General features: G+C 35.3%; 6 protein-coding genes and 8 long non-coding RNA genes across 17 annotated transcripts; 3 read left to right on the top strand and 11 right to left on the bottom strand.

Moving 5' to 3' along the window:
* Positions 1-13,613: 13,613 nt before the first annotated feature.
* Positions 13,614-19,674, bottom strand: LOC102802185 (C-type mannose receptor 2-like). Its single transcript, XM_085506182.1, has 10 exons — positions 19,630-19,674; positions 19,375-19,445; positions 18,860-19,003; positions 17,834-17,975; positions 17,580-17,650; positions 16,447-16,596; positions 15,749-15,893; positions 15,493-15,562; positions 14,005-14,047; positions 13,614-13,810 (listed from the first exon to the last, which is right to left on the bottom strand). The coding sequence occupies exons 3-8, from the start codon at positions 18,969-18,971 to the stop codon at positions 15,493-15,495; spliced, it is 690 nt and encodes a 229-aa protein (XP_085362308.1). The 5' UTR covers positions 18,972-19,003; positions 19,375-19,445; positions 19,630-19,674; the 3' UTR covers positions 13,614-13,810; positions 14,005-14,047.
* A 24,332-nt stretch (positions 19,675-44,006) lies between these two features.
* On the bottom strand, positions 44,007-46,338 carry LOC146735634 (uncharacterized). The gene is made up of 3 exons (XM_085505965.1): positions 46,020-46,338; positions 45,735-45,809; positions 44,007-44,977 (listed from the first exon to the last, which is right to left on the bottom strand). The coding sequence occupies exons 1-3, from the start codon at positions 46,336-46,338 to the stop codon at positions 44,007-44,009; spliced, it is 1,365 nt and encodes a 454-aa protein (XP_085362091.1).
* Positions 46,339-76,441: 30,103 nt separating this feature from the next.
* LOC102802886 (gamma-aminobutyric acid type B receptor subunit 2-like) lies at positions 76,442-110,459 on the top strand. The gene is made up of 16 exons (XM_085505964.1): positions 76,442-76,657; positions 96,270-96,407; positions 97,064-97,234; positions 98,504-98,671; positions 99,975-100,187; positions 100,756-100,998; positions 101,326-101,389; positions 102,647-102,724; positions 103,491-103,641; positions 104,381-104,513; positions 106,157-106,270; positions 106,889-107,014; positions 107,752-107,929; positions 108,157-108,320; positions 109,647-109,772; positions 110,409-110,459. The coding sequence occupies exons 1-16, from the start codon at positions 76,442-76,444 to the stop codon at positions 110,457-110,459; spliced, it is 2,334 nt and encodes a 777-aa protein (XP_085362090.1).
* Positions 110,460-114,925: 4,466 nt separating this feature from the next.
* On the top strand, positions 114,926-129,204 carry LOC144345446 (uncharacterized). The gene is made up of 3 exons (XR_013419368.1): positions 114,926-114,966; positions 127,066-127,127; positions 129,150-129,204. It is a non-coding gene; the product is annotated as an uncharacterized LOC144345446 (long non-coding RNA).
* Positions 129,205-145,869: 16,665 nt separating this feature from the next.
* On the top strand, positions 145,870-151,772 carry LOC100377411 (histamine N-methyltransferase-like). The gene is made up of 3 exons (XM_006813046.3): positions 145,870-146,056; positions 150,949-151,107; positions 151,423-151,772. The coding sequence occupies exons 1-3, from the start codon at positions 145,870-145,872 to the stop codon at positions 151,770-151,772; spliced, it is 696 nt and encodes a 231-aa protein (XP_006813109.3).
* A 9,214-nt stretch (positions 151,773-160,986) lies between these two features.
* On the bottom strand, positions 160,987-164,731 carry LOC146735633 (uncharacterized). Of its 2 annotated transcripts, none has more exons than XR_014931244.1 (6): positions 164,575-164,731; positions 164,382-164,461; positions 162,825-162,852; positions 162,705-162,736; positions 162,314-162,335; positions 160,987-161,154 (listed from the first exon to the last, which is right to left on the bottom strand). It is a non-coding gene; the product is annotated as an uncharacterized LOC146735633 (long non-coding RNA). The 2 variants fall into 2 exon arrangements; XR_014931245.1 differs by having other exon boundaries at positions 164,382-164,482; positions 164,575-164,676.
* A 1,583-nt stretch (positions 164,732-166,314) lies between these two features.
* LOC146735632 (uncharacterized) lies at positions 166,315-168,610 on the bottom strand. Its single transcript, XR_014931153.1, has 7 exons — positions 168,496-168,610; positions 168,279-168,387; positions 168,065-168,173; positions 167,857-167,962; positions 166,725-166,833; positions 166,518-166,627; positions 166,315-166,420 (listed from the first exon to the last, which is right to left on the bottom strand). It is a non-coding gene; the product is annotated as an uncharacterized LOC146735632 (long non-coding RNA).
* A 96-nt stretch (positions 168,611-168,706) lies between these two features.
* Positions 168,707-171,002, bottom strand: LOC146735631 (uncharacterized). Its single transcript, XR_014931152.1, has 7 exons — positions 170,888-171,002; positions 170,671-170,779; positions 170,457-170,565; positions 170,249-170,354; positions 169,117-169,225; positions 168,910-169,019; positions 168,707-168,812 (listed from the first exon to the last, which is right to left on the bottom strand). It is a non-coding gene; the product is annotated as an uncharacterized LOC146735631 (long non-coding RNA).
* Positions 171,003-175,040: 4,038 nt separating this feature from the next.
* Positions 175,041-177,983, bottom strand: LOC146735630 (uncharacterized). Its single transcript, XR_014931151.1, has 4 exons — positions 177,837-177,983; positions 176,196-177,044; positions 175,493-175,779; positions 175,041-175,198 (listed from the first exon to the last, which is right to left on the bottom strand). It is a non-coding gene; the product is annotated as an uncharacterized LOC146735630 (long non-coding RNA).
* An 862-nt stretch (positions 177,984-178,845) lies between these two features.
* Positions 178,846-213,941, bottom strand: LOC146735629 (uncharacterized). 2 transcript variants are annotated; one of them, XR_014931149.1, is made up of 6 exons: positions 213,854-213,941; positions 213,661-213,740; positions 180,678-180,705; positions 180,558-180,589; positions 180,167-180,188; positions 178,846-179,012 (listed from the first exon to the last, which is right to left on the bottom strand). It is a non-coding gene; the product is annotated as an uncharacterized LOC146735629 (long non-coding RNA). The 2 variants fall into 2 exon arrangements; XR_014931150.1 differs by having other exon boundaries at positions 213,661-213,761; positions 213,854-213,932.
* Positions 213,942-216,242: 2,301 nt separating this feature from the next.
* Positions 216,243-219,595, bottom strand: LOC146735628 (uncharacterized). The gene is made up of 3 exons (XM_085506181.1): positions 219,549-219,595; positions 218,244-218,405; positions 216,243-217,216 (listed from the first exon to the last, which is right to left on the bottom strand). The coding sequence occupies exons 1-3, from the start codon at positions 219,556-219,558 to the stop codon at positions 217,005-217,007; spliced, it is 384 nt and encodes a 127-aa protein (XP_085362307.1). The 5' UTR covers positions 219,559-219,595; the 3' UTR covers positions 216,243-217,004.
* Positions 219,596-261,710: 42,115 nt separating this feature from the next.
* On the bottom strand, positions 261,711-264,001 carry LOC146735627 (uncharacterized). Its single transcript, XR_014931148.1, has 3 exons — positions 263,873-264,001; positions 262,233-263,081; positions 261,711-261,815 (listed from the first exon to the last, which is right to left on the bottom strand). It is a non-coding gene; the product is annotated as an uncharacterized LOC146735627 (long non-coding RNA).
* Positions 264,002-264,881: 880 nt separating this feature from the next.
* LOC102809098 (uncharacterized) lies at positions 264,882-268,565 on the bottom strand. Of its 2 annotated transcripts, none has more exons than XR_014931147.1 (6): positions 268,472-268,565; positions 268,279-268,379; positions 266,714-266,741; positions 266,594-266,625; positions 266,203-266,224; positions 264,882-265,048 (listed from the first exon to the last, which is right to left on the bottom strand). It is a non-coding gene; the product is annotated as an uncharacterized LOC102809098 (long non-coding RNA). The 2 variants fall into 2 exon arrangements; XR_014931146.1 differs by having other exon boundaries at positions 268,279-268,358.
* Positions 268,566-275,852: 7,287 nt separating this feature from the next.
* LOC102807582 (uncharacterized) lies at positions 275,853-281,269 on the bottom strand. The gene is made up of 2 exons (XM_085506504.1): positions 280,206-281,269; positions 275,853-277,994 (listed from the first exon to the last, which is right to left on the bottom strand). Exons 1-2 carry the CDS (start codon positions 281,233-281,235, stop codon positions 276,934-276,936), a joined length of 2,091 nt encoding a protein of 696 aa, XP_085362630.1. The 5' UTR covers positions 281,236-281,269; the 3' UTR covers positions 275,853-276,933.
* Between the last annotated feature and the right edge of the window lie 7,089 nt (positions 281,270-288,358).

The raw sequence follows: 288,358 nt of genomic DNA, 5'->3' as shown, positions 1-288,358 counted from the left end.
ACGTGTCAGATTATTTTATCTTTAGGGGGTTTACTCTTTAGTTCATGCAAACAAAATGATTAGCCATTCAAGAGTAAGGGAAATCATTAGAAGCAGACTGGCATTCTTTAGGTTTCTGCACTTAGAATAGAGGCAACACAGCTGCCGCCCACGTCGAAGTTGTGGATAGATGCCTCAATGGACACGGTCCGCGGAGATCCGAGTGGGCCAAATATGGGTATGGGAGCTTGATTCACCATCGCGAGTTGAGTCATCCAATTGCAATACAAATTACAAATTAATCGCAGAGAGTATCATTTATTAATTAGTAATTTACAAATTATTTACCAATTTAGAATGACCATTACACAATCGATCAGCCAATCGACAGTAATACGACATCGTAATAGATTTGTAGATCTGTTTTCACAATCAAACGTTCCCATACTGATGGAGGTTCAGGTCGGTCCACAATCTATTAACAAAATATTGAGCGGGGTAGATGCATCAATTTCCAAATCGCATATGCATATGTAGCAATGAAGTATGATGGTTTTATTTTATTCCAAAAATGCGACATCAATGACGTCATGTTGGATCAATAACATATATGGCCATGCAAAACAAAAGTTATTAAGAATTACAGAGAAGCGCAGATCAGATAATAACTGTTTGAGGTAAATATACATATAATAAATTAATGTGTTTGAAGCAGTTATATAAAATATTTCACCACTTTTGTACGGATCGTTTAAACAAAAACCTCTATGACTTCTTTAGAATTCATGGTTATTTTCAACTTCGTGGACGTTCTACACGTAACTACAATACGATGCATTTACTACACTGTCAATTTCTTTCCTCTCAGTCTACCACTGCACGTATATTCAATTGTTCGACATTTACGGGTATTATAATGGATACGAGTTATTTTTGCGCACATCCCCGTCATGCAATGGTATCACGTAGCAGTTGACAGCGCATCGTAATTCATTCCCTAAATATAGCTATACTGTTGATTTTTCCTGGCAGTGTGAGCAAACTCATGTTTTAAACACAATATATTTAAACACATTTCATCTTTTACGTTGTTTGAACCAACAGCAATAGACTTTTTTGTGCGGGATCGAAAAAACCACACAAACACACAAGGCAGCGTCATTTCAATATATACAATGTACATTTTATTATTTGGAAGACATAATGAATAACATTGGGGAATGGAATGTTAACGTTAGGGTACAGTTTAGGGGTGAGGAGGCTTAAAGGAACACTTTCCAAAACAATATATACGTCGTTATCAATCACCGACCTTCATGACGATTTTCTTGCATGTAAAAGAATTCACTTACTCTAACACCGAAACCTAGCCTCTCAAGTATTTGATCTTTGACCCTGTTGTTGGCCTGTTGTTAGATTCAGTTGGGTGATAATACAGCCATTTCGCAATACCATGCGTCCGCCTAATCAGTATTTACGTAAAAATAGATTTGAAGAGACGTCTTGTAAATTTTATTTTATTATTAGAATACAGGTCTAATAATCAACGTCTCTGGTAGCGTGCTTATCTTGTAAGCCTTCTCCCTTCAGGTCGTCCGCTGTCACGGGGTGGGGATCGTTTGGTGAAAGTATATCACCACAACTGAGGTAGTACAGGGAAGGAAATATACCGGCAAAACAACACAATATATAAGGTTTCCTTCACGTTAATACATAAATATACGGGGTGCTAGTCACTTGAACCAGCAAGAGATGGGGATATACAGTAAACAAATAAAACTTAGGACCTGATCGATGCTGCAATGTTGCGTTCCGTCGTATTTGGCACAATCAGCTGCACTACAATTTAAACTCGTGCTCTGTGTCCAGGCAGTATTGACAACTACACTGCTATCTGCTGCTACTCGCAGCACCGGTACAACGGGAGCATTTCTGGCAGTGAACGTCAGTTGTTCCTGTTGATCAGCAGGGGTTACTGCACAGCACGTCTGCATATGTACCCCTGTATAGGGTACAGCGCACTGGAGTCAGGAATCAGCATCACATGGTCAAGTCAGGTCACCTTCCTGACTGAAGATGTTCACACTTGTGTCAACCTAAATACTACAACTAAATTATGGCCATGCAACCAATAAAATGTATCCAACGAACTGATTGGTCATCTCGAAATAGCAGACAAATTAGTGTAAAGAGGAAGCCAATTTTGGTTGTGAAATAAACCACTTTTTATCCAAGCTCTACCAATTTAAAGTAAGAGACTCGGGTAAATGATGTCATATGCATTTTTAACAACGCTGGGCTTAGCACATGTATTTCACAATCACCACGCTACTGTCTGGGACATACTATTAAGCCACAGGGAGAGGCAGGATGTATGTATCTCAAATTCTGCTGACAATACAATCCAGTGCCTGTATCAGCAGTCTAAAAATAAACATGTACAATGGGTTGTTGCAAAATATCCAAACATGTGTGCATTTCATTCACACATCAAGGGCTCTGTTTTTTAATGTACTTTTCACTTACAACTTATGTCACAATATAATAATTTGATGTGAATATTAATTAAGTTTTTAAACAAATTACACTTATTAATCATTTTCTACATTATCCAGTGCGCCTTTTTTAACACCCATGCCACTTGTGTGATTAACTGTATGACCCCTATGTTCAGGGTCAAATTCAGGTACAAGTTTGATAAGCAGAAATATTTATTTACATGTAGATGCCACTGTGCAATATTTGCTTTGAAATAACATAAACATAGACATAGTGTTACTACTAACACCACTGCGGTATCATGAATTGACCAGGGCATATAGTGTCGGCTTTTATTATTGTCGTATGGTGTACGTATGTTTTGATGTGTAAAATGCAAAAGTACATTTTCTTGATTTATTTTAAATTAAGCTGAGCAAGTCATTTATGTCGGGACACTCTTAAACATTACACAGACGTTAATTTATCATAATTGACTGTCTAATCAATCGAATCTCTAGAAAATATTGTATATTGTAAGGTTGTGTTCACAAAACAAAACAACATGGCAATGCATCCTCTGCAATAGTGCGCTTTGCAAGATGTTAACACTTACTGTCAGAATACTACAATTAAAACATCATGAGTCAATAAAGACATTGCATATCGCCAGTGGCTAGTATTTATAGTTCACCAGCGGCTTGTATTTATAGTTGTGTGTGCTCCTCTAGTAGCGCTGTGCATGACGGGTGTCTTCCGCCATTGTTGTTGCTTTTCAATAAAGCTGTTTCTTATCGTTCACCGGTGTTTGTATCATTACTGGCGTGGTGGCAGCGTCGGGATACGAAATCGACGCTAAATATCGTCCCTAAGAAGTCCGGCCATTCACTCAAGCAATCACCAGTGAACTTGCTTCTACTATAGCGGTAAGAAGTACACTTTAAGTTAGTGTGTCGCTTTATATTGAACTGTCATCATGACCTATAATGTACGGGCACCAAAACAGTGGCCTTTGACCAAACACGAGTCAATAACGTCGTTCGAAGCCTGGCGGCAAAATCTGCAGTATATTTTGTCATTGGATCCAAATTTTGCTATATTTCTTGCCACTGATTATACATGGAATAAGAAGTCTAATGCCACGCCACTGCGTGGTTTTACCGACGATGATGAAAGTGTCCGAGAACCGAAACGTCGAACCGCTCAACAAAAGGTCATGCATCTCGAATTAATGCTGGGTCAAATTGCCAATTATTGTCCTGTAATTTCACGCAACACCATCTTAAAGTCGTCCACATCCATGTCATCAATTTGGCAAGCAATTCGTTTACACTATGGCTTCTACACCTCAGGTTCACATTTCCTGGATTTTAATAATATTAAATTAGAAGCTGACGAGCGCCCAGAAGACCTATACCAACGCCTGGTTTCATTTATTGAGGACAACTTGTTACATCGTGACAGTGATATAAAACATCATGGGGAAACCACCACCATTGATGAAGATCTCACACCTTCCTTTGAAAACACCATTGTGCTCACATGGTTACGCCTATTACACGCAGAGCTACCAAGCTTGGTGAAGCAATGGTATGGCACTGAGTTACGCTCAAAGACGCTTGCTGCTCTAAAACCAGAAATTTCTCAGGCATTAGATTCGCTTCTGAAGGCGGTTCACGCTTCAGCTGACGCCAAGGTTTTGCGCTCCGTTGCCAATCAGTATATACACACAGTATATTTACCGACAGAAGATCGCTTATACATTAGTTAATCTCGGCAAATAAGTTGCCAGGATGATGAGTCTGACAGTGACCACTGTCACTGTCACTGTCATAAGCGATCTTGAGTTGTCCTCAATAAATGAAACCAGGCGTTGGTATAGGTCTTCTGGGCGCTCGTCAGCTTCTAATTTAATATTATTAAAATCCAGGAAATGTGAACCTGAGGTCTAGAAGCCATAGTGTAAACGAATTGCTTGCCAAATTGATGACATGGATGTGGACGACTTTATGATGGTGTTGCGTGAAATTACAGGACAATAATTGGCAATTTGACCCAGCATTAATTCGAGATGCATGACCTTTTGTTGAGCGGTTCGACGTTTCGGTTCTCGGACACTTTCATCATCGTCGGTAAAACCACGCAGTGGTGTGGCATTAGACTTCTTATTCCATGTATAATCATTGGCAAGAAATATAGCAAAATTTGGATCCAATGACAAAATATACTGCAGATTTTGCCGCCAGGCTTCGAACGACGTTATTGACTCGTGTTTGGTCAAAGGCCACTGTTTTGGTGCCCGTACATTATAGGTCATGATGACAGTTCAATATAAAGCGACACACTAACTTAAAGTGGAATTCTTACCGCTATAGTAGAAGCAAGTTCACTGGTGATTGCTTGAGTGAATGACCGGACTTCTTAGGGACGATATTTAGCGTCGATTTCGTATCCCGACGCTGCCACCACGCCAGTAATGATACAAACACCGGTGAACGATAAGAAACAGCTTTATTGAAAAGCAACAACAATGGCGGAAGACATCCGTCATGCACAGCGCTACTAAAGGAGCGCACACAACTATTAATACAAGCCACTGGTGAACTATAAATACTAGCCACTGGCGATATGCAATGTCTTTGTTGACTCATGATGTTTTAATTGTAGTATTCTGACAGTAAGTGTTAACATCTTGCAAAGCGCACTATTGCAGAGGATGCATTGCCATGTTGTTTCGTTTTGTGAACACAACCTTACAATATACAATATTTTCTAGAGATTCGATTGATTAGACAGTCAATTATGATAAATTAACGTCTGTGTAATGTTTAAGAGTGTCCCGACATAAATGACTTGCTCAGCTTAATTTAAAATAAATCAAGAAAAATGTACTTTTGCATTTTACACATCAAAACATACGTACACCATACGACAATAATAAAAGCCGACACTATATGCCCTGGTCAATTCATGATACCGCAGTGGTGTTAGTAGTAACACTATGTCTATGTTTATGTTATTTCAAAGCAAATATTGCACAGTGGCATCTACATGTAAATAAATATTTCTGCTTATCAAACTTGTACCTGAATTTGACCCTGAACATAGGGGTCATACAGTTAATCACACAAGTGGCATGGGTGTTAAAAAAGGCGCACTGGATAATGTAGAAAATGATTAATAAGTGTAATTTGTTTAAAAACCTAATTAATATTCACATCAAATTATTATATTGTGACATAAGTTGTAAGTGAAAAGTACATTAAAAAACAGAGCCCTTGATGTGTGAATGAAATGCACACATGTTTGGATATTTTGCAACAATCCATTGCACATGTTTATTTTTAGACTGCTGATACAGGCACTGGATTGTATTGTCAGCAGAATTTGAGATACATACATCCTGCCTCTCCCTGTGGCTTAATAGTATGTCCCAGACAGTAGCGTGGTGATTGTGAAATACATGTGCTAAGCCCAGCGTTGTTAAAAATGCATATGACATCATTTACCCGAGTCTCTTACTTTAAATTGGTAGAGCTTGGATAAAAAGTGGTTTATTTCACAACCAAAATTGGCTTCCTCTTTACACTAATTTGTCTGCTATTTCGAGATAACTAATCAGTTCGTTGGATACATTTTATTGGTTGCATGGCCATAATTTAGTTGTAGTATTTAGGTTGACACAAGTGTGAAAATCTTCAGTCAGGAAGGTGACCTGACTTGACCATGTGATGCTGATTCCTGACTCTAGTGCGCTGTACCCTATACAGGGGTACATATGCAGACGTGCTGTGCAGTAACCCCTGCTGATCAACAGGAACAACTGACGTTCACTGCCAGAAATGCTCCCGTTGTACCGGTGCTGCGAGTAGCAGCAGATAGCAGTGTAGTTGTCAATACTGCCTGAACACAGAGCACGAGTTTAAATTGTAGTGCAGCTTATTGTGCCAGATACGACGGAACGCAACATTGCACCATTGATCAGGTCCTAAGTTTTATTTGTTTACTGTATATCCCCATCTCTTGCTGGTTCAAGTGACTAGCACCCCGTATATTTATGTATTAACGTGAAGGAAACCTTATATATTGTGTTGTTTTGCCGGTATATTTCCTTCCCTGTACTACCTCAGTTGTGTTGATATACTTTCACCAAACGATCCCCACCCGTGACAGCGGACGACCTGAAGGGAGAAGACTTACAAGATAAGCACGCTATCAGAGACGTTGATTATTAGACCTGTATTCTAATAATAAAATAAAATTTACAAGACGTCTCTTCAAATCTATTGTTACGTAAATACTGATTGGGCGGACGTGAATTCTTTTACATGCAAGAAAATCGTCATGAAGGTCGGTGATTGATAACTACGTGTATATTGTTTTGGAAAGTGTTCCTTTAAGCCTCCTCACCCCTAAACTGTACCCTAACGTTAACACTCCATTCCCCAATGTTATTCATTATGCCTTCCATATAATAAAATGTACATTGTATATATTGAAATGACGCTGACTTGTGTGTTTGTGTGGTTTTTTCGATCCCGCACAAAAAAGTCTATTGCTGTTGGTTCAAACAACGTAAAAGATGAAATGTGTTTAAATATGTTGTGTTTAAAACATGGGTTTGCTCACACTGTCAGGGAAAATCAACAGTATAGCTATATTTAGGGAATGAATTACGATGCGCTGTCAACTGCTACGTGATACCATTGCATGGCGGGGATGTGCGCAAAAATAACTCGTATCCATTATAATACCCGTAAATGTCGAACAATTGAATATACGTGCAGTGGTAGACTGAGAGGAAAGAAATTGACAGTGTGTAAATGCATCGTATTGTAGTTACGTGTAGAACGTCCACGAAGTTGAAAATAACCATGAATTCTAAAGAAGTCATAGAGGTTTTTGTTTAAACGATCCGTACAAAAGTGGTGAAATATTTGATATAACTGCTTCAAACACATTAATTTATTATATGTATATTTACCTCAAACAGTTATTATCTGATCTGCGCTGCTCTGTAATGCTTAATAACTTTTGTTTTGCATGGCCATATATGTTATTGATCCAACATGACGTCATTGATGTCGCATTTTTGGAATAAAATAAAACCATCATACTTCATTGCTACATATGCATATGCGATTTGGAAATTGATGCATGATCTATAAATCTATTACGATGTCGTATTACTGTCGATTGGCTGATCGATTGTGTAATGGTCATTCTAAATTGGTAAATAATTTGTAAATTACTAATTAATAAATGATACTCTCTGCGATTAATTTGTAATTTGTATTGCAACTGGATGACTCAACTCGCGATGGTGAATCAAGCTCCCATACCCATATTTGGCCCACTCGGATCTCCGCGGACCGTGTCCATTGAGGCATCTATCCACAACTTCGACGTGGGCGGCAGCTGTGTTGCCTCTATTCTAAGTGCAGAAACCTAAAGAATGCCAGTCTGCTTCTAATGATTTCCCTTACTCTTGAATGGCTAATCATTTTGTTTGCATGAACTAAAGAGTAAACCCCCTAAAGATAAAATAATCTGACACGTCAGGGATACGTGCGGGGATACTAGATTAACCGAGCTACTGGACAAGTGGAATTACCAGTGCTAGCAATATTGACCACGCACGCTGTCCTGTTCATACTGAACATTCTAACTAGCTTTATAGTAATACGAATATGCGATTCAAAGAAAACAACATCGGATCATTTAATGAACAATAGGTAACTGTATCGAAAGAAACACGCAAAAGCGAGTAAAAATGTAAACAAATATCTGATGTCAAGCAAAGAAACGCAGTGTTTAAAGAATTCAAGAAGGCTTTGAATCATTGAAGCCGATACAGGCAACTTTTTGTTAACTGGTTTGCCGAGCAGTCGCTTTGCGGACTCGACAATGCTTTCAATGAAGGGATGGTTGTGGGACCCCAACCAGGATGTGAACGTTGTATGCTTCGACAAACTGCCTGGTTTTAGCACTGAGAAGAGTGTTCTCTAAAACTCTATTACTTACCAATGGGTGAAGCATTACTTAATAATGGACGAAGCATTACTTACCAATGGGCGAAGCATTACTTACCAATGGGCGAAGCATTACTTACCAATGGGCGAAGCATTACTTACCAATGGGCGAAGCATTACCTACCAATGGGCGAAGCATTACCTACCAATGGGCGAAGCATTACTTACCAATGGGCGAAGCATTACTTACCAATGTGCGAAGCATTACTTACCAATGTGCGAAGCATTACTTACCAATTGGCGAAGCATTACTTACCAATGGGTGAAGCATAAACCGAATGACAAAACACAAAAATAGGAATAACGCCAAACCTTTTTTAAAAGGCCAAGCAAACCCCAGTAACATGCAGTGTTCAGGAAAAATATCAATATGGTGATACCTGCAGTTTTCATGTCTTCGCAGTGAAATTTGTCCTTAAAAAAGGTTGACATGTCTAAGATTTAGAATTTCCGTCTTTGTTTTTGATTCTTTATGCCTTTTCAGTTTGTTATTTTTTATCAATTTCTGTATTGAAATTATAATTATCAATCAAATTTATGTCGGGTGTATAAGCTTCAGAAAAGGGCAGTCCGTGTAATTTCCTCTGACAACTTTAGCCAATCGTCGTTTGAACTGTTCAAAAAACATAGTATCTTGCCTATCGATAACAGAATTTCATATTTTCTAGGTATCTTAATGTATGTAGCAACCAATGGCTTGGCGCCTTTATATATAAGTGAAATGTTCAGTCCTATCTCCCAAAAACCACAAGTATAGTACACGTTCCTCTCTTAAAAATAATTCACGCATTACTAAATGGAAAACATCCATGGGTCAGAGGACGTTTCAGTATAGAGGGGTAACCCTATGGAATAACTTGCCATTCCATATCAGAAATTCAGCCTCTCTAGGCATTTTTAAGAAAACTTACAAAATTTATTTTAGTGAAAAATTTGTTGTAAATGGTTCAAGCCTATAGTGTGTATATTGTGTTTGTTGTCCCTACAGAGGGACCAATGGAAATTAATTTATTGTATATTGGCCTACCCTCTTTAAATAAAGTGTTAAATAAAATAAATAAATAAAATATTAGCTCGAAGGTCTGTAGCATAGCACGTTGATATTTTCGGAATCAGAAGATTCCTCTTTCCAACTACTTGTTAGTTTCCGAGTCTGGATTTATTTCCATGTGTCTAGAGTTTGGTCACTGATACAACTTGATAGCTGATTTCTAGTGAATAGCTGATTGACATCATTCAACACGTGCCCATAACCTGTCATCATTTAGGTTTATACAAGGTCCTGGACGGAACTCTAGTCAGTGATTGGAACTGATTACCGATATAAACTTTGCTGACAGACTGTTAGTCTTGACAGTTTGATATGTGTAGTATCTTAATGTACCGGAAAATTAATCAAGTATATATGACATGTTAAGTACTTCGTGTGATTGGCTACATGCGAGTGGAATGTGTGGAGGCCACACCCCAAGCTCCTAAACTTCCATGTGATAGGTGAAGGTGTTGATAAGTTAATAAAGCTAGTATTGGGGCAGTCGGGGGGAGTTCTCTGCGAGGCGAGCTAGCCTTAGGCAAGCTCTCCATAGGGCGGCTGAGTATAGGAGTTTCAGGAGTTGACACGAATTCCATCTGTGTGCGTCTTTGCTTGGTTAAAAGTTTGCGAACATAATGATCTCCAGTTACCTGAAATAACGCTAATAAGACAATACTTAAATCGTTTTAGTTCCATCGTGAGTGTCACGTCACTTTGCTCAAGTAACTTGCCATGTTGTCGAATTGATAATTGCGTTTTGTAATTTGACAAGACTCGCAAACTTTTTTTGGAAGTTGAGACATTGGATGATAAATTATGTTGTGTAAAACCAGAACATTATTCCTGAGAGTCGAAGGCACAGGTGTAGTTAATACGGAAATCTTGTACCCGAATTGAATCGTGCCTAAAACTAAGTTTGGGGAACTAATCTGAGACCAGGCAGGAAAACGATACAGTAATCTCCCCTTAACCGTCAAAGGGATACGCCCAGATAAAACAGAAGAAATGTCGATAGCCATGCCATTTTCCAGATTCACACTCTTATTTTTTCAAAAACAATTTCAGTTGACCTTTTCTTCATGCATCTCATTTTTTCATTAAACATATTTTCCGTCCGCCATATTCCCCCTCCATATACTTCCGTCGTAACCCATGTTCCTAGACGTATTATCGTGTTAAAATTATATATTATATACACAAATATTTATGTGGCTGTTTTAAAAACAAGCTAAGCTAGCTAAAAGTTAGCTTACGCTTGGATGGTACAGTATGCCCACCATACCTTCAATCTTAACAACATAAGATGTCATCATGCAATGTGGTTTTGATTTCTATTGTACATTTAACTAACCTACGAAGTATGAATTCTTACAAGAGTTCACTTAGATGTAGTAACTACAGATGTTTAATAGTTGAAATAACAATTTTAGGGGGCCTAAAGGAAAACATACAAGAGAAGAGTGTTCACTGAAAACCAATTCAGTAGGTACTGTTTCACATCAATTTTTTTTTTAACTTTTTCACCACCCAGTTCTGTTTATAGTATGTACTTTCTTTCAAAATATAAGGGCAAAATTATCTCAATGTTTTGAGTAAAAACTGAAAAGTTACCCAAATTCCTGTTTCCAGAAATATTGAACTATAAGAAAAAAGTACATAATAATTTGGGCGGGAAAGTCTGGTGGTGAAAGTTCAATCACCAGTTAGATATTTACGCATGCAATTCAAATAACTTATATGCCATGAAATGTTGCAGTTATCTCTCTAATATTACAGTATAATTGATTGATATGATTTCCATATTGTCTTCATTTATATTTTGTGTTATTCTCATATTAACTTCATACTTTATGATACATTTACATGATATGTATACTTAGATCTTTTTTCAAATACTTAATACTAATAGTGTGCTATTCTGTGCTCCGAGGTTTATTATAGCAGTGACACTTCAAGGTCAAATCATGCTAAAAGGCCTTAACCACATCTTCGTTGTTTCGTCACAAGAAGCGCTGTCTCAGCACAGACCCGTGTCATATGACGCCTCACTAGCCGACTTTGTCATGATTCGATTCGGCGTTCCGCTGTTCTTTCACACTGGTGTTTACACACGAAACTTGATACTTCTTTTTACAATTTAAGATCGCTGTTTAATCACATATTTTAGTGAAATATTGATTAGTGAGTTAAATATTAATGTCATAGAATTAATTTGTTGAAACAGCAGTAACTAATACACATTAACGATAATAAAATTTGAGTTTGAAGTTTCCCGCGTAATTTCAAGTTTCAAGTAGCTTAAAAAAGAACGTCATTGAACGCAATAAAATCACGCGTAGAACGACTTTCACCCAGGAACTTGCAGCAAAAACTGACTGGAATTTTACGCTATTTTATTTCATTTATCATTGTTTAGTAAAGTAATCACTAAAAAGATTTATTATATCCGAAAAATACGTGCTGATTAGCGACTGACTTTGAAATGATCTTAGTTTTGAGCAAACTCCTGCACGATATATTCGTCAGATCGGTGTGGAAAGAACGCCAACCCGCAGCGCAGTGCCATTTTCGCCAGCCAAAGACCATTTATTCGGCCGAAGCCTCACGATTAACCTTTGGTAGATTTCAATACGATTCACTGTATGTCGCACGCGCTTAAACGATTATAAGATTCACTTGGGCTCATCTGCGTCACGAAAGCAACGACCCATTCCTTGGTAAAATTAAAATGTGGAATAAATGACGAGGTCACTGACCATCAAAAGAAAGCGGTTAATGCTGAGGGAAATGAAGTATTTGTTGAAACCACAATTCATAGCACTGTGCTGCAACGAAGACTGTTTCGGCAGTTTTGTCAGTTTACTACACACAGTTTACAAATATTTAGACATTTAGACGACGACAGTACAGCAGTAGTATCGACCGACGCACAGCGGAGATCGATGCGACAGCGTACTGTCTGAGTGCATACTTTGAGGTATCTTCGTAATAACATTATTATACATCTTTTCCTTCCAAGAATACATCATGGGAATGCCGAAATCCAAAAAGTTTAGAACTCAATCCGCGAATTTCTTTGTATGGAGTCCGGTCAAACCCTGGTGGCAGCCATGTTTATTTTTATTATTAGATCACGCTTACGCGCGTAATCATCCCATATTTGGAATTCGCATTTCTTAATATGGTAGGATGAAAATACCCCGTAAAATACCGCAAAATTACGGCACGCTGTAACTTATGGCGTTAAGGTGGCAGATGTATAATAATAAATCCAGCCGAGACTACATAGTTGGTACATAATCATAACCTGTCTATTCGGATTCGGAAAACCCTTATTTTTAAGTCACTAATGTATGTAAGCCAATTTAATATTATGTTCTTGCCAAAAAATCAATTGTAATTTTGTACCAAGTTCAGTTTTTCATTTGTTTTTTGTTATGACCAGCCACAATTTTAGAAAATCTCTGAAGTTGTATATTTATTTATTACAATGCTGGATGGTATACGCATGTTAGTTACCGATACTTGGCAGTAGGGTTACAAAAGAGCACAATAGAATGAAGTGTATTCAGTGAGTTCGTGAATGAATGAATTATCTATTGGATACGTACTGAGTAATCATTATGAATGAGTATTCAGTGAAATATAAACATTGATATTGTAAATGATTAATATGCAAATGAGGTAAAATTATCCCGTGTAGAGATTTTATGCGCAAATTGTATTGCCTAGGTACATTATTGTGTAATATTCAAATACTAAGCCATTCGAAATTACCGTGTAAGTTATAATTATAACACTTTGACAGTGTGTGTGTAGGTAAAATTTGCTTATATTTCTATTCTGAACGCTTTGCCTCGATTAACAATAAGCTCTTTGGATCGCTAAAACTGTATGTAAGACTTTTGGATTAAACATGTGTCATTTGCACAGCACAGCCTAATACGAGTTTGTGATAATCTACTACGTATTTAGTACAAAGATTGCAAGTTTTCTCGTACACTGTTACACTACGATTGAGATACGTTTAAACCAATGTCCTGCTACTCATGTAATTAACGTTTAATATAAATGCAACGCAAAATACCATATTTCAGACTGATACTTCCAAATATGACAATGACTAGTTTATTACTGTTTTCCTGCTTCTGCATGACCCAGCTGAACAAAAATTGACAAAAGATAAAGTCAAAAATCAAAACTCGAAAAAGATATGAAATGATAGATTATACGATCCTTAATGAGCAGGTCACTATATAATTACGACCATGACCACTGAGTTGAGAGTCTGAAAGCAAACACAAAACAACATTTGCATTTTCTTGACATTCCATCATAGATGTTGACGTTCATTGTCCAATTGAACTGCATTCGTTTTTTTGTCTACATTTATACACTTTTAAAAAAAAATAAGACAAATTTATATTCACTGCTGAAACGTTACGACATGAAACTGATGAAAGAATTGGCTCGCCAACTCACATGTCTCTCTCCATTTTCCAGCGGTCCTATCCACTTGTCTAGTCTAGTGACAAAACAAATGACAGGTATGCAATAAACGACATTGAATGTGTATTATATGACACTTGTTTGTAATAAAATGCTTTATAATTGTCACTTGATTTAAAAGCTTTTATAATAAACTAGATAGATATAATTATATAGCATGTGATTGATTCACGTTTTCAGTCATGACACAGAGGATTTTAGAATGTTATACGAGGGGCGTTCAATAATGCCACTGACTCACTTCCAGTTGTGTGATCTAGATGAAATTTTGCATGTGTAATGATTTACATCACTATGTTGCAAAAAACAGCTCTGAACTAATTGTGGTTTCTGATTTACAGATGTTTGAACTGAGTCAGGTGTGAAATTGAGCCAGTTGAGTGTCGCGCAATGATCCGGTTTTTGTATTTGAAAGGACGCACACCAAAGAAGACTTTTGATGAAATGAAAGAAACTTATGGGGATGATACCCCATCATATGACCTTGTAAAACGATGGCATCGTGAATTCAAACATGGCCGGAAGTCTGTGGAAACAGTTCCAAGACACGGTCGTCCCTCTTCTGCCATTGTCCGTCAAGTTGAGGCAGCCATTTTGGAAGATCGACGCAATACTGTTTGCTAAATAGCCCAAGAGGTCAAGATTAGTGCCAGGTCTGTGGAAACAATCATTCATGACCATTTGCATATGCATAAGGTGTCTGCCAGATTGATTCCCAGGTTGCTCACACCTTTCCAGAAGCAAGAACGCGTCGAGTGCTCGAGGATGAATTTGGGGATGTGCCAAGAAGATGAGTGAAAGTTTTTCAAAAGACTGATTACACAGGATGAAACTTGGGTCACTATGATCCAGAGACCAAAGCCCAGTCAGTGCAGTGGAAGCACTTGGACTCACCACCTCCAAAGAAGGCAAGGGTGCAGCCCTTCGCTGGCAAGGTCATGCTCACAGACTTCTGGGACCAGGACGGAGTAGTAATGTCAGATTTCCCGGCAAAAGGAACCTCAATTACAGGAGCCTACTACGATTCACTTTTGATGAAATTAGGAGAAGCTATAAAAATCAAGGGGCGGGGCAAGATCAGCAAAGGTATCTTCCTCCTGCAGGACAACGCCCCGGTCCACAACTCGCATGTCGCCAGATCAAAAGCACGGGTGTGTGGTAATGAAATCCTCCCCCATCCCCTTTACTCTCCGGACCTTGCACCCACTGACTTTCATCTCTTCCCAGCCATAAAGTTGTTTTTGAAAGGAAAGCGTTTCCCAGATGATGCAGCCTTGATTTCTGAAGTTGCGACGTGGTTGGAGGACCTGGGGTGTTCATCAAACGATGGGAGAAATGCATAACTCTTTGTGGTTTCTATGTAGAGAAAGACTAATAACTGTGTCAAGTTTCTTCTGCTATGGGGAAATGGGTCAGGGGCATAACTTATTGAACGCCTGTCGTAAATGGTGCAACACTTACCTAAAACTCACACAGCGGGAATTTTTTTCTATCACAAGGCGTATCATTCCATCCATACCCTTTCTTCCCACTGTAATTAAAAATAGATGAATCGTTGAGTAGGTGGCTTTCAGATACGGAAAACGTAATAAAATAGAACTACCGTTGCTAACTCATATAAAAAAAACAGTCAGCTTTACACGGAGATGACTCGATAACATTTACAGACATATTTAGTAGTTACTGTTTAATTTCAATTTCTTGTAATCTGCCTTACCGTAACTCTACACAATCCTCAGCTGCACCATTATGATTATTTGGCTCATAATTCAACCAGTTTGTGTAAATTACTGATCCACCAGTAGCATACTCATAGTTTTCATTATCACCGACTACATCATTCACACCAATCCAATAATTGTCTGTTCCAGAATGAAAAAAAAAACAAATTTGGAAATTATAAAACAATTTACACTGCAGTTTAAAATAATATAAAGACAAATTAATGATTGGAACAAAATTGGAATAGATATTCCAGATTATGATTAGTATTATACATGTGTCACCGTAACACCATAAGTTACAGCGTTTCGTAATTAAGATATTACCATATCAGGAAATGCGAATTCCAAATATGGAAGGATAACGTGCGTGAGCGTTCTCTATTAATAAAACAAACATGGCAGCCCCAAGCGCGAAGTTTAACCGGAACCCTACACAAAAAAGTTTGCTATTTTTTTTTTAAAAATTCGGCATTCCCATGATATATTCTTAGGAGGAAAAATGTTATATAATAATGTTATTGCGAGCTTACCTCAAAGCATGCAATCAGACAATACGCAGTTGACCCTGCCGCAGTGCTTTCTTCATGCATACTTTGCGGTATCCTCTTATTAATCTCATTCATCTGTGTATCAGTCCTGACTGTTATGACTTATATCACTATCATTATAATGTAATGATGTGTCAAATTACCTTCTCCCTCTGATAAAAAAGCTGTTACTGCATCCTGTTCCGCTTGAGAGCGGATCTCTGCAAGTTTGCAAGAATCACATTGTGATTCACATGCAGTCTTTGCGTCTTGCCATGGTATTTCATCAGTCAAAATTAAATACTCAGGGATACCTGTATATAACAACTGTATATGATTTAGTGACAAAGATATGTATTCATTACTTATGCTTGTCAAAGTATGCAACTATGTCTAAAACATATATGCATAAGGGAATATAAATTGTAAATCTTATACCAAAAGTACTTGTGTGTATTATATAATCTAATCCAATAGAAAACTGATTAAAATTTATCTGGTCGTGTTTTTTAATTTGAATTAGCCTTCCATGCCTACGTGATGGTTGGGGTACAGAAGCTATCACATTAAGATCTGAGAGAGGAACAACTTTTAATTTGCCATGACTACTTATTGAATGCTGGAATGTTTTCCTGTCACCAATCACTTACTGGTATAGTCAATGAAAAACGAACGGAAAAACTGACTAGTTAACTAACGCAAGTGTAGATACGCATCCCGGGGATAATAGTGTGTCAGAAAATCGCCATGATAAGTGACTAAATCCTTCCTGACCTAGTAAACTGTTTACATTAGGAAATAGTCAGCTAAGTCACTTCGAACATATATATTGCAAAGTGGTTCTTTGTAGCTTCTGTAGAGGTGAAAATTTGCAAACAAAAAGCTTAGATACTGGCGTGTTGCACTCGGTTTTAAAGGCATAAACATACAATTCTTTGCAAGATTCATAATTGTACAATCGCAGAACAAAAACACAAAAAAGGTCCACAGACTAGACTATTTCACTTGTATGACATTAAGTATATTTTAGACACCACAACAAATAAAAACATAATTATAATGCCACTCATGCCACTCATTCGATGATGTGTTCAGAGAAGGTAGTGGAAACGAATGTTTGGGTGGCAACTATTGTGTGCCAAATTGAGTTTACAGTTAAGATTTGAAATAGTTGGTAAGAGTTTAGCGCATATGGTGCTAATCCCGAGCCTTAATTTGCATATGCACGTTAGCTTGGCAATGAATATACAATGATTAGTTATATGTTATAATCGTATTGACATAAATAACAACTTACGCTTAACTTCGCAAATAGAAGCCTTTTTATTGCTACACGGTGCGTCATTCCACGCATAGTCATATTTACCCCTGTAAATTTAAGAGTTTAGAGATATTGTTGTCGCTTAGCATTTTATTGTTGAATTATTTACATGTTCATAATAATATATCGGACATAGAAATATATCATCCACCAGGTAAACAAATTACAATTAGACGTATTACTGATTTTTTAAATGAAATTTACACATTTTATTAATATAATTTACTTACCATAACTCTACACAATCAGCAGTACCCCCATAATTGTTTGGCTCATTTTTTATCCAGTCTGTGTAAATTATTGAGCCACCAGTAGCATACTCATAGTTTTCATTTTCACCGACTACATCTCTAATACCAATCCAATAACGATCTGTTTGGGAATGAAAACGTACGAAGACAAAGACTATTATAATGCCGTGCATTTTTTGTATATCTGGTTCTTGTTCGTCAAACGATGTCACGCGAGGACGGAAGAAAAGTAAGCAAAGCAAACTCTGATCTTGATTTCAATACTGGTAACGAATGATTAAACGCCAGCGCCACCAAGAGGGATTGAATGGGAATCGATGAAGCTGATAAAATGGGTGGTGGTAGATTTCCAAAGTTGGTTACATTGTCGACAGTATTTTACATGCCGTACCCCGAAACACGAACCGCATGATTTTAAACGTGCATTTCACTCCATTACCAAAGAACAAGCTGAAGACCCTCTTCATCAGTTCTACAGTAGTTTGTACATGTAATCTGTATGATATCACTACAAATCATCACTTCTATGTGACCCAGGCAACTGAATCGTCACCATGATCGGCAATCAGGTCTTTACTGGTTTAGCGAGGAAATTGTGTAAAAAGTGAAGTGAGACCGGATGACAGTGTTTTAAGAAATGAATTGCCCGCACCGCCATGTTTGATGAGTGGAGGGGTCTATGACAAGATAATGTGTGAGGCAAAGCCGGGTACACTATCTCGTAAAGAGCCTTCTCTGAATTCAATATGATGCTGTAGGGTTCATCATTGTTGTTAAAAATAACCACCATGAGAAATAAACAAATTTAGTTAAATTTCGGGTATTTTCGTTTGTGCGATAATGTAAAGCCATGACGTCATAACACTCTCTGAATATGATATTCTGATAATAGTGATTTATAACAGAGATTAATTACCGACTACGTCACTTACAAATTAAACATGTAATGCTGATCTGCGTTTCACTTCTCCTAGTTATGATTTATATCATGGTGTTTGAACTTACTGTTTTCTGCTGGTAAAATGGCCTTGAGTGCATCCCGTTGTGCCTGAGAACAAATCTCAGCAAGTTTCTGGGAAGAAGATTCACATGCAGCCTTCGCGTCATCCCATGTCATTTCATCAGTGGAAACGATATACTCAGGAATACCTGGAAATGATATTAATTTTATAATAAATCAAACTATTTTGATCATAATACTAAACAGATCAGACCAGGAAAAAAGAACAAACAAATGTCTCAGCGTTGTAGTGACGTCAACACATCTCGTGGGATTCGACAAACGCAAAAGTCTATCGAGGGTTGTTCCGTTCTTCATATTGCGCTAAACACATTTGATGATTGGCAATTTCGATGAAGTTAAGAGTATCTTAGCGCATTATTCTTTCTCGAAGATTTCAATATTTAGATATAAACATAATTCAAGTTCAAAATCAAGCCATTCTACTTTTGCGACAGACGCGAGATTTTGCAGTCACTGTGAATGGAAAATCTCATATTCGACATAAATAACAACTTACGCTTAACTTCGCAAATAAAAGCCTTTTTATTGCTGCATGGTGCGTCATTCCACGCATAGTCATATTTACCCCTGTAATTTAAAAGAGTTTAGAGATATTGTTGTCGCTTAGCATTTTATTGTTGAATTATTTACATGTTCATAATAATATATCACACATAGAAATATATCAGCCACCAGGTAAACAAATTACAATTAGACGTATTACTGATTTTTGAAATGAAATTTACACATTTAATTAATATAATTTACTTACCATAACTCTACACAATCAGCAGTACCCCCATAATTGTTTGGCTCATTTTTTTATCCAGTCTGTGTAAATTATTGAGCCACCAGTAGCATACTCATAGTTTTCATTTTCACCGACTACATCTCTAATACCAATCCAATACCGATCTGTTTGGGAATGAAAACGTGCGAAGACAAAGACTATTATAATGCCGTGCATTTTTGTATATCTGGTTCTTGTTCGTCAAACGATATCACGCGAGGACGGAAGAAAAGTAAGCAAAGCAAACTCTGATCTTGATCTCAATACTGGTAACGAATGATTATACGCCAGCGCCACCAAGAGAGATTGAGTGGGAATCGATGAAGCTGATAAAATGAATGGTGGTAGATTTCCAAAGTTGGTTACAATATCTACAGTATTCTAAATGCCTTACCCTGAAACACGAATCGCGTGATTTTAAACGTGCATTTAACTCATTTACCAATGAACAAGCTGAAGGCACTCTTCGTCAATTCTACAGTAGTTTGTACATGTAAACTGTGTGATATCACTACAAATCATCACTTCAATGTGACCCAGGCAACTGAATCGTCACCATAATCGGCAATCAGGTCTTTACTGGTTTAGCGAGGAAATTGTGTAAAAAGTGAAGTGAGACCGGATGACAGTGTTTTAAGAAATGAATTGCCCGCACCGCCATGTTTGGTGAGTAGAAGGGTCTATGACAAGATAATGTGTGAGGCAAAGCCGGGTACATTATCTCTTAAAGAGCCTTCTCTGAATTCAATATGATGCTGTTAGGTTCATCATTGTTGTTAAAAATAACCACCATGAGAAGTAAACAAATTTAGTTAAATTTCGGGTATTTTCGTTTGTGCGATAATGTAAAGCCATGACGTCATAACACTCTCTCAATATGATATTCTGATAATAGTGATTTATAACAGAGATTAATTACCGACTACGTCGCTTAAAAATTGAACACGTAATGCTGATCTGCGTTTCACTTCTCCTAGTTATGATTTAAATCATGGTGTTTGAACTTACTGTTTTCTGCTGGTAAAATGGCTTTGAGTGCATCCCGTTGTGCCTGAGAACGGATCTCAGCAAGTGTCCAAGAAGAAGATTCACATGCAGCCTTCGCGTCATCCCATGTCATTTCATCAGTGTAAACGATATACTCAGGAATACCTGGAAATGATATTAATTTTATAATAAGTCAAACTATGTTGATCATAATACTGAACAGATCAGACGAGAAAGAACAAACAAACAAATGTCTCAGCGATGTAGTGACGTCAACACATCTCGTGGGATTCGACAAACGCAAAAGTCTATCGAGGGTTGTTCCGTTCTTCATATTGCGCTAAACACATTTGATGATTGGCAATTTCGATGAAGTTAAGAGTATATTAGCGCATTATTCTTTCTCGAAGATTTCAATATTTAGATATAAACATAATTCAAGTTCAAAATCAATTCTATTTTTGCGACAGACGCGAGATTTTGCAGTCACTGTGAAAGGAAAATCTCCTATTCGACTGTCAACTTGTAATAATTTCTAAAATTATTTGTAAAATATTAATAGAAAATCAAATGAAAATCAGTCTCTACTGATTTTGGCTAGATAAAATATCCATACTTACATGCTGCTCGTCCTACAGTAGACCTCTGTGAAAATAAAACGTATGTAAATTTGTCTTACAAACTAAATTCACACGAACGTATGTAAATCTGTTTTACATACAAAATACACACAAATATATGTAAATTTGGCTTACAAACTAAATTCACACGAACGCATGTAAATCTGTCTTACACACTGAATACACACACATATATAAATCTGTCCTACATACTAAATTCATACACACATATTTAAATCCGCATTACATACTAGATTCACACAAATATATGTAAATATGTCCTACATACAAAATTAACACGGATATATGTAAATCTGTCTTACATACTAAATTCACACACATAAATGGAAATCCGTATTACATACTAAATTCACACAAATATATGTAAATCTGTCTTACATACTAAATCCACACAAATATATGTAAATCTGTCTTACATACTAAATTCACACACATAAATGGAAATCCGTATCACGTACTAAATTCACACAAATATATGTAAATCCATATTACATACTAAATTCACACAAATATGTGTAAATCTATCTTACATACTAAATCCACACGTATATATGTAAATTTGTCTTACATACTAAATTTACACAAATATATATAAATCTGTCCTACATATTAAATTCATACACACATATTTAAATCCGTATTACATACTAAATTCACCCAAATATATGTAAATCTATCTTACATACTAAATCCACACGTATATATGTAAATTTGTCTTACATACTAAATTTACACAAATATATATAAATCTGTCCTACATATTAAATTCATACACACATATTTAAATCCGTATTACATACTAAATGCACACGAATATATGTAAATTCTTTTCTACATACTTAATTCACACGCAGATATTTAAATCCGTATTACATACTAAATTCACTCAAATATATATTACCATGTGAGGCTTGTTATGCTGCATCTTACAATCATATATACACACGGTTTTAGTAATGTTTCGAGTCGGATTTACGTTCCAGTTGACAAGTTGATTATTTATATATATGTAAATATATGCATGTTTAGCATGTAATATCTTATTCATTGACGAGAGAGACTATTCAACCACATTTGCTGGTAGAAATTCAACGACTAACTTTATTTGAACAGATTATGTGGCAAATGCCACTTTCTCACAGGTGTTGTCTGGGTTTGATTGAAAAACTGGTAAAAAAAAAGAATTACTTTAAAACCTGTTTCACAAAGACTTTACATATTAACTCGTATTAATCAGTTTAAACATGGCTTTTAGACGATAGACTATCACTCCCGTTAAGAACAAGTAATTGAATTACATTGTTCATTAGTTATCAGAACGAAATATAATTTGAACGCGAATATTCAGAACATGTCAAATATGGATTCAAAATAGTTTAGGTATATATTAAAAACTATAAGCTGAAAAAAATTCAGACATGCCCCACATCTAGTTGTGGCAAAAATGCTGGATCTTTGATGAGTTTTAACCATATAATAGTTGTTACCATCTAAAACGAATATTGAATATTCAAAAGAATATATTTGCATATGTGTGACAAAGTGTATATATAAATTTCGAACATGGTCGGGCAGGCATATCAGATATGACCAGATCTACTTTTTGTTTTGCCATGAGTACGTTCGCGGCGCTCCCTGGGGTGCCCCAAACGACGTGGCAGTAGTGACCCGTGGAAACGAGAGTTCCCCGAGGAAGCAGATGTATTGGTCCGTTGCTATGCGCGCGAAAGTCGTGTGAAATGCATAACATTTATTTTAAAAAATCACGCCCAGTTGCATTTTATGTTTGAAAAAATGACAACTTTTTCAACTGTTGATTCCGTCGTCGTTTTTCCCACACTTTCCCGGCTCTGCAAGCACGGGTGGTAAAAATTGTACCAAGTTGCTCCAGTTGTGACGTCACCCCGGGGAAGGCACTGGCATTTCAGTTTGGTAGGGGTGTGCGGCCAGGAAGTAAAGCCCCAGACCCCATCATAGATCATTTTCACCTTGAAAACCATACCCCTTCATAGACCAAATAGTGATTTTTTATATCCCAAATTGTCCAAAAAATATTTAGTTATAGGTTGAATCTAAATATCATCCGGACTCATCAATCTGAATAAATGGTCAATCCAAGGGTAATAAAAACAAAAAAAGGTACTTTTCAACACACAGCATTTTATTTGAATCACAACAAGTTGTTGTTTGTCAAAGTGATCAGGAGAACCAGTAAATGATCAGTAAACTCAGGAGATCAACCACTATTTTGTTGACATTGATAGTATTTTGGAATTTTTTTTCATTATTTACTAATTATTTCTTGAGCTCTCTGTCCTTAAAACAGACCCCATCCTAGGCCGGCTAACCTGATATAACCAAAATGCAAGCAAATCTATACTATACTGATCTATACAAATCTATCAATTTGCGACCCAAAAGGGCGGCACGTCCACATAATGTTATTTGAATTTAGAGACCCCCTCCCCAGGGACGTCACATAGCAGTCGAACTAAAACTGGGCAGGCGCCGGGCGCTCGCGTCACTCTGAGACGACGACGCGTTCGCATTCCACGTTGAATCGACGATTGAATTCTACGTCTCCTGTTCAGGATCTGTTTTTTCATTGTTTCAATATTTTAAATAGATTTTAGCATTGAATGTAAAAATATTTGAAATAATTATTTTAAATGAAACAAAAGAATTTAAACAAACGCGGAATACCAACATTTTCTGTGGAAAATGTCGCCTGTTCCTAGGTCAGGTCATAAGTCATAGACTCTGTAAGGGAGAGTGGGCCCCTCGATGCCCGATGTATGTAGGATCTTTGAGCAAAACCCCTCCACACTCGGCAAGATCCAGTTCCAAAATGGAAAAAATACTGAATTTGGATCATTTTTGTTACATTAAAGTGGCCGCCGTCCGGCCTTCTTGAATCGTATCGAAAATTGGATGAACGTGCATATTTATCCAAGATATGGAGTTTGTTTGTGAAGTTTGAATGCGATTGGTCCTGGCATGTCTGATATCCAGACAGAGAAGCACGAACGTACGCACGCACGGACGCACGGACGCACGCCAAAATGCAAGACTTGATAATGTGGGCACTATCCACAAGTTGAACAGACATAAATGTATGTTATTCCGACACAATTAAGTGCGGGTACCAATATGTTATCCAATATATTCCAACTTACTTGCGTACAAATGAGCAAATTTTACGAACATTTCATAAACTTTAAAACGCAACATAGATACATCCATCACAAAGTAAACATGATCAGAAAAACACTCAAGTTGGCGTAGTATATTATCTTTGCGAGAATCGGTGGTCGTGAATTTATACACTCATGTCCATGGTTACCGGCGTACTTATGAGCTATCGAACGTTAACGCTGCATATTTGAAATGTAACAGTGGTACTTAAAACTTGACTACTGACTGGAATCAATCAACGTCGATTCGAACATAGTTCGCGTTTATGCTAGACGAATTAACCAGACAGCAGGAGCCTCCCTTGATCATTTCAAAAACACGTATCAAAGCCAGATGCTGAAAAAGCTGAATAAAATGCGTCGCCTTTTTTCGCTCACTGGTTGCAAAAGTTGTGAGCTGGGTGTATTTTTTTGCTGAACACACTTGTGTTTAGAAGTAGGTATATAAATAGAAAAAGAGGTTTAAACGTGAGTATAAATTACGAAAGGTGGGCTGCACACCCCTACCCATTTAAAGTGAAAGTATCCCCCAGACTACTAAGAGATCAAAATACTTATTGTGAACGTACCTTTATTGGGTCAGCTACGACGAAACCACTAACAATGAGTATCACCAGTACGCGTAACATTATTCGTATCGTTGACGCAGTCTTCTTGCTCAGAGAAATCGGAGTAGAATTCGATGTGCAGAATAAGACAATTCGTCAACCATTTATAGACGTTGTGTATCCAGGGTGTTTTGTTTCTATTGGTTGTTAATCATTATAACACGTGTGTGAATACAAATTAATATTCGTTCGTGTTGTGTGTTGTAGCTATTAGGACCATCAGTCTCCAAATAGAATATATCGTGTGAGGGGCATAATATTTACTCGTGTACACACGGCATTACTGGTCGAAACACATGTCTGTAACGCAATTTATAAAAAGCTTGAGAAAGTATTGTTTCAACATATAAATAACCATGTGTTACGTGCTGGGTTCTGCGACTTTTACGATATTTCACTTTAGTATAACACGCAACAAGAGTAGGCTTGGATATGACAAGCACATTGAACGGTTATATTCTTATTCAAAAACACATATATATTACATGAGATAAATAACAAAATAACACAACTGTAATGAGTATATTTTGGTGTGATATCATAGACAACTCCTTTTGATCATATAGGCGTCAAGAAATGTATTCCCAATTGTTCTTACTGTAAAGAACATTCAAGTGATTGGAGAGACGTACTTCCACCATCATGTACTTACCATGTTACTATAGGTCAGGTTAAGCATTGTACTGATATGTCACCTGACAGCTGGTGAATGTAATATCATGTATTTACCATGTTACTATAGGTCAGGTTAAGCAATGTACTGATTAGTCACCTGACAGCTGGTGAAAGTAATATCAAGTAGTTACCATGTTACTATGGGTCAGGTTAAGCATTGTACTGATAAGTCACCTGACAGCTGGTGAAAGTAATATCATGTATTTACCGTGTTACTATGGGTCAGGTTAAGCATTGTACTGATAAGTCACCTGACAGCTGGTGAAAGTAATATCAAGTATTTACCATGTTACTATAGGTCAGGTTAAGCACTGTACTGATAAGTCACCTGACAGCTGGTGAACGTAATATAATGTATTTACCATATTACTATAGGTCATGTTAAGCACTGTATTGATAAGTCACCTGACAGCTGGTGAAAGTAATATCATGTACTTACCATGTTACTATGGGTCAGGTTAAGCATTGTTCTGATAAGTCACCTGACAGCTGGTGAAAGTAATATCATGTACTTACCATGTTACTATGGGTCAGGTTAAGCACTGTACTGATAAGTCACCTGACAGCTGGTGAACGTAATATCATGTATTTACCATGTTACTATGGGTCAAGTTAAACATTGTACTTATAAGTCACCTGACAGCTGGTGAAAGTATTATCATGTATTTACCGTGTTACTATGTGTCAGGTTAAGCACTGCTGGTAAGTCACCTGACTGCTGGTGAAAGTAATATCATTTATTTAACATATTTCTGTAGGTCAGGTTAAGCACTGTACTTATAAGTCACCTGACAGCTGGTGAAAGTAATATCATGTATTTACCGTGTTACTATGGGTCAGGTTAAGCACAGTGCTGGTAATGCACCTGACAGCTGGTGAAATTAATATCATGTATTTACCGTGTTACTATCGGTCAGGTTAAGCACTGTACTGATAAGTCACCTGACAGCTGGTGAAAGTAATATCATGTATTTACCGTGTTACTATGGGTCAGGTTAAGCATTGTGCTGGTAAGTCACCTGACAGCTAGTGAAAGTAATATCATGTATTTACCATGTTACTATATGTCAGGTTAAGCACTGTACTGATAAGTCACCTGACAGCTAGTGAAAGTAATATCATGTATTTACCATGTTACTATATGTCAGGTTAAGCACTGTACTGATAAGTCACCTGACAGCTGGTGAAAGTAATATCATGTGTTTGCGATATTACTATGGGCCAGGTTAAGCATTGTACTGATGAGTCAAGTTTTGGAATTTTTCATTGCCCAATGACGGATATTTCAATTTACAATTGTTATTCCTAACATATAAACTTGTGCTTATGTCGATAATCGTGTGTGTCTGTTCTGAAGACATGCTAATAGTTCTGAATAGATCTGAGACACAAGAAGCTGCCGATGGCCCTGAGAGCGAACGGGCAGTATGACTTTTTTATTAAACAGTAACGTCTGAATTCAAATTTAAAAATTACGAGGTACACACTGCAATGTTTATTCTCGTCCACACGTCAGCTACCAGCTGATTTAGTCAAAGCGAATACCAACAACTTTCACTTCTCTACATTACGGTATGTACGCAAATAAAGATCGATTGTCAAAGCACTGGCCTCAATTGGAGTAAATGCAAAGCTACATACATGATTTTGTCTGATTCCCTACCTTATCTTGACAGTCCGTCCAATTAATCACCAGCTTGTTTATTAACATTTTTAGCCAATATTTAACTACAGTACTACAAAAAACACGTGATTTTACGGTTCCGCGTTTTAACTATATGCTGATAAGGCATGTGTGGTTACAACCGTCGATGGTTTTAAAAAGCTCTTCTTAGCGATAATTTTTCAAAATAAACTTCAATTTGTCATTATCACGTGTTCTTGAGCTCTTTTAGCGATATAATTGTTATCCTGACCCATTATTAAACGATAATGACGTCATAAATACCGTTTCGTTCAGTGCAATAAAATATATTAGTTGGCGATATCTTAGATTAGACGTCTATTAATTAACCTTTTCATCACCAGTTTCTTCATTTTCATGACAAATTCACAAAATAATCGCGTTTATAGTCTGCACTTTCCTTCATAAGTTTGGGACAAATAGCAATAAGTATAGTTCATTTCCAGAAATTGAAAAAGCAAATTTGGACGAGAAAGTCAAAATCAGGCCGAACAGAGCGTACATAGAGTCGGGGAGTTTCTAGCTGATATCACACTCATACTTTCATGTTATATTTGATACTGTCACCATTGATGCAAGGTCAAGCGGACTGACAAGAACCCATGTTATTGTAAATTTGCTTTATTATTGTACATTTTATATATTGAAATGACACAGTCTTGTGTGTTTGTGTGGTCTTCCCGATCCCGCACATTTGCACATATAATTGGGGCTATATTCCTCTTGGTTTAAACAACGTATAAGATAAAAAGATATAATGATAAAATGTAAAAGTACGTTGGGTTCACAACATGGGTTTGCTAACACTGCCAAGGAAAATCAACAGTATAGCTATATTTAGGGAATGAATTACGACGCCATGTCAACTGTCAACAACAGTGCAAGACGGAGATGCAAAAATAACTCATATCCATTATAATACCCGGAAATACCGAACAATTGAATATACGTGCAGTGGTAGACTGGGAGGAAAGAAATCGACAGTGTAGTAAATGCATCGTATTGTACTTACGCGTGGAACGTCCGCGAATTTGAAAATATCCATAGAAAAAGTCATAGAGGTTTTTGTTTAAAGGATTCGTACAAATCTGCTGAAACATTTGATATAACTGCGCACCATTGTTTTTCATATGTACGAACGTCAAGCACTCTCAAGGTATTATCTGATCAGCGCTTCTGTGTAATTCCTAATAACTTTGGATTTCTAAAATAAACTTTGTCATCAATCGTTGTCTGTTGTTCGCGTGCATGGCCATATACGTCATTGACCCAGCATGACATCATTGATGTCATATTTTGGGATGAAAATGAAACCATCAGTATTTCATAGTCCATGGTGCTGTAGTCAAATCGCGTTAATAGTGTGCGGCATGGCAAAACTAAATCTACGTGTTTTCAACTAAACACTGCGTCACGTGTAACAGTATCTGCTGCGGGTATTTTCCATAGCTTTTTTTTTGACCAGTCGGATTTCCACCGACCATGTCTCTTAGGACATCTATCCGAAACGCCGGCGTAGGCGGCAGCTATGACGTTGTCTATTCTGAGTGAATGAGTGTAGAAACCCGAAGAGTTCGAATGCCAGTCTGCTTCCAGTAATTTCCCTTACTCGTAAATAGCTCAGCATTTTGTTGGCATGAACAAAAAAGTAACCATCTTTGAGAAAAATAATGGTCTAAAGATAAAAATAATCTTACACATCAGGGATACCTGCGACACTGAGATACTAGACCAACTTTGCTACTAGCAAGTAAAATTACCAGTTATAGCAATTTTGACCATGCTGATCGGTTTATACTGATCATTCTTGCTAATGTATTCATTTCTATTAGATAATAATATGACTCGGGTGCGGTTAACAGGTTCATTTCACGACTGCTCACTAAACATTGCAAAATGGAATACATTCATTCGAGACCACCATACACTGCACTTTCATAATACGTTACAAATAATAATGTTCACTAAATCTTGTTAATGATATTTTTCGTTCTTTTTAAAAGAATGCGACTAATTATTGTTTCCCCTGTGTACTGTTTCACCAATGTCGCATAAAAACACTAAGAGATATACATAAAGATTTATATTGCTCTGATGTTCCAAATAAACGTCATCGAATCCATTATTCTGATCATACTAGTTGGTAGAGAGTGTGCTATAATGATACATCACGCCACGACAAGGCAGGCAAAGGATTAGATTTAAATTATGACGACATTCTCAACAACAATGATACACATGCTTGTGAGCAACGTGAATCAACATGCCTTCATGAACAAACAGAATATTCTGGGAATTGAAAAAAAACAATTCAATGGTCTGTTGGTGGTCATATTCTCATATTCGCTGAAAGCTAAATTGTGATTAATATAGTATTTTTTTATTTTACAGACTACGTCTGAAAGATAGCTTAGAATTGGCTAATAAGATCGAACAAATGTTCATTAAATGTTACAAAAATTACTCTCTGAATAAATTTCTAAATGATTAAACTATAATCCTGCTATTTCGTTTTTTTAGAATTCCGTACACAAGTAAAAACTACTACAGACTAAATATAGATGCGAGTCATTAAGTATGCATCTAGTTCTCAACGTTTCGTGAAAGTATATGCAATAATTTGGCAGAGCAAGAATTTCTGTTGCTTCTTGCTGGAAAAAAGAAGGTATTTTTGAGTGTGTATTATTCATTAATGATAATTGAATTCATATAGGCTGATAATAAAAATATAATAAATGGCTTTTTCTAAAGACGAAATGAATTAGTCACGCTAATTACAGTGACTGTAAAGGAGGAATTCTCCTGGACTTCCAAATGCAGTTGAATATCCAATGTAATTTACTGTTATTTCTGAGTTATCTTGATACTCAAAAAATTTTTCTCCCAGCTTTGCCAAGAGTCCATTGTTCCACGTAATCTAGAACCCAAGTATACACTTTGTAACAGAAGACCATTACTCTTTTTGACAACAGGATTGTGATAACTCCACATAGAGTAAGCTTGAATCTCTGTGTTGGATATCGCTCGTATGCCAATCCTGTAGTACTCCTTATTTGAGTTGTCGCTTGATGTTTTCACCCAGAACGAGCCTCAAAAAAACTGATGCTCTAACCATGGTGGCGTAGCAAGGTAACGCCCTCCGCGTCGTTTAGTTACTGATAGTTTTGTGAGATAACGACCACTACACAGCTCAGACACTAAAGCTTTCTCGTGCATCTGTAATACATTATTGAGTCAAATTTCTAGTTGTTTCCAGACCATATTTAAATTGTAACTTGTTCTTTGTAACATATGCGCGCAGATATCCCATCATTTATTTAATTTCCGCTTATCTAAAATTCTGGTAGTTGTTTTAGTACTTAATGGACTATAATACCTTGCTTTAACTGTATTTTAGTAATTCAAATCTCAGCCAACACGTGTATTTCAGTTATAAACAGAGACAGCTTATACTGTCGATTTAATGCAATAACATCAACACGAATCTCACCATACAACAAGCACAATAGAGTAAAGCCTACTAATAAATGCTATACAATATTAATCCAACAGGATCTGGCCATTAAACCAGCTTAATGATTAAACTAAATTAACTTAATAGGTTAACCAAATTAACCCAGTGGCGTCTTGTCAATGGAAAATTCGAATTAGGCTAGATTAATCTGCCAAGACCTTGCCTAGTCACTAACTAAATTAACCTGACAGTACCTAACACTGAGCACGGTAAAGTGCCCAACTGCTATACAAATGGAATAACACGAACAACGCAATAAATGTTGCCCACACCAGTTCCCACGCTATGCAAGAAACAGGGCATGTGGTTGGAAAAAGTAAACAATGTCCAACACAGTAAATATTAAATCATTAACTCAGTATATACCTACATGCATGTACTCAATTATGCACACGATTAAAATGCACGTCACAATAAAATCAGTAAAATCACCTCACAGCGCCAATCACAATATGCGACTAGCTAAACAACGGAACTAATCTACCGAAGAGAGTTCGTCGCTGCCCAAACACACCGCCGAACGAGGAGATTCACCGTGATTTTTGAAACGAGCGACCAAAACGAATCTCGCCAAAAAAACAGCCAAAACAACAAAGGGCTATGGTCTAACACGTAAATCGCAAATAGTAGAAAACTACATTTAATAATGCGGCGGTCAGAACGGCCCGAGTTACGCACAGGACAAACTAGGAAAATTCACCAGGCGTGGTACGGGGAATGACGCAATCTCGGCGGCCACGCATAAAACGTGCTCTCGCTACCCACAAAGAACTACAACTATAATAAAGATCGTAAAGTGTTGATGAAATAAAAGTTCCCGCGATAGTTCGATTGTAATCGTTTCGGGGCCCCTTCTTAGAACGGTAATAGTTCACCTACCAGTTACGACGGACAAAATTCAGTCACGGTTTGATCTTGCCGTCCACCGGTGCACTGCAATAACAGTGTTTCAGTCTGTCCACGTTCCTCATCTGATCTCTTTTTCTACCGAAAATTTGCAGCTTCTTGCCGATGTCAATCGCTTGGCGCCAGGAGAGAGAGAACTTTCACTCTCAGCCCTGTACACCCTCAAAACGGTTACCTTGCCCGTGATACACAGTAAATTACAACACAAATAATATTCATTAAATTTTCAAAAAACTTCTCTCTGAATAAATTTCTAAATGATTACATTTCTAAAAAAGAGTATAGCACACAGTAGCACAGGTGCGACTATAACCACACTGCATTACACTCACAACAAAGATTCCCGCGAAACAGGTCAGTACAAAGCCAACAAAAGTAATTGAAACCACCAACAGTGAGGGCGCCATACAGCTTTAACCAATTACGTATATGCGGCAATGCACACAGAGTATAGGAATAAAAGATGGTGTGACCAGAGGCCCAAGTGATGCGTAAACATGGGTTACACCTGTTTAATTTGAATTGCGATTTTTTTTAATTTAGCCTGGACTGAAGTTAAAAATCAACTGTATCTAACTCTTATTACCTAAATAGTTTACAGAAATAAAAGGTTCAAAGTAAAGATATTTTATTTTTTATAATAATTCTGAAACAAATGGTGATATTTCTTATGAATAAAGATATGGATATTAATTTGACTATGGCATTTATTTGGTTAATTTAGTTCCTGTCTTTTCGTGATGAATTATATTATTCGTGTCTTACTTCAGTTACACCCACAATAATAGTTCTACTGGCAACAGCATGTCTGAATATACTATGGCGAGGTGTGTAGACAGCAAGTTCAAATTGTATTAATATGAGCTCTTTATTCTGGGAGGAATTTGGGGAGGAGACGCTGTTAAACAGCCATATCGGATAGTGGATATCACAATATACAAATGCAGATAACAGTGAGTTAGTATTTCACGTTTTTCAGACGAATGTACACAGTTACTGCCTTCAGTTTTTTTAATTATTAGATTAGATGCATGAAGACTAATTTATTAACATATTTGCATATTCTGTGTGATTGTACTTGTTAGACGGGTGTAGCATAAAACACTTTCTTCTATGCTATCGATAAAGAGCCATTGCTCGAAACGTCTTGCTATTTTTAATAGTTATTTAGGACTACGATTACCAAATATTATCTTCTATATAGCATAATACAAGAAGGATTATGCGACGTCATCGGCATATAATTGTAGGCAACTGAAAGAACATGGAGACGCATATGTACGGCATACGTCCAATGAAATGGACTAGTGTCTCGCGTTATTTGTTAGAATGAAAAACGCTCTCATGCGATCCCACGCTCGCTTCCATCAGTGTGTCACGGTGTTTATATTGTCTAGTAAAGCGTCCTTCAAAACATCATACGTTGATTAGCTCAAGAATTGATTAGGGATTGCGACAATTAAACTAACAATGAACATATTTCAAGAGAATTATACAAGTTTTAATGGAAAAACAAAACAAATCAACTGCAATTATTAAGTTGACGAGGAGACTGAATTGGAAATATTCCCAATGATTATATAATTCATATTTTGATTACTCACCACAAATAGAACAGGTTCAGATGCAATTCTGAAAATGTATATGATTAGGAACTAATAACACAACAAATGATGCCGTCATTTTTAGGGGATGTTAGCGCTAGCATGGAATAGTTAGTTACCCATTACAATGTTATTCTATGGCAAACAGATAAGAGGAGTACTAATAATGTTAACTCGGCGTACCTTGGTGAACTTGATTTGTCGTCATGAATTTGGAGAAGTGTGATTAAACCAAGGTGTAGGTAATACTGATGCCTTCTCTCAAAATATATTCGGTCAAAGAATCGGGGATACAGCTCACAAATCTTTACATAAAACAATAACAACCACCTCAAAGCATCGAACCTATAATACTTTTAAGTCTGTAATAAAATTGAATTTTAATTTGTGTATCCCTACCTAAATATAGAAGTCTTTATCTAGGTTCATCATGTACATTGTACATTGAAGTGGGTAGGCATAATAACACGCATGTACATGATACTACTGCAGGATACCGGGAGATACGTATATAAGGAAGTTTTATATAACAAGGTACCACGCACACATTTGTGACACGGTTTTGTCTTTCCATTAGAATCGATATAAGATATCCACGGTTTTAATCAATTATGCAATCCTAGATATATCATAACCTCATATGGTATCAAGTTAAATACACAGAAAGTAAAACGACACTAGTGTTAATCCTTGTTTCATGATTAAATAATTGCAAGTCCATAATAAAAAGTAATAGAAAACTGATAGCTTCCATCACGCATCATAGTTCAATAAGACCGGTACAATACAATTTTGGCGATATATATAGATCTTAATTAAATTTGAAAACAAGCTTGTTTCTTGTATTCAGTGTGATACAACCATATGACTAGTATTATCCCTTGAAAACGAGAACAACTTTCGGAAAGCATTGCTATAGTAATCACTCAGAGAATTCCGATTCCACCACAGTGAAGACCAGCATGTTTTAAATGATAAACACAATCTGACTACATCCAGTGAATTTACGTAAAATCAGATTAGCTTGTGTACAAAAAAAATTAATGCGGTTACCGAAACATTAGTCAATATTGCTTGAGGTAATCCAACATTGCTATTGTAATGTTATAATGTGTATACCAGCAACGTATTCCTTTAGTGCATTTAATTTTTGCAGTTAGTTATCAGTCAACATTATTGATTAACTAATATTAATGTATTTATAACAATAGTATAGAAACATCGTAAATCAATTTATTGACAGCATCATCCGTCAAAATTCTGCCCGGCGTACATTCAAAATGAAGTCGGCTAAATATTCACATTACCGCAGTTACGTTCACAGACCAATTGACACTGATAAGTGCATTACACAACACAAGTCGATTCATAGTATTAATGAAGTGATGTAATGTGTTTTGAAACAAATTGAGTACATCCTGTTTCGCTCGTCATAATAGAATTTCTTGCTTTTACACGAGTCCAAAGTGACATTGATACAATCTCAGATTATCTTTTTAATAGTGTTATCGTTATTATATTCTTATCTTCAAAAACATCTTTATTCTTTTATCCTGAAAATTAACCTATATTTTGATGTAGCCTGTCACTGAATGGTAAGCAATGTGTGTTTTTAATGAAAATATTTCGTTTTTTGGCAATGCTCTGTTACCCTCTCTGTGTGCCCTGCAAGAAAGAACGCCAGGCTCTCTATTTTTATAGCAAACACAAGCCGCATGACATTTTAAGTAATACGAGAGTATACAGAATACGATATTTTTGCATCTTGAAAAATGACCTATAATCTTATGTGAGCAAATAACACCGAATAAACGGCAAGGTAAAGACTATGTCTAATTATAGTAAAACGATAATTAGACATAGTCTTTACCTTGCCGTTTATTCGGTGTTATTTGCTTACTTTACTTCCTATGTCGACAGCAACTATGAGTTTAAAAATTATTTCTCAGTACTTATTCACTGTTAAAATGCTGTACCATTACTTTCACCATCCTACTACAGCCAGATCTGAAGGCCTTTGCCGCATTCTGGCCATGCTGTGTGGCGCGTATCGCGTGGACGGGTTTCACGTTCTCTGCACGTAATAAGCTCGGTTATTAAGCATCCTTTTTTGGGGATGCCCGGTGGCCGAGGGGAAGACGTGTAGTGGCGTGAAGCTAGGCGATTAGGTGCCGTACGCGAGCGCCGGTTCGAGTCACGCACGCAGTACGTTTTTACTATAATTAGACATAGTCTTTACCTTGCCGTTTATTCGGTGTTATTTGCTTACTTTACTTCCTATGTCGACAGCAACTATGAGTTTAAATATAATCTTATGTGGCCTGCTCTGACGATGGTAAGTGATATGCCCATTGAACAGAAATCCGTTTTTGGTCGATATGAAGTTCATTGTGTAAAAACTCACGTACCATATCTTCAGTTTCCTGTCCGACGCTTTCTTATTAACACTCTGTAAACTGTAAAATGTCAAACTGCCAAGACTAAGCTAAACCTTCTTGGCTCTCTTGGATTTCGTATTTTGTTGACAAATTGTCTCGATAATCTTATGCAGTTAATGTTTCTAACCTGCATTCACATCAAAATTCTAGCATTATAATAATGATGTATTCGCTCAATAATGTAAAAAAAAAATATTGAAAACTATTCAGAAAAGTACACAAACACGTATAGTTTACGCTTAACCTTTCGCCAGCAGTTCCCTATCTTCATCATACTTTCCAAAACATAATCCCGTTCATAGTCTACTCATTCTTTCAGAATATTAGGACAAAAACAGGCAAATTGTTTGAGTAAAAACTAAAAATTAACTCAAATTGTGTCTGTTGGCTCCACAATTATATATTAATATATTAATGTTAACTCTTCATTTATTATAAATTATCAGATTGGGTTATTTGTACAGTAGAAGTGTTTATATTTTGTTGTGTGTTACTCAACAATGCGGATAACATGGTAACTGTGTAATGTGATTAGATGCATTGAGTTCGTTATTGCGGCAAATAATATATCTTGGTGTACAATACCATATGAAAGCTATTCTAAAATACAAAAATAACCTTTACTGTTTAAAACAACAAAAAGTATCTTTGATTTCATAATCAGATAAACTTCAGCAGAGTGCAACGTTTCACGATGTGTTTACTGATTGGAAGTATTCTGTTTATAATTGAAATTGCCTATGTAACCAAAGACAATAGAAAAGAGGGACACGCAACTACGGCAAACATGAAAGGAAAGTAACGGAAGTTCCGTGCAAGGTCTCTTGGAAACAATAGCCGTTACGTAAACTTGGAGTAAATGCTCTCCGGACGCCATTTTAGAATCTGTCTTTCACAGAGCAACAGTGCTGGCAACTTGTTTTCGCAATTATTTACATATTCACCGTCAAATCGCCGTATTTTATCAACTAATTTCTTTTGGAGTATATTTGGATTCAGGTAAGTGTTTTTATGTGTTAATGAATCAACTATGTTTTTGTTTTTTTGGGACCGTTCAAGTGATAATACGAACCTAGCCAGCAAAAATCGAACAATGCGATTTGAAACAGTGGACGGTAATTATTTTCACCCGTTTTGCGTCAGAAGATTTCATAAAAGCTGTTTATAACCGTGTCCAGGGGGCACCTTCTAATCGTGGTTCTGCATTTCAGTCTTAAGTTTTTGTAAAATATAGGAAATAAAGTGTGTAAACCCGTGTATTTCAGAACTGTAAAGGGAAATACAAATTCGACGCCATGACTGGCAGTTCATTATAGTGTTGCCGGTTTTCACCCCTCTGCGTCAAAACATTTTAATTTCATAGTTTTAAGCTTTGGTTATTGAGTAAATTTTCATTATTGGTGTGCATTACGGTCTAAATTTTATGCGTAATGAACGAATGAAGTGTTCTAATCTGCGTTTTGCAGAACTGAGAACGAAAATAGGATATGTTCACCACATGATACACTGTTTAAAATCACGTTGCTTGTTTTCACCCATTTGCACCAAAGCAGTTTAATTTTACTGTTTTTAACTTTGATTGTTGAGTCACTTTACATTACGGGTGTGCATTACGATCCAAATTTTAGGTGTAATGGAAAGAATAAAGTACATAAATCGCCCTATTCGAGTACTGTACGAAACGGAAACATTAATTTTCAAAATGGCGGACGTTCGAAAACGTTGTTGTTTTGATCGCGGAACTAATTCACCATTCATGCTCGTGCCTGATTTCATTTCTGTTTTAATGTTTTTCTTTTTGTTGGGGGAGGTGACTTTCCGCCATGACTCTGTATTTCGGTCTGAATTATATGTTTAGTAAAGTGTAATAAAAATGTTGCTAGGTAGTTCCCAGCTATTTCACCAAGATGGCGAGCGATCGACATTCAATTTGTTGTTGTTGTTGACATTTTCTTCGCTAAACATTTTTTTTTTAAATTCACATTTAAAATTTTGTCAGCATGTACTTGTATACCTAAACATATGAATAATTTGTTTATGTGATTACAACAGGAGGAAGTGTAATTCGCAAAACCTCACAAGTGTCCATTTTTGTATAGACACAAAGCTCCATCATTTATGCCTTTTCTTGTCATGGGCTCTATTCACACATGCTTGTTTTGGTTTTACCCTAATCCTCCCAGCATGTCCTGCCTGTCAACTTCCTAAAAAACAATTTCCATTGGTTGCAGTTTGTTTTTTTCGAGTTGTTTTGCAGTATTATTTGCACCTAGGTAGTGAACAAAAAATACATATTTTTTTATCACAATTTTGACTACACTGTTTATCATATATTATTGATGGGGACTAATAGAGCACACTGATGATACCAGCAAATTTAGCATGGCCATTTAAAATACATCTAGACACATTTATTTTAATGTGTTGTTGGTGACATTAATTAGCTCACATATTGTTGTTTTGTCACTGGATATCTAAAAAAAAAAAGAATGTTTTTTGGTATTCATTAGCATTGTGGGTAATAAAGTTGATGTTTTCATTACCCCTTTATAGTGTCAGTCCTGTTAAGTATTCCTAAAATTTAATGGCCCTGATGTGCTCCAAAAGGTTGGTTTCAAAACAACTAAAGCCTGTATAATTATCTTCATTATTCTGAATCTATGCAATATTTTTTTTACAGTCATGCCGTACAGTTATGGTATAGGGAGACGTCCAAGATATTACCATCGAAAGAGGAATGAGAGATCAAAGAAGAAACAGCATTCACAGAACAGTAATTTCAACAAGCTGGATGCTGAAAACACTTTGGACCCCATTGATACTGATAGGTTAGATGTTGCTAACACATTGTGCTCCCTTCAATTTTTAACTGAGAGTAGTTGTCAGTCAGGAGAAGCAGGTATTCATCATGTAGATAGTCCATCTGTGAACAAAGATAATAGTAATAGTGTTTGTGACCAAGCCAAAGAAACACAGGTACATGTAGATGACAATGCCTATGCCGTAGAAGCAGATATAAATCAAACCATGGAAAAAGATGTCATTAGTACAAGTTGTGAATCAGCTACCTTGGGTGAGTTGAGTGCACCTCCTGATTGGTCGTTAAACTTGTCACCTACTCCAATTCTGCCAGTGCTAATGGGATTTGATCAGATGGCAAACTTTTTACAGTCATGTTCATTGCCTCCTGGATGGATTTTCCAATCAAATTCTAGAGAAATGAACTTCCTCTACCTACAGTCAGTTGGTGAACTTGGGCAACAGATTACCAAATCTCTTAATATTCGGCGCAGTGGTGTATGGGAAGCTAGGCTTGCTCAGTCAACTGTAAATAACACGGCTCCATTTCAGCAGTTAGCAAAAGTTATTGAGCGTCCATCCATGGTCCTTGCTCTGGTTAATATTGTTGACAGCTGTAAAATTTGTATTGGGAATCCAGATACAAAGTTTTATGAGGTATCAGCATCGAGAAATGGTGTATTCACTGGTCATGGAAAGCATGCTCCAATGGTTGCACAACAGCACAAAATTCATATCATTGACAGCAAAGGTAATTTGTATGATTCCACAGTCAGAACAGTTGATTGTGGAATTATTTCTGATGAAGGAAAGGACAGGTGTAATTCATGTTGCCTTTTCAGAAATAAACTCTTTGCTATGGTTGCAAATGACAGGAGAAAAACAGATACAAGTGAACGAATTGACCCAAGCAGTAGCACGCCTCTGACTTCTTTAACTTCTGGTGAACTCTGCATGCGAGCTCGTAATATAATCAAGGCAAAAAGAAGAGCAGAGGCAGCTGAGGGCAGATTGAGACACAAGCTTAGAGAAAATATTAAGAGTGAAGGATTAATTCTAGATGGTGATGTTTCTGATGGGCTTCAACAAATCATGGAAGAGTATGGCAATGCTGTAGAAGAGGAGACTGCAAAGGACACTTTTCGTAGTTTATTCTGGCAGCAACAAAAATCAGCATTGCAGTGTGACGACAAACGAGGCCACAGGTGGCACCCAATGTTTATTAAATGGTGCCTGAACTTGAAATTACGTTCTAGTGCTGCATATCAGACACTTAGAGAATCTGGTGTGATCGAACTACCAAATAACCGCACATTAATGGACTACACGCAATGGAAAAAGGCATCTACTGGCTTTAGTGCAGAAACATTTGAACAGTTGTATCGGGAATGCAACTACCACCAACTTAAAGAACACCAAAAGTATTTAGTTCTTTTACATGATGAACTTCGTATTCGATCTGACCTAGTATTCAATAAAAACACTGGAGATTTGGTAGGATTTGTTGATGTTGGTGATGTTGGCAATGCACTGATGGAATTTGAAAGAAGGATGAAAGATGAAGGGGATGTGACATCGTCTGACAAGCCAATAGCAAAGTACATATTGGCATTTATGGTTCGGGGTATAACTATGCGTCTGGAGTACCCGCTTGCTCACTTTGCGACAACAACTATTACATCCGACTTTCTTTTCCCATTGGTGTGGGAGGCAGTGGAATGGCTAGAAAGAGTTGGATTTAAAGTTATCGCATCAACAGCCGATGGTGCCTCACCAAATCGAAGGTTTATTAAATTACATAAAAATGACCCCATGGATGAATTGGTTTACTGTACATCAAATGTATTTGCAGATGATGGAAGGATGTTGTATTTCTTTTCTGATGTCCCACATCTGATGAAAACCACTAGGAATTGTTGGGCAAATTCTGGATTCCATAATAAGAAGAGAATGTTGTGGGTGAGTGTTGATTATCACAGTATCTCTGTTTATTAAAATGACTATTTAGCTCTGATGGGGACATACAATAACTTGTTAAGGAAGGGCTTTCATGGCTGTTTGTGATTTCTATTTTGTATTTTGCATGTTAGAAAGATAAAACAGTAACATTACTATGCCACCCTGTCTTTTGCTAGGTAATGAACCAGTTAGCCAATTTGAAAAATAAATATAGTTGTTCAGTCTTCTTAGATGGAAAAATACTAAATAACTAAATATAATTAGTGAAAAATACTTACAGGACTGAATTCACATATTTTAATTACTTTTTACTGTTATCAGCATTTTTATTACATTTCAATGCTAACATAATACCAACATAGTAACTGAAAATATTACATTGTTTATTTGCACCATTGCATTATATAGATGTCACTAACAGTAAATACTATTTTTTTTTTAGAATGGTGAACATATATTATGGACAGCTGTCATAAATTTGTATAAGGCAGATTTAGAAAGGAATGGATTATTTTTAGCCAACAAGCTGAAATATGAGCATGTTTATTTGTCTTCATTTTCTCGCATGAAAGTGAAATATGCTGTACAGGTAAGCTTAGTACTGGAGGGATGCGATCTGACACAAGAACTTTGAAACTGTAATTTCTATTTGTCTTGTGTATTATTTTAATTGTTCAAGTACATGTATAAAGCCTTGTATTTACATAAATTGGGACAGCAAAGTACATGCTTTTACTCACACAAGATCAACAAGCAGGGCTGGTGCTGAACATCTTTTTAATTAAGTGCAGTGCACTCAAAGGCGACTCGTTGCATGTGGCTTCTATTACAGGTTTTACAGTAGCTCATTAGAGAACATCTTTCAGTCAGATTCATATATATCTTCTTTTAGGTTCTCAGCTCAAGGGTTGCCAATGCCTTAGAAGCCTTCCATGCTAATGGGAACCAAGCAACCATTAAATTTGTCAGAAATTTTGACAAATTTTTTGATTGTCTCAATGTACGGAGTATGAAAGAGAGTATAAATAAAAGAAAACCAAACTTGCTACCATTCAACAATCCTGCAGATCCAAGACTAGAGGTGTGTATTTCATATTACCCCCGGTACCGTATGAAATATTGTAAGAGTTCATTCATCGGTCTGTATGAAAAAATGATGTTTACTTTAGTAACAAGATGTGATTATAATATTTACTTGCTTTAAAATTATTGTTATTAAGTGTTACACTCTGTAGTGTGATAACTACATTGAGATACCACAAATTTATAATTTTTATCTATTTTCCATACATGATTATTATCTTTAGTGGCTCAAAAAGGATTTCCTGCAGTATCTTGCTGACTGGGATGAGGCAGTTGATCAAAGAGTGGAAATTTCCAAGAGTGACAGAGTTCGTATGAAGTTGAGCAGAGAAACTTTGGAGGGAATACGTATGACAGGTTAGCATAAGCATGTCTACAAAATGACATAATTCCACAAATTCCTGCAGTTCAATGGAAATAAAAACTAATTTTGTTTCCACTTCTGTTGTGACGTTTAACCAAAATGTGGTATTTTGCAGTAACATGGTGTGTGCATAAGAGGGGGGTAGCCCAAGTTTACTATCAATTTGTGGTAGTTAACATTTTCAGAAATTTTTTCAATTTAGCATTGTTTCAGAACAGAAATAAACATAAACAACACTAGGTAACAGATTGGTGGTAGCCATTGTGAGCTACCAATTTTGAAATGTGGTGGCCCCATTCTAGAAACTGGTAGTCTGTGGGCACATGGCTTACTGTTTTGTGCCCTGTCATTGTACATGCAGCTGTACTTTAGGCCTAGTATTATATTATTAGTATTCTAATCTAATTATGTCTTGAGAACTAGAAATGTGTACGTACCATCTTCATTATATTCAAGAAATTGTTCCTTGACATTATTTCTTTTTATTGTTATAGTCAACTCTTTTGTTGAAGTCACAAGATTCTTGTTGAGTCAACCTGGCGTGCAGTGTGTCCTTTCAGAGAAGTTCAACCAAGACCCACTGGAAGCGTATTTTGGTAACCAACGTCAGATGAAAGGTGGTAACGAGGCCCCATCTGTCCAGCAATTCAGTTACAATGCTAATGCATTACAGCTCAAATCATCAAACTTGTTGAGAGTCAGTGGGTCAAATGTCAGAATAGAGGCGAGTTCACGAATTGATGATACTCCTCTGCCCAATCGCCGTCACATCACACAGTAATTTTTTTTTTTAGTAAATGTATATTAATTTTTTTTTTTATTACTTTAAATGTATATTAATTTTGGTACTGCAGCAATAACAATACTTACAAAATGATTACTTCTGGGATGTTTGAAAATGTCCAATAACTTTGGATCCAAAATGCCACTTTGCATGAAAATTGGCATAAATGTTCTTGCAATGTTGAGGTCAAAAATTCTATCAACATTGATGGTTCTCAAAAGTAGTTTCAGATTTGTTAACCAGGTGACAATACTGGTGTATGGAGGTCCATATTTTAGACCATTTTTGTTAAAATTGCTATTTTCAACATGAGGGATTACACACAAGTTTGTTTTTACAGAAAAATCAACGGTGATTATTGCTTGTAATTACCTGGCAGTTTTTTTTGCAACTTTAGTAATGTAGAGACTGAAACTGGCCAATATTTTGGTTACTTATTCTGTACATATTCCTGCGTCTAAATAACACTAAATAAATGCCATTTATAATAATATTGCAAATGAAGGTATTTGTCATTTTACTGAAATGCATATGTGACCACCCAGTAATCTTCTTGGTGAATTGTCAGGCATAACCACACAGACAAGAGTGTTTTCCCCAGTGAATTAGAAAGAAAAAAAAAATCAGGGAATTTAGGATGGAGTGGTAAAAGGTGTGCAACAGAATCTGCTTAAAACATATACACAATTTAATTTTGAACACTTTATTAAAAAAGGAAAAGAAAGCACGTTTGATTTTAAAATTACATTGAATATAATACTGTGCTCATTTTACATGTTAAGAAACAAACACAACTGGGACATGTGTATGGCTTCTGCTGGGACCATCACTGCAGAAACACTGGCAGTGTCTGATGTACAGAGATGGACGTTGCTCGCAATGTCCTTCATATTTGCAGTTGACCATCCCTCAGCGCCAGACAGTGATGCCAACAAAACAAACTGGTAGACACAACCCAAATTTCGTTAACTCCCCCCCCCCCCCCGAGCTGATGCTGTGGATACATAACATAGACGAATTCTGATCCTTGCAAGTTATCAATACCAGACCCCCTCCAAGAAATAAAAAAAAATGTATTCAATATATATATAACAGCATTGTTCAAAGATACTAAGGATTTTAAGCTGCAAGTTCTTTCAGTTCTTTGCGAATTCCTTTGCTGCGATGCGTCTTGGCATTCTTTACTTTGAATTCCTCAATTATTTTTCGTGCAGCAGAATGGCCTCTGATATTTATTAACATCTTCACACACATGAGCATTAATTTGAGCGAGGCATCATCTTGTAAATTGGTTGACAGGTCTGACCAGTGTGTTAATGCCACTCTATCAGCAAGGATTGACTGTGTGACAAATTCATGGATAGTTTTATTCTGTGCAATGGATGCAGAATGTAGTCTAATAAAATGTTCCACTCTGCGAAAAAACAAATATGTTTTGTCACAGACAGAAAATAGTCCACCTCGATTTTCTTTGTCAACCCATGTAGTTGTGTATGCCAAAAATGTTGGAGAATCGTTTTCAGATCTTTTCATTGTAGACAAAGTCTGAACCATGTATGCTGGCCCACGTCTGCGCAACTGTTTGGATAGTGCCATTGGAATGTAGCCACAGGCATAACGCAATACATTCTCTTCAACTTTTGTCATTTGGGTAGAGCTGCTCTTGCTGTCACTCAGTTCAACTCGTTCTCGTTGCAGGAGTAGAGCTTCAAAAAATACTCTTGCAATACTCATCATTACAACAGATGAAACTGGGGCACCTGCTTTTGCTAGTAATGTTGCCATGTGCTGCTTTAATTCTGATGACAGTCTCACTTGATGAAATTTTGCAAATATTGCTTCCCTTCTACTGTGACTTAGATGTTTACTGTCCCCAGCTGTTATTGCAGGCCACAAAATTTGGAGAATAGAAGACGTTTCCTCTTTAATCTGTCCTTTTAACAGTTTTGTGACAGCCAGCTTTGTTTCTTTAACCCCGGATAACATCTTGCTGTTCAGAATGTCTTTCTCACCAAATTTTTCCAATGCATTAGTAAACAGTTGTTCGTGGTTTTTCAAAGCATCTTCAATTGTAAATTTTGACTTTATTTCTACAAAAAAAAGAGAAAATGGTTGTAATTACTAAGCTGCAAAATCATCTGACCTGTTGAGTACTTCTGCATGTACATGAACACACAACATTCTATCATTACATATTTAAGGCATTCCACATCCAAGCTGCATGTTGCATCATAAAATATTATTGGTAATAATAAATCTAAGCAAAAACAATAAATTACATATACAAGAGTTCAGTTGATGATGTCATCAGTTATGTCATTGTCCCCATGTGTTTTTTTATTACTGCTTTCCTAAGCTTGTTTCAGTTGATGGACAGGAATGCTAATATAATAAAAACCAAGTGGGTATTCTGTAATCCTGCAGGTATTTATTTTTTAATTAATCCAGTTTGTTAATGCACAGCATTCAGATTTACATATAAAGTAGCAGCAATGAAATAAACAATTTTGGTTTGTAATAACTTTTGCAAGAGAAACACTGATGTCTAGATTATAATGTTGCTGTAAGATTGGACTGTGGATTTTGATCATTTGTGTGAGTTATAGAACCAAATTTGACCTTAACTATTATTATGTCCATTCATGTTACTGAGCCAATATTTAGATCCATTATTGGCATTGTAGTATAGAAATAATATCTTTCTATTGACTTAGATAACAAGTATTTTTAAACTATTAAAAAAATAAATGTCTAGACAACCCAAAAAACGTTTTGGGTTAGTGAAAAAGAGTTACCTATTGCCTTTGTTAAGTTTCAAACAACAAAACAATGAGTGAAAACACTTACCCATGGCTTTTATTTCCTGTCTAGTAGTACCAGTAGGCCTACATGTTGCACTTGGTTCTCCAATACGTCCTGGTTCTGAAATTAAATAATTTGAACATTAATAAAATAAGTTCGTTTAAAACAGAAAATATTAGAACGGAACGAAGCGACTAAAAAAAGGGAAAATACGCCCCCCCCCTGTTTCCATGGTATTTTTTTACCTCCGTGCATGAATTTAGACAAAGTTATTGTGTACACTTCACACGAGAGAAACTTGACATACAACGTTAGAAAACACTTCCATACCTGTTAGTTTATGAACACCGATTAGATGGTTCTTGCATCCTTGTTTTGTTTTGAATTGCTTAAGACACGGATTACAAATGAACATTTTTCTCTTGGTACTGTCTTGCTCGTCGACGGCGATTGCAATATACTGCTCAAGGTACTTGTAGTCACGCCGAACCGATTTTGGCGCATTTTTCGCCGGAGAGCTATAGTCCACATCTTCAGTTGTGCCTTCGTCATCAGAGTTGTCAGTAAACTCTTCTAAATCTGTCCAGTCGTCGTCAATGTTGACATTTACGTCGTCTCCTTCGAACACGTTTGCAAACTCGGAAGCCATCTTGTAAACAAAATTACCTAATTAGCATACTATCGCTCAACTCGCGCACTCAGATAACGCGAAATACGAGACATTTTCACGATGTTTACCAAGATGATAGGGATTAACTCGGGATTACAGTTCCTCTATATTAAGCGGATTAACCAAGTACCAAGATACGTTGCATGAAAAGAAATACCGCAGTTGCGTGTCCCTCTCTTTCTAATGTCTTTGATGTAACTTTATTGAAATTAGACAAACCTGCCACGTGTCGAAGAAAAACAGATTTTCCAAGTAAATCTGAATGTCTTATATTGCAGTTAGCCCGGCTTTGATCACGATTTTGAGTAAACGTATAATGATACTAACATAGGTCACGAGAACTACAATTTCCAGACTTTTCATATTATGAAAGAAAGTTGTGGAGATATACAATTATGTTCATGATATGGGGAACGCATCATCCTGAGCTTATGCCAATACACACCGTTTAACAATAAATTATCGACCATCCTTCTAGTAAACGTGATTTAAATATAATTACCAATGTCTAGTTCAGAACTGTTTGCAGTTTTCCACTCACCACCTACCATTTTATGAGTCTTTTTACCTGTCTTCAAAACTATGGGCAATCGCAGGTGTTGTAAATTTGTTTAATTCACAATGGCAGTTGTCCTATAACCCAATGAGTATATGGGTGACACGAAGCGTCATTGATGTCGTTTTGATATGCCGTCGTCTATCAATGAAGATTATGTTTTGAGAGACGTTATCATATTCTAGATGTCAAGTGGCTACACAACAAAACACATTTGTCAATACAGATGTTATCGCTATCACCATATACGTCTCTGGAGATCCCGATTTATATGAATGGTGAAGTATCCATTCCAGTCACTTATACATTTTTAGTGTTTTTCCTCAAAACTTATATTATATATGTAAAGCAGTTTGCTGCATACCTTCGTAGCACAAGGTCATGGTTAGTGAGTTATCATAGGTTCCTCAATCTTAGGAGGTAAGCAAGACAATACCCGTGTATATCGCTGCTGGCAAACTTGTTCAACTCACATATTTGTGCTGGGTATACAGCTCTAAGAAGATGCTCCCTGCGACTACCACGTATGATTAAGCGCCACAATGTAATAATGCAAATGTTCATCCCAGCAGAGGTGGGCGTTTTGACCTGAAATGCTCATTACCAAACCGAGGTGAACCCGCCAATTGACCAATGATAAAAATAGTATTTCAAACTTTTCGAGTATATATAGATGATAATATGATGTATTAAGAACGTTCGGGCATAGACATTAACAATAGTTTTTTTTTTCATAATTGGATCACGATTATTCATACAATTTCAATATATAAATATCGCTACAATAACTGAATAGCTGCTTACCACAAATTCATACATGTCATACACAATACGCACACATACTATTACGCCAAATGTCATTTTCTATGCCAATCGTCAATTGACAAATGAATACAGAACCCGAGTATTAAATTTTCCACCCCTTTCTGACAGTAGACTCGTAGCTTGTTCCACTGGTATATTATCTTCAGCTAACATTACCAGAACTATTTTGTTATTCTTATGATTGAAGTGTTCATAGTTGATGTGTTATAATATTCGCGATTAATATTTCATTAGTTATATCTATGGTTAATATGTTATTAAATGTTTATGGGAGATGAAGGCTATATTCACTATCGGGTTGATGGAAAGTTGATAATGTGTTTTTTGCGGAAGCTGAACACGCTAATAACGTCACAAATGTCTATTATTGTATTATATCATCTTATCAGTTCTGTCGCCTTATCATTTCGTTCAATAATTGTTATATGCCGATTCAAATGTTTTTTCTTTCTTTCCCAGCAGCGATTGGCTCCAGGTGCCATGCATATAACGACGGTTTCATAGATACAATTCATCTAATTTATTGTCTTCTATACACATAATTCATTGACATATGTTTTTCCACAACGCTTCATTAAAAATGTAATCGAGCTACGGACTATTTTGCGATACAGGTTTTACATCGATCTGATTGCGATAGTCAAACAGTCGAATTGTTTGACGCGGCGTCAAGAGATAACAGCACCATAGAGTAAAACTTAAATACAAAGATAGCATTCCTTTTTTAATACTCATCATATACAGTTCAAACTCACGTAATTATTATCGATGTTGATAACGGAATTATTACAACCCTATATTTTTCAGGGCAACAAATAACACTAAAAAGTTGGCGAGACGTCATGACTTTGGAACTTTTCAAGGCAACATTCTTGGACATTGAATGTACTTTTTGTTGAGAAAAATATCATAGAATATTAAATACAATGATAGAATGCAGCTTCTTTTGGTCAAATGACAATACGCACAGGTATATTAAATACTACTTAATAAGATTTTAAGACTAAGAAAGAATAGGTAATCCATTGAAACATATAGTCATTCACGTTATACATATAGATGGACGATTGAGTTTCAGAATATATTTGCTATTGTTTTGACTAAGTACATAATGTGAGTACTGACGTGCAAATGCGGTATACTGGAGTACTTTCTGCCTATATAAAAAGTATGTGTTAAATTTTGTATGATTTTAACGTCATGTTATCTTTAGCAACGTCAACTTCAAATGACATTAACATGAACCAATATTGTATTTGCCCGTACTGAGCACACTGATAACTACGCAATTGTCTTTGTAAATATTAACATTGTCTTGTGTTACCATTTCATTTCGGAAGTTTGCCGGTTTAACTGTATTCTTCCAATGGATTTCCCAGCAGCGATTTGCTATAATTTCCACAGGTGTATTATTTAAGAAGGCATCCATTCATGCGTGACAGATAAATCCATGGAATTTCGAGTAATAAACGTAATTGACAGGCAATTGTAAATACAAATTATTTTGCTGTTTACCCTTACTCACTGATAATATCCACTTCACAAAAGTTGATTTAGAATTGTCAACACAATATACACATTAATAAGCTCTCGTGAATTGGCGAGGTCGCGATGAATTGTGGGTAGTCAGGTGACTGTATTCAAAACATGTCTATGCAACTTATCCTATCATACTGACATATTGACTGACAACTTCAAAACATTCTTTACATCAACGGTTTGTGCTTCTTTTTTTAACTAATGGCGGTACGTTCGAAGAATTTTTTATCTAGTTTTTAATGGGGAAATAGTAGTGAATTATATTTGCAGCTGTTTCTCCGCAGCGCTACCGAATATTTTTTATACGGTTTTACTCATTACAAATTTGCACATTTCGACCTTAAAAACATAACAATACATCTTTCCATGTAGAATCAAAGGTACCCTGCTTTAATAACAATGCGAATTGTTCAAGAGCTATACAAGTTTTAATGCAAAAAACAAACCCAAATCAACTGCAATTATTAAGTTGATGAGGGGACTGAACTGAGAATATCTCTAATGATTGTATAATTCATGTACTGTGACATTTGTAGGTTTTGAATACTCACCACAAATAGCACAGGTTCAGATTCAATTCTGAAAATGTATGTGATTAGGAACTTATAACACAGCAAATGGTGCTGCCGTCTTTGGGGAATTCGTTTAACATGGAATAGCTAACCATTAGAATGTTATTCTATGGCAAACAGATAAAGGAAGTAGTAATAACTCGACATACCTTGATAAACTATTGCTTTGTCGTCATGGATTATGAAAGGCGTGATCAAACCAAGGTGTAGGTAATTGTCACGACCCGAGCTAGGAGATATGTGTTACCTCCCAACACCACGAAAAAGACATGGAGTGACAAACTAAATTAAAACACTATAAAAACACAAAATTATTTGTTTTGTGCGCACAATGTATCACTGGATTGTACAATATATGAAAAGTTACTTACAATGAATTACTATAATTTCAATATTGGTCAAATACAACATGCATATAATATCACCGGCATTCCCGTCATATTCAATTAGTTACAAACTAAGGCCAAGCATTCTGAACTTCACACGAATATATTATTTATACACCAGACATTCCAACTCACTGCTACTAATAGTACTATATTTAAACAGTGGATTCAGAAACACCACAAAACCGCATCAATTACTAATCAATATAACCCATAATGCAACACCGTCATCTAAAGAGCGCACTGTAAAAATGAGATTTATTATTTAAATTGATATGTTTTGAATACGTTTGAAATACATCTAATTCAGGCTTGTGTCAAAGGCATATTTGAGCAGTTGGAAGTTGATGTATTGGAAATAAATTTCGAGCCCATTCTATTTAGTTGATGGTGAATGGGGAAATTTCCGACACAGAGAAGATCTTACCATTTGAAATTGATGTTTTGAAATATATTTAGGATGTATTCCCTTCAGTAGCTGATGTATGATGTTTCCCATGTTGAAAGACTTATTGGTATATATTTACAATATGTTAGCTATTTTATGTATTTAAAATACAGTTTTATATGGGCTGTTGATTTCGTAATAGTACAGAAATTATGATTTCGCTGCTTCCGAGTTGATTGACTTCAAAGACACAAATCAGAGAACCGTCAAATTAGTAACGTCTAATGCATCAAACAATACGGGCAATCATAAATGGCGACGATGTGTGATGATTCCTTTGCCTTTCAAGATCGAGGCATATCGCTAAGCCTAAATTTATCTGCATGTACCTCACATACATTTGTGACACGGTTTTGTCTTTCCATTAGAATCAATATATGATAACCACGGGTTTAATCAATTATGCAATCATAGGCATATCATAACCTCATATGGTATCAAGTTAAATACACAGGAAGTAAAACGACACTAGTGTTAATCCTTATGATTAAATTATTGCCAATTCACGATAAAAAGTAGTACAAAACTAATAGCTATATATTACATATCAGCACAGAACCTTCTTCAAGTCTATAATTAGGGCAGACTTCCATCACGCATCATAGTTTAATAAGACCGGCACAATCCAATTTTTGCGATATCTGTAGACCTTCATTCAATTTAAAAATAAACTTGTTTCTTATACTCTGTATGACACAACCATATTACCAGTACTATGATTTGGATACATGAGCAACCTGTGGAAAGTGTTGCTATAGCAATCACTCAGTCATCCTCTCTTGCAGGATTTTCCACACACCAAATGCCAATTTAAAAGTCTGACATGTTTTCTCACATTCATAATGAAGTCGGCTAATAATAGTTAGTTAGTTAGTTAGTTAGTTAGTTAGTTAGTTAGTTGTTTAGTCAGTCGGTCGGTCAGTCGGTCGGTCGGTCGGTCGGTCGGTCGGCACTGTTGAAGCTATTGATTTTGATAAGTTGAATATAATGGTTTTTCTTAGCAGCTTTGATTAAATTAACTACCAAATTACGTTTGGCTCTATATTGGTTTAGGACAATAACATCACTCAAAGTACTTGCACACCTCCGAAGATTGTCTCTTTCTCTAATTTTAGATAGAATGTCCGTATTCAGCCATCCTGGCTGTCTTAATTTGTTCACACGTCTACAAACAAATGGTGCATGCGAATCACAAATATTATTAAAAATAGAATGAGATGTCTCAAATGCTAAATTAGTATCAGTAATATTGTGTACGGAAAGTAGAGGCGTGTTCAGAATGTCAGCCAAAATTAGAGACTCAACGAACACTTTGAAATTTCTATAGCGAATAGAAACATGGTTGTTTGATTTAGAGAAGGAACGGAGTTTACGAACCATGAATATAGGGTTGTAGTTCGAAATATCCATATATTTACCGGACGCAGGCCTCGTAACACCAATAATAATTTGAGAAAGGGCCAAATCAACTAAGCAATTAAACAAGTAGTGAGTACAATTAGATAGAACATCATAATTAAAGTCACCAAAAATATACATTTCTTTTCCTTCTAGGTAAGCTTTTTTCAATGTTATGAGCTAACAGCACATCTGTGTTATGAACAGTACCTGGATGCCTATAAACGCAACCAAGTAAAATAGACCTACAACTGGGTGGAGTTAATTCAATCCACATAATTTCACGAAAATTGTTCTCTAGGTTAATTCTACGACTGAAAACAAGGTCAGAGTTTCACATTTGGATGGTCCCGCCTGATTAAATTGAAACAATTAATATGAAACTCACTGTCATGGTAAGACGAATTAAGAAGGTTTCACATACCAAAAAAAGTCGACTTGTTTTTTACAATCAGCAGTAAGTATCAAATTAAGCTCGTCAATTGTGTTAGATAAATGGTTAATATTAATAAACCCAAGCCTCAGACCATTCTGGAGGTTTAAATTATTCACGAGATTGCATATGTCCGAAACACTACAACTGGAGTAGCTAGAAACGGCCGTCTCATCCTGGCCGGGTACCTAAAAATTACAGTATTTTTGCTTGTGACCTGTTTTCCCCAACTCCAGCATCGAATACCTGTTACATGGCGACATACGCGAACTGTGTGACTTGTCTCACCGCAATTGTAACACCTTACATCACTACTGTTGTGCTGCTGCCTAATACTACCACGTAGCACGTAACACGTTGTCTGCTACTAGAGTGGATATTAAGATTCAAATTATTCCCATGGATACTTCTACGATGAGCGCTATTACGACGGTTTGAAAACTGGATGGATCGAGTGATAGGATACATGGTGTTAAAATTTCCCACCAATCTGCCTGTACCCCGGGCATTCAAATGAACCTTGTCACTGTATAAGCATGGAGGTAATATAAAATGGAGATAGGACCGTCTTTGACATATTGTTTCAACGTGTATCGCCGCTATTTGCACTGTAATTATCAGTCCCAGCTGCAGCGTAGCGTATTAGGATTACGTGGATTTAATTCTCTCGAATACATATTAGGTGGCTTTGGTCGTATTCGTGCGAGATCGGTAATTTCCGTAAACGCAACCGGTGCGTATGTAAACAACATGGCGTTCTCCGTGCAGTCCGACACGCGCGATTTTTCTGGGGATATTTCTTTCGAAAACAAAGTAATTACAGATGATATCGCAAATTTAGAGGAAGAAGTTTTAGATGAAGATCATTACTGCTATTGTTCTGGTAAAGAAACTGGCGAAATGGTTATGTGTAATGGAGGAAACTGTGGCGTCGTATGGTTTCATTACAAGTGTTTGGGTTTAGAAGCATCAGCTGTTCCGAAAGGTGACTGGTTCTGTAGAATTTGTTCAGGTACATATGAACATACTTTATTAGAGTGACCTCTAATTATAGCTTTGTAGATTTCAGCTATATTTTTTAAAATGTTATTCGACTTATCCTGAATCGTTTTTTTTTCGAAAGGAAATGGAAATTATAGCACTGCCAATGGTCATGGAGTTATAGGTGAATCAATAATGAAGAATAATGCCACCACAACACTCGAAACAGAAGATATGCGAACGAACGAAAAGGATTAACATTTACACTTTCAGAACGACCAGGGTCCCGGCTTTAAATTGAGCTAAACAGAATTACAAGGAAATAAGGGGCTCCTCCTAAATCGAATTCATAAAAAGTGTAGGTTTCCAGCGTAAGCTGGCCCTTTTACACGCTTCTTAATGGCGATAAACAGATATAAAAATAACTATAACATATGGCGGAAACAAAGCGACACTGACAATTTGGCCATGTTTCAACGTGTATAAAAAATACACTATCTGCAAGAACACATTCAGAGCATTATTTACAGTTAAAATATTCACTAGGAGATTTTATCTTCAAGTAGCAAGAACGGGTTACAATTGTGAAGGTTTGGGGTCGTCAAAATGCAGCAAACACTTTCATAACTTACCAAAGAATCGTTCGATTTTCAAGTTTCTGGTACCAACTTTTAGAGCTCGATGTCCTGTATTGAAAACAATCAACTGCGCAAGCGTACTGACCTTTAGCATCGACTGCGCAAGGTTTTAGAGTGACAGCTGCATGAAAGGGTCAGTGGGCGTGTCGAACTATGGACATCGCCGGCGATGAACGCCGTGTTCAATGGCAGAGCTTAGACAATAGGAGAACAAAAGACGTTCACGGGATTAACTTTCGGTCCTATCTCCATTCTTACCAGCGTTGTTGCGTAATATTGTGTCATTGTCAATGAAAGAAGCACCATTGTTTTCCACCACGAGTCGAAGTGATCGGTTTAAAGAATTCACAGCTGCATGCAAATAGTCGTCTCTTGGACACACACTTGAAATAAAAATCTTGGTTGCTGGATTAATAGCTTTAACTTTGTTAACAGAAGATGTGCATTCGTTAACGATTTAATGCTCAAAAATAAAATTTTGAACATCAATGGTTCCACAATGAATGATAACCGAGTCGCTCTTTGCAATCAATTCTGACTTGTTGTCAATAAACCTTGAAACATCCGGGAAAAGCGCCCATGACATGGCAATAACTTCGGTTTTGTGTAATCTACTTAAATCAATATCTCGGAGAAGTGAGTCTCCAATAATAATTGAATTAAGCCGATCTGATTCAGATTCATGTGACAGAGCTTGCGATAGAGAATGAGTGACTTCACAGTGCTCTTTGGAAATACCAGGTGGTGCATTTTCTATACAGCCATCATTAGAACTAATCTTGGATTCAAGACTACGTGTTCTGCTTTCCAAATCTAGTATATTTGTTCTGTTTCACAAATATGTTTCTAAAAGCTTCTAGATCCTTTAATAGAGCATTAATTATAACTGGGGGTACTGGTGGTGTATCGTCTGCGTGGCCATCTGCAGTGGTAGTTCCGATGCTATTGGTAACAATGGCGAACGCCATGGGTGCGGTATTTACCGAAGGGGCACCGAATCTACGCTAATTGCAAGATACACATAGTGGATAATCAGTTTTGCTCAAGTTAACTGATCTTGGATCGTCATTTCTACATTCATTACACTTCATATTACGATGATACAATGATGATTCCGATTCAGAGAGTTTTCCTTTTCCGCGCTTCACTCACACGTACTGACTAACTAACTGACTCTGTATTACACAAGGTCACAAGTCGAATTATGGTATAAATGAAGTGACTTTGAGGGAACCTTGGTTAAGGTCCGCAGGTGCTTGTGTTCGACCGAGCCTGGTTCACACCAGGATAGCGCATTAAATTGCCATTTGATATGTAGTTGGTCGCACAGCTATGTCATGTAGTCCCAAACAGAAAATGATTTCTGTGGCAAAATGCACAGCACTAGCACTTGCGATTTTCACATACAAAGAAAAGTTAGGAGAGACAACAGTGACATTCAATGTCCGAAACTGTCGCCTGGCACAAAAAATATTAAAAAAAAAACTCTTTCATTTATTATAAATTATCATGTTGGGTTATTTGTACGGTGGAGGTGATTACTTAACAATGCCTCTGCGGGTAACATGGTACTGTAATCGATGTGTAATGTGGATAGATGCGATGAGTTCGTTATTGCGTCAAATAATATATCACAATACTTTATGAAATCTATTCAAAAATACAAAAAATAAACCTAATCGATCACAACAATAAAAATTATGTTTGAATTCATAATCAGATGAACTTCAGCGCAGTGCAATATTTCAGGATGTGTTTATTGATCACAATAATTAGTCGGAAATATTCTGTATATAATATAAATTACGTATGCAACTTTATTGAAACTAGACAAGACAAATTACGCACGTAAGCTTTGATCTTGGTTTTGAGTAAATGTATATTGATACTAATATACGTCACGAGCACAATAATAACTTGTCATACATTAATGTAAATAGTAATTATTTAATCGCCAATTGACCAATGAGCAAAGAGTATTTCAAACCTTACGAATACATACATATGATATATGATGCATTGAGAACGTTCGAACATGTTTTCTAATGGCTTTCCCATCAGCGGTTGGCTCCATGTTGAATGCATATTACGACGGTTGACATTTGCATAGATACAATTCATCTAATTCACAGTTAGATTTACTTCAATCACACTTCATTGATTGGCAATAGTTTTGCACAACACTTGAATCAAAATGTCTTCAAGCCACGGACTAGTTTGCGAGGTGGGTTTTACTTTGATCTGACTGCAATAGTCATTAAGTCGAATTATTTGTCCTGAAGTCAAAAATAACAACGCCTTATAGATCGAAGTTCAAACTCACGAATTATTATCAACGTTGACAACAAACTGTTACCACTTTATATTTTACTTGTTCGGGGTAACAAATAACGCTAAAAGTTTGGTAGACAGCATGATTTCGGAGCTCCAAAGGCAACAGTCTCGGACATCTGAATTTCGTTTGTACAATCGTGATATAATGCTGATTCTTTTGGTCAAATGAAAATACACACTGGTATATTAAACATTACTTGTTATAGTTCAAGGCTGAGAAAGAATAGGTAAACTTTATTTCATTGTAACATTTACTCATTCAAGTTATACATATAAATTGAATATTGAGTTTGAGATAATATTTGTTTTGTCTAAGCACAGAATAATGTGAGTACTTTCGTGCACATGCGGTATAATGGTGTACTTTCCGCCGATATAAAATTCATTTTAGGTATGTGCTCAATGTTGGATGAGAATTCAACGTAATGTTATCATTGGCAACGTCAACTTCAAATGACATCAGCATAAACCAATATTGTATTTGGCTGCACTGAGCAAACTGATAACGACTCAAATGTCTTTGTAAATATTAACATTGTATTGTGTTGCCGTTTCAGCTGACATCGGAAGTTTGCCGATTTAACTGTATTCTTGCAATGGATTTCCCGGCAGCGATTTGTCTGTGTTTAATGCATATAACAACCGCTGACATTTGCATAAATAGAGTTCATCTAATTCATATATGGTATATATTATTTAGTGATCGGCTATTGCTTCACACAACACTTGAATCTAAATGGCTTCCAGCTACACGCAGCGAAGGTCGTATAGTCCCAGTCAAATATCTGATATACTACTGTTAGTAATGTTGTCACTACATTCATACACACCACGATTCTAATCAGTCGAGTGTGCTCTATTCAGTCTATAAATAAATTATATTATCACTGTATTTTCATAATCTCGAATTATACATTGTCAATAGATCAGAAGTACATTCCGGAAAGACTTACCGGAAGTAATAGAAATCGACTGCTTAACGTATATTTGTCCATTTCTATTGTAGTTTATCCTAATTTCCTGCCATTTTATATCAGTAGCAGGTAAACGGATGTATGTCAGTTCAAGCTTCTGAGTGCCAAATGTGTTGCCTTGGCATATTTTTCAACAGTTTAAAACTAAATCATGTGTAAGTGATTTGTTGTGTTTTTAAGAGGAAAAGCCAGGTTTTTGTGCGGTATTAAAATAATTGTTACTGCCTGGAACCACATTTTTACCACGAGTTCTAAAACATTTTATCCTGATCTGATACCTTCGTGAATGAAGCACACACACATACTCAGATGAAATGTAATCAACATTGTATTACGCAGTTTTTTTATTTTTTTTTTCAAATTTAGATAATATGGTTGCCACAGGTAGGAGTTACGAGTAGTGACTGGTAAATCGACTGGTATCGACAATGGATCACGTATTTACCCTAACAAGGAGTTACAAGTGGTTATTTTCTTCATTAATCCGCAGTGGAGCTGCCCATATTTCCCGATGAAAACCGTAAAGCAGTTGGCCCGAAGGTTCATATGGTGGAAATATTTCAAGCAGGGAAGTCGTGAAAAAGTTGTGCGCATGACTTCTGAGTGGTTCTGAGTCGACATATGGTGAATATTGGACAATTATTTGTCGATGAGGGAAGGAAGGAGGGAGGATGTTGGCCTCCTTAGTACTTAGCAACCTGTGTAAAAGTAGTTAACACAATGGGGCATCGGGAAGTTGTTTCGGACTATGCCCTCACAACATCCTTCTGTCCCGAAGTGTTTCCGACACTGATTTTAACGATATTATGAAATGTGAATTGCCTAACAATTATACATGTAATTAAGGTAGAGATGCACTTTATTTGTGAATTTCAATCAAAAATAGTTTTTTTCGTTTTTTATATAGATTTTTATCTAAAGAACATTCTGTGAAAATTTGACCAATGAATTCTTATTGGAACACCGTTAAAATTGCTGTTTATTTTCTGGTTAAGAATAAAAAAACACTCACACGTGGCAATGTTTATGTCCAATTGCCTAATTTGCATGAGTAACCAAATAACAAGACCTTGATTGACAATATGCAAATCGAGATTGTACGGGTCATAGTTCATTCAATTCACGCGCATGTGCAATTATTCTCAAATCAGTTCTCGCTCGCTAGCAAACCAAACATTATATTTCCTCAGCGTTTTTTCTTAATTTTTATCATTACATTATGCGTGGTGTGAAAAGAAAGAGAGGTAGAAAGAAGATTCAGATGATTTCTATGTCGGAAGATGCAAAAGCTACACTGAAGGCATCAGCCCACTGAACGAAAAACAAATCGATGTGAGCGTCCAAACATGACTTTCCCTGAAGGCATGAATCCGAGTTTCTGATTGACTGAGAGATTTTATTCTTAAATAATTGTTCTCAAAAAATAAACTGAGCACGTGAAGAATAATTTAACATTGTTTACAGTGATAGCTGCTCATAGTCGAAACGAAGCTTACCCATTCACGCTAGTCACAATAAACATCATACTCTTGAATAGGCGTCAATTACTACGGTAAAACTTAGATTTTAGGCATTAGGAATGATTGAAATGACGCCAAAATACACCTTAAAAGTCCCATTTTTTTTTTCTAAATCCCATCCCGAATTTACGGCAGAATCTGGTCCCTCAAATAAGGGACACGTGAGCTTTGATTCTAACCGGATATATTGCACTGGGTCGGGGAGATACAAACTTTTGTGTATCTTTTGTCCAATGGGTACCTGTACTTCGATCATTCGCAAGTTTTGCTCGGTGGTGCGAGATAGCTTTGTTTGCAACCGGACGAACTCCGTTTAATTCAATAAAGCAAACAACTGACAATGCTAAAATAAATTGCAAAGGTACGCTAAAATTAATTGAAAACAACCAAATAATTTCAATGAAAAATAAATCACAGAGAGAGGTAACTTGATACATTACGGTAACAACTCTTTTGACGCGCTGACCGCTTCTCCGCGTCTGATGTTTTGCTTTCCTTGTCATAATACTTACTGATTGATGATTTTGTTTTGATTTTTGAGTTTTTTAGCCTGCAACACGGCCACGACCTATGCTTTTCCGTGAAAAATGGGGAAGTTTACGTAAATTTGACGGAAATTTCATTTTTTTTAAACTACTAAGCACACTGTTTAGCACTTCTATTTTTTTCATTTGCCGATTTCTATTCAGAAAAATTCGACCGCTCGAAAATGCACCTTAATTTTGCACTCTTAAAACATGTCAGATTTCCAACACTAATTATTTAAAACCGGTCGAAATTTTTAAACTTTTACGTTAGGAACTGGAGCTCTCTTCTTGCAGGCGACCGTCGCCGGTAGTACAACAGCATGTTTTGTACGTACATCTGTGCGCTGATTGTCTGCGACTGTCTTAGAAAATCCCTGAATAAGGCGTTGCCAAAATCGGAAAAATAAAAAAATGCCTCCTTAAAAAACGAACATAATTCAAATATTTCTTTTAACAAATATGTTGCAGTTGGAAAAATGGGATTGGAAACAATGAACAAAACTTCTGTGCCTCGCGTTTCGATTCTAGGATTACGCGATTATTCATTATTGTGCGTTCGCTTCCTGGAGTTGGTTCTCAATACTATATAAAAATCATCAAGGATAAATAATTTAATATCCCACTTTGTACTCTTCACGGTAAACCATAGGCTCTGAAATACTCGTAGATTTTTTATTGAAAATACATCGAAGAGAAGCCATGATGTTTTGATCGTGATAAAAGGTCACCTTCCTAGGACCGCCCCCTGTTTAATAATTCATGAGATGACGTCATATTTACTGGGCATTGCCACGTGTTTTTACCGACCCCCATCAAAACACTGGTATGTATGACGTGTTTCTGATTTATATATTCAAGAGCAGTTGTTCTGGTCCAACGATTTTACATAAAATGTCTATGTCTATACGTCAACTTTCAATTTCAATAGTCTAGAAAGTATGACAAAGTATGACAAAGCAGTAAATCCCGGTTTAACGCGCAAATATGCAAATTAGCCTTTTTCTCGTCTTCTATTTTTGGTGAATTCTTGGGTTTTAAATTAAAATAGCTGATAGACGCTTTGGCCATTTGCCTCGAAATTTTCACACATTATTGACAAGGTGTTCCCCCTTCAAAATGCGTCCGGACAGTTTATTACGGCAAGTGGAACAAAAATAACAAGTCCGCAATTAACATGGATATATAAATTATGCAAAAATAGAAAAGAGTGAACTTTGAGGTCATGCTGTGCGACTTTGAAAGTCGTTAGAGAGATGAGTGGACGCATTTGAATTAGTAGTATACCAAGGTATCCAGTGATGTTATTTTACCCACAAATGGACTTGAAGTTTTTAAGCTAATTTTTTTTAAACCACTTTTGTCCAAAAAAGCATACTTTTGACCCAAAATCAAAAACGCATTCTGGATATTTAAAATAAAGACAAGTTTTACAAAGTTTGTATTATAAGCTTTCAGAAAATATATAACATGTTGGATATATAATACCATCTTCATTGTCTAATTACTCAATTAAAAAGCAAGCCAAATAAACTGCATCTCTACCTTAAATCTTCGTGCCTACATACATGCATTTGACATTTAGCGAATAAATATACCACACACAACTCCGCGAAAGAGGCTGCCATGTTTTTTATAATCTGCCAAAATGTACCAATCCGCCAACCAGTTTTAATATTGCAAAGCGGTCAACCACCGCATTATATAGTACACCGATGTTTTCTAATACACAGGTTATCCGAGGGAAAACTGACCGAGACCCTCATCTGTCGAAAAAATGTCCGACATGCACAATTGTACATCCCCGTGAAATAAATCAATTTCCACAGGTGTATTTTAAAGAAGACATCCATTCATGCGTGTCAGACAAAATTGCGAGCAGTAAACGTAATTGACAGGCAATTTTAAATTAAATTTATTTTACTCTCACCAATACTCAATAACTAATATTCATTTCACAAAAGTTGATTTAGAAATATAAACACTATATATCAATAAGCCCCTTTCAAATTCCATCCTCCATTGTATTACCCATGATGCTTGGAGAAAGGTCACGAGGTATAAACATTGAGTACAGGAAGCAGCACAGATACAAGTACTAAACACAATAAGCTCTATTTAACCAACTATTTAAGGTGAGTTTTCGCAAAATTTACCACTGTGATTAACTTAAACCTTTGATAGATTAGTTTATAGTATGTTTTTAGTAATTGCATAGGAAATTCTTTTTTTAAATGACTTAAATTGTCTGTTCACTTCTTTATGAAAGTATACAGAAGTTGTTCACTGCAGTTATAGAAAAAAAACTTATGAAAATGTTTAAGTAGAATATATGGTGTGCTTTGTAAAACTTGTTCAAGTGAATCAAATGTTCACAGTTCCCTGACCGAGAAAGAGCCATTTAACACTTCCACTCATTAAAATACATCTTTCTGAATTGAAGTTTGTATGTACTCTGGCTGTCTATTTTTATTCTGTTTTATTATTATCATGTTCATCAATAAAAATAGGAACTCATTATTTGTGAATTTGGGACTGACTGTTTTACTGAACATATTTTCTGAAAAAGTGTTTTGCTCTGTAGTACAATTAAAGTTTTTGTTATGGTTCTTTTCAAAGGTTAAACGTTTTAAAAATGTAGAGTAGTTTCATACACATTTTTTTGTTAGTCTGATACTCTTTACATCTCAGTTAAAGTACAATAAACTTTCACTGTTTCTTTTGTTGGGTATTACAGTATTCTCTATATATTTACAATGCCAAATTGTTCTTGTGGTGTGCCTAGATGTGCCAATAGTACATATAAACTTACAGAATGGAAGAATAAGTATTGCCAGTTTTTGCTCTTTATCTCTTCAAAGAAAGAAAATAATCCAAATGGACTAGCTATATGGACCAAGCTCATCAACTGCAAAGACACCAAAACTAACAAAAACTGAATTCCCAACATATACGGCAGAGTATGATCAGATCATTTTATTGATGATATGCCAACCAAGTCCAATCCATATCCTGCCTTAAAACTTGGTTACAGAGTCAAGGTGGTAGCTCCGCGGCGTAAAATACAGCTGTAGTACCAATAAAAAAGACAAACAATAACATTGAAAATATTCCACCAGAGACAGATGAACAAATCACTTCATAACTTGACAAGGATAAAACTCAGAAAAATCACAGTAACAATGCAAACTATTCCATCAATGATGAACTATTTCTTCAAATGTGATTGTGATCTAAATTGTGAATGCAAGGGTTTCAAAAAAAAAGTCAGAGACTATTAAACTTTTACGTTCAAGAATAGATAAACTAGAAAAAATACTAATTTGAAAACAACTGTGAAGGTTGGAAATAATGTTACTGTAAAAAGTATGTGTAAATATGAAAAAAAATACTTTCTAATGACAGTAAAGTTAAATTTTATATCGGTTTACCAAGTCTTTCTATTTTTCATTTATTGTATAGCTTTGTTAAATTGAAGACTGAAAAGATGAGATATTGGTATGGACCAAAAAAAGTTATCAGTACAAAGGTGCAGAGAAAATTTGTCCAAGAACCCAAGAAATTTGGTCCTAAACTTGATTGTAAGGGTGAATTACTAATGGTATTCATGAAATAGAGACTAGGCCTTCTGAATGAGGATCTGGCAGATTTGAAATTCACAACATGGATCAAGGTTCTCTCAACTGAACTAAAACCACTCATTCGCTACCATCCTAAAGAGAATGTAGTATCAAACCTTTCGAAGTGCTTTCAACAACATTTTTTCAACATCAGTGTTGCTGCATCATCAGCTATTGTTGTTCTCTGTCTGCTGACTTTTCTTCAGCTGTTGCAACTAATGATAATTTCATCAGGGATGCAGCATATACCAAGGCAACAAGCTCATTATTCCGACCCGAGACAGGAAGACCCTCTTTTTGTAGGCTTTCTCTGAACTGTGGCACACCTTATCTTTGAAAGTTGACATATAATTCATGGGTATCTGGATTATCCATTGATCTGAAATATGGCACTTGAAAACATTTCATCAATTACTGTACTAATACACAAATCTATCGAACACTGGTTTGGCATTCAATTGGCTAGATTAGCAAAACAAATAAGTTGGAATGAGTAACAAAATTACTAGATACAACAGTGATAATGTTTATTATAAAACAAATTACCACACAGCATTATCATACATCCATAGTACTGTCCTATACACTCATTAAAGTAGATATAGGATGAGAGGACACAATTTAACTAAACGACAAATTTATAAATGTGAAATGTTGGTTACAGCCAAGTCAACAGCTTAGATTATAATGAATGAAACTGTTAAATGGCTATTTGTTAACTATGGAACTGTGAAAAAGCTAACATTAGGATCACTTCCTGTACTGTTGTACACTGGAAAAAGTCAGTTGAACAGAAAAGTAAAGCGTACTTTGATGTTAAAAGTTAACTTATTTAAACATTTTCACAAAGCCTTTTTTATACATTCAATGAACATCCTCTGTGCTGAAATGTCAAGATATACAACAAGTAATTGTGATTTTATTAACACTTACACATTCCCTGGAGGGATTGGCAATAGTTACAAATGTTTAAGAAAAAATAATAGTAAAAAATAGGAAATGCACATAACATATACAAAAAATTAAGACTAAATTATTCAACTATAAAAAGATAGACAATAATGCAAAACTTTATATGACTACAAATATTATGAACAAACTAAGTCATTTTATAAAATAAAGATTTTCTTTGCAATTAAAACACACTATAAACTAATCTGTCAAAGGTTTAAGTTAATCACAGTGGAAAATATTGAGAAAACTCACCTTAAATAGCTGTTTTCTGGACAAAAACAGAGCTTGTTGTATCTAGTACGCGCATCAGTGCTACTTCTCGTACTCAATGTATATACCATGTGACCCCGTGACCGCTCTCTAAGCATCATGGGAAATACAATGGAGAATGGAATTGGAAAGGGGCTTATTAATAAAGTCCTCGTGACTGGCGAAGTCGCAGTGAATTTTGGGTATTCATGTTACTGTATTCGAGACATGTGTATGCAACTGAATGGATCGATGACAATTCATCCCTGCTCACTGACATATTGACTGACAACCTCAAAACGTTTTGTGCCTCTTTTTTAACTTAGGGTGGTACTTTCGGGGATTTTTTACGTTGTTTTGAATGGGGATCTGTTTCTCTGCGTCGCTAGCGAACATTTTTATACGGTTTTACTCATTACAAATTTGCATATTCGACCTTAAAAACATAACAATACATCTATTCATGTATAATCGAAGGTACCCTACTTGAATAATTAATCAATAACATGTATTTGTCGGAAACATAAAATGTCGCATTTGTACTATTATTATTAACACATCACTATATATTCAAGATGGAAGTGCATATATTCGCAAAAAATTGTTTCATGCAATAAAACAAACAATGAGCACACTTTAGGAGAGTTATACAAGTTTTAATGCAAAAAACAAATCGACTGCAATTATTAAGTTGACGAAGAGACTGAATTGTGAATATCTCTGATGATTATATAATTCATAGTGTGATTACTCACCACAAATAGAACAGATCCTATTCTGAAAATGTATATGAGTAGGAACCAATAACACAGCAAATTTTGGGGAATTCTAATCATTACAATGTTATTCTGTGACAAAAAAATAAGAGGAGTGATATTATTGTTAACTCGGCGTACCTTGTAAACCTGATTTGTCGTCATAGATTTGGGAATGTGTGCTTGTACTCAAATATATTTGGTCAAAGATTATTGGATACAGAAGCCAAAACCTGACATAAAACAATAATAACCACCACGAAGCCTCGAACCTATTAAAGACTATTAAAGTTGTGTTTCCCTGTCTAAATATGGAATGGTTCATCATATACAAGGTACATTGAAATGGGTAGGCATAATAACACACGTGTACAGGACACTACTGCAGGACACGTAGAGATACGTTTACAGAGGAAGAATTTCATTTCATTTGCGTATGTCCTAAATATGAATTTTTAGCCGATTTGTATATACCAAGGTATCATTTTACATATCTTTTACATCAGAAGTTCATATCATTCTTGAATTTTGGGTAATCGGATCGATTTTATTTATAATGCATTGAAAAGACAAGTACATCCCGTATCAAGAAAATGTCTTCTATCCTCTCCTCACAAAGTAACATTTTTGTCAAAGTCTCACTCTTGACCGACGGCTTGTGGAAAATGACAAATAAAGTATTCATGTAAATCAACAAATACCCATAATGCAGCGCCATTATCTGAAGAAGGAGCTGTGAAAGTAGTATCTTAAATATATCTTCAAAATCTAATTGAAACATAAAAATGAGATTTATCATTTCAATTGTCGTGTATTGAATGCGTTTGAAATACAAGGTTGTTGTTAAAGGCACATTTTAACAGTTGAATTTTGATGTATTGGAAATATATTTCGAGTTCAATCTCTTTATTAATTGATGATATGGGATATTTCTGACACAGAGTAGATCTTACCCTATGAAATAGATGTTTTTGAAATATATTTAGGATGTATTCCTTTCAGTAGTTGATGTATCAGTGACATTTCCCACATTGAAAGACGTTTTTGGTATGTATATAAAATATGTTACATTTTTATATATATTATTGCTGCTTCCGAGTTGATTTACTCCAAATTCACAAATCAGAGAACCGTCAAATTGACACAGAGAAGATCTTACCATTTGAAATTGATGTTTTTGAAATATATTTAGGATGTATTCCTTTCAGTAACTGATGTATCAGTGACATTTCCCACATTGAAAGACGTATTTGGTATTTATTTAAAGTATGTTACATTTTTATATATATTATCGCTGTTTCCGCGTTGATTTACTTCAAATTCACAAATCAGAGAACCGTCAAGTTATTAACGTATAATGTATGCACACCAAACAATACGGGCATCATAAACGGCGACGGCTTGTGATGAGTGCATTGCTTTTCAAAATCGAGACACACCGCTAAGCTTTTATCTGCATGTACCTCACATACATTTGTGACACGGTTCTGTATTTCCATTAAAATCGATATAGATATCCACGGCTTTAATACATTATGCAATCACAGGCATATCGTAACCTCATATTGTATCAAGTTAAATACACAGAAAGTAAAACGACACTAGTGTTAATCCTTGTTTCATGATTAAATAATTGCTAGTCCATAATAAAAAGTAATACAAAACTAATAGCTTTATATTACATTTCAGCACACAACCTCCAAGTCTATAATTAGGACAAACTTCAATCACGCATCATAGTTTAATAAGACCGGTACAATCCATTTTTTGCGATATCTGTAGACCTCCATTAAATTTAAAAATAAGCTTGTTTCTTGTACTCATTGTGAAACAACCATATTACTTGGATACACGAACACCCTGTGGAAAGTGTTGCTATAGCAATCACTCTGTCATCCTCTCTTGCATGTATGTCCACACACCAAATACCCTGTTTAAAAGTCTGACTGTGGAAAGTGTTGCTATAGCAATCACTCAGTAATTCTCTCTTGCAGGTATTTCCACACACCAAATACCCTGTTTAAAAGTCTGACATGTTTTCTCAAATAAGAGCATAAAATCTAACTGTTTGCAATAACTCAAATAATCCGTTTTCATTCTGTCTGGTCAGCAGCCATTATCATTCAAATCTATTGACAGTATCAGCCGACAAAATACTGCCAGGCGCACATTCATAATGAAGTCGGCTAATACTATTCACATTACTGCAGCCATGTTCACAGAACAATTGACACTCTGTATTACACAAAGTCACAAGTCGAATTATGGTATAAATGAAGTGATATCAGGTATTTAGAAACAAAGTGAGCACATTCTGCTCCGCATTTCATAATCAAAGAATATTGACACAATTAAAAATCATCCGTGTAATAGTGTTATCGGTATGACATTGGTATCTGCGAAAATAATGTATTCTTGTATCTTGAAAATTCACCTATAATCGGGTGTAGCCTCTCCTCGAATGGCAGGCGATGTGCCCTTTCAATGAAAATCCGTCGTTTTGGCAATTGAATATACTATTACCTTTTTTGCATGCTTTGCCAATAAGAACACCATGCTTTTATCTTCTATTGCGAACACGAGCGGCATGAAATCCAAAGAAATAGGGAAGTTGATAAAATCCGATCTGCATCTTGAAAAATGGCCTATAATCGGATGCGACTTGTGCTGTCGATAGTAAGCGATGTGTCCATTGAACAGAAATCCGCTTTTGTCGATATCTTCAGTTTCCTGTCCGACGCTTTCTTATTAACACTATGTAAACTGTAAAATGTCAAACTGCCGAGACTAAGCTAAGCCTTCTTGGCACTCTTTGATTTCATATTTTGTTGTCTCGATAATCGTTCGCAGTTCGTTTTTGTGACCTGCATTGAAATAAAAACATAATTTTCACAGCAATGCGGTATGCTCTCAAAATCTACACGAACCACACGAATAGTTCCCTCTTTCAATCACAAATTCCAAATAGTCCCGTTTTTAGTCTGTCTGTATTTTTCTTTATAAGATTTGGACAAAAGTAGCCAAATTTCGTGAGTAAAAACTGAAAATTGACTCAATTTTGTCTCTTTGCTCAAAAATTAGGGTTCTGTTCCAGAAATATTGAAAAATATAAGAATAACAGTGCAGGCAAATTGAGCGAGACAGTCTGGTGGTGAAGAGGTTAACTCTTTAATTTATTATAAATTATCATATTTGGTTATTTGTATGGTAGAAATGATTACTCAACATTGACTATGTGGATAACATGGTACTGTAATCGATGTGTAATGTGAATAGATGCGATGAGTTCATCATTGCGTCAAATAATCTATCTTGGGGTTAAATACCTTTATGAAATCTATTCTAAAATAAAAAAAAAAATAAAAACACCCTGAGTGATTAAAAAAAATATGTTTGATTCCATAATCAGATGAACTTCGGCGCAGTGCAAAATTTCAAGATGTGTTTATTGATCACAATATTTATGTCGGAAAATTCTGTATACAATGGAAATCACGTTTGCAACTTTATTGAAACTAGACAAAACCTGCCCCGTGTCCAATAGAAACAGATTATAAACGTAAATATAAATGTGTTAAATTGCACTTAGCCCAGCTTTGAACTTGATTTTGAGTAAATGTGTATTGATACTAATAAAGGTCGTGAGAACAATAATAACTTGTCATATACTATTGTAAGTAATCATTATTTAATCGCCAATTGACAAATGAACAGAAAGTACTTCAAAGCTTACGAATATATATATATATAATATATGATGCATTGAGAACGTTCGGACATGTTTTCTAATGGCTTTCCCATCAGCCGTTAGCTCCATGTTGAATGCATATAGTAGCGGTTGACATTTGCATAGATACAATTCATCTAATTCACAGTTAGATATAGTTCATACTTCATTGATTGGCAATAGATTTGCACAACACTTGAATCAAAATGTCCTCAAGCTACAAAGTAGTTTGCGAGATGGGTTTTACTTTGATCTGACTGCAATGGTCATTAAGTCGAATTATTTGTCCTGAAGTCAAAAATAACAACGCCTTATAGAGCGAGTTCAAACTCACGTAATTATTATCAATGTTGACAACAACTGTTACCACTCTATATTTTACTTGTTCCGGGTAACAAATAACGCTAAAAGTTGGGTAAACAACATGATTTCAGAGCTTCCAAAGGCAACAATCTAGGACATCTGAATTTCGTTTGTACATACAATCGTGATAGAATGCAGACTCTTTTGTTCAAATGAAAATACACACTAGTATATTAAACATTACTTTATATTGTTCAAGGCTGAGAAAGAATAGGTAAACTATATTCCATTGTAACATATAGTCATTCGCGTATACATATAAATGGAATATTGAGTTTTGAGATTTTATTTACATAACGTAAGTACTGAAATGCAAGTGTGGTATACTGGTGTACTGTCTGCCTATATAAAATGCACTTTAAATACGTGCTCAATGTTAGATGAGGATTTAACGTTATGTTATCATTTGCAACGCCAACTTCAAATGAGGTCAGCATGGAACAATATTGCATTAATTTTGCAAATGTCTTAAATATTAACATTGTATTGTGTTACCGTTTCAGCTAATATCGGAACTTTGCCGATTTAACTGTATTCTTTCAATGGATTTCCAGGCAGCCTTTGCTCCGTGTTCAATGCATATAAAAACCACTGACATTTGCATAGATAGAGTTCATCGAATTCATATTATGCTATATGTATTATTCAGTGATCGGCAATTGCTTCACACAACACTTCACACAAAATAGCTCATGAACTACAAGCTGCAAGGGTCGTATAGTCCCAGTCAAATATCTGATATACTACTTCTAGTAATTTTGTCCCTACATTCATACACACCACGATTCTAATCAGTCGAGTGTACTCTATTCAGTTTATAAATAAATGATATTGATCACTGTACTATCATAATTTCGAATTACACACTGTCACGAGATTAGAAGTACATTCCAGAAAGTCTTACCGGAAGTAATTGAAATCGATTCCTTAACGTATATTTGTTCATTTCTATTGTAGTTTATCCTAATTTCCTGCCATTTTTATATCAATAGCAGGTAAAGTGATGTATGTCAGTTCAAGCTTTTGAGTGCCAAATGTGTACAATTTGCATATTTTCAATTGTTTAAACTAAATCATGTGTAATTAATTTGTTGTGTCTTTAAGAGGAAAGGCCAGGTTTTTGTGCGATATTAAACAAATTGTTACTGCCTGGAGCCACATTTGTACCACGAGTTCTGAAACATTTTATCTTCATCTGATACCTTAACAGGTAATAAATTACACACATACTTAGATGAAATGTAATACACATTCTATTACGCATTATAAATCAAGGGGGGTGTAATTCATTTTTTTGTTAATTTTTTTCTAATTTAGATAATATGGTTGCCACAGGTAGGAGTTACGAGTAGTGAATGGTAAATCGAATGGTATCGACAATGAATCACGTATTCAACCTTTATACAATGACCACGTGATTGGCAGCACTACCATTGACAGTGTTGCAAGTGGTTATTTTCTGCATTAATCCACGATGTTACTGGCCATAATGTCCCGATGCAAACCATAAAGTAGCTGGCCCGAAGGTTTCTGTGTGTTGCTTATAGGGTGAGAATTTTTCAAGCAGTGCAGTCGTGAAGCAGTTGTGGGCATGACTTCTGAGAGGTCAGTGTCATCGTATGCTGAATATTAAACAATTATTTGCCGAAGACGGAATTATATTTACCTTCCTAGTTCTTTAAAATTAAACTGAAGTAGCCAGTATATAAGTAGCTAACAAAACGGGACATCGGGAAGTTGTTTTGTCCTTCGCCCTCACAACATCCCTTTGTAGCGGGGTGTTTGCGACACTTACACGCCAAAGTCAATTGTTGTCATTTTTCACAAATTATCGCTGCATATTTTTGTCCACAGCAAATGAATGACTATATGCGTATTATGACGTATTGTAAGAGCGGCGAGCTTGACTTAATGATTAATGTTATAGTTCCCTGTCCTGTTTCCTATAATGTGTCTTTGACTTGTGCGGTGTATATTGTTTGTGGATATTAAGAATTCCACAAATTATACCATCATGATGTTAATTGTACATTGGGATATTTTGAATTATCACTACAATTATGTTCATAGTGTTATTAAATAACGTATAAAACGTACAAGTTTAGGAAATGACGGAAAAAGGTCTTGGTTTTTGGAAATATTTAGATAATAGATGAGCAATGAGAATCAAATAACATAAAAATTAAATCTACTTTAGTTCGCGTAATAAAATCATCTAGATGATTTAATGAGTTGTCATTACTGTTAAGGCCCATTAATACATCAATTACCATAAGACGGTTGTTGATGCGATGAACGTAACTATTTTTGAGGCCCATATTGTGGGTTCTCATGAATAAATTATAATACTTGTGAATGAATATGACGTAAATGCAACTACATAAGTAAAAATTGTCACACGCAACGTAATATTACCGTAATTGGTATAGTACAGGTGTGATGGTTCAAATACCAAAATGGCAACAGTAACAAAAAGACTTCCCTGGCGGCGATGATAAAATACGAACACGGAGCCAACAGATGAGGTTTCAACTGGTACTGGTATTATTATACTCTGCAAACATCAAGTACAATAACGAACGCGGTAAAACTCCACTACTCCAATAACTAGATACTTAAACTCCAATACAATTCAACGAGATCTCCGATATGATCTCAGTGCTGAACTACTCCCTTATATATACCCACACTGTCTATAAATAGACCATTACATCAGCATACATAATGAGTCTGGAATTTACTACAAATTTCTAGAATGTTCCATTACCTTCTATTGCCTTCTACATTGTCCTATTACCTATTCAACCAGCTTCTAAAAATTCCACCCAGACACAGTACGGTTCTAGAACATTCTCAGTCACACGGAAGTGGTAATCAAGTCGTATGCGACAAAAATTAAAATTGCCAGAGCTAATTTAGATAAATTGTAAACAACCCACTATCAATGTGTCGTATATCGTATTCAGCAACATTTTAACGATATCAAGGTACTTAACAACATCAACAAATAAAGCAGAATCAACATTCTTAGTGACTCAACATACTTAGTGAAATTAACATAATTTGTGAGATCAACATGCATAGCGAGATAAACTAAAACACCGACCAAATCACACTCATCTACGTCTACACATAGAGCAACTCAACGTAATTATTGAGATTTACGGTGAATAGCGACATCAATATACTTAGAGACATTAACACACATAATACAACATATGTAAGGAGAACACCTAAAACAGCTACTTAATCACACTTAGCAGCAACTTAACGTAATTATTGAGATTGTCGTCAATAGCAACATAAACATACTTACAGTAACACACATAAAAACTCAACACACATAACGAGGTTAAAATTCTTTGCAGCAGCAAAATCAACATATTTAGCGTCATCAACATACTCAGCGACATCAACATTAATGTGCTTAATGACATATACATTATTAACAATGTCAGCATTAACATACTTACCGTTACACCATATCTGAAAATTTAGCGTCATCAACAAACTCAGTAACATAGACATTTTTAGTATCATCAACATACTTATATTCAACAACATTGGCATTATTAACATACCTAAAGTCATCAACTTACTTAGCGACAAAAATATACTTAGCGCCATTATAAATTATATGCGTCATCAACATTATTTGACGTCATCAACATTCTTGTTGTCATCAATACTCTTACTGACATACATACTTAGTTTCATCAACATACTTAGCGTCATCAACATACTTACTGACATACATACTTAGTTTCATCAACCCACTTAACGTCATCAACATACTTACTGACATACATACTTAGTTTCATCAACCAACTTAACGTCATCAACATACTTACTGGCATACATACTTAGTTTCATCAACATACTTAACTTCATCAACATACTTACTGACACACAATCTTAGTTTCATCAACACACTTACTGACATACATACTTAACGTTATCAACATACTTATTGACATACATACTTAGTTTCATCGACATACGTAACGTCATTAACTTACTAATATACATACTCAATTTCATCAACACACTAACTGAGAAACATACTTAGTGTTATCAACAAACTTAACGTCATTAACATACTTAACGTCATCAACACACTTACTGCCATACTTACTTAGTTTCATCGGCACACTTCACGTCATGAACATACTTAACTTCATCTACATATACTTAGCTACATGTTTACAAGCTTAATACAAATTGCATTTCTAAATCTCTTCATTTATGTTGATATTCTCATCTTCAGTGTCGATTCAGTTCAATAATTGTGTTATAATGATTGAATTGTAGTCTTTTGATGTCATTTCCTGTATTGACGTGTTTTATTCTCAATGCTCTTAGCGATCGCTGACAAAACGCGTAGATACAATACACGTCATGTACAGTGTATCGGTTTGGGAATCCGGTGCCTGTTCTTCGTTTCATACAACGTTCGTTAAACCCTTCCAGCAAGGAACAATCATGAGATTGAATTCACTATAATACAACACACGACAGGAGCCATATAGTCGTAAGCAACTCAATACAGATTGAACTTCCAACTATGTTATCACCTCGACCATCGCTGATGATCAGTCACGTGGTTCCGTATATCTTCATAGAGAGGATGAGCCTGTGATTTCAGTATCTGCGCAGTACTGCACAGATTGAGCACGTATTTTGTCTCATCAGAGGACCTTTGTAAGTACGAAACACTACCTGTTTACTTTATGTACGTATCTCAGTACTAGTGTACATTCTTGTTCAGGTGTTATCATTATCATCTTATCATTTGTGGTGGCAATTTATGCGTTTGTTTGTTAGCTAATCGCAACAGTGCTATGTTGGTTTACAAACACTAAGATTGTTCATTTTTTTACGAAATTTTGGTTAAACAATACAATATTTATACATTTCTGCGTACAGTTAACAAACGAATTTGCGCATAAACAGATTTTATTTTGTAAGATTTCGTGGAGGAGTGTTTAATTCTGTTCAGTTGTTCACATATCATCAACTACGCCATAGTAAACAACCATTGTATTTTACACGCGTAATGTTTTTCGTTTTGGTAATAGATTGAATAAGACGCAGTGGTACAACTTTCTTGTAATACAATGAATAAATGAATGTACTGAGAATGGACAAGAATATATTTTTTGCATTCTATACTGTTGGTTTAAACATATGACTAGTTTCTATGTTTTCTATGTATATATGAAATATACTCGATACTTTATTATAACGTGGCCTTTGAAATTGCTTTGACAACGGTAGTCATTATTACATTGATATTGTCATTTCAATACGACATGAAACCAATCATATACACATTGTGTGTATTGGATGTAGGATAAATCACACTTGCCTTTGTAAGGTCTCCCACCTATAGTTAATGTAATACTGAGTACAATTGGAAAGGTAACACTATTTATTCCCAAGGCACTTAACATGGCAAAGGTATATGAATTATGTTAAAGGATTCTTTACATGTCACCATTCATAGTATATTATAACGTAAAATGTGTGAATCATTCTCGAATGTTTCGAGTAGTTATTTATTGGCTATAACATTAATTGATTTTGTAAAAATAAAAGTCTACGACTGCAGTAAAATCATTGATATGAGTTGACCTTAATATTATATGAATTTAAGAAACTGCCAAAATGTGTTAGCCGGAGTTAAAGACACATTGATATCACATGATCTCGTCGATATATGTAGGCTTAAAACACTGTCAGTAAATGATATACTTGGCGACAAATACCACTTAAAATACAAGGTCATCTAGGCTATTGACTTATCTCCAAATGACGTTGCATCGGTAAAAATCACATTATATCAATATGTTCTCAACATTCAGCAATTCGTTTTGCATATTAATCGAGATTATTGGGATAGACATTGGTACGACTTTTGTAAAATCAATAGTAGTTTCCGTATATAGTTGTTATATTTGCAAAATATATTCTACAAATTGAAGAATAGAAACTTGAACTAAGAGACGGAGATATTAGGGCACCCTTTGCATTATTGAAGAGCAGCATTAGATTTTTACTATACACTTTTGATCACACGTGGATTTCTTAGCAAATTGATATGATGATACAAACTACAACAAATACACAAAGGTCAAATCACGTATAAAACGATCTTTTGAACGAAAAAGCCATCAAAAATTACAATGAAAATTACAATTAAACTATTAAGCGGCAGTGAAATCCCGACGACGGGACTACTAATGAACCTTAATGGAACAAATAGAGTCGACCTTTATGATGTTAGTGCAAGGCAATTTTTCGATTTCAAAACATGACGACAGACAGAAATTATCATGTCGGGACGCTGTTTTAAAACACCCCTGGGGAGTTCATAGAAAATCGCTTTTCCGCAGACATTGGGAACTGTCTTCTTAATTGTAGCACTTTATAATTTCAAACGAAACAAGTACTAACCTCCGAAAAACTTGAGCTTGAAACAATTTTAGCTAAGAAAGGCAAAAATCGTTTATAAACGCATACCCTATGTATTAAATTACCTTCCAGTGTGAATCAGATTATTCATAGATGTTCAAAAGTATATAAATGGCAACTTAGTGCGTTCTCACTATGCTTGTTTGACAAAGGTGAGACTAAACTTTAGGTCACGAACACGACTTTGGAATCTACTACTGAACAATTGTTACCTAACACAGTATGCAATTATATTAGAACTATGAGTCTACAGTTCGAAAGACAACATGCTGTTATTGCAAAGAAATATTTAATATAGATATATGCATATGAAGATATGTTTAACAAACAAATGTTACATTTGCAATGAAATGGGAAATAATGTGACTGATTGAAAGAAGAAATTGAAACTCGCCTTATCGATGTTTTTTTGAGATTTGTTGATCCCGACTTATTTATTTACGGAACTGTCGAAGCGAGCTGTCTGTGCTCGTCGTAAGAGCGGTAATAAGTGAATTGCCAATGCACGGCTAGGGGTCCCATTTCAAGTGCGGGGTTTCACTATACACGCCTATTGGTTATATTTAAGTAAAATAATCATAAAATATATACAGTGTTGTGTTAATTTGCCATATATCCATGAAAAAATATTGATCTTAAAATGAATAATAATTAAGAAAAGATCCACCAGATTGAGACATACTGCGTACATGTTTCATTCTGTAGCTATTATTGTGTGGGCATGCGCTGTGAAGCTGGTCTCGGTAATGATAAATAGATAAACGGCGGGTTGGAAGATAATAATATTCTGCTCTCATTTCACAGACGTCAACATGCCACGGACCGTGTGCAGGTTTTTTAAACTGATGTGTTTCACTGCGCTTCTAACAGATGCCAAAGTACCGCTCTATATCGGTGGTTTCATGCCGTTCTCGGATGTCACATATGACAAACTGGTGACATCGGTGCATCGAGCGATCGAAGACATCAACTCATTCGAAGACATCCTGTCTGACTATGAACTCACAATGATTTGGAACTGGACTATGGTATAGTATTATTTATACTAACAATCGTGCACAATGTTATAACATTTATATATCCAATTATATTTTAGCATAATTTAAAATATCTAATGAAAGTATAAGTACAACACCGGTCACAGTATTTTGAATGCAAAACAAGATATAAAATATTGCAGAAATACACACATTTGATAGAATTCGTGTTTTTCCGAAAATCATGAATTGACTGTGAAGCATCCATAGAAAGGTTCACCGATTTGGTTGTGATGAGTAGTGAATGGAGTGGTATCTTTATATAATGTATTTCGGAAATGCCTTTAGGAAATAATGACACATTTGTGTACAGTTGGACATATTTTGTTTGTCTATTCTTTGAACAAGAAATATGAATATATTGCCCAGGACTGATAACTTCCAGTTACAACTATTCTATGAGTGAATAAGAATGGGATAATTTAATAAAATGTTAATTAAAAAGGACCGAATAAATGTGAACACATAATGTAAACTATCATTTCAAATGGTATACAGTGATTGGCAGTTCGACTCGGTCATGATCGATTTTCTGCAATTTCATTAGATATTTTTGGGGTGAAATGTCATACTAGTATATGTAATATAGTGCAGCAGTGTCATAAAAACGCAGCTATGTTTTGATGTTTTGAAGCGGTTGTGTTTTGATTTGTGTAAATTAGAAGTGACAAGTAAAAACTATTCGCAAAAGAATAATAAAGTGCTTATAGTGTTAAATTGAATAAAGATGTCCGTACGTTTTCTGTGGATGGGATGTATCATTGTCAGCAATTGCATATGATCGAATAAATGTGAACATTAAGTGAAAATAATTAACTTGCTAAATATGACGCAGTAATTTGCAGTGTATGTGGTCAATACCTCCACATCGTCTACATTTTTTCTTTGATTGGATGCGTTCATGCGATCAATGTAAAATAATTACACGCAATACACTTGAAGGCCAGAGGCAGTAAACTATATTTTGCCCATAATATGCAAACAATATAATCAATTTTATAGCCTGCGCGGTGATACAATTAAAATAGACCAAGTCCTATTGACTATATGACCATATATTTAAATGCGATTATAGTATTGCCATAGTTACTAAGTATGTAACTATGGAAATATGTTTATACCCAAGTTTTCAGGGAAAAGAGATATAGATTATTACAATCGTTTCTATTTTTGTTAATATTTATTTAGAAGATTAAGTTATCTGAGCATTTTAACAGTTGTTTCGCGGAATTCTTGAGGCTTATTTCCCGTAACAATAGTCTTTGGAATGAAGTTTCGATATCCGTATGCGTCGCCTGGCTCTAGGGATGTAGTCTGTAAAACGCCGGTTTCAGACTCGGTTTAATTGACTTGATCGTAATCTTGTGACAATAACCATAATACCTATTTGCCTATGTACAGTGAACACATGATTTAATTTGTGCAATGTTATTGTGAAGAAAATTTAATAATTTCTTCGTTAATGATTGCTAATTTATACAAGATTATGTGTTACGTAAAATAACTTCAATCAGCATTGAATGTAAATCCGTTGCAATTTGTCTGTACCAACGTGGTTATGTATGTAAACGTACGGTGGAATTATTTCGTCACAACTAGATTTGTGAAAATAAACTATAACAAGCGCATTGTGCATGATAAATTTTGATGAAGATGAATAACAATGTATTATAATATGTTTCTCTATTGTCCCTGCTTGATGTTTTTTATAAGTTTATAAGCGTTAAGCAAAACGTACGCACACGTTACAAAGATACGTCTACCATATGTTGTTTCACAGTGCTTGAACTATTACACCTATCTGTATTAAAGAGGTCACATGAAACCTTTTATATGAGGTAGGTAATTAATATACATGAATTTCAATCCTGAAGTAATTAGATCTGTGGATTATTAAAATCATCTATGTATATAATGTTATTGAAAGTTGATGAGTGGTACTCATTTATGCAAATTAGGTAATTCGCAAGCCCATAATTCAACTTTAATTAAACTATACATGTATATGGTTTACCCAAGAGCAGATATGTACTAAGTTTAATTGAAATCTAATGAGTGGTTTAGATATTGGTGGTTAATATGCAAATTAGGTACGAGAAACTAATGCCAATTATCTTAGATCATTTATGTATTAAGTTTTATTGAATTTTGTTAAAAGAGACTTTTTGAAAAAAAAGACCTTTTTAAAAGAATTTTTAAAATTGAGTAATCAATGTGCACATTTGGCTATTAATATACATGGACTTCATTCGAAAACTAATCAGGTCTTCGCTTGAAACTTAAAAAACAAGAAAAAATATTGAAATTTATATGCACATTACATAATTAAGATTTCAACCCAAAACTAGTCCTTGGTTGAACAAGCAAAAAAACCCACAATTGGTTAATTAATATGCAAATAATATTATTAATATGGTATCCACCGAAAACTAACCAGGTTTACACATTACCTCTAAGTAATAAGTTTCATTGCAATTGCAACTAGTAGCCATACTATTTTTATTTCAGTGTTACTGAAAATGGTAAATGACTAAAACAACAGAAATACATAGTCGTGTACCCAATTTTAATGAGCAAATAGGAGAGCATTATGTAGCTGTCATTTATTTCGAAAACATAATAGCTTCTATGTTGGTCGCATCAACATACTACATGCACAAGTTTCAAGGTAAGAAGATTACACATGATTGCCAAAAGACACCAAGTATAAAATGCATGTTCAGAGACAGAGTTCAAAAGTAGGCGAATTAATGACATGAAATTGTTCGTTATTAGTAGCTTACGGATATGTTGATATTCACGTAAGCTATCGGGCAGCTGGTGCATAAGCTCTGCCAACGTGTGCTGACCGATTACAGGCGTCACGGTGACGGACTTGTGATCAATAACATGACATAACGCCTTCATTTTAAAAGCAGTCGCATGTTTCCGTCATATATTCTAAACAGTATGTCCTAGCTTAACACACACCATGTATAAGTTATATGGTTTTGAAAAAGTTAAGAAGATTACACTAAATTGTATGTGGAATGTATATATAAAGAATGTGTGCGTTCAGAGATAATTAGTGCATGGATTGATTTTATTGAATAGCCCGAGTTGACTTTTTTTCGCATATGTTAACATGCTCATAAGCTGATGTAGTCATTTAAGTCGACGTGGCGTTTAGTACACTGACCGATTATAACTGTCCCGGTGATGTATGGCAGAATTAACACTTGTTAAAAAAATAATTTTTAACATAGATGACATATTGTAATTAAACAATCCATTTTCGTTTTTTAAAATGGCAAATTGTTGATCACATGCGTCTTGTGGATATCAGAGCTACGATCTGACAAATGTATTGTTCAATTAGATACTCAATAATATCCACGACTTTACGAAGATTATGATCATGGCAGTCAGTTGTATTACTAAACATATACTTGTGATACAACACACTATTAATTTGGTTGCTTGAGTCTTTATTATAGTACGGTCATATTTGTCCTCGGAAACATGATTATGATATACACTGATGAAGACGTTCTCGTCGCCATGGCGATAAGTAAACGTTATCTTCCAGTACGAGCCATTATTATAACGGATACCGAGCGCGGACGGCAAATTTTGCTCAGAATTGTGAACATGGGTTCCGTTACCACGGTAAACACATATTACCATATAGAGAGAACAACGACTCATGATATTCGAATACCCTTGAATGTTGTACTTCTATATTTGTGTTTTTCGTTTCTAGCGTACCGTGTATTGTGTAATACACGAGATATCGCGTCACGGTAACGTGGATGTTAGTATTCTGACGAGACGTCAAGCAACGAGTCAGAATATTTAAGTCACAAGCGAAACAGTGTGATATTACGGGCTTGTTATACAATAACCGTTGTGTAACAACTTTTTTTTATCATAAATGCTTTCAAAAACTATATGTTCTGTCGGACAAATAAAGATGATTCTATAGTAAGTTTCAATAATTCACTTGGAACTAAATGCCCCCGGTAGATGAGTGCACTGAAATCGTCAACAACACACAGACAAGCGCGTTCTCGGTGGAAGCTTAATTGCGGCCTTTCAATAGTGCTTCATAATCTCCCACCATCCCCCATACTGTACAACATACATTTACTACACGAATCCAAGGATCAGATGGCGAGATTGCATAAGAGAATGGAACTCTATTTGAGGGGCAGAAAAACAAGTAATTTTCGAACAGTCAGGTATAGTCAGTCAGTAAACCGTGTCGAGAAACAAGGTTTCCCACATGCAAGAGAAATAGAACGTTACAACATGCCTTGCCTCGTCTACGCGACCATAATTCTGCTTTGCTATTTTTAGTTTTGTGATTTAACTAGCAAACGGATACATGAGATAAAGAGACAGGACATCGTTTAGTTCGTAACCTCTTTTTATCATACCTAATTAACTTGGATAGTAATTGCCATTATCGCAAAAAAAAAACGGAACAAATGAGCATTACTACAGTAGTGACAAATCTGATATTGTAGAATCATATATTGTAATCATTATATATCATAGAGACTGTACATCGAATACGGAGATAATTATAGTTGCGACAGAATATACAATCAACGGTATTTTATTGATGAACATTAAAGATTAAAGATACAATATATTCATGTGTTTAAGTCACTAAAAATAAATAGTTATAAAACTATTCAGTTGAAAAAATGTAATACCACCGTTCGCGTTGACAATGGGAAGGAGACTCCTCAAGACTGTTTTGTACTTAAATATAGTATTAATTTATATCCCGTCCACTTTATTACTTTATTTTGACTCTTTTTCTCGCTACTTGCCAGAAAACCAAATAAATATATGTAAACATATACCATCAAAAACAGTAGCGGCCACGCTGGGCAACTACATTTTAAAACCGATTTTAACTTTTTGACTTGAGCCAAAAATAAAGGTAAACGTATATGCATAATTTCAGTACCGTATCTTGTCGGTCAGGATGTTTGAAACTTAAGTTTTCTCTCCTGGCGTTTAGCTAAAAAACTATACGCATTTTGGTAGATACACAGCCCATCACGGTAAATGAGCTAAAATCTTGAAAAATATCAAAATCCCTTATAAATAGGAAACTCTTATTGGACGAAATTATTATCTAGTTTCTGTATGCATGTATTAATATACATACAAAGGGGGCGTTCTAAAATATTAATAGTGTGAAAATAAAAGAACAAAGAACACTGTATAAGAGCTTCGCCTATCGTCGAACTTTCATTTATATCTTAAAACGCTCGGAATTCTATATTATGTTCTCATAAGTGAATACAATTTACATAATATGATCTCATATGTGATTAGTTCTGATGTTGATTTCTATGAACTCTATAACGTTATACGCAAACCATAAACCGATCTTCACACTGAGTCTAACACTTGGCCGATGTCGCTGCTAATCAGAACGGCGAATATCCATAACATTGATTACCCAGAGTTAGCGGGACCAGCGCAATGCAAACGTGACCTTGATAATAGGATTGTGTTCAAATAATAGAAGCTGACATTTTTGGAATAACATAATGTAATTGAAACACAAAATATAAGTATTAGAGGGATTACAAAAGAGGCTATAGTTAATATGGGCAGATGATTTGCTGGAGCCGTTGGTAAATTTATGTAATTGATTTTGCTGTGACAATGTATACATGTATGAACAATTATGTGAATATGGTGTTGTGTGTTATAGGAAGTAGGTGATGTCTTAAGTCTTTTGGATATGTCATTTGAATCAAGAGGGGGAGGTTAAAGTACTTGATCGGAAAGAATGATTATATTTGTTCTTTGGCAGTGACTGGCTTATTTGTACTTGACTGTGACCCACCCACCACTCGATTGTAATTTGGCCAGCTGCTATTAGACATCACTTAGCATGACTAGTTGGAAGACAACCATGTAAAAATAGTGTGAATAGAATAAACGTCTGTAGTGAACAAGGAAAAAATCAAGTTTTTATTTTTTATCTTAACCATCAATATACAACAAGTTTACAAAAAAATTTGAGTAAGAATAAAGTAAAAAGTTGAACCATTAGGAGATACAGGTGCTGGTTGAATTATCTCGCCTGGAAGAAAATGAAAAAACAAGTGGTAAAGATTATATATTGTAATGAATGATTTGAGTAAGGTGTTGAGTAGAGGAATGTTCAATAAGAAGAACATTGTTGAAATGTTTTGGAAATGATTGGACTTTCCATAAATAAAATCTTGAGGCACATTGTAAATAACTAGTGAGAGGATGCTGAAAGCACTACCGTGCATTCAAGCATCCTCTCAATGAAAACACAGGTTATGCACATTTACATTATAATGATGTAAATTAGTGTTGTAAACGGAGTGTCATGATTAAATCTGGTATGATGTGCATGGACCGACTCATGGTGCAAAAGCTGATAAGTGTTGACGGAAGACCCAAATGATAGGTATCACCAACGACCAATTTGGTATGGTAGTAGTCATATTGCCGAAAATACTATATCTTGTTGTTTTCAATAAGTATATGTGCAGCAACAATAAACTGTACAAAACCAGTAGTTAACTGTTTACAAGACAGTATTATAGACCCATATCATGCAAAGTTACAGGGTGTTGTACAAATATACCCCCTTACTTTTAGGCTATTGTATGTTCATCCAACTGTCCATTCAGAATGAATAAGAAATAAAGTAGGTGCAACGAGACTATATGGAATGTAATTGTACTTCATAGAGTTATCAATGATGATATCAATTCCATCAGACTGATAGAACCGGTAAAAGTAATGAATTTATCGCATGGCAATGGTAGTGTGTCATCTGACATATAACCGGAGTGAATTGACCATGTGCAAAAACAGCATTGTTGGTTTGTATAAGACAGCCCACACACATGCTATAAGGAGTAAACTCCTTGTATCACCAATGACAGGGCTGTAAATGAGTCTACATCAAACCAGAAACATAGAATGTAAATGCATGGACCTGTTTGTACAGAATCCCAGTTCATCCCTCATTATTTATGTGGATCATGTTAAAAAGATCTCAAACAATTATGAGACCAATGAAAAACAAATTTGGTGTTTCCAGTATTAGAGTAAAAAATATTGGGTAGTTAGGCAGGGATTTTATTATTTTAGATTTATTTTTTCCCCAACATGTTCAGTCTATATCAAGTACAATCATTTTAAACAATTGTTTTTATTTTACATGATATTAATATCAACTTTTGTTCATTTTAGAAAAAGGTAACTCATTTCCATTAAAATAAAATTAATAAAAAATGACAACACATATCATTGTTTAGCGTTGAGGTGAGTGGCATGAACTGTTGATCGGTGTTACCATCTCAAAAATGGCAGCTGGCAACAGAAAAACCTTCACTGATGTACATGTGTATGTAGTGAGCGCAAGGAATTGGCCCCTATCAGTTTCTGCCTAATAAATGACAGTTATTTACATTCCTGCTGTGGCCATTTACCTACAATAGCAACATCACAAGCATGATAAAAGCCCCCTGATGTACACATTGCAGCTCTTGCTGTTTCTTGCATTTGACAAAAATCCGCCTAAATCACAAGACACTTGTAGTGAGCCAAACAATGATCATGAAAAAGTAAGAATGAATACAGCCAGCCATGCCAATGTGGTGAATCAAATGCAATTTCTTGCATGCCTTTCTGCTCAATATTATACAGTGGGTGGTAGCCTATGCCGAATAATTAATGGTGTGGTCACAAATGATCATGAAGATTAATCATGATCACATACTTCATATACACTATAACATTACATTAATGGGCAAAGACTATAAATCATATCCATGCCCCTAGACATGGCTACATCCGAGGTCATCATTTTGCCAATGCCATTCTTGCATGTCATTATTGCTGGTTGCATAGACTAGACTATTAATGTACAAGTATTTACACATATCGGCCTTAATTGGTTTTAGATGCTATTTTATTGAGATGCATCGCGACAACTGTGGCCGTGAAGAACCGGTAGGTTAGGTAATTGTTACTAGTCGCACCGTGCACACACATATGAGTTCACAGGCCATAGGCCTAGTAAATCGCTGTCATCATTTATATACGATGCAATAATTATTTTTGGTCATTAGTTTCTCTGATTCATGACATCATGTGCCAATAAATCCTGAAAATTGGCTTTGCTAAGCGATGAGTCGTTTAGTACAAAACACTGAATGATCATAGCATGATTTGCAGAGTTTTAGAGGTAAAGCAATTGTTAAGAAAATATTAAAATTTGTGGAAAAGGGCAAAGGCTCTTACCTTAGTACAATGTCTGTACGGCGTCCTGGGCTGGCTGGCAAAATAATCACGTCATCGAAAGATGCGTGTACGCGTACTGTAGACAATTTCCATGACGCTGCATTGCATGCGTAGAGTCAATGTCACGATTTTTGCGTATCAATTTTTCTCCGCTTTTTTCAACAAATAATTCACTTTTTTCTCATGGGAAAACGTCGTCAATCTTATTTTATTAGCCTGAACTTTGTCTTGACAGCGCAAATTATACTCAAATAAACGTCTTTGGATGATTTCTGGCACCCAAAATTGATTCTCGACTCAGTCCTAATTACGCGTTTAGGAATGACCTGGTGATCCAAAATTGACCTCGAATGAAAATACTGCCGCCTACGGCGTTCCCGGGATCATTGCGTCAAGCCGCGTATCACTTCGTAGTATGTGTCTAGAGCATAATGACTATGAAGATTAACAAATTCATTCAAAATCAAGATAATATACATAACGATTACACCATATATCCCTATATCCTTACTTTAAAATCACTCTAAGTGTTTTATAATTAAAAACATTAGGTGTATTTCTAAAAATCGCAAATGAGTTATTTCACAACACTACTGTTTTATAATGTAACATTTTTACTTTTTACTTTAAGTGTTTATAAGCTTGGCCACTTAAAAAACACTGCAAAAACTATATAAGATGAAAACACTTGCAGCCAGTGTTTTATTGCAACATTTCAGGAATGTTTTTGTATCCAAAAGAAACACGTTTTGAAAAGAAAGTGTTTCCAGTAGGAACATGTATAAAAGTGTGTATATTATCACAACACTTTTACAAGTGATTCCATTAGACACAGATCACGACATATAGAAATGTGTATCAACCGAGGGCATGTTTTACATGTTTCACAACTCTTTGAAGAGTTATTTCACTAGAAATACATTATAACTTTGGGAAATATTAATCAGCTAAATGTATCAAATGATGCACGTTATGATCAAGCACTTTCCACTATTGTAAAGTATTCAAAGCATACAATAAACAAATTACTTAATCAAGTAAGTATTTATTCCTAAATATATACATTAATAAGGTAAGAGTATAACACTTAAAGTAACAGTCATATATAGTTATTTTAAGGATGTAGTAGAGGTTTTTTCTTTGAATATATACAATTTACTTTTTTCCACATTCTCTTATTCGAATATATGAAGCATGCATTTAACTAGAAAAACAATTGTAGAGATGGTTTAGGAGGGTATTACATTTTGCATAAATCTGAGATACAGTGTGTTTTATATTTTTTGTGATTTTTCACGCTTCAGTAAACATCGATATTTGGAGTTAGTCTAGAGAGTTGATCTCGACTCCCAGCTGCTCCACGATGGTAACTTTTGGCATAGGTATTCTCTGATAGCTGCTAATGAAATCTGGCAAAGATAGTTTGTCCGCCACTTTGACTTTAGAAAATACGACACAAAAACAACATTGACGATGTTTTTAAAAAGCGTTATGAGGTAAAAATCTAGGTCGCGCAACAGTAGACGAACTGGGAAATTAAACTCAAACCTTCTATAGTATCTCTGAATTTCTGTGGCCTTATTTCGGTTTCTTCGAAAAATATATAACTTGATGGGATTCAAAGAATACATTACTTCAGAAATGTGCTATGCAATTACAATGGCAATAACCTCTACTACATCCTTGAGTATTAATATGTCCTCGACTGATGTGCAGCTGAATAAGTGTGTTTACTGAAATTAAAACATTTCGAGTAGAACTGTAGATACAATACCAAATAATTGTGAACATTGAAACTTCAAAATAGATGAGTAACACAATGAAACAAACATGTTGTCTTGAATTCAGTCTCACCGGGTACATTAAATTCCTGGGAAAAACAACAAATAGAGAAAAATAATAAACAAAATCATTAATTAAACGTGCTCTTTGATAGCGTATTTCCCTCACTTCTAAGTGTTATATTTTGAAAACTATATTTACCTAACAAGAGTTCTTGCATAAAGAACAAAGAAACTGAACCAACATTAACCCATTATAACAGGACAACATTAATTCTCAATAATAGCGGTATTATCTTGTCCATTCCGATCTTATCTTTTAAAATTTATAATATATAAGTATAACATATCCAAAAATTAAGTGCATAATATTTAATTAATTAATTAATCATTATTGTTTCAAGCAATGCGATATTTGAATCGGAAATATGTGATTTAAAATATTATTGTTGTTATAAAATAAAAGCACATGTTATGTGAAAATAAAAATATGACCACACAGGAATTGATTTGCATATTCCTGTTAAATTTCTGCAATTTCTATGATTTTATTTGGTAACTCAGATCATGTATTTGGCGGATGTCAGCAAGGAAGTTATGCTGTATGGAATTCTCTGGTCCTGATAATGCATGAACACGAATTTATTCACTTATCCCGCCCATAATGAATGTAGGCGGCTGCAAATAGAAAAGCACTACACATAGAATTATAGCTATGACGAAAATAAATCACAGGGAATTGACGCATTGATAACAACACCATGCTTGTTTAATTTCATAGGTTATTAAACTGTTTCATAGTATGCACACGCGCAAAATATATGCATATAGCCGTTTATTATTGAAAATACCAAAATCAATAAATTTATCGCTACATGCTCAGTATGACTGTTGAAAATGATGACGTGTGTGCGCATTTTCTTTCCCAATATATATGCTCATACAGTCGATAATTAGCATTGTGTCTATTATAGATGCATGCCGTAGACGGCATACAAAAGTGTCTTGTATATGATCACTTATAGCCGGATATTGCATATGTGTTTGTTTTCTGTAGTGCTTCAAGATAAAACAGTTTGGAGGAAGAGTGTTTTAGTTACTCTATGAACTTGTGTATGAGTGGTTTACATAAACACTTATGAAACAAGCATAGTCAGTGTTTTTACATTGAAACATTGCTGGTGTGTATGTTTTAGGAAGTGCTTGAAGATAACAATTTGGAAGAAAAGTTATTAAGTTACTCTCATGAACATAAATGTGCTTTCTACATTAACATTTTACGAAACATTTATAGTCTGTGTTTTCGGTTGAAACATCGTTTGCATTTTTTACGTGTGAGAATGCTCAGATGTGATTGGAACTACAACTACCTTTCACCAAATGTGGAGTATCAAAATCCATAAGGCCACGAGAAATTTAATTCACCACGTGATTTCCTGTTGTATTTATATGTTGGTAAGACCGAATGAGCAGAAATAGAATTAATATTTCCACAACCTGGTGCTTGACATAAAACTATTTTCTGAAGGTAATTTCATAGCTATACGTTGATTTACCTCACCTTTGGTGATTGTTTAGTTGACAAATATACCATGATGTTTATTTACTAGTTTCCAGACTTTTAGCACAAATTGTTAATACTGTTTGCATGAAGCTGCATTAATTCATAAATGTCCTATCAATAAACACTTTAATGACATATTTATTTTATTTTGAAAAGTGTATTTTTGTGTGTTCACAGTGTGCTTAATTTTCATGAAAATGTAATTTAATAACTCCCAAAAAACACATCGTTCGAATGTTGTATTGAATACGCAATGACGTCAGATAATACATAACGTATTGATAAGTCTACGAACAGTCTTTGTTGGATGTCATGATAACCCTCTGTTTCAACTAGTTTAATAAATAGAAATATTGTGGTGAAATTAATTTGGCTTGAAATTGTGTTAATTAAATTGTGTTAATTAAATTGTTTTTTTTAAATGTTTGGGTTTAAAAAAAGATGTATTTGAAGCGATTAAACTGTAAAATACTTCCCCGTGAGATTAATATTATCTCTCTTACAAGTTGACGACGATGTCATGAAACACAAACAGAAATGCTGTCGTGGTTTTATAGTTCATTCTCTTGAGTAAATATACTTACATTTGTTCGATGTGATTTCCATAAGGAGTAAGGGCATCATCAATTCACAATTACCTAAAACGAGAACCAATCAACTATTGACTTTGGTATACTCAAACATATTTGATTGAACGAATGTTTGTTATTAGTACTATGATACCAAACGTTAACAATGTTGCCTAAGGGAATTATATCGGTGGTTTTACACTAATTGGGACATTTAGATGCAATTACTACACACGCTAATGAGGGATTATAATCAGCCGTCATATCAGTTAGTTTAAATGTAATCTGTGTCAAGAATTAATTCTTTAAATTTATGATTAGTATTTATAGAATTGCCATGCATAATCCCTACTCGTTTAGTGTCACTGACCGTATTAGCTATAACATGACAGTGTTTATCATTGTTTATGAAAGCTGTTGACACTCGATGAGATTGGTGAGACACTTAGTTAGCAATTGTCTATTAATACGATCCCTCGCTAGTATACTCTCTACATATAAACATTATTCAAACATACTAATTTACTGTTAATCGAGAAGTTCGTAAGTAATTAAAAAAATATTTGAATTTCTAACACAGAATGATTACGTTTTTATTTGTTTTTTGGCAAATTGCAAAGCTCGCGCATAATATTCGGCCAATTGTATTTAACTTAATGAAATTTTCAATTGAAACACGTAGAACCTGATCATAATAGTGACATGTGTTTCGGTAAGACGATTGATTGAATATACTCGACACAGAGCGCACCGTTTTGAAATTATATAAATACTCAGTTCATGAATGTGGAATGGTGTTGCTTTAATGACCAAGGTACTGTATAAAGTAAATTTACACCAAAATCACAGCCACGTGTTGAAACATATATACTTGTGACGACTAGCAACGCCAACTTAAACTCAATGAGCAAATAGCTTCTAACATTTTATTTCTACACATCTATTCGGTGTTAAATTGTTACACTTCTTTGACAACCTTTTAAACCTATGAGCACAATTAAACGATATTGATTATTACCTATGTGAAACAATGTATATGGTGTAAAAAGCATATCGTTGTTTTGGGGCACAATTTTTCGCAAATTATGTTTCTGATTTGAATTCTGATTTATTCAGAGCGAGCGTGGAGCGGACTGGGAAAACGTGGGATAAGTAATCTGAAAATCTGTTGTTGAATGTTATATTTAGCACTTTACAAAAACATCTCTGTGCAAGATTACTTTCGAATATTTTAAGACAAGATACATCATGTGTTTTTTTTGATAGGCAGAGTTTAAAAACTAAAAGTTACCTTATGTAAACATAATAGAAAGTAGAATATAAGATTTTAACGTATTTAATACATAGGGCTTTAGTGTAATACAACATGTTCAATATAGTCACTCTTACAGTTGAAAGTGATGAATAGCACATTGTCTTTTTAACTAGATTTAAACGATGATACTATATTTTTATTCGTAAATTTTAAAACAAAACCAGGTTAACGTCACAGTATATAAACAGCATTGCCTATACTATGCTGCTGTGAGTCTGTTTTCAAAAAAAAACAATTTACACAATCCACTGAAACATTAATATGGCGGCTGTGAACCCAGGCGCCTAAAGAAAATAGAACGCGACATACTGAACCAAGTTGCATAGAAAAGTATTCCACTCCCCTTTGATGTTTGCCACAATTTTCTAGATTACAATGTAATGTATGCCTAAAATATTAAAACTGTGTCATTCATTACAACAATAGACAACGTAACATGCAATTATCTCTTGCGAGTGAATTGTAATAGACAGTGTACACAAACAAAGATCCATATGAAATTAATTTCAATCTAGGTACATGCACCAAATATGCGCTTTTTGTAAAAACAAAATAAACAATAGAATGATTTATCTTTCCAGGTCTTCATAGTTATTCACTTGCATTACTTCCTGTATTAGCAGGACTTATGACTTTAAAGGAATTAAACGCACTAACAATGTTTTGATTGTAGTCACGGTAAACGGCCAATTTATTATTGTAGCAATGTCTGAAATAAGAGTCGAATAATAATTGTTGCTGTCATCTCGTCATAAGCTCGATATTCAAATAATCTTCAATAAAGGAAAGATGATCAAAAAATAGAAAAGCGTAGAATTTACCGCATTGATAGAAAAAGTAACATAAAACATGTTCTTAGTTCATTTATACCTGGATGAGTGTTTAGTGATTAAATAATATTACAGAACGCAAAGTCATCGCCCGACGTTTGTGGAGTATGACGTTATTTTCAAGAGTGATGCGATGTAACATATGGCCATATTCTCACGAGCAAAAAATAGATACAACGCCTCATCAAATTGTGGCTATTTCTGCCGAAAAAAAAGATGATTGCCAAACCATGTGACTGAATAATTTTATTAAATTAATTAATTAAATTAGTTTTCTTGTAACAAGCAATAAGAAAACAGTATGACCAAAACGATCTTGGGACCTAGAAACTTGACCAAAAACTATAGAATACTAAAAGCCTTGAACCCCGATTCCAGCTTTAGCAGACTGTCTTGAACCCTTTGCCATTGATACTTGATTGAAATGTACGGCACCATCTTTTGCATAATCTACCGTGACAATATCGAAATTACTATTATATGGACATGTAAAAATGTTTCTGTCGAAATTGAGTTGTGCATCAACTGCCACGAAAACTCAACATTAGAAATAACCATTTAATCTAATTTGCATATTGTTGTATTCAATACTAATACTATTTAGCAAGGCTATGGTTATGACTACCGCAATGTAATAACATATAATGTAAGTTCATGGTGCCGAATATTGAAACGGGGCGTGCTCACATCGCTCGAGTTCAACTGCCGAACAGGCGAAAACATAAATCAACAATATCCAATGTTTTTGCAAGATTTCGACGGATCGTTGAAATAATAATAATAATTCCGGACACTGTTTGTACGTGAGCCTTACACGTGGCGGAAACAGAAGTTTATTAAGTGAATTAACAACGCGTCAGAAATCGTTGCCAATAACGTGTCGTTGCAATTTTGTTTTAAGCATTTAAGGGCATATTAATGGAAATTAAAGGATTCGTGCTTGCTTCACTTTTCCTCTTTATCTGAACATCCTCTGTACTTGCTCTGTAATCGTACAATAATTGGCAGTACTTCGCCTTTATTTTGAAGATAATTTAAATATGAAATGTAGTGCCAAAATTTCTATATAATGTACTACTAATAATACATTACAAAACATTATTTGGTTTTAACGACTTCGCTGTGATCTATTGGGTACGCCTCCAAGACCCGTTGTAATTTTTTTTCCAATGGCGATTCATTCCTTTAACTTTAGTGTCACAGTTGAAGGCAGTAACAGTTTCCAAAGTACTGCTATGTTTTGTACTGCCTATGAAACCTTCACATTATGTTGATGTCCTGTTTATCTATAAAAAAGCGATTGGGATTATTGATTATCGCACTGGACTAATTAACACTTCTGGTATAATTGCCTGGAAACAAAATACAATATAAAACGATCTGAACGCTCTTTGCCTGAGAAACACACTAACTACCATGGTGTGTAAATTTCAAATGCAATAGACATAAACGCTTCAGGTAACTTATGCTTGAAAACTTTTCATCAACTGTGTAACCAATTCGTAAATAATGCCCAATGTCCAAATGTAAATAATCATATCTGACATAGTGTTGTAATGTTTTTGTTCGTTTTCGATCATGTTTTTATTATGTTCTACTAAAGTGGCAAAGCTCCGAAGAGTCAAAATTGCGTAGCCAACAAAGTCATAAGATATATATAAATATAACAAACCAGTTTAATTCTTCAATAAATGTTCATTCATTATATCTGTCGAAGGCATTAACGTGCCTGTTGTTGCTGATGTGGTGGTGTGTCACTACGTATATGATATATAATATAAACTCTACTAGGTCTTTGATCAATTTTAAATTAGGCCATTGAACATTACGCGCACATGACTTGCTGAATTGTAGTGTGACATTCAGTTTACAGTGTCGATCAAAGTCGTGTGCATACATAATACATAGTGTGTAAATACTTGATGTAACTGATGGACACTGTGGGTATTTTACAAAATGAATGATTTCCCCCCGAAAACCTATGTAATATCTTATCCCAGAGGGCTACAAATCTTTACTAATATGAGCTTTAACGCCAGTGTAGATGTTGATTATTATAAAACATTTACACAATTCGTCGAACGTTGAGGAAATGCGAATTAGAAAGATTAGTCTGCCTACATGTTATGGATATCTCTTCAACATGATATTGCTGTTAATATCACGAACCCACCTTTTACCTGAAATTATGTTCAATTATACGTAGAGTTTAATAGTTACGTAATAATTCGTCTGTACCTCACTATGGGTTAACCGTAATACATACAAACAAAATACGCACGTATATCCACATAATTTATAAAAGTCACACGTTAATGGACCAGTTGATTAGTCAAATTCACAGTGGTCAATTGTCACTGTACTAGGGACGGCTGGTAAGCAGAATTTACGGGTAGGTTCTTTTTTTACAGAGGAATTGGAATTTAGCTATGTGAGCATCATTAGTACAGACTTGGTCACTACCCAAAATGCAACAGTGCAATCTAAGAATACAATATAGATGTTTTCTTGGAGAGGGAGCGATGATGAACTATGATATTAGTGTGGCAATCGGAAGAGATAATCATGACAACTATTTAAATATGTATAATTGATTGCTTTATTTTCTTAGTAATTTAAATCACGCGTTAATGTGTTGATTTCACGAGTTACGGGACGTCATTCGTTGATCCACTGCCCATGCATAGCGGACATCGTAGTAATGTCAATGACATGGATGTGCTCGAAAAAAAATGAATTTAAAATGTGGTTTGTGTTTGGCTTTTAACAAATACAAGGATTGACAAAATGCATTACGATATAATACTATGATATAAGGCATTTGTCAACACGGAAATTGAGAAGTTTCACGTGAGATTATTCGTGAGTGCCTTGTGGATTTTGACTAAATTATTTAGTAACTTTTTTTTTGCAATTTAACCCTCATTTCGAAGTGTGTTAATCGTATCTGGTTATGTCTGTGGTGGGCTCGTTAGTACTTTATAGCAAGCGGATGCTATCATATTTTCAATATCAGCAACGCTGATACTATTTAGTCCTATTCATTAGACTGATGTTGAATAAATTGAGTTGTGAGTGGTATATTTATGCGAGGTTTAAGATTAAGCTTCAGAGAATATCCCCTATTTCTCTGTACTGTAACATGTTTTTATTTTCGTTGTGTGAGAATCGCATATACGCCGATTTTAGGTGATTCAAATAATTGCAATAGGCAAGGAAATGATATTGACATTATTTAGACCGACTTATAAACACACACATCGTTTTAATAACTCTAGGATTGCCACATTGTACAGAAATCTCCATTTATTGACGTGGTGATAGCTTTTTTTATTAATTGTCATATTCGATTATATTTTGATTGATGTTATTCTCTGCACATGTGACGAGCTGATATCGGGCTTAAATTGATATAAAGATAATATGCTATTGGCTATTATTTCACATTTTAGAGAGACCCATTTCGAGCATTATGTCTTATTAAAGAAACGAGAATGACGTCAGTCGGAGATTATTTTTGTATTATCTTGAAAGATACATGGCATTGTCATCTCCCATGTTCTAGTACGCCAACCTGATTGAGAGCGAGTCTCATGAAATGGATTGAAACACAACATACCATTCAGTTTCAAAAATAACGCCGGCATTGTACTCTAATGACACACACGTGTTTAGAGAAACGGCGTAAACATAACAATGGCTGTCAAATTTTGAGGGAATTTGTACATTGAAATGCAAAATGTACGTAGAAAGTACGTTTATACGGGAAGATTCGGCAACTCGATTGTCAATACGAATGCAGAAAACCACATTGACGTTCACTTGTGCAGAGCGTGCAGCTGACGATAGCTCGTAACACAGCACAAATGATGCGCTAGCAGCGACGGCAACAAACTAAATCGTCATCACTAAATACGTTGTTAAATAGATAAATATCTCCTTGTACAGCATAGTTGTACCAGACTTGGTGTGCAAGACCTGGAATATTTCAAATCACTACATGAACGTGAATTTTATTTGTGACTAGCTATTAGATCATTCACGAGGTGAATTTACTCGCACTGTTCTATTTTTCTTACAGTGTGTGGAAGTTCTATATTTAATTTGTGAGTAGTATAACACATGTTTTGTGAATGTTTTCTACTGATTTTGTTTGAATAAGGTATATGCGTTAGTTTTCATTATATAGTTGTTTACTCTTGTTCGAATGAAGAAACGAAATCAACTTTTGACGGTTCATTTTGTGCAAACACTGTGCACTAAAGCCAGTCAGAGGTAATTGAATTGCCCAGCTATATAAACCCAGTAAAATAATGTATGCTTCGCGAGAAAACCTCAAGTTGCGAAAAGAATTGGAACACGGATTCTTAAAATCTAGAACTATCAGGAAACATACAACATATACATTAAAATTGCTGTATGTGCCTGTGAGGCCTAACTTAGAATATATTTCAGACAGCGTAACTACTTTATTCTCAAGTGACGTATTGGGAAGATGATTTAATGGATGTTTAATTCATATTTGACAAAAATACGTTCACCCGCCACTGTATATGTCAAACGGGTCCGGATTGTAAACTAATCCGACGGAAGTTCCGACTCAGATCCTGTTGCATTTTCTCATTAAAACACCGGTTTAATCGGACCTAGATTATTGATTGAGCACAGTGACGATACGTGCCAATATGTGTATGTATATAGGGCATAATACAGAAGTCAAGGAATACAATCGACACCGTCATTACCTGTGCAAAAGCAAAATTCAAAGCAAAATTCCGATTTATGTGAATTTATAATTGCAACTGCTTGTCAGATTTTCGGGTCAAAGTTGAATACCACCAAATCACCAAACACGTTTCCGGAAATAATTAAACTAGATAAACTACACTAAGATGTGGATTTTAATGTTGATATGAAAAAAAACCTGCCTTCGGGTTGGGTCATCTCCGAGAGCAGCCTAGATTAAATGCCATTTTTTTCATTCATAATTCTAACAAACAGGTTCGAATCAGCCAAGTATAATATTGTTATAACATGCGTGTACAGGCGAATTTGCATGTATTTTCAAGAAACAATTAAAAAAGATGAATAGTAAGCTTTTAAAGTCGAAGAAATGTTTCTGTCAACAAGAACAAAGTTTTAATACGGTGATTGGTTTATTTATTGACACAGTTCGTTCATAAATATACAAAATCATTTCTAAATCAGGTATTCCACGATCTGTGTGTCTCTTTAATTTGTCGCAGGCTGAACCAGCTCCAGGATTGAAATTACTTTATGATTTTGTATACAACAAACCTCCAATTGTGATGGCATGGGGTCCTATATACTCTAAAGTAGGTGAAGTGGTGAACGAGGTTGCCAAAGAATATAATCTCGTACAGGTGAGTAATATTACGTAATTTTTTCACAACTGTAATGATAGGGAGCTATGTCAATTTTGAAAATTATTTGTAAAAAATGACTTCAACTTTTCACGAATTTAGCTTATTGCCTGAATATCAGATTGAACATAGCTCAGTTAATCAGGCATTGGTTGCATCAGTGACTCTTTGAATAAACGAAACGTGAAGATCAGCATATTTATCGTACATTTTCCGGTGCCTACAAATCAATACATACAGGGTACTGAAACGCTTTTTCATGTCATGTCGCCATTAACGGGCGATAGTCGTCGCGCAGAGCATTTTTAAATTTCGCAACGTGTTTCACACGCATCAAGTACGTCATTACGTGTTTCATATCGAATATCATAGACCTTCAAATATTTCTAACACTTGTTTTTCAAATGTGATCAATAATTATAATTTACAACGTAATTAATTGATCAGACATTTTTCTGAGTGTATTACAGAATAAATATGTTCAGAAAAATGTCATGACTAAGACCTGCGTTTAATTTAGTGTAAATAAACAAGTATTTCACAGGCGTTGTGTTGTGTACGTAGACAGGGATTCATATCAAACACAATTGTCTGTTTTAAGTGTTTTACTCTTGTTCTAGTTTCCACATCAGATAATTATGTTTTATCTTTCGCAGGTGTGTATCGCGCAGTTTCAATCAAATGACGAACATCTACAGCGTTATCCGTACACAGTTCAGATCTATCCTAATTCCAATGTCTTCACCCCAGCACGCACGAAATTAATTCAGTTATTTGGATGGACGCGGGTGGCAATAATCTATCAAAATGTCGACTTATTTCGAAGAGTAAGTATAAAATTGCCACTCGTACGTCATAAGATATGTTGGTATGTGAGTGTTATATATGTTATTGTCTGTGCTGCTTTGCAGACGCAATCCAGCTTATGCATGAACATTAGTTTCATGAGAAGTACCTATGACAGTTTTCATGGCCAACACCGACGCTGGAATTTTGTCGCATAAAACGACAAATTTGCGCGACTATAATTTGATGGTTGCTATTAAGGTAGAAGTCAATCAAATAAGCATACCAAAGACAAATTAAGAAACGAGTTTTTAGATTCCTACTACAAGGCCAATCGATTTGCTTTTGTAATTCGACAACATCTGGCCTTTCTACGCAGAAAAATGTGTTGCATACAAATACTTTAGTGCACACACAACCGTGAACACTTTCCTGAGGAATTTGAAACAAAATTGAGTAATTGTTCTCAAACCAACTTGTTAGACGCTAAATAGGGCATGTCAAGCAGCACGATGGATGACATAAATAGGGAAGGCCTCGAGGTGAAGTAATATATTAAAATGTACAAGCCACCAGTGGCATTATTTGATATCAGCAAACTTAACACCAAATTCTTACATGTAGCACAACGCAACATGTTAACATTTCCTGATTAAAAAATACATCACAGTCCCAAAAGCAGTGTGGTGACTCTAATAATGTAAATCACATGTCTATGTAAGACGATCCTTTTAAGTATTTGGACTACCATGGTATCAAATAATTACAGAATGTTATTTAAATAGTAAACAGTATTTTCTACATGGAGTTGGGATATTGCGTTTTTTCATTATCGGATATTATCAGACATTCAATACAAACATTAGACAGAAGCGAAACTAACCCACTGAAAGGTTTCATAGTCAAGATAATTATCTAGAAAATCGTTTCCAAAAAAATACAAAACGAAGCCTCAAACCACTCTATTTAGGGTCAGTCTAACCTTTAATAACCATATTTCATTGAAATAGAAATGGGACGTGGAACGCGGAAGGCAGTTTAAAGTATATCCCCTTGCACCGTGACACTTATTCCTACGAAACATGTGAAATTAGAAAGCGTTGTTTTTATCAAAGATAGTCCCCAAGTCCGACGCAATCGAACTACAGCTATATGGCACTACAAACGCGCCTTGCCGTCGCGGACAAACACAATTAATAAAGCGAATGTTTTCTATATGATATTAGGCACGGCATCTCACATGTTTCAATGCAAATTGTGTGAAATTATAGATAACAAAAATAATATTTGGATTATGATCACTTATTTAGGAAATGGAAGAAATGGTTGTTGCCATGCGACAAGAAGGCATCCAACTACTCGCGGTGGAATATGTCGACCAGGATCCGCACGACCAGGTGGCAAATTTGAAGCAACATGATGCGAGGATTATCATAGGATTATTCTATCAAGATATCATGACGAAGGTGTTATGTGAGGTAATTTCTGTCACATTCGGGAAAAAATGCACCGTTCTTATATGTAGCGCCATCTGGCAACAAAATACTTGTATGACGTCAAAATGATGTAGATAGTTGGAAAAAATGCCATTTAAGGTAGAGATGCAGGTTCGTGGGTACTTGGGAGTGAATTTTTTTTTTGCTTTCTATTATTCAAACAGTCTTGGCTATAGACTGTTAAAATGTTGTGGAACTGTGAATAGTGGAACATACTCAAAAGACGATGTTAAAATATAGATAGCAGGTGCGAACATTCTCTCTTTTGAATGCTTAGCAAGATTTAGCAAGACTGTACATAAATAATAAAGAAGAAACATGCTGAAAAAAAGAAATGACGGGATCTCCATATTATGCACTATATTTAACATTTTACAAAACGATAGTACATTTAAATTTGGAACTGTTACAGCCATTTTAAATATGAGCATTAGCAAACTTCTTACTGAGTGAATTGTTATGCAAATTAGCAATTATCTCAGCTTTTTTAGTGCACATCCCAGAACTTTAAAAAAATAGCTCCTAGACGTTTTGACCTTTTGTTTTGAAATGTTCACAAATGATTGACGTCGGAGCATTGTTTTTGGTTGAACAGTGTTACAACAATCGTACAGTACAACTAGCCTGGGTGTTAATTTATGCATAAACTTGAAGTAGTGAAATTTGAGTTTTCAAGACGGCACTTTCTTCATAGTAAACAGATGTACCAGTAAACCAATTTTGACAGGAAACAGAAGCATTGTTTAGAAACTATTTTTTTTAAAATCACTTTTGACCAAAAAAGAACATTTCTGTGCATATTTCAAACTACAGTGTCAATAAAAAAAAATACTAACAAAATTTTAAAATTCATACAATAAGCTTTCCGAAATTATATAGTTTTGTGGGCAAGGGAGGTCATCTTGGTTTCCTAATTAACTAATTAAAATACCTGTCAGGTAAACTGCATCTCCACCTTAAAGAGAACACTTTTGATAGTTTTGGAATCGATTGTCATTTAGAAAACAGATAATTTTTAATATAAATTGAATTAGAAAGGTCAACACTGATCAAGACAATATCCACGTGAACTTCACTCCTTACACATATTTACGTCATAGAGGCGGCTCGCCACAAGAGGGCGCGACATGGAAAACGGAATTGTATGTGTAACGATATGCGACATAAAATACATTATTTAAACGGCATAGAAAATCACGTAACACATCTCACACTTACCAAATGTATCATACATTTTTTATTTAATTAAATTTTGTTTTCTTTGTGTGTGCCTATTTGTTTTTAGGCTTACTCGCAAGGTTACTATGGTGACAAATACGTCTGGATGCTCGTTGGATGGTACCACGCACAGTGGTGGGTGGAAGAAACACATTTAGCCGAACGACGAGGTGAAAAGACGTGCACTTCTGAGCAAGTTGGATTACTAGTCGATGGTTCCATAAGTATGCGTGGATTCGAAGTCCAAAAAGATATGAGTAAAATAAACTTTAACGGCGTGGTAAGATGTTAAACTTGACGAATGGGCGAGGTTCGGGTACCCGGACGTGTTCTAGAAGAAAGGGCGAGAGTCTATTATAGAACCGATTGTCTGTGCGTGTGTTTGCCTCTGTTTTAAAATACATGTTTGTATGTTGTTCCTCAGAAATAGTTTTAATATCTCCTACCAACTATAAAATCTGCTAAATCTGGACTTAAAATAGTTTACAATCAACGTATTTCTACTTGTCATAGCTCTGAAGTAATTTGACAACTATTTTCAATTACGAAACAAAAATACTGATACTCCGATTATTAAAGAGATCGAGCAATTTATGTAACATTATTCTGAATTGGATTCAAGTGGGTTGGCCTTGGTTCGGTTGGGTTAGACTGCATTGGGTTGTATTGGGTTTGAGGTACGTTGCGTTGCGTTGCGCAAATCGAGAATATCAGCGTATTAATTGAAATGGTCGTATTACATTACAGTATTCTGTTTTAGTAAATATTCAATAATTGTTACAACATAATATACAAATACCTTTATGTTTAAAATGTAATATTTTTTTATGTAACATTTATTTTCTTAGTACCCAACTGATGAACAGATTGAATTTTACGGTCATCTACAATCACAGCTGGTTACCGGTGGTGCGTGCGACTCTTATGGTTACGATCAGATAGTAACTATGGCACTAGCGCTTAACTCATCGATCGAGAAAGTTGAGAAGTTAAATCCTCCACGAAAACTGCATGAGTTTACCTACAGCGATGCAGAGATGGCAAGAATCTTCCGGGAACAGGCTGGGAAGACTACATTTGTTGGTCTTACCGTAAGTTTTTCAGACATGTTTTATTTAATAATTTTATTTTCTGTGACATTGAAACGCAGTATGAGATGTTTCATTTCAGGAAATGCTAGTAATTGTAAACGCGATGATGAACAATGAGCGACTGAACATTGAAACGAACATAGGACACATAATTATATTGTAATAACTTAAGAAATATGATATGGACGTGACGCCATTACCTACTCTTTCTGAAACATCCAAAATTCATGAATTGATACGTCTTTCAAACAAACTATAAGGTTTTTATAGTCACTACCGTTTACCGTTGATGTATTAGTGATGTTGCTCTTTATTTATATATTACAGGGTGAAGTGGTGTTCGATTCGTATGGTAGTAGGTTTAGTAATGCCGTTATACAACAAATGCAAGGTAAGTTCGTATAATATAGAGTAATAGAATAGAATAGAATAGAATAGAATAGAATAGAATAGAATAGAATAGAATAGAATAGAATAGAATAGAATAGAATAGAATAGAATAGAATAGAATGGAATGGAATAGAATAGAATAGAATATTTGCTTGATTGAAATTAAAACTTAACCAGTCATTGCCAATAACATTGTTCCATTTGTATTATCGACAAGAGAGATATATACAACTAATATAAAAGTTAAAACTTGATCAGTCAGCCATTTTAGCCAATCAGCCTATCTGAAAAATAGAGTGAAGTGCACCAACGTCCAGTGATCAGCGTATGTGTGAACATAATATGCTAATGCACGACTGTGATCCGGGTCTGGAATTGTGAAAATGTATGATATTGATACACTTTATTTTAAATAAAATTACTGTCATTCGGCCATCTTAAATCGGATCATTACACAAATGTACATATGCCCGATATAATGTCTGACGTATGTGTAAAGCTTGACCTTAATTGGCTGAAGGATGTGTGACATATGGCTGGGATCAGAAGGGTGGATGGACACAACATAAGTCCCCGTTTTTGGATTTCGTCCGAAATTAAAACGGGAAAACCGGAAATAGTGAACATGTTCTCTCTGTTGTTTTCGTTTCTCAATTTGTAAAGGTCTGTACGATTGTAGACTCGATGATGCATTCCAGGAGACCGGAGATTTGTAGGAATCCTGACTCTTTAGAGAATCAATAATTCACTCAAAATAGTAAATGGTGTATCCGTTATTTTTGGCAATCAACATGTCGCTGTCAACATCGAGTTGGACATTTTCAAATACGGTAATCTTTCGCGGCATAGGCAATTTATTTATTCCCTAATATGTTACCGTATACGCCCTGCATGATTACTAAATGTGTGTAATTTCCCAGGATTACAGTAGTTAGTTTTGCCTAATTTTGCAGCGCGAAAAGAACCTACAAAAATAGCTATATGATAAGATACAAAAAACACATAATTATGCGGTCCGCCACGGGCATCACTCAGGGTGTGTTCGAGATTCGTGTCACCGAATAACGTAATTTACACGCCTTGTAGACGTCGCATACTACCTCAGACCACTAAAGAACAGACTAGCAACGCCTATTTAGTGGTCTGAGATACTACCTATAATGAACGCGATATGCCGCATCGACCGTATCGTTTTTCAAATTATTTTTGATCAGATCAGTGACTCAAAATGTGACCCTTTCGTTTTTCTGATAAACAGACTGGAAGAAAGAAGAAATCTGCGTGTACGATCGCGACATGAAATCATTCCGATGGATTAATGAGTTCCAATGGCCGGGTAAGTAAATACACTTGTATGGTTGCACGCACGTGAGTCCGTGTGATTAAAATGGGTATTTACTTGACGATGGTACTCATGGAGGAATCAAGTATTCAAAATATCTCTATTGAATTTAGTCGACTGTATCTAGATTACATTGGTATGCTATCGCAATGTATGTATCTGTATCCCACTGTAGATCACGGAAATAATGCGTACGCCAAAAATAGTTTATACAAGTAGTGTTCCTCATTGACAAAGTGACCTACTGTTTCTTGATAACGTTGAGATTTGTGTTCTCCCAACAAATTTCTGAGATATAAAATGTTATGTCTAAAAATGACATAATGCTCGTTCGAGTCAGCCGAGATTAGCAGCTTGGGGGGGAGGGATTCGCACCACCATGCACGCAACAGTAAATTTAATATTCTACTTTCTGTTTTTTTGTTTGTTTGTTTGTTTGTTTGTTTGAAGCAACCCTCGATGTATTGAAGCCAGTTGTGACGAACGATAATGCTATTTTAGAAGACTATTACTTGTCCTAACGGCAATGTACCTTTTTAATAAGACGCGCTCTCTAGCGCCGAGGCTCTTCATAATTTAATTAAAATGGACGGCACCTTCTTTACGTTACGTAACGGAAGCGTTTCGTCGCTAGATGGCGCCACTTATAAGAACATTTTGACACAGAATGTACGCCTTTTATAAAGAAACCTACTATTTGTTTTCTTGCCGTGAACAATATTTAAAAACAGTATACTTATAATATTTGTAATATCCTAAGGTGGTAGAACTCCAGTTGACGGACCTACCTATATCAATATACCCGTTGTCATAGAAACTGTCAGCAGAATCGTGATGTTTTCATTGGCTTCTGTGGGTATTCTTGTTGCTACTGTATTCCTGGTTCTCAATATAGCATGGAGAGATAGAAGGTACGTAGAAAAGTAGTGTTGACAGTACATTTGCATTTACGTGTCAGAATGTCACCAGTCACCCACATACGTAATATATCTCAGACGTGAATGGCCGCTGATATTTCGTTGAGAGACCGATAACCACGTGACGAGTTGATACCCTTCAAACACTGTTCCATTTTCCCCGTCATTGCGTCCACGATTTCCCGATTGGAAACTATTTGAGAGGCATAATGAAGTCTCGAGGCGCTCTCGCTCTCAATAAGATTTCGGCGGCCATTTGCGACAGAAGTCCAATATGGATTTGAGAAAACCAGCTTGATGCACTTATTGGGTTATTTTCAGTTTCTCGTTCCGGAAGATTTCTTTTTCATTTGCCTGATGTGTTTGAATTCCGGACGAACAAATGTAGTTATGTCACCCCAAAAAAATATGTTGTTAGATTGTGGCGTTGTACTGATTTGATGTAATACGTGCTTTCGCGATTATTCCTTCGATTTTAATAAATATTTGTGAATTTCAACATACGTTCCATTCAACCAGCCAATCACCGGCGCCGAAAATGTCCAAATGTTGTGAACTAGGCCGATAGAAATCTCTCGTTTCAGTTTGAATTGTGAAATGTATAATATTTATAAGAATTAAAGGAATACGTTTGTGGTCGCGATAGTATTCCCTTCACTGATATCGATTTGTTCATGTATTTATGGAATGGTCAGTCGTTTGTTCGTCTTATATCTGATACTTTTCGATACAGGGTAATCAAAATATCATGCCCACCTTTGAACAACGTGATTGCCGTTGGATGTATGCTTCTCTACTCGTCTACGTTCTTGTTCGGCATTGATCTGAGTCTCCTCGGCGACGGCACAGTAGGTTACATATGTCAGGTGAGACTGTTGTTATTTGGTACCCGGATTTCACGACGTTCATATCACAAACCACACCTGTCATAAGCAGAAGTAATGAACAACGTGTACATTACTAAATTATTCATTTTTTGGGGTTCCTAATGTGTTTGTTGGGTTAAAAAATAATAATATAAAATAATATTATATTATATGGAATTTTACAGGGGTAATTATAATTTTAATTGTTAAAGTGAAGGAAATGCCGAACTAGTTTACACTAGCAACTATAGTCTTTTGTTGAGACCGTTTCTTTACTCGACTTTTGCGGTTCACGAAATAAGTTAGTCGTCCAAAGTCTCGTCTTCTTTATTTTACAGTCGCAGTTATTGAATAATGTATTCAGATATAAAGGTCAAACTTTGATTGAATCAATTCCTTGATATATTTACATAATCTCAATAGTGTTGCCTTTGTCAGTGATGATGTGAGTGAAATTGATTCAATCAGTTGGGATGATTTTGGTACTTAAATAACCATGTTAGTAAAACATAATCCAATCATCACGAGTTGGGAAAGACTATATATATCATTAAGCGATCAGAGTGAAAGTTGAATCAGCATTGACAGACGGTATAATTGGAATTATATGATAAAAATATGAGCTTTTATTTGGATTTTCTCAAGGAGAAATGATATGTTGTCTTAAGGTTAAAATATTTTTTTTCAAATAACTAAATCAAAATGTCCATAGACTCATCATTACTGCAGGTAAACTAATCATTTAAATTGGATTAACATTATATTGTATAAACGACATATTATTATTTCATAATACTGAAATGTTTTAATCTGAATTTTCCGGAATAGGGATTAGAGAATCACATTTCTGGGTATTGATTTCAGTGTTCGAGGTCACTCATTTTCACAGTGAAGATGACATTTTACTGTACACATGTTATATATTTTCTGAGATATTTTATTTTTTTGGAAAGTGCTGTTGTTTTTAAAATGGGGATTTTTGTGGATTTTTAAATCGTCACGTATTACGTCGACAACACACTGCTGGTATGTTTTTCAAAAGAAATCACGTACTCAGTAGGTCAACTGTGCACTCGCTGTTCTCTGGTCAATCCTTCGGGTATTTTGGCCCAATATGTGAAATAGAAACTGTCTGCTATTGAATGTAATACTTAGAACTATGGACACGAAACAATCAGTGGTAAAACTGCATTTGCCAATCAGAGATATCTTCACAGCTGGCAAATGCCTACAGTAATAATATACGAGTCATTATCTTTCTGAACATAATTCCCCCACTGAAAGCTTTAAAGCGTCTGCCCCGAAAATGTAGTTAGTTCAATCAGTGAGTCGTGAAGCAGATGTAGTTCTGGATACTGAGTGGTCAGTATCAATAGATGATGGAAATAAAGGAATTATTTGTTTAGGGTGAATTATGTTGACCTTGCCCACTATTTAAAATTCAATTTAGGAAGTCTACGGTCTACGGTAGGTAACACCGAGTTGAGTCGGGCTGTGCCCTTACAACGCATTTCTGTCCCGTGACGTAACCCATACGTATGTATATATATATATATATGTGAATGTATGCATCTCAGGGGTGTTTGGTTCAGGTATGGGGTCAAAGTTCATTCAGATAATATCTACACTGTTCTCACATACAGCTAGAGCTGTTCGTGGTATGTACGTCGATTTCATTGGCATTTGGAGGATTATTCATGAAAACATATCGAATACACGCCATATTTTCAGCATCGATGAAAAAAGTGCGAAAAGTGGTAAGTTGAGTTTATATACTGTTTAATGATGCAGACAGTGAGTAGGCGAGTAGTGTGTCTATTCGTAAGTCTCGTCACTGTTGTCTATAGCGATATAGCAAATTGGTTGTTTCTCTGAGTTGTTTATTTTGAGAACAAATATGCTGTTTATCGCTTTTTGTGAAAACATGAGTGTGATTTATGGTTTCTTTAAAGTCCACAAGACAATTCATATTGGTAATTGACTGTCTCATTCAAATTGTGTGAACACATCTGAACTTTTCTTTTCTCCCAAATGTTGCTGTGTTTTCAAGCTCGTATAATTTCCAGTATCCATAAAACACAACAATCTATTTCATACAAACTGAAAATTACGGCAAAAGGTTTATTCATAAAACTGGTAAGCATGAAAACAAATGCGCTACATGTCAAATTGTTTGTCGCAGCGGGGCGGTATACAGCGTTATCAAGAAAAGTGTATATGATATATACATAATATATGCAGTTATTGTTTATAGATAACGAAATATATTCTGCGTAAATTTGTATGTTTCCATTAGGCTCTATGTAGATTTGTTAAACTAATGTTTGTCTAAATTACAATCTGTGCTTAATAATATTATTTCATTCAATTCTCAGCGAGGTGTTACTAATGGTCGGTTACTTGGTGTGATTGGTGCCTTCGTCGTTATTGACGTCATAACTTTAGTTGTCTGGCACGTTATAGACCCGATATATAAGACGGTGACATACCTTGATGCCAAGGTAAATATGTATGATAGTTTACGTCTGGAAGTTCAGTGACGCCCTCTATAGTCGTATTCAACAAATCTGAGATAACGCAACGTGCGGGAGTTAAAATCTAAGGGTTGCGTTCGCTGGTTCCCGGAGTTCCTTGCGAAGGGCAAGTGTGACGCAGGTAATTAGTAATCGCCATATTGTTCCACTGGGCCGGGATTCCGGCCCAAAAGCACGTGACTGAGTGACGTAATTTGAAAACACTACAAGATCGTTCTGCATAAAAGTGACTGTAATTCCACAATAAAGCCATGCTCATACATTCTACCTGCTTACACTTACATATTTTAGATGTTTCTGGCACTTCTCGCTGTTTCTGTGCAAATTTATAGCAAAATAATCATTTGCCCAACTTTCGAAAGTAAAAGGAAACCCCTAAACGGCCACGGGCGTTAGCGCAGATGTCAGGTAACCAAGGGGAATAGAACAAGCAACAAGAAAGTAGTGGACCAATCAGAATGCCGGATTCGTTACTAGTTACCGGTCTCTTGTGGCTTGGTACGCCATGCCACTTGAGGCGGGAACCAGCCAAAAGGTTGCCCCACAATTGTTGCGCATGCGTAGCGCGGTAAAATGTCGTGTATTTTGCATGATGCATACGTTTTTTGCGTGAGACCCATGTACGCACCTCGTGATGACTGTTACTTTTAAAATTTGTGTACCAACACATGTCATAGTTCAATCCCCCTGACTGTTTTTTACAGTTTGACGAACAAGAATATTGGAAGGAAATATGGCGTGTTCCGGAAGTGACGTTATGCACGTCAGATAGACATTTTCACTTTACAACAGCGATATACGTGTACAAAGGGTGCATCCTACTATTTGGCGTTTTTCTAGCATGGGAAACCAGAAATGTTGCAGTCACGGAGCTTAATGACAGTAGGTAGTCTAGTAACGAGGTAAAATAGCTGTCAGTGATTCACAGTGACGCCGCCAATGGTGTATCTTATAAAGATACGTTATATACTAGTACATATCGTCTGAAAACACACATTTTTGACAGAGATTAAATATTTCAGACTATTTAAGTGGCATAGAAAATTCAATTTCTGATCAGTAATCTTTCTTTTAATTTTTTCGCTAACTTGAATTGTACTTCGTTCCAGGTAAATACATTGCGATGTCTGTCTATACCGTGGGAATATCGTGTATAGTTGCGGTCCCTGTAATGTATATCTGGTACGAGGACACAAACTTTATGTTTGTCTTTATTAGCTCTATTGTCATAGTTACCGCATCAGTTATTTTGAGTTTAGTTTTTGTGCCTAAGGTGAGTTCCATATTATTTCAAATTCAGTATTTTCTAGTTTTATAGAAATACTAAGTATAGCAATGTAACTTCGATTTAATCATTAAACACATACAAGATTCACGACACTCGGTAATTAGTCGGAAGCTATTTTCATCGAAAACAAATCGTGTATACAAGTTTGAAAACTTTTTTTTATTTATGAGCAACGCTCGATTAAATACTGTCCCATGAAATTTGACTGGAAACATTGAATTTACGCGTCAAAATCTAAATTCACAACACACGGAAACTATATGTTTGATTTACATTTATTTTCGATTGCGTAATAAATAATATTCGCAGAATCGTCGAACAGGCGTATTGCCGAGAAGCTGCCACCAAAAGTCAATAATCGAGCATCTGCAAGAAGCGTTTGTTATAACCGCGGTAGTCGTCGCGCTGCGCATGTGCGAGATATATGGGTCTCATATAAACAAAGCTGGCGACTTTGACTGTTAAGCAGATTAACGAGTACGAACTGAGACGATTGGAAGGTATCGAAGGAGTTACCGTCTGTAATCAGTGCAAGTAGCGCCCAGGTCAAATCTCAAACTTGTGATTTCCACTTGAAGAACGCATTGGATTGTGGGAGAATCAATGTTTATCAACACAAATGTCGCACATGCGCAGCGCGACGACTACCGCGCTTTAAGCCAAATATCTTACATACACTGAGTGTAACGCATCGCATGTCACTTTTAAATTATTACATCAAGGAATTCCTCTGCAATATAGAGAACAGTACAGCTTTGATCAACCCAATATATGATAAACCCTCACCTAATTTAAAAATAAATTGTCCTGCTAAGCACACCATGAACAATTGATCATTGACACCCAGCGCTTTACTCGTTTTCACTGCGCATATATCAGAGAACGCATATCTTTGAAATCAAATTCCCCAGATAACAAACAGGGTAGCGAGTTTGGATCAGTTTTGCTGAATTCCGGTTGGCCTTAAAATTAATACTAATGCGCAGTGGGGGGGGGGGGTACCGTAGTATGTAGAGGCGTTAACTGATGGTATGGACGGTATTAGCCTGTCCTGACTACAGAGGGCGCACTAGAACAGTGATTATTATGTATAAGAATCGTAGCCACGTTAAATTACACTCTGCCACAGTCGTGTTTGGTAGTGTTTCCAGTGCAATTCCCCGAAGTATCACACATGATCGTTCACTGTCAATAGTGACAACGCCAATCTACAAAACAAAACAATAATTTGTAAATGATCATTAGATAAAACACTATTACATGTGTTTTGTAAATGTCACAATATCATGTGTAATCTCTTGTCATTGTTAGTTCGTTTTAGCACACAAATATCCTGACAGAGTTATATCTACTTTATCCGCCTACTCCTGTACCGATACGCGTTCACAACTCTCAACATCGGCTGTGTTGACAGAACTCAGTGACAAGCTAATACAGGTGAGAAAGTACGTTAATCTTCACCAAGACAAAATCAAATTATTTCTAATTAAAACATGGTTAGTAGTGAATCTAGCAATCTTATTCGCTGAAACAAAATCGAAACTGAAATAACTTAAATGTGTAACTGAATCGAGATCGTACGACTGTGAGCACTGTTCATTGTGATTGCGGGTGTGTAATCTCCCGCCAGATATGCTAATTTTACCTAGAAAAGTGTTATATTGCACTGTATCACATTCAAACATATTTTGCCCCAAAGAAAGAAAAAAGACGATTATCTTATGTTGTAATATTTTACAATCTATTACTTGAAGACAATGTCTGACAAACAAAATGTCATATGAATGTGATTATACGGTGAAATTCTGGAAATTGACCCTGTGCTTCTAATTAACGTTTTCAAGAAGAACGCCATCATGTTAAACTCTGAAACAAAAATTATCTCAATGAATTAGTGGTTACTGAACATAATAAAAACTTCCGGGATCCGATGGATTTGACAACTACTGGTTAAACAAATCAAATGTGGCAGAAAATGTCTAAGTGTAACTGACGTTAGTGGGCGGGGGGGGGGGGGTGGTGACTCATGGCCACCTCATGACTCGACTCATGGCATATATCTTTCTTTTGCAGAAACAGTCGGAGTTGCGGGAGCTGCGAAAACGAGCAAACGATCTTAAGTAGCAGTGGACACGTGTATTTAAACATTTGAATGTATGCAATAAGATATGGGATTATTGACGGTATTTGCGTTCGCTGTGATTCCTTGTAAGGACACGTGTTACGTGGAATATCATTGTTGGAATGAACAGTGTGAGAAGAGAGTACACATGATGATCTGACTAGAAGCATGTTTATACATAAAGAATATCGTCAACCGGGTGTGAATTAGTTATCCTATAGTCAGAAATGGTCCATGCCTGATGGTTATTTACTAATCAATAACTACCACAGCTCATGCGATAATACGCATGTACTCAATTCATGTTTGAGGATTGAAAAAGTGTGCTTCCTCGCTGGATAATTGTTATTTCTCTTGACATAATTAAAATAATTAAAAACAATAGATGTGTTTGTTAAAGTTACGAGATTACTAAAAATATAACTGACGTAATCTTATATTATAGCACTTGAAATAGATCAGCTGAGGGAACGTGCGCAGTCAATGAGGACATTTCGAATATAACTGTCAATGGTGCTATATAACTGAGATTTTCGGCGATTTGTCGTGAATCTCAGGGGTGTTTGATAAATTATTGCAACACTACAACAATTATAAATACGAATTTCGTTATTTTAGTTTGTATTAACTCGGTTATTTGTCCAAATCAAATATTGTCACGACTAGTTAATCATATGACGCGACCCTTATTGACCTTATTTATAACAAGCGATATCTAAATTTTATGTTTCATGTTTCAACTTTATAATTAACATTTTGCCCATTTTTATCATCTAATTTTGTTGATAATTTTGGACCAATCAGATATGATTTTCTATTGACAACAGAGTTTGATCACAATGTTGGGAAAATGTGAAAATAAATGTGGATTTCACTTTGTGAAAGCCGACAATAGTAAATATCTCACGCTGCTTTTTCTAGAGATCGACAGCAGTTTGACAGATACAGCTATCATTAAAACTATTACTATTAATTATTATTAAGATAATTCAATCTGAGATTGAATCAATATCGTTAACACGTGGGGTCTCACGAAAATGTCAATAGCGTACATCATCTACAAAGACCTCAAACTGTATATGTGACAACAACCAGCAGATACAATCCTCATTTTTCCTGCTAACTAAAATAGTGGATACCCTAGCATATATGAGGATAACGATGGCTGAATTTGAAAAAAAAAAAAAACAGTTCAGTCTGTTAATAAATTCTTTGAAGATTTCAAACGTCAGCTGCTAGCATTCCCAGCGAAAACGTAAAGTTGATTTGGTTTCCTTCTTATATTATTTTGAATTAAATTTTAATTTGATATATTTGTTCGTTTACTTCAGTTATTTTCTTTGCATGTTAACTAATTACTCATTAGTTAGTGTAATGCGTTATTATGTGTAAACTTTGAAATACAGGTGCTTTTACACAGGTCAAGCAAATTTATTCATTACGGGGTCACAGACTTGATTAGTGCAACAGAACTACTTCTGTGATCTTTTGTAAAGAGTTTTTGCTTTTATTTTGTTTTTATTTTCCGTTTACTATTTTATTGTCATTTGAATTGTCAGTAATCATTTGTGTTGTTTGGTGATATCAATAATTAAATATAATTACAAATATAAATAATATATTAGATTATGAATAATAAATGGCGGGTACAACATGTAGAGACATGTGTTTGTTTTTCGAAACGCAAGACATAATTATTTGGTTTGGACCTTTTGGTCTATATTATCTTTGATTTAATAATGTATCATTGTGTACGTTTCGGTTGTACGAATGTATATTCATAAAAAAGTATATGATAAAAGTGTACAACGTAATTTTTTCTGAACCGGTAAATTCTTACGAATAAGTCAAAGGAGACAAATAGTTCCTGCTTATATTTGTATTGTTACTAACCCAGAACACTGCAATGGATAATTGGCTTGTTATGCGCAATATGTAATATTGACTGTTTCGAATTCACTTGCCGTGATTGGTCACAGATTTTAAAATTATAATTTGACAATATTGTCAACCTGGTATGGGTATTGAACAACTGAATTTCAAAAATTGCAATTACAAACCATTGGATGACATTTTGTCATACTTTAAATGAGTTTCATATGAAATATCTGCCAAAATGAATATATAATGATTGTAATTATGGCAACACGTACACTTTCGTTAAAGTATTTTGTTAATCCCAAATAAAAATCGAAAGCGAATCGCTGGTTTTAATTGAAATTGAATTATTTAATAATAATTACTAAAATTCATTCATTCTTGTTTTTGATTAACATCAACATTTTATTGGGCTACTTATTATTATTATTATTATTATTATTATTATTATTATTATTATTATTATTATTATTATTATTATTATTATTATTATTATTATTATTATTAAATATCTTAACCACACATAAATTTAGTAATGGCAGCCATGTATTTTTTGAGTCATTGAATTAAATGAATGGGTTGCAAAACTTGAAAAGCACACACTCAGGCTGGTCAAGTTTGCAATATTCAAACAAATTTGAAGAGTGGTATATTTTTTTTAAATCAAATAGAAAAGACTATTATCGCGGGCAATGAAAGTCTCGCAAATGAAGCAATTCAATTCATACTGATATTGGAGACGTTTCCCCAGCTGACTACTCTCAAGTACTAGCCCATTTCAAATCCAGTTGTTTTCACTAAAATGCCATTCACATTTTCTGCTTATTCTGATATCAGTTAAAAGTACAAACCAGTCATCCCTTGCGAAATAGTTTTTTTTGTCAAAATAGAATTAAATTCAAATTCGTGTAACAAATTGTAACTGGGGTGTCACTACTATGCGAGAGAAATGTTGACATTCCTTTATTAGTGTAATGAAAAACAGAAATACGTATATTAATTAATTATGCGAGTCAGGAGTGATAATTTTGATGTTACGTTGGCTGAGGGTAAAACCACTGACTAGCATTGTGAATGATTGAAACCTTGCAAGAAAGCTCGCATAGTCAGGAAATGTCGCATTGTTCTAAATTTGAATGAGAAGATTGCATGCCACAAACTCATGGCAATGATATGATATGAATTGTAAATTTCAATGGTTATCCCTTGGTAGAAATAGTTGACATCCGAAAATGTTGGACATATTAGTTACGGTTTTTCCCTTGTTTAAAGTCTCCATTTAGAATCTCCTGGATGTGTTTTTGTTTGATGAAAAGATGTATCTACGGAGGTGAGACTCATTGACACTTGGTCAGCTAAAAATATTTACTTGCCTTCTCAGTAGATCATTTTTAAATCACGTCTGATATCGACATTTTTTTCTTATTCCAGATGTAAATATCCAATGTGGTTGCATATCGGTATATTCTAAGTATGCAATGACTTGCATTGTAAGACTACATTGACGTTATTAAACACTCGTTATTATGCGATGAAAGATAATTAATAAAATCCAAACGAGTGTGAGTAATCTCATTCCAAGCCTTCGGTATGTGGGAGTCTTTTTCTTACGTCTTCTCAAAAAAGGTATAAAACAGTTACAAAATTTAGAGTATATCCAAGTTTGTTCAACTTAGTTGATTACTTTTGGAGTTTTACTGACAAACGACTCACGCCACCTGCAAGCGAGACATAGTACTTCTAAGAACTATCGTGTATCAAAATACGTGCGGCTTCAATAATGAGGAGTGTTTGCTGGTCTATTCTGTCAATTATCGGCATTCGCTGCGAAGAGTTATTCCCGAAACCGTGTTTTAAATCAAAATACGCATTGTACCATTGGACAGTATGATGCGCGTTTCTACCTTCCGTACTATAAGATTATCAAATCAGAGAACTTTTTTACAAAAATCATGTACGCGCATGATTACATAAGAGAATACGAAAATGCATATCAAACTGCGCATGCATATACACTGTGGTTTCTCAAAATGCATAATAAATAGGTAATTTGTCACTGACAAAGGTCACTGAAAACATTTTGAGCAATTTTGAGCAATAGTACTAGAGTGAAATATAAACGTGCCTTTGCATTCTCTATGATGTTCGTAACTTGCTATGATCAGGGTGAAGACAAAAACATGTGGTTACTTTCAACAGTTTGCTGGAGTCTGATCAAAAACGTGTCTCAAAAAACACCATTACATCAGTTTTTCGATTATTCTGTCAGCTCGTAACGATAGAATCAGTCAATTTAAAACTATCATGTATGTTATCAGAAAGTATTTTGGCACAATTTTACTGAAAACACAATTTTGTCATTGCTCATGTATATTAATTTATGCAAATGATTATTTCGACCAACCGTGTCATGCAAGCCCCCCCCCCTGGGTCGCGGCTGTCATTTGTTTGTGTTTACGGGCAATAACATGTTATAGTTGTCATAGCAGCGGCTACCACAGTGCACGTCGCGCTATAACCGCACTGTACTGTGACAATCGGCTGTAGTAATAGGTTATTCAATAGAATTACATCATACGAGGTTTGATCTGAACATTGTCGCGGCTGGTTTATCACTATGGCTGAGAAAAGGTACGTGGAGCCACATTTTACCACAACATTATTTGCGACTGACATGTATGTACAAAGGAACAGTGGTTCGTGAATCCCGCTATCGCTAGTGTCTTACCATTCGCTTTTCGAATAGAACGCAATTGTTGGCGATCCGCTCTGCTAGGATTGCCCGTAAAATTGGCGATCCGCTATCCTAGGATTGATCTACTTTTGTAGGTCTGTGTGTGTTTGTATAGCAGTAGAAGTGAAGCCAGTACTCCGGAACACACACCAACAAAGATGAGCCTTTTGTACAAGTGGAGGCCCAAACATGGGGAGTCACAATGTTTCATAAATTATATTAATATTTAATCGAATTTAAGTCAAGTTTGTGAGGCTTAGGTTAAGTAAAGAAAAAAGTTTAAGTTTAATAAATATCTGTCTGGAATTTATCCCAACTCATTATTTTTCCATCCAGTCACTGAATATGATTCTATAAAGGAAATTGATTGTTTGGACCCAACAAAATCATGGGATATGACCACATACATCCAAGATTTCTGATTGACGCTATTAATATCATTTCCGATCACACATATTGTCAACTGCTCTCTGACTCAAGGCAAATTACCGGGTGCATAAAAATATGCTAATATGTCATCTACTTATGCTTTAGATATAAATAATTATAGACCAATCTCAGTATTGCCTGTGCTTAGTAAAATAATTGAATCTGTGGTTAAAAATAAAAAAAATTAACATTCTTTTAAGTACGGTTTTCGTAAAAAGTACAGCCCGCCCTTGCCGATTTAATCTCGAAAGTCACTGATAGCATGGATGAAGGGATTATTACTTTTGGTATTTTCATCGACCTAAAAGAAGCCTTTGACACAATCGACCACGCAATTCTTGTCAAAAACTGACATACTATGGTATTAGGGGTCTTCCTTTTCTTTGGTTTTGTGGTTACCTTGAAAACCGTCAACAACCGTTAACGACATCAATAAAAGACTGACGCCTTTAACTTTCGACTGTTCGCTAACGATACAAACCTGTTTAAATTCCTGAAAAGCCAGTCTGTTGATCTCGACATAATAAATGAAGACTTCAACAAAGTTGTGAAATGGTGCAAGGCCAACAAACTTACATTTAATGTCAAAAAACAAATTATATGATTTTGAAAACACCCCAAAGATATATTAATGTGGCAGGTAAAATAGGTATAGATGGTGCATGGGTAGAGGGTGCTTCGGTTACAACATATTTCGGGGTAACCATCGACTCATCCCTGGCATGGAAATCTCATATTGAGAAAAAAATTAAAATTATCACGTATTTGACATTATGTGTCAAAATCTATCCTCCTCTTGTTATACAATATTTTAATTCTCCCGCACCTAACTTATTGTATTGAAATATGGGGACATACTTATCCCACTTTACTTAAACCAATTCAACGTTTACAAAAAAAAGCTTGGACGACTTATCAACTTCTCTGATTTATATACACACTCTGCACCTCTCCTTCGATTGTTTGGCATCCTTAACATTAACAAACTCTGCAAACTTTACACTTGTTTTTTCATATTTATTTGATCTTAAGAATAATCGCTTTGCCCATGATATCAGTCATTGATCAGCATTCCCATCGTTACCCAACAACAGCCATTTCCAGTGGAAAGTTGGGGTAACTTTTCACCAGAAACGGCTTTTTTACGCTTCTGTGATTTTGGGGGCTGGTACGATTTGGTTCAAACTTGGCAGACAAGTCACACCTTCACTCTAGTTTGGTTGTAAAATCTGAAAACACATATTTTACGAGAAAATTGACCTCAAAGTTGGGGTAACTTTCCACTAGAAACGGCTTTTAAATCCTCTGTGATTTTTTTGGCTTGGCTGATTTTGTTCATACTTGACATGTAGGTTGTACCGTCACTAATTGGAGAACAATCCCGGCCCACCACTGCCAAAAATCCCAAATGTATTACCTCCTACCAGTTTTGTAATATCAGTGTTCAAATGATTATGCTTTTTATTTTGGGTACGTTGCACCGACATTGTTACACTGTATTAACATAATCCTAACGTAACTTTGAACTTTGAGTGAAGTGTAAATGCTGCCTTCAATCTAAAAAATACTAACGCAAAACGGTTGGAAATAATATATGTAACAGCAAATTACGTCCTAGTAATACAATAAAGTGACTTCTAAATACTGAATGTGTTTTGCGAACTTCGTATACGGGGTCCGGTTTTAGTTATAAACCGACGTTAACTTCACGTTAATGTCCTGCCATGGCAACAGAAAAAAACATGTTGCTTGTTTTTTTAGCGGAGCGGATCGCTAACCAGCCTACCGGCTTGTGATTGATACCTTCCACACCACCAGCTTCTTGTAACTACTAGTATATAATGCTTTCCCAATTTTTTTCTTAAATTTATATCAAGTATTTATTCAAATCGTTGATGTGTTTCAAAAACTAGAATCGTTGGCGTAAAAAAAATACCATTGTTTTAAATAATTGACCGCGAATGAATAGACAGTCACAGTTATGGGCTGTCATCTTGAACAAATCAAAACACCATGAGTCCGTTTGCCTTTGCAGCGTTCACCAAACAAGAGCTGCTTAGAGATCCTGACATCTTCCAATCTCCAGACATGGCCTGCCTAGCGGACCTAATTTTTTTCCATAAGTGTGTATATTGACAGGAGCCCTGAAAGACGCACAGTAGCACATTGAAATAGGTTTACAATAGATTACAATAAAAAAATACTTTCATCGCCATGGCAGAAAATACGTTCTTTGAGTCACAAATTACACATACAATGCCGTCAATCACATAAAAGATTAACTAGACAGTTCAAATGATTTTTCTGTGTTGGTATGTACAACACAACGCCCGTTCAATTGAAAAAAGGTCCCTGACATCAGTTCATCGTAAACTACGTGACTGCTGCATGAGTGTTGAAGGTGACATTGGTTTACCTATTTAAGTTGAAACGAAATTGCATTTGGGTGTGGTTGGTGACAAATATAAATGAATTTGAAATGCTCAAGAAAAACAAGACACGTGCTACCACAAATTCAATGGTCTCTAATTTGTTTTAATTGAACGGAGGATGCGCATTTGTTGTATTCTAATATTTGTCTATGTTGAGCACTAAACAATCAGTTTTTTAAACGCAAATGATTAAGATGTTGCGATTAGAGTGAGAGGTTTCCGATACAGGTCACAATTTCTATGGTACCGGGACATGGTAGGATGGAAAGTTTGTTTCATTTCGGCGAATTATTCAAAAGATTCAAAAAGACACAAATTTGCCAATAGGGAAATGCATTCAGTACCGACAAATAAATGAATTTAAAATCTAACAACAAATTTGAATTACTGTTTTATAATACTCATGGTGAACTTTATTTATATGGTATTTTAATATATATTTTGAATTCGAATAAAGAGATAAAATAAATAAATAGAACAGCAGCGAGGTATAAAAATGACAAGTGGGCTGAGGACACAGCTGCTTTATAAAAATCAATGCTTCACACACTCAAATTATCATATAAGGAAAGTGATAAAATATTGTTCGTTAAGGTGAGAAAAGAGAACAGATGTCCTACTCGCTGTGGAATATTAGGCTACGCGGTGTACCGAATGTAAACATTGATAAACAAAATATATATGCCCAAATAAACTTCGTGAGTTGCTTAATGGCTTATTGCTACCTACCTGCTACATGAACAAAAGTCTAAATACCTACCAAAACACTCACCAAAATACATGATATCTGCTTGACTGTGTACAGCGAAATAAAGCTGCCTTCCTAAACTTGAATGTAGAATATTTCCCGCCCACTCGCAAAACTGGTTCCCTGAAAAGTAATCATTTGTTGAATGTTGTGGAGTACGCAATACTATGAAAACTGTTTGTTTTTTGTAACATCCCTTCACCCATTTAACGATTTACCTCCCAGACGTAATAATCGCACCTCAATGATAAAACTTCTTCGTCAACAACGTCATCGATATCCATTTTCTATTTTCTATTCTTACCCACAGGCCACCCTGTGACTACCCCGGACATGTCATCGAAACAAGTGGTCTTGGGTATTATCTGCCCCATGTCTCGAAATCCCCGTTTGTAATGTTATATGATAATGCTAGACCAACTATCACGTAAAATCAAATAAAAATAAAGCTTAGAAAGAACTCCAGTGTGCTGAAGGTATTGGAGGCATGAAGTACAAATACTATAATATTAAAAACACATTTTCAATACACAATAAAGCAAACATTTGGTTTATTACATGCAAAATCATTGAAATATGTCTCATTTTGACCATAGACTTGTCCTTGTCATTTATATTCACAGTAAGTAAGCTTATAATAGAGCAAATACAGTATTGAAAAATAAAACTGCAAGCAATGACTAGGATTGGTTCCAAGTATCTATGGTTAAACAATTATAAATATTTAATGAAATAATGACCGTATATGATGGTCATATATCTTGTCAGACAACACAATTATAGCAACAGTTGCATGTCCCTATCTGCAACAGTACTTGTTACATTACAGTTATTCATATTGAGAAACACATATGAAATTAATATGCATGGCGTTCAACCCTGAAGTAATCAGATCTTTTGATTATTTAAAAGCACCTATGTACCTAGTTTCATTAAAATTTGAACAGTAGTACTGTGAAGCACCTATAAATTGGTTAATTTACAAAATTTAACCCAAAACTGAACATACAAAACTGAAAGCCTAAGTATCTACATGTGTATGTGCCAAGTTTTATTGAAATCTGTTTAGTGGTTCTTGAGAAAAAGTGAAAATGCATAAAATTTGCTTTGAGATGCACAGATTTCAACCAAAACTCAGAGGTGTGCACTATCCCAGAGCAACTATGTATCAAGTTTCATTGAAACCTGATATCAGTTTTTAATTATGCAAATTAGGTTATTAATATGCATGGAATTCAACCAAAATCCAGATGTGCGTTATATCCTATAGCAACTGCTTACCAAGTTACATTGAATATTATTGCGATATCAGTGTCAGAGCTGAAAATTGTTTAATTATGCAAATTAGGTAATTGATATGCATGAATTCAAACAAAAACTAGTCAGGTCTGGAAATTTTCGTTCATCATTTAATAATAGTTAATTCTCATTGTATCCCCCACTCTTTACCATTAAAACAACCATTTTGATCACTCGTGTGTCAGTGATCAGTGTTTGGGCGAGCGGTCGGTGTTTTCAATAAGCGAGGGAGAAAAAAGGGTGGTCGTTAATTAAGCGATTTGCTTGTTTATAGCTAGACAAACGTCGCCTGTGCAATGCCCACCCTCACGTTTCCCATTTTAGATCTGTGTCCCACTGAAAGGGGTAGTTATTGATTTTTTTGCTGAAAATGATTACTCGTATCCAAGTAAATTTGGGATATTTCTTGTGTTGTAGCCACGCCCACCTATCGTGAAACGGTCGACTGTTTCCGGATTCCCGACTCTCGCCGAAAGTGCGCCACCAAATGACAAAATGTGAGAGGAAGTCATACCCCTGAGCCGTAATAACACTGGTCGTTCAGTATACTTTTAAACGATATACATTTTTCGGTCGGCGTTTTTTCTTTTTTTTTTCTATTTTATTTTTTGAGGGAGAGTTTTTAGATGTTGTGTTGTGGGCAGTTGCAGTGAAACGTATAGCCATAGTGTATGTATTCACACGTTTCTAATCGATCCTAAGGTGCGACATCACTTAACCTTAGATTCATTCAACTGTCCTCGTCCATAAAAAAACGACTAGGTTTAAAGAGAACCAGCCCATGATCACCGAGGCGGATTTCAGAAGAGAGAGAGACGTCCGGCAAGTGTTTCAAATCAGTTGACTTTTTTGCGATCCTGATTATCGTTGTATAGAGACCATTTAATAGTCCCTGTTAAGTAAAAGGTAGCAATAATATTGACACTGACACGAAAACGCGTACGAAGCGTCAGACAAACCGGAAATTACTCAGCCCTTACACGCTGCTAACTGTTTTCATTTTCGAACGCTAAAAGTTTCTGAATTGTTTGGTGATTGGTGTTGAATGTCGAATTCACACCTCTGTTCTTTTTTACCTCCATGCTTGCAGCTTGATCTGCGTAATAATTTATGAAATAAGAAACCGGGCTTGGTCAATGTATTTCCAGCAAATAAAGTTTTAATACGATGTTATAATTATGACAATCACGCCATGGATCAAGCTAACTCTGAATGTATCTCTATGTGTGTCGATCTCGATTATTTTTGTTATCCAATTAAACGCCGCTTTTAACACACTTGCCCTCGCCGTGACCCCACGCGTTCACCTATTTCAACAAAATGTCAATTTATTTCCATGCGGCTGTCATTTATTTAGTAACTGTGATTTGTCGTTTTTTTTAATTATTTTATAGTGATCACTATAGTCTAATGTTTAGAATGTCAAAATATGTTCTCTTTTATTTTAATTTTGAAAGTTTTACTCAGACGATCGATGAAATAAAACAGTGTAGTGACGTGCCTAGTAACCTGCTAAATAACGAGATAATTCCGACGTCAAATTCTATTTTGTCCAGCAACAGTGTACAAACGTGCGCCGGTGTCGGTGACGATCACGGTGACCAGCTACACCAGAACGGACATATTTCGCATTTAACTCAACCCCCATGCAACAAAAATTGATACTATGTGTTCATTATGGTCCATTCTTCCTCGACGAACAAGTACATAAGTGACAATATAGTCAAAGACGATAAAACTGCACAAGAAATTTGCCTTATTTACACGTATCGGCAATGCAAGCTGCCATGCGACTTCCCCTTCTGACGTCACAAGGGGAATTTCTGTATGCAAATGAGAAGCTAATGAGAAGCCTCGTTTTAAAATACACAAAAATAAAGTTGCCGTAGACTGAGTTTAAAACACATTTTATCACTTAAAAAAATAATTCATGCTTAGAAACATAAATCTAATAATATTTAAGTATCAATTGATAATTTTAGGCGTGAAAATAGCAGCCATTTCACAGGCATTTTAAGCTGGTAGTACACCCGGGGAGAGAGTCAAGAGGGAACACCCATTTTCCTAGGAAAACGTGAAATCTCGATGAATTAGTTACGTTTTTACATGAATCCATTAAAAGAACTTATATGTGACTTATTAATTGATTGTGTACTTATGATTCATTATTTTTATTTAAGAGTGTTCTCATTTACCCTGCCATATATTTATACGATCCAGTCACGCACACATCCAAAGCAGTCGTTCCAGGCGTATGTGCCAGTTAGCTAGTTTAAGTAGCAAATTTAATAGCCATCTTGCGAAACTGTAGTTTCATGCACATGTCCCACCAGTAACACCCTCGTTTTAGTAAAATCCGATATTGTATAGAATCAGTCACTATATACTCTATATAAGTGTCACCCAAACACATACTGCTAGTAAAGTGTATAGTTTGTGTTGTATCATGGAGTTTTTTGTTTAGCTTCATGGTTTTAGAAAGATTAGAATTTACCAATGGCGCAATAAATGTATTCTCTCCATCTTTTTTTAAATATATTTGACGATGGAATAAAACCAACCAATCAACAAAACATTTCAATGTTATTCGTTTGACCAATACAAACTTCTTGTTTCAGTTTGAATTTTTTAAACTACACATGGTCGCGGTTGGTTGCATTACGTTTATCCCCATGACTGAGTACGTGGAGCCACATTTTACTACAACATTAATTGTGCCTGACATGTACAAAGGAACGCTGGCTCGTAACTCCCGCTACCGCTATGTTGGTGTACTGCTGTACAGCGTGTCTGCCAGCACCGTGAGCGACACACCCGTACATATATACATACATGGGATACGTGGATGTCCTTGCCCAAGGTCAGGAAAGTTAAATGTATTTCTTCAAGTTGGTCGTTTGAAGGGAACGCCCATTTGATTGAAAACTAGGCCCCTCGATTCAGATCACGTGAAATACGTCCTAACAATCTGAGTGTTGGGTGTATAATTAGGGGGCCCAAGCCTGGTGAGCTTGTCCTTATTCTTATTGTCTGTTTTTTTTCTTTCTTCCTTCTTTCTTCCGTAATTTTCTTTCGTCAAGTCGTTTGAGAAAACTGCTCCATACTTATAGTATATGAAATTTTGATTGGTCAATTGGTTTGGCAGCCATATTGAATTGACATTAAACCGGAAGTTGCTATTTGACCACTTTCTGAGGGTCTGAGCGATTAGATTTTGTTATAACAACTCATGTGCATTATATATAATACAATTCTAAACGTACTTCTCAACTTTTCCCGCCATGTTTTTCTCTCAAAAAACGCTTGAAAATCGCCTTCTTCAGAACAACCAAGCAAAATACTCTCATACATATCGTTTAGCCTTTATAAATGAAGCACATTTGAGTTTGAAAACATGGTTATGATTGGTCACATTGTTTGGCCGCCATTTTGGTTTCTTCTGAACAGAAAATATTTTTTTTACTTAAGCCACAATTATGTGATTATCCGCCTAATTGCTATATTGCATCTCTATTGTGAACTCTTGCAGACAGTGCAACAAACAAATCAGATTAGTCACGTGGTTTGAAAGAAAAATAATATAATTTTGATCAGTCACGTGGATTGACTGCCATCTTGGATTGTTGACAAAAATGACCAAAGGTTTGGGCATTTGTTTATCAGAGGTGCTTCAAGCTATCAACTAGATACACGTTTAGTCATAACTATATAAAAAATAATATAATTTTTATCATTCACGTGGTTTGGCCGACATCTTGTATTTCAGTTAAAACAGAAATTGGGCATTTACATGTGTAGTATTGGTCTGATTAGGGTCAAATTTTTGTTTGTGCATTTTACGCCTGAGATACATTATTTTATCCGAATGGCACATGGCTAGATCATGTGACTCTGTGCCCATGGTGGGGTCTTCTAACCTTATAAATATGCATAACCTTTATATATCAAACACTGTTGCAGTAAGGAAGATGAAACCTACATTATTATGATGATGTCATAATGAAGTAATCGAATTAAAGATGTAACTAATTAACATAAGAGATTACCATATACGACATTGTGGCCTAATTGATATGCAAAAGCACATTGCTCCTTATATATTCTGAAAACCATATCTCGGTGACCAAACCAGGTAACTAAAAAATACCAACAACACTTCGACCTCATGGTACAGCTCATTCAAACTACCCTAGTGGCAATCCAGTGACCACATTAATTATGAAGTATGTTTCATAGCTTGGGCCTCGTGACGCCGCTTGTGGTTTTAATTGGTACTAGTTCACGTATTAAAGTTGTAACACAGTCTGGTAATATCATACGAAATAACCACATGGAACATCGTGTGAACGTTTAAGAGGTCACTGAATTTCAATGCGTTCATCGCCATGGCCGACAATACGTACGTAGAGTCACATATTACGAAAACAAATTTTTAGTTTTATTTGCTCCTGTATACTTTTCTAGTGGCAGAAACTTCCATCATTGCTGGTATACTGTATTGATAAGTCGACACATCGCCAGTCATGCTCGTTGATGCTGACACCATTGTCTATGTTTACGTGATGTCTGGCTGAATGACGGAATCCTAGTTTTCCATCAGCCATGTTCGTAGATTTTTGCATTCTCAATGTTTTGTGATGATGGATTGATTGAACAAAGAAGGTCGTAGCTCATAAACACATGTCTATTGCTGAAATAAAATTCGTATAATATATATATACAATGTGTATTAACCTCGAACCTCCAAATACACACACACAATGGTGTCACACATAAAATGTTAGCGCACCGTCCCTCAAGGGACGGTGGTTAGCGACACAGTTCAATGGATGGTTCCTATTGGTCTGTTCGAGGACAAAGACCGGTCACCAATTTAAAAAAGGTGTGGTTGGATATCACAATAGGAGACAGGATTCGTATTATAATGAGTCTGGTAGTGTATATACTAGTATACTACACAGTTACGAGACAAAGTGACAGCGAGAATACTCTTTATTTGGGAATATATGCCATAGAGCGTCGGGTTGAAACAACTAAAGAATTCCATTGAATCACAGTTTGTATAGACAGCCAGGGATTCACGCCATGTAAATAAACTCCGGCTGTATTTACTTTCAAAGTGTGTTCACTCTTACGTTAGTACTAATACTCTTGAATAGTTAACTGTCGTGAAACAATCAAGGTTGCGTTAGTTTACCATAGGAAAACATGTGATTTCAAAGGAATACAACAATACTATGAGTCGAAACAAAAATAAAACGAATCAATAACGAATAATTTATATGAATAAAGTGTTCCCGATAAAAGGTTCCTGAAGTCAGTTGACTGTGAAATACGTGGCTACTGTATGGGTGTTGAAGGTGAAGGTGAATTACACATACAATGGTGACGCGTATATAAAACGTTAACGAGACAGTTCAAAGGATTTCTCTGTGTTTGTCTGTTCAACACAACGCACGTTCAATTGAAAAAAAGTCCCTGACATCAGTTGACTGTAAACTACGTGACTGCTGCATGAGTGTTGAAGGTGACATTGGTTTACATATTCAAGTTGAAACAAAACTGCAGTTGGGCGTGGTTGGTAAAAAATAAAAATTAATTTGAAATGCTCAAGAAAAACAAGACACGTGCTACCACAAATTCAATGGTATCTAAATTGACTCTATTTAAACGGAGAATGGACAGATGCATTGTAAAATTCGCCTATATTAAAATTCGCTTCAATCGACTCCCGTTAATTGGCCAATTGTAGAACTGACGTTGAGATCGCGGTGAGTGAAATTATGCGCGTGAAAGATGTATATAATTACCATCCATGATGCATTTGGTGATCAATTTGAATTATATTAAGATGTATAATAATAATTGTTTATATACCACACGGTATAAAAATTGATTACATAAGTCAATCAAAACATTCGCCCAACCCCGGGTACGCAACCGCCAGCAATACCCTGTGTCTAAGGGCGGACGAGACATGTGACATTAATATGCATATGCATGTGATTTTAAGCTCTACCAATCAGCTTGTATGACATGTCCCTATTTCATTGATTGAATCATAGATCATATACTCATTTCATTAATTGATAGGTATCTCCGTGTTCAAAGAAGTCACGGAATATGTGTCGATTTCATTGATTGAATAGGTCCTCTATAACCGAATTTATTAATTATTGTGATGTGCGTAATATGCTAAAATTTGGGATAATTGGCATTTAATTAACAAAAATTCACTAAGGCAGTGTGTGTGTGTAGGGGGTGGGGATTTTGTGCCAAATAATATTTCGTCCGTCATCAACTCATTAACGTATGACGTATATATACTTTAGATTTGCGACCATTTCTTTGATTGTCATATACCTCGATATTGGTTGTCGTTTTTCGTTCACTTTGTTTTCATTCACCTGATTCAGTTGGCATGTAGCTCAGCATGCAGTCATGGGACATTTGAGCTGTTCATGATCAATCGAGAAGTTACTCCGTAGCAATATATTATGTGTCTATTTAGTGAGTGAGATGTACCTCTATACTCGTTGTATAACGTAATCATGGGACATGCGTTCATTGCCTTAAGTGACATGCATCTGCATATTCATTGTTGTGATGAGACATGTGACTGTTTTATTAACATACACCTATATATTATGTGTCGCCTTGTATTCATTCCATTGGTTGTAAATTCCTCCATATTCTGTTGTCACGTGTTCATTTCACTGGTTGACACGCACCTCCATATTCATTTCAATCATGTGATTATTTCATTGAATGAAAAAGTGACGATTTCATTGAATAAAAAAGTGTATATTTCATTGAATGACACCCGCCCCCATATTCGCTAATTGACACGTAGCTTTATATCCATTGTCGACATGTGTTCATTTCATTGATTGTAGTCATGGAACATAAATCTATTTCATTGATTAACATTCATGATACAGACATGTACGTTTCCAATGTGTGGTCAAGTCGCCCTTGGGAGACATGTCAGACGGAATCACACATTATACAACAATTGTAGGAGTGTAACGTACCATGTCTGTTCATTACCTATTAATTTTGAACTTTTAAAATGTCTTAATTTTCAGTACTCTTCAATGGTCTCTTATGTTTATGTTAATTGTCTCTATGAAGACATGCTTTGCAGGCGGTAAGTATTATTTATTGCAGCAAGTTACAGCGTAATTTACATTTACAGAGTGTAAATTGCAGTTTCGTGTATCATCTGAGAATTTTTTCGTAAATTAAATTGATATTAAACAGAAAATTCCACATACTGTTGATTAAAACTGTAGCAAATAAAGCGGGGGAGTCATCACCTGCGCATGCGTCAGATGGCCATAGCGTTTCATTATTTACAAACAAGCATGAGCCTTTGCGTGTTTTAGCATGTGTTGTTATCGTCGCTTGGGACTCAATTCCTGTGCGTGCGCAGGTGACGTCCCCCCCCCCCCCCGCTTTAAACATTGACTGAAATTGAAACGATATACTGACACTGCTTCTTGCGCTAAAAAAACCGCTTGTATGACCTTATCTTACGCGAAGTTGACCTCAGAGATCGGGCTGGGCAGGAGAGAGCTCACATAAATTGTTTTTGTCACGCAAATAATGTTCCATTGTCTGGCGTCATCTCGCCCACCGTCCCAAATAAAGGAATGGACGCGACGACGGGGAGATTGGAACAGCATTGGTAGAGGGGGCACCAATCCCATGCCCCTCTAGTTTCGAGCGAGATCTCGGAAGCTACTTGCGCCTAAGACACGCGTCATTCCGTCATTTCTTACGTAAAACTTTGTGACCAATAAACATTTGTTATAAATCGCACCTTCTAGTAACAATGTGCTTCTATGACGTACATGGATGAGAAAGAAGGTCGTTCAACGCTTTGGTGTCGATGTCGACCACGTCATCACTAGAGGGCGTGATTGGTGAATTTGTGGCGTGATTAGTCTCTCATTGTGTATCATAGCGAGCGCTGATCAAACTTAAGATAATGTGTGTATTTATTTAAACGTGTGTGGAAATTTCCATTTGTTCTGCTGAGCGAATTTGATAGCTTGTTATTTATGTGTTTCGCTGCCACTACAGACTAAAAACAATTACTGTTAAATGACTATCGGGGGTAATTTTCACTAGGTTTAAATTTCGCTGATTTACCATATCAGGCATATTCATTGCGTTTTAAATTTCACGGTTTTATCATTTAGATAATGTGTTCTATGCTAAATTTTACATATTCACTGGGTTTTAATTTAGCGCATTTTCCATTCAGCGAAATAAGCAAAATTAAAATCCAGTGAATAATTATCCCCTTTACAGTAAGTCGGCTAGTCATACCATACATTTTGCATTTGGATGTAAAAATCGGAGTTATACCACACTGTGTTGCGTTTAACACAAGTGAATTAGTAGGTTAAGTTGGGGTTTGTATTCAAGTATTGGGTTGAAAGCGGCGAAAATAGACAAAAATCACTATTTTTTAAAGAAAAATATCGTATTGGGTGATAGTTACTAAAGAATTGAACTTCACTTCTGTTTTAAGGCGGACGATTTAGCATTGGGTTGCTAAAATCTGTCGAAAACTCACAAGTAGTAATTTTTAAATTTTTCGCATATTGCCTGCCAAAAGTCTTCAGAGCTAGCCGAAATGAATGGGAAGCAAACACCGTCAATGGGCTATGGCGGTAGTACTTACCATCACTCTTGTTAATACTTGACACGTATCATTGCGAGATTAAGTGAAAATTCCATTAGAGCTGTTTAAGGACGACAATAAAGCATACATTTTCCAGAATCGTCTAAAATTTCCCAATTTGTTATTTTTAACTATAAAAACAGGTGAAAATCAATTATTTTGTTGGCGCTCACTTTCTTTGAATAACTTATTGACACATTTTTCAATGAAATAATTTTCTCAATTTTTGACAACAGATTCTATGATGTCATACTTTACCCATAATCCTTCAAGTTTGACTACATAATAATGATATAAAGTTGAATATCTAGAGAATGAAAAGTGATATAAAAAAAACTGTAAATTGCATTCTCCTACATTTGTGGACCTTTTTCTTAAGGGGTCATTATGTTGCTTAGATTGATGTTTCCTTTAAAGATATTGGCATCAATATTTGGTGTTACTTCTCATTTTTTTAACAATAACCTTTTTCTTCAGACGTGGCGTTGGGGTCAGTTACTATATCTGAACCCTCTCCCTCGAGGCGAACTTAATCCAAAGTGACGGCGGTGTTGATGTGGATGGATTCCGTGCCCTATTCACAAGTGAAGACGAAGTTACTGCGTTGTCTCATGAGTACAGCAACACTAACGTCACTGCCTCCGCGGAGGATGGAACCGTTTCGGGCGAGATTACAATCGTGGTGCCAACGAGCGACGATGAAAATTGTGAATCGTACACAAAGGCGTGTTTTTTTCTAGATGTATCATTTACTAAAGACACAGACCATAACAACGACGAGTATTGCATTTCCCTTGAGGATGACGCATTGGACTGTGGTAACTATTTTTTTTAAATTTAATTTTAATATAGCATTTTATTTATACCAGAAATCGAGTTTTCTGACATCCCTTTACAATGTTCCGTGAACCATGGATATTAGAAATCATATTCAAAAATGGCCGCCAAAATCTCGTTGTAAGCTGAGTGTCACATTATATACTTGTATTTGCTTTTCGGGTGTGTTTTACGGTTACAAAGGTCAGTAGAACAGTCGAAGCGACGAAGATAGAGAAACAAACACAAACTCGTGGATTCTCGCTTTCAACGTGATCTCAGAGAACATTTGCAAATAAAGTATATCAACACGTATTTGACCCGATATTATAACATCATATAACGCAGAGAAATTACAATGCCTATGTTGGCCATTTAACCGTTCGGTGGACGTTGCCGTGGGACGACATCGATGCGTGTGAGTTTGTTGAGTGTTTTGTGTATCTTAACAGTATATCTAAATAGTATAGTATACCGGTATAGTATATTTGTTGAAAAACGAGTAGGGATGACATTAGTCCATACTCAATCAGTTTACAGCTCCAGGGGAGTTAATTTTTGTGCTTTGTATAAATATATGTCACGGCCAATAATCCCTGTACTGAGGCAATTGGTCAGAAAATGACCCACGAGAACATAAAGTTAGATCACTTGTAGTATAATGAATTTGCTATCTTTTTTTGTTTCTGTTTTTATAAAAAAAAAAGCCGACCACGGTGTGATGATACAGCAGAGTGTATTTCTGTTTACTGGGAGTCTTCTGTGTGTATTACTGCTGAACATAAACTAGCTGTGAGATGCAGGTAAGCGATTTACTCTCATTACAGTGAAATGTTTTATTGTAACACGCCCGACTTTAAATGACAAGGGAGCGTTCAACAATGTGTATGGCCTAACCTGGGGGCGGCCACTGAGTATTTCACTAGGTCAAATCATGACGTCAGGGTCACATGTTGAATATTTATTTTGAAGTGACTGTCACAGATATGTAAGCTTTTTTTCTGTTTGTTACTTGTTGTGGAAATCATTCAGGACACACGGTATAGTTGTACTTATAACAAACGCCATTTATTGTGAAGGATTCTATCAGGTGGATACAGTACAATATGATGTTAACATAAGTTGGTTGCTATGTGACAGTCTCACGGCTACACCTGGAGATGTATATTGTTGGACAACCACGACTGACCAAGATGACCGACCGACGACGATGACGACGCCGACGACCGAAAATGAAATCACTTCCGTCTTTTTATAGGTCACGTGGTATTCGAAATATAGTTGGAAAAGCAGTCCCATATGTCGTTTTCATCATTTTATAATATAACACAGAGTTGTACGATCCAAGGCCTAATTGTACATAAACGCAGAATGGTGAGCCGTACTGAACAGATCTGTCGTCCACTCGGTCTTCGATTCAACTCTTTCGTTGATCGTCTACTCTGTACTCTTTACCCTGTAATCTCACCCTGACTCGCTCACTGATCTAACTGTCTACCTCGTAAAGTTGCATTGTGGGATGTATCGTGTTACCTTGAGATCATTACGTTCTCTTGCTGATCATGTGAAATAGAGTGCGCCCGCAGCGACTGAATTAAATACAATTCGGGCAGCATACACCTCTGTGATTGCTTATATGGCCGAAGGGAATACTTTCATATACTTTAGGTGTATCTCAGACTGGTCACATGGTACTTTTCCCAACATGGATTGACCTCGCTCCAGTTAATTTTATGGGGTGAAAGGTTCAACTTTACAAATTATTAATACATATCAATCAAAGAATTTGGAAAAAAAATACGGAACTTAAATTTAAATAAATAATAGTAAACCAAATAAAATTCACTGCACATAATGTACGCATGTCAGATATATCAAAATCATCTTATTAGTCTTGATCAGAATGTAAAATGTATTCATAGATTCCGTGCGTTCCTCGTGTCATGCGTTAATTTAGTAGGGGCGGGGACGGGGTTTGACGTCATTATTCATAGTCTGAAGAGACGGGTTGCACTGTCTGGCAAACAGGAATTTCTGTAACAAAAATGCGATATTCTCCAATCAGAACTCGAGTGTAGAATTTGGAATGTATAATCTTTTTAGCACCTGTAGCATGTCCAAGTAGTATTGGTAATTTGGTTGGCAAGCAAATAGTTTGTTCCGTAAGACCATCAATTAATGTATTTACCGCCTGCCAGCGAAGACATATATGGGCGCGAATGTGACCCATTTCAATTCTGGCACTCTTGACAGCGCGACGCTCAGTACGGTAATTCTTGCAACGGGAATGCTAATGGCATCATCTTAGTTGACAATTCAATAACAATGGGCGCTCCACTAGTTTGGAGGGACGGGACATGAAACAATTTAGGATGAACACGTGCCAGTGTGAATTTGCCTATATAGAATAAAATCAAAGTAACTAGGAAAACAATAATCAAAGCATCAATGTCAATGTTCAATTGCGCGGAGATGTCCAAAACACAAGAGGGTGGGTTAGGTACAGGCGTTGTTTCAGGTAACAACAATGTGGGGGCGCTTTTTATCATGTCTTCGGACTTTCAGATAAAGTAGAACTATTAAAACACATGTGACAAAAAGAAATGCATAGGGTCGGTTAGAATAATTTCGCCAAATATGATATAGGTGATGAGAATAAATCAAAACTTGGTTTAGCAGATGCCAATTCGTTTAAAGGATCGGTAAAATATCTAGATTTGCCGACTTTGGCTGGTTTTGCGAATGACAGTCGTGTAGTTTTGTCATGTTTAAGGGATCGGCTGATATTTCCCTTGATCACATTGATATCAGGCACCTCAACCGTCCAAGCGGCTGGAAAGGTCTGATCACTCGTCAAGTTAGATATGTCGTATTCATGAAAGACTGCAAGAAGTTCGCAATATGGCGAGTCACTACTGATCCATTGACGTTGCAATTGACCAAGGATGCCTCGAGTATAACATGCGACAATTGTATATGGCAGTTGCAAAGCATATCAACAATACATAGCGTGCATGAGGGCAGACGAATATCAGGTTTGTGAGGACATGACAAAATCAATCAATCCCAAATAAAACAGCTTTTGATTGAGGGAGCAAATAAGCAGTAGGTTTTGGAATAAAATCAAGAAGTATACGTATATTGCAAAATTTCAGAATAGAATCATGTGCATCATGTAGAAGGGCGTAGACACTAGATGAATAATTATCCTTGAATATAGTATAATATTGGAGTGTCACAGTATCTGTGACCGGTTCCTGTGCATAAAGACATATCACGTGTGGATAATTCACCAAATTTTGCACCATCGCTACTTATACCAATATAATAATCGGGAAGACCATTTATCTGTGTGTACGAATTATTCAGAACGTGGTCAATCGTAACAAGAATAATGGGTGGGACGATGATAGGTAAAGACGTATTCGATTATAATTTATAGGACAAATCCAATGGTATACGTAATTGTATATACGGTGATTCAGTAGTTTGATGAAAAATAGAGTAAATAAATTAGAGTATTAAAATAGGTGGCAAGGTTAGTATGTATAATTTCGAAATTTGGATAATTTTGTCTTAGAAATGTGAAGATGTCTTCTGATGCTGTTCTGAAACACATTCATTGGGCAGACAATTATTAATTAACGCATGAATACCTACTAAGTAATTTTCAAATCGAAACATCATTTCATTCAAAAAAATTGCTTCTATCAGCAGTTTCCAATTGTAAATAATTATGTCCTTCATCTTGTGGATCTCCAGAAAGGTTGTGTTCACGTTTTGTTCTGTGACATCCATGTGTTCTTAATAAATGTATAAATGTAGTTTAAGTATTATGTCAGCAATGTTCTGGTTGGAATTTGACACGTGAGTTCACAAATTCGTCAATCGGTTGTTTGTTTCTTTGGTGACTTTGCTGAGGCGTACAGTCTTTTAATCCTTTGTTGTCCATAAACGGTCTAATGCATTTGTGTATATGTGACATAGACCTTTAAAGATTCAATTGTTTTTTTTTTGTGTGTTTTTCACAACAAAGACTGTTGATTCGCTTTTACTGCTTACTAAATGTTTACGCTCATTGTTTTAATCTGCTGTGATGTCTGGAAAGCATGTTGACACAAGTATGATCTGTTGAAAGGAAAGTATATATTTATTTCGTTAATGGACTTAATCTGTTAGGCAATATCACGCTCTTCGTTTTATCATCCCCCGTAATGTATGGTTTATTGTGTTTTCTGCGGAGTATGTTGATACGAGTTTTATCTGTTGAAAGGACAGAACACATTTATTTCGTTAATAGCTTAATTCCGTTGCCTAAGATCACCATCATGAACGGCATACGGTTTTTGCAAAGTTGAGATCGTAGAAAACCCCGTTTTCTGACGTTCGGAGTGCCCTGTGGTTGCTACGTAAGTGTTGTCCACGTACTTCTAGGCAGCTTCATTGAAGTCATCATACGTAACGTATGTGTTGTTGCTATGTGGATATTCTTTCCCCGTGCAAAGAAATTCTCGCTTTCCATTTTCCCAACGTGAACGAATAATTCTCTCAATAGACCATTTTCCGTTTACTGCGAGAATCACGCGTTGTGCGTGAAATCGACCGTAAAAACAGGACAAACAAAGGTCAAAGGTCGTAGTGGCGTCAAACATCGCGTGGGATTCGACAAACGCGAAAATATTTTGGAGGCATTTCCAGGCTTAATAATGTGCTGTACACATTTGATGATAGACAATTTCAATTAAGTGAGGATATTCGAATGCAATATTCCTCTGTCAAAGATCGGCCGGTCAATGTGAGCTACGCAATAAAGAAATTTGAGTTCAAAATCAAATCGTTCGATTTTTGCGGCAGACGTTCGACGCGCGTCTTTCATGCATCTCGCGAGATCTCGCAGTTGAACGGAAAATCACTTATTTCGTAGGTGAGTTCTGAGTCTGTTAGAATTTCTTCAGATGATATGCTCAGATGCGATGATTCATAATCATTTTGTGAAATACAGGCTGTGTTATTATGAGTAATGGTCTCGGAATAATCAGAGTTGGTGTGTGTGTGTGCGTGTGTGCGGCAAATTATGGTGTTAGCTTTCTGAGAAGTGGGTCGGAGATGGTGATTTCAGGCATTTGTATGTATAAAATGGCAGCTTTTGTGAGTATTCACGTTTTGATAACAGAAGTTATTTAAGTTAATTACGTTGTTTATCGTCGCTACCCGAGTTTACGGTGAATGCCTTAGGTTGTTTGTTGTTTATCTCCTCGTTACATGTGGAGGAGTTTGTAACCCATGCTTTGATTGGTTGACACTTACGCGAGATTTACAGATGTAGTTACTGCGACCGAGATACGATATAAAATAAAACATAATAACAGCAAAAAATTAATCCTAATTAAACAAAAATAACAATAACAAGTCAGATTTAATCAGATTAATTTAGAACGAATGGGAATCACGTCTTTATGTATTTTGAATGTTTAGCAGGACGAGGTTGTTTTGATTAACGTATAAATAGTACGCTGAAAACAAATTTGTTGATCTTTTAATTAGAATTTAGAATTTCATACAAACGAAATTTTCACACGATTCGTACATCGAATCCTTCGGATTTAAAGAGAGTAGTTTACATTCCACAGTGGTGCGTTTTGGTCTGAAATGAGAGTTGTAGAATATATTTTGGGATGACATGTGGTTTGTGGTCTTCTCACTCTAACATTATACGCACAAGAAATGTACACGAGACGACCTCTATAATGAAGGTCAGCTGGAACTGCATGTAAGTAAGCACATGATATATTGAATAAACGACTATCCCTACTTCGTGTATTTCTGTCACGTGTTTTGTCCGTTTCTTCATTCAGTGTGGATGGTTACGAGGGACTCTAGAAACTGGAGTATTGTATCTGTTGTATTAAAATATATTAACAAACAGTTAGAGTAGAGTTGAGAATGATGTGATCATTTTTCCGCTGGGCCCATTTAGCGGAATGATGTCTTATGTATCAATTCGAGTATAAGGTGGAGTGTCTTCTAACTTGCGCATGCGCGGGAATTTAGTCCCAAGCGACGATAACAACGCATGATAAAACGCAAAGGTTCATGGTTAGACGCTTATTTGTAAACAACGACACGCTGTGGCTGTTTCCCACATGCGCAGGTGACGACTGCCCCTTTTAAGAAAGGTTCATTATGCAACTGTCCTAGTCAAGTTCTCTAGATAGTCTTTCAAGTATTGTGGCTGTTTATCAATACAACTTAATCATGTAGTTATTACTAGATTACGTTGCTACTAGAATTTTCCATATGAATTTTCTCAAAGGTCAATTAATCAAAAGTCTATTAACCTAATTAAATTACTCAAAGGCCAGTTGCTTAGATGTCAGTTACTCATAAGTCAATTAATCAAACGTCTATTTTCCTAGACCAATTATTCCAAGGCCAATTGCTTAAATGTCAGTTACTCATAGGTCAATTACTAATAATTAAACGACTATTTCCCTGAGTAAATTACTTACAGCAAGTCGCAGAAGTATTGAGGCAGCCGATTTGCAAACTCGCTAGCGAATTGGCTAACTGCTTGGGTTTTGACTAAACAGTTTGCTTTCGAATCTTGTTGGCGCCGACTCGTGGTGCAATTAGGGAACATGGTATGCTTTTATGTAGCATGGTACGTGTATGGATTCCCCCGAATGATTTGCTTTGCAAGGCGTGATAATGTGAAAGTAGTTCCACTAGTCAGCCTGAGAATGGCCACAGTCAGCTGGCGTACAAGTTATAATATGATAAATGCGATTAATCTAAATAAAGAGACAAGTTGAGAAACAGTTTCCTACAAATCAGGGAGAAAATAAATGTTCACATTCAAACGATTCGTTGGGGTAACATTAAACCAACCACTAATAAAATTCGACTACATTCATCGTTTTTGCGTGGACAATCCCTTGTATACGAACACCCCATTACACGAAGAAACACTTTCCCTGGTATATTTGAAAGCGAAATCGCCATCCAACTAAAGTATGACGACCGTCCCCTACTGTTATATAGATTCGCCCAGAGTGGGCGTGACCACAGGACGGCGCCAGCGAGATTCGAAAGCCAACCGTTCAGTCAAAACCAAAGCAGTTTGCAAATTGGCTGCCCCAATACTTCTGATACGGTGTTTACACGTGGGGAAAAAGCCAGCTCCAAGGTGGGAGCCGGTGTTGAAAAAATACGTGTAAACAGACGGCGCCGTGCCATCTTAAATGAAGCCGCACTAAAGGTGGTGGTTTCAAGCCAACACCCCGATCTAAACAAGATCATGCAATACGTGTAAACACTTGAAGCCGTCTTTAAAGAGCGCCATCACGCGAGCAGCCTCGTTCTGACGCTTAACTTTCACATTCAACATGGCAGCTGAAGACAGGTCTCATGCCACTAATTAACCAATGGCTGCTCGTAGCCACTTCAATTTAAATGCCCAGCAAGAACCAATGAAATTTTTTAAATATTATTTTTCTCAGGTGCTCCCTGTTTGAGGGCGTAATCACCTGGGTCAGAGGTGAGACCAACAGGTGGTCTTTTGTTTACTACTTAGCGGCTGTGTACCTGTGGGTTTATTCTGTGTGTTAATGGATGTTGAAATCTTGGTGTTTTTCCAGTGATTTCTCTTGGTGCAATCCAAATACAGTAGGTGTGTCTTGTTTACCTGAGATTTGCAAGAGTTTGAGCTGGCCACCATGTTAGTTTTTTTCATATGGTTGATTACTGGCATGTTGATTTCCCATTTTTGAGCCATATTGTCAACTTTCTTCGTCATTTTCATATAGCAATCTCGTCATATGTTAACATTGTCGTCTATGGAAATTCAATTAGTGGTATGAGCCCTGACAATAACGTAAATAGAGCACGCGGAAATACGTGGTCGTATAGCGAAACACAGTTATTAATAATAAGTGTTTGGAAAGACGAAAGCGTAATAGAGATGATGGATGGAACTACGCGTGACTTTCGTGTTTATAGGATTATTTCGAAGAAGGTCAAAGGACATCGAACACCAGAGCAGTGCCAAGGCAAAATTAAGCGATTGCGAACCAGGTTCAAGAAAGTGCTTGACCATAACAAGAGGAGCGGCCAAGCACCTACAACTATGGGTTTTTTGACGAGCTGATGGAAATCTTAGGCGATCGGCCTGGGGTAAATCCAGCTCCTGATACCGTTGAAGAGAGCAAAAAATGATGACGCCATGCCAATCTAATCTAAACCAGCAATACGTGTAAACCCTCCAGAGTTTTAAACCACGGATAAGGATTATTGACCGACCTAGTTTAGGCTAGCCCCCACGTGTAAACACCATATGAGACTTGCTGTAAAGGTCAATTACTTATATATCAGTTACTCATAGGTTAATTACTCAAAGGTCAATTACTTATATATCAGTTACTCATAGGTTAATTACTCATAGGTCAATTACTTAGATATCAGTTACTCATATCAAAAGTCTTTTACACTAATTACTCAAAGTTAAATAATGTGTGTTCGAATTTTGATATAAACAAACAATATTTTACACGCGTTGTTTATGTTGATACGAGACCCACATCGACCACTATATATGCGTCGCGACGTCTGTCGTCGTTTTAGAGGCTTTGAAGACCGAAGTAACTGTCTTGGGTCATCTGGTGTGGATTTAGGCACGCCATATTTACAAAATCACCATTCGCTGTATTTGATATATAATACTTCATGCGCTTTTCACACATGTTTTTATGATTTCTGCTCAAAACACCCACATTCTACTTAATTCCTTAACAATCTATTGTCTTAGATACACGAGTTGCGTTTTCAGATGGACATCACTCGTTGTTTCATAGCATTAGTTCTTTCTTAATGGTTCACACTTCCATCAGTCTTGGTAGAAACATGCTTGATATCTGACGATTTTTTCACTATTGGTTTGGTTATTTTGGTTTGGATATTTTCCAATACTGATTTTACATTTGCAAGGTCTGGATGCGATGATATCCATGACTTCAACTTTTGGTCATTTTCCAAAGTATCACCTTATACCATTTACCATTACCATTTTACTAATATAATATCATAGACGAAAGCGAGGCTGTACTACGGAACAGAACTTTTGCTTCGTGTTAAATTATGTACTATAATCGTGGTTGAAATAATCGTGATCGGTAGCTGAGAACATCACATATAGTTGTAGTCGTCAGACAGGGAGAGAAGTTGAGTAGAATAAAGAAGGTGAGAAAGTGAAAAAAAGAGTGAAAAAAAGTTTCATTGTGTTGAATGTTTGAAAGTGAAATCAGCTGTTACAGCATTAGCATAACAATGGCGTCCAATCAGAATTATGCAAGGAAGAGTTATACAGAGGCGATAAGTGGGGGAGAGAAAAATAGCAGTGACAACAGTGATGAAGTTAAACCAATCCAAAAACATTTCGATGTGGTTACGGAATGAGCGTTAAATATGTCGGGTCCGGAGTTGTTTAAAGCGATAGCTGAAGTAATAGAGCCGAGTGGTATAATAGGTATACAGAGAATACGTGGGCTATGGCGTTTGTACGTCAAAGACAGTGCAGATCACTTGATTTCATTAACTGAATGCTTAAACCTCCGTGGAAAGCGGGTAGTAATTTACGATGAAAACCCGCATATATCAGCACAGAAAGAACACACCAATAGAATTATTGTGAGAAACCTTCCACTTTCGGTAGCTGACAGTGTTATAGAACAGAAATTTACCGAGATTCGAATGAAAGTTAGAAGGATGATTTGAGCCAAATTGAAAATTGATGGTAAACTGACCAACATCGATAAGGCGATCGTTACGTATATGTAAATAAATTGAAGGATACCACACCATCTGAATGGCAAATCAAGATCGGAAAATACCAGGACTGGTACTATTGGTACATCGAGATAGAAGACATGATGATCGTACTAGGGAAGGTGCTCCAACTGTCTACAGCATGGTTATTTAAAAACAGAAGGTACCAATGATGTTATATGCCTGCGTTGCAGGGGGAGAGGACATATGCGATATATGTGTCCCCAAACAGAACACAGAAAACAGCAAAATAAGGCCACAGAGAATGTGATGGGCGAAGGTAGCTCAACACGAAATGCGTTTGACGGGTCATTTCCGACACTTGTTGTTCAGGTTGTTAATGCAGTTCAACCGAAGATCACGGACTTTGCCACATGTACCAATCAGTTGACGACGGGCAGTCAAAGTCAAATATCCTCCGCTAAAGACATAAAAAGAAAGCACATGAGCACTGACATATCTACACAATTTTCGGAATGTGATACGTCCGCACTCAGAGCCAGATAGCGAGAACTTGGGAATTCCGGAAGGTAGAGAATTAAGGAGTCATAAAAAAACAGAATGACAGGAGTAGAAAAGGAAGAAGCCGCAAAAAAGTAAGCATTTGGAACGGACCACTTTCAATGGCAAACAAATTACTTCTTTTGTCACTAAACTGTAGAGGACCAAGGGGTACAGATTAAAAACAACAGATATTTAGGTGGTGTCAAGATCAAAAGACAGATGTTATCTTTTTCCAGGAAACATATTAGGATGAAAACATATTGGATTTAGTTGGACGGGAATGGAAGAGGAAACTGTTTCATTCAGTTGGTAAATGTCACAGCAGGGGGATATTAATTTTGATTCATGAAAAGCTTATGGGGGAGGTGAAAAATACAAAACAATCGGAAAATGGGAGAAAATTGCTCATCGACATTGAAATTGGAGATGACATATTAACATTAGTAAATGTATATTTTCCAAACCAATTAAAAGCCAGGGAACAGTTTTTTGTAACTCTGAAGGCATGGGCACAGAAACATGGAGATGTTAGTGATAATATCTTTTTGTGTGTTGGATTGCGACATTGATAAGCGGTTGAATCGACGCAATAGTACAACCAAACCAAAGAAATTATATGGCGTGATAAAGTCGTTCAAATTACTTGATTTTTGGGGGGAAATTAATACAAACAATAAACAATACACATGGAGGCAAGTTACACTAGGTATTGCTTGCAGGCTAGATGTTTGGTTAATTTCAGCACGCATGTAATCAAACGTGCAGTCCACCGATATCAGACCTGCTATCAAAGCAGATCATGACGACATTTTACTAAAACTCATTTTAAATAATTGCATGAGAGGGCGGAATATTGGAAATTAAACACTAGTTTACTGAAAAACAATAATTACAAAGAAATAATAAAAAATTTAAAGAATATCACTATAAATGAATATAAAAGTATAAATGACAACCGTATCCTTTTGAATTTTGTTAAGATAAAAACTAAAAAAAACATCAATAAAGTATGCAATGAGTAAAGCCAGAAATATGCGGGAAAAGTATATAATTCTGGAAGAAAATATTAAACAATCAGAACTACAACTGGATAAGCAGAAAAATAAAAAAGAATTAGAAAAACAGTACACAGTGTATAAAGCAGAGTTAGACAAACTATACGTAACCAAAATACGTGGTAGGGTCAAGGGTCAAATGGTTCGAGGAAGGAGAAAGAAATACCAAATATTTCTTGGGATTTGAAAAGAAAAACTTCAAGTCAAAACAACTGAATAAATTGAAATTAGGCAATAATATTATTTCTTATCAAGAACAAATATTAAAGTTTTATAAAGTTTTATATGATTCAAAAAAAGTAAAAGATACGGAGTTGGAGAATTATTTGGGTAGAGTAAAAACAAAAAATAAACTAAAACAGAGAGATGCGGATGAATACGAGGGGCTTATATCGGAAGAAGAGTGTAGAAAGGCAATTGGTAATATGAAAACAAATAGTACCTCAGGATTAGGCGGTCTTCCGGTTGAATTTTACCGTACGTTTTGGGAGGAGCTAAAATATTTAGTAGTCGACGCGTTGAATGACAGTTACGAGAGGGGCGTTATAGCGAAGTCGAAATGCAATGCGTTAATTACAATTATTCATAAGAAAGGACTGAGAAGCGTCCTGCAAAACTGGAGGCCAATATCTTTATTGAATCAAGATTATAAAATACTATCTACTGTGCTTGCCAGTCGACTTAATAGGGTATTGCCTCTAATAATAAGCAACGATCAAGTCGGTTACATGAACGGGCGATATATTGGGCAAAATGTGCGACTTATAGAGGATGTCATAGAGTTTGTTGAGAAAAAGAAGAAAGAAGGCGCTATTTTATTTCTTGACTTTTATAAGGCGCTTGATTCTGTAGAACACAATTTCCTGTTAGCAAATCTTAAACAGTTCGGATTGGACAGACTTTCATTGGATGGATAAAAACTATTTATAGCAAGTGCAGAAGCGCTATTGTGAACAACAGATGGATCTCTGTCCTCTTCGAGGTTAAACGAGGAATTCGTCATGGATGTCCCCTGTCAGCTCTGTTGTTTTTAATCGTTGCCGAAGTTTTATCTCAAATTGTTAAAAATGACCCAGATATTAAAGGATTTATAGTGAATGATGGGAAAATAGAACAGGGAAATAAAGACTAGCCAGTTGGCGGACATTTAATTTACATAAAAACAAATAAATCTTTAATGAGACTGTTTAATATAATTGACGAGTATGGCAAATATGCTGGGTTAAAATTGAATAAACACAAAACGGAAGGACTCAAGTGGAAAAAGAGGAAGGACTCGGGTATTATATCCTGGCCAAATTCGCCAATAAAGGCACTTGGCATATATTTCGGCCATGGTAAAAACGAAAAAACAAACTAAATTGGGATGGCAAGCTAGAAAATAGTGGAACTGTACTTCAAAACTGAAAAAAAACATGTTTAACAGTATTTGGTGGAATAACTGTTCTAAAACATTAATAATCTCTTTAATTACATTCACAGCATCAATGATTGTCATTCCCAGACATGTCATAGCCAAAGTTACAAAATTGGCTTATGATTGTTTGTGGGGTGAAAAAAGAGGGAAAGTTAATCGTGGAATTGTGAATAATAATAATAAGATAGAGAATGATTGATATTGAAGCAACGATAAAAACATTAAAATGTACAAGGCTTCAAAAAATTATTTCTGAAAGGGTGCTGCCTGGACTGCAATTATTTAGCTTTTTTCAGTGAGTTTGGGGGAGTGACATCATGTTCAGATTACATTTAAATAGGGTAATGTTAAATAGAATAGTTTTTACCAGATTTCTATAAGAATGTACTTACTAGCTGGTATGAATGTAAACTACATGTTAGAATTATGAAACCGACTCCATTAAAAGAACGAATAATTTGGGGGAATCACCAGATAACAGACAATGGAGGGGGGTTCATATTACAAGGAATTTATTGAGGTTGGTTTCATAAGTATAGCTGATTCATTATTAAAAGGCAAGTTCTTAGATCAAAACTACCTTTTAAACAAGCTCTTAAATAAAACAAAATGGATTACACAGTACTTGTCATTGAAGAGAGCAATACCTAGACATTGGCATGATATAATGAAAAACTGACTTTAATGCTAAAACTGATATTTTTGAAGGCCAAAGCCATGTAAAGAGGATTATTGGTGCTTTACTTTAAAATCTATGGAAACATCATATGCCCCGTTAATTTGGAATAAATTAAAGGTTGCTGAAAAAATTGGAATGAAATTTGGAATATCAAAATTTAAGAAAATGCCATGCAAAAAGATCGCCCAATTTAATTACATTGCACGTGCGTACAATCTTTGTAAACCATTTTAGTTGGTGTAGGCACTGTTGGTTCAGAATCAGAAACACTTAATATAATAATTTCTGTAGCGGCTTTTGCTGTCGATAAGTCAAAAATTATTAATCAGAAAAATATAAAGAATATTTTAGTAAAAGAATTATGGTATATCAATTATAGAACAAAAAAACTTATTCTAGGATTTTTTCGTGTCATATAACATTAATATTATTTTCATTATTGATAGTATTCCACTTTTTTTCTATTATATATTTTAAAAAAATACAGAAATGTCATAGCTTTTTTTAATCGTATTATGATTTCTTATTATCTGTTAAAAACAATAAAAAAAATATTACTATAAATACGGTTTACATGGGATCAACCTGACAACATACAAAACTAAACTAAAATGTGTTTATTTTACATGTACTCGTTTAAATATGATAAAGATTAAACACGATTCCTATTTGTTCACTAAAAAAGTAAAGGGTCTTTAATTTATTTATATGTTTATTATGAGCTGTACGAAATACATGCAAATATATGTTTAATTATTATCATAATACAATCTGATAATAGCCCACAATCAGAAGTAGGGTTCATAGTTCGGCGCTTTTGACACTACAAGGACAGATATCTAAAAGTGGGTCGTGTCACCGCTGACTGACTATTTGATATTTGGGTGATGAATGAACAATACTACTACGTTGCCGGGATTAGAGTTTGACGCTTCAATTTGTGAATTCCAGTCACTGGCTACGCGGAATTGCGACGATTTGACTAGCGTTGGAAGACGTAAGGTAGCAAATATTCCTACACATACACACACACAGTAATTAGTCCTGTGCTTTTAGTTATACTATTTGTGTAACTTTACAGAACTGACCAGTTTATTATATATATATATTTCACAAATATGTACTTGTTGTCTTGTTGTAGGATCGTTACGGTCTTGTTGTAGTATGGGCATTGCCTAATTTTGTAAACCTCCATCTCTTATCAACTGGGTACTCGCAATGGTATATAGATAGGACCGCCCTGCTTAGCACTGAACTGTAAGAAGGGCGGGAGATACAGTAACTTAATGTACCACAATGCTGTGAGGATGAAGAAAATTCCATCCCAGATGGCTGACGTTGTTCTCCCATGTTTTACGTCTGTTTGAGTCTAAAGGAAATCTGTGCACTTTGAACCCATTGTCCAGTCTATTTGTGCATTCAAATGCACAATGACCCGGCATTTTCAGTGAACAAACTCATAGATTTATGTGGTAGATTCGAACTGCACAAATACGTGAAAGTGCAGACTGGAAAATATAGTCCACAATCAGAAGCAGGTTCCATAGTTTGGCGCTTTTGACACCATACGAACAGATATCTACAAACGGGTCATGTCACAGATAACTGATATTCGATATTCGTGAGATGAATGAACAGATGTCTGGGTCAAATAATGATTGACCCAATAGACTGTGTGACGTCATGGTTCAAAACATTTTGCTTTTTATGACCCCGATAGCTGATCCATGCACTAATATTATCAAAACCTGCGTTTAAAATCAAAGTCTAGGAAGTCTGAAGTCAAATTGGGAAGGAAGCCTGGTGCTACGTTGTCGAGATTAGAGTTTAATGCTTCAATCTGCAAATTCCAGTCGCTGGCTAATTAAAATTCAACCCTCTAGGGCATTGCGACGATTTGTCGCACGTCGGTAAACGTCAGTTAGCAAATATTCCCCTACACACATACACACACACACACACACACTGGTCAGTCTTGGGCTTTTAGTTATACTATTCGTGTAACGTTATAGAACTTGGCATTCTCCTGACCAGTTTATTTATGTATTTCATAAATATATTCGCTGTCTTGTTGCAGGATCGATTCCGATCTTCTTGTAGTATGGACATTGCCTAATTTCGTAAACCACCACCTCGTATCAACTGGGTACTCGCATTGTCGGCAAACCATTCAATACATTTCCAAATGAAGTGTTCATCGTGTGGATTTGCTAAGCTGAAATGAAAAATAAGCAGTCCGTGATTGTAACATATATTTTGTATATTGTATACACTTCGAATACAAACACGTTGCATACATCATGCTTACATGACTCAAGAGCCGATCTTTACATTTGACCTAAATTGGAACAGAGATTGGAATATTGTTTGCAAGAGCCTATTTGGTCCCGACAGGTGGGATTACACAAATTCCTGCACAACTCGTTAATATTTTTATACTTTAATCTGTCTAAGAGCAGCCCTCAGTTATTATATTATTGCTAGTTATTACTTAATAACAGAAAGCAATTTAATACAAAATTTATTTTCGTGTAACCTGGCATCATGAAGTATATATATGGGAGTGGCTCAACCCTTCTCCACCTTCACTTGTTTTCACTCTGGTGCGTTAATGTGCTCTGAAAGTCAAGTGGGCTTGAATTTGTATTGGGTCAGAGCCTACACACACTAATACCTTCTAATGAAATGTTACTGTACATTTATGGTAGTTGTTTCTCAGGGGGGAAATATATTTCTACCAATATTAGCTAAGTAGTTCTGCCTTGTGTTGTGTTGTGTTACGTTGTGTTGTGTTGTGTTTGTCGTCTATGTTTTTCCGGTATTTACTGATCTTGCCAGTTTGTTTATTTTTTCAGAGTTTAAATCTTGATATTTTGTGATATCAATACCAACATTGTTTCAGAAACTATGGCAACAACGTCAGATTATTTAGCCGACAATCTCTATCAATATCACCAGAGTTTTCAAACTATATTGAATTATGGTATGAGATCCAGGGAACACCGTTACAAGGAAGATGCGATAAAAACGGTTGCCAAGTTACGACTGGAATCTTGCAACGAAGTACACGTTCTTTCTATTGGATCCGCGAATGGTACGTTCCCAAGTGTTCGTTTTATGAAAGTATTTGTGCATAATACACTCAGCGAATCTATTTTGAGACAATGTCACTAGATAAACACTCTCATCACTAATGAGTGAAATTTGGATGATAAATTTAACTGTCGAATGAATTTGGATGCATGTTTGTGTTTAGTTGTATTTTACTTATTTAGATTGTACTTGTGACTACTTAAGATTTCTCAAATTTCGTAAAGATTTTGTTCACAGCAATTCGTGAGAAAATAACTATTAGTAGAGCCACCGTCCTCTTTAATTTAACAATTTACATGACTCACATAAAACGTAAGTCCCTTATTAGAATGTTTAATGTTATCGAAAGTGTTTTTCTGTCTTTGTTACAAATTCACATAGCTTTTTATGTGGCTTAACAATTATAGCGTTACATGCTATTTACCTGCAAACTTCATCAAAACATTTTAAGTTTATTACGAATGGTTCTCATGTCCACCAGAAATCTGGATTTGTTGTTTTAATTATGACGTTTGAATCAGGTAGATGTAACTGATATAAATATGAATGTATTACTTTTGTAAATGTTTTCATATTATCAGGTGATGTTGATCTTTATTACCAAACACTTCAGCGTGGTATTAAGATTTTGTTTTCAGGCTTGGGTGGTACCAAGGTGGAAAATGGTTGCACATATGGGGGGTAATTCCTGGAATTGCAATAGAGAGGGTTCAGGCCGAAATACATATATATAGTGTTTCCATGTTTCGTCTGATATTTCTGTGATATTCTGCTGCTGTAAATAATAATAATAATAATTCAGTATGTTGTGTGCACTCCAGGGTTATTCGTTTTTTTGCTCAAAACACCCCTATTTTTTAATGGCAGAGTCGAATAGTTTCACTCCCACTGGGAAATCTGCATTGTTACTTGAATGAGAGCTAACTAAACACATTTTCCAGACCGGCGAAAGTGTATGCAACAGCCAATTTTAACAGCCTGTCACGTGATTTTAGTCTGAATGTCAACATCAAAAGAGGCTAATCCATTTACGCAGGTATAACTGGGAATAGAATATGTGAGGGATTGTATCAACAGAGATGTGTATAATGAAAAGTAACATCTATCCTTCTTTTGCATCGCTGAGCATTTTAGTATACTGGTTTGAAAATGTTGAATTTGCATGATTTGCAATGTGTTTTTTTACTGAAACTCCCCTATTGATCGAATCCCGGGTTTGAAAGAGAACGGCACACCACGTGATTCGTTTGAATACAATGGTGAAGGCACGCATGCATGACTTACGTTGTCAGCAGTAGTCGCTGAGCTTCACGCTACAACTTCACTTGTGATGTTGCTTGTTAGCCGTGGATTGAATTAATCTTGATTACCGGTTAAAATGTTGCTTATTTGGCGTTGGTGATCTTTATTTGGAACTGGGTAACGTCGCCAGCAGAAACCTCCTGGGATTTTGATGTTGATGGTTGCGCCTCCATGGCAAACGCTAATTTTACTGCGGGTGGATCTTCCAAGAGCCCTTCGGGGTTTATAAAACTCATTCAACATACATAAAGTTCTCTCAATCGTAGTAGTCCATGTGATGTACACCTAATATGCCAAACATGTTGCTGAACGATTTTGCCAATGAAAATAAGCCGGTTGGCGATCCACTCCACTAAAAAAAAACTAGCAATATGTTTTCGGCTGTTGCCATGGTAGGACATGAACGTGAAGCTAACGTCGGTTTATAACTAAAACCGGGCACCGTATACAAAGTTCGCAAAAAAACATTCAGTCCTTAGAAGTCATTTTATTTTATTGCTAGGACGTATGCTGTTGTTAGGGATTGGTCAGTTACTTCGGCCTGGGGGTGGATCAGTAGGGGGGTTACCCTGTTTTTGATTTTGCGAATGGGGGGGGGGTCACCCTGTTTTCCACAATTCACACACGCGCTTATGCATATATTTTTTTAAATTTTATTTCAGAACAATAGATTAAAAAGTTAATCGTACAAATGTGTTCTTAATAATAACTATTACCCATATTGCCTATAAATTTGTTGATGCAAAAAATGTTATAGGCTAAGTATTTTGGGGTTGAAGTTGACAAATAACTAACAGATTATGCAATGCGGCAGAGCCCCATGCAATTATACAGTTAGGATTTGAACACATCCCAAGTCCATGTGATATCAGATTATTTTATTTAAAGTCTGAAGTCACCATTGTATAAGATATTTACTGGATTTATCCAATTGTAGCTGGAGACGGAAAACACAGCAATTAGTACAAAGAGCAGTGACAGTTTTTGTTCAGCAAATCAAAAAAGTTAAATGGATTCATGTATATAAATAAATAGTTTTTTTGTTTTTTTAACTTTTAAATATGCATATTTTGCTCTGTAAAATACCAAAATCCAACACAAATTTATACAAAAATCAAAGTGTCCTTTGTTTTCATAAGCACAGACTGTGCTTCAGGTGTAAAGCTTTCCTGGTCTATAAGATATGAAAGATATATTAAATCCAAATTAGTTTTCAAACCGCCTAGATTCAAATCCTCTTTTCCTATCATATATAAAGGGCGTTTATTGAGTGAGTACCCCCACAGCTTTGTTTTTATTTACTATCTTTAGCAGCATAGATTTCCCTACTTCCTGCAGCCTTTTCTGTAGTCGTTTTTTGGCTTTATGCTTCCCCTCCCCTCCTAAGGTGACTGGTCTATTAAATGCAAACACTAAAAATTACGGCAAACCACGATATTTTCAATGCACATCATACATTTTGTAATCATGTCAGAGCCAAAACTGTTAATGTTTCTTTGTTTTTCGGGGGGGGGGGTCAGCATGTTTTAAAATATAATGTTAGGGGGTCGCCCACTTTTTGTTGTTGATAGGGGTGGGTCAACTGAGATTTACAGCTGACAAAATGGAATCTGCCGACCCCCCCCCCCCCAGGCCAGAGTAACTGAACAGTCCCTTAAATTTATTATTTCAAACCGATAGTATTTTCTAGATTGCAGGCAGCATTTACAGTTCATTCAAAGTTCAAAGTTGCGTCGGGATTACGTTGATACAGTGTAACAATGTCGGCGTCGGTGATCTCTTACCGGTGTGCAATGTAGCCAAAATAAAAGGCATGAATACAAGACTAGTGGGAGGTAATAAATTTGGGGTCGAAAGTATTCAAAAAACAATTTTTGGCTGTTGCCATGGTAGCTATGGACCAGGATTGTTTTGCCAATTAGTGACGGTATGACCTGCCTGTCAATTATAAACAAAATTAGCCAACCCCCAAAAAATCTCAGTAAATTGTTGCCCACACTCAAGCGGATTAGAATGAGCTACGTCCATGCTTTTTAATCATAGAAATGTAGGGTGTGATACATTTGGCGTGAAGGTATTAAAAAATTCAGTTGTTGGCTGTTTCCATGGAAACGGTGGTCAGAATTTGTTTTCAGATTTTACCAATAGTAACTTTGTGCCCACACTCAAGCTGAGCAAAATGAGCTATGTCTGAGGTGTTGTATCCAAAATTTGTAGGAGATACATTTCCTGATAACTAGGGTGAAGGTGTGACCTACCTGCTAAGTTTGAGCGAAATCGGCCAAGCCAAACAAATCACAGAAGAATTAATACGTGAAAACACTAGAAATCACACACACACACAGATACACAAAATTAAAGTGATTTTAAGGGCAATCCAAGTGGAGCGAATCGCCAATACCATGTTCATTTGCATATTGACCGTGAAAATACCAAAAACATCATTGCATGGGTGATATGCAAAATAGTTTTAGTCAAAATAAGTTACTGCTTAGAAGTACCATTACTGATGTTCAAATTTCATTTCACTCGGCAAATATATTCATGTACCCAAACGTAAAGTATCGTACTTCTAAATATTGTTTATTTCTGCTATGTTTCGAAAAAGCTACTCTTGAACGGACTACTTTATTCGCTCTCAGACCTCATTTGCATATGGGGTGTGGAAGTACCGATTTTGATTTCAGGGACGAATCAAAATAAACTGCAGTATATATGTAATAATGTGGAATACTTCCTTTCACTGTGAACATTTTTCCGCTAAAATAAATTCCAGTGAAAATGCCATTTCCCTCATACTCTATTGAGACTTGACACAGCACAGTGAAAATTTGATTCACACCGTATGCTTGAAAACTTTTCATCGAAAATAAATTAAGTGAAATTCTGTGTGATTTCATGAGAGTTGAAAATGAAAAAAATATATGACACCCAACCCTACCACTCCATACACAATGTAACCACACCTCAAAAACATCCTTTCACCAGTGTATTCTATTTGAATTCATGAGAAATTTAAATAAACAAATTATATGACAACGAACTTAATTATAATTTCAACCTCTAGTTCAGCACTGATTAAATAAACTACCTCGTCTTTATGCCAACTTGAAGTTATTCAATGCCTACACCAGTGAATTCAAAATCTATGTTTCAATTCCAGGAATTTCACTTGCTATTAATTGTATGGGAGTGCCAGTCTTTTATTTTCTATTGTAATGTCAATTTCTTGTGATTACTCGGAAAATGAAGCTGTAACCACAGACCACAGTGCTGCAACTAAATCCTGATATAAGCACCGGTTAGGCAGTCTTGAACTATGCATGTGAAGCCAGCTGAGAGGTATATCCAATCCTATAGATTTCTCATTGTTTGGTAACTATTTGCTGCAAATGCAACAAAAATCAATATAAAAATATTACCCACACAGCATTCTACAGGTTACTTGTTTTATTAATGTTTTGGTGGACAAATATACTGCAATACATTATACCGTGGTAGAACCAGCATGTGGTCCATTAGATGAATTTAAGAGGTTAATTGAATCCCAAGATAAGTGGAATACAGTCAACATTAATTTTCATGTTCAAGGAATTACCGAGTATCTTGAAGAAGGTGGTACAGCTGATAAGTATGACTTCATACATGCCTGTCATTCTTTTTATTACTTTGGTGATGATGGAAATACACTGCACAATTTATATAACATGCTCAATAAGGATGGAATACTTCTGATCAGAGCTGTAACAGGTCTGTAATCAAATTTATTCACTGTTAAATGATGCCATCTTTGTTTTATCGAACATTGTAGAGCATAATAGTTAAATCCGTGTACATATATTCAGTACAGTTTTTTTTGTCTGTCATATCGTACCTGTTTGTCAATTGCATGTCTACAGTTACTATTCCTCAAATATCATGTAAATATTTTTCCATACATGCACAGTTGTCTGCATCAAGCTTATAACATAAAGATATTGTTGTTGTGTTAATTCGATAGAATGAGCAGTATATAGCAATATATAGTTTTTAATATAATAGCCACATTATTGTATCATTACACAGGTGCAGGATGGTTGAAGTATTTTAAATACAGGAATAACTTCCAATTGTCCAGAAAATACAAATCAGCAATCGATGCTAAAAATCTGATAAATCTCCAGTTCCCTGATGCTCGTATTGAGATAATACACGGCCCTATTGAAGTCACTTTTACTAAGTGTTTTGACAAAGATTTGAAAGATTATAATAGAATGCTAGATTTTATTAACGCAATTGTAAACTTTAGGAATTCACGACCACGAGATGAAGTTGAGGCGAGCTTGAGATATTTGAGGGATGAATGTTGTTATGTTAAAGGAGATGAAATTATGATTAATAATGATGAAGATGACATCATAATTTGGAAGAAATGATATATAGTAACATGTACATAAGACAGTTTCGCTTTTTGAAACGGTAAAAATGTTACCGGAACATATCTATTAATAAGAGTTATTGAACTGTAGAATATTATACCTTTTGAATAAATAATGTATCGAAGACAAAATTCTTGAGATATTGTTATTTTTCGTTATAAAATGTAAAATAAAATGTTTTCAAAGCATATCCACCACAACGTAGTTAATTAATTTTATTCTGAAATTAGATGGTATTATTAGATAGATTATTATTTAAATATTTTGCCATCAATTTTAAGTGGATTAGGTAAATTATTTTTAAGAAAGCATGGCACTGACATTAACTATGATTTTCTTGGCAAACCATTTCATACATTTTCAACTGAAGTGAAATCTGTCTGAATTCGCTTAAAAGTTAGACATATTTGTCATGTAAACAAATTTATTGCTAATGATTAATGAACCCTTTTTATTATTATTTTTACATCACCACCTCTTTGAAACTGAAGTACAAATAGTTTAACTAGGGCAGTTAAATCATGTAAAAACTAACTAACTAACTAACAAGTATCTGGTATTTATTGTATAAACATCGAATGAAAACTTATTGCTTACATGATTTTCATGATTTGCAGCCGTAGAATCCCAACTAGGTCAATACTGTATGTACATACATTGTGGCACTCTTCTCGTACCATCTATAATGTAAAGACATCTAATTATTCTTTAATCAGCCTAATGTTAGAGAAAGGAATAACGTTGAAATTAGCTATGTGGGATAAATGTGGCAATGTGAAATGTTAGTACTTGTACAATTGTCATATCTGCTAATACTCCCTCAGTTCACCTACATTTAGATCCTCAATAACATGGCATACATATTCCTCAAAGTACAACATTTACTCTTGTTATTTTACATTAAATGTAGCATTTGCATTCCTTCTCGAACGCATTCACTCGATAACAAATTACCAACTACTGATAAGCATGTTCAGTGAGACTGTAATTGCACGCAAATTTGAATCTCATGTACTTACAAACACTGCAATATAATACAAAGGGACAACTTCCCGTCACTTATTAGCTCATTAAAATAACACCTCCGATCTATTCCCCATGATTACTGCTTAACTAATAATTATATACACCATTAATATCACTGGTGTCATCACAGCATATCCATAGCACTGATCCCAAGGTTTACAAGCATATGAGGCGGTTTATTTATTGTCCAAACAGGGTTTGTTATTATCATAGTATAAACAGTCCGCAATCAGAGGTAGATTTCATAAAGTATGGCGCAATTGACACTACACAAACAGATATCTGAAAGTGGGTCGTGTCACTCCTGTCTGACTAATCAGTTTTCAGCTGATGAATGAACTGATGTCGTGGGCCAGATAATGATTGACCCAATAGATTGTGGCGTCATGGTATTTAAAGCTTTTGCGTGACCCTAATCCCTGATTGCAAAACCACGTACTACCATAGCCAAACCCGGCGTTTAACACCAAAGTCTGATATCCTTAAGCTTAGTTACCCGGTTTTCAAATGCCAACAACCCGGAGTGGAAAATTGCCCACACACATAGACTGGTCGTAAAATAGAACGCGGAATCAATTATTTTAATGAGGTTATGGCCGGCTAAATGATTGACTTGGTTATGGGTGTTAGAATTACCCTAGAATGTATTTTCTGTAATGTTCAAAAAACCAAACTGTAAATACAGCAGAAATGACCGGTTTGGGCCAATATGTTATTGAAACACCATTGTTTTAAATATAAGGACACACCCACCCAAAAAACTGTCAACAACATAAATGTTTATTCGACATGTGAACTGGTTGCTATGGGTTGCCGGGCCTTCAAAAAAAAGTCATTTTACTAAGTGTGATTTTGAGTATAATTCACACTACATTGGCAAAAATTATGTAACGATTGTTGGCGTTGTTTTAATACCAATAACGCTATTCTATGTAGTTTAGCAATCTTGTATAGCGCCCCCTATAGTTAACAAACAAACAGACCGGAACCCGCCATCTTGAATAAAAAGTTAGTCAGATTTGACGGAGGAAGATAAAACAACAAAGTTTTAGTTGTATTTAACACAGATCCCCAGAATAGAAATACGTTTTGGGATTATAAGTTCCTTTACTTCATTTTGACATGCTTTTCGTGTGATTTTGAGTATAATTTCGAGTTCTATATCGAGAAAGTAACAAACACATTACCGAGTGCGCATAACATGACGTCATTGCTAAACCACATGTACTAAATATTTGCACTGAACTTGAAGTGTACTTGTTTATCGGCTATGAGACAGCGGGTGTGAAACGTCGTTGTGACGTAATTACGTCCTTGTATATTGATATGCCAGTGAAGTGTTGATTGGGCAGTATATGTGTCTATGTACATGTATTAATAGTGGACTGGTTTACTGGATATGCTTTTGCTCCAGTAACCCTATACTTGTTTACATTGTCAATTATAGTATTTTGTATTTCATTGTTTTTCTAGTTTTATGCGAATTCGTAATTCTCTCCATGAATTATATTCAATGAATCGCACTGGAGTGACATATGTGAACCAGTGAGCCAGTGAATAAACAACATTGATGTTAAATATTGGATTGATTTATTTACACTTACACTTGTGGACTGCAATCCTTCGCCACAGTAAAACTCTGCCGGCGAGTAGAACTCTAACTGGAGAAAACAAATGCAGAATTAAAATCTTCCTAGTTGCCAGAAAGTCATTCTTGAATATAACAGTGATACGTGTGTGAAGAAATAAAGACCATGAAATCATGAGACCATGGGTATACTGGTAGCTACGGAAGACCTATCAAGTTAACAGATAAAGCTCTGGAGAATGAATATGAACAAAATAAGAAAAGGTATGAGCATACATATAGACAACTCCGCGGAATTACACAGGACACATGATATAATAACAAATAACACTGATTCCAAGGGCAAACATGAAGGTTATAAGGAATGTTTATTTCTATGTTCTATTTCTGCAGTGCGAACATGAGCACCGTGCCCTCCTCCTACATGAAGATGAATTTTGAAAACATGAACCAGTATTTTTATAAATACGAGAATACATTGAATCATTTAAGTCTGCCGTGCAGTCTTTCTTTTCCAAGGAACAAGATAAGAAAGATCGTTATGCTGACGTTGACCAATACGACAGTGTTTCTCAAACAAGCAGAGTTTCCAGAAAATCCAGGAGCTCTAAGGCTAGTTCATGCTCCACCCATACAAATGTTAGTATGCTACGACTCCAAGAAGTTCAGAAAAGAGCTGAGTACGCTGCTCGTACAGCCGCCCACCAGGAGTGAAGACGACAAATTGATAAGAAAAAACGATGTCTAGAAATGACTAGAGAACAATCCTTGTTGATCTTGAGTTCAATATTAGAAATATGAAAAAAGAATTCGATCTCAAAGTAGTTATTGCCGTTAGTGAAAATACGTCAAAGATCCTAGAACAGTATGAGCAAGACGAAAGTCAGAGTGGGAAAAAAATGACATACCATGGTCTATTAAAGGAACCTTCATACCATGCTGATGAATCTCATCATGCTAATACTGCTGACATTGACAAAAGACCAACAGAAGGGAGACGTATACGTTCCCCACCTGATACTACTGGAATATCATCGCTTAACCCCATACAATTACCGGATATTAGGCAGCTGCAACATTCCGTATAAGCAGTAAATATACAGACGAGTCACAGTTTGCTTTAATTCAAGATGTTGTCAATATAACAAGGCCTGAGGGAAATTTCCCACAGGATATACATGTTACAGACAATAGACCACCTTCAGTGACGTTGCCACACTATGAACACATCTTGCATCAACCGTTGGAAGATAGCAATCACATACCTCTCCACGTCGAACTGCTTCTGCAGGTGCACTAAGCCAATTGGCGGTAATGTGTACAACTATTCTGCTTGGATTACTTCATTTCAAACACTTGTTGAACAGAAGAAGCCATTATACGCTGACAGATTACTAGTATATTACCTAGGCAAATATACCACTGGTGAAGGCAAATACGTTATTAAAGGTATACTGACGTTAGATGGCGAGCAAGCTTATATCAAAGCAAAGAATTACTAGCTGAGCATTATGGAGATATATTGATCGTCACTGACACATACAAGAAACGAATCAACGACTGGCCACAGATAAAATACGGCGATGGTAAGGAATTGAGAAAACAGCCATGATGACCATTGGATATCTGAGGGTATTTAATGATCCTGGTGAACAGAAGAAAGTTCTAAGTAAAATCCCAAAGAGTATTTTTGACCATGGGATTAGAAAGGTAGATAGTTTGCTGAATGATGAGTCTTACATGACATGTGGTGATTCATATGAACGTTATCCGCCATTTGCTGAGTTGTGCCAGTTCCTAAGTAGAGAGGCTCGTATTGCATATAGCCCAGCCAACTTGAAGGCTGGTGATAAGAAAGAAGACTTAAAGCGTGGAAGAAGTAGTAAATATAGTGGTGTGAGAAGTTTTGCAACAGAGTCAGATGAGGTTAAGAAGACTGCTGCTGTTGAGGATATAGCTAACGTCAAACGATGTTGTGTTCTATGTAAAGAAGAACATAACTTAGAGAAATGTAAAAACTTCCTCAAAATGAAATATACAGAATGAAAAGCTATTGTGGTATCCAAAAGGATTTGTATGGGATGTCTAAAATGGAGACATAGATACTGTGATTGTTGATGTAAGAAAGTATGTGACACTTGTAGGCGTGCTAACCCTACAGTACTACACGATGATGCATTCAAGTCAAATGTTAATGTTGGTAGGGACCCAAGCTTGATAGTGCCATATCACACAGAGTGCAAGTTAAACATACTAATGCGCAGATATAGTAGGGATGTTTCACCAAGTCTGAGTTGATTCTAAAGACTGTGACTATCTGAGATTATGCTGGTGGGAACACGGAAAGCTAGACCAAGAGCCGATTGAGTATAGGATGACTGTACATCTTTTCGGAGCCACGTCATTATCAGGAAGTGCTAAATTTGCCCTGAAGATATCAGCCGATTTGTATGAAGATGATTATGTTACTGCAGCAGCTGAATTTTGTGAGAAAGGGCTTCTACGTTTATGATGAATTGAAATCAGTAGCATCTCCATCTGAAGCAATACATTTGATAGAAAGTAGTAAACTACTTTGTATAAGAAGGGGATTCCGACTCCACAAGTATATCTCCAACAACAGGTAATAGAAAGTATGTTTCCCAGTGAACGAGCCATTGGTATACAGAATATTGATCTTCACTACAATGATGTGCCTATTGAATGTACCTTGGGAAATCAGTGGTGTGTAGAATTGGGTACCTTTTAATTTCGCATCGAGTAGAAGGATAAACCATTTACTAGACATTGAATTCTATCCACCATGAATTCCATATTTGATCCACTCCACTGACTGGGATGATGCAATTCCAGCTAATATCAAAGTAAGATGGGATCGATGGTGAGCAGAACTTCTTCTTCTCTCAAAACTAAATATTCATAGATGCTATAGGCTTTGGTAAATTGAAGACAGCTGAGCTACAGCTGTGATGCAAGTCAGGTTATGGTCAGTGCAGTTATTTGAGACTGTTGGATGAACACAACAGAGTTTCTTGTTCTTTGGTTATGAGAAAGGCCAGTATGACCATGTCGAAGCTATTCACCAGTTCTAGATTAGAACTAACGGCTGCAGTGACATCTGTAAGAGTGAGCAATTTCCTGGCCAAAGAGCTACATTATGAAGATATATCTCACACATATTGGACTGACAGTATGATGACACTAGGCAACATAACAAATGAGGCAAGGCGTTTTCATATCTTTGTGTCAAACCAAGTTCAACTAATTAGAGATTTCACATCTCCAGAGCAATGGCGAGTCATTGCTTCCAAAATAATCCTGCAGACATAGCACTGAGAGCCTTCAGCGCAAAGGAATTGAACCAGAGTTCTTTATTGTGGAAGAGACCAACATTCCTATCGACAGCAGCGACGTTTGTACCAGAAACCAACCATGTAGATCTTAAACCTGACAACCCAGAAGTCAAAAAGGTAAATGTGTTGGTCACGAAGGTCAAACCCGACAGCCATGCAGACAAGACTGCAATATTTTTCGAGCTGGCATAAAGCAAAGCGAGCAATCGCTGTATGTCTACGATTTAAGCAGAAACTAGTGAAGTGTTAAGCTATCGAAAGTTTGTAAAGACTTAAAATCATTGAAAGAAGTGATAAAGATATCATACATAATACATACATGTTGATGTTGATGAAATGCAAAGGCTGAGCAGGAAATCATCAAATTAACACAGCAACAGGCATTTTCTAAAGAGTTACAGACTCTCCATAATACATAATTCTCAAGTACCACGACGGGTGGAAATAGCCGAAAGAAGTGCTCACTAAAGAAGACAAGCAATCTATTCCAACTGGATCCATACCGCAATGAATGTGAAATACTCAGGGTAAGAGGAAGAATAAAAAAGCCAATCTTCCTAGAGATATTACCCATCCAGTGTTATTGCCTAAGGAATGTCATGTCACAAGTTAACATCACCATGAATGAAGTGGACATTCTGGGTGTGCTATGACGCTTAACGAAATTCGTGCTTCTGGATACTGGGTAATAGCTTCCAGAGCAACAGTGTCGACCTACACGTGGAAGTGCATCCCATGCTGTAAATTACGTAGATCTATCATGAGACAGATTAGAACCCATACCTCAATTTACTTATAGTGCTGTGGACTATTTTCGACCTGTCTACGTAAAGGAAGAACGCCATGAACTAAAATGATATGGTATGCTCTTCACTTGTTTGAGCTCGCTTGCAATCCACAATGAAACTGCTAATTCACTAAGTACTGATTCGTTCCTGAATGCCTACCGCCACTTTATTGGTCGCTATGGACCAGTTTGACAACTTCGATCATATAGAGGAACTAATTTTGTTGGTGCAAAGGGTGAATTACTATGTGCTTTGGCAAAGATGAGTCACGAGAGAGTGTGTCATGAGATTTTAAAGGACGGTTGTGTATGGGTGACATTCGAAATGAACATTCCTCATTCCAGCCACATGAGCGGAGTTCAGGAGAGGATGATTAGACCTGCTAGAAACGCTTTGTCTGCTTTACTGATAACACATGGTAAGTAGCTTGATGATGAGTTGCTTAGAACACTTGTTGAAGCAGAAGCCATTGTGAACAGTTGTTCCCTTATATACACTGATGTTAGTTCAACAAGCTCATTAGAACCACTCTCCCCTAGTAAGATATTGACATTCTTCCACCCCGGAGAATTCTAGAGAGCTGATGTGTATTGTCGCCACCGTTTGAGGCGTGTCCAGTACCTCGCGAATGGAATCTGGAGCCGCTGGAGCCGATTTCATTACCGACTCTCAAAGTACGACAAAAATGTAAATGACCTCTGTGAACCAGTGAGCGAGTAAATAAACGACACTGATGTTAAATATTGGAATGATTTATTTCTCACGCTTGTGGAGTACCCCTCAAGTGAACTATTTCGTTATTAGAGTAATTTGGAGTAAAACGATTTATCAGTAATCATTCGCCACAAACTATATACTAAAAACTTTGCATATTTACACTCCATTCATTGTCATTGGACCGCTCGTCGTATGGCCCCCATCTTTGAGAAAAACGTGATTATCATGGTTATACCAATCACTTAGAGGGTCGCAGAGGGGGCTTATTAACCCTCAACTTGTGGCGTTACATCTGGAGACGCAGCAACCGACTTATTCAGATCAGGCCTGATTTCTGTCCCGTAATTTGAATTACAGTGTTATTAAAAGTATTACATAAAGCATTTCATTAAATATGATCACAATTTTATTTAGTTTATCTTATTTAGGTAGTTTGGTAAGGACAGTATCACTTCCTGGGATAAAAGGTCATTGTGCTTTAAATGTATCCAGTCACCAGTCTTGTCATGGGGCGCTGTTTTGTTCATGATAATGAAAATCTGATTGAAATAAACAACACTATACAGTTATAGAAAATGAAAATTATCTGAAATATCTAGCGTGATCTATCTTTATTTAAAATAGCCATTATTAAATCTCTCAGATCTCGTACATTGGTTTGGTTCTTTATACACCAGATTGGGTCATTAACCAAATGCAGACGCTTACTTATAAATTATAGTAGTGAATAATGTGTACCCTGTACATGTAATTATTCGAAGGTTTCAAGCAGAATGATGTGATTGACAGGCTCTGTGAACCATTTTATACAATAATCCAGTGAGCTTATCTGGTGCAATGCATATTTACGTGAAACTGTTGTCAAGAAAAAATCGGTAAAAACAACACAGAATACCATCTCAACAGCTAAAAAATAAAACATCATATATATAGTATATTATTATTGCATACAATAATTCCTTGGTTTATTTGACTCAAAGTGAGTATATTTAGAGACGTCAATTGCAGTTTATTCAGCCATACAAATCATGGATTCCACAAATACTACATGACCAGATGTCTCGGTTCTCCTTATCATTGTCCAGCCACTTCCGGTGACTGGAATGATACAAGCATGATCAGTGCGATTATTTAGTTTAGATTTTTGATGTTGCCATCTATATCTTTGTAGATGATGTTGAAAAATATAGTAATTGTTAATCACACGACAGTATACAGTCTCATTCAGAGTGTACGTCATGTAATGGAAGACTGTTGTTATTCTGAAATGTTGAAGAATAAAACATTACTTAATCATATATTTGTGTATTTAAAAATATTTGTATTTATCGTCAGTGAATAATCCCCCAAATAAAGCGATAGTATGAATAATGTGTTGAAGTTATTCAACTTAATGCAATGTTGCAGTAGTTGTTTGCGTTTTGTTAACTCCACTATATATTGTTAATCGCAGTAATACATTTACGGTTATAAATAAACAAATAAAGACATGATGTTTTATTTCAAATGCTATGTTAGTTGGTCATTTATAATTTTGATTGAAGCCAGGGAGTCGTCAACTGCGCAGGCGTCAGATGACCATAGCGTGTCACTGTTCACAAACGAGCGTCTACTCGTGAGCCTTTGCGTTTTTAGCTTGTGTTGGTATCGTCGCTTGGGACTCGCGTGTGCAGGTGACGACCCTCCCGCTTTAAAACCTTTATTGCTATAGTACTCAGCAAGTACTCACTGAACACGTGTTTTGATAATGTGCATAGGATTTATTCAGTCATCTCATGATTACAATATATTACCATATCCTAACATGAATTTATAAAACACTAAGATGTTATCTTCGACTAATTTCGAACATGTGATAGACTGGCCCATACGATGTGTTTATCTCTTTCTGCCATAGAATCTCCTCACTAGAAAAACAAGTTGACACAACTGTTAACCATATACTCACATGTGAAATCACATATACACATGCTGTACACATTTACAACTTCATTGGCATTCACATAATTAAAACGCATGCATTATTGAGTAAATGTATGTATTTCTCATTTGTTTTTATTTCACCATAATAACATGCATCTACCTGACACCGAATAATCAAATGCTACTTCGTTAGTTCAAATGTACAGTAATTCGTTCATTTATCAAATTTTATATTCTCTTTCCAAACCGATTAATTTGATTATTCTGGTGCCAATATGTGTGTTTTCTGTTTATATGAATAATAATAAAATAAGACAGCGTTCATCTAAATATAAAATCGTTGCAGTTTTCTGTGTGAACACGGGCTTGCGGTTGTTGTGAAAATGAGTTTTTCTAGCGTCTCAAAAAGAAAATCGCTACAATCAACACTGTACAAGTTTATGAACATTTCTGGAGGTAATATTGTTCAGGTGTCATATACATGTGATCGAATGTTTAGTGTCACACTAGACCAGGGCTGTGTAAATAAAACATTCATATTAATACCTGATATCAAAAATTAAATGGCGGCAGTCGTCACACCGCGTCCTGTTCGATATGGTACTCATAGCGACGTATGCAACGCGTGTAAAATACATTGTTTATTTACATGAAATTCGAACACGCGCTGCGCGACGACCACCGCGCTTTAAAAAGTGAACAATTTTTTTTTTTAATATTAACGTAGTTTAGTATGCCACCAATTCCACATAATAAAATATGTCTACCCTAATCGTTGGGATTATGTTGATGCAAAATCATTAAACAGACCATTTAGTAAAATAAATGAAGTACACATAAACTCAATTTGAGTCAATTCAAATCGAATTTGCCGGTCAAACACAATATAGGCATAATATTAAAGAATGAATCCAACTAACGTTTATTAATTCAGCATATCTTTTGAAAAATGAGATTCAAAAAAAGCACTGAGTACACAAGTTATTTGAAAGTTAATATGTGTTGATAGTTGGTTATATGTGTTATCTGGTTCATGTTCACCGAATTGTTTTAAAACCCATATCACATCACTGTTCATTACGCCAACGCACAACACTGTATCATTCTCTTTGAAAAAAAACAGTCGGTAAAACAGCTACTCACTCGGGTCAATAAATCTTTCATCCTTTGTGACGCCACGCATGGAAAGAAACGTGCACACAGATTACTCATAGTACATAGATTCATTACCCAATGGAATGAATATTAATTCTGCGCTTTATTACGGGGGTGTGGACAATTCACACAAAGTAAATTATGAAGTAGTAAGTAAATAAAATATTATTATACACCTGACACCGTAACGCCATAAGTTACAGCCTGTCGTAATTCTGCGGTATTTTACGAGGTATTTTCATCCTACTATATAAGGAAATGCGAATTCCAAAAATGGAATGATTACGCGCGTAAGAGCGTCCACGCTGTAACTTATGGCGTTACGGTGACAAATGTATAATAATATTAATAATTATTGTCATTATTATTATTGATTTACCGGCAAACTAGCTGCTCGAACGCCGTCTATGTCTGAAAGTGAATGTACATTAGGATTAGTGAAATGTGTGATGAATTAAGAATCGACAATAGAAAAATATTTGAATTAAATGTATCAAACCTTGTTCCATAGCATAGTCTTCTAAATCCTGTTGAAATAATAATGCAAATTGATTTATAATAGTTATATGTTTTTAATAATTCATATACATTGTATATATATATATCAGTTCTTTTTATTTAGATAGTAGCATTTTTTTGGTCAGAGCGCCCTCTAGTATTTGTGGAGAATCATGTTCATTTGGAATGCTCTGATTGGATGGAAGTTCAAGCCTAGCAAGTTGTGATAGAATTGGCCGGTTATGTTCAGATTCAAATAAGCATGAACCACTAATTTGACAGGGAAGTGATACTTATAATGCAGCAAGCTGTTCTAATTGCTGTTGTGGTAGAGTTTTTCCATTTTCCTGTCAAATGCATTTATTGGTCCAGTGAAAATCAAAATAATGTTCCCTGTAACTTAGACTCTTATTGATCAAGGCATTTTAAAAATCATGGGTGTTAACTCCCCTCAAGTTATGAACCGTTGTGCCCTACAGAATAATGGTTGCATCTAATATTAAAATAAAGATGGCGGAGTATAGCGTTGATTCATCTCGTTCTACTCTGGATTACTTGGAGTCAATAAAGATCATAGAAAGTTAGTATTTATATGCCTGTGTGTTTTTTTGTTTGTTTTTTCACTGTCTTTGACTTTCCCAGAATGTTTGTTGCTGTTGACAACAATTCAGTCCTCTGCCAGGCTTCAGTCAATGTTTTTCTTCACTACCTACCCAACTCCTCGTCGGGCACTATGTAGCTGGTGTGGTATATTTATCACAGACAGTAGGGCAATTGTCACATTTAGTGCTCCAAGAAAATATTCTCTGTCCATGTGTATTTATATAAATAGATGCAGTTTCTTTGGCTTGAATAACATTCACTGGCTTCGTACATACAGGTATACTGGTTTACCTGTTTCTAGTTGAAATTTAGCCAATCTTATTAACCAAGACAGTTGGACATTTGCCACATGTCACAACACTCATTTCCAAGTGCCATAGCTTGAAACAAGTAGTCAAATCTGATATTGGCTGGAGCTTTAGTTTATATGGACATGGTAAATGGCAAACCAGATGGTCAGAAAGTAATAAAAATAATCACAGCTTTACTCCAACCACCCCACTATGAAGTAAAAGGCTGTTTATAAGGCCATGTATGATGGTTTCATGTTTCTTATGGAAAACAATTTTAATTATAAACTTCTATGCTCCTGTACCCAACCGTGGGGGTCCATCACACTAAACAACAGGTGTCATTATTACTAGGAAAAATGTACTTTTTTTCATTAAAATTACTGATATATATATATTACCAGATACCAGAAGGCAACAATACTGAATTATCAAGCATTTATTATTTACGGTCAGCAATCGCAGTGTTCGAGTTTGAATAATACCCCGTTCAACTTGCTACATACATGAATTACATGATGAAATACCGTATTGGATACATTTACTTTATAATATTGTAAGAGAATGATGTTAATTATAGATTATTATAAAAAAATTGACTACACAGTTCATCGCCTTGAATGATAATTAAAAGCATAAAGTATAGATAACGCTAGTCTACTTACTTTTGATTGCTGCTCTTCACCAGTAATATTGATGACCAGTAATAATAATAAAGCAAAAATAATCACAGGACGCATGTTTGCTGCCAAGGCAAAAATAAGTGCTGGGGAAATTAGTGTGCATTGGTTCAGAATGTTTGTAAATGTGGACACATACTTCACTAACTACCGTTTTACGTGGAATAAAATAACTCACCACTCTTGTCTTCTCGATATTAGGTCTTCCAGCACCGTGATCCGCGTTTGATGATTTCAAACAGAGTTATGTTATTAACAGAGTTGTGTCATGTAGTATTTTTATTCATCGCTATGACAACACATGCCAGCATAATTCTAACTCAGTATGGTTGCCCAGTGATATTTAAATTCGGATGAAATCAGATTATACAATATAAACATTTTATGGCTACAATTTGTGTTATTTGACCAAATTTAGGGGCATGTAGCTGACCACTTTTAATGTTGTGTTTTTATATATTGTCATTACAACTCAGACCAGTTGAATACTAATTCATTGTGCTTGTTATTTCAAATGCATTCATTTAAGAAAACAAAAAAATGCCATCTCAACTCTTGAAAACTTAAACATTATATGTAATGCATATTTTTGTCCTTCATAAAATAATTCGTCTCACATATTTGGCCTAATGTGAGTATATTTAGCAGCCCAATTGCAGTTCATTCGCCCATACGAATATTTGATGCCACCAATAATATTTACTGAAATCGCCTAAATTATTGTAAACGAAATGTTCTACTTTTATAACACGCTGTACAATATTCGCTCAATGGAATGAAGAGAAAAAAACACGATTTATTAGATTCTCAGTAATCAATCAATCAATTAACCATACCCACCTGCCGATGGTACTACAATTACAAAAGTTTCGGTCTGTCCAGCTGATTTGGGAGTCGATAGTTTTCTGTAATTGAGTTGATTCTGTGATGCCTGTGCAGTGCTTTTATGGTCTGCTTGTATCGTGGAGAAGTCAGTATGCATCCATATCTCGTACGACGTCACTGGGTTAAAGTGAAATAAAAATAAAGACAGGTTCCAACAATATATCTGCATATTTGTTGTTTACATGTGTGCCATGAACAACATAATGAACAACAAATATGTATATATTGCATTGAATGTATAATAGCATAACAACTATCTGTATATATATATCTGTTCTATTTTTATAAAAGAACCTTCCCAAATAAAAAAAAATTCTAAAATTTAAAAATATAAGAGGTAGTCACTAAACCATGTACTTTCACACTCAAGCAAGAAAATAGACATGTTGGTGAACTAGCCTTGCACTGTGAGTGTTTTATTGTTTACACTAAAGTTTTTTTCACAAATAAAAAAATAAAAAAAAAAAGAACTGCAGACCACACTTCTTTATATTTATTAGTGGGCAAGCCATGTTTCCACATACAAAAATACACATAATATATTTCTATTTAATTTATTTTATTTAAATAAAAAATATTTTAGAGGCATAACAATACAACGACTAGATTTGGTGTCACAGTTTGCTCCCAATTCATACTGGAATATTGCCAGCAATAATTAATAAAGCTTGTTCAGAAAACCATTGATTCCCGACATCATATTCAATGGCTAGATCTCAGGATCTACAACAGTAAATAAATAAACAGAAATCATTTTGATGAGTGGTTTTTAGACGACACTGCCATATCGCACAGATATTCAACACCACCATATCGAATTTGGATTTGGCCATACCATTTCAAGCTGCAGGGTGTCTAAACAATGACTCAACAAACAATAAACACATCTTCCACCCACCACACAAATTTTAGCCACAATTGAACAACCAAGAAAGCAACAAATATTAAAATTAATTCATTACAATTCTAATATTACCAGCAGTGAGTATCTAGTTATGCTATAATTAGAGAAGGTATACAATTCACTCACCTGTAAACATACTGTGGCATGACTTATAACTTGTCCCTATAGATTTGGTAGCCTAGGCGTAGTGAATACGTGTACGATATACGTCTCAGATATTAAATTTGCTTTAGTTCTGAAATTAAAATAAAATATTAAAATTAATTCATTACAATTACAAGCAGTGAGTATCTAGTTATGCTTTAATTAGAGAAGGTATACACTTCACTCACCTGTAAACATACTATGGCATGACATAAAACTTTTAGCCCTACAAGGTAGGTCTAGCCACCGTTGAAATCTTTTAAAATTTGATTTCACAGATAGTGATTCAGCTTTAGTTCTGAAATTAAATTAAATTATTAAAATTAATTCATTAATATTACCAGCAGTGAGTATCTAGTTATGCTATAATTAGAGAACGTATGCAAATCACTCACCTGTAAACATACTGTGACATGACTTATAAATTGTCCCTATAGATTTGGTAGCCTAGGCGTAGTGAATACGTGTACGATATACGTCTCAGATATTGAATTTTCTTTACTTCTGAAATTAAAATAAAATATTAAAATTAATTCATTACATCTGTTCTATTTTTATAGAAGAACCTTCCCAAATAAAAAAAAATTCTAAAATTTAAAAATATAAGAGGTAGTCACTAAACCATGTACTTTCACACTCAAGCAAGAGAATAGACATGTTGGTGAACTAGCCTTGCACTGTGAGTGTTTTATTGTTTACACTAAAGTTTTTTTCACAAATAAAAAAATTAAAAAAAAAAGAACTGCAGACCACACTTCTTTATATTTATTAGTGGGCAAGCCATGTTTCCACATACAAAAATACACATAATATAATTCTATTTAATTTATTTTATTTAAATAAAAAATATTTTAGAGGCATAACAATACAACGACTAGATTTGGTGTCACAGTTTGCTCCCAATTCATACTGGAATATTGCCAGCAATAATTAATAAAGCTTGTTCAGAAAACCATTGATTCCCGACATCATATTCAATGGCTAGTTCTCAGGATCTACAACAGTAAATAAATAAACAGAAATCATTTTGATGAGTGGTTTTTAGACGACACTGCCATATCGCACAGATATTCAACACCACCATATCGAATTTGGATTTGGCCATACCATTTCAAGCTGCAGGGTGTCTAAACAATGACTCAACAAACAATAAACACATCTTCCACCCACCACACAAATTTTAGCCACAATTGAACAACCAAGAAAGCAACAAATATCAGGCTGCATCTTGAAAACAACGAGATACCGCATTACAACCAGTCATTACAAACATGAAATCCTCCACCCCTCCCAGTACACCCTACAGCATTAATGGTTCCAATACTCATTTGCATCTGTACAACAAGCTTAGCCAATAGATGCACCTGACTCATCAAACTTTTGACCAACCACTCATTCTAAATATTGTTGAGTGAGGGCGCTATTTACTAATGAGAGGAATCTTTTACATAAATTAAACAGATCTAATATTACCAGCAGTGAGTATCTAGTTATGCTATAATTAGAGAAGGTATGCAATTCACTCACCTGTAAACATACTGTGGCATGACTTATATCTTGTCCCTATAGATTTGGTAGCCTAGGCGTGGTGAATTCATGTACGATATACGTCTCAGATATTGAATTTGCTTTACTTTTGAAATTAAAATAAAATATTAAAATTAATTCATTACAATATTACCAGCAGTGAGTATCTAGTTATGCTATAATTAGAGAAGGTATACAGTTCACTCACCTGTAAACATACTGTGGCTTGACTTATAACTTGTTCCTATAGATTTGGTAGTCTAGGCGTAGTGAATACATGTACGATATACCTCTCAGATATTGAATTTTCTTTACTTCTGAAATTAAAATAAAATATTAAAATTAATTCATTACAATTCTAATATTACCAGCAGTGAGTATCTAGTTATGCTATAATTAGAGAAGGTATACAATTCACTCACCTGTAAACATACTGTGGCATGACTTATAACTTGTTCCTATAGATTTGGTAGCCTAGGCGTAGTGAATACATGTACGATATACGTCTCAGATATTGTATTTGCTTTACTTCTGAAATTAAAATAAAATATTAAAATTAATTCATTACAAAAATTCTAATATTACCAGCAGTGAGTATCTAGTTATGCTATAATTAGAGAATGTATGCAATTCACTCACCTGTAAACATACTGTAGCATGACTTATAACTTGTCCCTATAGATTTGGTAGCCTAGGCGTAGTGAATACATGTACGATATACGTCTCAGATATTGAATTTTCTTTACTTCTGAAATTAAAATAAAATATTAAAATTAATTCATTACAATATTACCAGCAGTGAGTATCTAGTTATGCTATAATTAGAGAAGGTATACAATTCACTCACCTGTAAACATACTGTGGCATGACTTATAACTTGTCCCTATAGATTTGGTAGCCTAGGCGTAGTGAATACGTGTACGATATACGTCTCAGATATTAAATTTGCTTTAGTTCTGAAATTAAAATAAAATATTAAAATTAATTCATTACAATTACAAGCAGTGAGTATCTAGTTATGCTTTAATTAGAGAAGGTATACACTTCACTCACCTGTAAACATACTATGGCATGACATAAAACTTTTAGCCCTACAAGGTAGGTCTAGCCACCGTTGAAATCTTTTAAAATTTGATTTCACAGATAGTGATTCAGCTTTAGTTCTGAAATTAAATTAAATTATTAAAATTAATTCATTAATATTACCAGCAGTGAGTATCTAGTTATGCTATAATTAGAGAACGTATGCAAATCACTCACCTGTAAACATACTGTGACATGACTTATAAATTGTCCCTATAGATTTGGTAGCCTAGGCGTAGTGAATACGTGTACGATATACGTCTCAGATATTGAATTTTCTTTACTTCTGAAATTAAAATAAAATATTAAAATTAATTCATTACATCTGTTCTATTTTTATAGAAGAACCTTCCCAAATAAAAAAAAATTCTAAAATTTAAAAATATAAGAGGTAGTCACTAAACCATGTACTTTCACACTCAAGCAAGAGAATAGACATGTTGGTGAACTAGCCTTGCACTGTGAGTGTTTTATTGTTTACACTAAAGTTTTTTTCACAAATAAAAAAATTAAAAAAAAAAGAACTGCAGACCACACTTCTTTATATTTATTAGTGGGCAAGCCATGTTTCCACATACAAAAATACACATAATATAATTCTATTTAATTTATTTTATTTAAAAAAAAAATATTTTAGAGGCATAACAATACAACGACTAGATTTGGTGTTACAGTTTGCTCCCAATTCATACTGGAATATTGCCAGCAATTATTAATAAAGCTTGTTCAGAAAACCATTTATTCCCGACATCATATTCAATGGCTAGTTCTCAGGATCTACAACAGTAAATAAATAAACAGAAATCATTTTGATGCGTGGTTTTTAGACGACACTGCCATATCGCAAAGATATTCAACACCACCATATCGAATTTGGATTTGGCCATACCATTTCAAGCTGCAGGGTGTCTAAACAATGACTCAACAAACAATAAACACATCTTCCACCCACCACACAAATTTTAACCACAATTGAACAACCAACAAAGCAACAAATATCAGGCTGCATCTTGAAAACAACGAGATACCGCATTACAACCAGTCATTACAAACATGAAATCCTCCACCCCTCCCAGTACACCCTACAGCATTAATGGTTCCAATACTCATTTGCATCTGTACAACAAGCTTAGCCAATAGATGCACCTGACTCATCAAACTTTTGACCAACCACTCATTCTAAATATTGTTGAGTGAGGGCGCTATTTACTAATGAGAGGAATCTTTTACATAAATTAAACAGATCTAATATTACCAGCAGTGAGTATCTAGTTATGCTATAATTAGAGAAGGTATGCAATTCACTCACCTGTAAACATACTGTGGCATGACTTATATCTTGTCCCTATAGATTTGGTAGCCTAGGCGTGGTGAATTCATGTACGATATACGTCTCAGATATTGAATTTGCTTTACTTTTGAAATTAAAATAAAATATTAAAATTAATTCATTACAATATTACCAGCAGTGAGTATCTAGTTATGCTATAATTAGAGAAGGTATACAGTTCACTCACCTGTAAACATACTGTGGCTTGACTTATAACTTGTTCCTATAGATTTGGTAGTCTAGGCGTAGTGAATACATGTACGATATACCTCTCAGATATTGAATTTTCTTTACTTCTGAAATTAAAATAAAATATTAAAATTAATTCATTACAATTCTAATATTACCAGCAGTGAGTATCTAGTTATGCTATAATTAGAGAAGGTATACAATTCACTCACCTGTAAACATACTGTGGCATGACTTATAACTTGTTCCTATAGATTTGGTAGCCTAGGCGTAGTGAATACATGTACGATATACGTCTCAGATATTGTATTTGCTTTACTTCTGAAATTAAAATAAAATATTAAAATTAATTCATTACAAAAATTCTAATATTACCAGCAGTGAGTATCTAGTTATGCTATAATTAGAGAATGTATGCAATTCACTCACCTGTAAACATACTGTAGCATGACTTATAACTTGTCCCTATAGATTTGGTAGCCTAGGCGTAGTGAATACATGTACGATATACGTCTCAGATATTGAATTTGCTTTACTTCTGAAATTAAAATAAAAAATTAAAATTAATTCATTACAATAATATTACCAGCAGTGAGTATCTAGTTATGCTATAATTAGAGAAGGTATGCAATTCACTCACCTGTAAACATACTGTGGCATGACTTATAACTTGTCCCTATAGATTTGGTAGCCTAGGCATAGTGAATACATGTACGATATACGTCTCAGATATTGAATTTGCTTTACTTCTGAAATTAAAATAAAATATTAAAATTAATTCATTACAATATTACCAGCAGTGAGTATCTAGTTATGCTATAATTAGAGAAGATATACAATTCACTCACCTGTAAACATACTGTGGCATGACTTATAACTTGTTCCTATAGATTTGGTAGCCTAGGCGTAGTGAATACATGTACGATATACGTCTCAGATATTGAATTTGCTTTACTTCTGAAATTAAAATAAAATATTAAAATTAATTCAATACAAAAATTCTAATATTACCAGCAGTGAGTATCTAGTTATGCTATAATTAGAGAAGGTATGCAATTCACTCACCTGTAAACATACTGTGGCATGACTTATAACTTGTCCCTATAGATTTGGTAGCCTAGGCGTAGTGAATACATGTCTGATATACGTCTCAGATATTGAATTTGCTTTACTTCCGAAATTAAAATAAAATATTAAAATTAATTCATTACAATATTTCCAGCAGTGAGTATCTAGTTATGCTATAATTAGAGAAGGTGTACAATTCACTCACATGTAAACATACTGTGGCATGACTTATAACTTGTCCCTATAGATTTGTTAGCCTAGGCGTAGTGAATACGTGTACGATATACATCTCAGATATTAAATTTGCTTTAGTTCTGAAATTAAAATAAAATATTAAAATTAATTCATTACAATTACAAGCAGTGAGTATCTAGTTATGCTTTAATTAGAGAAGGTATACACTTCACTCACCTGTAAACATACTATGGCATGACATATAACTTTTAGCCCTATGGGGGGGTCAGTCTAGCCACCGTTGAAATCTTTTAAAATTTGATTTCACAGATAGTGATTCAGCTTTAGTTCTGAAATTAAATTAAATTATTAAAATTAATTCATTAATATTACCAGCAGTGAGTATCTAGTTATGCTATAATTAGAGAAGGTATGCAATTCATTCACCTGTAAACATACTGTGGCATGACTTATAACTTGTCCTTATAGATTTGGTAGCCTAGGCGTAGTGAATACGTGTACAATATACGTCTCAGATATTGAATTTGCTTTACTTCTGAAATTAAAATAAATTATTAAAATTAATTCATTACATCTGTTCTATTTTTATAGAAGAACCTTCCCAAATAAAAAAAAATTCTAAAATTTAAAAATATAAGAGGTAGTCACTAAACCATGTACTTTCACACTCAAGCAAGAGAATAGACATGTTGGTGAACTAGCCTTGCACTGTGAGGGTTTTATTGTTTACACTAAAGTTTTTTTCACAAATAAAAAAATTAAAAAAAAAAGAACTACAGACCACACTTCTTTATATTTATTAGTGGGCAAGCCATGTTTCCACATACAAAAATACACATAATATATTTCTATTTAATTTATTTTATTTAAAAAAAAATATTTTAGAGGCATAACAATACAACGACTAGATTTGGTGTTACAGTTTGCTCCCAATTCATACTGGAATCTTGCCAGCAATAATTAATAAAGCTTGTTCAGAAAACCATTTATTCCCGACATCATATTCAATGGCTAGTTCTCAGGATCTACAACAGTAAATAAATAAACAGAAATCATTTTGATGCGTGGTTTTTAGACGACACTGCCATATCGCACAGATATTCAACACCACCATATCGAATTTGGATTTGGCCATATCATTTCAAGCTGCAGGGTGTCTAAACAATGACTCAACAAACAATAAACACATCTTCCACCCACCACACAAATTTTAACCACAATTGAACAACCAAGAAAGCAACAAATATCAGGCTGCATCTTGAAAACAACGAGATACCGCATTACAACCAGTCATTACAAACATGAAATCCTCCACCCCTCCCAGTACACCCTACAGCATTAATGGTTCCTATACTCATTTGCATCTGTACAACAAGCTTAGCCAATAGATGCACCTAACTCATCAAACTTTTGACCAACCACTCATTCTAAATATTGTTGAGTGAGGGCGCTATTTACTAATGAGAGGAATCTTTTAAATAAATTAAACAGATATACTTGTATACCATTTCTGGATCTTTGATCGAGGTTTTACTGCTTGTGGGCTAATATACAATTTGGTGAAAATTACAAATAGCAAACCGAGAAAGAAATACTACACCAAATATACTCACAATCAACTCTCAAATAACGATGAATATGTATATAATGTGTTGTATGCTAAATAGTATAACAACTATACATAACTTAGTATATATCATTGATCGAGGTTTACTGCTTGTAGATGAAATTGAGAAATAGCAAAAAGAAGAAATACTACATCAGATATTCGCAACTCTCAATCAATGTACCAATCTTAGATCAATTGTGTAATTATACATCTGTTGTAGCGTGAGGTCAAAAAATCTGTAAATTAAATAAAACTTATATTCTAACCATTGCCATAGTCTAAATCGTCGCCTGGGGCAGTGAACTCTATTGTTACTTCTCGAAATCTGTAAGCTATTGTCTTTACTTGAAGATCAATTATCTTTGATGGTGGATACAGGTCGGATGATCCTTCAAATAATATAAATAACAATCTAAAAATGTGTTGTTGTTGAAATATAATGAAAGCTAGAATCGTGTAGTTTGAGAAAAAAAACATATCGTGAAACTGTACACTGATCGGATCACTAAAACAGAACTTGATATTATTTCGATTCATCGCCTATAATAACCCCTTTCTGTCTGTAGGTAGTATCTTTTAGCGACGATGAATTTCTATGACGTAGAAACCATTTCAAAGGCTTGTCTTATTCTAAATAACGATTGACCAACGACTTCACACCATGGAATCTGTTTGTTGCTACATGACCTATTTATAGTGAAGTCGTATCGGAGATTATAAATCGGATTTTTCGTACTGTTTACTGCGTATTAGATGTGAAATTGACGCATGTGTGACACGATGTATATTTAACTATATTGTATGTTACATTCTGTGCAACGACGATTACATTCCGTTACATAGAAAACACATACTTGTTCCGCCCCAAATTTTGTTGAAAATCACCCCTTAAAATAATTTACACTATCATTGTAGCAATATCACCCATTATGTCAACACTGCGAAAATACGATCCCTTTGATTCCGCAAAATGTCAAAAATACAATTTATAAACACTTGGGATGACCATCCCCCTATTTAATTTAACATACCGCTACACGATGTACCGCTACACGTGAAGCTCCCACCATTTGCTGCCCTCTGGAAACTTCCGGTTTCTTCGTCTTCAATTGCCAGTACATTACCCTCATAGTCCTGGTCTATGACGGATCCAAATCCAACGCGTCTGCTTGGGCTTATTACAGTATCTCTGCCATTATTAGCTACGTTCACCTGATAACAAAAAAATGGAGACGAGTTACATTCATAACAAAAAGTGTGGTGTTTAAAAGACGCGTCGACAAGGTTCCTCTGCTGCTTATGTAAGAGGGACTGTGTTACACGATATTGGGAACGCGTGGCGCACTACGACAACCACACACGTGACCATCGTCATCGATCATTGTCATCGTTTTAGCACAGGCACATAATTGAGTCATGGGAGCGCTGTGTATATATTGTGTATATAAATTAAAGCGGGGAGTCGTCACCTGCGCATGCGTCAGATGACCATAGCGTGGTATTTTTTTTACAAACAAGCGTCTACCCTTGAACCTTTGCGTTTTTAGCGTGTGTTCTTAGGACACGCTTGGGACTCAATTCCCGCGCGTGCGCAGGTGACGACCCTCCAGCTTTAATCTGATAAACTTTAATAATTTATAGTTCGCAATACTTTTAGTATCAGGTACCAAAATGATAGGCTCTTTTTTTACTTGCCTTGACACTGTACCTATCATCTCCATTGAATGTGGTGAAATATGACGTATATGTACCATCGTATTTGGTGATATCAGCACCAGCGCCGTTATCTGCCATGGTCAACTCAATAGGATCGTTGTTGGGTCTCTCAATAGTGGCAATAACTGCAGCATTAAGCACTGGTATGGTACCTGTATTGAATGAATAACCGAATAATTATCAAACGCTTTCTCTAGTCGTGCGCTATGTTAGATAGTGCGGTCAGCTTGAACGCTTCCCCTGGACAATCCAAATTGGTTGCCAAATGTTGTTGATATGAGTTATCTCGAGACGTAATAATATATCTAAACTAGTCATATTAAGAATAACGGTGAATAAAACTACATCATATTTTGAGTGGGACAATCAGTAACAATCAACAAAATGAACTATAAAGGGCGTTTTGGGGAAACTGTGCTAACATCATCTGTACATCGTTCGCCTACCCAGTGTTGTTCCGTTCTGACATTCCTCCCTCTACAACCTTCGCCGGGACGTTCGCCTTGAATATTCAAGATGCAACTGTAAACCACTCCTGTTTCCATGCAACGCATTAGTGTTTTTGGCTACAAGTTGTCTACATAGAGGTAGGTAAGTTTTCCGATTTCTACTCATTCATTAATTTATGTTTTATTATTTTCTATATCACCGTTGATTTTCCCACAAGCCTTTGCAAAATCCAATATGGGGTCAACACATTTCCTCTCTATACGTGCGACCACAGTCCCTTTATCTATTTAGGATAAAAAGAGGTGATTTTATTTTATTTTATTTTATTAAAATGAAGCCAACAGACTAAAAAACAATTATAGGCCTGAGAACAAAAAAATAGTTGCACAAATACAGACATTTGACATTAAAAGGAAAAACAAAAAATACTTTCTGAAAAATGAAGCTACATTATTTTTAAAACTATTAAAAGTATTGAAAATATCAATAGTGCTATTAGAAGAAATGTGATTAAAAGAGGCAGTGCACGGGAAAATGTATGATGATTTTCTGACATTTAAAAATATGGAAAAGCACGTGATGCGACGTAATCGTAAATATGATTGCGTACGTGCCGTAGTCAGGTGTGCTTGCAACTATGATGTTGGTGTCAAAAGTAAACATTATAATTTTCCCTTCCCAATCTGAATCTGAGCTCACCTTTGGCAATTGTGACGTAGAGTACCAATTTCTCTGGTCATGTCATGTCACAAGTTCACATCACCATGCATGAATAATAGCTTCCAGAGCAACAGTATCGAGCTACGCGTGGAAGTGCATTCCATACTGTAAATTACGTAGATATCATGAGACAGACTAGAACCCACACCTCAATTTACTTATAGTGCTGTGGACTACTTTCGACCTGTCTACGTAAAGGAAGAACGCCATGAACTAAAATGATATGGTGTGCTCTTCACTTGTTTGAGCTTGCTTGCACATTGAGACTGCTAATTCTCTAAGTGCTGACTTGTTCCTGAATGCCTACCACCACTTTATTGATCGCTATGGACCGGTTCGACAACTTCGATCATATAGAGGAACTAATTTTGTTGGTGCAAAGGGTGAATTACTATGTGCTTTGGCAAAGATGAATCACGAGAGAGTGTGTCATGATATTTTAAAGGACTGTTGTGATTGGGTGACATTCGAAATGAACGTTCCTCATTTCAGCCACATGGGCAGAGTTCGGGAGAGGATGATTAGACCTGCTAGAAACGCTTTGTCTGCTTTACTGATAATACATGGTAAGTAGCTTGATGACGAGTTGCTTAGAACACTCGTTGAAGCAGAAGCCATTGTGAACAGTTGTTCCCTTATATACACTGATGTTAGTTCAACAAGCTCATTAGAACCACTCTCCCCTTGCAAGATATTGACATTAACATCTAACGTAGTTCTTCCACCACCCGGAGAATTCTAGAGAGCTGATGTGTATTGTCGCCACCGTTTGAGGCGTGTCCAGTACCTCGCGAATGAAATCTGGAGCCGATTCCATTACCGACTCTCCTAGAACGACAAAAATGTAAATGACCTCTGTGAACCAGTGAGCGAGTAAAAAAACGACACTGATGTTAAATATTGGAATGATTTATTTCTCACGCTTGTGGAGTACCCCTCAAGTGAACTATTTCGTTATTGATGAAATTAATTTGGAGTAAAACGATTTATCAGTAATCATTCGCCACAAACTATATACTAAAAACTTTGCATATTTACACTCCATTCATTGTCAGTGGACCGCCCGTCGTATGGCCCCCATCTTTGAGAAGAACGTGATTATCATGGTTATACCAATTACTCAGAGGGTCGCAGGGGGGGGGGGGTTATTAACCCTCAACATGTGGCGTTACATCTGGAGACGCAGCAACCGACTTATTCAGATCAGGCCAGATTTCTGTCCCGTAATTTGAATTACAGTGTTATTAAAAGTATTACATAAAGCATTTCATTAAATCTGATCACAGTTTTATTTAGTTTATCTTATTTAGGTAGTTTGGTAAGGACAGTATCACTTCCTGGGATAAAAGGTCATTGTGCTTGAAATGTACCCAGTCACCAGTCTTGTCATGGGGCGCTGTTTTGTTCATGATAATGAAAATCTGATTGAAATAAACAACACTATACAGTTATAGAAAATGAAAATTATCTGAAATATCTAGCGTGATCTATCTTTATTTAAAATAGCCATTATTAAATCTCTCAGATCTCGTACATTGGTTTGGTTCTTTATACACCAGATTGGGTCATTAACCAAATGCAGACGCTTACTTATAAATTATAGTTGTGAATAATGTGTACCTTGTACATGTAATTATTCGAAGGTTTCAAGCAGAATGATGCGATTGACAGGCTCTGTGAACCATTTTATACAATAATCCAGTGAGCTTATCTGGTGCAATGCATATTTACGTGAAACTGTTGTCAAGGAAAAATCGGTAAAAACAACACAGAATACCATCTCAACAGCTAAAAAATAAAACATCATATATATAGTATATTATTATTGCATACAATAATTCCTTTGGTTTATTTGACTCAAAGTGAGTATATTTAGAGACGTCAATTGCAGTTTATTCAGCCATACAAATCATGGATTCCACAAATACTACATGACCAGATGTCTCGGTTCTCCTTATCATTGTCCAGCCACTTCCGGTGACTGGAATGATACAAGCATGATCAGTGCGATTATTTAGTTTAGATTTTTGATGTTGCCATCTATATCTTTGTAGATGATGTTGAAAAATATAGTAATTGTTAATCACACGACAGTATACAGTCTCATTCAGAGTGTACGTCATGTAATGGAAGACTGTTGTTATTCTGAAATGTTGAAGAATAAAACATTACTTAATCATATATTTGTGTATTTAAAAATATTTGTATTTATCGTCAGTGAATAATCCCCCAAATAAAGCGATAGTATGAATAATGTGTTGAAGTTATTCAACTTAATGCAATGTTGCAGTAGTTTGTTTGTGTTTTGTTAACTCCACTATATATTGTTAATCGCAGTAATACATTTACGGTTATAAATAAACAAATAAAGACATGATGTTTTATTTCAAATGCTATGTTAGTTGGTCATTTATAATTTTGATTGAAGCCAGGGAGTCGTCAACTGCGCAGGCGTCAGATGACCATAGCGTGTCGCTGTTCACAAACGAGCGTCTACTCTTGAGCCTTTGCGTTTTTAGCTTGTGTTGGTATCGTCGCTTGGGACTCGCGTGTGCAGGTGACGACCCTCCCACTTTAAAACATTTATTGCTATAGTTACTTTCACCAGCAAGTACTCACTGAACACGTGTTTTGAAATGTGCATAGGATTTATTCAGTCATCTCATGATTACAATTTATTACCATATCCTAACATGAATTTATAAAACACTAAGATGTTATCTTCGACTAATTTCGAACATGTGATAGACTGGGCCATACGATGTGTTTATCTCTTTCTGCCATAGAATCTCCTCACTAGAAAAACAAGTTGACACAACTGTTAACCATATACTCACATGTGAAATCACATATACACATGCTGTACACATTTACAACTTCATTGGCATTCACATAATTAAAACGCATGCATTATTGAGTAAATGTATGTATTTCTCATTTGTTTTTATTTCACCATAATAACATGCATCTACCTGACACCGAATAATCAAATGCTACTTCGTTAGTTCAAATGTACAGTAATTCGTTCATTTATCAAATTTTATATTCTCTTTCCAAACCGATTAATTTGATTATTCTGGTGCCAATATGTGTGTTTTCTGTTTATATGAATAATAATAAAATAAGACAGCGTTCATCTAAATATAAAATCGTTGCAGTTTTCTGTGTGAACACGGGCTTGCGGTTGTTGTGAAAATGAGTTTTTCTAGCGTCTCAAAAAGAAAATCGCTACAATCAATACTGTACAAGTTTATGAACATTTCTGGAGGTAATATTGTTCAGGTGTCATATACATGTGATCGAATGTTTAGTGTCACACTAGACTAGGGCTGTTTAAAACATTCATATTAATACCTGATATCAAAAATTAAATGGCGGCAGTCGTCACACCGCGTCCTGTTCGATATGGTACTCATAGCGACGTATACAACGTGTGTAAAATACATTGTTTATTTACATGAAATTCAAACACGCGCTGCGCGACGACCACCGCGCTTTAAAAAGTGAACATTTTTTTTTTTAATATTAACGTAGTTTAGTATGCCACCAATTCCACATAATAAAATATGTCTACCCTAATCGTTGGGATTATGTCGATGCAAAATCATTAAACAGACCATTTAGTAAAATAAATGAAGTACACATAAACTCAATTCGAGTCAATTCAAATCGAATTTGCCGGTCAAACACAATATAGGCATAATATTAAAGAATGAATCCAACTAACGTTTATTAATTCAGCATATCTTTTGAAAAATGAGATTCAAAGAAAGCACTGAGTACACAAGTTATTTGAAAGTTAATATGTGTTGATAGTTGGTTATATGTGTTATCTGGTTCATGTTCACCGAATTGTTTTAAAACCCATATCACATCACTGTTCATTACGCCAACGCACAACACTGTATCATTCTCTTTGAAACAAAACAGTCGGTAAAACAGCTACTCACTCGGGTCAATAAATCTTTCATCCTTTGTGACGCCACGCATGGAAAGAAACGTGCACACAGATTACTCATAGTACATAGATTCATTACCCAATGGAATGAATATTAATTCTGCGCTTTATTACGGGGGTGTGGACAATTCACACAAAGTAAATTATGAAGTAGTAAGTAAATAAAATATTATTATACACCTGACGCCGTAACGCCATAAGTTACAGCCTGTCGTAATTCTGCGGTATTTTACGAGGTATTTTCATCCTACTATATAAGGAAATGCGAATTCCAAAAATGGAATGATTACGCGCGTAAGAGCGTCCACGCTGTAACTTATGGCGTTACGGTGACAAATGTATAATAATATTAATAATTATTGTCATTATTATTATTGATTTACCGGCAAACTAGCTGCTCGAACGCCGTCTATGTCTGAAAGTGAATGTACATTAGGATTAGTGAAATGTGTGATGAATTAAAAATCGACAATAGAAAAATATTTGAATTAAATGTATCAAACCTTGTTCCATAGCATAGTCTTCTAAATCCTGTTGAAATAATAATGCAAATTGATTAATAATTAAGTTATATATTTTTAATAATTCATATACATTATATATATATATATATATATATATATATATATATATATATATATATATATATATATATATATATATATATATATATACAGTTCTTTTTATTTAGATAGTAGCAATTTTTTGGTCAGAGCGCCCTCTAGTATTTGTGGAGAATCATGTTCATTTGCAATGCTCTGATTGGATGGAAGTTCAAGCCTAGCAAGGTGTGATAGAATTGGCCTGTTATGTTCAGATTCAAATAAGCATGAACCACTAATTTGACAAGGAAGTGATACTTATAATGCAGCAAGCTGTTCTAATTGCTGTTGTGGTAGAGTTTTTCCATTTTCCTGTCAAATGCATTTATTGGTCCAGTGAAAATCAAAATAATGTTCCCTGTAACTTAGACTCTTATTGATCAAGGCATTTTAAAAATCATGGGTGTTATCTCCCCTCAAGTTATGACCCGTTGTGCCCTACAGAATAATGGTTGCATCTAATATTAAAATAAAGATGGCGGAGTATAGCGTTGATTCATCTCGTTCTACTCTGGATTACTTGGAGTCAATAAAGATCCTAGAAAGTTAGTATTTATATGCCTGTGTGTTTTTTGTTTGTTTTTTCGCTGTCTTTGACTTTCCCAGTATGTTTGTTGCTGTTGACAACAATTCAGTCCTCTGCCAGGCTTCAGTCAATGTTTTTCTTCACTACCTACCCAACTCCTCGTCGGGCACTATGTAGCTGGTGTGGTATATTTATCACAGACAGTAGGGCAATTGTCACATTTAGTGCTCCAAGAAAATATTCTCTGTCCATGTGTATTTATATAAATAGATGCAGTTTCTTTGGCTTGAATAACATTCATTGGCTTCGTACATACAGGTATACTGGTTTACCTGTTTCTAGTTGAAATTTAGCCAATCTTATTAACCAAGACAGTTGGACATTTGCCACATGTCACAACACTCATTTCCAAGTGCCATAGCTTGAAACAAGTAGTCTAATCTGATATTGGCTGGAGCGTTAGTTTATATGGACATGGTAAATGGCAAACTAGATGGTCAGAAAGTAATAAAAATAATCACAGCTTAACTCCACCCACCCCACTATGAAGTAAAAGGCTGTTTATAAGGCCATGTATGATGGTTTCATGTTTCTTATGGAAAACAATTTTAATTATAAACTTCTATGCTCCTGTACCCAACCGTGGGGGTCCATCACACTAAACAACAGGTGTCACTATTACTAAGAAAAATGTACTTTTTTTCATTAAAATTACTGATATATATATATATATATATATATATATATATATATATATATATATATATATATATATATATATATATATATATCAGTTCTTTTTATTTAGATCATGGCAATTTTTTGGTCAGAGCGCCCTCTAGTTTTGTGGAGAATCATGTTCATTTGGAATGCTCTGATTGGATGGAAGTTCAAGCCTAGCAAGGTGTGATAGAATTGGCCTGTTATGTTCAGATTCAAATAAGCATGAACCACTAATTTGACAGGGAAGTGATACTTATAATGCAGCAAGCTGTTCTAATTGCTGTTGTGGTAGAGTTTTTCTATTTTCCTGTCAAATGCATTTATTGGTCCACTGAAAAATGAAAATAATGTTCCCTGTAACTTAGACTCTTATTGATCAAGGCATTTTAAAAATCATGGGTGTTAACTCCCCTCAAGTTATGACCCGTTGTCCCCTACAGAATAATGGTTGCATCTAATATTAAAATAAAGATGGCGGAGTATAGCGTTGATTCATCTCGTTCTACTCTGGATTACTTGGAGTCAATAAAGATCCTAGAAAGTTAGTATTTATATGCCTGTGTGTTTTTTGTTTGTTTGTTTTTTCACTGTCTTTGACTTTCCCAGTATGTTTGTTGCTGTTGACAACAATTCAGTCCTCTGCCAGGCTTCAGTCAATGTTTTTCTTCACTACCTACCCAACTCCTCGTCGGGCACTATGTAGCTGGTGTGGTATATTTATCACAGACAGTAGGGCAATTGTCACATTTAGTGCTCCAAGAAAATATTCTCTGTCCATGTGTATTTATATAAATAGATGCAGTTTCTTTGGCTTGAATAACGATCACTGGCTTCGTACATACAGGTATACTGGTTTACCTGTTTCTAGTTGAAATATAGCCAATCTTATTAACCAAGACAGTTGGACATTTGCCACATGTCACAACACTCATTTCCAAGTGCCATAGCTTGAAACAAGTAGTCAAATCTGATATTGGCTGGAGCTTTAGTTTATATGGACATGGTAAATGAATGGCAAACTAGATGGTCAGAAAGTAATAAAAATAATCACAGCTTTACTCCACCCACCCCACTATGAAGTAAAAGGCTGTTTATAAGGCCATGTATGATGGTTTCATTTTTCTTATGGAAAACAATTTTAATTAAAAACTTCTATGCTCCTGTACCCAACCGTGGGGGTTCATCACACTAAACAACAGGTGTCACTATTACTAAGATAAATGTACTTTTTTTTCATTAAAATTACTGAATGCTTATACATATGTACTAAAACGTTAGTTAACATTTAATATCAGGCAATGCATTGGTTCATTACCCTGGCTACGTGTTAAAATGGTTATGAATTCATTTTGGATAAGTACGTACATAACCGACCAATCTTGGACTTTATTTCAATATGTTGGTCAGGGTTCAGACCCTGTGTATTTTTCGGTGGGTACCGTTTAATTTCATTACCCTGGCTACGTGTTAAAATGGTTATGAATTCACTCTGGATAAGTACGTACATAACCGACCAATCTTGGACTTTATTTCAATGTGTTGGTCAGGGTTCTGACCCTGTGTATTTTTCGGTGGGTACCGTTTAATTTCATTACCCTGGCTACGTGTTAAAATGGTTATGAATTCATTTTGGATAAGTACGTACATAACCGACCAATCTTGGACTTTATTTCAATATGTTGGTCAGGGTTCTGACCCTGTGTATTTTTCGGTGGGTACCGTTTAATTTCATTACCCTGGCTACGTGCTAAAATGGTTATGAATTCATTTTGGATAAGTACGTACATAACCGACCAATCTTGGACTTTATTTCAATGTGTTGGTCAGGGTTCTGACCCTGTGTATTTTTCGGTGGGTACCGTTTAATTTCATTACCCTGGCTACGTGTTAAAATGGTTATGAATTCATTTTGGATAAGTACGTACATAACCGACCAATCTTGGACTTTATTTCAATATGTTGGTCAGGGTTCTGACCCTGTGTATTTTTCGGTGGGTACCGTTTAATTTCATTACCCTGGCTACGTGTTAAAATGGTTATGAATTCACTCTGGATAAGTACGTACATAACCGACCAATCTTGGACTTTATTTCAATATGTTGGTCAGGGTTCAGACCCTGTGTATTTTTCGGTGGGTACCGTTTAATTTCATTACCCTGGCTACGTGTTAAAATGGTTATGAATTCATTTTGGATAAGTTACGTACATAACCGACCAATCTTGGACTTTATTTCAATATGTTGGTCAGGGTTCTGACCCTGTGTATTTTTCGGTGGGTACCGTTTAATTTCATTACCCTGGCTACGTGTTAAAATGGTTATGAATTCATTTTGGATAAGTACGTACATAACCGACCAATCTTGGACTTTATTTTGCATGCAGGTAAGGTACACCTACAGACATAACTGTGGACATTCAGTTCTTTTTATTTAGATCATGGCAATTTTTTGGTCAGAGCGCCCTCTAGTTTTGTGGAGAATCATGTTCATTTGGAATGCTCTGATTGGATGGAAGTTCAAGCCTAGCAAGGTGTGATAGAATTGGCCTGTTATGTTCAGATTCAAATAAGCATGAACCACTAATTTGACAGGGAAGTGATACTTATAATGCAGCAAGCTGTTCTAATTGCTGTTGTGGTAGAGTTTTTCTATTTTCCTGTCAAATGCATTTATTGGTCCACTGAAAAATGAAAATAATGTTCCCTGTAACTTAGACTCTTATTGATCAAGGCATTTTAAAAATCATGGGTGTTAACTCCCCTCAAGTTATGACCCGTTGTCCCCTACAGAATAATGGTTGCATCTAATATTAAAATAAAGATGGCGGAGTATAGCGTTGATTCATCTCGTTCTACTCTGGATTACTTGGAGTCAATAAAGATCCTAGAAAGTTAGTATTTATATGCCTGTGTGTTTTTTGTTTGTTTGTTTTTTCACTGTCTTTGACTTTCCCAGTATGTTTGTTGCTGTTGACAACAATTCAGTCCTCTGCCAGGCTTCAGTCAATGTTTTTCTTCACTACCTACCCAACTCCTCGTCGGGCACTATGTAGCTGGTGTGGTATATTTATCACAGACAGTAGGGCAATTGTCACATTTAGTGCTCCAAGAAAATATTCTCTGTCCATGTGTATTTATATAAATAGATGCAGTTTCTTTGGCTTGAATAACGATCACTGGCTTCGTACATACAGGTATACTGGTTTACCTGTTTCTAGTTGAAATATAGCCAATCTTATTAACCAAGACAGTTGGACATTTGCCACATGTCACAACACTCATTTCCAAGTGCCATAGCTTGAAACAAGTAGTCAAATCTGATATTGGCTGGAGCTTTAGTTTATATGGACATGGTAAATGAATGGCAAACTAGATGGTCAGAAAGTAATAAAAATAATCACAGCTTTACTCCACCCACCCCACTATGAAGTAAAAGGCTGTTTATAAGGCCATGTATGATGGTTTCATTTTTCTTATGGAAAACAATTTTAATTAAAAACTTCTATGCTCCTGTACCCAACCGTGGGGGTTCATCACACTAAACAACAGGTGTCACTATTACTAAGATAAATGTACTTTTTTTTCATTAAAATTACTGAATGCTTATACATATGTACTAAAACGTTAGTTAACATTTAATATCAGGCAATGCATTGGTTCATTACCCTGGCTACGTGTTAAAATGGTTATGAATTCATTTTGGATAAGTACGTACATAACCGACCAATCTTGGACTTTATTTCAATATGTTGGTCAGGGTTCAGACCCTGTGTATTTTTCGGTGGGTACCGTTTAATTTCATTACCCTGGCTACGTGTTAAAATGGTTATGAATTCACTCTGGATAAGTACGTACATAACCGACCAATCTTGGACTTTATTTCAATGTGTTGGTCAGGGTTCTGACCCTGTGTATTTTTCGGTGGGTACCGTTTAATTTCATTACCCTGGCTACGTGTTAAAATGGTTATGAATTCATTTTGGATAAGTACGTACATAACCGACCAATCTTGGACTTTATTTCAATATGTTGGTCAGGGTTCTGACCCTGTGTATTTTTCGGTGGGTACCGTTTAATTTCATTACCCTGGCTACGTGCTAAAATGGTTATGAATTCATTTTGGATAAGTACGTACATAACCGACCAATCTTGGACTTTATTTCAATGTGTTGGTCAGGGTTCTGACCCTGTGTATTTTTCGGTGGGTACCGTTTAATTTCATTACCCTGGCTACGTGTTAAAATGGTTATGAATTCATTTTGGATAAGTACGTACATAACCGACCAATCTTGGACTTTATTTCAATATGTTGGTCAGGGTTCTGACCCTGTGTATTTTTCGGTGGGTACCGTTTAATTTCATTACCCTGGCTACGTGTTAAAATGGTTATGAATTCACTCTGGATAAGTACGTACATAACCGACCAATCTTGGACTTTATTTCAATATGTTGGTCAGGGTTCAGACCCTGTGTATTTTTCGGTGGGTACCGTTTAATTTCATTACCCTGGCTACGTGTTAAAATGGTTATGAATTCATTTTGGATAAGTTACGTACATAACCGACCAATCTTGGACTTTATTTCAATATGTTGGTCAGGGTTCTGACCCTGTGTATTTTTCGGTGGGTACCGTTTAATTTCATTACCCTGGCTACGTGTTAAAATGGTTATGAATTCATTTTGGATAAGTACGTACATAACCGACCAATCTTGGACTTTATTTTGCATGCAGGTAAGGTACACCTACAGACATAACTGTGGACATTCAGTTCTTTTTATTTAGATCATGGCAATTTTTTGGTCAGAGCGCCCTCTAGTTTTGTGGAGAATCATGTTCATTTGGAATGCTCTGATTGGATGGAAGTTCAAGCCTAGCAAGGTGTGATAGAATTGGCCTGTTATGTTCAGATTCAAATAAGCATGAACCACTAATTTGACAGGGAAGTGATACTTATAATGCAGCAAGCTGTTCTAATTGCTGTTGTGGTAGAGTTTTTCTATTTTCCTGTCAAATGCATTTATTGGTCCACTGAAAAATGAAAATAATGTTCCCTGTAACTTAGACTCTTATTGATCAAGGCATTTTAAAAATCATGGGTGTTAACTCCCCTCAAGTTATGACCCGTTGTCCCCTACAGAATAATGGTTGCATCTAATATTAAAATAAAGATGGCGGAGTATAGCGTTGATTCATCTCGTTCTACTCTGGATTACTTGGAGTCAATAAAGATCCTAGAAAGTTAGTATTTATATGCCTGTGTGTTTTTTGTTTGTTTGTTTTTTCACTGTCTTTGACTTTCCCAGTATGTTTGTTGCTGTTGACAACAATTCAGTCCTCTGCCAGGCTTCAGTCAATGTTTTTCTTCACTACCTACCCAACTCCTCGTCGGGCACTATGTAGCTGGTGTGGTATATTTATCACAGACAGTAGGGCAATTGTCACATTTAGTGCTCCAAGAAAATATTCTCTGTCCATGTGTATTTATATAAATAGATGCAGTTTCTTTGGCTTGAATAACGATCACTGGCTTCGTACATACAGGTATACTGGTTTACCTGTTTCTAGTTGAAATATAGCCAATCTTATTAACCAAGACAGTTGGACATTTGCCACATGTCACAACACTCATTTCCAAGTGCCATAGCTTGAAACAAGTAGTCAAATCTGATATTGGCTGGAGCTTTAGTTTATATGGACATGGTAAATGAATGGCAAACTAGATGGTCAGAAAGTAATAAAAATAATCACAGCTTTACTCCACCCACCCCACTATGAAGTAAAAGGCTGTTTATAAGGCCATGTATGATGGTTTCATTTTTCTTATGGAAAACAATTTTAATTAAAAACTTCTATGCTCCTGTACCCAACCGTGGGGGTTCATCACACTAAACAACAGGTGTCACTATTACTAAGATAAATGTACTTTTTTTTCATTAAAATTACTGAATGCTTATACATATGTACTAAAACGTTAGTTAACATTTAATATCAGGCAATGCATTGGTTCATTACCCTGGCTACGTGTTAAAATGGTTATGAATTCATTTTGGATAAGTACGTACATAACCGACCAATCTTGGACTTTATTTCAATATGTTGGTCAGGGTTCAGACCCTGTGTATTTTTCGGTGGGTACCGTTTAATTTCATTACCCTGGCTACGTGTTAAAATGGTTATGAATTCACTCTGGATAAGTACGTACATAACCGACCAATCTTGGACTTTATTTCAATGTGTTGGTCAGGGTTCTGACCCTGTGTATTTTTCGGTGGGTACCGTTTAATTTCATTACCCTGGCTACGTGTTAAAATGGTTATGAATTCATTTTGGATAAGTACGTACATAACCGACCAATCTTGGACTTTATTTCAATATGTTGGTCAGGGTTCTGACCCTGTGTATTTTTCGGTGGGTACCGTTTAATTTCATTACCCTGGCTACGTGCTAAAATGGTTATGAATTCATTTTGGATAAGTACGTACATAACCGACCAATCTTGGACTTTATTTCAATGTGTTGGTCAGGGTTCTGACCCTGTGTATTTTTCGGTGGGTACCGTTTAATTTCATTACCCTGGCTACGTGTTAAAATGGTTATGAATTCATTTTGGATAAGTACGTACATAACCGACCAATCTTGGACTTTATTTCAATATGTTGGTCAGGGTTCTGACCCTGTGTATTTTTCGGTGGGTACCGTTTAATTTCATTACCCTGGCTACGTGTTAAAATGGTTATGAATTCACTCTGGATAAGTACGTACATAACCGACCAATCTTGGACTTTATTTCAATATGTTGGTCAGGGTTCAGACCCTGTGTATTTTTCGGTGGGTACCGTTTAATTTCATTACCCTGGCTACGTGTTAAAATGGTTATGAATTCATTTTGGATAAGTTACGTACATAACCGACCAATCTTGGACTTTATTTCAATATGTTGGTCAGGGTTCTGACCCTGTGTATTTTTCGGTGGGTACCGTTTAATTTCATTACCCTGGCTACGTGTTAAAATGGTTATGAATTCATTTTGGATAAGTACGTACATAACCGACCAATCTTGGACTTTATTTTGCATGCAGGTAAGGTACACCTACAGACATAACTGTGGACATTCAGTTCTTTTTATTTAGATCATGGCAATTTTTTGGTCAGAGCGCCCTCTAGTTTTGTGGAGAATCATGTTCATTTGGAATGCTCTGATTGGATGGAAGTTCAAGCCTAGCAAGGTGTGATAGAATTGGCCTGTTATGTTCAGATTCAAATAAGCATGAACCACTAATTTGACAGGGAAGTGATACTTATAATGCAGCAAGCTGTTCTAATTGCTGTTGTGGTAGAGTTTTTCTATTTTCCTGTCAAATGCATTTATTGGTCCACTGAAAAATGAAAATAATGTTCCCTGTAACTTAGACTCTTATTGATCAAGGCATTTTAAAAATCATGGGTGTTAACTCCCCTCAAGTTATGACCCGTTGTCCCCTACAGAATAATGGTTGCATCTAATATTAAAATAAAGATGGCGGAGTATAGCGTTGATTCATCTCGTTCTACTCTGGATTACTTGGAGTCAATAAAGATCCTAGAAAGTTAGTATTTATATGCCTGTGTGTTTTTTGTTTGTTTGTTTTTTCACTGTCTTTGACTTTCCCAGTATGTTTGTTGCTGTTGACAACAATTCAGTCCTCTGCCAGGCTTCAGTCAATGTTTTTCTTCACTACCTACCCAACTCCTCGTCGGGCACTATGTAGCTGGTGTGGTATATTTATCACAGACAGTAGGGCAATTGTCACATTTAGTGCTCCAAGAAAATATTCTCTGTCCATGTGTATTTATATAAATAGATGCAGTTTCTTTGGCTTGAATAACGATCACTGGCTTCGTACATACAGGTATACTGGTTTACCTGTTTCTAGTTGAAATATAGCCAATCTTATTAACCAAGACAGTTGGACATTTGCCACATGTCACAACACTCATTTCCAAGTGCCATAGCTTGAAACAAGTAGTCAAATCTGATATTGGCTGGAGCTTTAGTTTATATGGACATGGTAAATGAATGGCAAACTAGATGGTCAGAAAGTAATAAAAATAATCACAGCTTTACTCCACCCACCCCACTATGAAGTAAAAGGCTGTTTATAAGGCCATGTATGATGGTTTCATTTTTCTTATGGAAAACAATTTTAATTAAAAACTTCTATGCTCCTGTACCCAACCGTGGGGGTTCATCACACTAAACAACAGGTGTCACTATTACTAAGATAAATGTACTTTTTTTTCATTAAAATTACTGAATGCTTATACATATGTACTAAAACGTTAGTTAACATTTAATATCAGGCAATGCATTGGTTCATTACCCTGGCTACGTGTTAAAATGGTTATGAATTCATTTTGGATAAGTACGTACATAACCGACCAATCTTGGACTTTATTTCAATATGTTGGTCAGGGTTCAGACCCTGTGTATTTTTCGGTGGGTACCGTTTAATTTCATTACCCTGGCTACGTGTTAAAATGGTTATGAATTCACTCTGGATAAGTACGTACATAACCGACCAATCTTGGACTTTATTTCAATGTGTTGGTCAGGGTTCTGACCCTGTGTATTTTTCGGTGGGTACCGTTTAATTTCATTACCCTGGCTACGTGTTAAAATGGTTATGAATTCATTTTGGATAAGTACGTACATAACCGACCAATCTTGGACTTTATTTCAATATGTTGGTCAGGGTTCTGACCCTGTGTATTTTTCGGTGGGTACCGTTTAATTTCATTACCCTGGCTACGTGCTAAAATGGTTATGAATTCATTTTGGATAAGTACGTACATAACCGACCAATCTTGGACTTTATTTCAATGTGTTGGTCAGGGTTCTGACCCTGTGTATTTTTCGGTGGGTACCGTTTAATTTCATTACCCTGGCTACGTGTTAAAATGGTTATGAATTCATTTTGGATAAGTACGTACATAACCGACCAATCTTGGACTTTATTTCAATATGTTGGTCAGGGTTCTGACCCTGTGTATTTTTCGGTGGGTACCGTTTAATTTCATTACCCTGGCTACGTGTTAAAATGGTTATGAATTCACTCTGGATAAGTACGTACATAACCGACCAATCTTGGACTTTATTTCAATATGTTGGTCAGGGTTCAGACCCTGTGTATTTTTCGGTGGGTACCGTTTAATTTCATTACCCTGGCTACGTGTTAAAATGGTTATGAATTCATTTTGGATAAGTTACGTACATAACCGACCAATCTTGGACTTTATTTCAATATGTTGGTCAGGGTTCTGACCCTGTGTATTTTTCGGTGGGTACCGTTTAATTTCATTACCCTGGCTACGTGTTAAAATGGTTATGAATTCATTTTGGATAAGTACGTACATAACCGACCAATCTTGGACTTTATTTTGCATGCAGGTAAGGTACACCTACAGACATAACTGTGGACATTCAGTTCTTTTTATTTAGATCATGGCAATTTTTTGGTCAGAGCGCCCTCTAGTTTTGTGGAGAATCATGTTCATTTGGAATGCTCTGATTGGATGGAAGTTCAAGCCTAGCAAGGTGTGATAGAATTGGCCTGTTATGTTCAGATTCAAATAAGCATGAACCACTAATTTGACAGGGAAGTGATACTTATAATGCAGCAAGCTGTTCTAATTGCTGTTGTGGTAGAGTTTTTCTATTTTCCTGTCAAATGCATTTATTGGTCCACTGAAAAATGAAAATAATGTTCCCTGTAACTTAGACTCTTATTGATCAAGGCATTTTAAAAATCATGGGTGTTAACTCCCCTCAAGTTATGACCCGTTGTCCCCTACAGAATAATGGTTGCATCTAATATTAAAATAAAGATGGCGGAGTATAGCGTTGATTCATCTCGTTCTACTCTGGATTACTTGGAGTCAATAAAGATCCTAGAAAGTTAGTATTTATATGCCTGTGTGTTTTTTGTTTGTTTGTTTTTTCACTGTCTTTGACTTTCCCAGTATGTTTGTTGCTGTTGACAACAATTCAGTCCTCTGCCAGGCTTCAGTCAATGTTTTTCTTCACTACCTACCCAACTCCTCGTCGGGCACTATGTAGCTGGTGTGGTATATTTATCACAGACAGTAGGGCAATTGTCACATTTAGTGCTCCAAGAAAATATTCTCTGTCCATGTGTATTTATATAAATAGATGCAGTTTCTTTGGCTTGAATAACGATCACTGGCTTCGTACATACAGGTATACTGGTTTACCTGTTTCTAGTTGAAATATAGCCAATCTTATTAACCAAGACAGTTGGACATTTGCCACATGTCACAACACTCATTTCCAAGTGCCATAGCTTGAAACAAGTAGTCAAATCTGATATTGGCTGGAGCTTTAGTTTATATGGACATGGTAAATGAATGGCAAACTAGATGGTCAGAAAGTAATAAAAATAATCACAGCTTTACTCCACCCACCCCACTATGAAGTAAAAGGCTGTTTATAAGGCCATGTATGATGGTTTCATTTTTCTTATGGAAAACAATTTTAATTAAAAACTTCTATGCTCCTGTACCCAACCGTGGGGGTTCATCACACTAAACAACAGGTGTCACTATTACTAAGATAAATGTACTTTTTTTTCATTAAAATTACTGAATGCTTATACATATGTACTAAAACGTTAGTTAACATTTAATATCAGGCAATGCATTGGTTCATTACCCTGGCTACGTGTTAAAATGGGTCTGAAGTCACTCTGGATAAGTACGTACATAACCGACCAATCTTGGACTTTATTTCAATGTGTTGGTCAGGGTTCTGACCCTGTGTATTTTTCGGTGGGTACCGTTTAATTTCATTACCCTGGCTACGTGTTAAAATGGTTATGAATTCATTTTGGATAAGTACGTACATAACCGACCAATCTTGGACTTTATTTCAATATGTTGGTCAGGGTTCAGACCCTGTGTATTTTTCGGTGGGTACCGTTTAATTTCATTACCCTGGCTACGTGTTAAAATGGTTATGAATTCATTTTGGATAAGTACGTACATAACCGACCAATCTTGGACTTTATTTCAATATGTTGGTCAGGGTTCAGACCCTGTGTATTTTTCGGTGGGTACCGTTTAATTTCATTACCCTGGCTACGTGTTAAAATGGTTATGAATTCACTCTGGATAAGTACGTACATAACCGACCAATCTTGGACTTTATTTCAATGTGTTGGTCAGGGTTCTGACCCTGTGTATTTTTCGGTGGGTACCGTTTAATTTCATTACCCTGGCTACGTGTTAAAATGGTTATGAATTCATTTTGGATAAGTACGTACATAACCGACCAATCTTGGACTTTATTTCAATATGTTGGTCAGGGTTCTGACCCTGTGTATTTTTCGGTGGGTACCGTTTAATTTCATTACCCTGGCTACGTGCTAAAATGGTTATGAATTCATTTTGGATAAGTACGTACATAACCGACCAATCTTGGACTTTATTTCAATGTGTTGGTCAGGGTTCTGACCCTGTGTATTTTTCGGTGGGTACCGTTTAATTTCATTACCCTGGCTACGTGTTAAAATGGTTATGAATTCATTTTGGATAAGTACGTACATAACCGACCAATCTTGGACTTTATTTCAATATGTTGGTCAGGGTTCAGACCCTGTGTATTTTTCGGTGGGTACCGTTTAATTTCATTACCCTGGCTACGTGTTAAAATGGGTCTGAAGTCACTCTGGATAAGTACGTACATAACCGACCAATCTTGGACTTTATTTCAATGTGTTGGTCAGGGTTCTGACCCTGTGTATTTTTCGGTGGGTACCGTTTAATTTCATTACCCTGGCTACGTGTTAAAATGGTTATGAATTCATTTTGGATAAGTACGTACATAACCGACCAATCTTGGACTTTATTTCAATATGTTGGTCAGGGTTCAGACCCTGTGTATTTTTCGGTGGGTACCGTTTAATTTCATTACCCTGGCTACGTGTTAAAATGGTTATGAATTCATTTTGGATAAGTACGTACATAACCGACCAATCTTGGACTTTATTTCAATATGTTGGTCAGGGTTCTGACCCTGTGTATTTTTCGGTGGGTACCGTTTAATTTCATTACCCTGGCTACGTGTTAAAATGGTTATGAATTCACTCTGGATAAGTACGTACATAACCGACCAATCTTGGACTTTATTTCAATATGTTGGTCAGGGTTCAGACCCTGTGTATTTTTCGGTGGGTACCGTTTAATTTCATTACCCTGGCTACGTGTTAAAATGGTTATGAATTCATTTTGGATAAGTTACGTACATAACCGACCAATCTTGGACTTTATTTCAATATGTTGGTCAGGGTTCTGACCCTGTGTATTTTTCGGTGGGTACCGTTTAATTTCATTACCCTGGCTACGTGTTAAAATGGTTATGAATTCATTTTGGATAAGTACGTACATAACCGACCAATCTTGGACTTTATTTTGCATGCAGGTAAGGTACACCTACAGACATAACTGTGGACATTCAGTTCTTTTTATTTAGATCATGGCAATTTTTTGGTCAGAGCGCCCTCTAGTTTTGTGGAGAATCATGTTCATTTGGAATGCTCTGATTGGATGGAAGTTCAAGCCTAGCAAGGTGTGATAGAATTGGCCTGTTATGTTCAGATTCAAATAAGCATGAACCACTAATTTGACAGGGAAGTGATACTTATAATGCAGCAAGCTGTTCTAATTGCTGTTGTGGTAGAGTTTTTCTATTTTCCTGTCAAATGCATTTATTGGTCCACTGAAAAATGAAAATAATGTTCCCTGTAACTTAGACTCTTATTGATCAAGGCATTTTAAAAATCATGGGTGTTAACTCCCCTCAAGTTATGACCCGTTGTCCCCTACAGAATAATGGTTGCATCTAATATTAAAATAAAGATGGCGGAGTATAGCGTTGATTCATCTCGTTCTACTCTGGATTACTTGGAGTCAATAAAGATCCTAGAAAGTTAGTATTTATATGCCTGTGTGTTTTTTGTTTGTTTGTTTTTTCACTGTCTTTGACTTTCCCAGTATGTTTGTTGCTGTTGACAACAATTCAGTCCTCTGCCAGGCTTCAGTCAATGTTTTTCTTCACTACCTACCCAACTCCTCGTCGGGCACTATGTAGCTGGTGTGGTATATTTATCACAGACAGTAGGGCAATTGTCACATTTAGTGCTCCAAGAAAATATTCTCTGTCCATGTGTATTTATATAAATAGATGCAGTTTCTTTGGCTTGAATAACGATCACTGGCTTCGTACATACAGGTATACTGGTTTACCTGTTTCTAGTTGAAATATAGCCAATCTTATTAACCAAGACAGTTGGACATTTGCCACATGTCACAACACTCATTTCCAAGTGCCATAGCTTGAAACAAGTAGTCAAATCTGATATTGGCTGGAGCTTTAGTTTATATGGACATGGTAAATGAATGGCAAACTAGATGGTCAGAAAGTAATAAAAATAATCACAGCTTTACTCCACCCACCCCACTATGAAGTAAAAGGCTGTTTATAAGGCCATGTATGATGGTTTCATTTTTCTTATGGAAAACAATTTTAATTAAAAACTTCTATGCTCCTGTACCCAACCGTGGGGGTTCATCACACTAAACAACAGGTGTCACTATTACTAAGATAAATGTACTTTTTTTTCATTAAAATTACTGAATGCTTATACATATGTACTAAAACGTTAGTTAACATTTAATATCAGGCAATGCATTGGTTCATTACCCTGGCTACGTGTTAAAATGGTTATGAATTCATTTTGGATAAGTACGTACATAACCGACCAATCTTGGACTTTATTTCAATATGTTGGTCAGGGTTCAGACCCTGTGTATTTTTCGGTGGGTACCGTTTAATTTCATTACCCTGGCTACGTGTTAAAATGGTTATGAATTCACTCTGGATAAGTACGTACATAACCGACCAATCTTGGACTTTATTTCAATGTGTTGGTCAGGGTTCTGACCCTGTGTATTTTTCGGTGGGTACCGTTTAATTTCATTACCCTGGCTACGTGTTAAAATGGTTATGAATTCATTTTGGATAAGTACGTACATAACCGACCAATCTTGGACTTTATTTCAATATGTTGGTCAGGGTTCTGACCCTGTGTATTTTTCGGTGGGTACCGTTTAATTTCATTACCCTGGCTACGTGCTAAAATGGTTATGAATTCATTTTGGATAAGTACGTACATAACCGACCAATCTTGGACTTTATTTCAATATGTTGGTCAGGGTTCTGACCCTGTGTATTTTTCGGTGGGTACCGTTTAATTTCATTACCCTGGCTACGTGTTAAAATGGTTATGAATTCACTCTGGATAAGTACGTACATAACCGACCAATCTTGGACTTTATTTCAATATGTTGGTCAGGGTTCAGACCCTGTGTATTTTTCGGTGGGTACCGTTTAATTTCATTACCCTGGCTACGTGTTAAAATGGTTATGAATTCATTTTGGATAAGTTACGTACATAACCGACCAATCTTGGACTTTATTTCAATATGTTGGTCAGGGTTCTGACCCTGTGTATTTTTCGGTGGGTACCGTTTAATTTCATTACCCTGGCTACGTGTTAAAATGGTTATGAATTCATTTTGGATAAGTACGTACATAACCGACCAATCTTGGACTTTATTTTGCATGCAGGTAAGGTACACCTACAGACATAACTGTGGACATTCAGTTCTTTTTATTTAGATCATGGCAATTTTTTGGTCAGAGCGCCCTCTAGTTTTGTGGAGAATCATGTTCATTTGGAATGCTCTGATTGGATGGAAGTTCAAGCCTAGCAAGGTGTGATAGAATTGGCCTGTTATGTTCAGATTCAAATAAGCATGAACCACTAATTTGACAGGGAAGTGATACTTATAATGCAGCAAGCTGTTCTAATTGCTGTTGTGGTAGAGTTTTTCTATTTTCCTGTCAAATGCATTTATTGGTCCACTGAAAAATGAAAATAATGTTCCCTGTAACTTAGACTCTTATTGATCAAGGCATTTTAAAAATCATGGGTGTTAACTCCCCTCAAGTTATGACCCGTTGTCCCCTACAGAATAATGGTTGCATCTAATATTAAAATAAAGATGGCGGAGTATAGCGTTGATTCATCTCGTTCTACTCTGGATTACTTGGAGTCAATAAAGATCCTAGAAAGTTAGTATTTATATGCCTGTGTGTTTTTTGTTTGTTTGTTTTTTCACTGTCTTTGACTTTCCCAGTATGTTTGTTGCTGTTGACAACAATTCAGTCCTCTGCCAGGCTTCAGTCAATGTTTTTCTTCACTACCTACCCAACTCCTCGTCGGGCACTATGTAGCTGGTGTGGTATATTTATCACAGACAGTAGGGCAATTGTCACATTTAGTGCTCCAAGAAAATATTCTCTGTCCATGTGTATTTATATAAATAGATGCAGTTTCTTTGGCTTGAATAACGATCACTGGCTTCGTACATACAGATATACTGGTTTACCTGTTTCTAGTTGAAATATAGCCAATCTTATTAACCAAGACAGTTGGACATTTGCCACATGTCACAACACTCATTTCCAAGTGCCATAGCTTGAAACAAGTAGTCAAATCTGATATTGGCTGGAGCTTTAGTTTATATGGACATGGTAAATGAATGGCAAACTAGATGGTCAGAAAGTAATAAAAATAATCACAGCTTTACTCCACCCACCCCACTATGAAGTAAAAGGCTGTTTATAAGGCCATGTATGATGGTTTCATTTTTCTTATGGAAAACAATTTTAATTAAAAACTTCTATGCTCCTGTACCCAACCGTGGGGGTTCATCACACTAAACAACAGGTGTCACTATTACTAAGATAAATGTACTTTTTTTTCATTAAAATTACTGAATGCTTATACATATGTACTAAAACGTTAGTTAACATTTAATATCAGGCAATGCATTGGTTCATTACCCTGGCTACGTGTTAAAATGGTTATGAATTCATTTTGGATAAGTACGTACATAACCGACCAATCTTGGACTTTATTTCAATATGTTGGTCAGGGTTCAGACCCTGTGTATTTTTCGGTGGGTACCGTTTAATTTCATTACCCTGGCTACGTGTTAAAATGGGTCTGAAGTCACTCTGGATAAGTACGTACATAACCGACCAATCTTGGACTTTATTTCAATGTGTTGGTCAGGGTTCTGACCCTGTGTATTTTTCGGTGGGTACCGTTTAATTTCATTACCCTGGCTACGTGTTAAAATGGTTATGAATTCATTTTGGATAAGTACGTACATAACCGACCAATCTTGGACTTTATTTCAATATGTTGGTCAGGGTTCAGACCCTGTGTATTTTTCGGTGGGTACCGTTTAATTTCATTACCCTGGCTACGTGTTAAAATGGTTATGAATTCATTTTGGATAAGTACGTACATAACCGACCAATCTTGGACTTTATTTCAATATGTTGGTCAGGGTTCTGACCCTGTGTATTTTTCGGTGGGTACCGTTTAATTTCATTACCCTGGCTACGTGTTAAAATGGTTATGAATTCACTCTGGATAAGTACGTACATAACCGACCAATCTTGGACTTTATTTCAATATGTTGGTCAGGGTTCAGACCCTGTGTATTTTTCGGTGGGTACCGTTTAATTTCATTACCCTGGCTACGTGTTAAAATGGTTATGAATTCATTTTGGATAAGTTACGTACATAACCGACCAATCTTGGACTTTATTTCAATATGTTGGTCAGGGTTCTGACCCTGTGTATTTTTCGGTGGGTACCGTTTAATTTCATTACCCTGGCTACGTGTTAAAATGGTTATGAATTCATTTTGGATAAGTACGTACATAACCGACCAATCTTGGACTTTATTTTGCATGCAGGTAAGGTACACCTACAGACATAACTGTGGACATTCAGTTCTTTTTATTTAGATCATGGCAATTTTTTGGTCAGAGCGCCCTCTAGTTTTGTGGAGAATCATGTTCATTTGGAATGCTCTGATTGGATGGAAGTTCAAGCCTAGCAAGGTGTGATAGAATTGGCCTGTTATGTTCAGATTCAAATAAGCATGAACCACTAATTTGACAGGGAAGTGATACTTATAATGCAGCAAGCTGTTCTAATTGCTGTTGTGGTAGAGTTTTTCTATTTTCCTGTCAAATGCATTTATTGGTCCACTGAAAAATGAAAATAATGTTCCCTGTAACTTAGACTCTTATTGATCAAGGCATTTTAAAAATCATGGGTGTTAACTCCCCTCAAGTTATGACCCGTTGTCCCCTACAGAATAATGGTTGCATCTAATATTAAAATAAAGATGGCGGAGTATAGCGTTGATTCATCTCGTTCTACTCTGGATTACTTGGAGTCAATAAAGATCCTAGAAAGTTAGTATTTATATGCCTGTGTGTTTTTTGTTTGTTTGTTTTTTCACTGTCTTTGACTTTCCCAGTATGTTTGTTGCTGTTGACAACAATTCAGTCCTCTGCCAGGCTTCAGTCAATGTTTTTCTTCACTACCTACCCAACTCCTCGTCGGGCACTATGTAGCTGGTGTGGTATATTTATCACAGACAGTAGGGCAATTGTCACATTTAGTGCTCCAAGAAAATATTCTCTGTCCATGTGTATTTATATAAATAGATGCAGTTTCTTTGGCTTGAATAACGATCACTGGCTTCGTACATACAGGTATACTGGTTTACCTGTTTCTAGTTGAAATATAGCCAATCTTATTAACCAAGACAGTTGGACATTTGCCACATGTCACAACACTCATTTCCAAGTGCCATAGCTTGAAACAAGTAGTCAAATCTGATATTGGCTGGAGCTTTAGTTTATATGGACATGGTAAATGAATGGCAAACTAGATGGTCAGAAAGTAATAAAAATAATCACAGCTTTACTCCACCCACCCCACTATGAAGTAAAAGGCTGTTTATAAGGCCATGTATGATGGTTTCATTTTTCTTATGGAAAACAATTTTAATTAAAAACTTCTATGCTCCTGTACCCAACCGTGGGGGTTCATCACACTAAACAACAGGTGTCACTATTACTAAGATAAATGTACTTTTTTTTCATTAAAATTACTGAATGCTTATACATATGTACTAAAACGTTAGTTAACATTTAATATCAGGCAATGCATTGGTTCATTACCCTGGCTACGTGTTAAAATGGTTATGAATTCATTTTGGATAAGTACGTACATAACCGACCAATCTTGGACTTTATTTCAATATGTTGGTCAGGGTTCAGACCCTGTGTATTTTTCGGTGGGTACCGTTTAATTTCATTACCCTGGCTACGTGTTAAAATGGGTCTGAAGTCACTCTGGATAAGTACGTACATAACCGACCAATCTTGGACTTTATTTCAATGTGTTGGTCAGGGTTCTGACCCTGTGTATTTTTCGGTGGGTACCGTTTAATTTCATTACCCTGGCTACGTGTTAAAATGGTTATGAATTCATTTTGGATAAGTACGTACATAACCGACCAATCTTGGACTTTATTTCAATATGTTGGTCAGGGTTCAGACCCTGTGTATTTTTCGGTGGGTACCGTTTAATTTCATTACCCTGGCTACGTGTTAAAATGGTTATGAATTCATTTTGGATAAGTACGTACATAACCGACCAATCTTGGACTTTATTTCAATATGTTGGTCAGGGTTCTGACCCTGTGTATTTTTCGGTGGGTACCGTTTAATTTCATTACCCTGGCTACGTGTTAAAATGGTTATGAATTCACTCTGGATAAGTACGTACATAACCGACCAATCTTGGACTTTATTTCAATATGTTGGTCAGGGTTCAGACCCTGTGTATTTTTCGGTGGGTACCGTTTAATTTCATTACCCTGGCTACGTGTTAAAATGGTTATGAATTCATTTTGGATAAGTTACGTACATAACCGACCAATCTTGGACTTTATTTCAATATGTTGGTCAGGGTTCTGACCCTGTGTATTTTTCGGTGGGTACCGTTTAATTTCATTACCCTGGCTACGTGTTAAAATGGTTATGAATTCATTTTGGATAAGTACGTACATAACCGACCAATCTTGGACTTTATTTTGCATGCAGGTAAGGTACACCTACAGACATAACTGTGGACATTCAGTTCTTTTTATTTAGATCATGGCAATTTTTTGGTCAGAGCGCCCTCTAGTTTTGTGGAGAATCATGTTCATTTGGAATGCTCTGATTGGATGGAAGTTCAAGCCTAGCAAGGTGTGATAGAATTGGCCTGTTATGTTCAGATTCAAATAAGCATGAACCACTAATTTGACAGGGAAGTGATACTTATAATGCAGCAAGCTGTTCTAATTGCTGTTGTGGTAGAGTTTTTCTATTTTCCTGTCAAATGCATTTATTGGTCCACTGAAAAATGAAAATAATGTTCCCTGTAACTTAGACTCTTATTGATCAAGGCATTTTAAAAATCATGGGTGTTAACTCCCCTCAAGTTATGACCCGTTGTCCCCTACAGAATAATGGTTGCATCTAATATTAAAATAAAGATGGCGGAGTATAGCGTTGATTCATCTCGTTCTACTCTGGATTACTTGGAGTCAATAAAGATCCTAGAAAGTTAGTATTTATATGCCTGTGTGTTTTTTGTTTGTTTGTTTTTTCACTGTCTTTGACTTTCCCAGTATGTTTGTTGCTGTTGACAACAATTCAGTCCTCTGCCAGGCTTCAGTCAATGTTTTTCTTCACTACCTACCCAACTCCTCGTCGGGCACTATGTAGCTGGTGTGGTATATTTATCACAGACAGTAGGGCAATTGTCACATTTAGTGCTCCAAGAAAATATTCTCTGTCCATGTGTATTTATATAAATAGATGCAGTTTCTTTGGCTTGAATAACGATCACTGGCTTCGTACATACAGGTATACTGGTTTACCTGTTTCTAGTTGAAATATAGCCAATCTTATTAACCAAGACAGTTGGACATTTGCCACATGTCACAACACTCATTTCCAAGTGCCATAGCTTGAAACAAGTAGTCAAATCTGATATTGGCTGGAGCTTTAGTTTATATGGACATGGTAAATGAATGGCAAACTAGATGGTCAGAAAGTAATAAAAATAATCACAGCTTTACTCCACCCACCCCACTATGAAGTAAAAGGCTGTTTATAAGGCCATGTATGATGGTTTCATTTTTCTTATGGAAAACAATTTTAATTAAAAACTTCTATGCTCCTGTACCCAACCGTGGGGGTTCATCACACTAAACAACAGGTGTCACTATTACTAAGATAAATGTACTTTTTTTTCATTAAAATTACTGAATGCTTATACATATGTACTAAAACGTTAGTTAACATTTAATATCAGGCAATGCATTGGTTCATTACCCTGGCTACGTGTTAAAATGGTTATGAATTCATTTTGGATAAGTACGTACATAACCGACCAATCTTGGACTTTATTTCAATATGTTGGTCAGGGTTCAGACCCTGTGTATTTTTCGGTGGGTACCGTTTAATTTCATTACCCTGGCTACGTGTTAAAATGGGTCTGAAGTCACTCTGGATAAGTACGTACATAACCGACCAATCTTGGACTTTATTTCAATGTGTTGGTCAGGGTTCTGACCCTGTGTATTTTTCGGTGGGTACCGTTTAATTTCATTACCCTGGCTACGTGTTAAAATGGTTATGAATTCATTTTGGATAAGTACGTACATAACCGACCAATCTTGGACTTTATTTCAATATGTTGGTCAGGGTTCAGACCCTGTGTATTTTTCGGTGGGTACCGTTTAATTTCATTACCCTGGCTACGTGTTAAAATGGTTATGAATTCATTTTGGATAAGTACGTACATAACCGACCAATCTTGGACTTTATTTCAATATGTTGGTCAGGGTTCTGACCCTGTGTATTTTTCGGTGGGTACCGTTTAATTTCATTACCCTGGCTACGTGTTAAAATGGTTATGAATTCACTCTGGATAAGTACGTACATAACCGACCAATCTTGGACTTTATTTCAATATGTTGGTCAGGGTTCAGACCCTGTGTATTTTTCGGTGGGTACCGTTTAATTTCATTACCCTGGCTACGTGTTAAAATGGTTATGAATTCATTTTGGATAAGTTACGTACATAACCGACCAATCTTGGACTTTATTTCAATATGTTGGTCAGGGTTCTGACCCTGTGTATTTTTCGGTGGGTACCGTTTAATTTCATTACCCTGGCTACGTGTTAAAATGGTTATGAATTCATTTTGGATAAGTACGTACATAACCGACCAATCTTGGACTTTATTTTGCATGCAGGTAAGGTACACCTACAGACATAACTGTGGACATTCAGTTCTTTTTATTTAGATCATGGCAATTTTTTGGTCAGAGCGCCCTCTAGTTTTGTGGAGAATCATGTTCATTTGGAATGCTCTGATTGGATGGAAGTTCAAGCCTAGCAAGGTGTGATAGAATTGGCCTGTTATGTTCAGATTCAAATAAGCATGAACCACTAATTTGACAGGGAAGTGATACTTATAATGCAGCAAGCTGTTCTAATTGCTGTTGTGGTAGAGTTTTTCTATTTTCCTGTCAAATGCATTTATTGGTCCACTGAAAAATGAAAATAATGTTCCCTGTAACTTAGACTCTTATTGATCAAGGCATTTTAAAAATCATGGGTGTTAACTCCCCTCAAGTTATGACCCGTTGTCCCCTACAGAATAATGGTTGCATCTAATATTAAAATAAAGATGGCGGAGTATAGCGTTGATTCATCTCGTTCTACTCTGGATTACTTGGAGTCAATAAAGATCCTAGAAAGTTAGTATTTATATGCCTGTGTGTTTTTTGTTTGTTTGTTTTTTCACTGTCTTTGACTTTCCCAGTATGTTTGTTGCTGTTGACAACAATTCAGTCCTCTGCCAGGCTTCAGTCAATGTTTTTCTTCACTACCTACCCAACTCCTCGTCGGGCACTATGTAGCTGGTGTGGTATATTTATCACAGACAGTAGGGCAATTGTCACATTTAGTGCTCCAAGAAAATATTCTCTGTCCATGTGTATTTATATAAATAGATGCAGTTTCTTTGGCTTGAATAACGATCACTGGCTTCGTACATACAGGTATACTGGTTTACCTGTTTCTAGTTGAAATATAGCCAATCTTATTAACCAAGACAGTTGGACATTTGCCACATGTCACAACACTCATTTCCAAGTGCCATAGCTTGAAACAAGTAGTCAAATCTGATATTGGCTGGAGCTTTAGTTTATATGGACATGGTAAATGAATGGCAAACTAGATGGTCAGAAAGTAATAAAAATAATCACAGCTTTACTCCACCCACCCCACTATGAAGTAAAAGGCTGTTTATAAGGCCATGTATGATGGTTTCATTTTTCTTATGGAAAACAATTTTAATTAAAAACTTCTATGCTCCTGTACCCAACCGTGGGGGTTCATCACACTAAACAACAGGTGTCACTATTACTAAGATAAATGTACTTTTTTTTCATTAAAATTACTGAATGCTTATACATATGTACTAAAACGTTAGTTAACATTTAATATCAGGCAATGCATTGGTTCATTACCCTGGCTACGTGTTAAAATGGTTATGAATTCATTTTGGATAAGTACGTACATAACCGACCAATCTTGGACTTTATTTCAATATGTTGGTCAGGGTTCAGACCCTGTGTATTTTTCGGTGGGTACCGTTTAATTTCATTACCCTGGCTACGTGTTAAAATGGTTATGAATTCACTCTGGATAAGTACGTACATAACCGACCAATCTTGGACTTTATTTCAATGTGTTGGTCAGGGTTCTGACCCTGTGTATTTTTCGGTGGGTACCGTTTAATTTCATTACCCTGGCTACGTGTTAAAATGGTTATGAATTCATTTTGGATAAGTACGTACATAACCGACCAATCTTGGACTTTATTTCAATATGTTGGTCAGGGTTCTGACCCTGTGTATTTTTCGGTGGGTACCGTTTAATTTCATTACCCTGGCTACGTGCTAAAATGGTTATGAATTCATTTTGGATAAGTACGTACATAACCGACCAATCTTGGACTTTATTTCAATATGTTGGTCAGGGTTCTGACCCTGTGTATTTTTCGGTGGGTACCGTTTAATTTCATTACCCTGGCTACGTGTTAAAATGGTTATGAATTCACTCTGGATAAGTACGTACATAACCGACCAATCTTGGACTTTATTTCAATATGTTGGTCAGGGTTCAGACCCTGTGTATTTTTCGGTGGGTACCGTTTAATTTCATTACCCTGGCTACGTGTTAAAATGGTTATGAATTCATTTTGGATAAGTTACGTACATAACCGACCAATCTTGGACTTTATTTCAATATGTTGGTCAGGGTTCTGACCCTGTGTATTTTTCGGTGGGTACCGTTTAATTTCATTACCCTGGCTACGTGTTAAAATGGTTATGAATTCATTTTGGATAAGTACGTACATAACCGACCAATCTTGGACTTTATTTTGCATGCAGGTAAGGTACACCTACAGACATAACTGTGGACATTCAGTTCTTTTTATTTAGATCATGGCAATTTTTTGGTCAGAGCGCCCTCTAGTTTTGTGGAGAATCATGTTCATTTGGAATGCTCTGATTGGATGGAAGTTCAAGCCTAGCAAGGTGTGATAGAATTGGCCTGTTATGTTCAGATTCAAATAAGCATGAACCACTAATTTGACAGGGAAGTGATACTTATAATGCAGCAAGCTGTTCTAATTGCTGTTGTGGTAGAGTTTTTCTATTTTCCTGTCAAATGCATTTATTGGTCCACTGAAAAATGAAAATAATGTTCCCTGTAACTTAGACTCTTATTGATCAAGGCATTTTAAAAATCATGGGTGTTAACTCCCCTCAAGTTATGACCCGTTGTCCCCTACAGAATAATGGTTGCATCTAATATTAAAATAAAGATGGCGGAGTATAGCGTTGATTCATCTCGTTCTACTCTGGATTACTTGGAGTCAATAAAGATCCTAGAAAGTTAGTATTTATATGCCTGTGTGTTTTTTGTTTGTTTGTTTTTTCACTGTCTTTGACTTTCCCAGTATGTTTGTTGCTGTTGACAACAATTCAGTCCTCTGCCAGGCTTCAGTCAATGTTTTTCTTCACTACCTACCCAACTCCTCGTCGGGCACTATGTAGCTGGTGTGGTATATTTATCACAGACAGTAGGGCAATTGTCACATTTAGTGCTCCAAGAAAATATTCTCTGTCCATGTGTATTTATATAAATAGATGCAGTTTCTTTGGCTTGAATAACGATCACTGGCTTCGTACATACAGGTATACTGGTTTACCTGTTTCTAGTTGAAATATAGCCAATCTTATTAACCAAGACAGTTGGACATTTGCCACATGTCACAACACTCATTTCCAAGTGCCATAGCTTGAAACAAGTAGTCAAATCTGATATTGGCTGGAGCTTTAGTTTATATGGACATGGTAAATGAATGGCAAACTAGATGGTCAGAAAGTAATAAAAATAATCACAGCTTTACTCCACCCACCCCACTATGAAGTAAAAGGCTGTTTATAAGGCCATGTATGATGGTTTCATTTTTCTTATGGAAAACAATTTTAATTAAAAACTTCTATGCTCCTGTACCCAACCGTGGGGGTTCATCACACTAAACAACAGGTGTCACTATTACTAAGATAAATGTACTTTTTTTTCATTAAAATTACTGAATGCTTATACATATGTACTAAAACGTTAGTTAACATTTAATATCAGGCAATGCATTGGTTCATTACCCTGGCTACGTGTTAAAATGGTTATGAATTCATTTTGGATAAGTACGTACATAACCGACCAATCTTGGACTTTATTTCAATATGTTGGTCAGGGTTCAGACCCTGTGTATTTTTCGGTGGGTACCGTTTAATTTCATTACCCTGGCTACGTGTTAAAATGGGTCTGAAGTCACTCTGGATAAGTACGTACATAACCGACCAATCTTGGACTTTATTTCAATGTGTTGGTCAGGGTTCTGACCCTGTGTATTTTTCGGTGGGTACCGTTTAATTTCATTACCCTGGCTACGTGTTAAAATGGTTATGAATTCATTTTGGATAAGTACGTACATAACCGACCAATCTTGGACTTTATTTCAATATGTTGGTCAGGGTTCAGACCCTGTGTATTTTTCGGTGGGTACCGTTTAATTTCATTACCCTGGCTACGTGTTAAAATGGTTATGAATTCATTTTGGATAAGTACGTACATAACCGACCAATCTTGGACTTTATTTCAATATGTTGGTCAGGGTTCTGACCCTGTGTATTTTTCGGTGGGTACCGTTTAATTTCATTACCCTGGCTACGTGTTAAAATGGTTATGAATTCACTCTGGATAAGTACGTACATAACCGACCAATCTTGGACTTTATTTCAATATGTTGGTCAGGGTTCAGACCCTGTGTATTTTTCGGTGGGTACCGTTTAATTTCATTACCCTGGCTACGTGTTAAAATGGTTATGAATTCATTTTGGATAAGTTACGTACATAACCGACCAATCTTGGACTTTATTTCAATATGTTGGTCAGGGTTCTGACCCTGTGTATTTTTCGGTGGGTACCGTTTAATTTCATTACCCTGGCTACGTGTTAAAATGGTTATGAATTCATTTTGGATAAGTACGTACATAACCGACCAATCTTGGACTTTATTTTGCATGCAGGTAAGGTACACCTACAGACATAACTGTGGACATTCAGTTCTTTTTATTTAGATCATGGCAATTTTTTGGTCAGAGCGCCCTCTAGTTTTGTGGAGAATCATGTTCATTTGGAATGCTCTGATTGGATGGAAGTTCAAGCCTAGCAAGGTGTGATAGAATTGGCCTGTTATGTTCAGATTCAAATAAGCATGAACCACTAATTTGACAGGGAAGTGATACTTATAATGCAGCAAGCTGTTCTAATTGCTGTTGTGGTAGAGTTTTTCTATTTTCCTGTCAAATGCATTTATTGGTCCACTGAAAAATGAAAATAATGTTCCCTGTAACTTAGACTCTTATTGATCAAGGCATTTTAAAAATCATGGGTGTTAACTCCCCTCAAGTTATGACCCGTTGTCCCCTACAGAATAATGGTTGCATCTAATATTAAAATAAAGATGGCGGAGTATAGCGTTGATTCATCTCGTTCTACTCTGGATTACTTGGAGTCAATAAAGATCCTAGAAAGTTAGTATTTATATGCCTGTGTGTTTTTTGTTTGTTTGTTTTTTCACTGTCTTTGACTTTCCCAGTATGTTTGTTGCTGTTGACAACAATTCAGTCCTCTGCCAGGCTTCAGTCAATGTTTTTCTTCACTACCTACCCAACTCCTCGTCGGGCACTATGTAGCTGGTGTGGTATATTTATCACAGACAGTAGGGCAATTGTCACATTTAGTGCTCCAAGAAAATATTCTCTGTCCATGTGTATTTATATAAATAGATGCAGTTTCTTTGGCTTGAATAACGATCACTGGCTTCGTACATACAGGTATACTGGTTTACCTGTTTCTAGTTGAAATATAGCCAATCTTATTAACCAAGACAGTTGGACATTTGCCACATGTCACAACACTCATTTCCAAGTGCCATAGCTTGAAACAAGTAGTCAAATCTGATATTGGCTGGAGCTTTAGTTTATATGGACATGGTAAATGAATGGCAAACTAGATGGTCAGAAAGTAATAAAAATAATCACAGCTTTACTCCACCCACCCCACTATGAAGTAAAAGGCTGTTTATAAGGCCATGTATGATGGTTTCATTTTTCTTATGGAAAACAATTTTAATTAAAAACTTCTATGCTCCTGTACCCAACCGTGGGGGTTCATCACACTAAACAACAGGTGTCACTATTACTAAGATAAATGTACTTTTTTTTCATTAAAATTACTGAATGCTTATACATATGTACTAAAACGTTAGTTAACATTTAATATCAGGCAATGCATTGGTTCATTACCCTGGCTACGTGTTAAAATGGTTATGAATTCATTTTGGATAAGTACGTACATAACCGACCAATCTTGGACTTTATTTCAATATGTTGGTCAGGGTTCAGACCCTGTGTATTTTTCGGTGGGTACCGTTTAATTTCATTACCCTGGCTACGTGTTAAAATGGTTATGAATTCACTCTGGATAAGTACGTACATAACCGACCAATCTTGGACTTTATTTCAATGTGTTGGTCAGGGTTCTGACCCTGTGTATTTTTCGGTGGGTACCGTTTAATTTCATTACCCTGGCTACGTGTTAAAATGGTTATGAATTCATTTTGGATAAGTACGTACATAACCGACCAATCTTGGACTTTATTTCAATATGTTGGTCAGGGTTCTGACCCTGTGTATTTTTCGGTGGGTACCGTTTAATTTCATTACCCTGGCTACGTGCTAAAATGGTTATGAATTCATTTTGGATAAGTACGTACATAACCGACCAATCTTGGACTTTATTTCAATATGTTGGTCAGGGTTCTGACCCTGTGTATTTTTCGGTGGGTACCGTTTAATTTCATTACCCTGGCTACGTGTTAAAATGGTTATGAATTCACTCTGGATAAGTACGTACATAACCGACCAATCTTGGACTTTATTTCAATATGTTGGTCAGGGTTCAGACCCTGTGTATTTTTCGGTGGGTACCGTTTAATTTCATTACCCTGGCTACGTGTTAAAATGGTTATGAATTCATTTTGGATAAGTTACGTACATAACCGACCAATCTTGGACTTTATTTCAATATGTTGGTCAGGGTTCTGACCCTGTGTATTTTTCGGTGGGTACCGTTTAATTTCATTACCCTGGCTACGTGTTAAAATGGTTATGAATTCATTTTGGATAAGTACGTACATAACCGACCAATCTTGGACTTTATTTTGCATGCAGGTAAGGTACACCTACAGACATAACTGTGGACATTCAGTTCTTTTTATTTAGATCATGGCAATTTTTTGGTCAGAGCGCCCTCTAGTTTTGTGGAGAATCATGTTCATTTGGAATGCTCTGATTGGATGGAAGTTCAAGCCTAGCAAGGTGTGATAGAATTGGCCTGTTATGTTCAGATTCAAATAAGCATGAACCACTAATTTGACAGGGAAGTGATACTTATAATGCAGCAAGCTGTTCTAATTGCTGTTGTGGTAGAGTTTTTCTATTTTCCTGTCAAATGCATTTATTGGTCCACTGAAAAATGAAAATAATGTTCCCTGTAACTTAGACTCTTATTGATCAAGGCATTTTAAAAATCATGGGTGTTAACTCCCCTCAAGTTATGACCCGTTGTCCCCTACAGAATAATGGTTGCATCTAATATTAAAATAAAGATGGCGGAGTATAGCGTTGATTCATCTCGTTCTACTCTGGATTACTTGGAGTCAATAAAGATCCTAGAAAGTTAGTATTTATATGCCTGTGTGTTTTTTGTTTGTTTGTTTTTTCACTGTCTTTGACTTTCCCAGTATGTTTGTTGCTGTTGACAACAATTCAGTCCTCTGCCAGGCTTCAGTCAATGTTTTTCTTCACTACCTACCCAACTCCTCGTCGGGCACTATGTAGCTGGTGTGGTATATTTATCACAGACAGTAGGGCAATTGTCACATTTAGTGCTCCAAGAAAATATTCTCTGTCCATGTGTATTTATATAAATAGATGCAGTTTCTTTGGCTTGAATAACGATCACTGGCTTCGTACATACAGGTATACTGGTTTACCTGTTTCTAGTTGAAATATAGCCAATCTTATTAACCAAGACAGTTGGACATTTGCCACATGTCACAACACTCATTTCCAAGTGCCATAGCTTGAAACAAGTAGTCAAATCTGATATTGGCTGGAGCTTTAGTTTATATGGACATGGTAAATGAATGGCAAACTAGATGGTCAGAAAGTAATAAAAATAATCACAGCTTTACTCCACCCACCCCACTATGAAGTAAAAGGCTGTTTATAAGGCCATGTATGATGGTTTCATTTTTCTTATGGAAAACAATTTTAATTAAAAACTTCTATGCTCCTGTACCCAACCGTGGGGGTTCATCACACTAAACAACAGGTGTCACTATTACTAAGATAAATGTACTTTTTTTTCATTAAAATTACTGAATGCTTATACATATGTACTAAAACGTTAGTTAACATTTAATATCAGGCAATGCATTGGTTCATTACCCTGGCTACGTGTTAAAATGGTTATGAATTCATTTTGGATAAGTACGTACATAACCGACCAATCTTGGACTTTATTTCAATATGTTGGTCAGGGTTCAGACCCTGTGTATTTTTCGGTGGGTACCGTTTAATTTCATTACCTTGGCTACGTGTTAAAATGGTTATGAATTCACTCTGGATAAGTACGTACATAACCGACCAATCTTGGACTTTATTTCAATGTGTTGGTCAGGGTTCTGACCCTGTGTATTTTTCGGTGGGTACCGTTTAATTTCATTACCCTGGCTACGTGTTAAAATGGTTATGAATTCATTTTGGATAAGTACGTACATAACCGACCAATCTTGGACTTTATTTCAATATGTTGGTCAGGGTTCTGACCCTGTGTATTTTTCGGTGGGTACCGTTTAATTTCATTACCCTGGCTACGTGCTAAAATGGTTATGAATTCATTTTGGATAAGTACGTACATAACCGACCAATCTTGGACTTTATTTCAATATGTTGGTCAGGGTTCTGACCCTGTGTATTTTTCGGTGGGTACCGTTTAATTTCATTACCCTGGCTACGTGTTAAAATGGTTATGAATTCACTCTGGATAAGTACGTACATAACCGACCAATCTTGGACTTTATTTCAATATGTTGGTCAGGGTTCAGACCCTGTGTATTTTTCGGTGGGTACCGTTTAATTTCATTACCCTGGCTACGTGTTAAAATGGTTATGAATTCATTTTGGATAAGTTACGTACATAACCGACCAATCTTGGACTTTATTTCAATATGTTGGTCAGGGTTCTGACCCTGTGTATTTTTCGGTGGGTACCGTTTAATTTCATTACCCTGGCTACGTGTTAAAATGGTTATGAATTCATTTTGGATAAGTACGTACATAACCGACCAATCTTGGACTTTATTTTGCATGCAGGTAAGGTACACCTACAGACATAACTGTGGACATTCAGTTCTTTTTATTTAGATCATGGCAATTTTTTGGTCAGAGCGCCCTCTAGTTTTGTGGAGAATCATGTTCATTTGGAATGCTCTGATTGGATGGAAGTTCAAGCCTAGCAAGGTGTGATAGAATTGGCCTGTTATGTTCAGATTCAAATAAGCATGAACCACTAATTTGACAGGGAAGTGATACTTATAATGCAGCAAGCTGTTCTAATTGCTGTTGTGGTAGAGTTTTTCTATTTTCCTGTCAAATGCATTTATTGGTCCACTGAAAAATGAAAATAATGTTCCCTGTAACTTAGACTCTTATTGATCAAGGCATTTTAAAAATCATGGGTGTTAACTCCCCTCAAGTTATGACCCGTTGTCCCCTACAGAATAATGGTTGCATCTAATATTAAAATAAAGATGGCGGAGTATAGCGTTGATTCATCTCGTTCTACTCTGGATTACTTGGAGTCAATAAAGATCCTAGAAAGTTAGTATTTATATGCCTGTGTGTTTTTTGTTTGTTTGTTTTTTCACTGTCTTTGACTTTCCCAGTATGTTTGTTGCTGTTGACAACAATTCAGTCCTCTGCCAGGCTTCAGTCAATGTTTTTCTTCACTACCTACCCAACTCCTCGTCGGGCACTATGTAGCTGGTGTGGTATATTTATCACAGACAGTAGGGCAATTGTCACATTTAGTGCTCCAAGAAAATATTCTCTGTCCATGTGTATTTATATAAATAGATGCAGTTTCTTTGGCTTGAATAACGATCACTGGCTTCGTACATACAGGTATACTGGTTTACCTGTTTCTAGTTGAAATATAGCCAATCTTATTAACCAAGACAGTTGGACATTTGCCACATGTCACAACACTCATTTCCAAGTGCCATAGCTTGAAACAAGTAGTCAAATCTGATATTGGCTGGAGCTTTAGTTTATATGGACATGGTAAATGAATGGCAAACTAGATGGTCAGAAAGTAATAAAAATAATCACAGCTTTACTCCACCCACCCCACTATGAAGTAAAAGGCTGTTTATAAGGCCATGTATGATGGTTTCATTTTTCTTATGGAAAACAATTTTAATTAAAAACTTCTATGCTCCTGTACCCAACCGTGGGGGTTCATCACACTAAACAACAGGTGTCACTATTACTAAGATAAATGTACTTTTTTTTCATTAAAATTACTGATATATATATATATATTACCAGATACCAGAAGGCAACAATACTGAATTATCAAGCATTTATTATTTACGGTCAGCAATCGCGGTGTTCGAGTTTGAATAATACCCCGTTCAACTTGCTACAAACATGAATTACATGATGAAATACCGTATTGGATACATTTACTTTATAATATTGTAAGAGAATGATGTTAATTATAGATTATTATAAAAAATTTGACTACACAGTTCATCGCCTTGAATGATAATTAAAAGCATAAAGTATAGATAACGCTAGTCTACTTACTTTAGATTGCTGCTCTTCACCAGTAATATTGATGACCAGTAATAATAATAAAGCAAAAATAATCACAGGACGCATGTTTGCTGCCAAGGCAAAAATAAGTGCTGGGGAAATTAGTGTGCATCGGTTCAGAATGTTTGTAAATGTGGATACATACTTCACTAACTACCGTTTTACGTTGAATAAAATAACTCACCACTCTAGTCTTCTCGATATTAGGTCTTCCAGCACCGTGATCCGCGTTTGATGATTTCAAACAGAGTTGTGTTATTAACAGGCTCTATGTGCCGTCTTAATTTTTTCATGTAGTATTTTTATTCATCGCTATGACAACACATGCCAGCATAATTCTAACTCAGTATGGTTGCCCAGTGATATTTAAATTCGGATGAAATCAAATTATACAATATATACATTTTATGGCTACAATTTGTGTTATTTGACCAAATTTAGGGGCATGTAGCTGACCACTTTTAATGTTGTGTTTTTATATATTGTCATTACAACTCAGACCAGTTGAATACTAATTCATTGTGCTTGTTATTTCAAATTCATTCATTTAAGAAAATACAAAAAAATGCCATCTCATCTCTTGAAAAATTAAACATTTTATGTAATGCATATTTTTGTCCTTCATAAAATAATTCGTCTAACATATTTGGCCTAATGTGAGTATATTTAGCAGCCCAATTGCAGTTCATTCGCCCACACGAATATTTGATGCCACCAATAATATGTACTGAAATTGTCAGTTTTTAGTTTTGACATTGTCCAACCAAAACACAATGACTAGACCTTAATGCCTACAAGTAAGGTTATGTAGTTTTATTGAGACGTTACTGTCTGTATTTTCACAGACATTTGGATTGCAGATGATTCTAAAGATGCAATTACTGTTAATAATACGACAGTATACATTGCCATTCAGATTGTACGTCATGCAATGCAAGAAGGTTGTTATCATATAAGTTTGACAAATTGTCGCATCCATGTGAATTAAAATGAAATTACTCTTTCTTTCTTTTTATTTAGAAAATTGTTCCAAAAGATAAGTGATAATAGATGTATTATGACAAATTCATTCAACTGAATGTAATATTATTGTTATTTCTTGTTTTATTGGTTAAATAGATCAACAACTCTAAAAATGTGGAATAAAATTCCTCTGTGTGGTTCTTCTTCTCCAGGTTGACTTTTACATTCCAAACGTTTAACAGAGGGTAAAAAATACATTCTAATGTTTTCATACATAGGTCATTTTAAAACGAAGTGGAATTTATCCTCTATTTCAAGGGATTCACATATTTTACATATTCTCTGTTCTACCTCCAGTTCCACAAATCTACCCTGTTGTATTTCTAGCCTATGACTAGAGCACCTGATACAAGTAAGAGTCCTTTTTTTAATTTATCAATTTCTACACAATAAAAATATGCCTCTGGGTGAAATGAAGTTTTCATATTTCGATATGTCCGCAGCTTTTCTTTTGAGACAACATTCCCCACCATCCTTGCTTAAATATATCAGATGCTCTGATCATAAATAGGTGTAAACATGCATCAAAGTCTACTGGTTCCTGCCATAGCCATACCTCTCCAAACCCATGCACAGATAATAGATATTTTTCTTTTGTTGCCCAAGATTCCCTTATATTATTATCAAGTGAAATAGCCAAATCATATGCTTGTCTAGCTACTCTATTTTGAGACATTTTAGTAATATAAACCAGTATTTGAGACATATCTTATAGATGTGCACAAAAATTGAAAATATTGCCAAAAGTCACTGCAGCCCAATAGGGGAGTCATTAAATATCTCAATATCATCAGTATACATGTGTGAAAATAAATTAATCAACTCTTATATAAATTGTATTCCCCGATAGCCTGAATTTTTCAGCATACTATTTAGTTCATTTATAAAAAGTGAGAAGAAAAAGGGATAAGCATGAAAAAAATGTAACTGTAAAAATATGATGATGAAATGTAGATAGGCTGATACGTTCTTTCGCAGCTCCTTGGAACTTCTGGTTTCACTTCATCAGTATATATTCTAACTTAGCTTTAAGCCGGGAAATGAAATGCAGCGATTGTGACACAACTAGAAGCATCCGTCATGGCCTAGGAAACTTTGTAGGAAATGCGAGTTGAAGCGTTTATCAAAAGCGTCTGTATTGTATTGGCCGACGAAGGACGCCAACACCAGCTGAAATACATCATGTACACTCTGGAAGCTCTTGGCCGTAAAATCGAACATATACTATCATTGGAAAGGAAGATTGGTGAATTATAGAAATAGCAATTTTTTGAAGAGTATAAGACACGCATGCAGAATATATTGTTAAGGAAAATCTGGAGTTGAAAACCTGACTAGAAACGATACAAATCAACTTAGGTTCAGCCACCAATGAACTACAAGACATAAAACAATATATGCATGCATTTTAGATGCCACCAAGGCATTTGACCGTGTCAACCATTGTTCTTGTTTAAAGAGTTGATTGATAGGGGTCTACCATTGGTTATATTATTCACATTTTATTTGTTGGATATCGTACGTTACAGATAACAAATAACACGTTAAAACACATATACATATTGCAATTTATTGACTGAATAGTTTAGTCAAAAGTCACGCATACAGGTAAAAATCAACACAACGTGCTAAGTTTTCTATTATACATGCGTTTGTTTTAATAACTAAACTAGGTTATATCATAACGTACCAGTACCAGTAGCACTTGAATTGTCCATCATGTCTGAAGCAAAATATTAGCACTTAGATTTAAATCAGTTCTTATAGATTCTGGATTATGACGTGACGTATACACTGTCAAGTGAAACTCCAAATTTTCATGTGATTACGAAATATTTTGACAAACAAAACAATGATTAAAGGGTGGTGGTCGTCGCGCTGCGCATGTGCGACATGTGTGTTGATAAACATTGATTTTCCCACAATCCAATGCGATCATCAAATGGAAATCCCAAGTATGAGGTTTGACCTGGGTGAAACTTGCACCAATTACCGCCAGTGAGTCTTTCGATACCTTCCAATCACCTAAATAATACTTAAATAGAGTTTGGTAACGTCTCAGTTTGTACCCGTTGATCTGCGCAGTAGTCAAAGTCGCCATCTTTGTTTAAATGAGACCCATATATCTTGAGCATGTGTGGCGTGACGACTACCACCCTTTAACATTACTATATTGGATCAGTATGTTAGAATTTATATATACGTATTTTATATAAGTATTTAGCCTCTATTATTTGTCTATGTTATCAAAACGCCGATACTTAGTGTTTTTGTCGGTCGATACAAGTTGAGGTCAAGACAGTATATATCCATTATACATTTTCTTGTTTCTTCTTCAACATCCTATTTCGTACATAAATTATGGCACCGATGATTATAATTATGATGACTACCAGGATTAACAGAGCAATTAACAAAGCATGGCCTCCATTAAAGTCATTCATAGAAACAGTCACTATGTTGGATCGGGGAGATTTGTTGTCAACATCATCCACTGCAACCACACAAAATACGTACGTCCCACCTGTATGGAAAAATATAGAACACCAATTAATTTAAGACATTTGAAAATCTAATTAATTTGCTTTACTTGACAGAAGGAATTGCATAACTGTAACTTGTCTATTTAGATAGAAATGTCACTAACATTATTCTAAATAAGGTTTCTATTAAAGATACAATTTTAAATATCGCTTTTCGATACAGTTTGTGATCGCAAATGATCGTAGTGAAGATCTCGTTGAAAGGGAGAAAACCAAGAGATTTGTTTTGGTCCTGAAATCGGGTTGCATTTACGTCAAATACCGTGTATACATATGTATGGAGAAAAGTGAACGCTCTCGTGGTTCCATCTGGGTCCTCTTGCAAATAAAGTATATGCTATTAAAAGAAAAGCTGTTCCAAACGATTTTTGTTGAGAGCAGGGGATTTTTTCTATTTCTGTAGGGGGCGGAAAATATCAGTAGTGGGAAGGGCAGATTTCTAAAAAAAATGCAAGGACAGGGAAACTTTTTTTTTTAGTGGGTAGGGTACTCACTTAAACAAATATCGCAGGTTGGGCAAAACAGCCTTTAGGGCAGGGTATAATAAGAAACGCATTGGGGGAAATAGCACACGGCTGCCCACATTTAGCAGATGTTATCAATAACTGAAAATGCGAGTCATCCACTGATCTACTGAGTGGTTAGTGTATTCAAGAACAGGCAAAAAGTGTGTTTTTAATGAGGGGAGGCGAAAAACTATTTTGGTCAGCAGGAGGGCAAGAAAGGCAAGGTCGCAATGGGGAGGGAGGGGAAGGTAGCTTATGTACAGCTATTAATTTCCCCTTTTTCCTTTATATTAATAAGCATACTTCAAAAAGCCCATAAAATACATTTTGTCCCAGAGAATTTACTATTTCAATTTATTGCTCGTTGGCTGCATCTAAAATATTGTAAACGAAATGTTCTACTTTTATAACATGCTGTACAATATTCGCTCAATGGAATGAAGAGAAAAAAACATGATTTATTAGATTCTCAGTAATCAATCAATCAATTAACCATACCCACCTGCCGATGGTACTACAATTACAAAAGTTTCGGTCTGTCCAGCTGATTTGGGAGTCGATAGTTTTCTGTAATTGAGTTGATTCTGTGATGCCTGTGCAGTGCTTTCATGGTCTGCTTGCATCGTGGAGAAGACAGTATGCATCCATATCTCGTACGACGTCACTGTGTTAAAGTGAAACAAAAATAAAGACAGGTTCCAACAATATATCTGCATATTTGTTGTTTACATGTGTACCACTGTATAAAGATAATTAACAACAAATATGTATATATTGCATTGAATGTATAATAGCATAACAACTATCTGTATATATATATATCTGTTCTATTTTTATAGAAGAACCTTCCCAAATAAAAAAAAAATTCTAAAATTTAAAAGTATAAGAGGTAGTCACTAAACCACGTACTTTCACACTCAAGCAAGAGAATATACATGTTGGTGAACTAGCCTTGCACTGTGAGTGTTTTATTGTTTACACTAAAGTTTTTTTCACAAATAAAAAAATTAAAAAAAAAAGAACTGCAGACCACACTTCTTTATATTTATTAGTAGGCAAGCCATGTTTCCACATACAAAAATACACATAATATATTTCTATTTAATTTATTTTATTTAAATAAAAAATATTTTAGAGGCATAACAATACAACGACTAGATTTGGTGTCACAGTTTGCTCCCAATTCATACTGGAATATTGCCAGCAATAATTAATAAAGCTTGTTCAGAAAACCATTTATTCCCGACATCATATTCAATGGCTAGTTCTCAGGATCTACAACAGTAAATATATAAACAGAAATCATTTTGATGCGTGGTTTTTAGACGACACTGCCATATCGCACAGATATTCAACACCACCATATCGAATTTGGATTTGGCCATACCATTTCAAGCTGCAGGGTGTCTAAACAATGACTCAACAAACAATAAACACATCTTCCACCCGCCACACAAATTTTAGCCAAAATTGAACAACCAAGAAAGCAACAAATATCAGGCTGCATCTTGAAAACAACGAGATACCGCATTACAACCAGTCATTACAAACATGAAATCCTCCACCCCTCCCAGTACACCCTACAGCATTAATGGTTCCTATACTCATTTGCGTCTGTACAACAAGCTTAGCCAATAGATGCACCTAACTCATCAAACTTTTGACCAACCATTCATTCTAAATATTGTTGAGTGAAGGCGCTATTTACTAATGAGAGGAATCTTTTAAATAAATTAAACAGATCTAATATTACCAGCAGTGAGTATCTAGTTATGCTATAATTAGAGAAGGTATACAATTCACTCACCTGTAAACATACTATGGCATGACTTATAACTTGTTCCTATTGACTTGGTAGCAAAGGCGTAGTGAATACATGTACGATATACGTCTCAGATATTGAATTTGCTTTACTTCTGAAATTGAAATAAAATATTAAAATTAATTCATTACAATATTACCAGCAGTGAGTATCTAGTTATGCTATAATTAGAGAAGGTATACAATTCGCTCACCTGTAAACATACTGTGGCATGACTTATAACTTGTTCCTATAGATTTGGTAGCCTAGGCATAGTGAATACATGTATGATATACGTCTCAGATATTGAATTTGCTTTACTTCTGAAATTAAAATAAAATATTAAAATTAATTCATTACAATATTACCAGCAGTGAGTATCTAGTTATGCTATAATTAGAGACGATATACAATTCACTCACCTGTAAACATACAGTGGCATGACTTATAACTTGTTCCTATAGATTTGGTAGCCTAGGCGTAGTGAATACATGTATGATATACGTCTCAGATATTGAATTTGCTTTACTTCTGCAATTAAAATAAAATATTAAAATTAATTCATGACAAAAATTCTAATATTACCAGCAGTGAGCATCTAGTTATGCTATAATTAGAGAAGGTATGCAATTCACTCACCTGTAAACATACTGTGACATGACTTATAAATTGTCCCTACAGATTTGGTAGCCTAGGCGTAGTGAATACGTGTACGATATACGTCTCAGATATTGAATTTGCTTTACTTCTGAAATTAAAATAAATTATTAAAATTAATTCATTAATATTACCAGCAGTGAGTATCTAGTTATGCTATAATTAGAGAATGTATGCAATTCACTCACCTGTAAACATACTGTGACATGACTTATAAATTGTCCCTACAGATTTGGTAGCCTAGGCGTAGTGAATACGTGTACGATATACGTCTCAGATATTGAATTTGCTTTACTTCTGAAATTAAAATAAATTATTAAAATTAATTCATTACAATATTACCAGCAGTGAGCATCTAGTTATGCTATAATTAGAGAAGGTATGCAATTCATTCACCTGTAAACATACTGTGGCATGACTTATAACTTGTCCCTATAGATTTGGTAGCCTAGGCGTAGTGAATACATGTACGATATATGTCTCAGACATTGAATTTGCTTTACTTCTGAAATTAAAATAAAATATTAAAATTAATTCATTACAATATTACCAGCAGTGAGTATCTAGTTATGCTATAATTAGAGAAGGTATACAATTCACTCACCTGTAAACATACTGTGGCATGACTTATAACTTGTTCCTATAGATTTGGTAGCCTAGGCGTAGTGAATACATGTACGATATATGTCTCAGATATTGAATTTGCTTTACTTCTGAAATTAAAATAAAATATTAAAATTAATTCATTACAATAACATTACCAGCAGTGAGTATCTAGTTATGCTATAATTAGAGAAGGTATGTAATTCACTCACCTGTAAACATACTGTGGCATGACTTATAACTTGTCCCTATAGATTTGGTAGCCTAGGCGTAGTGAATACATGTACGATATATGTCTCAGACATTGAATTTGCTTTACTTCTGAAATTAAAATAAAATATTAAAATTAATTCATTACAATATTACCAGCAGTGAGTATCTAGTTATGCTATAATTAGAGAAGATATACAATTCACTCACCTGTAAACATACTGTGGCATGACTTATAACTTGTTCCTATAGATTTGGTAGCCTAGGCGTAGTGAATACATGTACGATATACGTCTCAGATATTGAATTTGCTTTACTTCTGAAATTAAAATAAAATATTAAAATTAATTCATTACATCTGTTCTATTTTTATAGAAGAACCTTCCCAAATAAATAAAAATTCTAAAATTTAAAAATATAAGAGGTAGTCACTAAACCATGTACTTTCACACTCAAGCAAGAGAATAGACATGTTGGTGAACTAGCCTTGCACTGTGAGTGTTTTATTGTTTACACTAAAGTTTTTTTCACAAATAAAAAAATTTTAAAAAACGAACTGCAGACCACACTTCTTTATATTTATTAGTGGGCAAGCCATGTTTCCACATACAAAAATACACATAATATATTTCTATTTAATTTATTTTATTTAAAAAAAAAATATTTTAGAGGCATAACAATACAACGACTAGATTTGGTGTTACAGTTTGCTCCCAATTCATACTGGAATATTGCCAGCAATAATTAATAAAGCTTGTTCAGAAAACCATTTATTCCCGACATCATATTCAATGGCTAGTTCTCAGGATCTACAACAGTAAATAAATAAACAGAAATCATTTTGATGCGTGGTTTTTAGACGACACTGCCATATCGCACAGATATTCAACACCACAATATCGAATTTGGATTTGGCCATACCATTTCAAGCTGAAGGGTGTCTAAACAATGACTGAACAAACAATAAACACATCTTCCACCCACCACACAAATTTTAACCACAATTGAACAACCAAGAAAGCAACAAATATCAGGCTGCATCTTGAAAACAACGAGATACCGCATTACAACCAGTCATTACAAACATGAAATCCTCCACCCCTCCCAGTACACCCTACAGCATTAATGGTTCCAATACTCATTTGCATCTGTACAACAAGCTTAGCCAATAGATGCACCTGACTCATCAAACTTTTGACCAACCACTCATTCTAAATATTGTTGAGTGAGGGCGCTATTTACTAATGAGAGGAATCTTTTACATAAATTAAACAGATCTAATATTACCAGCAGTGAGTATCTAGTTATGCTATAATTAGAGAAGGTACGCAATTCACTCACCTGTAAACATACTGTGGCATGACTTATAACTTGTCCCTATAGATTTGGTAGCCTAGGCGTAGTGAATACATGTACGATATATGTCTCAGACATTGAATTTGCTTTACTTCTGAAATTAAAATAAAATATTAAAATTAATTCATTACAATATTACCAGCAGTGAGTATCTAGTTATGCTATAATTAGAGAAGGTATACAATTCACTCACCTGTAAACATACTGTGGCATGACTTATAACTTGTTCCTATAGATTTGGTAGCCTAGGCGTAGTGAATACATGTACGATATATGTCTCAGATATTGAATTTGCTTTACTTCTGAAATTAAAATAAAATATTAAAATTAATTCATTACAATAACATTACCAGCAGTGAGTATCTAGTTATGCTATAATTAGAGAAGGTATGCAATTCACTCACCTGTAAACATACTGTGGCATGACTTATAACTTGTCCCTATAGATTTGGTAGCCTAGGCGTAGTGAATACATGTACGATATATGTCTCAGACATTGAATTTGCTTTACTTCTGAAATTAAAATAAAATATTAAAATTAATTCATTACAATATTACCAGCAGTGAGTATCTAGTTATGCTATAATTAGAGAAGATATACAATTCACTCACCTGTAAACATACTGTGGCATGACTTATAACTTGTTCCTATAGATTTGGTAGCCTAGGCGTAGTGAATACATGTACGATATACGTCTCAGATATTGAATTTGCTTTACTTCTGAAATTAAAATAAAATATTAAAATTAATTCATTACAATTCTAAAATATTAAAATTAATTCATTACAATATTACCAGCAGTGAGTATCTAGTTATGCTATAATTAGAGAAGGTATACAATTCACTCACCTGTAAACATACTGTGGCATGACTTATAACTTGTTCCTATAGATTTGGTAGCCTAGGCGTAGTGAATACATGTACGATATACGTCTCAGATATTGAATTTGCTTTACTTCTGAAATTAAAATAAAAAATTAAAATTAATTCATTACAATAATATTACCAGCAGTGAGTATCTAGTTATGCTATAATTAGAGAAGGTATGCAATTCACTCACCTGTAAACATACTGTGGCATGACTTATAACTTGTCCCTATAGATTTGGTAGCCTAGGCGTAGTGAATACATGTACGATATACGTCTCAGATATTGAATTTGCTTTACTTCTGAAATTAAAATAAAATATTAAAATTAATTCATTACAATATTACCAGCAGTGAGTATCTAGTTATGCTATAATTAGAGAAGATATACAATTCACTCACCTGTAAACATACAGTGGCATGACTTATAACTTGTTCCTATAGATTTGGTAGCCTAGGCGAAGTGAATACATGTACGATATACGTCTCATATATTGAATTTGCTTTACTTCTGAAATTAAAATAAAATATTAAAATTAATTCATTACAATTCTAATATTACCAGCAGTGAGTATCTAGTTATGCTATAATTAGAGAAGGTATACAATTCACTCACCTGTAAACATACTGTGGCATGACTTATAACTTGTCCCTATAGATTTGTTAGCCTAGGCGTAGTGAATACGTGTACGATATATGTCTCAGATATTGAATTTGCTTTACTTCTGAAATTAAAATAAAATATTAAAATTAATTCATTACAATATTACCAGCAGTGAGTATCTAGTTATGCTATAATTAGTGAAGGTATGCAATTCACTCACCTGTAAACATACTGTGGCATGACTTATAACTTGTCCCTATAGATTTGGTAGCCTAGGCGTAGTGAATACCTGTACGATATACATCTCAGATATTGAATTTGCTTTACATCTGAAATTAAAATAAAATATTAAAATTAATTCATTACAATATTACCAGCAGTGAGTATCTAGTTATGCTATAATTAGAGAAGGTATACAATTCACTCACCTGTAAACATACTGTGGCATGACTTATAACTTGTTCCTATAGATTTGGTAGCCTAGGCATAGTGAATACATGTATGATATACGTCTCAGATATTGAATTTGCTTTACTTCTGAAATTAAAATAAAATATTTAAATTAATTCATGACAAAAATTCTAATATTACCAGCAGTGAGCATCTAGTTATGCTATAATTAGAGAAGGTATGCAATTCACTCACCTGTAAACATACAGTGGCATGACTTATAACTTGTTCCTATAGATTTGTTAGCCTAGGCGTAGTGAATACGTGTACGATATACGTCTCAGATATTGAATTTGCTTTACTTCTGAAATTAAAATAAAATATTAAAATTAATTCATTACAATATTACCAGCAGTGAGTATCTAGTTATGCTATAATTAGAGAAGATATACAATTCACTCACCTGTAAACATACAGTGGCATGACTTATAACTTGTTCCTATAGATTTGGTAGCCTAGGCGAAGTGAATACATGTACGATATACGTCTCATATATTGAATTTGCTTTACTTCTGAAATTAAAATAAAATATTAAAATTAATTCATTACAATTTTAATATTACCAGCAGTGAGTATCTAGTTATGCTATAATTAGAGAAGGTATACAATTCACTCACCTGTAAACATACTGTGGCATGACTTATAACTTGTCCCTATAGATTTGTTAGCCTAGGCGTAGTGAATACGTGTACGATATATGTCTCAGATATTGAATTTGCTTTACTTCTGAAATTAAAATAAAATATTAAAATTAATTCATTACAATATTACCAGCAGTGAGTATCTAGTTATGCTATAATTAGTAAAGGTATGCAATTCACTCACCTGTAAACATACTGTGGCATGACTTATAACTTGTCCCTATAGATTTGGTAGCCTAGGCGTAGTGAATACCTGTACGATATACATCTCAGATATTGAATTTGCTTTACATCTGAAATTAAAATAAAATATTAAAATTAATTCATTACAATATTACCAGCAGTGAGTATCTAGTTATGCTATAATTAGAGAAGGTATACAATTCACTCACCTGTAAACATACTGTGGCATGACTTATAACTTGTTCCTATAGATTTGGTAGCCTAGGCATAGTGAATACATGTATGATATACGTCTCAGATATTGAATTTGCTTTACTTCTGAAATTAAAATAAAATATTTAAATTAATTCATGACAAAAATTCTAATATTACCAGCAGTGAGCATCTAGTTATGCTATAATTAGAGAAGGTATGCAATTCACTCACCTGTAAACATACAGTGGCATGACTTATAACTTGTTCCTATAAATTTGTTAGCCTAGGCGTAGTGAATACGTGTACGATATACGTCTCAGATATTGAATTTGCTTTACTTCTGAAATTAAAATAAAATATTAAAATTAATTCATTACAATATTACCAGCAGTGAGTATCTAGTTATGCTATAATTAGAGAAGGTATACAATTCACTCACCTGTAAACATACTGTGGCATGACTTATAACTTGTTCCTATAGATTTGGTAGCCGAGGCGTAGTGAATACGTGTACGATATACGTCTCAGATATTAAATTTGCTTTAGTTCTTAAATTAAAATAAAATATTAAAATTAATTCATTACAATTACAAGCAGTGAGTATCTAGTTATGCTTTAATTAGAGAAGGTATACAATTCACTCACCTGTAAACATACTGTGGCATGACTTATAACTTGTTCCTATAGATTTGGTAGCCTAGGCGTAGTGAATACGTGTACGATATACGTCTCAGATATTAAATTTGCTTTAGTTCTTAAATTAAAATAAAATATTAAAATTAATTCATTACAATATTACCAGCAGTGAGTATCTAGTTATGCTATAATTAGAGACGATATACAATTCACTCACCTGTAAACATACAGTGGCATGACTTATAACTTGTTCCTATAGATTTGGTAGCCTAGGCGTAGTGAATACATGTATGATATACGTCTCAGATATTGAATTTGCTTTACTTCTGCAATTAAAATAAAATATTAAAATTAATTCATGACAAAAATTCTAATATTACCAGCAGTGAGCATCTAGTTATGCTATAATTAGAGAAGGTATGCAATTCACTCACCTGTAAACATACAGTGGCATGACTTATAACTTGTTCCTATAGATTTGTTAGCCTAGGCGTAGTGAATACGTGTACGATATACGTCTCAGATATTGAATTTGCTTTACTACTGAAATTAAAATAAAATATTAAAATTAATTCATTACAATATTACCAGCAGTGAGTATCTAGTTATGCTATAATTAGAGAAGGTATACAATTCACTCACCTGTAAACATACTATGGCATGACTTATAACTTGTTCCTATAGATTTGGTAGCCTAGGCGTAGTGAATACGTGTACGATATACATCTCAGATATTAAATTTGCTTTAGTTCTTAAATTAAAATAAAATATTAAAATTAATTCATTACAACTACAAGCAGTGAGTATCTAGTTATGCTGTAATTAGAGAAGGTATACACTTCACTCACCTGAAAACATACTATGGCATGACATATAACTATTAGCCCTACGGGGGGTCAGCCTAGCCACCGTTGAAATCTTTTAAAATTTGATTTCACAGATAGTGATTCAGCTTTAGTTCTGAAATTAAATTAAATTATTAAAATTAATTCATTAATATTACCAGCAGTGAGTATCTAGTTATGCTATAATTAGAGAAGGTATGCAATTCATTCACCTGTAAACATACTGTGGCATGACTTATAACTTGTCCCTATAGATTTGGTAGCCTAGGCGTAGAGAATACGTGTACAATATACGTCTCAGATATTGAATTTGCTTTACTTCTGAAATTAAAATAAAATATTAAAATTAATTCATTACAATATTACCAACAGTGAGTATCTAGTTATGCTATAATTAGAGAAGGTATACAATTCACTCACCTGTAAACATACTGTGGCATGACTTATAACTTGCTCCTATAGATTTGGTAGTCTAGGCGTAGTGAATACATGTACAATATACATCTCAGATATTGAATTTGCTTTACTTCTGAAATTAAAATAAAATATTAAAATTAATTCATTACAATTACAAGCAGTGAGTATCTTGTTATGCTTTAATTAGAGAAGGTATACACTTCACTCACCTGTAAACATACTATGGCATGACATATAACTTTTAGCCCTACGGGGGGTAGGTCTAGCCACCGTTGAAATCTTTTAAAATTTGATTTCACAGATAGTGATTCAGCTTTAGTTCTGAAATTAAATTAAATTATTAAAATTAATTCATTAATATTACCAGCAGTGAGTATCTAGTTATGCTATAATTAGAGAATGTATGCAATTCACTCACCTGTAAACATACTGTGGCATGACTTATGACTTGTTCCTATAGATTTGGTAGTCTAGGCGTAGTGAATACATGTACGATATACATCTCAGATATTGAATTTGCTTTACTTCTGAAATTAAAATAAAATATTAAAATTAATTCATTACAATTACAAGCAGTGAGTATCTAGTTATGCTTTAATTAGAGAAGGTATACACTTCACTCACCTGTAAACATACTATGGCATGACATATAACTTTTAGCCCTATGGGGGGTAGGTCTAGCCACCGTTGAAATCTTTTAAAATTTTATTTCACAGATAGTGATTCAGCTTTAGTTCTGAAATTAAATTAAATTATTAAAATTAATTCTTTAATATTACCAGCAGTGAGTATCTAGTTATGCTATAATTAGAGAATGTATGCAATTCACTCACCTGTAAACATACTGTGACATGACTTATAAATTGTCCCTACAGATTTGGTAGCCTAGGCGTAGTGAATACATGTACGATATACGTCTCAGATATTGAATTTGCTTTACTTCTGAAATTAAAATAAAAAATTAAAATTAATTCATTACAATAATATTACCAGCAGTGAGTATCTAGTTATGCTATAATTAGAGAAGGTATGCAATTCACTCACCTGTAAACATACTGTGGCATGACTTATAACTTGTCCCAATAGATTTGGTAGCCTAGGCGTAGTGAATACATGTACGATATACGTCTCAGATATTGAATTTGCTTTACTTCTGAAATTAAAATAAAATATTAAAATTAATTCATTACAATATTACCAGCAGTGAGTATCTAGTTATGCTATAATTAGAGAAGATATACAATTCACTCACCAGTAAACATACAGTGGCATGACTTATAACTTGTTCCTATAGATTTGGTAGCCTAGGCGAAGTGAATACATGTACGATATACGTCTCATATATTGAATTTGCTTTACTTCTGAAATTAAAATAAAATATTAAAATTAATTCATTACAATTCTAATATTACCAGCAGTGAGTATCTAGTTATGCTATAATTAGAGAAGGTATACAATTCACTCACCTGTAAACATACTGTGGCATGACTTATAACTTGTCCCTATAGATTTGTTAGCCTAGGCGTAGTGAATACGTGTACGATATATGTCTCAGATATTGAATTTGCTTTACTTCTGAAATTAAAATAAAATATTAAAATTAATTCATTACAATATTACCAGCAGTGAGTATCTAGTTATGCTATAATTAGTGAAGGTATGCAATTCACTCACCTGTAAACATACTGTGGCATGACTTATAACTTGTCCCTATAGATTTGGTAGCCTAGGCGTAGTGAATACCTGTACGATATACATCTCAGATATTGAATTTGCTTTACATCTGAAATTAAAATAAAATATTAAAATTAATTCATTACAATATTACCAGCAGTGAGTATCTAGTTATGCTATAATTAGAGAAGGTATACAATTCACTCACCTGTAAACATACTGTGGCATGACTTATAACTTGTTCCTATAGATTTGGTAGCCTAGGCATAGTGAATACATGTATGATATACGTCTCAGATATTGAATTTGCTTTACTTCTGAAATTAAAATAAAATATTTAAATTAATTCATTACAATATTACCAGCAGTGAGTATCTAGTTATGCTATAATTAGAGACGATATACAATTCACTCACCTGTAAACATACAGTGGCATGACTTATAACTTGTTCCTATAGATTTGGTAGCCTAGGCGTAGTGAATACATGTACGATATACGTCTCAGATATTGAATTTGCTTTACTTCTGAAATTAAAATAAAATATTAAAATTAATTCATGACAAAAATTCTAATATTACCAGCAGTGAGCATCTAGTTATGCTATAATTAGAGAAGGTATGCAATTCACTCACCTGTAAACATACAGTGGCATGACTTATAACTTGTTCCTATAGATTTGTTAGCCTAGGCGTAGTGAATACGTGTACGATATACGTCTCAGATATTGAATTTGCTTTACTTCTGAAATTAAAATAAAATATTAAAATTAATTCATTACAATATTACCAGCAGTGAGTATCTAGTTATGCTATAATTAGAGAAGGTATACAATTCACTCACCTGTAAACATACTGTGGCATGACTTATAACTTGTTCCTATAGATTTGGTAGCCTAGGCGTAGTGAATACGTGTACGATATACGTCTCAGATATTAAATTTGCTTTAGTTCTTAAATTAAAATAAAATATTAAAATTAATTCATTACAATTACAAGCAGTGAGTATCTAGTTATGCTTTAATTAGAGAAGGTATACACTTCACTCACCTGAAAACATACTATGGCATGACATATAACTATTAGCCCTACGGGGGGTCAGCCTAGCCACCGTTGAAATCTTTTAAAATTTGATTTCACAGATAGTGATTCAGCTTTAGTTCTGAAATTAAATTAAATTATTAAAATTAATTCATTAATATTACCAGCAGTGAGTATCTAGTTATGCTATAATTAGAGAAGGTATGCAATTCATTCACCTGTAAACATACTGTGGCATGACTTATAACTTGTCCCTATAGATTTGGTAGCCTAGGCGTAGAGAATACGTGTACAATATACGTCTCAGATATTGAATTTGCTTTACTTCTGAAATTAAAATAAAATATTAAAATTAATTCATTACAATATTACCAACAGTGAGTATCTAGTTATGCTATAATTAGAGAAGGTATACAATTCACTCACCTGTAAACATACTGTGGCATGACTTATAACTTGTTCCTATAGATTTGGTAGTCTAGGCGTAGTGAATACATGTACAATATACATCTCAGATATTGAATTTGCTTTACTTCTGAAATTAAAATAAAATATTAAAATTAATTCATTACAATTACAAGCAGTGAGTATCTAGTTATGCTTTAATTAGAGAAGGTATACACTTCACTCACCTGTAAACATACTATGGCATGACATATAACTTTTAGCCCTACGGGGGGTAGGTCTAGCCACCGTTGAAATCTTTTAAAATTTGATTTCACAGATAGTGATTCAGCTTTAGTTCTGAAATTAAATTAAATTATTAAAATTAATTCATTAATATTACCAGCAGTGAGTATCTAGTTATGCTATAATTAGAGAATGTATGCAATTCACTCACCTGTAAACATACTGTGGCATGACTTATAACTTGTTCCTATAGATTTGGTAGTCTAGGCGTAGTGAATACATGTACGATATACATCTCAGATATTGAATTTGCTTTACTTCTGAAATTAAAATAAAATATTAAAATTAATTCATTACAATTACAAGCAGTGAGTATCTAGTTATGCTTTAATTAGAGAAGGTATACACTTCACTCACCTGTAAACATACTATGGCATGACATATAACTTTTAGCCCTACGGGGGGTAGGTCTAGCCACCGTTGAAATCTTTTAAAATTTTATTTCACAGATAGTGATTCAGCTTTAGTTCTGAAATTAAATTAAATTAAATTATTAAAATTAATTCATTAATATTACCAGCAGTGAGTATCTAGTTATGCTATAATTAGAGAATGTATGCAATTCACTCACCTGTAAACATACTGTGACATGACTTATAACTTGTCCCTACAGATTTGGTAGCCTAGGCGTAGTGAATACGTGTACGATATACGTCTCAGATATTGAATTTGCTTTACTTCTGAAATTAAAATAAAATATTAAAATTAATTCATTACAATATTACCAGCAGTGAGTATCTAGTTATGCTATAATTAGAGAAGGTATACAATTCACTCACTTGTAAACATACTGTGGCATGATTTATAACTTGTTCCTATAGATTTGGTAGCCTAGGCGTACTGAATACATGTACGATATACGTCTCAGATATTGAATTTGCTTTACTTCTGAAATTAAAATAAAAAATTAAAATTAATTCATTACAATAATATTACCAGCAGTGAGTATCTAGTTATGCTATAATTAGAGAAGGTATGCAATTCACTCACCTGTAAACATACTGTGGCATGACTTATAACTTGTCCCTATAGATTTGGTAGCCTAGGCGTAGTGAATACATGTACGATATACGTCTCAGATATTGAATTTGCTTTACTTCTGAAATTAAAATAAAATATTAAAATTAATTCATTACAATATTACCAGCAGTGAGTATCTAGTTATGCTATAATTAGAGAAGATATACAATTCACTCACCTGTAAACATACAGTGGCATGACTTATAACTTGTTCCTATAGATTTGGTAGCCTAGGCGAAGTGAATACATGTACGATATACGTCTCATATATTGAATTTGCTTTACTTCTGAAATTAAAATAAAATATTAAAATTAATTCATTACAATTCTAATATTACCAGCAGTGAGTATCTAGTTATGCTATAATTAGAGAAGGTATACAATTCACTCACCTGTAAACATACTGTGGCATGACTTATAACTTGTCCCTATAGATTTGTTAGCCTAGGCGTAGTGAATACGTGTACGATATATGTCTCAGATATTGAATTTGCTTTACTTCTGAAATTAAAATAAAATATTAAAATTAATTCATTACAATATTACCAGCAGTGAGTATCTAGTTATGCTATAATTAGAGACGATATACAATTCACTCACCTGTAAACATACAGTGGCATGACTTATAACTTGTTCCTATAGATTTGGTAGCCTAGGCGTAGTGAATACATGTACGATATACGTCTCAGATATTGAATTTGCTTTACTTCTGAAATTAAAATAAAATATTAAAATTAATTCATGACAAAAATTCTAATATTACCAGCAGTGAGCATCTAGTTATGCTATAATTAGAGAAGGTATGCAATTCACTCACCTGTAAACATACAGTGGCATGACTTATAACTTGTTCCTATAGATTTGTTAGCCTAGGCGTAGTGAATACGTGTACGATATACGTCTCAGATATTGAATTTGCTTTACTTCTGAAATTAAAATAAAATATTAAAATTAATTCATTACAATATTACCAGCAGTGAGTATCTAGTTATGCTATAATTAGAGAAGGTATACAATTCACTCACCTGTAAACATACTGTGGCATGACTTATAACTTGTTCCTATAGATTTGGTAGCCTAGGCGTAGTGAATACGTGTACGATATACGTCTCAGATATTAAATTTGCTTTAGTTCTTAAATTAAAATAAAATATTAAAATTAATTCATTACAATTACAAGCAGTGAGTATCTAGTTATGCTTTAATTAGAGAAGGTATACACTTCACTCACCTGAAAACATACTATGGCATGACATATAACTATTAGCCCTACGGGGGGTCAGCCTAGCCACCGTTGAAATCTTTTAAAATTTGATTTCACAGATAGTGATTCAGCTTTAGTTCTGAAATTAAATTAAATTATTAAAATTAATTCATTAATATTACCAGCAGTGAGTATCTAGTTATGCTATAATTAGAGAAGGTATGCAATTCATTCACCTGTAAACATACTGTGGCATGACTTATAACTTGTCCCTATAGATTTGGTAGCCTAGGCGTAGAGAATACGTGTACAATATACGTCTCAGATATTGAATTTGCTTTACTTCTGAAATTAAAATAAAATATTAAAATTAATTCATTACAATATTACCAACAGTGAGTATCTAGTTATGCTATAATTAGAGAAGGTATACAATTCACTCACCTGTAAACATACTGTGGCATGACTTATAACTTGTTCCTATAGATTTGGTAGTCTAGGCGTAGTGAATACATGTACAATATACATCTCAGATATTGAATTTGCTTTACTTCTGAAATTAAAATAAAATATTAAAATTAATTCATTACAATTACAAGCAGTGAGTATCTTGTTATGCTTTAATTAGAGAAGGTATACACTTCACTCACCTGTAAACATACTATGGCATGACATATAACTTTTAGCCCTACGGGGGGTAGGTCTAGCCACCGTTGAAATCTTTTAAAATTTGATTTCACAGATAGTGATTCAGCTTTAGTTCTGAAATTAAATTAAATTATTAAAATTAATTCATTAATATTACCAGCAGTGAGTATCTAGTTATGCTATAATTAGAGAATGTATGCAATTCACTCACCTGTAAACATACTGTGGCATGACTTATGACTTGTTCCTATAGATTTGGTAGTCTAGGCGTAGTGAATACATGTACGATATACATCTCAGATATTGAATTTGCTTTACTTCTGAAATTAAAATAAAATATTAAAATTAATTCATTACAATTACAAGCAGTGAGTATCTAGTTATGCTTTAATTAGAGAAGGTATACACTTCACTCACCTGTAAACATACTATGGCATGACATATAACTTTTAGCCCTATGGGGGGTAGGTCTAGCCACCGTTGAAATCTTTTAAAATTTTATTTCACAGATAGTGATTCAGCTTTAGTTCTGAAATTAAATTAAATTATTAAAATTAATTCATTAATATTACCAGCAGTGAGTATCTAGTTATGCTATAATTAGAGAATGTATGCAATTCACTCACCTGTAAACATACTGTGACATGACTTATAAATTGTCCCTACAGATTTGGTAGCCTAGGCGTAGTGAATACATGTACGATATACGTCTCAGATATTGAATTTGCTTTACTTCTGAAATTAAAATAAAATATTAAAATTAATTCATTACAATATTACCAGCAGTGAGTATCTAGTTATGCTATAATTAGAGAAGATATACAATTCACTCACCAGTAAACATACAGTGGCATGACTTATAACTTGTTCCTATAGATTTGGTAGCCTAGGCGAAGTGAATACATGTACGATATACGTCTCATATATTGAATTTGCTTTACTTCTGAAATTAAAATAAAATATTAAAATTAATTCATTACAATTCTAATATTACCAGCAGTGAGTATCTAGTTATGCTATAATTAGAGAAGGTATACAATTCACTCACCTGTAAACATACTGTGGCATGACTTATAACTTGTCCCTATAGATTTGTTAGCCTAGGCGTAGTGAATACGTGTACGATATATGTCTCAGATATTGAATTTGCTTTACTTCTGAAATTAAAATAAAATATTAAAATTAATTCATTACAATATTACCAGCAGTGAGTATCTAGTTATGCTATAATTAGTGAAGGTATGCAATTCACTCACCTGTAAACATACTGTGGCATGACTTATAACTTGTCCCTATAGATTTGGTAGCCTAGGTGTAGTGAATACCTGTACGATATACATCTCAGATATTGAATTTGCTTTACATCTGAAATTAAAATAAAATATTAAAATTAATTCATTACAATATTACCAGCAGTGAGTATCTAGTTATGCTATAATTAGAGAAGGTATACAATTCACTCACCTGTAAACATACTGTGGCATGACTTATAACTTGTTCCTATAGATTTGGTAGCCTAGGCATAGTGAATACATGTATGATATACGTCTCAGATATTGAATTTGCTTTACTTCTGAAATTAAAATAAAATATTTAAATTAATTCATTACAATATTACCAGCAGTGAGTATCTAGTTATGCTATAATTAGAGACGATATACAATTCACTCACCTGTAAACATACAGTGGCATGACTTATAACTTGTTCCTATAGATTTGGTAGCCTAGGCGTAGTGAATACATGTACGATATACGTCTCAGATATTGAATTTGCTTTACTTCTGAAATTAAAATAAAATATTAAAATTAATTCATGACAAAAATTCTAATATTACCAGCAGTGAGCATCTAGTTATGCTATAATTAGAGAAGGTATGCAATTCACTCACCTGTAAACATACAGTGGCATGACTTATAACTTGTTCCTATAGATTTGTTAGCCTAGGCGTAGTGAATACGTATACGATATACGTCTCAGATATTGAATTTGCTTTACTTCTGAAATTAAAATAAAATATTTAAATTAATTCATTACAATATTACCAGCAGTGAGTATCTAGTTATGCTATAATTAGAGACGATATACAATTCACTCACCTGTAAACATACAGTGGCATGACTTATAACTTGTTCCTATAGATTTGGTAGCCTAGGCGTAGTGAATACATGTACGATATACGTCTCAGATATTGAATTTGCTTTACTTCTGAAATTAAAATAAAATATTAAAATTAATTCATGACAAAAATTCTAATATTACCAGCAGTGAGCATCTAGTTATGCTATAATTAGAGAAGGTATGCAATTCACTCACCTGTAAACATACAGTGGCATGACTTATAACTTGTTCCTATAGATTTGTTAGCCTAGGCGTAGTGAATACGTGTACGATATACGTCTCAGATATTGAATTTGCTTTACTTCTGAAATTAAAATAAAATATTAAAATTAATTCATTACAATATTACCAGCAGTGAGTATCTAGTTATGCTATAATTAGAGAAGGTATACAATTCACTCACCTGTAAACATACTGTGGCATGACTTATAACTTGTTCCTATAGATTTGGTAGCCTAGGCGTAGTGAATACGTGTACGATATACGTCTCAGATATTAAATTTGCTTTAGTTCTTAAATTAAAATAAAATATTAAAATTAATTCATTACAATTACAAGCAGTGAGTATCTAGTTATGCTTTAATTAGAGAAGGTATACACTTCACTCACCTGAAAACATACTATGGCATGACATATAACTATTAGCCCTACGGGGGGTCAGCCTAGCCACCGTTGAAATCTTTTAAAATTTGATTTCACAGATAGTGATTCAGCTTTAGTTCTGAAATTAAATTAAATTATTAAAATTAATTCATTAATATTACCAGCAGTGAGTATCTAGTTATGCTATAATTAGAGAAGGTATGCAATTCATTCACCTGTAAACATACTGTGGCATGACTTATAACTTGTTCCTATAGATTTGGTAGTCTAGGCGTAGTGAATACATGTACGATATACATCTCAGATATTGAATTTGCTTTACTTCTGAAATTAAAATAAAATATTAAAATTAATTCATTACAATTACAAGCAGTGAGTATCTAGTTATGCTTTAATTAGAGAAGGTATACACTTCACTCACCTGTAAACATACTATGGCATGACATATAACTTTTAGCCCTACGGGGGGTAGGTCTAGCCACCGTTGAAATCTTTTAAAATTTTATTTCACAGATAGTGATTCAGCTTTAGTTCTGAAATTAAATTAAATTATTAAAATTAATTCATTAATATTACCAGCAGTGAGTATCTAGTTATGCTATAATTAGAGAATGTATGCAATTCACTCACCTGTAAACATACTGTGACATGACTTATAACTTGTCCCTACAGATTTGGTAGCCTAGGCGTAGTGAATACGTGTACGATATACGTCTCAGATATTGAATTTGCTTTACTTCTGAAATTAAAATAAAATATTAAAATTAATTCATTACAATATTACCAGCAGTGAGTATCTAGTTATGCTATAATTAGAGAAGGTATACAATTCACTCACCTGTAAACATACTGTGGCATGATTTATAACTTGTTCCTATAGATTTGGTAGCCTAGGCGTAGTGAATACATGTACGATATACGTCTCAGATATTGAATTTGCTTTACTTCTGAAATTAAAATAAAATATTAAAATTAATTCATTACAATATTACCAGCAGTGAGTATCTAGTTATGCTATAATTAGAGAAGATATACAATTCACTCACCTGTAAACATACAGTGGCATGACTTATAACTTGTTCCTATAGATTTGGTAGCCTAGGCGAAGTGAATACATGTACGATATACGTCTCATATATTGAATTTGCTTTACTTCTGAAATTAAAATAAAATATTAAAATTAATTCATTACAATTCTAATATTACCAGCAGTGAGTATCTAGTTATGCTATAATTAGAGAAGGTATACAATTCACTCACCTGTAAACATACTGTGGCATGACTTATAACTTGTCCCTATAGATTTGTTAGCCTAGGCGTAGTGAATACGTGTACGATATATGTCTCAGATATTGAATTTGCTTTACTTCTGAAATTAAAATAAAATATTAAAATTAATTCATTACAATATTACCAGCAGTGAGTATCTAGTTATGCTATAATTAGAGACGATATACAATTCACTCACCTGTAAACATACAGTGGCATGACTTATAACTTGTTCCTATAGATTTGGTAGCCTAGGCGTAGTGAATACATGTACGATATACGTCTCAGATATTGAATTTGCTTTACTTCTGAAATTAAAATAAAATATTAAAATTAATTCATGACAAAAATTCTAATATTACCAGCAGTGAGCATCTAGTTATGCTATAATTAGAGAAGGTATGCAATTCACTCACCTGTAAACATACAGTGGCATGACTTATAACTTGTTCCTATAGATTTGTTAGCCTAGGCGTAGTGAATACGTGTACGATATACGTCTCAGATATTGAATTTGCTTTACTTCTGAAATTAAAATAAAATATTAAAATTAATTCATTACAATATTACCAGCAGTGAGTATCTAGTTATGCTATAATTAGAGAAGGTATACAATTCACTCACCTGTAAACATACTGTGGCATGACTTATAACTTGTTCCTATAGATTTGGTAGCCTAGGCGTAGTGAATACGTGTACGATATACGTCTCAGATATTAAATTTGCTTTAGTTCTTAAATTAAAATAAAATATTAAAATTAATTCATTACAATTACAAGCAGTGAGTATCTAGTTATGCTTTAATTAGAGAAGGTATACACTTCACTCACCTGAAAACATACTATGGCATGACATATAACTATTAGCCCTACGGGGGGTCAGCCTAGCCACCGTTGAAATCTTTTAAAATTTTATTTCACAGATAGTGATTCAGCTTTAGTTCTGAAATTAAATTAAATTATTAAAATTAATTCATTAATATTACCAGCAGTGAGTATCTAGTTATGCTATAATTAGAGAAGGTATGCAATTCATTCACCTGTAAACATACTGTGGCATGACTTATAACTTGTCCCTATAGATTTGGTAGCCTAGGCGTAGAGAATACGTGTACAATATACGTCTCAGATATTGAATTTGCTTTACTTCTGAAATTAAAATAAAATATTAAAATTAATTCATTACAATATTACCAACAGTGAGTATCTAGTTATGCTATAATTAGAGAAGGTATACAATTCACTCACCTGTAAACATACTGTGGCATGACTTATAACTTGTTCCTATAGATTTGGTAGTCTAGGCGTAGTGAATACATGTACAATATACATCTCAGATATTGAATTTGCTTTACTTCTTAAATTAAAATAAAATATTAAAATTAATTCATTACAATTACAAGCAGTGAGTATCTAGTTATGCTTTAATTAGAGAAGGTATACACTTCACTCACCTGTAAACATACTATGGCATGACATATAACTTTTAGCCCTACGGGGGGTAGGTCTAGCCACCGTTGAAATCTTTTAAAATTTGATTTCACAGATAGTGATTCAGCTTTAGTTCTGAAATTAAATTAAATTATTAAAATTAATTCATTAATATTACCAGCAGTGAGTATCTAATTATGCTATAATTAGAGAATGTATGCAATTCACTCACCTGTAAACATACTGTGGCATGACTTATAACTTGTTCCTATAGATTTGGTAGTCTAGGCGTAGTGAATACATGTACGATATACATCTCAGATATTGAATTTGCTTTACTTCTGAAATTAAAATAAAATATTAAAATTAATTCATTACAATTACAAGCAGTGAGTATCTCGTTATGCTTTAATTAGAGAAGGTATACAATTCACTCACCTGTAAACACACTGTGGCATGACTTATAACTTGTTCCTATAGATTTGGTAGCCTAGGCATAGTGAATACATGTATGATATACGTCTCAGATATTGAATTTGCTTTACTTCTGAAATTAAAATAAAATATTTAAATTAATTCATTACAATATTACCAGCAGTGAGTATCTAGTTATGCTATAATTAGAGACGATATACAATTCACTCACCTGTAAACATACAGTGGCATGACTTATAACTTGTTCCTATAGATTTGGTAGCCTAGGCGTAGTGAATACATGTACGATATACGTCTCAGATATTGAATTTGCTTTACTTCTGAAATTAAAATAAAATATTAAAATTAATTCATGACAAAAATTCTAATATTACCAGCAGTGAGCATCTAGTTATGCTATAATTAGAGAAGGTATGCAATTCACTCACCTGTAAACATACAGTGGCATGACTTATAACTTGTTCCTATAGATTTGTTAGCCTAGGCGTAGTGAATACGTGTACGATATACGTCTCAGATATTGAATTTGCTTTACTTCTGAAATTAAAATAAAATATTAAAATTAATTCATTACAATATTACCAGCAGTGAGTATCTAGTTATGCTATAATTAGAGAAGGTATACAATTCACTCACCTGTAAACATACTGTGGCATGACTTATAACTTGTTCCTATAGATTTGGTAGCCTAGGCGTAGTGAATACGTGTACGATATACGTCTCAGATATTAAATTTGCTTTAGTTCTTAAATTAAAATAAAATATTAAAATTAATTCATTACAATTACAAGCAGTGAGTATCTAGTTATGCTTTAATTAGAGAAGGTATAAACTTCACTCACCTGAAAACATACTATGGCATGACATATAACTATTAGCCCTACGGGGGGTCAGCCTAGCCACCATTGAAATCTTTTAAAATTTGATTTCACAGATAGTGATTCAGCTTTAGTTCTGAAATTAAATTAAATTATTAAAATTAATTCATTAATATTACCAGCAGTGAGTATCTAGTTATGCTATAATTAGAGAAGGTATGCAATTCATTCACCTGTAAACATACTGTGGCATGACTTATAACTTGTCCCTATAGATTTGGTAGCCTAGGCGTAGAGAATACGTGTACAATATACGTCTCAGATATTGAATTTGCTTTACTTCTGAAATTAAAATAAAATATTAAAATTAATTCATTACAATATTACCAACAGTGAGTATCTAGTTATGCTATAATTAGAGAATGTATGCAATTCACTCACCTGTAAACATACTGTGACATGACTTATAAATTGTCCCTACAGATTTGGTAGCCTAGGCGTAGTGAATACGTGTACGATATACGTCTCAGATATTGAATTTGCTTTACTTCTGAAATTAAAATAAAATATTAAAATTAATTCATTACAATTACAAGCAGTGAGTATCTAGTTATGCTTTAATTAGAGAAGGTATACACTTCACTCACCTGTAAACATACTATGGCATGACATATAACTTTTAGCCCTACAGGGGGTAGGTCTAGTCACCGTTGAAATCTTTTAAAATTTGATTTCACAGATAGTGATTCAGCTTTAGTTCTGAAAATAAATTAAATTATTAAAATTAATTCATTAATATTACCAGCAGTGAGTATCTAGTTATGCTATAATTAGAGAATGTATGCAATTCACTCACCTGTAAACATACTGTGGCATGACTTATAACTTGTTCCTATAGATTTGGTAGTCTAGGCGTAGTGAATACATGTACGATATACATCTCAGATATTGAATTTGCTTTACTTCTGAAATTAAAATAAAATATTAAAATTAATTCATTACAATATTACCAGCAGTGAGTATCTAGTTATGCTATAATTAGAGAAGGTATACAATTCACTCACCTGTAAACATACTGTGGCATGACTTATAACTTGTTCCTATAGATTTGGTAGCCTAGGCGTAGTGAATACATGTACGATATACGTCTCAGATATTGAATTTGCTTTACTTCTGAAATTAAAATAAAATATTAAAATTAATTCATTACATCTGTTCTATTTTTATAGAAGAACCTTCCCAAATAAATAAAAATTCTAAAATTTAAAAATATAAGAGGTAGTCACTAAACCATGTACTTTCACACTCAAGCAAGAGAATAGACATGTTGGTGAACTAGCCTTGCACTGTGAGTGTTTTATTGTTTACACTAAAGTTTTTTTCACAAATAAAAAAATTTTAAAAAAAGAACTGCAGACCACACTTCTTTATATTTATTAGTGGGCAAGCCATGTTTCCACATACAAAAATACACATAATATATTTCTATTTAATTTATTTTATTTAAAAAAAAAATATTTTAGAGGCATAACAATACAACGACTAGATTTGGTGTTACAGTTTGCTCCCAATTCATACTGGAATATTGCCAGCAATAATTAATAAAGCTTGTTCAGAAAACCATTTATTCCCGACATCATATTCAATGGCTAGTTCTCAGGATCTACAACAGTAAATAAATAAACAGAAATCATTTTGATGCGTGGTTTTTAGACGACACTGCCATATCGCACAGATATTCAACACCACAATATCGAATTTGGATTTGGCCATACCATTTCAAGCTGAAGGGTGTCTAAACAATGACTGAACAAACAATAAACACATCTTCCACCCACCACACAAATTTTAACCACAATTGAACAACCAAGAAAGCAACAAATATCAGGCTGCATCTTGAAAACAACGAGATACCGCATTACAACCAGTCATTACAAACATGAAATCCTCCACCCCTCCCAGTACACCCTACAGCATTAATGGTTCCTATACTCATTTGCATCTATGTACAACAAGCTTAGCCAATAGATGCACCTGACTCATCAAACTTTTGACCAACCACTCATTCTAAATATTGTTGAGTGAGGACGCTATTTACTAATGAGAGGAATCTTTTACATAAATTAAACAGATCTAATATTACCAGCAGTGAGTATCTAGTTATGCTATAATTAGAGAAGGTATGCAATTCACTCACCTGTAAACATACAGTGGCATGACTTATAACTTGTTCCTATAGATTTGCTAGCCTAGGCGTAGTGAATACATGTACGATATACGTCTCAGATATTGAATTTGCTTTACTTCTGAAATTAAAATAAAATATTAAAATTAATTCATTACAATATTACCAGCAGTGAGTATCTAGTTATGCTATAATTATAGAAGGTATACAATTCACTCACCTGTAAACATACTGTGGCATGACTTATAACTTGTTCCTATAGATTTGGTAGCCTAGGCGTAGTGAATACATGTACGATATACGTCTCAGATATTGAATTTGCTTTACTTCTGAAATTAAAATAAAATATTAAAATTAATTCATTACAATTACAAGCAGTGAGTATCTAGTTATGCTTTAATTAGAGAAGGTATACACTTCACTCACCTGAAAACATACTATGGCATGACATATAACTATTAGCCCTACGGGGGGTCAGCCTAGCAACCGTTGAAATCTTTTAAAATTTGATTTCACAGATAGTGATTCAGCTTTAGTTCTGAAATTAAATTAAATTATTAAAATTAATTCATTAATATTACCAGCAGTGAGTATCTAGTTATGCTATAATTAGAGAAGGTATGCAATTCATTCACCTGTAAACATACTGTGGCATGACTTATAACTTGTCCCTATAGATTTGGTAGCCTAGGCATAGAGAATACGTGTACAATATACGTCTCAGATATTGAATTTGCTTTACTTCTGAAATTAAAATAAAATATTAAAATTAATTCATTACAATATTACCAACAGTGAGTATCTAGTTATGCTATAATTAGAGAAGGTATACAATTCACTCACCTGTAAACATACTGTGGCATGACTTATAACTTGTTCCTATAGATTTGGTAGTCTAGGCGTAGTGAATACATGTACAATATACTTCTCAGATATTGAATTTGCTTTACTTCTGAAATTAAAATAAAATATTAAAATTAATTCATTACAATTACAAGCAGTGAGTATCTAGTTATGCTTTAATTAGAGAAGGTATACACTTCACTCACCTGTAAACATACTATGGCATGACATATAACTTTTAGCCCTACGGGGGGTAGGTCTAGCCACCGTTGAAATCTTTTAAAATTTGATTTCACAGATAGTGATTCAGCTTTAGTTCTGAAATTAAATTAAATTATTAAAATTAATTCATTAATATTACCAGCAGTGAGTATCTAGTTATGCTATAATTAGAGAATGTATGCAATTCACTCACCTGTAAACATACTGTGGCATGACTTATAACTTGTTCCTATAGATTTGGTAGTCTAGGCGTAGTGAATACATGTACGATATACATCTCAGATATTGAATTTGCTTTACTTCTGAAATTAAAATAAAATATTAAAATTAATTCATTACAATTACAAGCAGTGAGTATCTAGTTATGCTTTAATTAGAGAAGGTATACACTTCACTCACCTGTAAACATACTATGGCATGACATATAACTTTTAGCCCTACGGGGGTAGGTCTAGCCACCGTTGAAATCTTTTAAAATTTTATTTCACAGATAGTGATTCAGCTTTAGTTCTGAAATTAAATTAAATTATTAAAATTAATTCATTAATATTACCAGCAGTGAGTATCTAGTTATGCTATAATTAGAGAATGTATGCAATTCACTCACCTGTAAACATACTGTGACATGACTTATAAATTGTCCCTACAGATTTGGTAGCCTAGGCGTAGTGAATACGTGTACGATATACGTCTCAGATATTGAATTTGCTTTACTTCTGAAATTAAAATAAAATATTAAAATTAATTCATTACAATATTACCAGCAGTGAGTATCTAGTTATGCTATAATTAGAGAAGGTATACAATTCACTCACCTGTAAACATACTGTGGCATGACTTATAACTTGTTCCTATAGATTTGGTAGCCTAGGCGTAGTGAATACATGTACGATATACGTCTCAGATATTGAATTTGCTTTACTTCTGAAATTAAAATAAAATATTAAAATTAATTCATTACATCTGTTCTATTTTTATAGAAGAACCTTCCCAAATAAATAAAAATTCTAAAATTTAAAAATATAAGAGGTAGTCACTAAACCATGTACTTTCACACTCAAGCAAGAGAATAGACATGTTGGTGAACTAGCCTTGCACTGTGAGTGTTTTATTGTTTACACTAAAGTTTTTTTCACAAATAAAAAAATTTTAAAAAAAGAACTGCAGACCACACTTCTTTATATTTATTAGTGGGCAAGCCATGTTTCCACATACAAAAATACACATAATATATTTCTATTTAATTTATTTTATTTAAAAAAAAAAAATTTTAGAGGCATAACAATACAACGACTAGATTTGGTGTTACAGTTTGCTCCCAATTCATACTGGAATATTGCCAGCAATAATTAATAAAGCTTGTTCAGAAAACCATTTATTCCCGACATCATATTCAATGGCTAGTTCTCAGGATCTACAACAGTAAATAAATAAACAGAAATCATTTTGATGCGTGGTTTTTAGACGACACTGCCATATCGCACAGATATTCAACACCACAATATCGAATTTGGATTTGGCCATACCATTTCAAGCTGAAGGGTGTCTAAACAATGACTGAACAAACAATAAACACATCTTCCACCCACCACACAAATTTTAACCACAATTGAACAACCAAGAAAGCAACAAATATCAGGCTGCATCTTGAAAACAACGAGATACCGCATTACAACCAGTCATTACAAACATGAAATCCTCCACCCCTCCCAGTACACCCTACAGCATTAATGGTTCCAATACTCATTTGCATCTGTACAACAAGCTTAGCCAATAGATGCACCTGACTCATCAAACTTTTGACCAACCACTCATTCTAAATATTGTTGAGTGAGGACGCTATTTACTAATGAGAGGAATCTTTTACATAAATTAAACAGATCTAATATTACCAGCAGTGAGTATCTAGTTATGCTATAATTAGAGAAGGTATGCAATTCACTCACCTGTAAACATACAGTGGCATGACTTATAACTTGTTCCTATAGATTTGTTAGCCTAGGCGTAGTGAATACGTGTACGATATACGTCTCAGATATTGAATTTGTTTTACTTCTGAAATTAAAATAAAATATTAAAATTAATTCATTACAATATTACCAGCAGTGAGTATCTAGTTATGCTATAATTAGTGAAGGTATGCAATTAACTCACCTGTAAACATACTGTGGCATGACTTACAACTTGTCCCTATAGATTTGCTAGCCTAGGCGTAGTGAATACATGTACGATATACGTCTCAGATATTGAATTTGCTTTACTTCTGAAATTAAAATAAAATATTAAAATTAATTCATTACAATATTACCAGCAGTGAGTATCTAGTTATGCTATAATTATAGAAGGTATACAATTCACTCACCTGTAAACATACTGTGGCATGACTTATAACTTGTTCCTATAGATTTGGTAGCCTAGGCGTAGTGAATACATGTACGATATACGTCTCAGATATTGAATTTGCTTTACTTCTGAAATTAAAATAAAATATTAAAATTAATTCATTACAATAACATTACCAGCAGTGAGTATCTAGTTATGCTATAATTAGAGAAGGTATGCAATTCACTCACCTGTAAACATACTGTGGCATGACTTATAACTTGTCCCTATAGATTTGGTAGCCTAGGCGTAGTGAATACATGTACGATATATGTCTCAGACATTGAATTTGCTTTACTTCTGAAATTAAAATAAAATATTAAAATTAATTCATTACAATATTACCAGCAGTGAGTATCTAGTTATGCTATAATTAGAGAAGATATACAATTCACTCACCTGTAAACATACTGTGGCATGACTTATAACTTGTTCCTATAGATTTGGTAGCCTAGGCGAAGTGAATACATGTACGATATACGTCTCATATATTGAATTTGCTTTACTTCTGAAATTAAAATAAAATATTAAAATTAATTCATTACAATTCTAATATTACCAGCAGTGAGTATCTAGTCATGCTATAATTAGAGAAGGTATACACTTCACTCACCTGTAAACATACTATGGCATGACATATAACTTTTAGCCCTACGGGGGTAGGTCTAGCCACCGTTGAAATCTTTTAAAATTTTATTTCACAGATAGTGATTCAGCTTTAGTTCTGAAATTAAATTAAATTATTAAAATTAATTCATTAATATTACCAGCAGTGAGTATCTAGTTATGCTATAATTAGAGAATGTATGCAATTCACTCACCTGTAAACATACTGTGACATGACTTATAAATTGTCCCTACAGATTTGGTAGCCTAAGCGTAGTGAATACCTGTACGATATACGTCTCAGATATTGAATTTGCTTTACTTCTGAAATTAAAATAAAATATTAAAATTAATTCATTACAATATTACCAGCAGTGAGTATCTAGTTATGCTATAATTAGAGAAGGTATACAATTCACTCACCTGTAAACATACTGTGGCATGACTTATAACTTGTTCCTATAGATTTGGTAGCCTAGGCGTAGTGAATACATGTACGATATACGTCTCAGATATTGAATTTGCTTTACTTCTGAAATTAAAATAAAATATTAAAATTAATTCATTACATCTGTTCTATTTTTATAGAAGAACCTTCCCAAATAAATAAAAATTCTAAAATTTAAAAATATAAGAGGTAGTCACTAAACCATGTACTTTCACACTCAAGCAAGAGAATAGACATGTTGGTGAACTAGCCTTGCACTGTGAGTGTTTTATTGTTTACACTAAAGTTTTTTTCACAAATAAAAAACTTTAAAAAAAAGAACTGCAGACCACACTTCTTTATATTTATTAGTGGGCAAGCCATGTTTCCACATACAAAAATACACATAATATATTTCTATTTAATTTATTTTATTTAAAAAAAAAATATTTTAGAGGCATAACAATACAACGACTAGATTTGGTGTTACAGTTTGCTCCCAATTCATACTGGAATATTGCCAGCAATAATTAATAAAGCTTGTTCAGAAAACCATTTATTCCCGACATCATATTCAATGGCTAGTTCTCAGGATCTACAACAGTAAATAAATAAACAGAAATCATTTTGATGCGTGGTTTTTAGACGACACTGCCATATCGCACAGATATTCAACACCACAATATCGAATTTGGATTTGGCCATACCATTTCAAGCTGAAGGGTGTCTAAACAATGACTGAACAAACAATAAACACATCTTCCACCCACCACACAAATTTTAACCACAATTGAACAACCAAGAAAGCAACAAATATCAGGCTGCATCTTGAAAACAACGAGATACCGCATTACAACCAGTCATTACAAACATGAAATCCTCCACCCCTCCCAGTACACCCTACAGCATTAATGGTTCCAATACTCATTTGCATCTGTACAACAAGCTTAGCCAATAGATGCACCTGACTCATCAAACTTTTGACCAACCACTCATTCTAAATATTGTTGAGTGAGGACGCTATTTACTAATGAGAGGAATTTTTTACATAAATTAAACAGATCTAATATTACCAGCAGTGAGTATCTAGTTATGCTATAATTAGAGAAGGTATGCAATTCACTCACCTGTAAACATACAGTGGCATGACTTATAACTTGTTCCTATAGATTTGGTAGCCTAGGCGTAGTGAATACGTGTACGATATACGTCTCAGATATTGAATTTGTTTTACTTCTGAAATTAAAATAAAATATTAAAATTAATTCATTACAATATTACCAGCAGTGAGTATCTAGTTATGCTATAATTAGTGAAGGTATGCAATTAACTCACCTGTAAACATACTGTGGCATGACTTACAACTTGTCCCTATAGATTTGCTAGCCTAGGCGTAGTGAATACATGTACGATATACGTCTCAGATATTGAATTTGCTTTACTTCTGAAATTAAAATAAAATATTAAAATTAATTCATTACAATATTACCAGCAGTGAGTATCTAGTTATGCTATAATTATAGAAGGTATACAATTCACTCACCTGTAAACATACTGTGGCATGACTTATAACTTGTTCCTATAGATTTGGTAGCCTAGGCGTAGTGAATACATGTACGATATACGTCTCAGATATTGAATTTGCTTTACTTCTGAAATTAAAATAAAATATTAAAATTAATTCATTACAATAACATTACCAGCAGTGAGTATCTAGTTATGCTATAATTAGAGAAGGTATGCAATTCACTCACCTGTAAACATACTGTGGCATGACTTATAACTTGTTCCTATAGATTTGGTAGCCTAGGCGAAGTGAATACATGTACGATATACGTCTCATATATTGAATTTGCTTTACTTCTGAAATTAAAATAAAATATTAAAATTAATTCATTACAATTCTAATATTACCAGCAGTGAGTATCTAGTCATGCTATAATTAGAGAAGGTATACACTTCACTCACCTGTAAACATACTATGGCATGACATATAACTTTTAGCCCTACGGGGGTAGGTCTAGCCACCGTTGAAATCTTTTAAAATTTTATTTCACAGATAGTGATTCAGCTTTAGTTCTGAAATTAAATTAAATTATTAAAATTAATTCATTAATATTACCAGCAGTGAGTATCTAGTTATGCTATAATTAGAGAATGTATGCAATTCACTCACCTGTAAACATACTGTGACATGACTTATAAATTGTCCCTACAGATTTGGTAGCCTAAGCGTAGTGAATACGTGTACGATATACGTCTCAGATATTGAATTTGCTTTACTTCTGAAATTAAAATAAAATATTAAAATTAATTCATTACAATATTACCAGCAGTGAGTATCTAGTTATGCTATAATTAGAGAAGGTATACAATTCACTCACCTGTAAACATACTGTGGCATGACTTATAACTTGTTCCTATAGATTTGGTAGCCTAGGCGTAGTGAATACATGTACGATATACGTCTCAGATATTGAATTTGCTTTACTTCTGAAATTAAAATAAAATATTAAAATTAATTCATTACATCTGTTCTATTTTTATAGAAGAACCTTCCCAAATAAATAAAAATTCTAAAATTTAAAAATATAAGAGGTAGTCACTAAACCATGTACTTTCACACTCAAGCAAGAGAATAGACATGTTGGTGAACTAGCCTTGCACTGTGAGTGTTTTATTGTTTACACTAAAGTTTTTTTCACAAATAAAAAAATTTAAAAAAAAGAACTGCAGACCACACTTCTTTATATTTATTAGTGGGCAAGCCATGTTTCCACACACAAAAATACACATAATATATTTCTATTTAATTTATTTTATTTAAAAAAAAAATATTTTAGAGGCATAACAATACAACGACTAGATTTGGTGTTACAGTTTGCTCCCAATTCATACTGGAATATTGCCAGCAATAATTAATAAAGCTTGTTCAGAAAACCATTTATTCCCGACATCATATTCAATGGCTAGTTCTCAGGATCTACAACAGTAAATAAATAAACAGAAATCATTTTGATGCGTGGTTTTTAGACGACACTGCCATATCGCACAGATATTCAACACCACAATATCGAATTTGGATTTGGCCATACCATTTCAAGCTGAAGGGTGTCTAAACAATGACTGAACAAACAATAAACACATCTTCCACCCACCACACAAATTTTAACCACAATTGAACAACCAAGAAAGCAACAAATATCAGGCTGCATCTTGAAAACAACGAGATACCGCATTACAACCAGTCATTACAAACATGAAATCCTCCACCCCTCCCAGTACACCCTACAGCATTAATGGTTCCAATACTCATTTGCATCTGTACAACAAGCTTAGCCAATAGATGCACCTGACTCATCAAACTTTTGACCAACCACTCATTCTAAATATTGTTGAGTGAGGACGCTATTTACTAATGAGAGGAATCTTTTACATAAATTAAACAGATCTAATATTACCAGCAGTGAGTATCTAGTTATGCTATAATTAGAGAAGGTATGCAATTCACTCACCTGTAAACATACAGTGGCATGACTTATAACTTGTTCCTATAGATTTGTTAGCCTAGGCGTAGTGAATACGTGTACGATATACGTCTCAGATATTGAATTTGTTTTACTTCTGAAATTAAAATAAAATATTAAAATTAATTCATTACAATATTACCAGCAGTGAGTATCTAGTTATGCTATAATTAGTGAAGGTATGCAATTAACTCACCCGTAAACATACTGTGGCATGACTTACAACTTGTCCCTATAGATTTGCTAGCCTAGGCATAGTGAATACATGTACGATATACGTCTCAGATATTGAATTTGCTTTACTTCTGAAATTAAAATAAAATATTAAAATTAATTCATTACAATATTACCAGCAGTGAGTATCTAGTTATGCTATAATTATAGAAGGTATACAATTCACTCACCTGTAAACATACTGTGGCATGACTTATAACTTGTTCCTATAGATTTGGTAGCCTAGGCGTAGTGAATACATGTACGATATACGTCTCAGATATTGAATTTGCTTTACTTCTGAAATTAAAATAAAATATTAAAATTAATTCATTACAATAACATTACCAGCAGTGAGTATCTAGTTATGCTATAATTAGAGAAGGTATGCAATTCACTCACCTGTAAACATACTGTGGCATGACTTATAACTTGTCCCTATAGATTTGGTAGCCTAGGCGTAGTGAATACATGTACGATATATGTCTCAGACATTGAATTTGCTTTACTTCTGAAATTAAAATAAAATATTAAAATTAATTCATTACAATATTACCAGCAGTGAGTATCTAGTTATGCTATAATTAGAGAAGATATACAATTCACTCACCTGTAAACATACTGTGGCATGACTTATAACTTGTTCCTATAGATTTGGTAGCCTAGGCGAAGTGAATACATGTACGATATACGTCTCATATATTGAATTTGCTTTACTTCTGAAATTAAAATAAAATATTAAAATTAATTCATTACAATTCTAATATTACCAGCAGTGAGTATCTAGTCATGCTATAATTAGAGAAGGTATACACTTCACTCACCTGTAAACATACTATGGCATGACATATAACTTTTAGCCCTACGGGGGTAGGTCTAGCCACCGTTGAAATCTTTTAAAATTTTATTTCACAGATAGTGATTCAGCTTTAGTTCTGAAATTAAATTAAATTATTAAAATTAATTCATTAATATTACCAGCAGTGAGTATCTAGTTATGCTATAATTAGAGAATGTATGCAATTCACTCACCTGTAAACATACTGTGACATGACTTATAAATTGTCCCTACAGATTTGGTAGCCTAGGCGTAGTGAATACGTGTACGATATACGTCTCAGATATTGAATTTGCTTTACTTCTGAAATTAAAATAAAATATTAAAATTAATTCATTACAATATTACCAGCAGTGAGTATCTAGTTATGCTATAATTAGAGAAGGTATACAATTCACTCACCTGTAAACATACTGTGGCATGACTTATAACTTGTTCCTATAGATTTGGTAGCCTAGGCGTAGTGAATACATGTACGATATACGTCTCAGATATTGAATTTGCTTTACTTCTGAAATTAAAATAAAATATTAAAATTAATTCATTACATCTGTTCTATTTTTATAGAAGAACCTTCCCAAATAAATAAAAATTCTAAAATTTAAAAATATAAGAGGTAGTCACTAAACCATGTACTTTCACACTCAAGCAAGAGAATAGACATGTTGGTGAACTAGCCTTGCACTGTGAGTGTTTTATTGTTTACACTAAAGTTTTTTTCACAAATAAAAAAATTTAAAAAAAAGAACTGCAGACCACACTTCTTTATATTTATTAGTGGGCAAGCCATGTTTCCACATACAAAAATACACATAATATATTTCTATTTAATTTATTTTATTTAAAAAAAAAATATTTTAGAGGCATAACAATACAACGACTAGATTTGGTGTTACAGTTTGCTCCCAATTCATACTGGAATATTGCCAGCAATAATTAATAAAGCTTGTTCAGAAAACCATTTATTCCCGACATCATATTCAATGGCTAGTTCTCAGGATCTACAACAGTAAATAAATAAACAGAAATCATTTTGATGCGTGGTTTTTAGACGACACTGCCATATCGCACAGATATTCAACACCACAATATCGAATTTGGATTTGGCCATACCATTTCAAGCTGAAGGGTGTCTAAACAATGACTGAACAAACAATAAACACATCTTCCACCCACCACACAAATTTTAACCACAATTGAACAACCAAGAAAGCAACAAATATCAGGCTGCATCTTGAAAACAACGAGATACCGCATTACAACCAGTCATTACAAACATGAAATCCTCCACCCCTCCCAGTACACCCTACAGCATTAATGGTTCCAATACTCATTTGCATCTGTACAACAAGCTTAGCCAATAGATGCACCTGACTCATCAAACTTTTGACCAACCACTCATTCTAAATATTGTTGAGTGAGGACGCTATTTACTAATGAGAGGAATCTTTTACATAATTAAACAGATCTAATATTACCAGCAGTGAGTATCTAGTTATGCTATAATTAGAGAAGGTATGCAATTCACTCACCTGTAAACATACAGTGGCATGACTTATAACTTGTTCCTATAGATTTGTTAGCCTAGGCGTAGTGAATACGTGTACGATATACGTCTCAGATATTGAATTTGTTTTACTTCTGAAATTAAAATAAAATATTAAAATTAATTCATTACAATATTACCAGCAGTGAGTATCTAGTTATGCTATAATTAGTGAAGGTATGCAATTAACTCACCTGTAAACATACTGTGGCATGACTTACAACTTGTCCCTATAGATTTGCTAGCCTAGGCGTAGTGAATACATGTACGATATACGTCTCAGATATTGAATTTGCTTTACTTCTGAAATTAAAATAAAATATTAAAATTAATTCATTACAATATTACCAGCAGTGAGTATCTAGTTATGCTATAATTATAGAAGGTATACAATTCACTCACCTGTAAACATACTGTGGCATGACTTATAACTTGTTCCTATAGATTTGGTAGCCTAGGCGTAGTGAATACATGTACGATATACGTCTCAGATATTGAATTTGCTTTACTTCTGAAATTAAAATAAAATATTAAAATTAATTCATTACAATAACATTACCAGCAGTGAGTATCTAGTTATGCTATAATTAGAGAAGGTATGCAATTCACTCACCTGTAAACATACTGTGGCATGACTTATAACTTGTCCCTATAGATTTGGTAGCCTAGGCGTAGTGAATACATGTACGATATATGTCTCAGACATTGAATTTGCTTTACTTCTGAAATTAAAATAAAATATTAAAATTAATTCATTACAATATTACCAGCAGTGAGTATCTAGTTATGCTATAATTAGAGAAGATATACAATTCACTCACCTGTAAACATACAGTGGCATGACTTATAACTTGTTCCTATAGATTTGGTAGCCTAGGCGAAGTGAATACATGTACGATATACGTCTCATATATTGAATTTGCTTTACTTCTGAAATTAAAATAAAATATTAAAATTAATTCATTACAATTCTAATATTACCAGCAGTGAGTATCTAGTCATGCTATAATTAGAGAAGGTATACAATTCACTCACCTGTAAACATACTGTGGCATGACTTATAACTTGTCCCTATAGATTTGTTAGCCTAGGCGTAGTGAATACGTGTACGATATAAGTCTCAGATATTGAATTTGCTTTACTTCTGAAATTAAAATAAAATATTAAAATTAATTCATTACAATATTACCAGCAGTGAGTATCTAGTTATGCTATAATTAGAGAAGGTATACAATTCACTCAGATGTAAACATACTGTGGCATGACTTATAACTTGTTCCTATAGATTTGGTAGCCTAGGCGTAGTGAATACATGTACGATATACGTCTCAGATATTGAATTTGCTTTACTTCTGAAATTAAAATAAAATATTAAAATTAATTCATTACAAAAATTCTAATATTACCAGCAGCGAGTATCTAGTTATGCTATAATTAGAGAAGGTATGCAATTCACTCACCTGTAAACATACTGTGGCATGACTTATAACTTGTCCCTATAGATTTGGTAGCCTAGGCGTAGTGAATACATGTACGATATACGTCTCAGATATTGAATTTGCTTTACTTCTGAAATTAAAATAAAATATTAAAATTAATTCATTACAATATTACCAGCAGTGAGTATCTAGTTATGCTATAATTAGAGAAGGTATACAATTCACTCACCTGTAAACATACTGTGGCATGACTTATAACTTGTTCCTATAGATTTGGTAGCCTAGGCGTAGTGAATACATGTATGATATACGTCTCAGATATTGAATTTGCTTTACTTCTGAAATTAAAATAAAAAATTAAAATTAATTCATTACAATAATATTACCAGCAGTGAGTATCTATTTATGCTATAATTAGAGAAGATATACAATTCACTCCCCTGTAAACATACAGTGGCATGACTTATAACTTGTTCCTATAGATTTGGTAGCCTAGGCGTAGTGAATACATGTACGATATACATCTCAGATATTGAATTTGCTTTACTTCTGAAATTAAAATAAAATATTAAAATTAATTCATTACAATTCTAATATTACCAGCAGTGAGTATCTAGTTATGCTATAATTAGAGAAGGTATGCAATTCACTCACCTGTAAACATACTGTGGCATGACTTATAACTTGTCCCTATAGATTTGGTAGCCTAGGCGTAGTGAATACATGTACGATATACGTCTCAGATATTGAATTTGCTTTACTTCTGAAATTAAAATAAAATATTAAAATTAATTCATTACAATATTACCAGCAGTGAGTATCTAGTTATGCTATAATTAGAGAAGGTATACAGTTCACTCACCTGTAAACATACTGTGACATGACTTATAACTTGTTCCTATAGATCTGGTAGCCTAGGCGTAGCGAATACATGTACGATATATGTCTCAGATATTGAATTTGCTTTACTTCTGAAATTAAAATAAAATATTAAAATTAATTCATTACAATTACAAGCAGTGAGTATCTAGTTATGCTTTAATTAGAGAAGGTATACACTTCAATCACCTGTAAACATACTATGGCATGACATATAACTTTTAGCCCTACGGGGGGTAGGTCTAGCCACCGTTGAAATCTTTTAAAATTTGATTTCACAGATAGTGATTCAGCTTTAGTTCTGAAATTAAATTAAATTATTTAAATTAATTCATTAATATTACCAGCAGTGAGTATCTAGTTATGCTATAATTAGAGAAGGTATGCAATTCACTCACCTGTAAACATACTGTGGCATGACTTATAACTTGTCCCTATAGATTTGGTAGCCTAGGCGTAGTGAATACATGTACAATATACGTCTCAGATATTGAATTTGCTTTACTTCTGAAATTAAAATAAAATATTAAAATTAATTCATTACAAATTCTAATATTACCAGCAGTGAGTATCTAGTTATGCTATAATTAGAGAAGGTATGCAATTCACTCACCTGTAAACATACTGTGGCATGACTTATAACTTGTCCCTATAGATTTGGTAGCCTAGGCGTAGTGAATACATGTACGATATATGTCTCAGACATTGAATTTGCTTTACTTCTGAAATTAAAATAAAATATTAAAATTAATTCATTACAATATTACCAGCAGTGAGTATCTAGTTATGCTATAATTAGAGAAGATATACAATTCACTCACCTGTAAACATACAGTGGCATGACTTATAACTTGTTCCTATAGATTTGGTAGCCTAGGCGAAGTGAATACATGTACGATATACGTCTCATATATTGAATTTGCTTTACTTCTGAAATTAAAATAAAATATTAAAATTAATTCATTACAATTCTAATATTACCAGCAGTGAGTATCTAGTCATGCTATAATTAGAGAAGGTATACAATTCACTCACCTGTAAACATACTGTGGCATGACTTATAACTTGTCCCTATAGATTTGTTAGCCTAGGCGTAGTGAATACGTGTACGATATAAGTCTCAGATATTGAATTTGCTTTACTTCTGAAATTAAAATAAAATATTAAAATTAATTCATTACAATATTACCAGCAGTGAGTATCTAGTTATGCTATAATTAGAGAAGGTATACAATTCACTCAGATGTAAACATACTGTGGCATGACTTATAACTTGTTCCTATAGATTTGGTAGCCTAGGCGTAGTGAATACATGTACGATATACGTCTCAGATATTGAATTTGCTTTACTTCTGAAATTAAAATAAAATATTAAAATTAATTCATTACAAAAATTCTAATATTACCAGCAGCGAGTATCTAGTTATGCTATAATTAGAGAAGGTATGCAATTCACTCACCTGTAAACATACTGTGGCATGACTTATAACTTGTCCCTATAGATTTGGTAGCCTAGGCGTAGTGAATACATGTACGATATACGTCTCAGATATTGAATTTGCTTTACTTCTGAAATTAAAATAAAATATTAAAATTAATTCATTACAATATTACCAGCAGTGAGTATCTAGTTATGCTATAATTAGAGAAGATATACAATTCACTCCCCTGTAAACATACAGTGGCATGACTTATAACTTGTTCCTATAGATTTGGTAGCCTAGGCGTAGTGAATACATGTACGATATACGTCTCAGATATTGAATTTGCTTTACTTCTGAAATTAAAATAAAATATTAAAATTAATTCATTACAATTCTAATATTACCAGCAGTGAGTATCTAGTTATGCTATAATTAGAGAAGGTATGCAATTCACTCACCTGTAAACATACTGTGGCATGACTTATAACTTGTCCCTATAGATTTGGTAGCCTAGGCGTAGTGAATACATGTACGATATACGTCTCAGATATTGAATTTGCTTTACTTCTGAAATTAAAATAAAATATTAAAATTAATTCATTACAATATTACCAGCAGTGAGTATCTAGTTATGCTATAATTAGAGAAGGTATACAGTTCACTCACCTGTAAACATACTGTGACATGACTTATAACTTGTTCCTATAGATCTGGTAGCCTAGGCGTAGCGAATACATGTACGATATATGTCTCAGATATTGAATTTGCTTTACTTCTGAAATTAAAATAAAATATTAAAATTAATTCATTACAATTACAAGCAGTGAGTATCTAGTTATGCTTTAATTAGAGAAGGTATACACTTCAATCACCTGTAAACATACTATGGCATGACATATAACTTTTAGCCCTACGGGGGGTAGGTCTAGCCACCGTTGAAATCTTTTAAAATTTGATTTCACAGATAGTGATTCAGCTTTAGTTCTGAAATTAAATTAAATTATTTAAATTAATTCATTAATATTACCAGCAGTGAGTATCTAGTTATGCTATAATTAGAGAAGGTATGCAATTCACTCACCTGTAAACATACTGTGGCATGACTTATAACTTGTCCCTATAGATTTGGTAGCCTAGGCGTAGTGAATACATGTACAATATACGTCTCAGATATTGAATTTGCTTTACTTCTGAAATTAAAATAAAATATTAAAATTAATTCATTACAAATTCTAATATTACCAGCAGTGAGTATCTAGTTATGCTATAATTAGAGAAGGTATGCAATTCATTCACCTGTAAACATACTGTGGCATGACTTATAACTTGTCCCTATAGATTTGGTAGCCTAGGCGTAGTGAATACATGTACAATATACGTCTCAGATATTGAATTTGCTTTACTTCTGAAATTAAAATAAAATATTAAAATTATTTCATTACAATATTACCAGCAGTGAGTATCTAGTTATGCTATAATTAGAGAAGGTATACAATTCACTCACCTGTAAACATACTGTGGCATGACTTATAACTTGTTCCTATAGATTTGGTAGCCTAGGCGTAGTGAATACATGTACGATATACGTCTCAGATATTGAATTTGCTTTACTTCTGAAATTAAAATAAAATATTAAAATTAATTCATTACCTCTGTTCTATTTTTATAGAAGAACCTTCCCAAATAAAAAAAAAATTCTAAAATTTAAAAATATAAGAGGTAGTCACTAAACCATGTACTTTCACTCTCAAGCAAGAGAATAGACATGTTGGTGAACTAGCCTTGCACTGTGAGTGTTTTATTGTTTACACTAAAGTTTTTTTCACAAATAAAAAAATTAAAAAAACAAAATAACTGCAGACCACAATTCTTTATATTTATTAGTGGGCAAGCCATGTTTCCACATACAAAAATACACATAATATATTTCTATTTAATTTATTTTATTTAAAAAAAAAATATTTTAGAGGCATAACAATACAACGACTAGATTCGGTGTCACAGTTTGCTCCCAATTCATACTGGAATATTGCCAGCAATAATTAATAAAGCTTGTTCAGAAAACCATTTATTCCCGACATCATATTCAATGGCTAGTTCTCAGGATCTACAACAGTAAATAAATAAACAGAAATCATTTTGATGCGTGGTTTTTAGACGACACTGCCATATCGCACAGATATTCAACACCACCATATCGAATTTGGATTTGGCCATTCCATTTCAAGCTGCAGGGTGTCTAAACAATGACTCACAAACAATAAACACATCTTCCACCCACCACACAAATTTTAGCCACAATTGAACAACCAAGAAAGCAACAAATATCAGGCTGCATCTTGAAAACAACGAGACACCGCATTACAACCAGTCATTACAAACATGAAATCCTCCACCCCTCCCAGTACACCCTACAGCATTAATGGTTCCTATACTCATTTGCATCTGTACAACAAGCTTAGCCAATAGATGCACCTGACTCATCAAACTTTTGACCAACCACTCATTCTAAATATTGTTGAGTGAGGGCACTATTTACTAATGAGAGGAATCTTTTAAATAAATTAAACAGATATACTTGTATACCATTTCTGGATCTTTGATCGAGGTTTTACTGCTTGTGGGCTAATATACAATTTGGTGAAAATTACAAATAGCAAACCGAGAAAAAAAATACTACACCAAATATACTCACAATCAACTCTCAAATAACGACGAATATGTATATAATGTGTTGTATGCTAAATAGCATAACAACTATATATATCTTAGTATATATCATTGATCGAGGTTTACTGCTTGTAGATGAAATTGTCAAATAGCAAAAAGAAGAAATACTACATCAGATATTCGCAACTCTCAATCAATGTACCAATCTTAGATCAATTGTGTAATTATACATCTGTGAGATCAAGAAATCTGTAAATTAAATAAAACTTATATTCTAACCATTCCCATAGTCTAAATCGTCGCCTGGGGCAGTCAACTCTGTTGTTACTTCTCGAAATCTCTAAGCTATTGTCTTTACTTGAAGATCAATTATATTTGATGGTGGATACAGGTCGGATGATCCTTCAAATAATATAAATAACAATCTAAAAATGTGTTGTTGTTGAAATATAATGAAAGCTAGAATCGTGTAGTTTGAGAAAAAAAACATGTCGTGAAACTGTACACTGATCGGATCACTAAAACAGAACTTGATATTATTTCGATTCATCGCCTATAATAACCCCTTTCTGTCTGTAGGTAGTGTCTTTTAGCGACGATGAATTTCTATGACGTAGAAACCATTTCAAAGGCTTGTCTTATTCTAAATAATGATTGACCAACGACTTCACACCATGGAATCTGTGTGTTGCTACATGACCTATTTATAGTGAAGTCGTATCGGAGATTATAAATCGGATTTTTCGTACTGTTTACTGCGTATTAGATGTGAAATTGACGCATGTGTGACACGATGTATATTTAACCATATTGTATGTTACATTCTGTGCAACGACGATTACATTCCGTTACATAGAAAACACATACTTGTTCCGCCCCAAATTTTGTTGAAAATCACCCCTTAAAATAATTTACACTATCATTGTAGCAATATCACCCATTATGTCAACACTGCGAAAATACGATCCCTTTGATTCCGCAAAATGTCAAAAATACAATTTATAAACACTTGGGATGACCATCCCCCTATTTAATTTAACATACCGATACACGATGTACCGCTACACGTGAAGCTCCCACCATTTGCTGCCCTCTGGAAACTTCCGGTTTCTTCGTCTTCAATTGCCAGTACATTACCCTCATAGTCCTGGTCTATGACGGATCCAAATCCAACGCGTCTGCTTGGGCTTATTACAGTATCTCTGCCATTATTAGCTACGTTCACCTGATAACAAAAAAATGGAGACGAGTTACATTCATAACAAACAGTGTGGTGTTTAAAAGACGCGTCGACAAGGTTCCTCTGCTGCTTATGTAAGAGGGACTGTGTTACACGATATTGCGAACGCGTGGCGCACTACGACAACCACACACGTGACCATCGTCATCGATCATTGTCATCGTCTTAGCACAGGCACATAATTGAGTCGTGGGAGCGCTGTATATATATTGTGTATATAAATTAAAGCGGGGAGTCGTCACCTGCGCATGCATTAGATGACCATAGCGTGGTATTTTTTACAAACAAGCGTCTACCCATGAACCTTTGCGTTTTTAGCGTGTGTTCTTAGGACACGCTTGGGACTCATTTCCCGCGCGTGCGCAGGTGACGACCCTCCAGCTTTAATCTGATAAACTTTAATAATTTATAGTTCGCAATACTTTTAGTATCAGGTACCAAAATGATAGGCTCTTTTTTTACTTGCCTTGGCACTGTACCTATCATCTCCATTGAATGCGGTGAAATATGACGTATATGTACCATCGTATTTGGTGATATCAGCACCAGCGCCGTTATCTGCCATGGTCAACTCAATAGGATCGTTGTTGGGTCTCTCAATAGTGGCAATAACTGCAGCATTAAGCACTGGTATAGTACCTGTATTGAATGAATAACCGAATAATTATCAAACGCTTTCTCTAGTCGTGCGCTATGTTAGATAGTGCGGTCAGCTTGAACGCTTCCCCTGGACAATCCAAATTGGTTGCCAAATGTTGTTGATATGAGTTATCTCGAGACGTAATAATATATCTAAACTAGTCATATTAAGAATAACGGTGAATAAAACTACATCATATTTTGAGTGGGACAATCAGTAACAATCAACAAAATGAACTATAAAGGGCGTTTTGGGGAAACTGTGCTAACATCATCTGTACATCGTTCGCCTACCCAGTGTTGTTCCGTTCTGACATTCCTCCCTCTACAACCTTCGCCGGGACGTTCGCCTTGAATATTCAAGATGCAACTGTAAACCACTCCTGTTTCCATGCAACGCATTAGTGTTTTTGGCTACAAGTTGTCTACATAGAGGTAGGCAAGTTTTCCGATTTCTACTCATTCATTAATTTATGTTTTATTATTTTCTATATCACAGTTGATTTTCCCACAAGCCTTTGCAAAATCCAATATGGGGTCAACACATTTCCTCTCTATACGTGCGACCACAGTCCCTTTATCTATTTAGGATAAAAAGAGGTGATTTTATTTTATTTTATTTTATTAAAATGAAGCCAACAGACTAAAAAAACAATTATAGGCCTGAGAACAAAAAAATAGTTGCACAAATACAGACATTTGACATTAAAAGCAAAAACAAAAAATACTTTCTGAAAAATGAAGCTACATTATTTTTAAAACCATTAAAAGTATTGAAAATATCAATAGTACTATTAGAAGAAATGTGATTAAAAGAGGCAGTGCACGGGAAAATGTAGGATGATTTTCTGACATTTAAAAATATGGAAAAGCACGTGATGCGACGTAATCGTAAATATGATTGCGTACGTGCCGTAGTCAGGTGTGCTTGCAACTATGATGTTGGTGTCAAAAGTAAACATTATAATTTTCCCTTCCCAATCTGAATCTGAGCTCACCTTTGGCAATTGTGACGTAGAGTACCAATTTCTCTGGTCATGTCATGTCACAAGTTCACATCACCATGCATGAATAATAGCTTCCAGAGCAACAGTATCGAGCTACGCGTGGAAGTGCATTCCATGCTGTAAATTACGTAGATATCATGAGACAGACTAGAACCCACACCTCAATTTACTTATAGTGCTGTGGACTACTTTCGACCTGTCTACGTAAAGGAAGAACGCCATGAACTAAAATGATATGGTGTGCTCTTCACTTGTTTGAGCTTGCTTGCACATTGAGACTGCTAATTCTCTAAGTGCTGACTTGTTCCTGAATGCCTACCACCACTTTATTGATCGCTATGGACCGGTTCGACAACTTCGATCATATAGAGGAACTAATTTTGTTGGTGCAAAGGGTGAATTACTATGTGCTTTGGCAAAGATGAATCACGAGAGAGTGTGTCATGATATTTTAAAGGACTGTTGTGATTGGGTGACATTCGAAATGAACGTTCCTCATTTCAGCCACATGGGCAGAGTTCGGGAGAGGATGATTAGACCTGCTAGAAACGCTTTGTCTGCTTTACTGATAATACATGGTAAGTAGCTTGATGACGAGTTGCTTAGAACACTCGTTGAAGCAGAAGCCATTGTGAACAGTTGTTCCCTTATATACACTGATGTTAGTTCAACAAGCTCATTAGAACCACTCTCCCCTTGCAAGATATTGACATTAACATCTAACGTAGTTCTTCCACCACCCGGAGAATTCTAGAGAGCTGATGTGTATTGTCGCCACCGTTTGAGGCGTGTCCAGTACCTCGCGAATGAAATCTGGAGCCGATTCCATTACCGACTCTCCTAGAACGACAAAAATGTAAATGACCTCTGTGAACCAGTGAGCGAGTAAAAAAACGACACTGATGTTAAATATTGGAATGATTTATTTCTCACGCTTGTGGAGTACCCCTCAAGTGAACTATTTCGTTATTGATGAAATTAATTTGGAGTAAAACGATTTATCAGTAATCATTCGCCACAAACTATATACTAAAAACTTTGCATATTTACACTCCATTCATTGTCAGTGGACCGCCCGTCGTATGGCCCCCATCTTTGAGAAGAACGTGATTATCATGGTTATACCAATCACTCAGAGGGTCGCAGGGGGGGGGGGTTATTAACCCTCAACATGTGGCGTTACATCTGGAGACGCAGCAACCGACTTATTCAGATCAGGCCAGATTTCTGTCCCGTAATTTGAATTACAGTGTTATTAAAAGTATTACATAAAGCATTTCATTAAATCTGATCACAGTTTTATTTAGTTTATCTTATTTAGGTAGTTTGGTAAGGACAGTATCACTTCCTGGGATAAAAGGTCATTGTGCTTGAAATGTACCCAGTCACCAGTCTTGTCATGGGGCGCTGTTTTGTTCATGATAATGAAAATCTGATTGAAATAAACAACACTATACAGTTATAGAAAATGAAAATTATCTGAAATATCTAGCGTGATCTATCTTTATTTAAAATAGCCATTATTAAATCTCTCAGATCTCGTACATTGGTTTGGTTCTTTATACACCAGATTGGGTCATTAACCAAATGCAGACGCTTACTTATAAATTATAGTTGTGAATAATGTGTACCTTGTACATGTAATTATTCGAAGGTTTCAAGCAGAATGATGTGATTGACAGGCTCTGTGAACCATTTTATACAATAATCCAGTGAGCTTATCTGGTGCAATGCATATTTACGTGAAACTGTTGTCAAGGAAAAATCGGTAAAAACAACACAGAATACCATCTCAACAGCTAAAAAATAAAACATCATATATATAGTATATTATTATTGCATACAATAATTCCTTTGGTTTATTTGACTCAAAGTGAGTATATTTAGAGACGTCAATTGCAGTTTATTCAGCCATACAAATCATGGATTCCACAAATACTACATGACCAGATGTCTCGGTTCTCCTTATCATTGTCCAGCCACTTCCGGTGACTGGAATGATACAAGCATGATCAGTGCGATTATTTAGTTTAGATTTTTGATGTTGCCATCTATATCTTTGTAGATGATGTTGAAAAATATAGTAATTGTTAATCACACGACAGTATACAGTCTCATTCAGAGTGTACGTCATGTAATGGAAGACTGTTGTTATTCTGAAATGTTGAAGAATAAAACATTACTTAATCATATATTTGTGTATTTAAAAATATTTGTATTTATCGTCAGTGAATAATCCCCCAAATAAAGCGATAGTATGAATAATGTGTTGAAGTTATTCAACTTAATGCAATGTTGCAGTAGTTTGTTTGTGTTTTGTTAACTCCACTATATATTGTTAATCGCAGTAATACATTTACGGTTATAAATAAACAAATAAAGACATGATGTTTTATTTCAAATGCTATGTTAGTTGGTCATTTATAATTTTGATTGAAGCCAGGGAGTCGTCAACTGCGCAGGCGTCAGATGACCATAGCGTGTCGCTGTTCACAAACGAGCGTCTACTCTTGAGCCTTTGCGTTTTTAGCTTGTGTTGGTATCGTCGCTTGGGACTCGCGTGTGCAGGTGACGACCCTCCCACTTTAAAACATTTATTGCTATAGTTACTTTCACCAGCAAGTACTCACTGAACACGTGTTTTGAAATGTGCATAGGATTTATTCAGTCATCTCATGATTACAATTTATTACCATATCCTAACATGAATTTATAAAACACTAAGATGTTATCTTCGACTAATTTCGAACATGTGATAGACTGGGCCATACGATGTGTTTATCTCTTTCTGCCATAGAATCTCCTCACTAGAAAAACAAGTTGACACAACTGTTAACCATATACTCACATGTGAAATCACATATACACATGCTGTACACATTTACAACTTCATTGGCATTCACATAATTAAAACGCATGCATTATTGAGTAAATGTATGTATTTCTCATTTGTTTTTATTTCACCATAATAACATGCATCTACCTGACACCGAATAATCAAATGCTACTTCGTTAGTTCAAATGTACAGTAATTCGTTCATTTATCAAATTTTATATTATCTTTCCAAACCGATTAATTTGATTATTCTGGTGCCAATATGTGTGTTTTCTGTTTATATGAATAATAATAAAATAAGACAGCGTTCATCTAAATATAAAATCGTTGCAGTTTTCTGTGTGAACACGGGCTTGCGGTTGTTGTGAAAATGAGTTTTTCTAGCGTCTCAAAAAGAAAATCGCTACAATCAATACTGTACAAGTTTATGAACATTTCTGGAGGTAATATTGTTCAGGTGTCATATACATGTGATCGAATGTTTAGTGTCACACTAGACTAGGGCTGTTTAAAACATTCATATTAATACCTGATATCAAAAATTAAATGGCGGCAGTCGTCACACCGCGTCCTGTTCGATATGGTACTCATAGCGACGTATACAACGTGTGTAAAATACATTGTTTATTTACATGAAATTCGAACACGCGCTGCGCGACGACCACCGCGCTTTAAAAAGTGAACAATTTTTTTTTTAATATTAACGTAGTTTAGTATGCCACCAATTCCACATAATAAAATATGTCTACCCTAATCGTTGGGATTATGTCGATGCAAAATCATTAAACAGACCATTTAGTAAAATAAATGAAGTACACATAAACTCAATTCGAGTCAATTCAAATCGAATTTGCCGGTCAAACACAATATAGGCATAATATTAAAGAATGAATCCAACTAACGTTTATTAATTCAGCATATCTTTTGAAAAATGAGATTCAAAGAAAGCACTGAGTACACAAGTTATTTGAAAGTTAATATGTGTTGATAGTTGGTTATATGTGTTATCTGGTTCATGTTCACCGAATTGTTTTAAAACCCATATCACATCACTGTTCATTACGCCAACGCACAACACTGTATCATTCTCTTTCAAAAAAAACAGTCGGTAAAACAGCTACTCACTCGGGTCAATAAATCTTTCATCCTTTGTGACGCCACGCATGGAAAGAAACGTGCACACAGATTACTCATAGTACATAGATTCATTACCCAATGGAATGAATATTAATTCTGCGCTTTATTACGAGGGTGTGGACAATTCACACAAAGTAAATTATGAAGTAGTAAGTAAATAAAATATTATTATACACCTGACACCGTAACGCCATAAGTTACAGCCTGTCGTAATTCTGCGGTATTTTACGAGGTATTTTCATTCTACTATATAAGGAAATGCGAATTCCAAAAATGGAATGATTACGCGCGTAAGAGCGTTCACGCTGTAACTTATGGCGTTACGGTGACAAATGTATAATAATATTAATAATTATTGTCATTATTATTATTGATTTACCGGCAAACTAGCTGCTCGAACGCCGTCTATGTCTGAAAGTGAATGTATATTAGGATTAGTGAAATGTGTGATGAATTAAAAATCGACAATAGAAAAATATTTGAATTAAATGTATCAAACCTTGTTCCATAGCATAGTCTTCTAAATCCTGTTGAAATAATAATGCAAATTGGTTTATAATAGTTATATGTTTTTAATAATTCATATACATTGTATATATATATATATATATCAGTTCTTTTTATTTCGATAGTAGAAATTTTTTGGTCAGAGCGCCCTCTAGTATTTGTGGAGAATCATGTTCATTTGGAATGCTCTGATTGGATGGAAGTTCAAGCCTAGCAAGGTGTGATAGAATTGGCCTGTTATGTTCAGATTCAAATAAGCATGAACCACTAATTTGACAGGGAAGTGATACTTATAATGCAGCAAGCTGTTCTAATTGCTGTTGTGGTAGAGTTTTTCCATTTTCCTGTCAAATGCATTTATTGGTCCAGTGAAAATCAAAATAATGTTCCCTGTAACTTAGACTCTTATTGATCAAGGCATTTTAAAAATCATGGGTGTTAACTCCCCTCAAGTTATGACCCGCTGTGCCCTACAGAATAATGGTTGCATCTAATATTAAAATAAAGATGGCAGAGTATAGCGTTGATTCATCTCGTTCTACTCTGGATTACTTGGAGTCAATAAAGATCCTAGAAAGTTAATATTTATATGCCTGTGTGTTTTTGTTTGTTTTTTCACTGTCTTTGACTTTCCCAGTATGTTTGTTGCTGTTGACAACAATTCAGTCCTCTGCCAGGCTTCAGTCAATGTTTTTCTTCACTACCTACCCAACTCCTCGTCGGGCACGATGTAGCTGGTGTGGTATATTTATCACAGACAGTAGGGCAATTGTCACATTTAGTGCTCCAAGAAAATATTCTCTGTCCATGTGTATTTATATAAATAGATGCAGTTTCTTTGGCTTGAATAACATTCACTGGCTTCGTACATACAGGTATACTGGTTTACCTGTTTCTAGTTGAAATTTAGCCAATCTTATTAACCAAGACAGTTGGACATTTGCCACATGTCACAACACTCATTTCCAAGTGCCATAGCTTGAAACAAGTAGTCAAATCTGATATTGGCTGGAGCGTTAGTTTATATGGACATGGTAAATGGCAAACTAGATGGTCAGAAAGTAATAAAAATAATCACAGCTTTACTCCACCCACCCCACTATGAAGTAAAAGGCTGTTTATAAGGCCATGTATGATGGTTTCATGTTTCTTATTGAAAACAATTTTAATTATAAACTTCTATGCTCCTGTACCCAACCGTGGGGGTCCATCACACTAAACAACAGGTGTCACTATTACTAAGAAAAATGTACTTTTTTTCATTAAAATTACTGATATATATATATATATTACCAGATACCAGAAGGCAACAATACTGAATTATCAAGCATTTATTATTTACGGTCAGCAATCGCGGTGTTCGAGTTTGAATAATACCCCGTTCAACTTGCTACATACATGAATTACTTGATGAAATACCGTATTGGATACATTTACTTTATAATATTGTAAGAGAATGACGTTAATTATAGATTATTATTAAAAAATTGACTACACAGTTCATCGCCTTGAATGATAATTAAAAGCAGAAAGTATAGATAACGCTAGTCTACTTACTTTTGATTGCTGCTCTTCACCAGTAATATTGATGACCAGTAATAATAATAAAGCAAAAATAATCACAGGACGCATGTTTGCTGCCAAGGCGAAAATAAATGCTAGGAAAATTAGTGTGCATCGGTTCAGAATGTTTGTAAATGTGGACACATACTTCACTAACAACCGTTTTACGTTGAATAAAATAACTCACCACTCTAGTCTTCTCGATATTAGATCTTCCAGCACTGTGATCCGCGTTTGATGATTTCAAACAGAGTTGTGTTATTAACAGGCTCTATGTGCAGTTTTAATTTTTTCATGTAGTATTTTTATTCATCGCTATGACAACACATGCCAGCATAATTCTAACTCAGTACGGTTGCCCAGTGATATTTATATTCGGATGAAATCAGATTATACAATATAAACATTTTATGGCTACAATTTGTGTTATTTGACCAAATTTAGGGGCATGTAGCTGACCACTTTTAATGTTGTGTTTTTATATATTGTCATTACAACTCAGACCAGTTGAATACTAATTCATTGTGCTTGTTATTTCAAATGCATTCATTTAAGAAAAACAAAAAAAATGCCATCTCAACTCTTGAAAAATTAAACATTTTATGTAATGTATATTTGTGTCCTCCATAAAATAATTCGTCTAACATATTTGGCCAAATGTGAGTATATTTAGCAGCCCAATTGCAGTTCATTCGCCCATACGAATATTTGATGCCACCAATAATATGTACTGAAATTGTCAGTTTTTAGTTTTGACATTGTCCAACCAAAACACAATGACTAGACCTTAATGCCTACAAGTAAGGTTATGTAGTTTTATTGAGACGTTACTGTCTGTATTTTCACAGACATTTGGATTGCAGATGATTGTGAAGATGTAATTACTGTTAATAATACGACAGTATACATTTCCATTCAGATTGTACGTCATGCAATGCAAGAAGGTTGTTATCATATAAGTTTGACAAATTGTCGCATCCGTGTGAATTAAAATGAAATTACTCTTTCTTTCTTTTTATTTAGAAAATTGTTCCAAAAGATAAGTGATAATAGATGTATTATGACAAATTCATTCAACTGAATGTAATATTATTGTTATTTCTTGTTTTATTGGTTAAATAGATCAACAACTCTAAAAATGTGGAATAAAATTCCTCTGTGTGGTTCTTCTTCTCCAGGTTGACTTTTATATTCCAAACGTTTAACAGAGGGTAAAAAATACATTCTAATGTTTTCATACATAGGTCATTTTAAAACGAAGTGGAATTTATCCTCTATTTCAAGGGATTCATATATTTTACATATTCTCTGTTTCACCTCCAGTCCCACAAATCTACCCTGTTGTATTTCTAGCCTATGACTAGCGCACCTGATACAAGTAAGAGTCCTTTTTTTAATTTATCAATTTCTACACAATAAAAATATGCTTCTGGGTGAAATGAAGTTTTCATAGTTCGATATGTCCGCAGCTTTTCTTTTGAGACAACATTCCCCACCATCCTTGTTTAAATATATCAGATGCTATGATCATAAATAGGTGTAAACATGCATCAAAGTCTACTGGTCCCTGCCATAGCCATACCTTCCCAAACCCATGCACAGATAATACATATTTTACTTTTGTTTCCCAAGATTCCCTTATATTATTATCAAGTGAAATAGCCAAATCATATGCTTGTCTAGCTACTCTATTTTGAGACATTTTAGTAATATAAACCAGTATTTGAGACATATCTTATAGATGTGCAATAAAATTGAAAATATTGCCAAAAGTCACTGCAGCCCAATAGGGGAGTCATTAAATATCGCAACATCATCAGTATACATGTATGAAAATAAATTAATCAACTCTTATATAAATTGTACTCTCCGATACTCTGAATTTTCCAGCATACTATTTAGTTCATTTATAAAAAGTGAGAAGAAAAATGGATAAGCATGAAAAAAATGTAACTGTAAAAATATAATGATGAAATGTAGATAGGCTGATACGTTCTTTCGCAGCTCCTTGGAACTTCTGGTTTCACTTCATCAGTATATATTCTAACTTACCTTTAAGCCGGGAAATGAAATGCAGCGATTGTGACACAACTAGAAGCATTCGTCATTGCCTAGGAAACTTTGTAGGAAATGCGAGGTGAAGCGTTTACCAAAAACATCTGTATTGTATTGGCCGACGAAGGACACCAACACCAGCTGAAATACATCATGTACACTCTGGAAGCTCTTGGCCGTAAAATCGAACATATACTATCATTGGAAAGGAAGATTGGTGAATTACAGAAATAGCAATTTTTTGAAGAGTATAAGACACGCATGCAGAATATATTGTTAAGGAAAATCTGGAGTTGAAAACCTGACTAGAAACGATACAAATCAACTTAGGTTCAGCCACCACTGAACTACAAGACATAAAACAATGTATGCATGCATTTTAGATGCCACCAAGGCATTTGACCGTGTCAACCATTGTTCTTGTTTAAAAAGTTGATTGATAGGGGTCTACCATTGGTTATATTATTCACATTTTATTTGTTGGATATCGTACGTTACAGATAACAAATAACACGTTAAAACACATATACATATTGCAATTTATTGACTGAATAGTTTAGTCAAAAGTCAGGCATACAGGTAAAAATCAACACAACGTGCTAAGTTTTCTATTGTACATGCGTTTGTTTTAATAACTAAACTAGGTTATATCATAACATACCAGTACCAGTAGCACTTGAATTGTCCATCATGCCTAAAGCAAAATATTAGCACTTAGATTTAAATCAGTTCTTATAGATTCGGGATTATGACGTGACGTATACACTGTCTAGTGAAACTCCAAAATTTTCATGTGATTACGAAATATTTTGACAAACAAAACAATGATTAAAGGGTGGTGGTCGTCGCGCTGCGCATGTGCGACATGTGTGTTGATAAACATTGATTTTCCCACAATGCAATGCGATCATCAAATGGAAATCCCAAGTATGAGGTTTGACCTGGGTGAAACTTGCACTAATTACCGCCAGTGAGTATTTCGATACCTTCCAATCACCTAAATAATACTTAAATAGAGTTTGGTAACGTCTCAGTTTGTACTCGTTGATCTGCGCAATAGTCAAAGTCGCCATCTTTGTTTAAATGAGACCCATATATCTTGAGCATGTGTGGCGCGACGACTACCACCCTTTAAGGTAGCGAGACTATTATTTGTGTTGAAAATTCCGATTTTCACATTTATTTATTAATTGATGAAATGCACTATAAACTTTCATCTGACAAAGTCAACGTAACCTAGAATGTCATGTAAGTTGGTTAAAATGTAGATTTTCTGAAGGGAAGCAAGGTAGCTTCAGTAGTGTTTTCTAAAATCAACAACACAGGTTTAATTTGTGTGCCTATATGTTTCAAAGATTAACTCAAGACAAAGCAATGTTAGGATGTGTTATCAGTAGCTATCTGACACACAATGAGTGTTTCCGAACATTTGAGTGGTTTGTCTCCGCCCCTGTTTATTTCACAGATTAGTCATTTGCATATGAATGTGTCAGACACAATGGTCACACAGCCACTGAAAAAAATCATTGATTTTAGTGTTTTCATCTGCCGTTTTATCGAACTATAGCTATCCCATTCCTTTAATTTTTTTGGGTTTCCAATAGCCTTACACATTTGGATGCACCTACACATGTTAAAACAGACCTTGATGGGAAAACAAATCGCTTGTGCAGATAAACAAGGTAGAAAATCTTTGCTGTGACTTCATCGACGTTTTCTAGGGGTTTATGTTTTTCAAAATACAACGTCTTTAACAAAAAATAACGTATACTTATTGTCGTTGGATTAACACCAAATTTTCACAGCTTTAAGGGGTTAGCATACGTTCGCTGGTTCAATTTTTTGGCCTCAATTTACAGACTGAAACATACATTTTACCCATGCATGTTATATACCATAATAAAGATCTTGTTTCAAACTTTGGAAATATGGCAATTTTTTTAAATTATGCAAATATCAAGTCACGTGATCACAAGAATACGCGAAAATGGAGTAAAACGGTTAATGACGCAATTAATAATTAATTTGCGGCACGACTGAATATATTTTTTCATGTAAATATTATAGAGGGGTGCTTCATGTACAATGTTCTTCGTTTTTTTGCAACTATAATTTGTTTTTATGTAGCCTTATTTCAAATGTTTGGGCGTTAATACCTGAGTAAAAACAACATGTCTCTATATAAAAATAAGCAAAAAATCAAAATGAAGGCAGACAGAAATAAATCCAGGAACATTCCTCCAGTACTCTATATAGCGGTAAAGTTGACCAAAAATGGCGACGATCTGACCTTTCGTTTGTTAGAAATTGCGTACTGAATCTGTAGAACTACGTAGAAATCAATTTCAAGATAAACGCAAAAAACGTCCAAGGTCAATGAATCTCAAACTAGGCCTAAACATTTTGAAAAATATGGAGTTATAATTATTGAAACGTGTCTGCCTAGCGACCAGCTACTAAATAATGCCGTCTAATGTCGGGGCTAAATGTTATACGCGTTAAAAACAGGATGAAATATGTTTTGAAATCTCAGAACGGTCCTATCGTGTGTCAACCGACAACGTGATGACTTCCCGCGAAAGTGACGTAGTGATTTGCATATTACTAATATGGTGTGGAGGCGGAGTTATTCCAAATAAAGAAAATTGTTTAAGCCGTGTGCACAAGATATTTTCAAGTTTGTTTTCATTACTGTTCACTGTAAAACTGATAGCCGTGTGGTACGTCGTAGCAAGCGTGCAAACACGGTTTCTTTTTTAGTAACCGTGGTGCGAACAAGAGCAATGACTTCGCCTTTTTTCGATCGTTTTTGTGACCGCTTGTTGAAGTCGACTGAACAATTTCCGCTTTATTTTCGATCGCGAAAACCCCGAAATATCACCGCCCGCTCGCTCGCAGAAAATTTCCGAGGTTCACATTGTCTTATAATTGTCTTACTGGTTTTTGTAAATGTTGAACAGCCGACAAAAGTTCAAATACTTTTCGTTTTAACTATCTATAATTATATGCACGCAATCTGACCCTTTGACTTCGATTTGGCTTGGATTGAGTATTTTATTTTCAACAATATCCTGACGTGAAATACAAAATGTATTTCAACACAAGTACGACATGGTCGTCTGGGGTTTCTTTCCCGAGTGTTGAGTCTTCGCAATGTGTTTACGGTTTGTATAATTATTGTTGTTTTCCTCAAGGCGAAGACAAGCTGAAAGACCATGAAGCTAAATGGCAGTTCCATGCATGGGCTGAGTGAAAGAAAATATTTAATCTAAGCCTAAAATAAAAACTAATATTACACCTCTTTGTGTATTTGTTAATTTTACATGTTTGTCATGACAGTATATCTAGAAAAATCTCCTCTTTCGTTGATAATTTCCATTGTTTGGAATGTCTGTCGACCGTGCCCCAAATCGATCGACCCCCGTTGGTTTCTCCATACTGAGTTTAGGACGGGCGTCAGTCCCGACGTCCGGCATTCATCACAATCAGCCGAGACAAAACATTTACCGCAATTCATGGGGATCATGTCCCGTAATTTGTGGGCTGATAATTAAACAAGTATTATTATTATATATATTTCATTTCACATCGCGAAACTACAACAGAGCTTGGTAGTTCGCGGTGAAACAGCCGCCTTGAAGTCGATACAACTTCAACTAGCCATTTCTTACCTTGAAATCAAAAAAATAAAAATTCCAAGAGCATCGGGGAATATATTAATAACCATTTTTAGCAACGGAGGGGGATTTGACCTCAGTTCAAAAAGAAGAAAAACTAAGCTGAGTCCACGGCGAATCAGTTCTCTTTGTTAGTCGTGAAATAATATAACCCAGAGTAGGGTCGATAATTTTCAGCCCTGAAGGACTTCCGCGTGAATCCTGATTTTCGAATTGTTCATCCATGAGTCGTCTGGCCACCAACTATTTATGGCTATAACTAAATTTGACACGTTTTTTCTGAATTATTCATTTATGTCAAGCTCTGTTCTATTTTTCAGAGCATGTGGCCGTTTTAGTCAAAATATTTTTTTGTGGGAACACTTTTTACGTACGTATAGATCGAGCTCATTCACTGATCGTGACTTAATTTTACAAATTATACCAGACCTGTGGGCCGACGTGGTTTTGGTATCGTTATTTTTGGAATAAATCATTAACATTTTCCTCGTTTCTCTGTTCTGTCGAAAGAAGTTACATATGCCCATTTCACGTAACTGTCTCATTAAAATAAAATATTACATTTAGAACAAGCACCGAAAACACGTAACAAGAGGTCCCAGATTAGTTGCTTTGACGATTGATTGTCATGCAACTATTAGATTTGAAAAAACACAATTTCGACTACTTATGTGTGATCAGTGTTTTGGCGAGCAGTCAATGTTTTCAATGAGTGAGCGAGCGAAAAAAAGAGCGATTAAAATGCTGTCGGTTTCCGGTCGGACAAGACAGCGCGGTCGGAAATCAAGCAATAAGCTGTGGGTGTAAAAGCGGAAGGCTGGGCGAAATGAGTACCGCAATTACGTAAACTTTTTAGTATTGATATGCAAATCGGATCTTTCATCAAGTGTCAATTAGGATTACTTTCATGCGAGTGTTGTGCTTGTGTTGGTGGTGTTTATAAACAATCACACGTGGCAATGTTTTGAAATAGAAAAAAACGTCGAAATATGCCTTTTAAAATGGAGTTTTTGTTTAGAATAAAAGCACAGTCATAGACACTGTCATAACCAACAATAATTTAAAATAAAAAAAAATATTGAAAAAAAACACATTAAACGTATGCTAACCCCTTAAGGTGACAATGAGAGGAACCTGAATGCGTCCAGACAAACTATTTCATGGATTATTTACCAATGTGTTGTGGTTTGAGTTGGGGTCAATGCGACTAAAACAGAAATTAAAATTCAGGACACTATTTTTCAAAACGCGTTGCTTGAATAAAACTGATCAGACACATTCAATTTACCAGACTATTGAACAACTAGGAAAAGTGAAAACAAAACTTATTATCACCAGCATAAATGCGTAAAGATTTTTTCACTTTTGATTAAGTAACGCACCGTAGAATGCAGATACGGGCATGACAAACACACCTTTGAAAAGCTTGAAGTCTGGCGATTCCAAAAATATATACTTTCCTGGCTCTATTTGTAGTTGTTTGGTCCCAATTAGAAGATGAAAAAAAGTATGCAAATAATAGTCCCGCTACCTTAACATTACTATATTGGATCAGTATGTTAGAGTTTATATATACGTATTTTATATAAGTATTTAGCCTCTATTATTTGTCAATGTTATCAAAACGCCGATACTTAGTGTTTTTGTCGATCGATACAAGTTGAGGTCAAGACAGTATATATCCATTATACATTTTCTTGTTTCTTCTTCAACATCCTATTTCGTACATAAATTATGGCACCGATAATTATAATTATGATGACTACCAGGATTAACAGAGCAATTAACAAAGCATAGCCTCCATTAATGCTTCAATAAATGACACAAGACACAAGGTTTTGGCAAAAGTGGAAGGGGGAGCGAATTGCAGACGCAGGCGTCGCAGCGAACAGCTCCATGATGCGACTCGCCTGTGAATTGCATCATGACGCCGAGCGCGTGGTACCTGGTTGCAACCTTCCACCAGCAGAGACTGTACAGGCGGGCGTCATGGCTGGCGTCCCCCTGGCGGGAGCCTGCAGATAGACTCACAACCCCAGGGGGATGGACAGCGTGGGTACCCGTGTAAAGTCTGCTTGGTCTGTGGTGGAAACCCCCTTTCCTGTTTATTGCTAAGGTTGTTCATGAGCAGATAAACATGAGTTACACTTGAGTGAGATCGGTAATGGTATAGAAATTGGTATATAGAGACCTTTGCATGAATGGGTGGGTGGGAGGTCTGCTGAGACGATGTGTATCGTACGGTGCGGCAAAATGAACTGATGCTTGAAGAGGATGCGAGCACGGATAAGCGAATGAACAGTCTGGTGTTAATTAATGTAAATCCGACTGAAGGACGAAATGTGAGCAAATATTGCATGAAGTACAATGTGGCATGGGAGGTGTCAAAATATGAAAGGGGGATGTCAGCTTGGTCAATGCATGTCATAATTGAGCATTAACACAGATTATAAATTATATTCATAATCATACTATTAATGCTTCAATAAATGACACAAGACACAAGGTTTTGGCAAAAGTGGAAGGGGGAGCGAATTGCAGACGCAGGCGTCGCAGCGAACAGCTCCATGATGCGACTCGCCTGTGAATTGCATCATGACGCCGAGCGCGTGGTACCTGGTTGCAACCTTCCACCAGCAGAGACTGTACAGGCGGGCGTCATGGCTGGCGTCCCCCTGGCGGGAGCCTGCAGATAGACTCACAACCCCAGGGGGATGGACAGCGTGGGTACCCGTGTAAAGTCTGCTTGGTCTGTGGTGGAAACCCCCAAATTTAAAGGCAGGATGATGTGTTACAAAGTCTATCGCGATAGGATAAAACAAAGCATGGTTAGACCGATGAAACATTAAACTAAATACACTGCAAATACATGTAACGAAAACGAAATGAAATCTCAAGACAAATGTCGAAATTACAGTTAAGGAAGAGCAAGTGACAAGTGACCCGGAACTGAGCGGATGATGCTGGGGGGTGTGCGAATGTACGTCTGGTAGGCGTCGCTGCGCCACCTGCCCAGTGCCTTGATCAACCAGTCCGGGAGATTTGCGTCGGCAGCTGTCGTGGCTGCACCACTGCGGAAACTGTGAGTAGTGTAACGGTTGACATCTGGTACAGATGCGCGAGTGAGAAGGTCTCGAATGTGGTTGCTAACAGCTTGCCGCGTGAGGAAATTACTGTTGGCGAACTGGAATGCGGGTAGGTGAGCGACGGAACTATGTAGTGCTTTGTACGCCTGGTATGCCTGCACGGCGCAGACCGATGACTGTGAGGGTGCGATGATGATGTTACATCCCCGGCGGAATGGGTCTGTCTTAGACGCCTTGAGCGCAATGACGAGGTCTGTGTTGCACGTGATGTCTGCCGTCAGTAAAGTGCGTTGTGGATCGAAGGTCATTGACGTGGGTGCGACAAATTCGCTGACTCTCAAGAAGCCGAAGAACGCCAGTGTAAAGGCAGACCACAACATAGCTTTGTCATGGTCGCAAATAGTGGGATGGTTTGCGACGGTGTTCTTAAGCATTCGCATTAGTGCAATGGTGATTGGGAGTTTTACACGATTTGGCACGCCGTGATGTCTTTTAATGCCTTGCATAGTGAAGTGAAGCAGGAGGTCGTCGCGTATTGATGAGGTGAAGCCAGCTTCGATGTGTGCACGGATGATAGCTGCGAGGTAAACTTTTAGCGTGCCATAGGTAAGTGACGATGTTGCGAGATGTGTCATAAACAGAATCGTTGAGCGTTGCGTTAGTGGATAAGGATTCATTCCATACATGCGACAGAAGAGAAGATAGCGAGTTTGTCCCGCATGATATGTCCGTCGTGTACCTGGTGCAATGCTCAGGTTGATGTAGTGGCAGGCTTGTTGTGTGAGGTTGACGGGACTACGTCGCACATCGGAGCCGTTAAGAGGGTGCACAGGTCCGGAGTTTTGGTTGGGACCCTGTCTGCCTGAGGTGCCAGTCGTTGAAACCGCAATATCTGTTGGCGAGAGAGAGAGTCAGCGATATCGTTATTAAACCCTGAGATATGTGAGATCATGACGTGAAAGTTATTAGATGCTGCAGTGAAGAACAGCAGTCGGACAAGTTGCATGATCCGTGGACATGATGAGGAGCCTTTTTTCCATATTTGGACAACTGATATGTTATCGCAGTGAAACCGTATTCGAAGACCATACCACAAGTGGCCCCAAATTAAGGAAGATAGTAGAATTGGTAGAAGTTCCTTCCAGGCAATAGAGTATAAAGGGTCATTTGTAATGAATGTAGGCCAGGTGTTTGCGAACCAATGACCCTTGTAGAATGCCCCGTAGCCAAGTGTTGCTGAGGCGTCTGTAAACAGTTCGAATTCTGGGGACGGTATCCAGTTTGGGTTGAGGAGGGATGCTGTGCCGTTCCAAGATGGCAAGAAGTCACACCACCATTGAACGTCGTGCCAGAATTCGTCAGTGAGTGTTATGACTTGAGAAAGACTGGTGGCTGTCATGCTGATATCAATCATGCGCCTCAGGAAGATGCGGCCGGCTGGTATGCACTTACATGCGAAACTGAGGCATCCAATGAGGGAGAGCAATTCACGTTTCGAGCATGTATGGCGAGTCAACCAGCTTGGCAGCTTGACAAGTAGATCCGCAAGCTTGTCCTTAGGTAATCTAATAACCATGTTGACAGTGTCAAGCTCCACCCCTAGAAAGGTGATGACAGAGCAGGGACCCTCAACCTTTTCTGTAGCAATGGGTACCCCCAAGTGGTGACAACTTTGCAGCATAACATCCATATTGTGCTGGCAGGCGTTAGTGTTTGCCGGTCCAACTGTCAGGAAATCGTCTAGGTAGTGTAGAAAATCCGTATTCCTTGCGCGATGACTAACGATCCAGTGAATGGCATCAGCAATGCGGTTGAAGAGGTATGGTGCTGAGCGAAGCCCAAATGGCAGCACACGGTCGAAGAAATAGCATCCTTCCCAAAAAAACCCGAGCAGGTGCCAGTCTTCCTTCCGAACTGGGCATAAGCGAAATGCGTGTTTAACATCGATTTTTGCGAGTAAGGAGCCATGGCCATGCTTGTGAATGAAGGCTACAGCATCATCGATGCGTGAGTAGACCAATGAATGATCTTCTTTTGAGATATTGTCACTGACGCTGTCAAGTGTAGGTTGGGAGAGATCCATGATAATGCGAAAACCCCCACTTTTCTTAGGCCGTAGGCCAAGAGAATTACAAACAAAGTTTTTGAGGGGAGGACGCTTAAATGGTCCGATAGTGTGACCAAGTTTGAGTTCTTTTTGGATTGATTCTGTGATGATAGAGGGGTTGATGCGAGCGGACTTGGCGTTGCGTGTAGATCTTGGGTAGTGCTTGCCGCGAAATCCAAGGTTAGCCCCATGAGAAATGTCAAATAAAATGGCTGCTACGAATGATTTGTCCGGGTGATCGTGCAGTTCTTGCGCAAAGGAATCGAGCTTAAGAGGTGTGCTTGGGTGCATATTTTCGACCACGTGAGCTGGCATGATCATTGGCGTGAAAGGGTCGTGGTGTGTAGCCACGAAAAAGCTGGTTTTTCGTCTCGGTATCGCGGTGGCTAATGGCAGTGTGGCCTGCAGAGTGGCAAGACGAACAAATGTGGAGACGATTATACCGGCATGGAGTTTCGCAGCGATCTTGATTGAAATTACGGCACACTGTATTGTTATAATTGTCAGCAGATTCGTTCACCCATGTATAAGGATTCCTGCTTCGTTGGCATTCCTGTTTGGTATGACCTTTCTGATGACAGTCAGGACATGTTGGAATGAGCAGATGGAGTTTTTGTTGACAGAATTTGTAGTCAAGTTGGTTGTTAGGCAAACTCCAGTTCCGTAGGCCAGGGTAACGTGAGTAATCTAGACGGAATTCTTTGTCATAGGTGACCCATGCTTCTGGCTTGAACTCAAGAGCTCGGCTGGCGATGTGACGCTGGTAATTGAATAAATGTACAGCCTCATGGGGAAAATAATGTGCCCTATAGGCAGCAAATGTTGACCAACATTCCAGCCAGTTTGCTAAATCGCGAATTTCATTCTTTTTTGCATGTTTTGAGAGAACAGCGACTGAGGGATCATCAGAGTCCAAAGCCACTCGGGTGTTTGAGATCTGGGTGGCATTTGGTTTTCTTGAGTCAGGGTGTAAATCGGACAAATCAACAAACTTACCCCGGTTTGCTAGTTGATTGAGTATTTGCTGGTCGACGTATGGTAAAAACAAGTCTGCAGGTGGGATGATAGGAGGAACTGCAATGCTGGCATTGTTCATCATCGGCATCGCCTGTGTCGCAGTGTTGATACCGGAAGCGGAAGTGAGAATGCCCTCACCGGCGAAACGTTGTATGGGAGCGGCCATGTTGGTTGCGTTGAAATGACCCCCGGTAGCAAAACTTTGTTGACTAGGATTAGCGTGAGCTAGCGATGCTTGGCTTGTAGTAGCTGGAAGTTGTTGAAACATCGAATTGTCTTGATGAGCGGTATTATTGTGTACGATCGCATTATGTTGACTAGCTATTGGCAAGGTAATCGGAAGGCTGTTATTTGTGAGAGAGTCAGTTGGCGTCGAACTTGATGGCGTTGTTTGGCTTGGGTCGCGTGATGACACGAGGCTTGCCGACAGTTGTGGAGCAGCCGGCGGTTGCGAAATATTATTCGGCTGCGTTTGACAGTTTCCTTGCTGTTGTAGGCTACGAACGAGATCTGCGAGTTCGCTTCTGCTAACTGTGATGACATCGCTGGGGAAGTTCGTGGACTGTAGTACAGTGGGATCTCCATTGTGTGCTGACGATTCTTGCGGAGGTGAGTCAGTTACGTCTATAGTCGCAACATTTTGGAAGCGAGCTGGAGTACGACGATTTCGTTGAGACTTGCGACCGCCACGGCTGGTGTTAGATCTTCCGCGTCCTCGAGGCATGTTGGAACTGGATGTTGTGAAGAAAAACTGGTATTTGTGACAAAATGAATGGCTGAAATGCTTTAGCAAGGAATTCTGCTGAGACGATGTGTATCGTACGGTGCGGCAAAATGAACTGATGCTTGAAGAGGATGCGAGCACGGATAAGCGAATGAACAGTCTGGTGTTAATTAATGTAAATCCGACTGAAGGACGAAATGTGAGCAAATATTGCATGAAGTACAATGTGGCATGGGAGGTGTCAAAATATGAAAGGGGGATGTCAGCTTGGTCAATGCATGTCATAATTGAGCATTAACACAGATTATAAATTATATTCATAATCATACTATTAAAGTCATTCATAGAAACAGTCACTATGTTGGATCGGGGAGATTTGTTGTCAACATCATCCACTGCAACCACACAAAATACGTACGTCCCACCTGTATGGAAAAATATAGAACACCAATTAATTTAAGACATTTGAAAATCTAATTAATTTGCTTTACTTGACAGAAGGAATTGCATAACTGTAACTTGTCTATTTAGATAGAAATGTCACTAACATTATTCTAAATAAGGTTTCTATTAAAGATACAATTTTAAATATCGCTTTTCGATACAGTTTGTGATCGCAAATGATCGTAGTGAAGATCTCGTTGAAAGGGAGAAAACCAAGAGATTTGTTTTGGTCCTGAAATCGGGTTGCATTTACGTCAAATACCGTGTATACATATGTATGGAGAAAAGTAAACGCTCTCGTGGTTCTATCTGGGTCCTCTCGCAAATAAAGTATATGCTATTATGAATTACCAGGTGCAGCCAATGGAGCTGTTCATCAGAAAAGCTGTTCCAAACGATTTTTGTTGAGGGCAGGGAATTTTTTCTATTTCTGTAGGGGGCGGGAAATATCAGTAGTGGGAAGGGCAGATTTCTAAAAAAAAATGCAAGGACAGGGAAACTTTTTTTTTTAGTGGGTAGGGTACTCACTTAAACAAATATCGCAGGTTGGGCAAAACAGCCTTTAGGGCAGGGTATAATAAGAAACGCATTGGGGGAAATAGCACACGGCTGCCCACATTTAGCAGATGTTATCAATAACTGAAAGTGCGAGTCACCCACTGATCTACTGAGTGGTTAATGTATTCAAAAACAGGCAAAAAGTGTGTTTTTAATGAGGGGAGGCGAAAAACTAATTTGGTCAGCAGGAGGGCAAGAAAGGCAAGGTCGCGGTGCGGAGAGAAGGGGGGGTAGCTTATGAACAGCTATTAATTTCCCATTTTTCCTTTATATTAATAAGCATACTTCAAAAAGCCCATAAAATACATTTTGTCCCAGAGAATTTACTATTTCAATTTATTGCTCGTTGGCTGCATCTAAATTATTGTAAACGAAATGTTCTACTTTTATAACACGCTGTACAATATTCGCTCAATGGAATGAAGAGAAAAAAACATGATTTATTAGATTCTCATTAATCAATCAATCTATTAACCATACCCACCTGCCGATGGTACTACAATTACAAAAGTTTCGGTCTGTCCAGCTGATTTGGGAGTCGATAGTTTTCCGTAATTGAGTTGATTCTGTGATGCCTGTGTAGTTCTTTCATGGTCTGCTTGCATCGTGGAGAAGTCAGTATGCATCCATATCTCGTACGACGTCACTGTGTTAAAGTGAAACAAAAATAAAGACAGGTTCCAATAATATATCTGCATATTTGTTGTTTACATGTGTACCATTGTATAAAGATAATTAACAACAAATATGTATATATTGCATTGAATGTATAATAGCATAACAACTATCTATATATATATATACTTGTATACTATTTCTGGATCTTTGATCGAGGTTTTACTGCTTGTGGGCTAATATACAATTTGGTGAAAATTACAAATAGCAAACCGAGAAAAAAATACTACATCAAATATACTCACAATCAACTCTCAAATAACGACGAATATGTATATAATGTGTTGTATGTGAAATAGCATAACAACTATATATATCTTAGTATATATCATTGATCGAGGTTTACTGCTTGTAGATGAAATTGACAAATAGCAAAAAGAAGAAATACTACATCAGATATTCGCAACTCTCAATCAATGTACCAATCTTAGATCAATTGTGTAACCATACATCTGTTGTAGCGTGAGGTCAAGAAATCTGTAAATTAAATAAAACTTATTCTAACCATTGCCATAGTCTAAATCGTCGCCTGGGGCAGTGAACTCTATTGTTACTTCTCGAAATCTGTAAGCTATTGTCTTTACTTGAAGATCAATTATCTTTGATGGTGGATACAGGTCGGATGATCCTGCAAATAATATAAATAACAATCTAAAAATGTGTTGTTGTTGAAATATAATGAAAGCTAGAATCGTGTAGTTTGAGAAAAAAACATGTCGTGAAACTGTACACTGATCGGATCACTAAAACAGAACTTGATATTATTTTGAATCATCGCCTATAATAACCCCTTTCTGTCTGTAGGTAGTGTCTTTTAGCGACGATGAATTTCTATGACGTAGAAACCGTTTCAAAGGTTTGTCTTATTCTAAATAACGATTGACCAACGACTTCACACCATGGAATCTGTTTGTCGCTACATGACCTATTTATAGTGAAGTCGTATCGGAGATTATGAATCGGATTTTTCGTACTGTTTACTGCATATCAGATGTGAAATTGACGCATGTGTGACACGATGTATATTTAACCATATTGTATGTTACATTCTGTGCAACGACGATTACATTACGTTACATAGAAAACACATACTTGTTTCGCCCCAAATTTTGTTGAAAATCATCCCTTAAAATAATTTACACTATCATTGTAGAAATATCACCCATTATATCAACACTGCGAAAATACGATCCCTTTGATTCCGCAAAATGTCAAAAATACAATTTATAAACACTTTGGATGACCATCCCCCTATTTAATTTAACATACCGCTACACGATGTACCGCTACACGTGAAGCTCCCACCATTTGCTGCCCTCTGGAAACTTCCGGTTTCTTCGTCTTCAATTGCCAGTACATTACCCTCATAGTCCTGGTCTATGACGGATCCAAATCCAACGCGTCTGCTTGGGCTTATTACAGTATCTCTGCCATTATTAGCTACGTTCACCTGATAACAAAAAAATGGAGACGAGTTACATTCATAACAAACAGTGTGTTGTTTAAAAGACGCGTCGACAAGGTTCCTCTGCTGCTTATGTAAGAGGAACTGTGTTACACGATATTCCGAACGCGTGGCGCACTACGACAACCACACACGTGACCATCGTCATCGATCATTGTCATCGTTTTAGCACAGGCACATAATTGAGTCATGGGAGCGCTGTGTATATATTGTGTATATAAATTAAAGCGGGGAGTCGTCACCTGCGCATGTGTCAGATGACCATAGCGTGGTATTTTTTACAAACAAGCGTCTACCCGTGAACCTTTGCGTTTTTAGCATGTGTTCTTAGGACACGCTTGGGACTCATTTCCCGCGCGTGCGCAGGTGACGACCCTCCAGCTTTAATCTGATAAACTTTAATAATTTATAGTTCGCAATACTTTTAGTATCAGTTACCAAAATGATAGGCTCTTTTTTTACTTGCCTTGACACTGTACCTATCATCTCCATTGAATGCGGTGAAATATGACGTATTTGTACCATCGTATTTGGTGATATCAGCACCAGCGCCGTTATCTGCCATGGTCAACTCAATAGGATCGTTGTTGGGTCTCTCAATAGTGGCAATAACTGCAGCATTAAGCACTGGTATGGTACCTGTATTGAATGAATAACCGAATAATTATCAAACGCTTTCTCTAGTCGTGCGCTATGTTAGATAGTGCGGTCAGCTTGAACGCTTCCCCTGGACAATCCAAATTGGTTGCCAAATGTTGTTGATATGAGTTATCTCGAGACGTAATAATATATCTAAACTAGTCATATTAAGAATAACGGTGAATAAAACTACATCATATTTTGAGTGGGATCAGTAACAATCAACAAAATGAACTATAGAGGGCGTTTGGGGGAAACTGTGCTAACATCATCTGTACATCGTTCGCCTGCCCGGTGTTGTTCCGTTCTGACATTCCTCCCTCTACAACCTTCGCCGGGACGTTCACCTTGAATATTCAAGATGCAACTGTAAACCACTCCTGTTTCCATGCAACGCATTAGTGTTTTTGGCTACAAGTTGTCTACATAGAGGTAGGTAAGTTTTCCGATTTCTACTCATTCATTAATTTATGTTTTATTATTTTCTATATCACAGTTGATTTTCCCACAAGCCTTTGCAAAATCCAATATGGGGTCAACACATTTCCTCTCTATACGTGCGACCACAGTCCCTTTATCTATTTAGGATAAAAAGAGGTGATTTTATTTTATTTTATTAAAATGAAGCCAACAGACTAAAAAACAATTATAGGCCTGAGAACAAAAAAATAGTTGCACAAATACAGACATTTGACATTAAAAGCAAAAACAAAAAATACTTTCTGAAAAATGAAGCTACATTATTTTTAAAACTATTAAAAGTATTGAAAATATCAATAGTGCTATTAGAGGAAATGTGATTAAAAGAGGCAGTGCACGGGAAAATGTATGATGATTTTCTGACATTTTAAAATATGGAAAAGCACGTGATGCGACGTAATCGTAAATATGATTGCGTACGTGCCGTAGTCAGGTGTGCTTGCAACTATGATGTTGGTGTCAAAAGTAAACATTATAATTTTCCCTTCCCAATCTGAATCTGAGCTCACCTTTGGCAACTGTGACGTAGAGGACCAATTTCTCTGGTCATGTCATGCCACAAGTTCACATCACCATGCATGAATAATAGCTTCCAGAGCAACAGTATCGCGTGGAAGTGCATTCCATGCTGTAAATTACGTAGATATCATGAGACAGACTAGAACCCACACCTCAATTTACTTATATTGCTGTGGACTACTTTCGACCTGTCTACGTAAAGGAAGAACGCCATGAACTAAAATGATATGGTGTGCTCTTCACTTGTTTGAGCTTGCTTGCACATTGAGACTGCTAATTCTCTAAGTGCTGATTTGTTCTTGAATGCCTACCACCACTTTATTGATCGCTTTGGACCGGTTCGACAACTTCGATCATATAGAGGAACTAATTTTGTTGGTGCAAAGGGTGAATTACTATGTGCTTTGGCAAAGATGAATCACGAGAGAGTGTGTCATTATATTTTAAAGGACTGTTGTGATTGGGTGACATTCGAAATGAACGTTCCTCATTCCAGCCACATGGGCAGAGTTCGGGAGAGGATGATTAGACCTGCTAGAAACGCTTTGTCTGCTTTACTGATAATACATGGTAAGTAGCTTGATGACGAGTTGCTTAGAACACTCGTTGAATCAGAAGCCATTGTGAACAGTTGTTCCCTTATATACACTGATGTTAGTTCAACAAGCTCATTAGAACCACTCTCCCCTTGCAAGATATTGACATTAACATCTAACGTAGTTCTTCCACCACCCGGAGAATTCTAGAGAGCTGATGTGTATTGTCGCCACCATTTGAGGCGTGTCCAGTACCTCGCGAATGAAATCTGGAGCCAATTCCATTACCGACTCTCCTAGAACGACAAAAATGTAAATGACCTCTGTGAACCAGTGAGCGAGTAAATAAACGACACTGATGTTAAATATTAGAATGATTTATTTCTCACGCTTGTGGAGTACCCCTCAAGTGAACTATTTTGTTATTGATGAAATTAATTTGGAGTAAAACGATTTATCATTAATCATTCGCCAGAAACTTTATACTAAAAACTTTGCATATTTACACTCCATTCATTGTCAGTGGACCGCCCGTCGTATGGCCCCCATCTTTGAGAAGAACGTGATTATCATGGTTATACCAATCACTCAGAGGGTCGCAGAGGGGGCTTATTAACCCTTCAACTTGTGGCGTTACATCTGGAGACGCAGCAACCGACTTATTCAGTTCAGGCCAGATTTCTGTCCCGTAATTTGAATTACAGTGTTATTAAAAGTATGACATAAAGCATTTCATTAAATCTTATCACAGTTTTATTTAGTTTATCTTATTTAGGTAGTTTGGTAAGGACAGTATCACTTCCTGGGAAAAAAGGCCATTGTGCTTGAAATGTAAACAGTCACCAGTCTTGTCATGGGGCGCTGTTTTGTTCATGATAATGAAAATCTGATTGAAATAAACAACACTATACAGTTATAGAAAATGAAAATTATCTGAAATATCTAGCGTGATCTATCTTTATTTAAAATAGCCATTATTAAATCTCTCAGATCTCGTACATTGGTTTGGTTCTTTATACACCAGATTGGGTCATTAACCAAATGCAGACGCTTACTTATAATTTATAGTTGTGAATAATGTATACCCTGTACATGTAATTATTCGAAGGTTTCAAGCAGAGTGATGTGATTGACAGGCTCTGTGAACCATTTTATACACTAATCCAGTGAGCTTATCTGGTGCAATGCATATTTACGTGAAACTGTTGTCAAGGAAAAATCGGTAAAAACAACACTGAATACCATCTCAACAGCTAAAAAATAAAACATCATATATATAGTATATTATTATTGCATACAATAATTCCTTTGGTTTATTTGACTCAAAGTGAGTATATTTAGAGACGTCAATTGCAGTTTATTCAGCCATACAAATCATGGATTCCACAAATACTACATGACCAGATGTCTCGGTTCTCCTTATCATTGTCCAGCCACTTCCGGTGACTGGAATGATACAAGCATGATCAGTGCGATTATTTAGTTTAGATTTTTGATGTTGCCATCTATATCTTTGTAGATGATGTTGAAAAATATAGTAATTGTTAATCACACGACAGTATACAGTCTCATTCAGAGTGTACGTCATGTAATGGAAGACTGTTGTTATTCTGAAATGTTGAAGAATAAAACATTACTTAATCATATATTTGTGTATTTAAAAATATTTGTATTTATCGTCAGTGAATAATCCCCCAAATAAAGCGATAGTATGAATAATATGTTGAAGTTATTCAACTTAATGCAATGTTGCAGTAGTTTGTTTGTGTTTTGTTAACTCCACTATATATTGTTAATCGCAGTAATACATTTACGGTTATAAATAACCAAATAAAGACATGATGTTTTATTTCAAATGCTATGTTAGTTGGTCATTTATAATTTTGATTGACGCCAGGGAGTCGTCAACTGCGCAGGCGTCAGATGACCATAGCGTGTCACTGTTCACAAACGAGCGTCTACTCTTGAGCCTTTGCGTTTTTAGCTTGTGTTGGTATCGTCGCTTGGGACTCGCATGTGCAGGTGACGACCCTCCCGCTTTAAAACATTTATTGCTATAGTTACTTTCACCAGCAAGTACTCACTGAACACG

Source organism: Saccoglossus kowalevskii, chromosome 12 (assembly GCF_978046115.1).
Source record: "Saccoglossus kowalevskii chromosome 12, keSacKowa6.1, whole genome shotgun sequence".
In the NCBI taxonomy this organism is placed as follows: domain Eukaryota; kingdom Metazoa; phylum Hemichordata; class Enteropneusta; family Harrimaniidae; genus Saccoglossus; species Saccoglossus kowalevskii.
The sequence above is the reverse complement of the archived record's forward strand: the minus strand, read 5'-3'. Positions and strand labels throughout refer to the sequence as shown.

Excerpts from the sequence above, each read along its gene's own strand:
- LOC102802185 (XM_085506182.1), bottom strand. The coding sequence starts at position 18,971 with ATGACATGGGATGACGCGAAGGCTGCATGTGAATCTTCTTCCCAGAAA. Across the intron at positions 17,976-18,859 it reads CATTTTACCAGCAGAAAACA|ATCGTTATTGGATTGGTATT; the intron begins GTAAGTTCAAAC and ends ATTCCCAAACAG. Across the intron at positions 17,651-17,833 it reads GCTGATTGTGTAGAGTTATG|GGGTAAATATGACTATGCGT; the intron begins GTAAGTAAATTA and ends TTAAATTTACAG.
- LOC146735634 (XM_085505965.1), bottom strand. The coding sequence starts at position 46,338 with ATGGCTTCCGAGTTTGCAAACGTGTTCGAAGGAGACGACGTAAATGTC. Across the intron at positions 45,810-46,019 it reads CGGTGTTCATAAACTAACAG|AACCAGGACGTATTGGAGAA; the intron begins GTATGGAAGTGT and ends ATTTAATTTCAG. Across the intron at positions 44,978-45,734 it reads ACAGGAAATAAAAGCCATGG|AAATAAAGTCAAAATTTACA; the intron begins GTAAGTGTTTTC and ends TTTTTTTTGTAG.
- LOC102802886 (XM_085505964.1), top strand. The coding sequence starts at position 76,442 with ATGCCACGGACCGTGTGCAGGTTTTTTAAACTGATGTGTTTCACTGCG. Across the intron at positions 102,725-103,490 it reads TAATGAGTTCCAATGGCCGG|GTGGTAGAACTCCAGTTGAC; the intron begins GTAAGTAAATAC and ends TAATATCCTAAG. Across the intron at positions 107,015-107,751 it reads TGACATACCTTGATGCCAAG|TTTGACGAACAAGAATATTG; the intron begins GTAAATATGTAT and ends TGTTTTTTACAG.
- LOC100377411 (XM_006813046.3), top strand. The coding sequence starts at position 145,870 with ATGGCAACAACGTCAGATTATTTAGCCGACAATCTCTATCAATATCAC. Across the intron at positions 146,057-150,948 it reads TTCTATTGGATCCGCGAATG|GAATTACCGAGTATCTTGAA; the intron begins GTACGTTCCCAA and ends TTCATGTTCAAG. Across the intron at positions 151,108-151,422 it reads TCTGATCAGAGCTGTAACAG|GTGCAGGATGGTTGAAGTAT; the intron begins GTCTGTAATCAA and ends ATCATTACACAG.
- LOC146735628 (XM_085506181.1), bottom strand. Across the intron at positions 217,217-218,243 it reads AATTGTAGTACCATCGGCAG|GTGGGACGTACGTATTTTGT; the intron begins GTGGGTATGGTT and ends TTTTCCATACAG.
- LOC102807582 (XM_085506504.1), bottom strand. The coding sequence starts at position 281,235 with ATGACATGCATTGACCAAGCTGACATCCCCCTTTCATATTTTGACACC. Across the intron at positions 277,995-280,205 it reads CAATCAACTAGCAAACCGGG|ATATTGCGGTTTCAACGACT; the intron begins GTAAGTTTGTTG and ends TCTCGCCAACAG.